At 42.6% G+C, this 288,358-nt stretch overlaps 3 protein-coding genes across 5 annotated transcripts; all 3 read left to right on the top strand.

Moving 5' to 3' along the window:
• Positions 1-83,075: 83,075 nt before the first annotated feature.
• On the top strand, positions 83,076-152,650 carry CPEB4 (cytoplasmic polyadenylation element binding protein 4). 3 transcript variants are annotated; one of them, XM_065905147.1, is made up of 10 exons: positions 83,076-85,624; positions 103,219-103,300; positions 122,997-123,047; positions 135,258-135,281; positions 136,977-137,150; positions 142,008-142,097; positions 142,458-142,576; positions 144,187-144,301; positions 145,426-145,607; positions 148,244-152,650. In XM_065905147.1, exons 1-10 carry the CDS (start codon positions 84,500-84,502, stop codon positions 148,469-148,471), a joined length of 2,190 nt encoding a protein of 729 aa, XP_065761219.1. In that variant the 5' UTR covers positions 83,076-84,499; the 3' UTR covers positions 148,472-152,650. The 3 variants fall into 3 exon arrangements, with proteins under 3 accessions (XP_065761219.1, XP_065761220.1, XP_065761221.1); XM_065905148.1 differs by lacking the exon at positions 135,258-135,281; XM_065905149.1 differs by lacking the exons at positions 122,997-123,047; positions 135,258-135,281.
• A 23,101-nt stretch (positions 152,651-175,751) lies between these two features.
• On the top strand, positions 175,752-187,212 carry C14H5orf47 (chromosome 14 C5orf47 homolog). The gene is made up of 3 exons (XM_065905308.1): positions 175,752-176,100; positions 185,270-185,355; positions 187,105-187,212. Exons 1-3 carry the CDS (start codon positions 175,752-175,754, stop codon positions 187,210-187,212), a joined length of 543 nt encoding a protein of 180 aa, XP_065761380.1.
• Positions 187,213-219,108: 31,896 nt separating this feature from the next.
• NSG2 (neuronal vesicle trafficking associated 2) lies at positions 219,109-281,262 on the top strand. Its single transcript, XM_065905701.1, has 4 exons — positions 219,109-219,237; positions 234,684-234,767; positions 277,741-277,851; positions 281,071-281,262. The coding sequence occupies exons 1-4, from the start codon at positions 219,109-219,111 to the stop codon at positions 281,260-281,262; spliced, it is 516 nt and encodes a 171-aa protein (XP_065761773.1).
• The last annotated feature ends 7,096 nt before the right edge of the window (positions 281,263-288,358 follow it).

Genomic DNA, 288,358 nt, shown 5'->3' with positions numbered 1-288,358 from the left:
TTTTAAGATTTGAACTTATTTAGTTTTTGGATGTGGAGTTGTTTTTTTTAAGTCTTTATTGAATTGTTACAATTCTGCTTCTGTTTTGTCTTGGTTTTTTTAGCTGTGAGGTATGTGGAATCCCAGTCCCCCGACCAGGGATCCAACCTGCACCCCCTGCATTGGGAGGTGACGTCTCAACCACTGGACTACCAGGGAAGTCCCAAGTTCAGGGTTTTTGAAACACAAACCCCAAGGAGGCAGATTGCCACTGAGCATTTTCTATTTATAGCATGAGGCTACCTGTTTGTCCTGGAAAAAGGAAGCATGAACATAGGAGCACAGAACAGGAAATACCGCCACGATCAGCGTGTCTTCCTGATAGCTGTGGTACCCGTGCCTCTGTTGACCTTCCTTCTCCAGGAGGGCCCTAAGGCCACTGTACCCAGGCCCTCCACTGACATCTGTGTTGGTTCTGGAACTCCTGCCTGGCGCACAGACCTACTGGCTTGGAGCAGTGAGGGAGAGGGAGGTGGCAGCTGTATCCCAGCCCCCAGCCATCTCCTAGAGAGGAGGATGCTGCGGCCATTGTGATCAGTGTGAGGACCCCGTAGGCACTCAGAGGTTGTTGCTTCCTCAGGCACGCTTCCCAGAGGCATCCTTCCTAGCCCAGGCCACTGCCATTGCTCCTAGATTTTTTCTTGGAGTAACTTGAGGTTTATTTTCATTGAATATGAAAAGTCATTTTCCATGAGCTCCCATCTGACTTCATTTCCTTGTTTGAAACCCTTGGCCTTGGGAAAAATTCCAAACTCATCAATGTAGCTTGCAAACTCCTGTGTTATCTGGTCTTTGCTCACCTTTCCAGTCTCAGTCTTCATCTCTGCCCTCTTCACATTAGCTCTACCCTCTAGGATCAACTGCATTCTTTCCCTCTCTTCCCTGGGTCCTCTGCCTGGAACAGTCTCTGCAGCAGCGTCATTGGTTGGTCCTCGAGCCATGCTGTACTGTCAGGGAGCATGGGGAACACTGACCTTAAAGACCCTAGGCCTGGCTTCAAATGCTGGCTCCATGCTGGCTGGATACCTGACCTTTTATTTGCTGAGCCTCAAGTGTCTCATCTATAAATTGGGCATCATTAAGCCACCTTCATGGGGCTGAGGTGAGGACTCAGTGAAGAAATAGATATAAAATACAGGATGGCTAGAAAATATGCCCTTCTACCACATGTTTGGAGAATCAAGCCTTCTCTCATTTCTTTGACTGACGTCCCTTCTTCGCACTCCACCTCGCACTGAATGGAAGCAGAATGTGGTTTACTGAGCTTAACTAGTGACTAACGACACGAATCTTGGCCAGGAATTTGAGTAATAAACTGAAAAAAATGAAAGCAACAGCCATCATCTATTGGCACTTACGGTGAGCCAGGCCCCAGCCCTGTGGGCAATGCTAAAAGACATCACCTCATTTAATTCACAGATCCTGCAGTGGGAGAGTTTCTATTTAGCTGTTTTTATGGAAAACAAAACAGAGGCTCAGAGAGTCTGTGATTTATCCAATGTCCCAAGCTTGTAAGTGGCACAGTCCAACTGGAACTGAGTTTGAACCCAAAGACTCTGCAGGTAAACACATCCACACACATATACACATGTATGCATGCCTGCACTCACTTCCAGAAACACACACACCCATAATTACACACACAGGTTGTGTGATTCATCTCCCAGCATCACCAGGCAATTAACTCAAATCTCAGTGGACACCGATTGGGCATCCTACAATTTAACTCAATTCAGGCACTGTCTACTGAAAGCGTTGCATCCCGTAGGTTAAGGGCTCAGTCCTATAACACTGTCCTGTCTCCCGTTCAGATGCCGATCACAAGTCCAGGTTGTCTCCTGAGCATCTGATCTGTCAACTATGAGTCAGAAGCCATCACCTTCTCCTTGAGATTCAATTAATTTGCTAGAGCAGCTCAGAGAAGTCAGGAAAACATTGTGTTTCCTAAATCACCAGATGATTAGAAAAGGATATAACTCAGGGACAGCTAGATGGAGGATAGGCATTGGGCAAGGCATGGGGAAAGGAGCTTCTCCCCGCCCCCGTTACACCCTGGCCTGCCACAGGAACACCCCACTCTACCTGTACCTCCCTGCGTTCTCCAACCTGATGTTCTCCAAACCCCATCCTTTTCAATGCTCAATAAATAAGTAAAAAAACAGAAAGAAAAGTTCAACCCTCTAATCCTGGTTGGTTCCCTGGTAACCAGCCGGCATCCTTAGGTGCTTTCTAAAAGTCACCTCATCAGCAAACTTCGGTGTGGTTGAAAGTGGTTTGCTATGAATATCCAGAGACAGCTTTATCGTTCCTATCACTTAGGAGCTCTGTGCCAGAAACTGGGATGAAGAACATATATATATATATTTACTATAAAGCACAATATTGCACACATATGCACACCCATACACACATAAGGAAGGGTGCTTATGTACAGGGAATATATTATGGGGGGTGGGACCTCCGGCTGACTTGAAGAAAGGCATACGACACGAAGTGTGAAGGGGACAAATGACACGGCTCCAGTTTCAAACACGGAGGGGTGAGTAGGCGGAATTTGGGATCCCGGCCTCTCCCCTCACTTTGCTTCACTGACACTGTGGTTTCATTGGGGTTTAAGGGCTTCTGTCTCTCCTGAAATACTCTTCCTCCTCACAGCAGTGCAGATGACCAGGGCCGGCAGAGACGTGTTCACTTGAGGGCAGGGGTGACTGGCGGGGACTGGCCCCTTGGCCCAGAGCCCCCCAAACCTTCATTTTACCTGGCTCCAGGAACACAGAACACAGACACAGACACACTGACAGGTCGGCAGAATACTCCTCTGATTTCTCCAACTTTCTGATGCTATGTTGATTGTGTAGGCATTTCTCATTTCCGTGGATGGTGATACACATGTCAGTTTTGTAATTTTTGATTTGCTTTTTCAAAAGAGAAAAATGTTTAAATAATGTCTGTGAATGCCTGTCAACATTTTAGCATTTCATCAATGTCCTCATTTTAGAAGTGACTCTTCTTGTACCCAACAGGCTGGCCCATCTGCAGTGTTACTCATCCATCCATTCATTCATTTAAAAAAATGTTTATGGAGCACTTACCATCAGCTGGTCACTGTGATAACAACCATGAACCAAAACAGACAAGGTTCTTGAATCCAAGGAGACATGGGAGGACATGGAAATCAAGTTAGCAAACAAAGCAATAAGCAAAATAATTTTAGGTCCTAGGGTGTTTTATAGACACAATCCAGAGATTCTATGATACTCAGAATAATTGAGAGCAGAGACTCAAACAGATACTCGTAGGCCACTGTTCATAGCAGCATCATTCACGTAGCCAAAAGGTGGAAATAACCCAAGTTTCCATCAACAGACACATGAACAAACAAAATGTGGAATGGGCATACAATGAAATATTGTTCAGCCTCAGAAAGGAAGGACATTCTGATTCATGCTACAACACGGATGAACCTTGAAAACTTGACACTAAACGAAATAAGCCAGACACAAAAGGACAAATGTCACATGATTCCACTTATATGAGTTACTTAGAATAGGCAAATTTATAGAAAGAGAAATTAGAATAGAGGCTACTAGGGGCTGGGAGAAGAAGAGGGATGAGACAGTATTGTTTAATGAGTACAGAGGTCCTTTTCAAGATGATGAAATTTCCATGTGCAGATGGTTGGTGGTGATGGTCACACAGCATCATGAATGTAATTAATGCTACTAAAACGTACACGTAAAAATGGTTGACATGGTAACTTTTATGGCATGCTTATTTTGTGTGCTTGTGTGCTAAGTTGCTTCAGTCGTGTCTGACTCTTTGCGACCCCATGAACTGTAGCCCTCCAGGCTCCTCTGTCCATGGGGTTCTCCTGTCAAGAATACCGGAGTGGGTTTTCATTTCCTTCTCCAGTGGATTTTCCCAACCCAGGGATCAAACCCATGTCTCGTAAGTCTCCTGCATTGGCAGGCGGGTTCTTTACCACTAGTGCCATCTGGGGAGTATGCATATTTTACCACAGTAAACAAATATGATACAAAGAGAGGTCTAATTTACCTAAGCAGTTTGGAGAAGGCCTTTCTGAAGAAAGAACGTTTGTTCAGAGTGGAGGCGAAAACAGGATACAGCCAACTTGGCCAGACCATGGTAAGCAAGGAGACTGAGGTTAGATGGACAGGGGGAGGGCAGCGCCACGTGGGGCCTCGTAAGCTGGGTGTGTGAAAGTCGCTCAGTCTTGTCCGACTCTTTTCGATCCCATGGACTATAGAGTCCATGGAATTCTCCAGGCCAGAATACTGGATTGGGTAGCCATTCCCTTTTCCAGAGGATCTTCCCAACTCAGGGATCAGACCAGGTCTCTTGCACTGCAGGTGGACTCTGTACCAGCTGAGCCACCAGGGAATTCTGTAAGCTGGGGTAGGGAGTGTAACTTTCATTTTAAGAGCAGTGGGAAACTACAAATGTGTTGCAGTCATTTGCATAACGTGATGCATTTTATTCTTTTAAAGGATCTCTCGGGGTTCTGTGCAGAACCCTACGGCCAGGAGATGCTGAGGGCTCAGTGGAGAAGTGACAAAGTGAAGTCTGTCTCCTGACCCTTGACCTCCTCTCCCTGACTGTTGCCGTGCTATGGGGCCTGTGGGCCACATGTTGGGAAAGGAAGATGAGGAAATGTGGGTGTTGAAATCTGCTGGTGCTTCTGTCAGTGGCAAAGGCTCCTCACTCTGGGGGCCTGAACCTGGCCCACGTGGGCCCTCTCTAAGCCTGATTCACCCAGCTTGCCAGAGAAGGGAAAGGCATAGTGATCTGATGGCAGAGCCAAGAACAGGCAGGCAGTGGCTTATGAGAGTATGGGCCTGAGTGTCTGGGAGGGCTGTCTTGACCCCGATTCTGACTCCAGCTGCATGGCTTGGGCAGATGAGTTCAGCCCCCTCAGCCTCAGTTTCCTCATCTGTAAAAACATGACAATAACCATACTTACATTACAAAGTCATTGCAAAGATTCAGTTAAGATATTGTGTTAAGCTCTCAGCGATGCCTAGCACAGGGTGAACAGTCAGTAAAGACCATCATCCTCCACATCATTATTTTGCTACTGTGGGCCTAAAACATCTATTAAACCAAACTCTGGTTACACTAGGGCCATGAGACACCTCCTTAAAAAGATGATAAATTAAATCCCTTCGACTAACAGGGTTGGTTAATTTTTAAACTCTGCGAGCATCTCAGGAGCAGAGTCTGAATCTTTCTTCATTATTTTTCCGCCTTTGGGCCACACAGTAGGTTGGCCATCTGTGTCCCTTAACACCTGAAGCTACATGTCCAGTGTCTGCTAGACATGCTTCATTAAGGCAAGAACACCGCTCCCCTTGGTGTCACTGTGTTGACTGGGTACTGGTTAAGCATCTGGACTTCATGCACAGATCCTAAATAGCTGAAAGGAAGATCTTGAAGAGACACATGCACGCTCATGTTCATAGCAGTGTTATTCACAATAGCCAAAAGGTGTAAATAATGCAAGTGTCCACTTGTGGATGAATGGATAAACACAATGCGGTGTACACATACAATAGAATATTATTCAGCTATGAAAAAGAAAGCAATCCATGTTATAACATGGGCGAACCTTGAAGGCTTTATGCTCAAGTGAAATAAGCCAGTCACAGAAAGACAAATACTGTGTGATTCTACTTCTGGGTAGTACTTAGACTAGGTAAAATCCCAGGGAGAGAAAGTACAGTGGTGGTTGCCAAGGTGCAAGGGGCGGAAGTGGGGAGTTGTTGTTTAATGAATACAGAGTTGCAGCTTTAAAACGGAAAAGAGGAACTTCTGCCGCTACTGAGCCTGCTCACTCTAGAGCCCGTGTGCCACAGCTGAAACCTGACACCGCCAAATAAATAAATATTTTAAAAATTATTAAAAAGAAAAGCATTAATAAGTTAGACTTCATAAAAAAATTTAAGAAACTGAAAAGAATTATGGAGATGGATGATAGCGGTGATTATATAATATTATGAATATATTTAATATGACTGAACCGTATACTTAAAAATGGCAAGATAGTAAATTTTATGAGTATTTCACCAAAGTAAAAACATTTTTGAAAAAGGAAAGTAAGCAATATCATGTGTTTTCTGTTATCAAACCCCCAATGACCTGTCTTATAAAGTCCTTACAGAGGCCTTCACGGCCCACATACCTGGCACCGTTACCCTGTGACCTTGACTCCTACCACCTTCCTTCTGGCCCTCAGCTCTAGCCTCTCTGCACTCCCTGCAGTTCTTCGAACATGCTTAGCAAGCTCCTGCCCCAGGACCTTTGCGCTTGTACTCCCAGAACCCTCTTCCTGCTGATATCTCTATAGTGTGCGCCCTCCACTTTTTCAGATTTCAACTCATGGGTCGTCTTACCAGTGAGGCCTTTCTGCCTCCCTTATGAAGAGAAATGTCCCTCCGGCAACCACCGTTCCCCCTCAATGGCCTTCACCTTGTTATATTTTTCACCATAGCATCTATTACAACCTGGCATGCTATATATCTCACTTATTAATCCTGATTATCATCAATACTCTTCCTCCCATGAAATGTCAGCTCCATGAGAGCCAGGATGCTTCACGACCTACTGTCCTCTCAGAGCCCATCTCAGGGACATGGTGGGTTCTCAGTACATATATGCCCAATGAGTAAATGAATGAACTCAGTATGCCCACCTGCAGAAATGGTGACTCGCAGGGGTTGTCAAGCCGTAAAAGTCTAAAATGGCTGAGATTCACTGTGTTGTATCTTTCTTAGAAGAAAGAGCATCACTGTCTTAGTCACTGCAAGCTAACCATTCCTTGAGAGTTTACTGGATAATCCCATGGCCCAGACCAACCTGAAGAATGAGACTGATTGGGTTCCCCTCCCACTGCCCCCGCTATTTCTGCAGTAACCTCTTCCAGACTCTGTGGAAAACCAGCCCCTCTAACCGGCACCTTTACTAAAAGGGATGCTGTGTGCCTACGGTACTAGGGTGGACTCCTAGGTCCTCTGGGGTGAGATAGGGGAAATGCAAATACTCCTCCTTGGGAGCCTGAGTTTGCTGGTGACATGCAGCAGAACACACAGCAAATTCTTTACAGGCAGAGCACGGGCCTCCCTCCCGACCCTCTCCACTCAAGCTGGGACTTCTTCCTGAGCACCGTGGCAAGCCTGCCCTGGTCACGGCGTCTGGCAACTTGTCCCCGCATCCCTGGCCTTCTCTGCGCATTGCCATGGAAATGGATCCCCAGCTCTCCAGAAAGACATATTCCAGTGACGTTCCCTGGTACTTCCGAGGGCCCCACGATGGGCGCACACACAGGCATGGTGAGCTGGTGCAACGGCTCTAGCTGGCCGGCGACACCACCAACACGGGGAGAGAGTCACATGGCGGGGACTTAAGACTCACATGGGCGGCTCATGTGGCTCATGTTCAAAGAAGAGGGGAAATAAGCTGGCTTCACAAATGCGATAATCTTTGTGGGAATCTCTCGCTCTCTTCCCCTTGCATTCAGTCTAGAGGCAAAACCAGAAGACGAGCGTATTTCTCTAAGGAAAATGAAACTGTGGTTCTAGGCCTCCTCAGTGAGGCGGGGGGAGGCCAATGCCGTGAATGCCTCACCCTACTTGACAGTGACTGTGACTGCTGTTCCCTGAAAGGGTGCCCGCCTGTAAGAAGGGTGGGTCCACCTCCGAGACTGGTGAGGACCCACACACGAGTCCCAGCCGCCTCTGGTTTCACACCACCTAGCAGAGAGGTCGTGGAGGAAGCCTCCTCTACTGGCACACGTGGGGTCATTCATGGGGAAAACGCTTACAGATGAGATCTGGATGTGCACATTCAGCTCAAGTACACACTTCACACACACACACACACATATGTGCATCCACATACGATCCCTACACCTACTGCGATCATTTCATGCACTGCACACACAATGTGTATCAATGTACAGACACCCGGCCCGGCATGCTCTCCACAGGCACAAACAGAATTCTCTACAAGCACCTTCTTCTGCTCTACCAAGTACACATGTGCTTATGGAACACTCTGATGGAACATCGATTCACAAGAATGGGATCCATGCTACCGCAAAATGACCAACTCCTCCACCCACACTGGACCTACAGAGGTGGGGGACAAAATTCTAGCTTTGTAACCCTGAGCCCGATACCTATTTGAGGGGATAAAAGTGTTGAGACTGAATAGGTTGAGAGGAAAGACCCTCCTGGGAAAAGCTGGAATGCTCTGATATTTTCTCTTGGCCCTGCCTCAAATCAGGAAATGGGGGTGGGGGGAGTACTTCCTTCCCATCTGACACCTTCAGGGGACTACTTAGAGAGCTTGGTCTTTGCCCCTTGAATTTGCAGGAACACACAGGGCTGGTGTTTGCCCTCCATCTAAGATGTCAGTGGCCGAGAAGAGGCTGGGTTGAAGAAAAAGCAGAAGAGTGCTGAGCTGGGAATGGCTAGCCATTTGGTGAGGCAGAGAATGCACGAGCATTTCCTCCAGATGCGTGCATCACGCAGAAGCAGCAGCTGACTGGAGTCTTTATCCAAAATGGCCACCTAGGTGCAACGACCCCAAAAATGGACCTATAAGATGTGAATTGAGTGCTGAAGAATTGACGCTTCCAAACTGTGGTGCTGGAGAAGACTCTTGAGAGTCCCTTGGACTACGAGGAGATCCAACCAGTCCATCCTACAGGAAATCAACTCTGAATATTCACTGGAAAATAAACTGATGCTGAAGCTAAAGCTCCAATACTTCGGTCACCTGATGCAAAGTGCCGACTCATTGGAAAAGACCCTGATGCTGGGAAACATTGAAGGCAGAAGAAGAAGGGGGTGACAGAGGGAGAGATGGTTGGATGGCATCATCGACTCAGTGGGCATGAATTTGAGCAAACTCCAGATGCAGAGAAGGATATGGAGGCCTGGTCTGCTGCTGCAGCCTATAGGGGCGCAAAGAGTCAGACCCAACTGAGTGACTGAACGACAACAACGAGATGTGAGACCCACAAGATAGGAGAGAAAGAATCAGGCTTAACCCTCTGCCAAAGCCAAGAGAGACCAAATCCAGAGACCATGGGCACCAGGCCCCACGGAGAGATGAGCACTCCTGAGCCCCGCCCTCCATTTACCCCGAGGAACCAAAGGAGACCAGCGAAGGGTCCTAAGCAGGTGGCAACTTGCTGGGAGGAAACACATCTTCACTTTAAATAAAGTTTGGAGTCCCTTCAATTACCCGGACTAGAATTTTAATTATGGAATTGAGACTATTCTTGGGAATATAAGTGTCTGGGGGAAGTTCTGTTGTTACATAAGATAAGTGACCAAAGAAGTGATGGCTAAATTTCCAGCTCTCACAGATCTTATCCAAGTTGGCAAGGAGTCAAGCTAAGTTTACAAGCTAAGTTTACACCAGAAAAAATGAGGTTCCTGAGTTGGTGCCCTGTACCAAAAGAGCTGTGTTTTTCTACCAAGGACTGCACCTCCATAGACAGTCAGCAATAAAGATCCAGCGATGAGCTTTCTGTATCCAACCCACACTCCCACCAACACACACGCTGTCTCTCTGTGACTTTGGGCCATGCCATAATTTGATTTCTTCACTTACCCCCTGTCCCTCCTCTAATGCCTACACAGACTCACTCAACATTAACACTAAGGTTTTGCTACAAACCAGCCACAGTGAAAGTAGCAAAGAGCATTTCAGCAACCTTTACCAAAATAAACCTTCTTTTTCCTTTTAGGTTCAAAGATGACACATGAAAAACAGTGAGTTGAGACCCTGGATGACGATGTTTTCTATTTTAACATTTTACGTCTTTGACCAAAAAATGTCGTAGTGTGACCTTAGCCCAGATATTAGGTTTAACCATGGAAATTGCAACCATCTGCAAAACTATTTCATATGTTTTGACCTAATACTGTATCTTTTTGATATTTGAAAATTGAAATCTCTAATTTCTTTGAGATTCTGTGTATCAAATGAGGATAATAATTCATACATAAAGGATGGTTTGTGCAAATGTATAATAAATACTGGGACCTAGGTTGGTAGCCAAATTCACCAGTTTTCAAATGCATCTTTGACACAGATTGTTGGAAACAAGGTGTCCTGCTACCCAACGCTGTGGCTTGGTCTTCTGATGTCTTGCTCACCCAAGTCCCTGGGAGGGAAAAGGCCTTTAGCGTCCCTCTATTTTGCTTTCCTTTTTCAGAAGGACTCTTTCTTATCCTCTGGCCTTTCATTTTTACAGCCTCTGATTCTTGTCTAAGGGATGGAGTTGCCACCCCTCCCTTCTGAAGATATTACTGCTGTTGTTCATCTTCTTGCTCCTTGACAGTTTTCTTCTGCCCTTAGCATCATCTCTGTCACCTTTAGGCTCCCTTTTCTTTTTGATTCACTCCAGAGGCTTTGACTGCTGTTCACCGTTAAGAACTGAAAAGCTGTTTGCAAGCTCATCCATGAGACTTGTTGATTGGTGAGTTTCGCTATTGTGCAAAAAAGTGGTGAATTGGTTTTGCTCTTAGTCTAGTTAGTGTCCCTAGAAAGAAGTCCTTCACCCTCCTACCTGATACCCAGGATGGATACCTGTATTCAATGTGGAGACTTTCATTTAATACCTCTGTAAAATAGGTTTTTTGCACCTGTCTTGAGCTATAGGAGGGTCTCTCCAGTTCATCTTACCCCAAAGAAAAGCATCTAGATTTTTACTGTTTGCATTTGCCAGCTGAGGGAGGAAATGGTGTTGGTGCTGGTGGTGGTGGTGATGTTGGTGACGATGGAGATGATGGTATTTGCTGTTTCCTACTTCCTGAACTGTTCCTATTATTTTCAGCCCTACTTACTACAGCTTCAAGCTACCTACTACCCAGTTCCTGAGATGCTCTGGGGTCCTCTGGCTTCTCTTTTGCAGGCCTAGGTTAAAGCTTTCTCTGGTTGGCAAAGCAGATTACTATTCACTGTATAGTTTTTCCTTTTCATAAAATTAATTGATATATCTGAGTTCTTATTTTTTTGGTAAACTTACACCTTCTATATTCCTTTGTCATTTTAGTGGTGTTTGAGGAAGAAGCAGATACAAATGAATAGATTTGATCTTCCTGTTAAGATGAAAGTTCCCCCCTGCTCTTTTATAAACCTAAATTTTGCTTCTTTTCATCTTATTTTTGTGAGGCGAGCAGAAGTAACGCAACTTAGATTAGGAGTAGGCCTTCCTACTATCAGGTAGCTTTCGCTTAACAATGACCACTGTTTGCCAATTAGGACCAATTAGCTTTCGCCAATGTTTGCCAATTAGGAAATTAGGAACGGGGCGGAAACCCCCAGGAAAGTCCCGCCCGCGCGAAAGTATTGACCAATGAAATTGTTTTGCAAACGTGTAACCAATCCGCTTCTCACTCTATAAATTTGTGTAACAGCTTGGGCTCGGGGCTCTCTGACCCGCACCACTGCGTTGGTTGCAGCAGGGAGTCCTGACTCGAGTCAGTAATAAACTTCCCTTCCTCCGAGTTGCATTGTCTCAGAAGCCTTCTCTCTTCCCGCTTGGGGATTCGGACATCGGGCATAACAATTTTCTGCTCCCCACCCCCATTATCTTATTTTATTTTCAATATGAAGAATAGGTTCCATTCAGAGGCATGTTGATTAGTCCAAAATGCACTAAGAGCTTGTCTCTATACCGTATGAAATCAGACACCAGGGGCCTGGATTTCTCAAGGAATAAAATAGCCCTGGGCCACTTCAAATTTTTCAGTATCTCTGAGTCATTTTTTTTTTTTAAAGAAGATATGCTGAAACAAAATTTAGGAAACTTGGGGTATACTTTAAACATTTGCATTTGTCAAACTCATGCTTTCAATACTGAAAAAAATTACAGAGCAGTATCATTATGCTATTCACAAGATAATTGCAGGATTTATTAAATATATTAACTCATGACACACAGACAGAATGCTACAGAATTTAGATGCAAGCTTAAAAGTCTGCAATGAGTATCTCCTTTGAATTCTATCTCAACTCAGAGGTAATATCAGCCTTCTAGCCCTTAGGACTTCCATGAATATGGAGGCTGTGGTGTATGTTCTCATCTACCCTGCGTCCCTACCTCCAGCCAGCACTCACGCCCCGGTGGTGAGATGGTCCCCAGAACATCTGCTGGGTAGCTCCCACCCAAGGAGTGGCAGGAGGGCTGAGCAAATCCTTGCCCTGTGCAACAGGCAGGCAGGCCAGGCTTATGTAGCAGCACCGCGGGGCGACTGTGCTTCCTCTCCTGGCTCTCCTCACAGGCTCGGGTCTTACACACGGTGGGTGCTTTAGGGCAGGATGTTTCCTGGGCCCTGACAGCGCAAAAGGAGTTAACAGACCAACAGGGAATCTCCTTTTAAGATTCTCAGGTTACCCAGACTCTACTCGAGAAGGGCTTGGAACGTCGGTGGATTCCTCTCTTTTCAGTCCATCCTAACATTTAAAGAAATGGTATATAAAATTAAAAAAAATACCCCTCATTTCACTACTCTCCAGCCAAGTAAATAATCTAGAATTTACCCCATGTTTTCTACAGATGACATGACTATATAGATGCACACGTGCACGTGCACACACACACACACACACACACATGTCTTAAATAGAAGACTGGGTCAGAAACCAGACAGAGCTGGATTCAAATTCTGTCTTTTACCCTTACCAAACACATGACTTTGATGATACGACAACTTCTCTGAACTCCAGTTTCTCATCTGTACAAAAGAGATAATAGCATCAACTTCACAAGATCATCTCAGAATATATTAACGTGACATAATATATGGGAAGTGTTGATCACTATGACTGCCACAAAATACATGCTCAATAAACAGTAGGCAAAGTTATTGTCATTGATTATTTAATTCAATAAACATTTATTAAAGCCAGACAGGCTTCCCTGGTAGCTCAGACAGTAAAGAATCTGCCTGCAATGCAAGAGACCTGGGTTTGATCCCTGAAGAAGGGAATGGCAACCCACTCCAGTATTCTTGCCTGGATAATTCCATGGACAGAGGAGCCTGGCGGGTTATAGTCCATGGGGTGGCAAAGAGTCGAACACGACTGATGGATTAATACTTTAACTTTTTTCACAAAGACTGGCCTTTCTTCCAAAAGGGCATCCTCTAGGGCCAGAGGTGGACATGTAGACAGACAGTGAGAATTTCCATTGCATGCACGCTAGCAATGACGAGGCCTGAACTGGGCTAGACAGGAAGATCAGGCTGGTGAGGATCTGGTTAACGCAGGCTGTGGGGGCTCAAGGGGAACTTGCAGAGAGACAGTTTGGTATTCTGCCTTTTTATGCTGAACATTAAATTACAAGTGCTTTTGATGCTGCTCCCTAATCTTCCCATCATTTTTAAAGACTGCATAGTATTACAGTGCTTCAAAGGACTGTATTTTCCCTCACCTTTCCCCTGTCATTTGGTTTTGAGGTTACCAATTTGGAGCTATTAGAGATATCACCACAATGAACATCCGTGTGACAGTTTTTCCTTTCAGGAATTATGTCTGTAGGATAAATTCTAGGTCAAAGGGGATGAACATTGTTCAACAGCTCTGGCAACTCCCTGCCAAATTGTCAAAAGGTTTATGTACTGAGTATGATCATTTTATGTGTTTTGTCAGGTTAGGTAAAGTTGGTATTTCATGTTGTTTTTATTTCCATTTCTGGGCTGAGTTGTTTGGTGGAGGAAACAGAATGAAAACGACTATCTTAGATAGATCTAAGGGAGGGAGAGTGCAGGAAATTGAGACTGCAGGGACCGGCTTTGGGAGATGGATTTCTGCCATGCCTCAGTGAGGTGGAGGAGGAGAAAGAGGCTTATAAGCTGACACTGACTGTGTTTCTCAATTGCATTGCTTGTATTTTCCCTCTCTTCCATGGCGGACTAAATGAATCATTATCATGGCAATCATCACTCCTGTATGTAATCATCACGGTGTATGAAAAAGAATTGTCATTTCTAACCATGATTGCCTTCTCAGGAAGGTGGTGACTGTTGAATAGGGACCCTTTGTTCTGCAGAGCACTTGGGAAAGTTTGGAAAAGCAACTGAAGCCAGGATAATATTGGCAGATGTTTCATTATTGATTGGCAACTTGTTGGAAGTGTTATTGTTGTCTGCCTGCTGCCTGCCCACTGTGGCCTCAGGGAAGGAGCAGGGTGAAGGTCATCTCAGGACAGAGGGGAAGAGTAGATGGCCATCAAGTCCTGAACTGAAGGAGGCGGGGAAGGGGAGACCTGCTGCTTCTGCTCCCGTGTGAGTGCCCCATGGAGAAGAAGAGGCCAGAGGATGTGTGTCTGGTTTTCCCAGGTCAGAGAGGAGCCCCAGAGGAGGGAGTGGTGGACTCACTTGGGTAGGAGAGGGGATGCTGAGAACAGGGCAGGGACAGATGGCTTATTCCCTGGGGATGATGAGCAGGCAGCAAGACTGAAGGGAGACACTGCACAAGGTCACGGCCAGCTGTGCTGGGCCAGCAGAGCAGCCTGTGCAGGTGTGGGAGGCTGAGGAAACGAGCTCGAGGCAGCATGAGGTGTGCAAGGCTTCAGCAAGTTCCCTGGCGGCCCAGCAAGGGACGTTGGGACACTGAAAAGGGCTGATGTGGATGGGCTTAAAACCAGAGGCAAACAGCTGGACCATGAACTTCAGCGACAGTAGCCACCCACTGCCCCGTGGCCAGTTAGAGTAACTACTCTCAGCAGGCACCCATCCAGGGACCAGACTGAGGCAGGCGGTCCTCAGCAGAATGGGCACCAAGAAGAATATGGAAGATACACATCTTACAAGGCCCGGTCGGCCCTGACATCCACTGCTCTTTCATCCCACCCATGTTTGGCAGAGGATGCTGAACTAGTTTGCATGATGGAGGGAAAAGCATCTATAACTTCTGAACTTCAGGAATTCTAGGGAGGAGGGAGAAAGTAACAGAGATGAATGGGAGGATGTTTCAGATAGCTTGACTGCTGTGATGGAAGACCACTGGCTGGGTGGTTTAAACAGCAAACATTTATTTCGCTTAGCTCTGGAGGTGGACAAGTCCAGACTGGGGGGCCAGCATGCTCAGGTTCTAATGTAGATCCTCTTCCTGGGTCTCCCGTCTTCTTGCTGGGTCCTCCTCTATGGCAGAGAGCAGACTGAACGGACTAGCTCTCTCCCACTTCCTGTCAAGGCCCTAATCCCATCGTCCGGCACTAACCTCATGACATGATCGTCTCCCAGCCCCAGCTCCTAATACCATCCCATTGGAAGTTAGGGTTTCAACACATGGACTGCTGGGGAATAAAATACGCAGGCCATAACAGAAGTGAAGAGATGACTCCAAAGCCAGCAAGATGGCGGAAGGCCGTGTGAGGTCATCTTCCCTCCTTTGACCCCTAAATTTCCACTAAAATCTACTCAACTAACTTAAGTACTTGTTGTCAGTTGATATTTTGTAACCAACGTTCCCCAAAGGTCATTTCTCCAGTCAGTTCAGATGGATGTGAAATAGATGACAGTTGTGTGACCAAGTCACTCCTCTCTATGCCTCAGTCTCTTCTGTAAGACGGGGCTGGTTGTAGCACCGTAGAATCACCTGTAAGTCTTTTAGTAAGTGAATGGCCACAGAAAGCATTCAGAGAATGGAAAGTATTGTTGCTGCTATTATTACTGTTACTTTGGACTTAGAGAGCATCAGGGTCACTTAGAGGGCTTAAAAACCTTTGGGAAGTCTTACTCTAACGCTGATCATGGGGTTATCAGACTTTATTTTGGGGGGCTCCAAAATCACTGCAGATGGTGACTGCAGCCATGAAATTAAAAGATGCTTGCTCCTTGGAAGAAAAGCTATGACCAACCTAGACAGAATATTAAAAAGCAGAGACATTATTTTGCCAATAATTGTCCATCTAGTCAAAGCTATGGTTTCTCCAGTGGTCGTGTATGGATGTGAGAGTTAGACTATAAAGAAAGCTGAGCACCAAAGAATTGATGCTTTTGAACTATGGTTTTAGAGAAGACTCTTGAGAGTCCCTTGGATAGCAAGGAAATCCAACCAGTCCATCCTAAAGGAGATCAGTCCTGAATATTCGTTGGAAGGACTGATGCTGAAACACCAATACTTTGGCCACCTGATGCGAAGAACTGACTCACTGGAAAAGACCCTGATGCTGGGAAAGATTGGAGGCAGGAGGAGAAGGGGACGACAGAGGATGAGATGGTTGGATGACATCACCAACTCAATGGACATGAGTTTGAGCAAGCTCTGGGAGTTGGTGATGGACAGGGAAGCCTGGTATGTTGCAGTCCATGGGATGCAAAGAGTTGGACATGACTGAGCAACTGAACTGAACTGAACTGAAGTCTAAAGCTGCACTGTCCAACTTGGTAACCACTAAAAACATGTGTCTAGTACAAACTGAGATGTGCCATGAGGGTAAAATACATACCAGACTGTAAACATTTAGAACAAAAGTAAGAAACTCATTAATAATTTGCTTTATATAGATTGCATCCTGAAATATTAGTATTATGAATATATTAAATATGCTGCTAAAATTAGTTACACTGCTTTCTTTTTTCTTTTTTAATGAGGCTATTAGAAAATTTAAAATTGCATATGTGGCTCCCATTATGTGTACTCAAAGGGCTGCTCTAGATAAAAAAGTTAACATTTTGCAGAAACTGTAGGTGGTTTGGTCTATCTGCAAGAATGCTGTGTGTGTATGGAGTTGAGCCATTGAGGGGAGGCAGAGAGACCCAGTGGTAGGCTAAGTTCTTGGACTTGAGTCTGCACAAGTCAGAGTGATTGGGATGCTATGAGAGGCAGAACAGCCTGATTAGATTGTTTAGAATGACACCTTGAAGCAGACTAGGGGAAGGATTAGGAGGTCTCACAGAAAACAAAAGCCCTGAGAAGCAGAGCAGTGGAGCTTAAAGAGCAGCCAGCTGATCGCTGGTCGCACAGACCAAGGTCTCTCCAGATATGTTCAGCCTCCAACTCCCTAAGTATGTCAGCGGGTAGAGAATCTGCCTGCCACACAGGAGACTTGGGTTTGATCTGTGGGTCGGGAAGATTCCCTGGAGGAGGGCATGGAAACCCACTCCAGTATTCTTGCCTGAAGAATCCCATGGAGAAGAGGAGCCTGGTGGATTATGGTCCATGTGGGTCACAAAGACTTGGATGCAACTGGGCATGCATGCATGCATAATCAGCCTCAGGCCAGCTTAAGCAGTATGGGCTTTGGCATCAGACTGTTCTGTTTGTTTCTTAAGCCTTCCACTTAAGGTCACATCTTTTACTTAACTTTGCTGGGTCTCAGTTTATTCATCTGTGAAATGGAATCGGTATCACTCTGCTTTTACAAGGCACAAAGATATTCAGTTGCAAAGTGGGCAAAACAGGGTCTGTTTGGTTCTGCTCGGTCCCATGCTCCTCTCCCACTTTGCCAGGAGGATGTGGTCTTGTGAATGGATTAGCCTAGGTCTTGCGCCCAGCCCAGGTGGATGGGCAGCTGGGTCTCTTACCCTAGGAAGGGGGAAAGGCAGAGAAGGGCGCCAGCACATACAAACAGCAGCGGGTCTGTCTGCTCAACCCTCCTGGCTCAGTCAACTTAAGCAAGTGACTCAATGGATCGAAGCCCGACTTCCACTTTTGTGAAACCTTCTTAGAGAAAGTGTAAGAATTACACAATTCCTGCTCCACTGAAGGTGACCAGCAAACAATTTAAGGTGCTGCTGCAATAAAAACCCAGAATTAGATGATTATCTGAATTGGGGAGCTGTCCTTTCTGGGGGTCAGATCACACCCTCTAACTCAAATCAGTGTCAACAGAAAGGTCAGCAGGGACTTCAGGTGGGCCCAGGCCTGGTGTCTGTTTAATAAACATCCCCAAGCTTTCTGGAAGGCTTCCCTCACTGGCTATGAAGTTTTGGTCAGACCTGTTCTCCTTTTGTGAGCAAGGGTTTTGTAAGAGGCTAAATTCCAGGCTGGGGCAGGATAAACAGGATCGCATGGCTAATGATTGGTGAGCTGGCCTGGAATGCAATTTACTGCAGATAAATTTTTGTGTAGGAGAGCTGGTCACCCCCTGGACAGTTTACAGGGAGGCTGTTAAAACAGGAAGGAGCTTCCAGGCTCTGCAGGATGACTGCTTGGCAATTTTCTCTACCCCTTTTAAAGGAATGGAGACACCTGCTACCAGCTGGGAATTTTCTGCATCAATCTGCTTTACACAGAAATAAAAGCCTCTTGGCCAAAGCTTTATGTTCGTCCCATGCTTGGCAGCTTACAAAAGATTCTTAATTCTAGTACCATCCAGTTTTGCAGGTGGGGACACTGGAACTCAGAGAGGCGAAGTAACTTGTCCAAGGACAAACAGCCAGGAAACAGCAGGACCAGGATGAGAAAACTTTCTAAAAGGAGATTGGGCAAAAATAGTGTTTGTGTTCAACCAACTAGTTCATCAGCTAAACCCTTCTTGCTGGGGATTAGCTTGACTTGGATACAGTCTGGGGGTGATGGGATTTAAAGAGTCCCTTGTTTACCATAGTTTTCCTTTTACCTAGCTCAGAATTTTAGGAAGCTGTTTTCTTTTTTAAAAATCTGGTCATTGCTTATTTATTATTTATTCTCTCTTTATGTCATCTTTTAAAAACTTGAAGTACAGTTAATTTACAATGCAGTGTTAGTTTCAATTGTACAACAAAGTGATTCAGTTATACATATACATATATATATATTCTTTTTCAGATTCTTTTCTGTTATAGGTTATCAAGAGATAATTGGGAAATTTGTTTTCTTGACCTCTCACTGTCCTCTTCAAACAGCCTCAGCCTCTACAACCTAATCTTGGTGCCTGCCCCATCTCTAACGGGATTTCAAGGCCTGTTGGTCACTAGGAAAAGATTTATGTTCAGTTCCTAGTATGGAACTCTACAACTCTGCTGCTTGACCTTCAGCAAATCACTAACTCTCTCTGGACCTCAGTTTTCTCATCTGAGAAAGGGGTATGTGAAGTCCGAGTGAGCCCCAAGTGCCCATCCATGCTTCTAAAACTTCTAGCCTGGCTCCCTGCTTGCAGTGCGGCCATGGGAGAGCTGGGGCCAGTGCAACGTCTGGCCCTTCCCTGCACCTCAGTGAGCTGCTCTGCTGGGGACATCCACAAGCCTCCCCAGGCCTCCAAAGGATGGCCCTGGCTGCCGTCTCTGGTGAGCTAAGTACAGCATTTTTGAGAGCTGATGGAGGAGATAAAGGTAGCCACTGAGATAAGGCTCACTCGCCCTCTTCCCCCGCGCAGCGTACCTCCCTCAAGGCAGCTGCAGTGAGCAGGGCTGGGGTGGGCAGGTGCCATTAGCATATTCCCCTAATTGTTCTGGCCAGGGATTGTTCCTCCTGATTAATTTCCATTTAGCACCAGGAAGACCAGCTTGGGTCAGATTCTGCCAGCTTTCCAGAGCCAGGCCTGGGCTATTTCTGGCCTGGCCGGACCCACGCCTTCCTGCTTCCACAGGAGCTGTCATTCTGGGAGGTCCTCCTGGGCACTGACCGTGTTGCCAGCCTCGGGACAAGACTGAGAAATGGGTCTCCTTGTTGCCATTTTATGAACATGGAGACTGAGGCTCCGTGAGGTTGAGGTGACTTGCCTGGATTCCCGCAGGCAGTAAGTGAAGCTGAATCCTGCCTTATGGATATTCAAACACTCATGCAATTTTGTAAAATTGCCGCCTCCATATTCTTTTCCCATCGCTGTGCTTGACTCATTTAGAAACAATTAATCCACGAATAAACCCCAGGCTTTGTCTTTCCAATTGGAAACCCAGATTCTGTGACAATCGGGCCATTTTTCTAAGCTAGTCAGGAAATCTGGTCATATTAGGAAGAAGCAAAGCCATTGGGGTTTTAATAATACGGTAAGAAAAGACCGTGACTTTAGTCTTTATGAGCCCTGGGATGCCTTTTCCAAAGCAGGAATGAGCTGACACAGGCAGAGTGTCAGCTGGAAAAACAAGGTCTGGGTTAGGTGGCCCAGAAAAAAACCTGCTTTGGTGCCCAGAGCCTCCCATTGATTTCAATTGCTGGTTAGCACAGGACAGCAGAATAATTGTCCCGTTGGTGAATGTGCCATTAGAAATGACCCCACGCTGCTAATGGAGGTTTAATACTGGCTTGCTTGGTCCTTGGTATGGTTCCTGTTCTTGTTTCCAGTAAGAAAATGATCTGTCATTCCCTTTAAACTTGTACAGTAATAATTAGCCAGGCCCCAAAGAGAAGCTGGTCACCTTTAACCTTGGCTGGATGAAAGCTCAGTGACCCATTAAAGTGTGTGAAGTCATTTGACTCTGGCCAGCTAGGGAGGAATGCAGCAGATATTCAGTAGATGGTTATAATAACTCACATTTGTTCATCATTTCACAATCTTCAGAGATCAGGGTAACCTGAGGTCATGAGCAAGAATTCTCACTTAGGGGTCAGCAAACCAAGGCCAGCCACCAGCCAAATCAGACCCACACCCCTATCTTTGCAAATGAAGTTTCCTAGTAGTACTCTTGAGAACCCCTTGCACTGCAAGGAGATCAAACCAGTCAATCCTAAAGAAAATCAACCCTGAGTATTCTTTGGAAGGACTACTGCTGAAGCTGAAGCCCCAATACTTTGGCCACCCTATGCAAAGAGCCAACTCTTTAGAAAAGACCATGATACAGGGAAAGACTGAAGGTAAAAGGAGAAGGGGGCAGCAGAGGATGAGTTGGTTAGATAGCATCCCAGTGGACATAAGCATGAATTTTAGTAAACTCCAAGAGATAGCAGAGGACAGAAAAGCCTGGTGTACTACAGCCTATGTATGAGGTTGCAAAGAATTGGGCATGACTTAGCGACTGAACAACAGCAAAGGATTACTTCTGTGCCCGTTTATTTACATATTGTTCGAGGTCGCCTTTTCACCACAACAATGAGTTCTGATAACAGAAACTAGGTGACCTGCAAAGCCTAAAATATTCACTATTTACCCCTTGATAGAAGTTTGCCAACCTCTGCTCTAATTCATATAAACCAAGTTTGAATCCTGGATCAACCATTTACCAGTCGTGTGATCTTGCACAAATTACCTTCTTTCTCTGCTTCAGTTTCTCCATCTGTTAGTTAAATATCTGAGTGGCAGATGCTATCAGCTCTCACCAACTCCTGCAGTTACACACGCTCTTGCACTTAGGCATGACCCAGGGACTTGCTTTGAGCAGTGAAATGTAGGTGTAAGTGATGTGCATCTCTTCTAAACAGGAGCATGTAGAGCCGGGCTGGGTTTCCGTGCCCCCTCTCTGTTAGTTAGACCAAGGAGCCATGTGCGCTGGATGCTGTCATCACAGGATGTCAGTTGAATTCCCAAATGCTTAAAATGAATAGAGAGCCCCTCAACTTACAAACGATATTTAGCATGGGTGAGAAATTTTTGGTATTTAAACCACTGAGATGTGAGCATTGTTTGTTACTTCAGCAAAACTTAGCTTTTGTGCTAACTAATCCACCTACTTCATAGGGTTTTTAGGATTAGATGAGTTAGATGTATAATGTCTTTAGAATAACGGCAGGCATTTGAAAAGTACTCAAGTACCTGAAAAAAAGTACTCAAGCTACCTGAAATTAGTTATATCATTATATCAATTGTGAATAAAAATATATACTATTTTTCATAAATTATCTCATTTTTAACTTCATAGTGACTATGAGGCAGTAACTATTATCCTCATTTATTTACTCAATAAATATTTAATGGGTTCCTGTATTCTGTTAGGTAATATGCTACATTCTAGGATGTACAAATAAATCAGAAAAGCTTTACATTCACAGAGGGGAGGTCCACTGAACTCAGATATTAGAGTGGAAGTGATGTTGAAGGAAAATGTTGTGCAGCTGAATCTTGGAAGGTAAGTTAGGGTTTCCAGATGAAGAAGGTCAGGAAAGGCTTTCCAGGCAGAGGAAACCGGCATATGTAATGAAAAAGAAGTTGAAATTATATGCTCTTTTAGGGAACCCTGAGTGAATTAGCACATTAGAGGGACAAGATTAGGGTTAGGGATAAGGAATCTGCCTGCAATGCAGGAAACACTGGTTTGATTCCTGGGTTGGGAAGCTCCTCTGGAGAAGGGAATGGCAACCCACTTCAGTGTTCTGGCCTGGAGAATCCCCATGGACAGAGGAACCTGGTGGGCTACAGTCTATGAGGTCGCAAAGAATCGGACTTGCCTGAGCGACTAAGCAGAGCACGGTGCCACGTGGCATAGCAGACAATATTACTTGGCCTCTCAATGTCCATTGACGATCCACTCCTCTCTTTCCAACTTTGCAGTAGAGAAAGAAGCAAGATACACAGACTCCCTTGCAGTTAGAGATGGCCATGTGACACAGTATCACCCAAAAAGATATCAAGAGACGTTTCCTGGGGAACTTCAGATTAAAGCAAAGAAGGCAAGGAGGAGAGGTCCTCACTGTTACGTGTGAGTGTAATGCCGAGAGCCGTGGCAACTATCTTGTGATCATACGGGGAAGGCCAAGAGAACTGGGGACATATGGAACAAATATCTGGACCTTAGGCTGCTGCTGAAGCAACTCTGGAAGCAGTCCTCCCCAGACTTCTTGCTAAGTAAACAATGTACATCTTGTGACTTAAGTGACTGTTGATTTGTAATTTGAAGCCAAAAGTATCCTAACTAATGGGGACTTGTGAGAAGTGAGACTGGCAAGGTTAGTGGGGCCTATGTCATGTAGGGAAACGGGGAAAGTCAAGGATTTTGCATAGGAGAGGGAAACACAGCCTTAAAGAGGGCACGCCACTACTTAAGATCCCACTGCTAGTAAGAATCAGAGCTGGAATTTGCACAGAGATCTTCCAAGCAAATACCAAGTCCCTTTCCACTGCTTCAGTTTTCTCTTCAACTGAATGGTCTTAGCTCGTCTTTACAGGAGAGCATTGCTCATGGGCTGTTTTGTATTTAACCACATACTGGATAAATTGGGATTTTTCCAAAGCTTCTTCCTTTTTGAGGACCACATCTATGAAACATAAATAAGGAGGCTGGAGGAAGTGTGTGGAGAAATCAGAGAAGATGAGAAGGGAGAGTAACTTAAAGTGAAATTGGGCTTGGGGAAAGACTTGCACAGACCCAGGACATGGAGGAAATCAGAAAGAGAAAGAATGGTTCCAACCCTTCCACCATCTTGGTTTCATTGGCTAGAAGAAAGTCACAGCCACAGCATCCTTTCCGGGTTTTATGCAGTTTGCATAGAGATGTTTGAGACAGGCATGCTGGACCTAGACGTGTCTCTCAGAACCTGGATCTGTGTGTCATTTATCAGCATCTGCCCCATGTGGACTGAAACTTAAGACAAAGTAAAATTAAGAGTGACCTCATCTCTAGTGTGGCCACCATCTCAAAAAGCAGTATCACAATTTATCTCAATTTTGGCCCCCAACTCATATATCAGCCCCTCCCTGCCCCCGCACCCCCCAAATATCATCAATATCATCAAAGACTAGCTGATATTCAATCCATTTCGACAGTTAAGAGAGTCAGTTTTCAGAGTCCAACAGCCTGGCTTTGCCACTTTCTAGCTGTGTGGCTACGGGCAAATAGTTTACCATCTCTTCTTCTCAATTCTCTCATCTATTTAAAAAAGTATTGATTTCATATACTTGTGAGAATAAGGTAACACATAGAAAACACTGACACACACTAAGCACTTGATACATGCTTTATTACTATTGTTGTTATGTCAGTCGTTACTATTATGATATCATGATTCGGGCAACCCTCAGGACCCTGATCCTCACTTTAACCCTCTCCAGCTCCTAGTGTTTATAGAACACAAACCTAGAGTCTTTGCCTGTGTACTCCCACCTGGGCACATCCATCCTGCCATTACCCGCTCTGGATGTAGAATCAATGAAGGTACTTGCCCCCAGGACTTGGAGCCCAGTCATCCCCTATAGATCCAGGCTCATTCAGTCCCTCAGGCCCCAGGGTCCCCTGTTGCCCCAAGTGGGACCAGCCCAGATCCCACACTACCCTCGTCCCCTCCAGACTCACCCCCAGCCTGCCACCCTGCTCTGCCCTCAACAGAGGGGGTGAGGGAGGGGACATGTGCCCTGGCGGGCCCAGCCGTGCACGGCCTTCTTTGTGTATTTCCACCTTCACGCTCCGGTGGCCGTCGCCCCTGACTCATCAGTTAGTTAACGAGCTCCAGAGCCATGTCTCTTCCCTGTGGCGCCTCATCAGACAGTCCATCTAGGCGGTGTGGGTGCAGGCTCCGTGGGGATATTTCCTTGGGAGAAGTTTGCTTGCCTGTTTCCTGACACAGCCGCCCTTTTCCTTCTCACTGCGCCGAGAGCATCTCAAGGGCAAAGCCTCTGTCTCTTCTTTCTTTTGCAGTTTCTGAATATGGGTGGAGAATTTGGTTTTCGTAGCAAGGAGTCATGAGCCATCTGTAATCAGGAAGGTGATTATTTTTAACAATAATAATAGTAGCTCACACTTGCTGAACATTTACTATGAGACAGGCAGTTTGCAAGAACACTATCTGTTCATTAACTTGTAGAATGTTCACAATAACATTGGGAGGGCAGGTGCTTTTTTTAATTACTGTTTTACAAATAAAGAGACTGTTGCTTAGTCATGTAATTACTGATAGTAAGTACGCTAGGCAGGATTTGACCTCAGCCTTTCTGACTCCAAAATCATGTCAAATCCCAAATTGGAGGGCACACACATCACTCAAAGACTGTGTTAAAAATGTAGCCTCTGGTTTAGGACCTAAGATTTAACCCTCACAGGGTGGTGATGCTGCTGATTTGAGTACACACTTTAAGTAATAGAGATCAAAATTGCACTATATTTCCCAGGTATGTTAGGTTGACAACAGGATGTTCAATTAAGTTCTTTCCTGGAAGGAATTTCCTGAAACAAATTCATGGAGATGGTTCATGGCTAGGAGTCCTGGATGTGAACTCCAGTAGCTATTATAATGATCTTAGGCAACTCCCATTCTTAGAAACTCAGCTTCCTTGTGGGCAGCGTGAGGTAAATGGTACTACCTGATGACTGGTGATAAGATGATACCCCTGAGACAGGGCTCTGTAGACTGTCCAGACAGGATGGTTACTCGAGGAAGAAAAGCCAAAATAGTAATACGACTAATAAAACCTCTCACTTGAATGGACCATAGGCAGAGTCACTCAAGTTTTCATTCATTTCCCCAAATATTTTTATCTTTTTGCCATCTGACGATCAAAGGTTAAGAGATTCATCAGTGTTTCATTGCACTAATTAGGAGCTTTCACTACCTGAGCATCTGAGTCCTATAGAAGAACCCTCTGTATAGGTTGGTTTTATACCCATGGACCAATTCTCCCATGCCCCTTCCATCTTTGGCATAATAGATGATACAGGAAGAAAGCCTAGGTCAAAAGGGAAAAAAAGAGAGATCACAAAGAGAGATTGACTAAGTAGGAATGCTGAGCAAAGCTGACAGCCAGTGCTGAACTCTCAGCCATGGAGATCCAGCGTGGAGAGCAACAGATGCCTGAGATAGACAGATATTGTTGGTCTGACCGACTGACAGATGAATGGGATTTTAGGTATTTTTAAATTTGTCCTCTGTAAAGAAAATCTGGGGCTTCCCGTTTGGCTCAGATGGTAAAGCGTCTGTCTGCTTTGTGGAAACCGGGGTTTGATCCTGGGGTCGGAAAGAGGGGGTTATGACAGCTACAATTCTTTCCCTGTTCTTCCTGTTGAGAGATGAAAGTCTAGATTTCCTCCCCTTGAATAAACGCTGGCCTTGGGGCTTGGTTTATAATAACCAGCAGAACATGGCAAAAGTGATGGTCTGGAGCGCCCAAACTCAGGCCTTAAAAAGAAGCCTGACAACTTCATTCTCTTCTTGGGAGCCAGCTGCATGCTTTACAGAAGCTTGGGCCAGGCTACTGAAGGGTAGAGGCCACCAAATGGAGAGAAACTTTGAAGGTGAGAGTCCACCTCGGGCGGTGTAGCCCAGCTAAGCCTCCTGTGGAAGGCAGGTCATGAGTGCCCTCAGCCACACCATGTGGAGCAAAAGAATCTCCCAGCTGAGCCCAGTTAACCCACAGGATTTTGAAAAGTAATACCTTATAATTGCTTTATAGCCCTATGTTTAGGGATGACTAGTTACACAACCACTGGTAAATAAAACACTGGACATTTCTGGAATCTAATATTTTCTAATTGTCCCTTCTGTTTGTACATCCAACAAAGGTTTTCTGTGTGTTAAACCTATGGCTGTTAGTGTGATCCCTACAGAAGCATCACTGGGAAACTTGTTAGTGCAAATTCTGAGCCCCAGCCCAGATCTACTCCATCAGAAATTCCGGGGTGGAACCCAGCAACCTGAATTAATGAGCCTTTCAATACTTCTGATAAAACAGTCAAGTTTAAGGACCACCGGGCTAAGCCATTGGTTCCCTACCCTACCTGTGTATCTTGATCACCCATGAACTCTAAAAATCTACACTTTATTAGAGCTCCCTTATCCCCAGACCTACTGAATCAGGTAAGGCCTAGGTGGATGTGATGTTTAAAGAGTTCCATACTAATTTTGCTGTGTAACCATGTAACCCAAAGAAAGGCAATGCCAAAGAATGCTCAAATTGCACAATTGCACTCATCTCACACACTAGTAAAGTAATGCTCAAAATTCTCCAAGCCAGGCTTCAACAATACATGAACTATGAACTCCTAGATGTTCAAGCTACATTTAGAAAAGGCAGAGACACTGGAGATCAAATTGCCAACATCCACTGGATCATTGAAAAAGCAGTTCCAGAAAAACATCTATTTCTGCTTTATTGACTATGCCAAATCCTTTGACTGTGTGAATCACAATAAATGTGGAAAATTCTGAAAGAGATGGGAATATCAGACCACCTGACCTGCCTCTTGAGAAATCTGCATGCAGGTCAGGAAGCAACAGTTACAACTGGATATGGAACAACAGACTTGTTCCAAATTGGGAAAGGAGTACTTCAAGGCTGTATATTGTCACCTTGCTTATTTAACTTATATGCAGAGTATATCATGAGAAATGTAGGGCTGAATGAAGCACAAGCTGGAATCAAGATTGCCAGGAGAAATATCAATAACCTCAGATATGCAGATGATACCACCCTTATGGCAGAAAGCAAAGAACTAAAGAGCCTCTTGATGAAAGTGAAAGAGGAGAATGAAAAAGTTGGCTTAAAGCTCAACATTCAGAAAACTAAGATCATGGAATCGGGTCCCATCACTTTATGGCAAGTAGACGGGGAAACAGTGGAAACAGTGACAGACTTTATTTTTGGGGGCTCCAAAATCACTGCAGATGGTGACTGCAGCCATGAAATTAAAAGACGCTTACTCCTGGGAAGAAAAGTTATGACCAACCTAGACAGCATATTAAAAAGCGGAGGCATTACTTGGCCAACAAAGGTCTGTCTAGTCAAGGCTATGGTTTTTCCAGTAGTCATGTATGGATGTGAGGGTTGGACTATAAAGAAAGCTGAGCTTTTCTGAAGGATTGATGCTTTTGAACTGTGGTGTTGGAGAAGACTCTTGATAGTACTTTGTACTTCAGGGAGATCCAACCAGTCCATCCTAAAGGAAATCATTCCTGAATATTCATTGGAAGGACTGATGCTAAAGCTGAAACTCCAATCCTTTGGCCACCTGATGTGAAGAACTGACTCATTTGAAAAGACTCTGATGCTAGGAAAGATTGAAGGCAGGAGGAGAAGGGGATGACAGAGGATGAGATAGTTGGATGTCATCACTGACTCAATGGACATGAGTTTGAGTGGACTCTGGGAGTTGGTGATGGACAGGGAGGCCTGGTGTACTGCAGTCCATGGGGTTGCAAAGAGTTGGACACGACTGAGAGACTGAACTGAATACTGAACCATGTACCATGGAGGAATGAAAGATGGCTCTCATGAAGTTGGGTTCTTGGAGACCAAGGCTTCTCAAATATTAATGCATAGATGATTTGCCTGAAGCTTTGGTAAAAGTGCAGGCTCTGATTCAGTAGATCTGGGGTGGGGCCTGAGGTTATGCATTTCTAATAAACTCTCGTGTGAGGCTGATGCTGCAAACTTCACTTGGAATAGCAAAGCTTTAGGGAGTCACCATCGTCTCCACGGTAAATGGAGTTGTATATATATGTCAAAAGGCAGTTGTATATTACACACAGAGACCCACACATGCCCTTCTATAAATGCTCAGTTGGAGGTGGGTCTAAACAGTGCTGTTGAGGCAGCCTCCCTGTCTGCACTGCACAGCCTTTAAGGCCCTACAAGAGATGCTATTTGTGTTTGTCTTGAAAGAGGATAGATGAAAAGGGTTTTGTCCAACAGACATGGAGAAGAACATTTTTTATCTTTTTAAAATTTTTTTAATTGAAAGATAATTGCTTTACAGAATTTTGATTTTCTGTCATATCATTTTTTAATTGTGATAAAATACATACAAAATAAAATGTACCATCTTAACCAGTTTTCAGGGTACAATTCAGTGGTATTACATACATTCATAATGTTATGCAACCATCACCACCATTCGTTCCCCATAATTCTTTTCATTTTTTAAAACTGAAATTCTGTATCATTAAATGAGAAATCTCCATTCCATTCCTCTCCCTCCCCAGCCCCTGGTAACCACCATTCTTCTTTCTGTCCCTAGGATCATTTTCCTCATAGAAGTAGGGTTCCCAGGTGGCTTGGTGGTAAAGAACCCAGCTGCCAATGCAGAAGACACAAGAGACACATGTTCTATCCCTGGGTCTGGAAGAGCCCCTGAAGCAGCAAATGGCAACCCACTCCAGTATTCCTGCCTGGAAAACCCCATGGACAGAGGAGTCTGGTGGACTACAGTCCATAGGGTCGCAAGGAGTCAGACATGACTTTAACAACTGAGCACGCATGCTTTTGATTTTTTGTGACTGGCTTATTTCACCAACTGTGATCTTTCCAAGGATCATCTGTGTGGTAGCATATTGTGTAATCTCTCTACCTTCTAAGGCTGAATAATATTCCATTATATGTATATGCCTCGTTTTGCTTACCCATTCATCCATGGATGGGATGCTTCCATGTTTTAGTTATCACGAATAATGCTGCAATGAACGTGGATATACAAACATCTCTTTGAAATCTTGGTTTCAACTCTTTTGGGTTTAAACCCAGAAATGAAATTGCTCAGTTGTATGATAATTCTATTTTTAATTTTCAAAGGAACTGACATACTGTTTTCCACAGCTCCTGGGCCCTTTTACATTTTAACTAACAGTACACAAGAGTTCCAAAATCTCCACGACCTAGCCAATACTTGTTATTTCTGTTTTATTTATTTATTTATTTTAAGGTAGCTACCTTAATGGAAGTGAGATTGGGAAAAGTCTATGTTAAGGATGCCAAAAAGAGTCATTCATTTAGGTTGAGGTCCAGCTGGGGCAGCATGGGGAAAGGGGAAAAATGGCAGCAGTGGTTTGTGGCTAGATTGTTATGACCTTGAACATTGGGCTTTAGAAGACCTCATTTTATCCCATGGGTCCTGGGGATCCATGAAAGTTTCTTCCATAAAGGAGTGATGGTTCTGTGCCATCAGAGCCTGGTTCCCACGTCAGGTGGGAGGGCTGCTCTGATTGGCCTTGTGACCGCAAGATGTCTATGATGAGGCGGAGCAACACAGGGTGATCTGGGGCTGGGAATGAATGCACCAGACCAATATTTTGAAACCAGTGTGGCATGTCTTTCTTTAAAGAGAACAGTTCTCCAATCTTTTTGAGGAATTGCCCCGAGGAGTAGGAACAGCAAGGTTTCCACTCCCAGAGAGCATAACTCTGGTCACATGTTCCAGTAAGTAATGTTCTCCATACCACGATGAACAGAAAAATGTGTGTGATGGAATGAAAATCCCACTGGCTGCCTCGCCGTGGGCAACCTTAGTTACTATGGAAAATTCCTGATAAAAGTCAGCAGAAGAATTTCCAAGCTAGCGACTGTTATTAACAGGCGCTTCAGCCTTGTGCTGACATTCGAGATTGGTTTCTTTCATATGCCATTGCACAAGCCAGGTGATTAAACCCCTCTGTTTTTTAAAAAGAGAGCGTGCATCCACCTTCACCAGGCTGACTACCCTTTTTAATAACCCACGCGGTCCTGCTCAGTTAGCATGAGAACAAAACTGCAACCATGAAATTATTTTAACAAGACCATAAAAAAAACCAACAACAATTTACTTGAGTGATGTTTAGGGAGAAGGGGAGGGGACCTACCCTCTCTCTAAACTAATTAAACTGTACTATATGTCCTTGTGTAGTTCCTGACATTTTTCTGGTTCACTCATTTTGAATGGTTGTACAAGGATCGGCGCCAAGCTCCCAAATGGCTAACTCAAAACAAAAGTGAGGTCTCCAGAGTATTCTCAAGCAACCAGCAAATTGAGGGAAAGTTGTTTTGGTTTAATCAATGTACTTCAGTTGCAATCACATCTTGCCTCAGAGAAAAGGCTTAACACAAAGAATTACTGTTTGAAGCCCAACCCAGGATGAACTAGGAAGTGACACTGACCTTACTCTTCCTTTCTGTCTTATTTTCATTTTTCTTAAAATCACACCCTGCTTTGGATGAAACCATTGACAACGGTCTCTCGTTGTCTATCCTCTCAACCCCGCCTCTCTGCTAATTTCTGTCCTTCCCACTCACACCACCTTTTACCGGAAGCCACGCCATTTTCTTGAACATTTTTACAGGCAAGTGGCCTATTCTCAGCCTGGTTGGGACCAGACATTGATTAATGGCTGGGAACTTTGGTTTCTGGAAAGACAAACTGGAGAGGCCCTAGGGTGTTGGTCAGGCTTTCCTCAAAGCCTAACTGAAAAGCATAATAAGAGCTTTGGACATAGCTCACTTATGTATGTATGAGACATGAGACCTCTCTGAGCAATGAGCCCCTTTTACACTCTTTCAAACCCATGTTTACCAATCTCTTGGAGTTTAAAGAAAATGTTCCCTTTTGAAAAGCTCTTTACCATTGACAAGGCAATAAAATTTGTGGACTCCCAGCTCCCTTTAAATTCCAAAGAACTGTGAAGCACAGATAAAACATGCAATTCAATTCATTTTCATTTAAGCAAAATACAGCCAGCACCTGCCATGTGTGAGATATTGATGGGGCACCATCCTTTGGATGAACAAGATGAAACTGATAGAGGTGCTTCCTGACTTCAAGGAAATTAGACTGTTCTAATTTAAGAGGGGAATCAGTATGATAAACAGTAGAGCTGCTCATAGTGATAAGCCCTAATGTTTTCATTACCCTCTGCAATATGCAAAGTGTGTGCATATATGTGTATGTATACACAGCTATGAGGCTGTTCTTATCTCCTGCCAGTAGATGCTGGCAGTCTCTGACTGCTCTGGATGCTTCTCCAACTCAGTGGGGGAAACAAAATCTCCTGGAATCATGGGTTCATTGTGGAGGTACAAATGACCAGGTGATTGAGAAAGTAATGGACATCTGGAGTAAAACAGAAAGGTAAGTCCTGGCTGCACCACTCACTAACTCTGAGCTTGTCCCATAAGGGATGCAACACGCCCTTCTCAGTGTTCTTTGAAAGCCACCTCCAAAATAAAATATCCTAACCTCTCACCTGGCACATGGCTAGCTCTGCACTCCTATCGTGTCCCTTTCCCTCTCGTGTGATTCTTGCTTAATCAGTTCCAAGCGTGTCTTGCATAGATGCAGTGGACCATGCTGAAGCTCTGCCGTGCTTCCCAGGGTCCCCCTCCAGGGCCATGCACATCCTGTCCCCTGCCCCAGAGTCCTCTGTAGGGTGTGGTCTCACTCTTTGCGGAACAGCTGCCTTGCCTCGTTTTCTGCAGGAAGGGATGCCGGGAAGGGAAGCTGCCAGGAACAGCAACCCAAGTTGAGCTCCTTCCTGTTTTGAAACCCAGGGACTTGCTTGCAATCAAGGATGAGCAGTAGTGGTGTGGGGTAGACAGTTCCCAAGGCCCCACACATAAGGGCTGTCCATCACCCATGGTTAGCATGGCTGGCAGAGAGCTCTTGAGTTTTCTTCTGGCTTTGCAGTATGCCCTTCCTCCAGGGGTTCCTTTTTATAAAAATCCAAGTCTGAGAAGGGCACTATCTGATGACCTGATATAGGAAGGATAGGCTGTTTTTCAGCCTTGCAGATATACCTACGGTATGTGTGGCTTCATTTGGGCCCCTCAGGCATTGTCCCTGTGCACAAGGATAAGAAGAAGCAGAGCTACTAGTGTAGCTTGGAGAAAACTTTACTCACGACCCACAGCTTACCAAGAACAAAATGCCTGGACCTCAATTCTGGCACCGCAGCGGACACCCTCTTTCAAACCACCACCATCTTGTGCCTTGATCCCTGCCATAGTCTCCTAATCACTGCTTGCCATGTTTTCCTTCCTGCAACCCCAAGTTCAGGCCCATGCTGCAATCGATACCATCTCTCAGAATGTAACTCTCTGATCCAGGCCAGGCCAATGAGAGTACAACAGTCCCCCTAACTGGCATGACTGTCCAGGGATGGGCTGTAATCTAAGTTACTGAATAATTATCAGTTCAGTCGCTCAGTCGTGTCCGACTCTTTGCAATCCCATGAATCGCAGCACGCCAGGCCTCCCTGTCCATCACCAACTCCGGGAGTCTACCCAAACCATGTCCATCGAGTCAGTGATGCCATCCAACCATCTCATCCTCTGTCGTTCCCTTCTTCTCCTGCCCCCAGTCCTTCCCAGCATCAGGGTCTTTTCCAATGAGTCAGCTCTTCGCATCAGGTGGCCAAAGGATTGGAGTTTCAGCTTCAACATCAATCCTTCCAATGAACACCCAGTACTGATCTCCTTTAGGATGGACTGGTTGAATCTCCTTGCAGTCCAAGGGACTCTCAAGAGTCTTCTCTAACACCACAGTTCAAAAGCATCAATTCTTTGGCACTCAGCTTTCTTCACAGTCCAACTCTCACATCCATACATGACCACTGGAAAAACCATAGCCTTGACCAGACGGACCTTTGTTGGCAAAGTAATGTCTCTGCTTTTAAATATGCTGTCTAGGTTGGCCATAACTTTTCTTCCTCTCATCTATTAGGCACTTGCTGTGTGCCAGACATGGGACAAAACACCTAACAGCCAGCATCTCACTCCTTCACCTGCACAATAATCCTATGGGTTCAGTGCTGTTAATATAAGAGGAGGCAGATAACTAGCCAAAGGAGTCTAGTGAGGGCACAGCCAGAGCTTGGGCTCAGTTCTTTCAGATGCCAGAACCCAGGCTCACACTTGAGTGAGTGTGGACACAGAGCGCTCCAGGGATGAGTGTGGACATGGAGCTCTCTGGGGATGATTGTGGACACAGCGTTCTGGGGATGTTTTCTCCAAACTCCATCCTCATATTTGTCTTAAGTGAAGTTGTTTAGTCATGTCTGACTCTTTGTGACCCCAGGGACTGTAGCCTTCCAGGCTCCTCCATCCATGGGATTTTCCAGGCAAGAGTACTGGAGTGGGTTGCCCTTTCCTTCTCCAGAGGATCTTCCCAACCCAGGGAATGAACTCCGGTCTCCTGCATCGCAGGCAGATGCTTCACCATCTGGCCACCAGGGAAGCCCCTAGTAATAACAGTACTAAGGCGTAATATGGATAATATCAAGGGAAACTGGACAGTTTGGCTGCCTGGGGCTTGTCCCCCTCTCTCTGCTACCAGCAACTGTGAGGCTGACATACTGGCCATTTTATGATAGTGAACATTTTGTGTTTTGTGCATGAAACGTCACTGTGTTACAGCGATCTGGTGGATCTTGGTGCATCTCAGTGGGCTGATCAGTTTCTCCCTTTGAAACTGTGGACATTGCTGTGCATTCATCTAGGGATGAATCTCCTGCAGGATTCTTGCTTTCGGGTTTATGAAATAGCGTTGGCTTTGGGCCAATATCCACATCCTCAGCACATGTCATAGACTCCCCAGAAAGGAAGAGTCTCATGCTCCAGGGCAGAAACATGGGGTCAAAAGGACTAGTGTTTAAGAACTGTCTGATCTCTAGCAAGGTACGAGAACCTCCTAAACTCATCGTTGGTTGGATGATAATCCTTCCTCTCAGGTCTGGCCGAAGGTTGGGCTCATTTATGTCACCTGCTCAACATAGTGCTGGGCATATAACAAAGATTCAATAAATTTAGCTCTTTTCATTCATTTTTCTACCAAGAGGAAGAATCAGTTTAAAAACTCAATACTAGACTCCTCTGTTTGCTTGTTTATGTTCCAAATTTCTTCTTGGTCTGAATCTAATCTATTTTTCTCTAATCTTGCATGCATGTGTGCATGCTCAGTCATATCTGACTCTTTGCAACCCTATGGACTGTAGCCTGTCAGGCTCCTCTGACCATGGGATTCTTCAGGCAAGAATACTGGAGTGGGTTCCCATGCCCTCCTCCAGGGGATCTTCCTGATCCAGGGACTGAACCTGCATCTCCTGCATTGCAGGCAGATTCTTTACTGTCGAGCCACTGGAGAAGCCCTCCCTAATGTTGATTTGGTCTCCATTCATAAACCACTCTCTCTCTTTTTTTTTTTTTAGTTGGAGGCTAATTACTTCACAGCATTTCAGTGGGTTTTGTCATACATTGATATGAATCAGCCATAGAGTTACACGTATTCCCCATCCCGATCCCCCCTCCCACCTCCCTCTCCACCCGACTCCTCTGGGTCCTCCCAGTACACCAGGCCCGAGCACTTGTCTCATGCATCCTGGGCTGGTGATCTGTTTCACTATAGATAATATACATGCTGTTCTCTCGAAACATCCCACCCTCACCTTCTCCCACAGAGTTCAAAAGTCTGTTCTGTACTTTTGTGTCTCTTTTTCTGTTTTGCATATAGGGTTATCGTTACCATTTTTCTAAATTCCATATATATGTGTTAGTATGCTGTAATGTTCTTTATCTTTCTGGCTTACTTCACGCTGTATAATGGGCTCCAGTTTCATCCATCTCATTAGAACTGATTCAAATGAATTCTTTTAAACGGCTGAGTAATAACAGACACGTGCACCCCAATGTTCATCGCAACACCGTTTATAATAGCCAGGACATGGAAGCAACCTAGATGCCCATCAGCAGATGAATGGATAAGGAAGCTGTGGTACATATACACCATGGAATATTACTCAGTCGATAAACCACTCTTTTGTACTATTATAGTATCATGGTACATATATAATACTATATGTGTTGTTATAAGATGCATATGGAAAGGGGTCAACTGGATACATACAAATTGTCATTGGGAAGATATTTATCAAAATGTTAAAATCGTAAACATCTTTTGTCACCACATAATCTAGTAAACCCAGTTGATAATTAAGCAAGTTGGTGGCAGAAGAGGGTTTTGTGTGTGTGTGAGTGAGAGGAAGAGAGACAGAGAGACACAGAGAGAAGTTTCAACAATGGCATGTGTGATTCTATAGTCTATAGCAGGCTTGGGTCCCTGGGGACAGTTTGTCACCTGAGACAGCTTGTGATGTTTATCTGCTGTCTTCTGATGAGCCTGGGTGACTCATTTCTCTCTGGCCTGCACATCTGTCACCGCCTTCTGGCCACTCCCTGGGCTCCAGAATGGGCATCTTTGATCTACTTCTTATTGAATCCCAGTATTACCCACAAAGTAACCTCTGAACTTTTTAATCTAGTACAATGCTCTCATTTTATAATTGAGACCCAGAGACATCATGGAACTTTCCTGAGATCACACAGCAAATGAGTGGCACAATCAGACCAGAGCTGAGGTTTCATCCGTTAGTTCATTTATTCCTACAGGCACATGTTTATTTATTCAACAAATATTTTCGAGGATGAATAGGCATCAGGCATATTGCAGGCTCCAGAGATGCAGCAGTGGACGAGATGAACACAGCGACTGCCAGCTTTGGGCTCCCATTCTAGAGGGGCAGATGAACGAGGGTGGACAATGGGATTTCAGACTGTGCTAAGCACCAGTCTGAAAGAGCTACCAAGTGAGGGGTTGGTGTGGGGAAGTGGCAGGGGCCACTTTAGGGAAGGTGGCGAGGGCCTCTTTGATTGTGACATTTGAGCCCGCAGCCAGCCCTGGGGAGGTCTGGATCTGGGCATGGGTGTGAGGTCCAGGAGAGGACCCCAGTTGGGCTTGCTCCAGGATCAGGGACGGGCTCCATGGGCTGAGGCCCAGGAGCGAGCTGGAAGGAGGCTGCAGGAGAGGAGGCTGAAGGGGATGCGGGGGCCGCCACAAGGTCCCCTGCACTGGCTGCCAGGCCGTTCATTCTCTGCACAACCAGACCACAGCTCAGCCCTTCTCACTGGATCAGATTTACACCCAGCAGTATTTTTAGCCTTCTCTCCAGCTCGGTGAATGTGCCCCACATGAAAGAGAAGACGCATTTATCTTTGTGGTTGAGAAATGCTCACATGGGTGAGGCAACGTGACAGCAGGAAACGGCATGGGCTTTGGAGCACAGGAGGGCTGGTCAGAGCCTCAGCTCTGCCACTGAACCAGGTGTGGTCCTTAAGCCAGACTCCCTCGCGGCTCTCCACCTTGGTGTCCCATCTGCAGGAGGGAGTTAGTAACAACCAGCATTGTTATAGTGCTTGGGCGGAGTCAGGCACTGTTTTAGGTCCTTTATAAATAGCATCTCAAGTCATTTTCCTAAGAACCTTCTTATGGCATTATTTCAGGCATACCTTGCTGTATTGAGCTTTGCTGATACCGTGTTTTGGTTTTCTTTTCACAAATTGGAGGGTTGTGGTAACCCTGGGTCGGGCAAGCTATTGGTGCCATTCTTCCAATAGCATCTCCTCACTTGTGTCTCTGTATCACATTTTGGTAATTCTCACAAAATTTCAAAGTTTTTCATTATTATCATATCTGTTAGGGTGATCGACCACCACTGATGCTACTACTATAATTGGCTGAAGGCTCGGTTGATGGTTAGCATTTTTTAGCAATAAAGTATTTTTAAAGTATGTAAATTGTTATTTTAGACAGAAAGCTATTGCATGCTTAATAGAGTATAGCATAGCATAAACAGAACTTTTATATGCTCTGAAAAACAAACAAAAATTCATCTTGTTGTTCAGTAACTTAATCATGTCTGACTCTTTGAGACCCCATGGACTGCAGTATGCCAGGCTCCTTGGTCTTCCACTATCTCCTGGAATTTGCTCAAATTCATGTCCATTGAATCAGTGCTGCTATCTAACCACATCACTCTCTGCCAATCCCTTTTCCTTTTGCCTTCAATTGTTCCCAGCATCAGGGTGTTTTTCAGTGAGTCAGTCCTTCACATCAAGTGGCCAAAGTATTGGAGCTTCAGCTTCAGCATCACTCCTTCCAATGAATATTCAGTGTGGATTTCCTTTAGAATTGACTGTGCGACTTACTTATTGCAATATGTGCTTTATCATGGTAGTCTGGAAGAAAACCCTCAGTATCTCTGAGGTTTGTCTGTATTGTCAAGCCCATTTTATACTGATGAGGAAACTGAGACTCAGAGCATGGGATCTGGCTTCCAAATCCTAGCAGTCCTGCATCTTCCATGTGATGCTGGTTTCAGAGGCTTAAAAGAACTAAGTTCCCAGCCTGGGTCCGCACAGTACTCAGTCAATCATCTTTTTCTCCCAAGGAAGCAGATGGATGCTATTGGACTCAGATGCTCCGTGGCTGCAAATGTGAGTCAGTGCAGACAAGCAGAGCAGGTTGGCTGTGTTGCTCACTGGGATTCCCTAGCCCAGCAGCTAGATGCCCAGCACATTCCTCCTGTTTTCCTGTCATGGAAAAATAAGCGGGTTCAAGTTCTTCCCACTGTACTTACTAGAGGTCCTTGGGCTATGACTTTTTCTTCTGAATTCAACATTTCTCAAGGTCCCTGTGAAGCAGAGAGAGCACGGTCCTCCCCTGGGCTTCCACTGCAGTACAGACATCCTTCATTGGCCTTTACAAAGCTCTGTGCTAATTACCTTCCTTGCCCAGGGCAAGAGCACAAATAGAGACCCCCATATCATAGGTCTAAATATTGAAAGTTATAAATCAAGCTAACAAACTGCTAAATAAAATACGGCCTGTCCACACACCTTACAAATATATCTGCCTAACAATCTGGAAGGCTAAGATGGAATTGAGAAATCTCAGATGCCTCAGAATTCTGTGACATAGGAAAGCTAGGCCCCAGCCCCAGGCCTGGGCCCTGCCCCCTTCTGGGCCCTGTCCTGTTCTGAGACAGACCTCAAACCTGCATGAGGGCACCCCAGCCTCATGTCTAAGCCCCACCATCTACACCCTCTCCCCTCCAACAGCTGAACTTTGGCCTCCACTGGGCCTTCAGGTTTGCACAAGGGCAGCTTGCTCAGCCTTTGGGAGGACAAACAGGGGAAAGTCTATGCAGGTTCTAGAATTGGGCTCTTAGCCCTTTGGGCAAGGTTTCCATGGTCCCTAGTATGTATGCTTAGAGTGTGATCTAAAAAGGTGCTATCTAACAGAAATACAACAGGAGCTACAGGCGCCAGCCATGTGTGGAATTTAAAATTTACTCCTAGATCACATTAGGAAAAAAAAAGTTTAAAGAATCAGGTCAAATCAATTTTAGTAATTCATTTTATTTAACACAACATATGCAAAATACTATCATTTTAACTTGTAAGCAATGTAAAAAAATATTCTTGAGAAATTGTACATCCGCTTTTTCATACTGTCTTTGAATTCCAGACAACCCATCTCAGTTAAGTCCAGCTTCCCCTCGGATGCCTGACAGCCCCTCAACAGCTAGCGGCTGTCTCGTTTGGCAGTGCAGGTCTAGAATTGCTACTCCAAGTGTGGCCTGGGGGCCAGCAGAATTTACAGCACCTGCAGAATCTCAGGTCCCAACCTAGACAGAATCAGCCTTTTCACAAGATCACTAGGCAATGGATATGTACATTGAAGTTTGAGAAGCTGGCTGCTCTTGAAGGCTCTTAGACCAGCTGACTTCCCTGAGAGGGACAGAGCTGGCAGGAGCCAGGGGGTGCTGCCTTTTCAGGGAGATTTTGCTGCGCTATTTCTACTGATCCACACTGTGTCCTCTTGAGCCCTTTCAGTTGGGCAGAAAAGATCAGCACAGCCTGAACAGGGGAAATGCAGAAGGCTCAGGGAATAAGAAAAGGATTCTTAGGAAATAGAACTAGAGATGTCAATGAAAAGGAAAAAAGAAGAAAAAACATGGTCATAAGAGGAGAGCAAACCAAGAGTCCCTGAGGAAGTTCTGGGGAAGCTTTGAAGGGACTCCACTCTGATGGGAGATAATGGTAGAGAGTTACACCAATTTCTGGCCATGATTAGGTGGGTATCTAGTAAGTAAGTTAAAGTCCCCATGTGGGAGATTGTACAGGGAAATTCTTGATCACACGCCCTCCCACTGCAAAACCAGAGCTGTGTCTCAGTTGATTACATTTATCAAAGATTTGAGTTGACATTTTGTACAGAAGCCAGCCCATACTTCATGTTTTGAGAAGGTTTCTCAAACATGCTGGAGGTGAGAAGTAACTTCTATGGGAAGTTACACGGTGGCAATTTCACTGTCCTTTCTATTTGCTTAATGAATATTTTTTTGAGAACAGCACTCCAGGTATACTTTAGACTGTGAGTTCAGGCAGGATCCGTGTCAGGTTGGGTTGGCTGGACAACAGTACCTTTTCAAATGTGTTCAGATGAAAATAAAGACAGAATGAAAGAAGCTAAGGTCTACCTGAACACTTTGGCTTTGCTTGATACGTAAGCTATCTCCGTGAAAGCGCATTATCCTCTCTCTAATAAGAGCAGTAAGCTCACTGCTGCCCCTCCAATGCCTGAACAAAATTATTTCTTATTAGAAAGAACCAATCAGAGGGTTGGGGTAGGGAGTGACTGCTTGCAGGCAACCAACAGCCTGCAATGCAAACGATTATTGCACCCATCTAACAGATGTGAAAAATAAAGCTCAGTAAAGACCACATACCTAGAAAACTATGAAGCTGAGATTCAAACCCATTTATTTCTGACACCCTAAATCTTTCTGCTACCTCATTCCACCTGTGGCTTTCAATAAACCAGACCTGGAAATGTCCCTGCTATGGCAAACATTCAGATATGGATCTTAACTTGGACACATGCTGTCAATAGAAAAGAGACCACCTTGCCTGTGCTTTGTTTGGCAAGAGATTTTTTTTAAATTTTATCAATTCATATTTGGTATTAAATATTGGGAGAGATTCACATTAAAGTTCCTATTTCTTGGTACAACTGAAGAAACATGAGACAATCTGGCCTCTCTGGCCTGACATTCTCTCGTGGCAAAAAAATCAGTGGGGTCTGGGAAGCAGCAAATGACCTGAGATGGAGCAGGGCCCCCCGATCTGCCTCATCCCCCTCCTTTCCCTACCACCATACCCTTGGTCAGTTCACCTGTTTGTGTCACTGGCCTTGTCCCCTTGGCAGGCTGCAGCCTCCCCCAGATCTGCTGCCTGCATAGCTGACAGTGGGGTCCCATGGCATCTGTTCACCACTCCAGCCGCCTAAATCTGCAGCCTAGTGTCCTGGAGGAAGGGCAGGGATGGGACACTAGGAGCATTTGGAAAGAATCTGAGTTTTCCTATGGGACCAGCAGTACTGGTGCTCTGGGACTTCTCTCTGGGCACTGCTCTGCCGCCCAACACAGCCCTAGGAGAGAGGCTGGGGACATCACCCCAGGGTGTATGGTGGGGGTGGGGAGCCCCAGCCTGCCAGCCGTTTGGGCAAAAGGTCTGGGATTGAAGAGATGGGGATAAGCCAGGCTGATGTAGCTCCCAGAAGCTGGTTTCCGGTGAAGCTCTCCAATTTTGTGCAATTTCACACTCCTTAGACTTTGCATATGTCCCCTGGGACTTGGAGCTGTAGAACACTACTTGGAGACTCTGTCCTCTTGCTGAAACCACTACCACGGGAAGCTGTGTACAAACTCTGGGCCTCTTTCTTTAGTTTTTCAGTTCTGAAATGCTGTTTGTTGTTTTCTTTTAAGTACATTTATGATTTCGTTTGGACAGTGTTGCCCTAAGAGGATTCCCTTACAAAAGCAGAAGAACAATAATAAAAATGCTGACGATTATAGTATAGTTAAGAAATGAGGTAATGCAGGGGAAAAGCCCTCACTCAGCTCTGCGCCAATTCTGAGGATGCAAATACTCAGGGAATTCTCAGTCCAGAGGGAGAGCCAGATGCATAAACAGGCCATTACAATGGAATCTGAGCAGACCGGCTCCAGAAGTAAACAGAGGGTATTCTTGGATATTGGAGGATTGATGCCTGCTCTCAGATGGGAAAGCTGCTGGAGGAGGACCTTGACAAAAGATTCAGCAGAACAAAGAAGAGAAGATAATCGCAAAGAAGAGAGGATAATCCAAGTAAAAGGAGCCGTGGGAGCAAAGGTCTGGAAACAGATAAGAGCATGGTGCATGGTGGGACCCACGTGTTTCCGGAACTTGCAAAAAAAGGTTTTGGAGGAGGCTGGAAGAGTACGGAGCAAGTCACGGGGGACTGTGGAGTCACCTTTAAGAAATGGAGATGCCATGAAAGGTCTTAAGTAGCAATATGTCATGATCAGATGTGCTTATTGGAATGACCACCCAGACTTCATGTCTCCTAAGGATGGAGGATAAATTAGAGGCTGGATTTGAAGCCAGCAACTGCTCAGCACTATCTCACACTAAGGAAAGAAGGAAGCTAATATTCGCCCTTCTGTCTCCAGGGTTCTTCATCTCTGTAATCGGAACTTCCATCTATCCAGTTGATCAAGTCAGAAACTTGGGCATCTTCCTTACCCCCACCTCTGTATCACCAAGACATGTAAAGCTACATCTTCAGTATCTTCCTTATATGCTTATTTCCTCCCTGCCATTGCAAGTTGACATCGCCATCATCCTCGGTGGCCTCCTAACTGGCCTCCCTGCCTCCCCATGTTCTCCTTCTCCCAGATGTTCTCCAAGTCACAGCCAAACGGGTCTTTGCAAAATTCAGACATCCTGACATTGCTTAGCAAAAATGCCTTCAGTGGCTCCCATCAGAAGTCCAGCCTATTTACACAGATGATAAATGTATAAAAAGGGTATAGAGCAGTATATGAGATCACCAGAAGTTTGTCTGTAAGCTATCATATGGCAAAGGATGTGACTTAGGTATCTTAGTCCACCCGTTGCTGTGTACCAAACCATCCCAAAACTTAGTGGCTTAAAACAACGACAACAACCTGAGATGATTTCTCATGACTACGAGGGCTCACTGGGCTCTGTTGAGCAGTTCTTCTGCCCCATATGGTGTCAACAGAGGCTGCTTTTGTCTAGAAGCTCAGTTCGGCCGAGATGACTTGCTCTCGTGGTGGGTGGTCGTTAGTCCTGGCTGTCAGCTGGGAGTTCAGTTGGGGCTGTCAACCTGACTATTCTGTTCTCTATGTGGTATCTCCATGTGGCGTGGACAGCTGGACTCCAACAGAGAGCATTTCCAAGGTGTGAACATGAAAGCTGCAAATCTAAAGCCCAGTCTCATGAGGTTCATGGCACCACTTTTGCTGAATTCTCTTAGTCAAAGTAAGTCACAGGTCAATCCAGATTTGAAATAGACTCTTCGTGGGAGAGGGCTTCTTTCACAGTTTAGTTAGTAAAGAATCTGCCTGCAATGCAGGATACTGGGATTCGGTTCCTGGGTCAGGAAGATCCCCTGGAGAAGGAAATGGCAACCTACTCCAGTATTCTTGCCTGGAGAATCCCATGGACAGAGGAGCCTGGCAGGCTACAGCCTATCGGGTCGAAAGAGTTAGACACGACTTAGTGAGTAAACCACCACAACCTCTTCGTGGGAGAAGGGGCAGAAAAAAGGGGCAGCCATCTTTGACTGCACCTTACCTGAATAACTTCCTAAATCATCTATACAGAGTAGGATTGGAAACTGATTGATCAGTTGATTCCATCATTTACTTATTTATTAATTTGGGAATCATTGACTTGGAAACAGATTTACAGTCTTGGCATATGTGAGAAGGCAGCTCCATGTGCTGAAGACAGCCTGTCAAACCTGTGGTCAGACCTTATTTCTCCTATGACCTTAGGTAAGCCCCTTAGTCTTCTTGCATCTCAGTTTGCTCCTCAGTCAAATGAGCAAACTATGGGACAACCATGCCTACCAGTGAGAGTGACAACAGCCATATCACACGGTATCTCCAGGTTTCACTGCTCGTGTCCTAGCCTTGTTGGTTAACCTTGAGCTGGTCTGACCAATTAGAAGAAACCTTAGTCAGTTCTCCAAAGAAACAAGTTTATTTTGGGGAAGAAGGGGAAAATTGAAAAACCTCTTGTGTTACTTTAAAGCACTTCCATTTGGAACAGTCAGAACACTATCAGCAAAGAAGACACTGCCTTTTTATTTTATAAAGATTGTTCATTGAAGAAAGTCCAAAATAGAGGTTGCCTCTAGGAGGACCAGGAATTAGAGATAGGTGGAAAAGTCTATGCTTCACAGTTTACTCTTTGTCTAAGTATTTTTTCCTAATGTGCATGTGGTGTTTATCATTAAAAAAATTAAGAATTTAAACATGGGAAATTCAAATGTTGGAAGAGTTTCTTCTTGGTCAAATTATTTTGCTGAGCACATCCTTGGTTATTGATACGACTCATAGTTAAACACAAAGAGGACCAATTCCATTTTTCCTGTAACAAGAAGTCTTGAAAAGAGCGCACGGAGCAGGGCTCCCAAGGTCCTTTTCTCTTAACCGGACTCAGTTTCCTCCCAGATCCTCTAATCCTGCCGGGCAGCGGCTCCTCTCAGTCAGGTTCCCACTGCAATCAGAACACCAGCCTATTTATAACTCTAAAATCTAATCTACTGGCAGAAAGCATCTGAAAATATGCATGTACTGAGCCAAGGATTCTGATGGTCAATCAAAAATGGCACATTATCTTACTGATAGCTTAGTAAGATAAGAGTTTTGAGGGTTTTAACAACTTTCTATTTCACTTCTAATATTTTGGTTAAAATACTCAGAACTGTTATTTTATGGCAATATCTTCAATAATGATCCCACTATGAATCAGTTACATGTAAATTACTTGATTAAAGGAAACAAGTAAATGTGATACTACATTTGCGTACATTACATGTGTAAAGCCAAATATACCAAATATGAAAAATATTCACATTTAAAAAAGAACTCCAGCCTATTTAAACAGAAAATAAAGTTATAAAAAGGGAAAACTGTTTTATAACGCCCTGGGGGAGCTTCTGCATTGTTCATTAAATGCCTGTTCAGAATGCAGACAGCACAGGCCGTGTCCCGTCATTGCTGGAGACGCTGCATCTATATACCCACAGCTTCCTCGCCACACACCCTCTTCAGGAGCCATGACTTCTGCCTGGCTAGACCTTTAATCTGGGACTTTCAGGTGGCCTAGTGCCTGATCTTCTTTTTTTTTTTTAAAGTAAGATCATGATGTGGGATATGTACCTTATGCTCAGTTGTGTCTGACTCTTTGCGACTCCACGGACTGTAGCCCACCAGGCTCCTCTGTCCATGGGATTTTCCAGGCAAGAATACTGGAGTGGGTTGCTATTTCCTCCTCCAGGTGATCTTGCTGGCCCAGGGATCAAACCCGTGTCTCCTGCAGGCAGATTCCTTACCACTGAACCATTGGGAAAGATGTGATGTGGGATATATTGAAAGTCAACTGAGGAGGAGAGAGGAGGCCTGAAAGAAATATGGATGGAAGAGAAGAAAGAAGGAGACAGGGAGAGAGGGGGATAGGGGACTGATCCTAGCATTTTTGCAGACTCTTCTCCAAAGCCTCTCCTCCTCCAGACCCTTGCTCCTTGCCCCAGGTTTCCCTTGCCCCTTCTCTCCTTGTGTAATATGCTCTTGCATATTACACAGATTGGTGCAGATCAATACATGTTTCTGTGAAGCACAACGAAAGGGGATTTTTTAAAAGCCTGCCATCATCCCCCATCATCCCCCCACTCCACCACACATGCACACACTGCCTGTGTCTGCAGGTCCTGTTAGTTCTATGGAAATGATCTGTCTGATCACCCACCTCTCAAGAGTCTCCACCACCACCATTCTCATCTCTCCAAATGGAAACTGAAATGCATGGGAGCCAAAGTATGCAAATACCGCCTACAGTCCTTTTTTTTTTTTTAAAGGCTGCCTTTAAAAGTTTATTGTGGGGGCTTCCCTGGTGGCTCAGTGGTAAAGATATCTCCCTGCCAATTCAGGAGACACGGGTTCAATCCCTGGACTGAGAAGATCCCACATGCCACAGAGCAACTAAGCCTGTGTACCATAGCTATTGAGCCTGTGCTCTAGAGCCCGAGAGCCCTGGGACCCTGGGAGTCCTGGGCAGCTATGGAGCCCATGGGCCATAACTCTGAAGCTTGAGCGCCCTAGAGTCTGTGCTCTGCAACAAGAAACCCACTGCACCGCAACTAGAGAGTGGCCCCTGCTCTCTGCAACTGGAGAAAAAGTCCGGGCAGAAGCAAAGGCCCAGCAGGACCAATAAATAAATAAAGTTATTAAAAAATAAAAGTTTATTGTGGCTCCTCATCTTTTTCTGCTCTTAAATCTTCTTTTCTAAAACCACCTCCAAGTGGCAGTCAGACCCCCACGAAGTTGACCCTCAGTCTTCCATGATAGCTCTGTTATCAGTTAAATGGTGTCACTCAAAAAGATATGTTGGAAGCCAGGCTCACCCCCTCCCTCGCACCGACTTTAGAAAGTGACCGTATTTGGAAATGGGCTGTTCAGGATGTAATTAGGTAAGATGAGGTCAATCTGGAGTGGGGGGGCCCTGATCCCATAAAACTGGTGCCTTAGAAGAAGAGGAGACACACAGACATGGGGGAGAAGGTAGAGGCTGGGTGACACAGCTATAATCCAAGGGACACCAAAGACTGCCGATTATCACCAGAAGCTGGGGAGAGACCAGGAAGGATCCCCAGGATCCCCCAAGGGTCTCAGAGGGAGCAGGGTCCTGTTGACACTGTGACTCAGGTCTTCCGTTTTCTGGATCTGAGAGAGAACAAATTCCTGTTGTTCTAAGCCCCCAGAGGGTGTGCTATTTATGGGAAACTGGGGAACTCAATACAGCCCCCCAAAGTCATCTTTGATTCTACCTCTGAACAAGAGTCAAAAGGAACCAGGTGATAGATGTCAATTGGCTCAGTTTGAATAGAATTTTGGAAGCAAAACAGATGCCCTTTCACCAGATTCTAAAAAGGCCTGCCTTCCTCTAAATGCCCTATGAAAAATACAGAGACATTAGAAGATGCAACATGTCTCTCTTTCTCTTACCCTCAAAAAATAAGTTATCAGGGTAACAGGGTTGGAGGGCAGAACAATGCAGAGGGTGGACAGAGGGTGGACAGAGGGAAAACATGAGGTCTCAGAGTCACCCCTCATCTGTCAGCTGCGTGGTCTTACACGGGTGGGACCAGCCAGCCAGAGCCCTGGAGGAAAGGTCATTCACAGCTAGGGGTTAGAGGACAAGCAGGGGAAGCCACAGAGGGAAGCCAGGAGCAGCCCTAGGGCTGGGGGACAAAGGGAGGAAATCGAGTTATTAGAGGTTATGGAAAATTAAGTCATGGACGGACACAGATCCTGGCGGGGCTCCCTCCTCATCCTGAACTTAGATTTTTCTCTGCCAACTGGGGGGTAAGACTACTGACCTGATAGACTTGTGAGTAGTTAGCCTGGTAATGAATTATAAGGGATGTAGTGTGATACTTGGCACAGAACTGTGTCCTGCATAAACATATCACAGATACACAATGATGGCAGAATGAATATTTTTATAAGGCACACACACAATAATTGTCTTTTTGTAGAAAAAGGTCTCAAATGATCGACTTGGATAAATTATGCCTCCACTCTGTGTCATAAAAAGTACAGAGGGAATTGTATAGCATATTAGAGATAATTAACTCCAAGTAGAATCAGGGCTGCCAGAATTCAGGAAGGATTCCTCTAGTCAATCTTGCCCTAAAAAGGCACCGAGGCACATGTACGGGGAAGGAAAATAGAAGCCAATTAATTCAAAACATTTGGTACCTTGTAGCCTCAAGAGGTTTAGATGGGAGCACTTCGTGACTGTGACTGAAATAGCAAGTGTGTTGGTGGCACGTGATGGGCTGGACAGAGCATATTCGGCCGCCATCCAGAGGAGTCCATGGTGAGTCCATTTCCAGGCACTGTGGACTTCAGATGCAACATTAGGGCCAGTGGGTTTGGAAGCGGGGTTGAGAGCAAAGGCTTTCTCTGGCTCTGGGAAATTATATTTGAATCTTTACCCAGTTGCAAGAGAGCGAACTTGCTTGGGAACCTGCACATGTGTTGGGTAATGGGCTAGGTGGCTCCTAGAACCCTCACAGCTCGTGGACAGGCAGAAGAGGAAACATGCCCAGAGAGGACAACGGTCTTGTCCAAGGTCCTGTCACAGCCGAGTGGCCCAAGAAAAATCACACTTAGGTTGTTTCACTCTCTGCCACGTATGTTTCCCACCCTGTCAGGAATCAAACATGTCAGCCCTAGATGTAAGGTCTGGCCTTAACAGCCACCCCCAAGGAACTATACCACCACAGTGGGGAAAAAACAGATATCAAACCTCCACATAGCAAGAGAAACAGGGGACCTGGGTTAAATCCCAGTTCTGCCTTTGCCCCAGAGGTTGCTACCACCGTATTTCAGTGACTTGAATTTACACATATTTCTATTTCACATTTTAACACCTGAGAAACCAGAGCATAATTTACAATTAACAGTATCATAGTGTGATAGTGGCGATTCTTTCTTAGTGGTTTATTAAATAATGACTTGCTTTATAATTGTTGGTGCCTTTATTTATGAAATGTATGATGATCACCTTCATTTCTCATGGATGAGCAATAGCTTGGCTCACAAGTGAATCAGGGGTCTCCTGTCCATCTCCCTGACCTCCCCTCTTCCGAGGACACCTGCCTCTTGTACTACGTGCCTTCTTTTCCCGCCTCTCAACTCCAGTTCATGCCACTCTATATGGGGTACCCTTGGTTGTCTTGTTAATACTCCTCACCCACCCCCTCAACAGAACTCTGATTTGGATAGATGTGTCCACTTTTGGGGGTGGACGGAAGGGTTATCCTATAGCCCATTGCATTTAGGTACCCAATATAACCATTCAGTTCAGTTCAGTTGCTCAGTCATGTCCGAGTCTTTGCGACCCCATGGACTGCAGCATACTAGGCGTCCCTGTCCATCACCAACTCTTGGAGTTTACTCAAACTCATGTCCATTGAGTCGATGATGCCATCCAACTGTCTCATACTCTGTCGTCCCCTTCTCCTCCTGCCTTCAATCTTTCCCAGCATCAGAATCTTTTCAAATGAATCAGCTCTTCGCATCAGGTGGTCAAAGGATTGGAGTTTCAGCTTAAGCATTGGTCCTTCCAATGAATATTCAGAACTGATTTCCTTCAGGATGGACTGGTTGGATCTCCCTGAAGTCCAAGGAACTCTCAAGAGTCTTCTCCAACACCACAGTTCAAAAGCATCAATTCTTTGGCACTCAGCTTTCTTTATGGTTCACCTTTCACATCCATACATGACTACTGGAAAAACCATAGCCTTGACTAGACAGACCTTTATTGGCAAAGTAATGTCTCTGCTTTTTAATATGCTGTCTAGGTTGGTCATAACTTTCCTTCCAAGGAGTAAGCATCTTTTAATTTCATGGCTGCAGTCACCATCTGCAGTGATTTTGGAGCCCAAGAAAACAAAGTCTTTCACTGTTTCCACTGTTTCCCCATCTATCTGCCATAAAGTGATGGGACCAGATGGCATGATCTTAGTTTTCTGAATGTTGAGTTTTAAGTCAACTTTTTCACTCTCCTCTTTCACTTTAATCAAGAGGCTCTTCAGTTCTTCTTCACTTTCTGCCATAAGGGTGGTGTCATCTGCATATCTGAGGTTATTGATATTTCTCCTGGCAATCTTGATTCCAGCTTGTGCTTCCCCCAGGCCAGCATTTCTCATGATGTACTCTGCATATAAGTTAAATAAGCAGGGTTACAGTATACAGCCTTGATGTACTCCTTTCCCGATTTGGAACCAGTCTGTTGTTTCATGTCCAGTTCTAACTGTTGCTTCCTGATCTGCATATAGATTTCTCAAGAGCCAGGTCAGGTGGTCTGGTATCCTCATCTCTTTCAGAATTTTCCACAGTTTATTGTGATCCACACAGTCAAAGGATTTGGCATAGACAATAAAGCAGAAATAGATTTTTTTTTTGAACTCTTGCTTTTTCAATGATCCAGCAGATGTTGGCAATTTGATCTCCGGTGTCTCTGCATTTCCTAAATGCAGCTTGAACATCTGGAAGTTCATGGTTCACGTATTGCTGAAGCCTGGCTTGGAGAATTTTGAGTGTTACTTTATTAGCGTGTGAGATGAGTGCAATTGTGTGGTAGTTTGAGCATTCTTTGGGATTGCCTTTCATTGTGATTGGAATGAAAACTGACATTTTCCAGTCCTGTGGCCACTGCCGAGCTTTCCAAATTTGCTGGTATATTGAGTGCAGGTCTTTGACAGCATCATCTTTTAGGATTTGAAATAGTTCAACTGGAATTCCATTACCTCCACTAGCTTTGTTTCTAGTGATGCTTCCTAAGGTCCACTTGACTTCACATTCCAGGATGTCTGGCTCTAGGTGAGTGATCATACCATTGTGATTATCTGGGTCGTGAAGATCTTTTTTTGTATAGTTCTTCTGTGTATTCTTGCCACCTCTTCTTAATATCTTCTGCTTGTGTTAAGTCCATACCATTTCTGTCCTTTATTGTGCCCATCTTTGCATGAAATATTCCCTTGGTATCTGATTTTCTTGAAGAGATCTCTAGTCTAACCATGGGTAGTGCCATTTCTTTCACTTGTGATTGGTTGGGGACTGGGCTTGTGAGCCAGTTCTGGTTTAAGAAAAGAGTCCTGTGGTGGGGAAGATGTCCCAGGGAAATTGTCTTCCCTTTTCAAAATGACATATGGGAAGTTTTCTTCCTTCCTTCTCCTAGACACAGGTCCAAATACACCTGGAACTACTGACAGCCATCCTACAACAATAAAAGGGATCCAGCCTTGGGATGCTGGGGCTGGCAGAGCAGTCACGTGGAAGACCCCACATTCTAATGACATGGCTGAGCACTGCTGTGTCTCCCACTCCTCGCCTTTGTACTTGAGAACTCCCAGTCATGGAAGTCAGAAACTTCCTTATTATTTAAGCCACATTGAGTCAGGTTTTCTGTTATCTTCAGCTGGAAATGTGTGCACAGTCTCAAATTCTTTCCTCTTGCTTGACCCTCTCCCTTGGGCTGGCTCCAGCCCATCCTTCAAGTCCACCTCTGAAGTCACTCCTTGTCACCTTCCTGTGGCAATAGAACTTTGCTGGACGTACCTCCTGCCAATAACCCCATCTCATCCTGTCCTGTCTCCTGCAGAACCCTTGGGATTCATGAAATCTCTGGTTTATGGACCGCAATCTTTTCCCCCAAACTGGAAGGCAGGTCCCATGAAGGTTATTCATCATCTCACTTTCCAGGACCTAGCCCAGTGCCTGGCATGTAGCAGGCACTCAAGAAGTAATTTCTGGATGAATGAGAAGTGGAGAGCTGGCATTCCAAATTGAGGCATCTCTCACTTGTTAGCCACCACCTTTCAGAACTCTTCCCCTCCCTCTGTTCAGATTCAGGTTCCTTCTTTCCCTAGCAGTGTGGGCCCACCAGCTCTAGGAGGCAAGCTTAAGTTGATTAATCTCACTGATACTTCACCCTAATCATCAGCATTCTGTCATTGTACTCAAACCCTTAAAAAACAGACAAGCAACACATAAGCAGCTTCCTGGTTTGCAGTTGGTTTCTCTGCCCATGATGTCTGTGATCCCTAGGCTGAGATTCCAGGCCCAGGACTGGAATGGCTTTCTCATCCTTTGGTACATCTCCCTGCCCTCTCTCCAGAGGCCCCCACCTGATCTGCTGCGGAGGGACAAAGACTGCATAGGCAACGAGTCCCAAGAATTCCATCAGACGATGGAAATTGTAGCTCAGATTAGGAAAGTGCTCTTGCTACTGGCAGTGATTGGAAGAGAATCTTGGTTTCCTTTCTCTTTGGATTCCAAGATCCTTTCAATAACCTGTTACTTTTCTTAGATGGAGACAGAGAAAACTGGGATCAGACACCCCAAGTTGCCATTACCTCCAGGGTAACTGAGAACATGTCATTTAAATTCTGTGAGCCTCTATTTACCCATCTGCCTATTGGTACACTCAGCCAGCCTCATGGGTCTTGTATGTGTATTTGTTTCTTAGACGATCAGGCAAGGACTGATATAATGTTTATATAAACACCAAAGCAGCTTATTCTTTAAGGCCAGTTTCAATGTCCATCTACATCAGGCATTTAAAAATTTGATCTTCTATAAACATGCATCGCTGTCCTTAAAAGATGCTTATCCTCAAGCATCCATTGTCAGCTTGCCGCATCTGATGGGCCATTTCTCCCAGCTCCAGGACATCTGGTGCCAGTGCTGACCTGTTAGCTTCCTTGCCTGTCCCCAGAGCAGAGAGATCTGGCCTCCAGCTTGATCCGGGCCACCATGAAATATTTAAGCAGCTCTGACAGCTGATAACTTATTTTGACTGGATTCTGCTAGCATTGTGGATTGGATTACAGAGGAGAGGTCTGACCAGTTAAGAGAAGTCAGAGGTCTGAAGCAGGGCTACCTGCGACCTGGAGTGCGTGCGTGCATGATCAATTGCTCAGTCATGTCTGACTCTTTGCAACACTGAACAGCAGCCCACCAGACTCCTCTGTCCACAGGATATTCCAGGAAATTCTGGATTTCCCAGAACTCTGTAGTGCATTGCCATTTTCTTCTCCAGGGGATATTCCCACCCCTGAACCCAGGGGTTGATCCTGTGTCTCTTGCTTCACTTGCTTTGGCAGGCAGATTCTTTACCACTGCACCACCTGGGAAGCCTATACAATATGGAGAATGAACACTAAAAAACAAATTGCAACTTAGGATGTTACTTTTTCAAAAAATGTAGACCTTGTAAGCTCAAACTTGCTGAAGCCCCCTAAAGCATTGGCTGAGACCTGAGAGCTGATTCTGGAGAGCAGAGGACTGCAGTTCTGAGTCATAAAAACCTGGGTTCAAATCCAGCCTGGCCATTTTCTATCTCCATTTCCCTGGTAAGTTATTGAGTTGTACTTGAGACCCAGTTTCTCTGTCTGTAAGTCGGGGAAAACAAGGCTTATCTTCTAATGCTGCCATGAGGCCTCAAAGTGATAAGGTTATTTGGAGGTACCTGGTAGCTTCTTACTTTATGTAAATTTCCTTCTCCCATCCAATTTGGGGCTTATCTAGGTCAGCTTTAAAAGAGACAGGCATTACCTGATGGATATAGGATCCCCAGGAAATGGAACCAAATTCACTCCATCCAGACACTTGGAACTTACCCCATACCCCTAGGATTTCTTTACCATTCATCTCATCCCCTACAAAGGATCTGAGGCTATTGACTATGAAGTGTGTTTATACACACTTTGTTAATAAAACAGGAGTAGGAATAAGAGCAACCCATGTTTACAGAGTGCTTACTAGATACCAGGTCCTGAGTTAAGTGCCTTACCCTCATTAATGTTTTTCCAAAGATGAAAAAAAAAGAACACTCCAGCAAGCAAGTGAACACAGATCGCTAAGCAATGGTGGCCCATTTCTGGCTTTAATGCCAGTGAAATCCTGAGTTTGGGGTCATAGTTATGAAATAAATTGTTTCAATAGCAGAAAAAAATAAGGGGGTTTGGACTAGAGAGCTTTAGAGTCACAATAACAAAAATAAATTTTCCTCCTGGAGTCCCAGCAGTGAAAGTGTTTCTGTAGCCGGGAGTTCACAGCCATAAAATCTAAATGTCAGCAGCTCCTGCGATGCTGGGTCACATGCTACTCCTCTGACAGCCGGCCATCGGCTCTGACACTGGGGCAAAGCATCCAAGGTATTTTTTTATCCTCTTTATCATCTATCTCAGCCAGTGTTATGATGAAGTCTCTCAAGGCAAAGGTTACAACTTCAAAGCCATTCACCTATCATCACCCTTGTGGTTCCCTCAGGGGGCCCTTTAAGGCCAACTGTATACTCTAAATTATCCATCCGGTTATAGCCAGTTTGCACAATGGACACTTAGCTGCAGGAGAGAAGTCTGTGACTGAGGGCCCAAGGTTTCTCTGAGCTCCCTAGCAGCTCATTCCCAGAGGGAAACTCGGTGACGTCCGGAGAGTGTGGATGCTTTGTCTTGGCTCTTTTGAAGTGGGCGCCATCTACCAGACTTTGGGATGGTTGGTTGCTTTTTTACCCCTCTGGCTGTGGCTTCTGTGGCGTGAAGATGGGGTCTGTCTGCCCCTCCCATGCAGACTGCGCATAGGATTTGATTTGACAGACCCTAGACCCCTCTCCCATCAGCTGCAGAATGTGTCAGTCGCTGTCCACCTGCCCAGATTCCACACCCAGCATTTCAAGGAATCTTGACAAGTCCCCTTTGAGTTAGACAGTGCCAACCCCTTGGACAGATGAGGAAAAGGAGGCTCAAAGAGATAAGCTGGGCGGTCCGACCTCACCAAGCCAGCCAGTGGCAGAGCCCAGGCCAGACCCCAGGTCTCCTGACTCCACTGCAGCTTCAGAGGGTCCAGTGCAGGGCTTCACTGCACACGGGGAGCTGAGCCTCAAGCCCAGGCTCTGGTTTTGGGTTCAGCACTCACCCCGTAACACTACACGACATCCTAGCTTCCATGCACTCATGTGGTAAATATTTGCTGCCCACTTTTCAAACATCAGGGTCTATGGGAGGTCCTGAGAATGCAGCTGTGAGCAAGACAGACAGGGTCTGTGTTTCCTGGGTTCACCTTCTAGCAAGGGAGGGGGACTCTAAATAAAGAAGCTGATAAACTGACAATCACTGTGGTTGGGATGAGTCTCATGGTGGAAGTATGCAGGGGCTGTGGAGAGAAGAAGGGATGAGGGTGTGGGGTCATTGCTTTGGACAGGAGGTCAGGGAGGGCTTCTCTGAGGAGGTGACATTATCTGAGAACTGCATGATAAGTAGAAGGCAGATATGGAAGAGAGAACAGGATGGGGGAAAGCCTGAAGGTGGGAAGGCTCTGTGACAGGGACTGACAGAAGGTGGTGTGTCCAGAAGGTCATGAGTGAAGACAAGAAGGGCTTGGGGTGAAAGTTGGGCTTGAGGACACAGGGAGGGGCTGGATATTGTCCTGTGAGCAGCACAGAGACACTGAAGATTTTAGGCATGGAGGTGACATGAGCAGATTTGCATCTTAGAAAGAGTACTCTTAGCTGCTGCTGCTGTGTATGTGTGTGTGTGCACACACGCATGTGCATGAATATGTGTGCTGAGGGTGGGGTGGGGTTGCAGGTGAGTGTCAGAGAAGGCAGAGAGAGGCTACTGTGGGGGCCCCAGCACGTCTGGACTAGGGTGGCGGTAACGAGACTGGAAGAAGGGGGCAGACTGGGGTCACACTTAAAAACAAAATTATCAGGACTTAGGGATGGTCTGAAAGTGAGCCATGAGGGAGCAGGAGGTGTTCAGAATGACTTCCAGGCTCTGGGCTCAAGCATACCGGGTGCGGAATAGACCTTCTATTTTGGGGCTGTCAGGATGGGACCGTGAGGGCAGGGCCGGGGGAAGATCAAGGGCCCTGCTGGGAGGCTTGAGTTCTGAGTCCCACCCTGCCCTGGGAGCCCTTCCAGTAGCAACCAGACCTGTCCGCCCACAGAGCAGGCAGATAACCATCCCCACGGTGCCCAGAGCTTTCCGGGAGCCCCAGTCAACCAGGCTCTGCAGCAGCCCGGGCACTGCACTCTCTAGATTGGGTTCCTGGAAAAACTGTTCAATTATTGATAAGGAGTCCTCCTGACATCAGTGAAAGATGACGAAGCTCTCTTCTCGCTTAAGTAGTGCCTCTCTGCCCTGCAGATCTGGGTCCTTCAAATCCGCAGTTGGAAGATGGGGGTAGAGGGGGAAGGGGCGGTGAAACAGCCACAAGGAAACCCCCAGCACAGAATAATACCAATGACAATACTGTAATAACTAACAGCTTCTGAACACTTGCTGTGCGCTAGGCAGGGTTCCAAGGGCCACAGATTTGTTAAGAACTCTAAGAAGGAAGTCCTATAATTATTCCCACTCTACAGGTGAAAAAATTAAGGCAAAGGGCGGTAAAGTAAGTTGTTCCACGTCACTTGGCTTGCAAATTGCGAAGCCAGGTTTAAATCCCCACAGTCTGGCTCCAGGGTCCCTGCAAGCCCCCTGCTCTCAATTGTCTCCATGTGCTAACCCAGGTAGGGAGCTGGAACTCACAGCAGTGGGGACTGTTTTGTCTCTCCGCATTTAAAATGAATTTATTAGATAAAACAATGTGGAAAATATTTAGCTAGGCTCCTGTTAGGGGCTTATATTCATTACTTGAGTTACTAGCCCTCTGCGAAATGAAGAATCTTGCCATGTCTATTTTATAGATGAGAAAACTGAAGGTAAGAGACATAAGAGGTTTTATCAAAGATTGGACAGCTAGGAAAGAACAGACCTAGAATTTGGGCCTTGGTTATTTAACTCCAAGGGAAGAAACCTCTAACTTCTATAGGTAGATGCCTATCGCATCTATAAATTGGTCAAGTTCATTGAAAAGAATCTTACTGCTCGGACACAGAGCTAGGATATGCATTCTTTGGCTGTGAGGTGAACTGTATGAGCGTGTCCATCCCCACAGAAAGCCCAGGGAAAGATCCACTCAGAAGCTCAAATTCCAGCTGCTTCCTTGTTTTTGTTTTTCTGATTTGGGGGCGTGCCTGTCTTTTCCTGGCCTTAGAAGAAAGGAAGTTAGACCCCAGACCCATTTCTCTAACCTTCTATCAACTTACTGCTTTGAAATAGTTTGTTGTTTCTCTTTATTTTGCTCTCTTCAGCTATTTTCAATACCCCTCCTTCTCCTCCCTTGTCTTCTTGCTCATTCAACTGAAGACATTTACAAAGCATTTCCTCGGCAGCAGCTTCAGTGTTGAGCAAAGATCACGCATAGTGGGGGCTACATGGCCAGTGCTCAACTCCCAGCTCTGCTTGTGACCTTGGGCAAGTTCTTCCTGCTCCGCGGCCTTGTGCAAATTCTCCCCCTCCCTGCCGCCCCACTCCCAGCCTCAGTAGCTTCATCTGTGAGATGGGTTAATTGTACAGTTGACTCCACATGGGTTGCTGCAAACAGGACAGCTGGTTGTGACTGTGAGTGTCTGATATGGAACGTGGTGAGCAGCCAGTTTCAGCGCATGCTGATGGACAGCGAGGCTGGGTATGAGAGGAGACACAGGGTCAGACTCAGACACTGTCCCTGAAGAGCTCCCTGCCTGAGGGGGAGACAGGGCAGAGATCGACACGGCAGAGTGTCACAGGGGCCAAGAAGAGGCACTTAAAGTGTCCTGAGGCCTAGCAGGCATTCTCGTGGCAATGCCTCAGTTTCTACAGAACAGCCTAGAAACACATTCCTTCTTTCTCTCTCTCTCCTCTCTGAGGGGTCAGGAAGATGTTTTTCTAGGCCAGATTCAAATCTGCCCTGAATCCTCTGTAAAATAGGGCAGAAGGTAATGAGCAGGAATCGAGGTGATCCTACCTGTGATTGGGGCCAGCAGGTTTAGAAGCAGCAGAAAGCTCCCTCGGGCTGGTGTCATCCATGGGCAAGAGCCAGAAGTCCAGATCTGCTCCGAGTCCCCACTCTGCCACCTCTTAGCTGTGTGATGTTGGACCAACAGCCCAGCACCCAGTAGCCCCTGGCGTATCACCTGTAAAGCACAGTGAATGACAACAGCTCTACCTACAGGGTCGCTATGAGGATTGCGAGAGCTACGTGCAAGTTCAGCACATGTGGAATATCTGTAACAAGGACCACCTTTCGCTCTGGTTTTGATGAGTGGGGTGTACTTGGGCCTCTTCTGAGACATCTGAATATTGGCTGATTAGAATTTTGGCAGCTCCACTGCAGGACAACTAAAGGGTAGATACTTGACAATGTCATGTTTTCAGTATTCGACAAAGGAAACTGTCAGCAACAGGTGTGCTTTGAATCAATGGGAGCAAGCCAATTCTTGGACAGAAAGTCTCCTGTATCCAGTTTAGAGCTAAGTTCAGGGGCAGAATCCTGCATCCGTCTCACCTGATCTCATCATCATATTGCAGGGTGGGTTTTGGGAGTCCAAACAGGAGGATCCCCACAAGTGCTGTAGTCGGCAGCAACCGTCCAACTGGGGTGAGCACCATGAACAGGCCAGCAGCATCAGTAATGTTCAGAGTTTAACAAGGCAGACACACAGACACACACACAGACACACACACACAGACACACAGACACACACAGACACACACACAGACACACACACAGACACACAGACATACACACACACAGACACACACAGACACAGACACACAGACATACACACACACAGACACACACACATACACACAGACATACACACAGACACACACACACACAGACACACACACACAGAGACAGACACAGACACACACACAGACACACAGACACACACACACACAGACACACACACACAGACACACACACATACACACAGACACACACACAGACACACACACAGACACACAGACACACACACACAGACACACACACAGACACACAGACATACACACACACAGACACACACACACAGACACACACACATACACACAGACACACACACAGACACACAGACACACACACACAGACACACACAGAGACACACAGACATACACACACACAGACACACACAGACACAGACACACAGACACACACAGACACACACACAGACACAGACAGGCAGACACAGAGACACACACACAGACAGGCAGACACAGACACACACACAGACACACACACATACACACAGACACACACACACAGACACACACAGACACAGACACACACAGACACACATACAGACACACACACAGACACACAGACAGGCAGACACAGACACACACACACACACAGACACACAGACACACAGACAGGCAGACAGAGACACACACACAGACAGGCAGACACAGACAGGCAGATACACACACAAACACAGACAGGCAGACACACACATATACACAGACACACACACAGACACACACACGTACACACAGACACACAGACAGGCAGACACAGACACATACACATACATACAGACACACACAGACACAGACACACACACATACACATAGGCAGACACACACACAGACACAGACACACACACAGACACACACACACACAGACACACAGACAGGCAGACAGAGACACACACACAGGCAGATACACACACAGACACAGACACACACACAGACACACACACGTACACACAGACAGGCAGACACAGACACACACACAGATACATACACATACATACAGACACACACAGACACACAGACACACGGACAGGCAGACACAGACACACACACATATAGGCAGACACACACACACACAGACACACACACATACACACAGACAGGCAGACACAGATACACACACAGACACAGACACAACACAGACACCCAGACAGGCAGACACAGACACAGACACACACACACACACAAGCTCCACCGACTTCATTCAAGCAGTCAGCTCATGCACATGCATGAAGCTACTGTTCGATGACCAATCAAAGGATCTCTTCTGAGCAGGAAGGGAAAGAGCATAGGCCAGGGAAGTGGAAGTCTGTTCAAATCCAGGTTCTACTTGTTTCATCCCCCTAAGCCTCAGTTTCCTCATTGGTAAAAATGGAGACAATAATGGGGGCTGTAGAGAATATTAAATTAGAGAATTGCTATGAAGATGACCTAACACTGAGCTTGGAAAGTGGCAGAGACTTAATAAATGCTGGCTAAATTGGAAGGTGCTGACGACTAGGAGGAGGACCTACAGATTTAACGGATATTGTTGAGATCCAACTGTATGTTAGTTTCCTGTCAGGTACCAGGCATATGGAGATGAATAAAAGATGCCATCGTGGGGTCTATATTTTAAACAGTGGGACACACGCACAAAAACATCAGGAGAGACATCACAGAAGTGAAATTTATGCCAGGTTTGAAGGACACAAATGGGTTTGTAGTCAGAGACACTCCTACGCTTGTGCTTTCGGCTACTGCTAGCTTTTAAGAGCTCATAGCTGTAGAGAAAAAAAAAATGAGGTTCAATAGTTGATTCCGTTTGAACTGATTAAATATGAGGGACAGAAGGTGAGGTCAGACACCCAGTTTGGCCAGCGGGAGTCTAGTCATGTACCAGTCATCCACCTCCACAATCCTAGGAACAGATCATTCAGGTCCTAAACTATTCTTTGCCTTTCAATCTCCAGTCCTGGCGGTAAGGGGCAACAGCCTTGATGTATTTCCAGTTGAGAACTAGTGCTCCTGAAATCCTCCATCTGCCCATCCAGACCACACTCCAGGCTCTTTCACCTGCTCTACGCCTGCTCCAGGTGGCTGACCTGGTGGATTTGAATCAATGAGCGCCTCATCCTCTGCTTAGGCTCCAAAAATGGGGAGTCTGAAGACGGGATGGGGAGACAGGAGCAAATCGAGGTTGGGGATATTTATTCCCCTGCCTCTGTCTCGCTGGGCTGTGTGGATTGGGTGAGTCCCTCTATCCAAGGCCACAGGTCCTGCTGGGTGGGACTCCCACACAGTACTCTATCTCAGGGTTCAGGTCACCGCTTTGTCCCCTCTCCCTTCAGGCCTAGGGAAGGTGACAGCCCTCAGCTATTCCCAGCCTCTGGGGAACTGCACTATCTTTGTGGTTCCCCCACACCTCTGTAAATGGCTCCTTTATTAAACTCTCCTCGAATTGCCTAATTTGAGCATGCCATCTGTTTCCTGCCAGCCCCTGACTGACACCTCCAGGTTCTCAGCCTGGAGATCATTTTGCTCTGCGCATATATTTTTCTGGCCCAGTGGAAAATAAGGTTGGAAATTTGGCCACGATGAAGCTGCCCTTCAAAATCTTTGCACATCCTGTTTGCTCTTTGGTTTGGACCAGCCACAGTCTCTTTTCTTCCCAGCTCTAAGGAAAAGTGGTTTTTAAGCCTCATCTGAGATTAGGAACCTCAAATGCATGTGTGGACAGAATTCACATGAACCACTGGGGCCTATTCATCTACCACGCATGGAGGTTCTCAGAATTAATTTGCAATTATACATGCCAAGACCTCAGGAGAACACCTGGTAAACAGTAGGCATTCTTAACTTGATTTGGTTGTATCACTGGCTTGACTTTACTCCCTGACGATTCACAGATTCACACAGATACTGTCTCAGACATCCATTCTGCTCTGTCACCTTGTCCTTTTACATCTGCAACATGTAGAAATATAATTCACTTTTATTTGAGCTCCTATGGTTGGTAGAGTGGGATTGACAGTGACTAGACATGCTTACTCTACCCACTCCCTGCCTCATTTACCAACTTGTGACCTTGAGCCAGTTACTTAAGGCCCCTGTTAAAGCCTGTCTCCTCATGTGTAAAGTGTATACAATAGGGGTCCCAACCTTAGATTTGTTGTGAGGATTCAGTGAGTTAGTGTGTAGAAGAACTTACATAGGCTTATTACAATTATCCAATCCTCATAGCCACCCCAGAGATACATGTGATTGTCAGAGCTCTGCAGACCTGTCTGGTTCTGAAGCCTGGTGATAGCATACTGTTTATGAAGCTGTGGGGATTCTCTTTGTGAACAGGGTTCTAGGAGGGATGTAATGAATACATTAACAATGGCTGCTCTACCATGCTTGCCAGGAATTATGCTAAGGACCTTACATACGTTACCCTGATTTCAACTTCCAATGATGTAACCAGGAAACCATTATTAACCTCATTTTAAGTGAGGAAACTGGGCACCGAGGGTTAAATTCCACATGTAGGGTCATGCATATTAAGCAGCTCTGGCAGGATGGAATCATGGTCTCCCTTGACTCAAGACATTCATGTTCTTAACCAAGAAATGACAGTACCACGCTTCTCAACTGACAAAACTCAGGGATCCTCCAGCAACCTGTTTGGGGGGATTCTGCCCTGCAAACTCTATCCTAATATAAACAAGGTTGGCATCAGCCTCTGCTGCAGCAGTGAGGTGTGTAGCTTAGCACTGAGGCTGGCAAACACAGCATCTGATGTAATCTATTCCATTATTGAATGCGCAGAAGCTCACATTAAAAAAAAAAAAAAGAAAAGAAAGGCTGTAGAAATGGTAGGAAGGCAGGAGGCCCAGAACCCAGCCAATTACAGAGCAGCAGCTGGCTTTATCCAAGCTGAGCATGATGGCCATCAAACAGGAAGCAGGGGAGAACCCTAACTGCCGAGCTCATCACCATCCCTCCCTGCAGGACAATGAAGGATGAAGACACTTTGACAAGGCCCAGTTCAGCAGGGAGCCCATAGGCAGGCCCAGCTGTACAGAGGAGCATCACTGCCTCAGAGGGGACCATCTGAGGGGACAAGCGCCCCAGTATAGAGTCCATCCTCTGCATGTGCTGTCATCACCCCACTCTACCTCCCTGAACTGGCTGCTTGCACCACGGAAGGGGGAGATGACCCCGTGTCCTCCTTAAAAGCCTTCACTCACAGAGGACAGATGGACAGAAAGCAACAGGAAAATAAGATCTGGCTTCATCCAACACAAAAGAGGGATGGTGTGTGTCAATCCCAGCATGAAAGAGACCTGGGACAAGGCTGATAAGAGAAGGGCCCTCCTGAAAAGGAACGCCAATAGGACCCAGCAGCGGGCAGCTGCCACTATGGAGGGCTGGAGTTTTGCTGGAACCAGCCCCTAAGTGGGTGGACATCTTCCGGCTGGGTTGGCTTTAGGAACTGGAAGCTCTGGATTCCACTCAGCTCTCTGTGACCCCACACCTGGGCGTGTTTGGTTGGTCTAGGGGGGAGAGTTCAGCTGACCGAGATAGACCAATCAGAATCTGAGTAGAAGGGACACTCCCCCGCCAACATACACAAGGGCAGCCTTTGTTTTGGTTCTTTCCCCCCTATTTTGTGCATTGCTAAATCCCAAGTGCCTAAGGTTATGCCAGGCACAGATACTTAGTATATATTGAATTGAATCTTTCTCTGCACTTGGAATCAGGAAGCTACGATCTGCAAAAGGACTGAGGACTGTGCAGTGCGAAAAGGAGGAGAAGCAAGAAGCAGAAAGCAGGGATGGAGGCAGAGACTGGCCGAACAGGCTTTCAGAATACATCCTTGTATCCTTATGACAATGTTTCCCTCCCCTCTTTCTCCTTAAGCTAGCTTGAGTGGGTCTTGATATTTAAAACCAAGTCGTTCTAATCCAAACAGCACGTCCCCTTGAAGTCCTTCCCCAAAGGGATTGGTGAAAATTCCTGTGAGCTCTTGAAGTATTTTTAGCTGCAGATACTTCGACAACTTTAGCCTTTGTCTGATCTGCCTCCTGAGACAGGGAGGTGGGAAGGCGTGATGGCACTCTAGAGCCTGACTGCCTGGCTCCCAGTCCTGGCTCCTCCCCATCCATCCTGCAACCTCCATCAGATTATCTAACTTTCCTGAAACTGTTTCTTCCCCTGCAAAATGGACATCATAATTGGACCTACTTCATTGTGGGTTGAAAATATAGTGATTTGCAGTCTTTAGCTGATGGTTAGTGCTAGCTAAGTAAAAACAATGTATCCAATACATTAAACAAGCAGGATTCTTATAAAAGTAATCTGATTTTTGTCTCCAATTTCCCTTTAAACATATTCACGGCAAGCAATCTGTTCCTCACTCTAGAATCAGATTATGAGCAGTCTTATGAGTTTTATAATCACTATTAGGTAACAAAAAGCTCCTGTGGTCACTTCAAGTCAGGGCAACTGCCTTAATTCATCACTTTTCTCCTTTTTCCACCAGGGCCTGCTGCCAGCAGGATCCTCTTGGTCAGGTCTATCTGCTCCTCCCCTAGCTGACTAACCTGATTTCTGGTCCCTCCAAAGATCACAAGGGGACAGAGAAGGAAAGTGAAGGGGATAGGAAACTTCTCAATGGTTTGGTGCTGTCGAAGACTGGTGTTTCCCTCTCTGAGTCTGACAGATGTTGGAGGTTGACAGTTTCACACCCAGGTTTTCTGGAAAGGCTTCTGCTGGACCATCTATGATGACAAGTCCAAGCTTTCCACTTGGCCAGTACCTATCTTGGTCTTGGCCTTCAGGGACTTCCTTCAGGACAGGATCTGTTTCACAAAGTCCCCAGGCTGACATTCCTACTGCTGTTCTGAGTGTAACAACTCCCCAGGCCCCAATAACCAGCCCCCACTTTTCTCATCCCTGACCCACGATGGGCCATGTCCCTCCTTGCCCTTCTATGCTGCCACTGGAGCTTCCGTGAGCACAGGTCAGGCCCACGACTGCCGCCTGGCTCCTCTTCATTGCAGCACACAGCTTCCCGGGAAAGAAGGCTTATGAGGGCCCAGTGCCTTGCCTTATGCTGCCTGGCACTTGGGCTGTGGACCTTCCATGGCCCAGGGACACTCCTGACACAGGGATGTCCTAAAGGCCTGCCTGGAAAGGCAGCCGCCTCCTCAATACAGAGCTAAAGCACAGACGGGAGACTTCCTTGAAGCGGCTCGAGACAGCCAGCTCTGTGACTGGCAGCTGGGTTCAGAGAAGCAGCCAAAGAAAAGCCTTGCTTCCTCTGCACATAAAGCATCCATTCTCGGCCACACACACTGGCACAGATACCCACGGACCAGCGCCTCAAAGGGCTGGACAATGGAACAGACATGGGCGAGAGCAAGAGATTTTTTCCTCCTTTCCAAATGCAAAACTCAGAGAATACAAAACGCATATACAATTTGCATGCGAGCTGACATTTTTATAGGAAAGGCAGAGATTTCTTGTGCCAGAGTTTTGGGGCAGATGGCTGGGGGAGGTGTCTATAAAGACAGCTTTTTAGCCTGTGGCCACTTCCTCCTGGTGATCAGCACATGGCCAAAAATACACGCCGCAGCAGCTCCCTTTCTCCCCAGGTTTCTGATCTTCTACCCATCTCCCTCTCTCCTCTCCCTCCATCTCCATTACTGGTATTTTCTAGTGGCCAGCCCTGGCCTAGCTTTAGAGATGCATGACTTTCAAACTTGCCCTGCAGGGGCTCACGGTTATGTAGGGGAGACAGGAGAGGAAACACTGATGATGAAAATGCAGGATGATGAAGTAAAGATGGAGATGCATGCAGAGTTCTGTGGGAGCTCAGAGAAGGGTAAGGGAAGGAGGGAGGGGGTGGGGGTGGGGGTAGGATTTTCATGGTATTTTACAACTGGTATTGACCAAGTTGTGAGGGCTTGGTCATTAGACAAACACACTTCAAGAGTGGGGATGGAGAGAGACTGAGGAGAATACTATTGAGATCTCTATCTCTGGTCCTTTAGAGGCCCAGAGTGGTCAGGAGATATTTGTTATAAATGAAGTGGAGGCAGTGGGGTGGGCGGTCATAGAGGATGATGCTGATGAGCATCAATAAGACAGTAGGAATATTGGAGTGGGTAGCCATTCCCTTCTCCAAGGGATCTTCCCAACCCAGGGATTGAACCTAGGTCTCCTGCATTGCAAGCAGATTCTCTACCATCTGAGCCACCAGGCGAGCCCAAGACAATAATGGAACTTTGATTTACTGTCGTCTACTGTGTTCTGTCTTGCCTGTCAGAGGGAGGTGAACCGCCAAGATTAGAGGAGTGAAGATACATGTGAAACATCTAAAACAGTCCCTGGCACAGAGTAAGTGTTATATTGGTGTTAGTTATTGCTATTCCAAAGTTTCAGATACACATGTGGAAACAGAAACATGATGGCAGTCTGGACAGTCGGGCCTGTCTGACACCAAATCCCATTCTCTCAGCCCATACCTTGCAGTAGGACTGTTTCACTTGTGTGAATTGTACTATACATATTAAAACAACAACAACAACATTTTAATTTTCAATGGCCTGCTCCCTTGAGTATCTATGGGGTAGGAGCCTGACTCCTCTCTGTTCCTACAGGCCTCTCATGGCCAAAGCAGTTCAGTGTGATTTCTACACAACAAGCCCCTCAATGAAAACCTATACTCCATTTGGGGCTCAATCAAAGAAACCATGACTTGGCACCCGAATGGAAGCTAAGCCATCTTACCATAGCACACACAGGTGAAGGCGTTGGCCGGGCGGTTTTACAATATACACTGCAGTATAAACTGTCACATACTGTTAAGGCGCAGTTGTGCTGTGTACAGCCTCCTGGGTTAGGCATGGTCAGCGGTATTGGTTTAAGGGTCCTTGGCTTGATGATCATCCTTACCTGTCTTGGGAGTATCTGGAAGATGTTGTCTGAAACCCAGTATTGGTTTTCCCAGCTTGGGAATACAATGAAAACCTAATGAATCCCACCTGGATGCTACCCCCGGTTCTCCACTGCAGTCTTTTTGCTATTAACCTTTGGACCTCAGAAATGAAGTCTCCTTAAAAGAACTGGAAGATTCTCTCCAGGACAAGAAGGTACTTTTGGGCTGATGCTCTTTCTCTTGACAATCTGAACATCAAAATTCAATCCAGGATTAACAGCCATCACCTGGACTCATATTTCCAAAGTGACTCAGACTGACAGGCACCAAATAACATCGAAATTTTACCCTACATGGTGAGAAAGAAATAAAAATAAAACCAGGCTACTTCAACGTTAGTCTCTCATGAACGTACCTTATGAATATTTTTCTTTAAAAGACTAGTGTGAGGAGGACCCAGGAAGCCGTATTTGTGTGTACATTCATTAAGTCCCCTACTCTGAAACACATTCTGGGACTAATTATTTTTTAACTAATCAGCATGTTTCATTCATAAATTGGGATTTATCAGTATAGCACATGAAAGCAGAGAACATATTATTCTTTTAATTTGGTTAATATGCAAAAAATACCCTGTGTTTGTAATGACCTGCTTTCAGTGAATAGAGGCAGGCTGGAAATAGTAGCAGCTTCCTCTAATGAGGGTGTTGGCTCCAGGTCCCAGCTGTTCATCACCAGACGCTCCACGTGCTCCCTGACCTATGCGTGCACGTGCTCCTCTGATGAGGATGCGGAGCCATTTCCGCCTCAGGGGAAGAAATGGACGCCTGTGTTTGCTCTGCTGATGGAACCAGTTATACCTGCTTTGTTAGTTGGGGAAAAGGCCTCGGGCATGGGGTGGAGGGTGGTGGGAAGGAGTGTTCACACACACAGACACACACACAGTGGGAAGCAGTGTACACACACACTCCACCCTGTTCACACACACACACACATAAACACACACTGCCCTGTTCACACACACACACAGTGGGAACTAGTGTACACACACACACATATACCCTGCCCCTGAACCATACACACACACACACACCTGCCTTGTTCACACACACACAGTGGGAAGCAGTGTACACACACACACCCCACTCTGTTCACACACACACACACACACACACCCGCCTTGTTCACACACACACACAGTGGGAACTAGTGTACACACACACACACATACCCTGCCCCTGAACCATACACACACACACACACACACACACACCCGCCTTGTTCACACACACACAGTGGGAAGCAGTGTACACACACACACCCCACTCTGTTCACACACACACACATACACACACACACAGTGGGAAGCAGTGTACACGCACACACACCCTGCCCTGTTCACACACACACACCCCACCCTGTTCACACACACAGTGGGAAGCAGTGTACACACACACACCCCACTCTGTTCACACACACACACACCCCGCCCTGTTCACACACACACAGTGGGAAGCAGTGTACACACACACACCCCACCCTGTTCACACACACAGAGTGGGAAGCAGTGTACACACACACACACCGCCCTGTTCACACACACACACACACACCCCGCCCTGTTCACACACACAGTGGGAAGCAGTGTACACACACACACACCCCGCCCTGTTCACACACACACACATACACACACACACAGTGGGAACTAGTGTATACACACACACCCCGCCCTGTTCACACACACACACAGTGGGAAGCAGTGTACACACACACACCCCGCCCTGTTCACACACACACACATACACACACACACAGTGGGAACTAGTGTATACACACACACCCCGCCCTGTTCACACACACACACAGTGGGAAGCAGTGTACACGCACACACACCCCGCCCTGTTCACACACACACACATACACACACACACAGTGGGAACTAGTGTATACACACACACCCCGTCCTGTTCACACACACACACAGTGGGAAGCAGTGTACACACACACACCCCGCCCTGTTCACACACACACACATACACACACACACAGTGGGAACTAGTGTATACACACACACCCCGCCCTGTTCACACACACACACAGTGGGAAGCAGTGTACACGCACACACACCCCGCCCTGTTCACACACACACACATACACACACACACAGTGGGAACTAGTGTATACACACACACCCCGCCCTGTTCACACACACACACAGTGGGAAGCAGTGTACACACACACACCCCGCCCTGTTCACACACACACAGTGGGAAGCAGTGTACACACACACACCCCGCCCTGTTCACACACACACACATACACACACACACAGTGGGAACTAGTGTATACACACACACCCCGCCCTGTTCACACACACACACAGTGGGAAGCAGTGTACACGCACACACACCCCGCCCTGTTCACACACACACACATACACACACACACAGTGGGAACTAGTGTATACACACACACCCCGCCCTGTTCACACACACACACAGTGGGAAGCAGTGTACACGCACACACACCCCGCCCTGTTCACACACACACACACACACACACACACAGTGGGAACTAGTGTATACACACACACCCCGCCCTGTTCACACACACACACAGTGGGAAGCAGTGTACACGCACACACACCCCGCCCTGTTCACACACACACACATACACACACACACAGTGGGAACTAGTGTACACACACATATACCCCACCCCTGAACCACACACACACACACACACACCCCGCCCTGTTCACACACACACACAGTGGGAAGCAGTGTACACGCACACACACCCCGCCCTGTTCACACACACACACATACACACACACACAGTGGGAACTAGTGTATACACACACACCCCGCCCTGTTCACACACACACACAGTGGGAAGCAGTGTACACACACACACCCCGCCCTGTTCACACACACACAGTGGGAAGCAGTGTACACACACACACCCCGCCCTGTTCACACACACACACATACACACACACACAGTGGGAACTAGTGTATACACACACACCCCGCCCTGTTCACACACACACACAGTGGGAAGCAGTGTACACGCACACACACCCCGCCCTGTTCACACACACACACATACACACACACACAGTGGGAACTAGTGTATACACACACACCCCGCCCTGTTCACACACACACACAGTGGGAAGCAGTGTACACACACACACACCCCGCCCTGTTCACACACACACACATACACACACACACAGTGGGAACTAGTGTATACACACACACCCCGCCCTGTTCACACACACACACAGTGGGAAGCAGTGTACACGCACACACACCCCGCCCTGTTCACACACACACACATACACACACACACAGTGGGAACTAGTGTATACACACACACCCCGCCCTGTTCACACACACACACAGTGGGAAGCAGTGTACACGCACACACACCCCGCCCTGTTCACACACACACACATACACACACACACAGTGGGAACTAGTGTACACACACATATACCCCACCCCTGAACCACACACATACACACACACACCCCGCCTTGTTCACACACACACAGTGGGAAGCAGTGTACACACACACACACACCCGCCCCTGGACCGTAACCTGTGAAGAGTTAGGGCCTAAATGTATTAATGCGAGATTCCATTGTGATCTAGTAATTCTTGTCTTCCTCGTGTGCAGCTTGTCTGCCACGCAAATAAATCCTCCGTTCTGAAGTCCCCTGATAAAGGGATTTATTTATCAGCCCAACCTGAGTGTCCCATTTGTTCCTGCAAGTTTGCTCCTCCCTGCTCCTGCGCACTCCGATTTAGAACCGGGGATGCAGGTTCCCCTGTGTTATTGGTATAATCACCCCACTCCCTCCCGGTCCGGCTTTGAACCCGAATCTTCTCACCCCTCTGGCCTGCGGAACTGCCCCGGCCTCACCCAGAAGAGGTGGGGAGGGCCGGGCGGGCCGCGTGGCGCTGGCCTTCCCGTGACACCCTGGAGCAGGGTCCAGCCGCATTCCTTCTGCCCAGCCCTGGTGCCAGCCTGCCGGAGGACCCCGCCCCGGGACATCCTGAAGTGGCCTATTCTCCAGCCAGGCACTGCTTTTGTGTTTTAAAGGAGGACACTTCCTCTTCTGTTTGTTCATGTTTTTGTTTTTTCTCCTGTTCGTGTTTAAAATTTTAACTCTAGGAGCTATCTTTTTTTTTTTTGAAGTTAGTTAATTTACAATGCTGCGTTAGTTTCAAAACGTACAGCAGGATGGTTCAGTTATACATATATATGGTTTTCTTTACAGGTTATGACAAGATGTTGAATATAGTTCCCTGGGCTGTACAGTAGGTCCTTGTTTACCTATTTTATACATGGTATACACAACATATACACATTAACATGTATACGTTAATCCCAAACTCCTAATTTACCATGCTCATTGTAGAAAATTTAGGAAAAACAGAAAATACTCCACTAAAAAATAATCTAAATCATACTGCCAAGAGCTTCTACACTCCCATTTGCGGGTATTTCCTTCTGATCGTTTCAGCCTGTGGCAGAACAGGTCACTTCAGCCAGTGAGAAGAGTCTGGGCTTCCTCTATTTGTGAAGCAAATGCTAAGGCAGGATGGAAAAACACTGTGCTGTATTTTAAATATTTACATGCAACAATCAGAGTCACACGATATTAGCAGGAGTCTATCTGTGACCGTGTGACTCTGAGAGGATCCCTGTGTTTATTTATAGAACTGTATTTAGAGATCCTGTCAAAAATCTAAACTGGAGACCTTCAGTGAACCTGAGGCCAAGTCAAATCGCTCTCCTGGGTCCCTTACCTCACCCCCACGGGTCTTACCTGTGTGTATTCGTGCTTATATTGTATTTGAGATCATTCTACCTTCACTTTTTATATTAACATTACTTTGGTCACATTTTTATAAATCAATAAAATTCCTCTTCAGTAAGTTTGGATGGCTACTCAGTATTCCATTATGTAAACTTATCATTTAAGTTTTACCCATTATTGAACATTTCAGATAATTTTTTATTTATTTTTACTATGTAAATAATATTGCATTGAACATCTCTCTGTCAAAATCTCTGCAGCTCTCTGGGATTATTTCCTTTGGTTGGGTTCCCGAAACGAAAATTATTGGTCATAGGGTAGGAACATTTTAGTGTCTTGTTTCATGTTGCCCAATTTGATTGTAAATAAGTGGTACTGATTTACTCTGAAAGAACATTTTCATCATTTCTATTAACCTTTAATTGCAGAAGTCATTCACAGAATACAAGCACCTTGTAAAAGGTTTTAAAAGGTTAAGTCCTGTATCTCTTATCACCACTTCCTCTAGTCCCTGAACTTCTCAGCGGCAGCCATGGTTTTCAGTTAAAAAGCCCTCAATCAATGCATTTGTATATGCATTTATAATGCATGTGCTTATATAAAATGTGTGTCTACAAACTAATATAAATTTGCATATCTCTGTAACTACGCAAAACATGGTTTTGTGTGTGGATTTTATGTGAATGATATCATATTGTATGTATAGTATGTGACTCCTTTTCCTCAGCTTTCACCATAGCCTTGCTGTATATATGTTATATAAATCAACTTTACTCTAACTTTTCATACATTTCTGTGGGATGGATTCAGCCTCATTTTGACAGTCATTCACCTATGCATAAATATTTGGGTTGATCCAATAGTTTTTCATTTTGACACAAAATATTGCAATGTACACCTTTTTATACAAGAAGTGATTTGAATAGGATTTTCCTCTACAGTAGAAATGAAGGAAGGGAATTTCTGGGTTATGTGGTATGCACACTTTTTCTTTTTAATAGATATTCCCAAATTGTAGAGGAAATTTTAAATTATTTTTATTAAGGATCTTCTAGAATGCCTTGCATTGGGGCTTAGTTATCAGGATGTAGTTCTGAAGTGTCTCATCAGGTAGGATGTCACCGAAAGGTCTGCTCATGTATTCGTTCACTAGCCTACCCATCTCTGTCTTCTGAGGATCCAGCATGGCCCCTGATACATAGGTGCAGTGTCCATAAATACCAGTTAGGTCCTCTCCTCTGCACCATCACACCCTCAAGGGGCCTCAACCCAACACCCGGTTCCTTTCCTCAGCTGCCAATCTCCAGCTCATCTCTCCAGACAGCGCTCCAATATCCCCTCTTCTTGGAAAGCCTCCCTGGAGCCCAGACTGAATATGGCAGCTTCTCTCTCATGCCCCCGTGGCACCCTTATTTACTGACTTGTGCTTATTGCAGCATGGAATTTACTCACCTCATCCCTGTTACACTAGGTCGCCTCAGGATTTCAGTGGCGCATGACGCTCAGGCATCACCTGATCAGTGTTTGTGGACTGTTGACAGAACAAGCCTGTCTGCATGGTAGCTGTTGGCTTTGAAAGAGAGGGGGCCAAGTGTATGCAGCATTTTTCATATCAAGCTTAACAGCAAAGGGTTGTAAAAAATTAGATGGTGAAATTGACCCTTACCAGTGAATATGTTGATAAAAATGATGAATGGTGGGTAAGTAGGGTAAATCACAAACTCTCACACACACACAAATGTAGAACCATGTCATTCACCTCTTGGGAAACATTTATAATTCTCTTCACGTCAGTATTTCTCCATGAAGTCTAGAAGTTTTCTTACACAATTTATCTTTTAAAGTGCATCACAGGGAGTGACAAACAGCAGCCAGAAAGCCGTTCAAATAGTTGGAGTATGGCAGCTTATTGTCATAAATCTCTGGGTAAAATCTCTACATTGAAAAGAAACATGAAAGAAGACGGAAACAAATATATCAACATGTTAATAACAGCCGCACCAGTGGGGTGAGGGGGTGATGTGTGATGTGACTTTCTTCATCTTTTTACTCTTTTTTAAAAGCCTTTTATATTATGTTATCACGTACGTACATTCATTTTATGTCAGAGACACAGAAACAACCACAACCACTTCTAGCAATTAATTAAGTTTGTAAGAAGACAATTTTAAATAATTTGTGATGTGTGGACAGCTATGACAGAAGAAGATAATTCCAAGAGGACTCACCTGAACTAACCTCTCAGGTTAGACAAGTCACTCACTCAGTATGAATTGGGTACCACAGCCGAGCACCATGCTAGGGATGAGGGGATAAGGTGCAACATCAGGTACACTTTCCACCCTCATGAAACTCACAGTTCTAGTGGGGACCGCAAACTCAGGCAGTAACGGGGGCCAGGCAGCAAGGAGAAAGAAGTGAAGGCCACCAGTGGACCCACTTCTAATATTTGCTAACATTTACAGGCCCTGGGAAAAAGTTTAAATGGAAGTCCATTTACCAGATAACTCAATACTTAAGTCAGAAATCAAGCTAACAAATTGAAATAACTTCTAGCCTCCTTCCTTGACAAACGTACCTTTATAATGACCTGGAAGGCCAAGCTCAAATGTAGAACTCTCAGACTCCGCAGAGTTCCTTACCTGAAGATGATGGAACACGGGTACCCATGCCATAGGCCTCCCCAAGCCCGCTCAGCACGGCGAGTCTGCTCGTCTTCTCTTCTCAGGCCTGACTGCGTCTCCCGCAGTCAGGAACTGTGTACGGTGGACGGACCCTGGGGCCTGTGCATTCAAGCTTCGGTCCCTTGCCTCCACCCAAACTAGTCTTGGCCACCCCTTGGGAGAAATAACTGCGGAAGAGATCTCTGCAGGCTCGGGAAGCAGGCTTGGGTCATGTGGGGAGGGAATTCCAGGTCTGGAAGGGGTAGTGCAGGGATCCCTTGGCTACATGGGGTCAAGGGCAGGGGTCCCACTTGCCTGAGCCTTAGGGCAGCACTGTTGCCTTGGGAAGGTTGGGACTCGTTGTGTTGTAGAGCAAATGTCCCACTTACAACAGCAGCAGCTATTCAATGCCAGCCCTAAACCGCCGTATGTGGCGAATGGATTCAGATGGCTACCTCTTCCACTTTTTTAAAAGACAGGACACCAATCTGGGCTTTCTTATGAAACTGCCTAATTTTTACATTACCAAGTAGTGATGATAATTTAAGAAAACACAACAATCATTCTGCTGGTCAAATTAAAAGTATCTGTGAACCACTGTGACCTCTATGAAAGGAAAGAAAATTAAAATTCCATTCACAAATTGCTTGACCACCATTTGGTTTTGAAAATGATACTCACCAATTCATTAATGTCACTTTAGCCCATAAATAAATGATATGCCTCCATCACCATATATATGTCTGCATTTCATGCACTTTCTGTTCCCCAGTAGAAATCTAATTTACTTGGTACCTCCTAGTACTGATGAATGTGTGTCCCCTTAAGCTATCAGGAAAGGCCTGATTTTTGGATCTCTACTTTTTTTACTCCCGACACTGACTTTCATCATGTTATCCTCTGGCTTGCCATAATAACCTGGGCACCTACCTCTCACTGCACTTCCCTATGCCACTGTCATTAGCTCTATACACACCTGTCACTTGAAGAGTTACCTCCATGTCCCTAGGGCCTACCACAGAGCCTGTCATATGGTACACACCTAGCACATTTGTTTGTTCTGGACTGAATTCATTGGTGGTTGGTTCTTTGTGAACCAATCTCCCCAATCACATCTCCCCAATCACAAATGAATAATCATCATAGGTGACATTTCTTGGTTCCTTGCTATAGGTAGGCACCATGCTAAGAGCTTTACATGTATTACCTCATATAATCCTCTCAACTAATTAATTTTTCATCTCCATTTTCCAGATACAGAAACTGTGGCTCAGAGATATGAAAAAATAAACAGATAAAAAAAATTGAGGCTATTTACAAACAATGTTGGGCGAATAACAAATAAAATGGACACTCAGCTGACAAACGTCAGAGGTCGATTTGAACCAACCTTGCCTGATTTGAAAGGAACTTTGTGCAGGTGGATGGCCCCCAGGACCTGCGCATTCAAGTTTTAGCCCCTCCCCTTCCCCCAGCTATGTCTTGGCCACGCCTTGGACACAGGGTATCCTCCTTAGCAGTACTATTACTCAATCAGTAAGCCAGGCTTCCTTAAAAGTGCCACTGACCATTCTCAAGATGTTTTTAGACAGCACAGAGGAACTCTTATTTCAATTACTAGACATTTTTTGGACTGAAATATGTACTTATTTTAGTGTGTGTTAGGAAAAAAATAAATGACAGCATCTGTTTATGGCATGGTCTGTTGATTTTTCTATTTATGTTAGTGATACAGGATTTTCCTTTTAAATTTATTAAGTTCTAAAAAAATTGAGTCCATTTACAAATGATGTTGGGTGAGTAATAAGTAAGATGGATCATATAACAATAAAGCAGAAATTATGTGTCTGAGTTTATATAAAGACTAAAATTTGAAAAACACTGCCTCATAAACTGGCATAAATGGACGAAACACACACACACAATGAAACTAACTTTTAAACTCACACCATGCACTTACAAGTTTGTAGAATGTTGCTTAAAAAACACATCCCAGAGTCTACCTAAGAGGACTCCAACTAGCCTCTAAAGTTCTAAATTTGAAGCGTGTTTATTTCTTTTTCCTCTTTCTATTTTTGGAACTTAAATAGCCAAATGGATGAAAAAAAAGCTGCCTCTAAATAAAAAATGAGCTAGGGGCCTGGAGCTCTCCTCTGCCTCATTTCAACTCTGAGCAAATGGTGAATTACAACACCCCTGGACATAGTGGTTTCTAACTACCAAGCTGCCAGGCTTTTAAATAACAGCAGCACAGAAGTGTAGCCATAATGCTACCTATTTCCCTTGCTAAATTATTTATGCATTTATTATATTTTACATGGACTGTTGAACCTGAAGTTACTTCTGTAGGGGCTAGGTCATTTCAAGAAACCCATTACTGAGAATCAACTCAGCTACATTAGAAACTGACACATTCAATTGTATGGGATATTGCTCGTTAATATTACATAATTACTGCCTCTGCTGTTGTTTTCAGGTGGTGATAACTTTCTATATGTGTACACGTGTGTATGTGCACTATTCAAGGGCTTCTAGGCAATTTGCCTCATTAAGAGGCAGTTTAACACTAAGGTATATCAATAAAGACTAGCTTAATGCAATCATGGAACTGCACCTAAGATGACTTGGCCAAATGAAGCTATTACCCTGTATAATGTGTTTTACATGAGACTGAAATGGTTTACTAAGTTTATAAAAACCACCTGCCAGGATTTACAGTGATGGATTTACTGTAAGATGAGCAGTGTTTTAGAAGTTTTATGTCAATAGAAACTTGATGCACATTATTAGGAAATTTCCCAAATTTTCCAAGGCTTGTTGTTAAAGTCAACCTAACATTCATTACATTGAACTTTGTTATGACTCATATATCAAGAAGAAAGAAAATCGATTAATTAAACCTTAATTCAACAAGCACTCATTAAAGGCCTACTGTGTGCTGGGCATAATGCCAGGCTCAGGGGATACAAAGGAGAGAATTTCCTGACTTGGAAGAGCAACTGCGGTGGGTGTGATCTAGTCAATTACATAATATTCAGTTACGTGAGCAAGTGTTTGTGCCAGCCTAGGAGATGCCCACCTCTGCTGGGGCAGGGAGGCGGGCTCAGGGAAGGAAGTGAGGGTGCTTGAGTCCAAGCTTCCCTGGTAGGTGTCTGCCTAAGAAGTTGTGTGGTGAGCATAGGATACATTTGTTGATTCCTCCAGAAACTTTCCTACTCCTTTGCTAGGAGAATTCTGATTTTGTTTATTTTACCTTGGGGTCCTTGGGTCTCAGGGAAGGTTGGCCCAGGTCTGGTCTAGATCAAAGCATGTGACCCCATCTTGAGCATAAAGATATAATAGGAAGTGTGCTTGGAGGGTCCTTAAGAAAGACCTTTTCTCCCTGATCAGAGGACAGCTCAGCTCTTCGAAGCCCTCTGTATATATATATATATATATATATATATATACACATACAGGATCTAGGAGCAATTCAATACCATTATTTTGTTTTCATTGTTTTAAATGTGATAATTACCTTTTGATTTTGGGTGGCAAATCAAGTTGCCTGGACTGTATATTTGTTTGCTTTTTAAAGCCAGTTTATAAAAATGTTAAAGGAGTGACAATGTAGGAACTACATCCATATGGCAAAAACTGGAAGGCTGGGATGAAAAACACTGAAGTTTGAAGAACAGAATTGAATACATCAGGAAGCTACTGAAAGTATTTAAGCAATACAGTGAGGTCAGTAGACTATTTAGAAAAATCCAGTGAGCAAGGCCAGGTATTAAACCTGGCTTCTGCAAAAAGAAAAAAAAAAAGAAAGAAAAATCCTGGTGAGAAATAATCAGGTTTGAACCAAAGCAGAAGGTGGGGAGAAAAGGGAGACGATGACGTAGCAAAAAGAAGAAAACACAGGACCAATTATTAGCTGATGGAGAAGTAGAAGGAGGAGCTTAGAATGACTCCTAAGTGTGACTGAGGCCACCCAGAGAACAAATCATGGCACCGCTGAGTAAGCTAGAGAAGATGGGACGAGCCCCAGGGCTGGGGCGGTGGGGCGGGGCAGGGGAGCCGAGTGAAGTGAAGGGTTCAGTTGGTCACATTCAATGGAAGGGGCTTGTTAAATTCAAATAGAGATGGCCTGTGGACCAGTGGCTCTCAGAGTGATTTCAAGAAACCAACAGCATCAGCATCACCTGAAAACTTGTCAGAAAGGCAGATTCATGGCTTTAGCCCATACCTATTCAATCAGAAATTCTGATTTAACTCGTTTTCCAAGTGATTCTGATGCTTGTTAAAATTTGAGGACCACTGAATGGAGGGAAGAGTTTTGAGTCAAGATACCTGGGCAAAATAACTGAGTTATTTTAGACAAGGCCCTTCCCTGGACCTGTTTCCTCAACTGCAGAATGAGGTCATTGGCTTGGCTCTAAGACCAAAAGCAAGTCATGAAACCTCTCTGGGCCTACATACCCCACCCCTGATATCTGCCTCCCTTTGCTTCCGTGGTAATAAAATATCACTTTTTAACTTCATACATACAGCATGAAATAAAGAACATATTTCCCAAACTCTTTTGCCATTAGGTGTGGCCATATGTCAAATTCTGCCCAGTGAGAAGAGAATGAAAGTAATGTGTATGTCTCTTGAAAAGTTTCCTCAAAGAGGAGCACTGTGTCGTTCTTCTTTTTTCCTTTGGTCTGGAATACAGATATGAGGCAAAAGCTTGATCAACTATCTTAGATCCCAGGCAGAAGTTAAATACCGAGGAGGGAAGAGCAATGAAATAAAAGGAACACTGGTTCTGAAGATTTCCTGAAACTATCTCACCAGCCCTATTATTGACTCTTGCAAACTTCTTTTATGTGAGCAAGGCACTTTTTGTTAATTACTCTTCATTTGAATTTTTCCTCTTACATTATTATGAGAAAATCTTTTGTACTTTATAACTTTATGAGAAAATACTATGAAAAAACTTAATCAGAACATTGTGGGGGCAGGACCTGAGAAGTTGCATTTGATGGGCTCCTATGGGGACTGATTATAGTTTAAGGTTGGATGATTATGAATCTGGCTTCCCTTCCCAGGCAGTGCAGTGGTGAAGAATCCACTTTCCAATGCAGGAGACATAAGAGATGTGGGTTCAATCCCTGAGTCAGCAAGATCCCCTGGAGAGAAAATGGCAACCCACTCCAGTATTCCTGCCTGGAAAATCCCATGGACAGAGGAGCCTGGCGGGCTGCAGTCCATGGGGTCGCAAAGAGTTGGATATGACTAGGCAGGCACAACATATAAATATACATACATATATATACACTCCAAGAATAGAGAATCAAGAAATTCGGATGTTAAAGAAAATGGCGATCTCTAGTGCTTTTGTAAAAAATATATTAATAGATGACTTTCTTTGAAACTTTATTGCTTACCAGTTCCAATATGAAATTCCTTTGATGGTAAATATCCTGGCTGAAAGGAAATCATCAAACTGGACCAGTGCTTGTGGGTTCAAGGCTATACTGGGACTAGAATTTTGGTCTCTGACTCCTAGATCTCTGATCTCTGGACTCTGCAGATTCTCTGCAAGCTCCAAAAAGCTCTTCTTTTTCCAGCATTGCAGGTGAAAATCCCCTAGTCTAGCCACAGCGTGTGAGATGGCAGCAGTTCGGCTGCCTGGTTGTGGTTTTAACACAGGGAAGTGAAGTGTGTCCAATCAAAACAGCCAGGGGTAATCTAGGTCAACTGCCCATCCACACAGGTGACTGGAGCCACAGAAGAATCCAAGTCATTCCATGTGATACAAGTCACAGTTTGGAAGGTCAACCCTCCGTTCAGCTCACCTAAATCTTTGCCGGGATTTGGTGACTTCAGGTGAAGCATGACTCTGTCCGAGACCTTTCCAAATCTTTTCTTCAGTGACAGTGCACTGAAGAACTGGCTCCATCTGTTACCAACACAGTGGGCTGTTACCTATGGACCTCATATTAATGATAATATCTGAAATGGGAAAGTAGGAAGAAAATAGTATTTTAAATGCAGAGGGCTTGTACAGGTTATAAAACAACAAACAAAAGGAGAAATTGTAACCTAGCAATTAACTGTAAAAATAAAATGGTGCTTTCCAAGTAAATATACCCACCTTCCAATACTGAAACAAGGTGAAGATCAGAAGTGAGTTTAATGAAATCTGCTTTCAGGACCTGGTTCTATTTCTGTCCAGGTTACCTTCTGGTAGTGAGCTTCTACTCTTGGAAAAGAGGATATTCCACAAGTAATTTCACCTTTTTCTTTTCCCCTAACCTCACAGGACCTGGTTTTGAATGTAATTATTATATATATTTTTGTTTCAGTAACATACATATTCCTCTACTACGTTAGAATGCTTATTAATGCTTCTAGGCAAAATAACTGCTAGGTATTAATCTCTTAGGGGACTGGACCATATACTTGCCCGGACTTGTCTTCTCATTATAGCTCCCCACCCAGGACAACACCAAGGACACCGTGTCCTTCAGTTCCATTACAGAACTGGGCCACCAAATTTAAAAAGATCGACTGCTTTACATATTTCTGCATGTGATGAGCATGTAAGATTATTGTAAGATATGATCATTTCTGTTGGCTTTGTGTATGTGTCTTATTTCCATAATGTGCCTTGGTGTCTCATGGAAATGAACCAAAGCAGACTGCATTGTGCAACTCCAGGGGAGTGGCATTCACATCATAGTCTGTGGTGCCTTATGGAGTTGCACAGTGCACAACCTAGGCAACCTTGGGTGGTGGCTCTGATTGCTAGTCATCAGACAGGCCCCTGAGGAGCTTGGGTGTGTGCTGTTGGGAGAAGATCATGTCTGCTTCAAGGGCAGTGGTGGAAGACATTAGCTAGCATGTGGCAGAGTTCATGCTGTGTGATTATGGGGTGAGGTTTACACCACTTGTCAAGTTTAAAAGAGGCTGGTGAAGGAAATATTAGGGGGGGCTCTGAGTTTGGGTCTGGTTGACCTCAAACCCCAGAGGGGGCTGGGCCAGCAGAGTCCACTCACTAGCCTACAACATCTTGGAAAGTGTGTCGGCTCTCAATGGACAGGAACGGAGAGTTTGTTTTTTTAAGGTTTAATAAAAAATAATCTGGTAGCTCCTTAAATGTTCAGGCACAGCTCCCTTTCTCTGCAACCTGAAAGCTTCCCAGTGAGCATGTTTCATGGGAGGGCTCTCTTCTGCTAACAGAGTTTTCATGCCAGCACTCATCTGCAACTGTTGATCTCTTTGGAAATCCTAAATAGAGCTGCTGAATTGTTGTCATGGTTACCTGGGGCAGTTTCTGAGCCAGAATGTTCTCAAGGAAGGCAGCCCTGAGCTGGGTATCCTGGGTTTCTGAGTAGTCAACTGACTCAAGAGAATTGTTTCCCCCTTCCTTCTCCCATGCTCTTAATTTAATTGCTACCCAGAAGTCTGATGTCTACAGAGATCATCTTAGCTTCAGCTCAGTCCAAGCCCTGATTTAGCTTTAAGAGATCAGGCTGACCAACCAGCATCCCGACTATGGCGCTGGTGTGCCTCCTCCCTCTACAAAGTGACCTATGTTCCTAGATTCACTCATGCATGCAGCTTCTGGGAAAAAGACACTAGTGAAGTAGTTCTCTATGCTTAATATGTCAATAAGGAACTGACATTTTTGAAAACCTCCTATGAGCCCAGCACTTCACTTGTATCTCATGTAATTTACTACCTTCCAGTCAGGGAGGAACTAACATTCACATTTTATTGATAAGGAACCAGGGGCTTGTAGAGGTGATTCCTGCCCAGAGCTCTACAATTAGGCAGTAGATCTGGAATTCAAATAACCAGTTTGGTTCTAAAGATAGTCCTCTTTCCTTCAAGCATGGCAGCCATTTCAGCCACTAAGAATTGGCAGCCCCAAAAGACTCTCAACCATCTACTGAACATTGAACATTCATTCATTCAATAAACATATTCTGAGTCTACTCTGTGCCAAATCCTCTGATGGCCATTAGTGACACACAGATAAATCAGACAAAATCTCTGCCTGTGAAAAAAAACTGACAACCAGCAGTAACTAAAGGAGAAGAATCTACAAAATGCTATAGAAAGGAGAGTCAGGGAAACCATGCTGGAGGAAAGGACACCTAATTGAATCAGCTCAGTCTCAAAGTATGATCAGTTATAGGGAATAAACAGCAGAATAAGACCCAATCCCTAACAGTCAAGGAACTCAAAGCAGAGTCACAAAGACTCATGTTCAGGACATAAGACAATAAATAAATAAATAAATAAATAAAATCACTGATGAAGATCCCAAACAGGTGTTCCACATGGAAGCATGGGAGGATTGATAAACTGAGGCAGCAGAAGTTGGGGCCATTGAGGAAAGGCTAGGGAAAGGAAGTGGAAGTCATTTCTTCTCATGAGATCTTTCTTAAAAGTCTGTGATCTCTCTCCTTTTTACTCACTACTTTTGCCATAGTCACTTGTGGATTTACTCTGATTTCTTCATTTTTCATTTTCTACTAAAGGAAAACACTCACTACTCAACATCTTTAGAACCTTCGCTGAGAGCGGGCTGTTAATATAGGTCCTGATGGTGGTCATAGTGGTGGGTATGTACAAATAAGAACAAGACAAGGAATCCTTGAGTAGCAAATGAATAACCTAAATGATGAAAGTTTGAGAGACGTTACCCCCAAATCAAATGGCAGACCTGAAAAGAGGATTCAGGAAGGTTATCATTGTAGTTGGTTTGTTCACTCTTTTTTTCAGCATCCATTCGCTGATGATTCCTATCTATCAATACAAGGTTCTCTCCTCAAAGAGCCCACAGGTGACCACAGGTCCAGGAGACATAAGCAACCATTACAATAGAGGGTGACAAGCACGAGAAATATACTGGGCCATGGATATTCATTCAAGAGGGATTTCAGAAGACAGAATTGGTAGCTTTTGAACCGATTCCTAAAACTAAGTAAGAGTTTACCAGGTGAAGGAGAGAGGAAACAGAAGGTAAAAAGGAACTGAGGTTATATTTGGAGGAGCTTGGCGTGGGGCGTTTGGAGGAGATGAGATGTTAAGATATACTGCCCCCAGAGTGCAAAACCCTTGAATATCAGGATAAAAAGTTTGGTCTTTTAAAAAAAAGAAAAAAAAGTTTGGTCTTTTTCAAGGAGGTAGTGGGCAGTCGTAGAGAGAGCAGAACAGGTGAGGATCCTGGTTAGGATTCTTCGTTTTGGAAATGTTCCCCTAATAAGCGGGTAGGGTCCATTAGAGCGGATGGGAATAAGGAGGGCTCGGCCGCGGAGGCCTATAGCAGCTGTATCTCTGTGCCTGAAACACTGCACCGGACGGGAGCCTAAACCAAGCAGGAGGAGTGGGGGTGGGGGGATGGAAGGTGAAGGGAGAGTCCCGTTTAAGATCCACTTTCAGGACAAGGACATACGCAATTCTAGGCACCTTACAGCAGCTGGTAAAACCCGCCTCCTCTTCCAGATCCCTCTGGGGCGGAGCTCGAGCCAAAGCACGAGATGCCTGGGGAACCACGTTTACTCTGGGCAGTCCTCTCGTTCATCCGCGGTTTCATGGGTAGCCACTCCGATCTCCTACTCCTGGGCTCTTTTCCACAGTGCTAGGGCAATCCGTTCTCTTCCGCGCGTCTCAGTACGCTCCTCCTGCAAAGCGTGGTTAAGCGAAATAAACAGCGCAGTAGTCCTTTGCCCACACTAAAGATGGCGACTCGCTGGGCTCCCTCCGGGTAGTAGAGCGAGTTCCAGGCTCCAGGCCTCACTGGGCGAGGCGCAGACGGAAGGGGCGTCTCTCGACGTAACTTTTCGACCTTCCTGGGAGGGCACCTGGGTTATGGGCGTGGCCTTATCTGAATTCTAGCAGCTTATTGGCCTTTAGGCAGGTGGGCGGGGTGTCTGCCCTAACCCACCCCTCCCTTTTCGAACCGGAAGTGTCTCTAGGTCTTTCCAGCTGGTTGTCATTTCACTCGGCTAGGTCCTGAGGAGAAGGACTCAGCCGCGGCTGCTGGACCCGGCACCGGGAGGCGGCGGCGGCAGCGGCAGCAGCAGCAGCAGCGGCGGCGACAGCAGAAGAGGAAGAGGAGGAAGAAGGAGAGAAGAAGAAGAGCCAGGCGGAGTTCGCAACTACGACAGTGGGGACTGCGGGACCGGGGTAAAGCAGCGGCGACGACGACGGCCCAGCAACCGTGAGGAGAAACAAAAGCCTTCTAAATTATAGTTTTAAAAAAAATCTGGGGGCAAAAAGAGAGAGAGCAAAGGGGGGAGGCCCTTCTCTTTTAGAACAACTAAGCTAGTGGGGTTTTCTTTTTTTCCCTCTTCCCCCCCCCCCCCCGCACCCCCATACCCCCTCCCCCCTGCGGAGAATCGAACTGAGAGAACTGAACAAACCGCCCCTGGGTCCCATGAGGGAAAAAAACCCCGGAGCCGCAGAGAGGGGAAGAGGCCGAAACCGCAGGACCTTCCAGGTCGCCCCCTTGGTCCGCGCACCCCCGGGCCGCCAGCTCGTTCTCGTCGAGTCTCCCTAATTCATCCTGATCGCGACACCCCCACGAGGGAGAAACGGGTGTGTTTCCAAACCATTTCATGGGGGAGAGGAGGCCAGGGGGAGCCCAGGAACAGCGACAGCAGCAAGATCTGCACCCAGAGCTTCAGGAACAGCCCCAGAGGCCAAAACTGCACCCCGTGAAAGAGCAGAAACAGGACCAGGAAGAGCAGAAACCTCCCTGCAGTCATCTTTCCATTAGTCAATGCTGATTTCCTCTCCCGCAACCAGGAATTTGCCCCCTATCCCAGATAACCTAATATAATCTATATATATAAATATATAATATATAATGTTCTTAAATTATTCCTGATTTTTTTTAACCAAGCTGCCAAGAAAAGAACCTATTCTCCTCTTAGCCCTATTCTAATTTTTATGTGAGTGAATCTAAACTGCTGAAGAAGACCATATGTGATTGTTAAATTATATATATATATATTTTTACTCCTCGCAATGCTTATTCTTCTACATCCATAGATGCTTGAGAAGCTGTGTTTTTGTCATTCATGTACGTTTTCCTTTGGAAAAAGAAAGCGCCTATTTTACTAACCAAAGACTTGATTTTTACCCTCTTCGTTTTTATTCCTTCCTAGAAATAAGCCTAGTTGAATTCATGTCAGTGTTTTAAGATTTTTTTTTTAGTTTTTTTTTTTTCTTTCAGAGACCAGAATTCCAAATCTGAACTATTTAGGGTGATAAGCTGCATCTTTGAGCTAGCTAAAATAAGACGTTTCAAACAAGCAACTTACATTTGGAGTAGAGGATACAAAGGCTTGAGATACCAGGTTGTTGTTTTTTATCTTTAAGATTCTGAGCCTAAAAATAATAAATGGGGGATTACGGGTTTGGAGTGCTAGTGCAAAGCAATACTGGGAATAAATCTGCTTTTCCAGTCAGATTCCATCCACATCTGCAGCCTCCACACCATCACCAAAATGCCACCCCCAGCCCTGCTGCTTTTATAAATAATAACACTGCTGCCAATGGCAGCAGTGCCGGGTCAGCTTGGCTGTTTCCTGCTCCGGCTACCCATAACATTCAGGATGAGATCTTGGGATCAGAAAAAGCAAAAAGTCAGCAACAGGAACCGCAAGACCCTTTGGAAAAGCAGCAGCTTTCCCCCAGTCCAGGTCAGGAAGCTGGAATACTGCCTGAAACTGAGAAGGCTAAACCTGAAGAAAATCAAGGGGACAATTCTTCAGAAAATGGCAATGGGAAGGAGAAAATAAGAATCGAATCACCAGTGTTGACAGGGTTTGATTATCAAGAAGCCACGGGGCTAGGTACTTCGACCCAACCCTTGACATCAAGTGCATCGTCTCTCACTGGTTTCAGTAACTGGTCAGCAGCGATAGCGCCTTCCTCCTCTACAATCATCAATGAAGATGCAAGTTTCTTTCACCAGGGAGGGGTCCCAGCTGCTTCGGCTAATAACGGTGCTCTGTTGTTTCAAAATTTCCCCCATCATGTCAGCCCTGGCTTCGGAGGCAGCTTCTCTCCTCAAATTGGGCCTCTCTCACAGCACCACCCTCATCACCCTCATTTCCAGCATCATCACAGCCAGCATCAGCAGCAAAGGAGGTCTCCTGCCAGTCCCCATCCCCCACCTTTCACACATAGAAATGCTGCTTTTAACCAGCTGCCTCATTTGGCGAATAATCTTAGCAAGCCCCCTTCTCCGTGGAGCAGTTACCAGAGTCCCTCTCCTACACCGTCTTCTTCCTGGAGCCCAGGAGGTGGTGGATATGGTGGCTGGGGAGGGTCCCAAGGCCGGGATCACCGTAGAGGGCTGAACGGAGGAATAACGCCCTTGAACTCCATCTCGCCTTTGAAGAAGAATTTTGCAAGCAATCATATTCAGCTCCAGAAGTATGCCCGCCCCAGCTCTGCCTTTGCTCCTAAATCCTGGATGGAAGATAGCTTGAACAGGGCTGACAACGTTTTTCCTTTTCCGGTAAGATTATGTTCCATTAATAGATTAAGGTGAAATAAGGAAATGGCATGGTGTAATATCTGTGTAACTAAGAGAGTTTGAATTGTCTGTATTCATATCAGAGCTCTCCTTAGAAAAAGAGTTCATTGTCAGACATTATTTTGGCAGGAGAGCAGTGTACTTTGGAACAAAATATTCAGCTGTTCTTTTTTTGTAGTTTTCTAATTGTTATCTTTCCATAGATAACCATATAAATTAGCATAATTGTAAATACCAGGTAGCTAGTGATGTCATGATTATTAACTGCAATACCTTTCTAGCCTGACAAGAAAATCGTGGTAGGTTTTTTCCTACTTATTTAAGTGAGAATAAATAATGTAGATATAAATATATTTCATTATGGAAACTGATTAGCATTTTCTGCCCATATGCATAACTATATACCCTCCCAAATTTATTTTTCACCACTGTAAGGTAATGATTCGCTGAAAACCAACTACTGAAATACAGTTTTCTTTCTGATCATATTTTAAACCCGAAACCTCTCTGAACCATGCAGTCTGAACAGTTTGCATTCATCAATTTGGAAATTCCTATTAAACATTTTTTTGCAAATTCTGGCTTGCCTTGTGTCAGTAAGGACTGCTAGAGAAATGGTGTAAATATTTTCTTGATCCCCAATTATTTTTGAATACTATGAAACTGTTGGTCTCTTTTATGATGCCTTTTCACCCATTTGTTTATTTCCCAGTGTTAACACTAGGGGTGTAGATAATTAAACCATTCCTAAAAATAGGTCCAGACAAAGATTACTTGTCTTTTTTGCCACCAGTGTATTCTTATTCTCCAAGAGTCACATTGTTTGATGTTTTTTAATTAATGAGCAGCCAGTCTAGTTGATAGATATAATATAAAGGGAATTTCAGAGTTAATTGAGCATCAGATGCCCTACTAAATTTGTTTTCTTTGGGGGTATGATCATTTATAAGTGTTTAGGAAATTTATATGGGTTATAAGCTAACACTGAATCAGTCCTTACAATGAACCCCACAAGGAAAGTTCTATTATTACCCCCATTTTAGAGATGAGAAAATCGAGCATCAGCAAGATATAATAACTTGCCCAAAATCACACAGCTGGTGTACTAGGCTGAAAAGCAAGGATTAAAACATACTGTGCTATATCTTAAAAGTTATTTTAGAGATCTTTCTGCAAAGGCTAAAACAGATTTCAAATAGTTGTACTGTATCCAGACATGATGTCAGCACAAGTGGAGTTATCTGTTTTAATTAATAATTTGCTCAGAGGGAGGGAAATTTGCTAAGAGAACTCTGTGTCATTCCCAGGAATTAAATATCCATTCTCTAAGGATTCAGGTGTAGTAGTTAGGATGTATCAAAATATTTGGCGAAACCTGTTTTTAAATTTTTTTTTTAGTATTTTTTTTGCCCAGGTTGAAAAAAGATGTTGGCTTTTGTTTTTAGAAAGGGTTTTCACTCAAACTGAAGAGAGCAATTTTCATGCTCTAGTGATCAGGTAAAAGGCTGTTTAATACATTGGCAATTCCATGAAGTCTGTTTTTAAAAAGTTGGTTTTGATAGTCCTTTGAACATAAATTTAAGGGAAGTTTAATGCAAAGGTAACTTTTGCAAATTATTCATATATTCCAAATTAAAAATCCAAGATGGCATTCTCAACATTTTAACTGGGTTAAAGCTCACAAATATTTTTGAAAATACTTTTCTTTTTTATTTTGCTACTAATCAAGTGACAGAATGGATTTGTGTGACTGCATAGTTTTCCATTCTCAGTTTACTGACTTTTGATAAAGATTTGCTTTGGGAAATTAATTTCAAAAAGTGACTAAATTATACATATATACACATTATTAATATTTTTATGGGGCTGATGAGATGTGTTTAACATGTGAGATTTTTTCAGTCAGATGATTTATTAAGAGATTAAGCTGATGTATGAAATAATAATGTAGTAGACTAAGATTGATACTAAAAGATATTGTTAGAAACCAGCTCTTCCCTTAGAATTGTCTGTTATGCTGAGGGTGGAAAAAACAATGAGTCAATATACCTGGTTCAAATATGGTAGGATTAGGAACTAAGTTGTTGATTTCTGTATACCATCCCCACCATTTTTAGGAGAATGTGTGTATTTCTGTGTGTGAGAGAAGAGAAGAGAGAGAGAGGTTGGGAGTTGGGGAGGTGAGAGAAGGGTGATTTGAAAGTCACAATAAATATAAGTGATCTGAAAAAATTCTTTATGAAAAAAATTTCTAATTGAGTTTTGAAAATATAAGAAATTAGTAAACTGAGTACTTTGGTGCTTACTTGTGTGTGTGTGTGTTTAAAGAATTATTCATTAGAAAAAATTTTTGGCTAAAAAAAATGCCATTTTGAGTTGGTATGAATTACTTGGTTAAATTTGATATGAAAATATTTGAAGGAACATTTCTTTGACTGGGAGCTCAGACACCTAGTTTGTGGTCTTCGCCCTGTCAAAGTCATAGCATCTGGGGGCCTCAGTTGCTTCATAAAATTGGCATGGGGGGTGACCTAGGTGATTTCTAAGTTCCTTTTGATCCTAAAGCAAGCTACTGTGAAATTTAAATTGCTGCACTCGAAGTCCATACGTTTTTCTAAACACTGCTATCTTATTTAACTTTATTAACTTAAACTATTAATTTTAGGAAAGATGTTTTAGACATTAGTAGTTCAATTTCAATCGCTATTAAAAATAATTCCTTAGTTGTTGCAAAGAGATCTTAAAATTTACTACAGAAATTACAGGATAGAATTTACATGGTTATGTTATAATATTGGTATTCAAAGTCTAGCATGGAATTATTATATTAAAAGGAAATAATTTACCTGAAATGTAACTAATACTGGGCAATGTTTATTTTATTTTGAAATGAATCAGAATGGTTTTTACATTTGTTTAACACAGGTTTGGCCACATACAGTGAATTAAAATTCATTATGACATTTTAAATTAATTTTTTTGGCCAGTCTTAATCTTCTCTTTTATCCATGCTAATGGAACCAGGAACAAAGATTGAAAATATTGAATTATCTTCTAAATAAGTGATATGACAGGCATTATATCTTAGCATTTTCTTTGTATTAGTGTCTGTGCTAAGCGAGTTAAAGTTCTCATTACGTGAATTCAGATAACATGCCTCAAATCCAGTTTTCAGCTAACTAATGTATATTTAATAATTGCCTGCTTCTGGTAATCTGTTTTCACATGTATTAATTCATTTCACTCAATCCCATGAAGTAAATATTATTGTTATTATTACTATTCACACGTGAGATTAAGCTTTTAACCGTTATACTACAGTATCTTTTCACATAGATATGATGCAGATGAGGAGTTGGGGGTGGGGGTAAGAAATGCCTACCAGAAGCATGTAGGTAAGAAGAAAATTTTTACAGTGAATAATTGATACCTGATGTTCAAAAGCTAATTATAAAGTTTTGAAAGTAGAAAGTAGTAGAATATATTTGTCAACTTCAAAATATTAAACTTAGATAATAGCCCTCAAATGAGTATTTTTTTGTTTTTAGTACATGCTAGATATCAGACACTGAGCTAGGTGCTTTCATATTTGTTATCTCACTTCCTATATAGGATTTTTCAACCCTATGAGGTTTAGTTTTATTGTCTTAATTTCAAAATGAAGAAACAAGGTCCATATCTTGTGACTAAAGGCATGATTTGACCCTTACTTCAAGAGGAAAAGAATCCTACCTGTCTGCCGAACACATCCTGGAATCCTGATGTGCAAACCAAATAATGTATTGGGCACCTGCCAATAATTATATTTGAATATAGCATGTTTTTGGAGGGGTGCCTAGATCTTCTGTCCTTACAGGAAGTAAATGAAAATTGTGTGCTATAGATTCTAGTATTCTGTTATATTCAGCTCAGTTATGCCCCCATCTCTATTAGCTAAGAACCAAGAAGTAGGCCAAAAAAGAAAAAGAAAACAAAAAGAAAGAGGGGAGACAAAATCTGTCACAAAGATGGTCTTAAAACTGGGTTGTTAGGGAGACATTTTAGGATTTAGAGTCCATTTGCTTTGGTCACCATGGATTTGTTAAGTTGTCTTAACCAGGCAAAATAATTCATGTCACTTTAATAACTCTCCTTGTGTTGTCAATTTATTGATCTACAAAATTCTACATGGCATCTTATATTTGAAAACAGAAAGTTACTGCATTGCTTTATGTTCAAAAGTCATGGTGAATTATTAAAATTATCTAAAGTGCAACTTTATTACATTTTTTTCCATGTAGTCCCAAGAGAGATCTTTGAATAGGAAACATTTTCTTTGACTTATTATATTTATTTATACTAGAAGAGGGGAAACTCATTATTTTTAACTGTAAAGCATGGGTTAGATGGTTCTGGCTCCAGCAGAATTGATATATTGGGAAAACTTTGGGAAAAATCTACCAGATACAATTTTACTCCTTTTTGTAGAAAGCCTTTTAACTAGGTTTAATTGCTTTTATGATGAAATCAAAACTTGGGCAGGGTAGTTTTGAAAATTTTTATTTTCTGTTGTGTCTTCAGAAAAGCCGTGGAATATGATCAACACACTGTTCAACATCTTTCAGGAAATGCCTGTTTATTGCAAGCCTAGTGAATGTAGTTGTGTTGCTAGTTGAAGTTGGAAAGATGCTGTTAGTTTATGAGTTTATGCTTTTGAGAATAGTTTTTGTTGGTATTCATAAGAAAGAAATGGAAAAGTAGGCTTAAAGTTAACATATGCCTGTTTTGAATTTTACAGTCTAAATTTATTTTCCGTATGACTTTTCTTTCTCTTGCTATAAGGAAAATAAGCTTGAAGTACCATTATCACATTTTTTTCAGCACTATACTGTACTTTCATTTTTGGTCCCAACATAGATAGTATATATAATGCATTTCTCAGGGAGTTTGTAACATGAGCATTCATTTTAACTTTTCCTGACAGAAGTCATTTTATGTTGTTCAGAGAAAATCGTTCTTGCCGAAATTAAAGTGTATTTTTGCCATGATACATTTATAGTAATGTATAATTTTTTAGAAGGAGTTTATAATATTATAATACTTTGTAAAATTAGAAGGAGTTCCACTTTCAAGTTTTTAGAAAATTCTTAGTATATGGAAATATATAGGTATAGATCCTATTTTTAATCATTTTCTAATTACTGAGAAAGGCCATCGTGTGAGGCCAAAAATACAGTATACTCAAGCACAGGTCCTGAATCCAAACAGACTTAAATTTGACTCTGATCTCTATTTAGCTTGACCTTGAGCAAGTCACTTAAATTTGGGAAGACAGTACCTCATCAAGATGTTAGTACCTTTAAGTGAAGGGTTATTGTGAGGTACTTTATGTGGCCATATTAAGTAGCTTAGATTTTTTTTGTTTAATTTAAAATAAAATTAAAATTTCTAATATTGAGTACAATCTTGAAATTAAAGTAGTTAGAAAAAACTTCAGTATCTGTGACAGATTTTTGAGCAGTTCTTAGTATTGTATCTTATCATACATTCTACACTTCTCAGAATACGTCTTTTTTTTTTTTCTTTTTCTTTTGGCCATGCCACCTGGCATGCAAGAACTTCATTCCCTGACTGGGGATCGAACCATACCTCATACAATGGAAGGGAAGAGTCCTAACTACTGAACTGTCAGGAAATTTCATCAGAATACTCCTTTAAATAAGCTAGATGCAACCCAGGGCAGATAAAACATTTAGCAGAATTGTCAGTTTCTTTGAAGAGTTTAAAATTGTTTATGTACTTAAACTTTTGTTAGCAATAGCAGTCTGCATCTTTCAGTAGTCTAAAAGATTTTGCCTATTTTTAAGAAATTTACAACATTTGATTGTTTTTGTATACATTAAAGGAGACTGTACTTTGATGGAGTTGGTTAAAAGACAGGAAAGGCACCATAGATTTAAATTGGATATGTTTTAACTTTTATCCTGAAATTAAGTTTTTTTAAAATATATATTTTAATTAATTGTATAATGGACTTCCCTGGTGGCTCAGCTGGTGAAGAATCTACCTGCGATGCAGGAGACCTGGGTTTGATCCCTGGATTGGGAAAATATTCTGGAGGAGGGGAAGGCTACCCACTCCAGTATTCTGTCCTGGAGTATTTCATGGAGTGTATAGCCTATGGGGTCACAAAATGTCGGATGCAACTGAGCAAATATAACACATTTATTGAGAACTTGCTATGTTATGAGCTAGGCACAGGACTGGATATCTCATAAAAATGGTTTTGATTTGATTTGTAATTATTTCTGATCTGTTCTAATCTTTTAATGATACTAAACCTGATTTTTTTCTCATTATAAAAATATTAAAAACTAGCCCAATAGTTATATATATTTCATCTTAATCCATGGGTTGTTTAAACTCTAAGGAAAACTAACAGGTTAAGCTTTAGGTATAGCAGAAACAATGTATAAAGGGCATTTTAAAATATTTTATTAATGGTTACATTTATAAATATACACTTATACACATGTGCTTTTTTAAAATTCTGTGACAAAATGGTACCACAAAAGGCAAACTTTAACCTGTGAGTCACAGAATTCAGTTCTCATTATATGTCAAGGACCACTTACAGGTCCTCTCTCATGTTTGTAAACTGAATTTTTAAAGTGTAAAGTCTTAAGCTAAACACTTATTTTTCCTATTGTAGAATATTTAGATTGGGCAGTTACTGTTTGCTGAATAGTTGCCAGGTATATCCCAACCAGGCTTTCCTGGTGGCTCAGTTGGTAAAGAAAGCACCTGTGATGCAGAAGACATAGGTTTGACCCCTGGGGCGGGAGGATCCGCTGGAGAAGGGAAGGGCAACCCACTCCAATATTCTTGCCTGGAGAATCCCATGGACAGAGAAACCTGGTGGGCTACAGTCCGTGGGGTCACAAAGAGTCGGACATGACTGAATCTCTCTCTCTCACACACACACACACACACACACGCGTATCCCAATCATTGTTTTCTTGCAGATCTATAGTGAGTTATAGTTAATCCCTCAGTATTATACATTTTAAAGCCATGTTTGTATTTAAATGTTATGCAGCATGTGCTGTGCTGTGCTTAGTCGCTCTGCGTGTCCAACTCTTGTGACCCCATGGACTGTCGCCTGCCAGGCTCCTCTGTCCATGGGAATTCTCCAGACAACAATACTGGAATGGGTTGCCGTGCCCTCCTCAAGGGGATCTTCCCAGCCCGGGGATTGAACCCAGGTCTCCTGCAATGCAGGTGGATCCTTTACTGTCTGAGCCACCAGGGAAGCCCCATTATACAACATACTTTTAGTAATAGTTCTTGCAGGTGTTTTTGAGGAATGCATCTGGTGCTGGTCAGTAAAATCGTTGCTGTAGCCTTACTGTCTATAAGAACCTTAAAAAGAACCAAACAAAAAAAGTTGATGTAAGAACATCGCTACTCAGAAAAAGCTATTAATTATTGCATGGAATTAAGATCTGAGTTTCAGCTATGGCTCTGCCACTTGCTAGCTCTGTGATGTAAGGTAAGCTACTCAGCTTTCCTGAGCCTTCATTTTCTCATTTCTTTTGTCTTGTTTTTTTTTGAAATAAGATGAAGTATTTCTAATATTTGGCTTCCAAAAGATTCTGTTGGTATAAGAGAGAAGATCATCAACTAGAAATACTAATTCAAAATTTGGAAATCACACCGATTATTAAAATGTGAAAACTGTTGTTTAACTGTTGCGTGGTAATTCGAGCTTAACTTTAAAGAAGAATTTTATAAGCTGAACTATAATTTTGTTTATTAAACTCAGTGCACTAGGGAATCAGCCCAGATGATGCTCTCATTTTCTTGAACACTGCTGGAAAATTTAGTGACCAACTGGCTTTTTTGTTTGCTTCCTCTTTGGGTAAAGTCTCTCCCCCCATCCCCAAGTCTTTTAAATTTCTTATCATGGAAAAATTTAAACATATTCAATAATAGAATATATAGCAAAATCCCATGTACATGTCTCCTGGCTTCCAGCAATGATCAGCTCTTTGACAGTCCTCTTTGATCTATCTTCCTAACCCTCTCTTCCTGCTTTCATGTTATTTTGAAGCATTTCCTAGGTATTGTATCATTTCATCTGTAGATGGTTTAGTATGTGTTTCTAAAAGATAGTCTTTTTTTCCCCTCTTAAAAACACACAAAGATATCTTCTAGTTGTTTTTTTAAAAAAAGTCAGTGAGAAACTGAGGCAAGGCCCATATTTTTGTTGTACCTGCCCAGCCTGTTTTACTGCTCAACCTGATGCTAATCTCTAAAAAAGCCACTATTGGCCACATCTCCCTTCTCAGACAAGAAGGGTGTTGGTGGTCACATGTCTGTCAAAGAAAAGGGAGAGAGATCCAACAAAACACTAGAATATCAGCTGATGACCAGGTGTCTGGGAGGGGATTGTCCAGTTTTCTCTCCGCCATCTCAGCTTTCTCCTGGGTTTATATTTCTGTGAATTTGTGAGAAGGCTCTCCAAAAGGAGAGAGAACAGGACAGGACTCAGAGCTTTTTGGCTGTATGTTTGTTTGTTTGTTATGTTTTTAAGGGGAATTTAAAGGTTTGGGATCTTTTGCAGGCCTTTGGACTGCATCACACTTTTTCATCTCTTGTTTTTCAACCCGCAAATGTTTTATGCTTTCTATGGACCGTATGGTGGGAGTACATGACCAAGGTAGACACACTCTCCTCCTTATGAACTGAACTGTTGGTGACCTCTTGCTTTGTGCCTGAATGCTGAGAAGTGCCCTCTGCTTAGGAGACATTGGAGAGCTAAGGATGTGAGGGTGGTAGCTATGAGAGCCCAGAGGCTGCCAGTGGACACAGGCTGCCTTTTGACGTTATGGTCAAGGCTCATGGAAGAGAAGAAATGCTATGGATTGTATGGGGTACAGGATACAAGCCTCAGTTTAGGAACGAAGATTGTGTATTTGGGTGACCATTCTCTCTGATGACTCTGGACCCTGATCACACCCAGCAGATACATAGCAGAGGAATGCTGACTGCCAGTAAGCAGCCAAAGGTAGAGGTAGGCCTGAGTTTTAGTAGAACTTGCTCACTTTCCTGAATTAATGATCTCTTGCACCGAATAGTGTATCAGGTAGGAAAGATCTTTTCCCCCCTTTTTTGTTTCCCTCTGAAAATGAGCTGTAAGAAGTAGCACGGAACAGCTGAATTATCCAGATACAAACAATACCTAATTTAATATATTGGTTTGGGGCTCTTCTGCCATCGCACTGGAGAGGGAATGTTTGCTGAGTGGATCTCCTAACTGGTGGGTATTGTGCATGTTCTATCATGGACTTCATTTCATTTCTCCTCAGCCCAGTTTTATAAGGGAGATGTGTGAAATAAGGGAGATCCTTATTTCACTGATGAAATCAAGGTTCAGAGATGATATGGTGTCAAGACCACTTGTCTAGTAAGTGGTGATTTAAGCACAAGTCTTAGAATAGATTTTAGTTATTTTCCTCCGCCAGGTAAAGTGGAAATGAACGCATGGTTAACAAGTAGAAGGGGTCTATTGATTTAGGAACTGACTAATCAAGTCTAGAATGCCAAGTTGTTTTTTTAATATGGTCAAGTGGTGACAAGAAATATTTATCACTCTAAGGACTTCTAATACTGAACATGAATGTGGTTTATTTAGTGAAGGTGGAATAAAAGCAAATTTTCTCAAAGGCTTTCTGGAGAGATCTGGTTCATCAGTTCACATGGGAGAAAATTGAGCTATTGATCCAATCAGGGTAATATACTAAAGACATTGATCCATTTTGTTATAGTTTATTATTCTATTAGGAAGCACTTGGTAGCCTAAGATCTGTAAGACTGTTTGCCTCATTATAAAGTGGTCATAATGACAAAACACTGACTGAAGAGGGACCCTGCTAAGAAATGTGAGATGCTAGTAACTGTGGTTTTTCCTACTTCAGATAATTACTTCTTTCACTTTAACCTCTGACACTTGTATTCAGACCCTGTATACAGTGAAGGATTTCATACCTTGCAGGTGTTGAGAGATTGAAATTTCTAGATTGTGACAAAGTTCTTTTAATAACGGACCACTTTTCTGAGCTTCTGCTATAAAGTAGACTCCACCACTTAACTTGGTGACTTTGAGTGCAAGTACTTAACTTCTCATAGCTTCATGAGAAGCCTAAAATGGGGGCAATAATTGTACCCACTTTACATGATGGTCATGAGGAACTAATGTACAGAAATCATGCATCTTTTATTTGAGACACAACACAGAGCCAGAAAGGATGTTCACCATTTTAATAATGATTGCGGCAGTGATGAGGGACTTACCATGGGCTGCACAGTTGCTGCAGTCTGTGGCTTTGCAGATGAGTGGAGCTCACAGTTCAGGGAAGGAGGGAGTGGGTAGCTATCACAGAACTTGTTCATAAATATGGGCTGTCAGTGTGCTTGGTGGATATGGGAAAAGGGGACTTGTGTTTGCATAGGGATGGGAGGGTCATCTGAAAGTGGAATCTTGAAAGCTGACTATATTGTCAGCTTTGATGTCTGTGGCCTTAAATATTTAATCCAAGGAAATATTCACGTTTTGGCAAATTTTGGATTAAAACTGTCATAGTTACCTTTGATTAATTATGGGTTCTGCTGGCATCTCAAATTTCATATTTATTTTGGCAACTGTTATACTGGCACAGACTTTGCCTTTCAGACCAAAATGTTTTTCTTTCCCTTCTTCACCAGGGAGAAGCTTCCAGAGTAAGCCAGAGAGAGAAAGTTTCAAAAGCTAGTACAGATACATAGCAATCTGAGAATGATGCTCACAGTCATGTATGTCTTTATAGGAAGACAGTGAGTAAAGGGTATAGCTGAATTTTGGCTTTGATTCTTAAGAATGTCAGTTCAATTCAGTTTAGTTGCTCAGTCGTGTCCAACTCTTTGCAATCCCATGGACTGCAGCACTCCAGGCCTCCCCATCCATTGCCAACTCGGGGAGTTTACTCAAACTCATGTCCATTGAGTCAGTGATGCCATCCAACCATCTCATCCTCTGTTGTCCCCTTCTCCTCTTTCCTTCAGTCTTTCTCAGCATCAGGGTCTTTTCCAATGAGTCAGTTCTTTGACAGAGCATTGGAGTTTCAGCTTCAGTACCAGTCCTTTCAATGAATATTCAGGATTGATTTCCTTTAGGATGGACTGGTTGGATCTCCTTGCAGTCCAAGGGACTCTTGTGCTTTAGTCAGGTCTACTAATGCTAAAACATACTAACTCAAGTATGACAAGACAGGAACCAGTAATGGAGTGGTTATAGTGGTGGTTCTGTTGAAATTGAACTTAATTGTAAAAAAAAAAAAAAATTGCATCTTAGAGCTTGGAAGAGAGGACTTTGTTTTTGATTTTGAGAGCAAAAGCTTTCTCTTCATAAGGAAACTGTAAAATAGTTGATATTTAAGCTGGACTGCATCATAATTGTTAAACAGGGTGTAAGCTATAAATCACATTCTGAAGTATCTAATGAAATTAACCTGTGGAATGGACTTGCTTAACTCAGTGGTTCTCAAAGTGTGGGCCCCATCTTCACTTGGAAACTTAGTAGAAATGTGAATTCTTGGACCTACTGATACCTACTGAATGGAAAACTTTAGGTGTTGACTCTGTAGGCTGTTTCAATAGGACCGCCAAATGATTCTGATATTCTCTTAAGTGTGAGTAACACTGGCTTTTATTATTCATCTGGATATATTTTTTAAAGTCTATGAAATTGTAATTTTGGTTTGTGGCATAATTGCAATCAGGTTGTTCCTCCTGGTAGTAATAGACCCACAGATTCATGTGCTTATTGTGGCTATTTCTGGGATGTTGCAAAAAGCCATGTCATCAGTTACTTGCTGATGTAAATCTTCTTATTTGGCTGTGGCAGTCAGACTTATTCAGGTGTATATTAAAATGACAGGTCTTGCTCTTTGAAATGCTAATTTGTTTTGTCAGAAGGTTATTTTTATCAACTTTGATTTTCATAGTGGCTTTTGTGGGTTTTCCTTTAGAAATTGCCCTGTGAAGTGGAGATGACATAAACTGAAACCAACCAGTTACTGATGCAACTCAATATATTAAATACAACAATTGAGGTTACCAAAAAAAAGAAAAAAATCATCTCCGCATTGTAATCAAGTTTGCTGAGCCTTGAAAATAATTGGTGGTCTTTTATTTTCTTTCGTGGTTGTTAAGCTCACATTTCTAAAGTCAGGCTGGTGGTTCGTTCTGCATTCTCTGCTTAACCTGACATTGATAAAAAGTTACTTAATCATGCTAAGCTACGCCTTCATCTGTGAAATGGGATAATAACTGAACACTTATTATATAGAATTTTGTGAGGACTAAATGAGATTATGCATGTAAAGCATTGGATCTTGATAAATGCTATCTGCTGATATTACTACCACTACTACCATTGCTGCTCCTGTGGTTGGCTCTAGTTAACCTAGAGATGCATGTTCAGTTCAGTTCAGTTCAGTTGCTCAGTCATGTCTGACTCTTTGCAACCCCATGAGTCACAGCACGCCAGGCCTCCCTGTCCATTACCAACTCCTGGAGTTCACCCAAACTCATGTCCATTGAGTTGGTGATGCCATCCAACCATCTCATCCTCTGTCATCCCCTTCTCCTGCGCCCAATCCCTCCCAACATCAGGGTCTTTTCCAGTGAGTCAACTCTTCGCATGAGGTGGCCAAAGTATTGAAGTTTCAGCTTCAACATCAGTCCTTCCAAGGAACACCCAGGACTGATCTCCTTTAGGGTGGACTGGTTGGATGTCCTTGCAGTCCAAGGGACTCTCAAGAGTCTTCTCCAACACCACAGTTCAAAAGCATCAGAGATGCATGTTAGGTCTCTTCTATCTCTTATGTTTTTAGTATCTCTAGTTTTATATTATCCTATATTTCCTATATACATTTTTTTTTTTCATTTATTGAGTCATGCTTGAGTGCCTCTTATTTGCTAGGTACTAGCCAGCATGTTCCTCACCCCAGGACCCTTCAAGCAGGCAGAGTGTCTCATTTATTCTAATATGTATCTTAATTAGTGTGGTCTTTTGACTGCCATGACCATTATTTTACCCAAAGTAGCGCCACCTACTTTGGAGTGAAACTTGGGTTCTTGAATCCAGACTAAGCTGCTGAACTAAGCAGTAATCTACCTGTGCAATAAACTGTGTTTTTCCCTGGTCTTAGTTTGTATCATTAAGTTGAGAATTGTTGTTTAATTGCTCAGTTGTGTCCGACTCTTTTGTGACCCCATAGATTGTAGCCCCCCAGACTCCTGTCCGTGGGATTCTCCAGGCAAGAATACTGAAGTGGGTTGCCATTTCCTTCTCCAAAATTGAGGTTAATACAATCTAAATTATAAGGAGGTTTGAAGATTACTAATGACAGTATTTAAAAACTATCTAGAATATTGTCAGATACTTAGTAGATTCTCAATAAAGAATAGATCTGCTTTTGTCTGTGGGCTGCCAAGATAAACTGGCAGTGGCGGGTTGAAGCAAGTAGAGTCATCAGTGTTTTTGTTTTATTTTGAGCTTTTATTGGAAATCAGAACATTCCCCCTTCAATAAATTGGGTTTTTTTTTCTTTTTTGATAAAGCTTGTTATTTTGCATTATGTATAGCATAATGAAAACATAGTGACTGTCCTTTTAAGACTTATAAGAGTTCATTTTCTTATTAATCAATAAAATTAATTAACTCCCACCTTTTTGTGGGCAAGAAGTTATAAACTTTCATCAGTCATCCTCGTTCACATCTTCGATTCCTGCCAAACTCATTATAATTTAAACTGCAAATCTTGAAAGAGCACAGACTGTTTTAGGATATAGGAAAGCTAAAATACAAATGTATTTTGTTGCTGGGAAAGGAACCTTAGAGGTTTAATTAGACTCTTTCCTGTTTCAGATCAGGAATGAGGTCTAGAGGATGAAAGTGCCCAAGCTCACATGACATGTCACACTTCCTAGTGTCTGATGCTTCACGGATTTAGGCTGATGTCCATATTTTGGTCACCATCTCAAGTTAAATTAAGAAGATTCTATTCTATTAGAAGAAATTTTCTTCTATTCTAATAGAAGAAAATTCTATTATTTAACAATCTCTTTTATAACTACTTTCTGGGAAGTGAATTTTAGAAAATAAATAAATGGTTATGATGTTTGGCTCAATTAGCAAACCAAAAAGGCAAAATCAAAGGATGAAACATAGAAATTAGAACATGCTTGATTTGACACTCTGGTTTTTGTTGGGCAGAAAAACCAGCATTGTTTGTCTGTTCTTATTTTTTGGGTTTATTTGTGTCTGTCCCCCTCCATCTACTTCTTAATGGCACAGATGTTTATACTTTAGTCCTTTTGGTAAAATCGGGTATTTAAAATAGAGAAAAATCAGTGAGTAATCAAAAATGATAAACTTTGGATCCTGTCTGAGAACAGAACATTTGGCAAAATATGTGGCTTGAATTACTATAGCATCATAAGAAACAAAGTGTTATATAAATGTAAAGTAGTTGTAATAATTATAATTTCAAATAAGATTGAATTTGAAAGGGAGTAGTACATGTTAGACATATTGGGAAAGAATACTGGAATGGGTTGCCATTTTCTTCTCCAGGGGATCTTTCCCACCCAGGGAATCGAACCCAGGCCTCCTGCATTGCAGGCAGATTGTTTACCCACTGAGCTACGAGGAAAGCGAACATATTAGACCAGGGTTGGCAAAAATGTGGTTCTTGTGCCAGTAGGACTTGTATCTTGCATTTCCATGTGTCTTTTGAGGCACTGTTTTCTTCTAAATCCATTCAGAGCCTGAAAATTCTTCTCAACACATTGCATCTGAGAGTCAGAGAGTTTGTATATTGGTATTTATTTATCAGATTTATATTAAATTGTGACAAATGAAAGCTAGTAAAAGTATAAAAAGGATAGAGGGTTTTTTGTTTGTTTTTTAATTCCACCAAGCACTACTGAAAATTTAGATACTCATTTAGGATTTTAGTTTTAATGTACTCTACCAATCATAAGTCAGTGGTTGTTATTTTAGCAAAAACCTTTATGTTTTAGATAATAGTCTGGAGAGTCCTGGGGCAGGGCGGTATGCAGTGGCTTTGCTGAATTCCACTACCACATTTGGAAACCTCTAGGTGAAAAGGATGCTTCTTGACTTACCAGAAGCAGCTATCATTGAACAAACCAAATAAAAACACTAATTTTTTTTTTCCAACTGATTCTCTTGGGTGCTCTTGTCATTCAGTGATTGGCAAAATGTAAGTCCTGAAAGTTCACAGGTTGCTCACTACTGTAGTTGCATTAAAAAAAGTAGGCTGAGGTCTCCTCTTACATCTCCCACACAGCCATTACAGTTTTATTTTGATTACTTACCCCCCACCCAGCTCTGAAAGGGGATTTAAAAAACAAACCTCAAGGAAATAGGAGAGGAAAAATACTTTCCAACATTTAATAAAAATTACTCAAAGAAATTCATTCATTCATCAATTGAGGAAACGTGTGTGCTTTCTAAGCTGCCAGACCCTGTGTGAGGCACAGTGATACAGATACGTGGAACAAGGCTTTTCAGCCTGTTTCACGTCATGGCATACATAGAAAAGGAAAATATAGAAGCAGAAATTGTCTGCCAGGGAGTTCCTGCCACATCAGGCCCTCTGGGCAGTCCTGTGTGTTGAGGAGATGAACATCTCAACACACCATCACCCTTTGGGAATTGTACACGTGGGGAACGTTTGATGTAAGACATACTTCCTACCTTTGGGAAACCGACAGTCAGAGGACATAGGCAAGTGAAGATGCTGAGCATTAGTGTCTCCAAGACTGATTTTGTTGTGGAAATAGAGATAGTGGCTGGCCTGATTTTGAGTGTGACTTATAGATTGTTGAAGGCAGGACAGATCCAGTGACTGCAGAATGAGATAGTGGAATTTGTTCTTAACTTCTTTCTCCAGTTATGCCTCAAATCCACTTGACTTCCAAAAGAATATGCAATAAAGTTTTGATTTAATTCAGTGCTTGAGATGAGGAAGGCTAAATACAGAAGTTTCTCCTTTATGTGAACACACTTAGAAGTTCTCATTCTGGCCACCTGTCCTCTTGCCTCTCTCTATTGACCATATTGAGAAGATGAGGACAATGAGGAAAGAATCAGGAGGAAAAGTGGGAAAGATATTCTGGGGGAGCCATACTAGTTTAGAGCAGAAGAGCATGTTAAGACATCTACTCCCCTTCCCATCTTTATCCCCTGCCATCACAGGGGAAAAAACCTGTAACACTGTCTACTTTATTTATTTATTTTTTTTGTCTACTTTAAATATAGATTATATCCAAGTATAACTACCCTTGGACCCTTCAGGTTGTGGAACTTAAAAAAAAAGTTTGTGTCCCATAACAGTGAACATTTTTGGATATCTGTTTGGTGGGTGGGGTCAGGAGGAGTGGTCCCTATTTCAGGGAAGAATAATAATAGTACAGGGTGAGTAGTGTTATAGAAGGACAAAGGAGAAATGTCAGAATGATCAAAAGTTGGAGGAAGTACTCTATCAAACTTAAAGTTCTAGAAGTTAGCTGGAATGTGGAAAATGAGATCCTAGCAAGTCTGAAAGAAAAGGGTGGGGGGGATAAAATTAGGCATATTATTTTAAAAAGCCAAAACTTTGAATTAAAAAGTAATGAGAGAAAAATATCATTGAAGAGCGAGTTCTGAAATCATGCTTCTAAAATTCCTTTGGAAGCCCCTTTTTCTTTAATAAACTTAATAATCTTTGTAGGTGTATATTTATTCTCAAGGTAGGTCAGAAACATGTATTGTACTGCTTTCCCCTTAGTATTTAACTTGAAAATGTTTTCATCTCCTTTCACTATCAAGCTAAACTTTGGTTTTAGTGATCTCTAATACCCTGAAGAATGCCGCAGCATCAGCATGATTGTATATTTTCATTTTCCTCACCCACTCATGAAGTCCGTTTTGTTAAGGGTTGAGACCAGCAGTGTTCTCCATATCCTGTCTTCCCTTTATTCTAATGGCAGAAAAATCAAGACTACTTGGCCACTTAATGGTCTTGTAGACATTTGATGACTATTTTCAGATCTTGACTTATAAGTAAATATAGCTGTTCTGAATAGCACATGTAGATGTCACCTTAACAGATTACTGCTGGAACAAGTTTGGGAAACTTTGCCATATTACTGAAATCTTAAGTGACAGAGAAAGTCTATGAATTCTATTTTTATATGTATTTAATATTCTTAACCATATGAGAATAGTTTTTGCTTTGTTCTTGAAAGTAATGCTTTTATTGATGATTATTATTGGAAATCAAGTCAGTCTTTGCTGAGTCTTGGGTACTTGTGATTTTGGTGTTTTGCAAGTGTTAAAAATAAAATGTAGTAATAATGTGCCCTACATGGAGAGGGAAGAAGATTCCTGCTTTTTGATCTGTGTCCCATCAGATGCAGCTTATTATTTTCTTTTATAATTATATCCTATTTTAAAAGTGGTTTGTGGCTGTTTGTGTTTACAGGATCGCCCCAGGACTTTTGACATGCACTCATTGGAGAGTTCACTCATTGACATAATGAGAGCTGAAAATGATTCGATTAAAGGTAATTTTCCAAATGTAACTATTTGATTTTAGTAAATAGTGTAAAATGTGTATTATTATCTGTGTAACTTGATGAGCAATATGGCAAATATTATAGGTTCACATTTTAAATATCCAGTTCCATCTATTTTATACATGTGTCTCATTTTGTTCAAAAATCAAACTTACTTGATAGACATCCACTGTAAGCTCTTTACAATACCAATTAAGGGAACTACAAGAGTACTAATTGCTAAGGGAGGGCAGTTAACTGGAAAGATGGGAGCCATGCTTCTCATTTTTTTAGTCTTTCAGGCAAAACCTGCTTAGTATTGCTCACCTGTGTGTCTGTTCACCAATGACAATAACTATACACTAGGAAGAGTTCAAATGTTGATAGATCTTTTGGCCTAGTTTCACGTTTTTTTTTAAAATGGCCAACAGTTTCAAAGTTAAAATGAAACTTTGTAGTTCTTGAAATCCTTTTTATATATTATGTTAAAAAAATCATGCTATTCCCACTTGGATTCTGGTCTCAATTCTTTTACTGAATAAGATACTGCAGTTTGACTAGGCCTCAGTTTCTTCGTCTCTAATAAAGTACTTAGAACCACTCTTATAATAAGGGACTTAATAATGGGGAACTTTAAAAACACAGATGCCTGGGCACTGTTCCAAGTGTGGGATGGGGCTTATGATTTTTTTTAAGATCTCAGATGATGTTCATGTGTAGCCAGAGTTGAGAATGACCAGATTAGGTGTTCTTTAAGGGCCATTCTAGCTCTGATGTTTTGAAAACTACCCCACACAATAAACATTTTTCTGCAAAAATTCCCATTTTATTATACTGCAGAGTTTTCCTGTTTGTTTTTAAAAACATTTGGGTTGTTTGGTATATTTGGTCCTATCACTTAAGTTGTTCATTCATTCAATGTTTATGAGCCTGCTTTTTGCCAAGACAGCTTTGTACTAGGATCAAAGGTGGCAAGGAGCCTATGACTTTAAGTGGTAACTATCTTGGCCTAGTTTTCTTTCTGTTTGGTTTATCATATTTCTGATGCAGTAAAACTGTTTTTCAGCAGACCTATAATAGTAACTTTTTTAATGAGAAATTTTTTTAAGTCTGCAGGGATGAAAACTAATATGTGAAAAAATATGTATCTCTTTGATTTTGAAATAGGATTATTTTGAATGTCTTTACTGAATTTCTCATGGACTTCTGATGTTCTCCAGTGGGGTTGTATGCTTTGTTTCTGAGGAAAGATGGTCTTTTGGAATTGGCTTTTTATTTTGTCACTTCTTAGCACTCTGACTTTGGCTAGTCCTTCAGCCTCTCTGACCCTTTGTTTTCCCAACAGAAAAATGAGGAGAGTCTAAGGCTCTTCACAGCACCAGAAAAACTGCACACTTTAAAATAAAGTAGCTAAAGGAGAAATCCGAATATAGTTTGTGGATTGTAGAGTCTCACTTTCCTGGTTTTGTACTATAGTTACATAAGATGTTCCCAATTAAGGACACTGAGTAAAGAGTACACAGAATTTCTGTACTACATTTTGTAACTTGCTGTGAATCTGTGGTTGTTTCCTTAATTGATTTAAATTGATTTAATCAGCAACTTCTTTTAAGAACCTCTTCTCTTATGTTGTAGATACTAGGGATAATAATTAGAACTCATTTTCATGATAAGTGCCTGTGTCTTTTATCAGAGAAACAGTTTATAAATGGCAGCAGTCATAAACACTTTATTATGTCGTGCTTCTAAGAAGTACGGCTTCCCTCGTGGCTCAGCTAGTAAAGAATGCCCCTGTAATGTGGGAGACCTGGGTTTGATCCCTGGGCTGGGAATATCCCCTAGAGAAGAGAAAGGCTCCAGTATTCCTTTTAGAATACTCACTCCAGTGTTCTGGCCTGGAGAATTCCATGGACTGCATAGTCCATCGGGTCGCAAAGAGTCAGACACGACTGAGTGGCCTTCACTTCATTTCACTTCTAAGAAGTAAGCCTCTAGTATTTTTATAAGAGTTTGTACACATTTTTCCAGTAGGATTAACAACATTTGCTTGGTTTACCAGATGTAGTCAGGACAACTCAGATTTATTTTTTCTTTTCTAGTTCACTAAGTGGCTTATTGTGTAAACTTCTGCCATTATTCTATGAAAAGAAAGTGTTAGTTGCTCAGTCATGTCCGACTGTTTGTGACCTCATGGACTGCAGCCCACCAGGCTTCTTTGTCCATGTGATTCTCCAGGCAAGAATACTGGAGTGGGTAGCCATTCCCTTCTCCAGGAGATCTTCCTGATCCAGGGATTGAAAATGGGTCTCCTGCCTTGCAGGCAGGTAGTCTTTACTATCTGAAACACCATATTCCCTTTTTAATTTCTTATTACCAATATTTACCTAAATAATTACCTAGACTAATTTTCTAGAGATAATTAAAAGATAAGTCTGGTGACAGAATTAAACCTGATTGATCTAATATGGGAACACAAAGATTTTGTAAAATTGTGATTTATAAGAGGAAATAAGCCAGAATGGAAAGACCGTGGGTTTTCAAGCCAGAGAGACTGGGATTTAAATTGCCATTCTGCCACTGGTTTGTGGTGATTTAGAGGATTAAATGATATGATAGGTCTGTAAAATCCAGCATACTGCCCAGTTCATTGAGAAAACACTCAATATATGGTATTGATTTTTATTACTAAACATCTATTTGTCTGTTTTCTTGCTTATCAAATGAGAAAACCAGTTTCAATATTAGGTGCCAAGGTGACTTAAGCATATTAAATGAATTTGTGTATTTTTTCCTTTTAAGAGCAGTAAGGACTTCATAGATGAGTTCATGGTCCTAAAATGTCAGACAGTAGTTGTGCTTTATTTTTTTTTTTTTAAACCAAGATGATGAACTTTGTACCATTGTAGTCCATTGCAGTGCAGTTTTGCTCATGGGAACACTTTATTTCTTGTCAGACTCTCCTCTTTCCTTTTAAAGTAATAATGCCTATCCGTTTTAAAGGAAATAAGTGGCCTCTTCATGTGCTTTGCTTCCTTAGAAATAAAGTAGACAGAAAATAGGCATTATTTCTGTGTAGAACAATATGGTTTTAAGAAAGATGGTATAAAGATGCAATTAAAAGAATTAATATGAAAATTATTTTTAAAAAACTATCATGTGGAGGCAGATTTTATATTTGGGTTCATTTTATCTTAAAATGATTTTATAAAATGTATTTTGAATGACTTCATTTATTTTTATTTTCATTTGCAATCCCACATAGATATGTGGTTTGTGTGTATATGTTTAAATAATAAAGCCTAAAATTTATACAAGATCTGTCAATTGAATGAATTTGTAAGGCTGTGTTATTTATTTACATTAAAAAAAATTAAATTAGCTTATTTTTTTGGGGGGGGAAAGAAACTCCCTTAATAAAGTGGATTTAAAATTTTATTTTTGCCATCAACAGACAAGATGTTAATATGTCTATGTTTAGAAGCTTTCAACTTTCAAATATAATTTTTCAGTTTTTTAATGAATATGCTGTTGATTCCAGTTGGCTTGTTTCAGCCTTTAAAAAGATAAAAGAAATGTGCAAATGGAATAGCTAGCTTTCATTTCATAATTTACATTAGGTTTTTTTTCTACAGTTTATTTAAAAATAGTTTCTCTAAGAATTTTAAGGCTTCTTATCATCTTTTCCATGTACAGAGGTTTACCTCTGAGAGGAAAAGGTCCTCCCTCTGCCTTATCTCTAGGTCCTTTCACTGATCAGCTGGCATGTCTGTATGTTATTTTTACCCATGAAATTATGTATTGCCTTCTCCATAGCTAACACCAGTGACAATCTGTAGCAGTTCTTCCCCAGAGACCGATTTCATTTTCCTCATTGTATACCCAGTCTCATAAGCTAAGAGCCTGCGCTGTACACCAATTTTTGAGTTATCTCCGAGATGGCAGCTTGCACATTGCTACAATAATTATTAGGCTTATCAATAATTCCTTCACCTGGACAGGAAAATCTTTTACCATTGTAGATGCTGAGATGTTTATTTGGGAAATATTGTATCTTAGTGCTATTTGTGTTTTCTGTTTCCTGTGAAATTGATACTTACTGTTTAGAAATGGAGCAGCATGAAATAGATTAAAATCACGTGCCAATGCATCTGCTTTTAGTCTCTGAAGCATAGCGTGGACACAGAGAAATAAAGACTCATGAAGTGGTATTATTTTCAGTATACGTAGGAGAGTTCTCTAAAAATTAAGGGGCTTTTTTTTTCTTTTCTGTATGTGAATGGAATAAAGGAATATAGGCATAAACCAGTTTTCTGGTTTATGGTTATTACTGGAAGCAGAGGGAGACAGCACTGGAATAAAGAGACAAATTGTCAGAAAGAAAACTATCAGATGTCAGACAGTTGAACAATCCATAGTTTCATATTAGTGGTTGAGTGTTTTAAATCCTATATATTAAAACAATTTAATATCCAGTTTGCTTCATTTCACTGGAAAGCCTAATGAGACAGCAAAATTATTGAGTGAACAAAGGCAATCTGTAAATTGTCAAAACATTATATAGTTGTTCTTCAGGTATTAATTAACTAAGTTATGATCAGAATACCATTTTAATTTTCCTCAAAATATTGTGAAATTAGAGTCTTTTACTCTTCATGTTGTTACAGAATGCATCTTGCTTCCAGGTTTTGGAAGGGGGAGCTCAGTGTTATCTATCCCAGTCTCGCTGAGTTTCAGGCATTTTAAAATACTTAATTTGCATGTGGGCAATGATGATTGCATTCAGAAATGGAAGTTATTTAAAAGTGCCAGTCTTTTACATATTCCCCTGGTGCCCGAGAAACCTATTGCATATGTTGAGTAAGTGTGGGAGTGTGTTGTACAGTTAAACCTTAGTGCCTTACTTGCGTCATGTATTCATTTAATAAGAACTTAATTGAAGAGCTGGAACTATCCCTCAAATGCTATGTATTTTAACTCCTGACTGCTTAAGGTATTGTGACCTTGCATTTTAAAACAACTTCTGGGAATTTTTTTCTTTATCTGCACATTAAATTAGAGGGCTCTCCCCTGACTATTTTTCATATGTGTGAATTTGTTTGAAACAAATGCTAAAACAAGTGCGCAAGTGATGATTCCATCTGTGCCTCTTTTCTTTGTTGCTAAGAAAAACCATTTAAAATAATCTCTCTAGAAGAAAATCATGAAAGTCAGTTGAAAGTTGAGTACACAAAGCCAGTTTTGATAATTTTGAGTGAGATTTTTTGTGTCACTGTGAGAGAGAGACTGTTGGAATAATTACTTAAATTCTGTATCTCTGCAGCAGTGGAAGGAGTAAAGTTAGTGCTACTTTAAGAAGATGTCATAAGTAATAACCAGAAAACCTTAAATTTTCCTTGGGTCCACAGTTCTTTTCATATTCCTATATGTAAAATTGTAGTCACGTAGTTCTGTGTCTTCAAGAACAGGTGTTATATACTGATACAGATGTTTTGAACAGATACTGTATATGACTTTATGTACACTGAGATAGCTCTAGAAACCTTCCATCAGAGTTTCTGAAAATAGGACTAAATTTTATATTCAGTTATAAATGTGAGTTTCAGAGTACATGCAGTTTTAAATAGGAAAGGAACTTTTTACAAAGTAATTTCTATTGCTACACTATTAAAATGAATTATTTGAAATAGTGGTGGAGGGATATAATTTCTTACAGTGTTTCATCATTTTCTGTTTAAATCAGTGGCAGTTTGTGGAAAGACAGCTATGTACTACTATGCAACCCAGTCCCCAGTCACCTTTTTAAAGGATTAGATGGACATTTTTCTTCAAGGAAAAATGCATATTTTCTTCAATGCATATTTTTCTTAAATATGCACCATATTTAATGGTGCATGATACAAAGTACCATAAAGAAGATATGGATAATGCAAAGGAACTAAATTATACTTGGATTCATAGTCAAATTTCTCTTTCCTAGCAAATTACCATTATGTGGTATCACATGTCTTCTGGTGAATTGGAGTATCTTTAAATACTACAAGCCTTGAAGACTCAAGAGTCTTCCAGGCAGCTGCCCTGCAAACCTGGCTGGTTCTTTCTTCCTCAGTTTGGATGATACCAAATAATTCAAAGCAGCGTAGCAGGGGAGTGAGTAGCGGAGGGCTCTCGGGAGGAGAAAATTGCCTTACTCTTAGAAGCCTCTTGAGTAATGGAGTTAGGCACACAGCAGAGAATACAGTTTATAAACTTGGTTATAGTGAACTTTGCGTGTGACTGTTGAGAAGTGAAGTGATTTCCTCTCCTTCTGCACTCTCCCTTTCCTGACTGCTGAAATGGAACATCCTAAACAGTCTTTTTCTTTTGCTTAGTTGTGCTGAAGGATGGGACCTGGGTTTCTGCGTTGAGGTAACTTCCTTTGTGAGGAAGGAGGGGACAAAGTGGTGGACCATGATTGTCTTTCTATTCCTGGTGCAGGTTGGTTTCTGAATTCAGACCCACTCCTTTCTGGTTCAGTGTTGCTCAGGATTCTTTTGATTTCTCATAGCACTGTGTACTCAGAGTTTACAAAGGTGTGGGTTTCAAACTGTGTGACTGTACTTTTCCAGGTTGGAGGATTGCTATTGTTTCAGGTTTGTTTTGTTTTAAATTTTTCAAGGGGAGGAGGGGAAAGGGAAATGCCTGGGAGAACAGAATGGGATGTCTGTGAATACTGATGTGCTGGTAGCCTGAGACTGAAGTCTTCCTTATTCTAACCTCTGAACTGAAACCAACCTGGTTCATACTAAATGCCCCTTGTGCCTTGGCCATATCCTCATCTGCCGGACTTTTTATATAACATGTGCTGGTAAATACAAAGTAGTGATCCTTTGCCCTCCACGTGTTGGTGATGAAATATTGACCCTTGTTCTTACTTGTTCTGAAAATCATATTAGTAGGTGTCACAAGAGGGGAATTTGTCTTATGTCATCCATGATCGGTCCATAATTACTCAAGCAGTCTCCATATCTTAATCCTGAACGTTGAACACAAAGAATCGTATTTGGTCCAGGAAAATTGAGTAGGCATCTTAAAACATTATTGTAACACTGTTTTTACCCAGTTGAGAAGTGAAGGTAAAGGGGGCCAGAGGGGAAAGTGACAATAAACTTTTTATGTTATTTAAAAGGTTAAAAAGCCTAACTATTTCTAAAGATGCTTTTAACTCACACAGCTTTTTCTTTTTTTTGCAGCTGTTTTAAAGCTCATATACTTTATGGCTGTTGTGATTTAATTTTGTTAGACTCACATTCAGGGCAAGGATTGGTAAAGGAATAAATATTGGTAATATTTATTGGTAAAGAAATTGGTAAATTTCTTGGTAAATTGGTAATATTTATTGGTAAAGAAATAAATATATGTGACAGTTTACACTTCGAAATACCATATCAAAACCCAAGCAGCAATCAGGTAGCAATTTTATGAGTGCTTTTCTATAATGTACATTTTCACATTAAGTATTGTGTAAAACTTAATAAATATAGATATTACAACGTGGACAGATAATAATATTATTTTCCATTCAGAAGTGAAATCTGAATAGCATTTAAGTAGTAAGGTTTTCAGACTTTGTCAGCAGGTTGTCAGTGTCAAAATATTAGGGTTCTCCCTACTGTATAAAAAGTAGAAGGAGGTCCAGAACATTTATAGAGATCCATTTTGTTCATGCCTCATGTCTAAATTAACAGTAGTATATTGTACCTTTTGATAGTGTCACTTATTATTTTTCTATTTTTTCCTTCTATATGGTAAAATTCTGTAGAGAGGTGACTTGCTGTTTCATTTCCTGATAGCTACTAGAACAGCTCTATATGCTATTAATCTGCATAATGAAAGCCCTTTTGATTATGGAGTAATACAATGGTGAGTTGTCTGTGAAGGTTTAAGACTTTCCTTAATCCTGTTATATAATCCTAGAATGTTATTTGCTGACATTGAGGGAGGGGAAGCCATGCCACATGATTCATAGCTCTCATAAAAATATCTGAGATTCTCTTTGCATTCAATTTAACAACAGGAAGCAGAACAGTTGCTTAACTGTGCCACAAATTATTTCTTCCTGAAATGTATGGAATCTCAACCTAAATATTGTAGGCAGTTGATTCATTGATCAGTTGTATATACCTGATTTGTTAATTTCTTTATTTGCTACTCCTTTTTTATTCCCCTCATGTTGCCACTCTCCTCACTACCAAATTTAAAAGAGGGAAAAGAGAGAAGTGTTGATGAACTTGAAGCTGTTCTGCAGTAAAAATTTGCAAAAGGAGTACCTTTTAACTAGTTTTAAACTAGTTCACTTCAGTTTAGTCGCTCAGTCGTGTCCGACTCTGAGACCCCATGGACTGCAGCACGCCAGGTCTCCCTATCCATCACCACTCCTGGAGTATACTCAAACTCATGTCCATTGAATTGGTGATGCCATCCACCCGTCTCATCCTCTGTCGTCCCCTTCTCTTCCTGCTTTCAACCTTTCCCAGCATCAGGGTCTTTTCCAATGAATCAGCTCTTTGCATCAGGTGGCCAAAATATTGGAGTTTCAGCTTCAGCATCAGTCCTTCTAATGAATATTCAGGACTGATCTCTTCTAGGATAGACTGGTTGGATCTCCTTGCAGTCCAAGGGACTCTCAAGAGTCTTCTCCAACACCACAGTTAAAAGGCATCAATTCTTTGGCGCTCAGCTTTCTTTATGGTCCAACTCTCACATTGATATATGACTACTGGTAAAACCATAGCCTTGAGACAGACCTTTGTTGACAAAGTAATGTTTCTGCTTTTTAACATGCTGTCTAGGTTGGTCATAGCTTTTCTTCCAAGGAACAAGCATCTTTTAATTTCATGGCTGCAGTCACCATCTGCAGTGATTTTGGAGCCACACAAAATAAAGTCTGTCACTGTTTCCTCATCTGTTTGCCATAAAGTGATGAGACCAGATGCCATGATCTTAGTTTTCTGAATGTTGAGTTTTAAGCCAACTTTTTCACTCTCCTTTTTCACTTTTAAACTAGTTACTACTTTTCAGGTCAGGTATGGAGATGGCCTGGCTGCCTCTGGGCTTCATTATTTTGTCTGATTTGTCTGACAGACTGAGTCTGAATTCAGTTGCACATCAGTGCACTCCATTCTAAAAGCAGGTCTCTTTTTTATTCTGTGTATTACCTGGTAACCAGTCAATTAAGAACATTAGTGAAACTCTGAAGGGAAAGTCGTTCCATAATCTCTTTGGTATCCAGTTGCGCTGATGCCAGTTGCTGTACATTGGGAAAGAGAAGGAGGAATCAACCAAATAGAGGAACTTTTTTTTAATTCTTGAGAACCAGCACTAAAGTGCAGATCTTCTGAAGAGCAGCCATGATTAATTACTGTTAATTTGTATAAAGAATCTAAAAATAAAGTCTTTACTTCTACTGGCTATAATATTCCAAATAGTAAATATCTGTCATGGTTAATTAAATGGAGATACTTATAAATTGGCCACTTGATGTCTTTATTGTAAAAGATCAGAAGTTGTTAGCTTGTAGTAGACATTCCCAAAATGTAAGAAATAAAGAGAAGCATTGAGGAGTGTATTAAGACCTGGTTTTGCCATTAGCAGTTACATGGCTTAAGTTGGTCACTTCCCTCTAAATCTTGGTGTCTTCACCTAAAAGAGGAAGTGAAGGGATTGAACTTAGTGAAGTTTAAGTTACTATCAGCAATTCCTCACAGTCTCTGGCATGGTATTCCTAAATGTCAAGGTTAAAGGTTTAATGACTGGAAACAGCATATGGGTTTCATGTGAGCATTTACTGTTGAGTAGCTTGGAAGAAGGGATAAACCAGAAATCAGATCTGCTCAGCTGGGTGGAGGCTTTGTTTCTAGAGTGCTTTTTTTCTTTTTGAGACAGGCTAAAAATGCTATGTCTAGAAAGCAGTTGTTTACACTTGGCTTTGTGTAATGTTTCTGTTCTTAATTTGTGGATCATGGGCCTCTTCCGCCATGGTAATTATTTGATGGGATCCAGGAACCTGTTGGACTTCCCTGGTGGCTCAGACGGTAAAGCATCTGTCTACAATGCGGGAGACCTGGGTTCGATCCCTGGGTTGGGAAGATTCCCTGGAGAAGGAAATGGCAACCCACTCCACTACTTTCGCCTAGAAAATCCCATGGACGGAGGAGCCTGGTGTCCATGGGGTCACAAAAAGTCGGACATGACTGAACGACCTCACTTCAGGACACTGTTAGAGCCAAGCATCCCGGTTAGATGACAGACGTGGTGTGTGTATGTGGCATGATTATCTTTTAAAGCGTGCAGGTGCTGATGTAATACAGTGAAAATGCTTTTAAAGGTGTTGCTGAATTCACAGTACCTTTTATTATTAAGGGCTTTTCTTGTGATGGTTTTACTTGTAATATCCACTGGAGTGGGGCTTGAGGGCTTCAGTTATGGTGGGAGCCTCTGCAAAAATTTTGATTAGCGTAGGTCTTAATAATTATGAAATGTTGTGAAACACTGCTGTGGAGAACTTCTCTAATTGTTCAGCTTTAAACTCCTGCCATTAGAATGTTCCCCATTACCAAAAAGAACATAACTGAAAAAGGAATTCCACAGAGGAAAATGATGAGGATGAGGACAAAGGGGGAGTAAGGAGTCACTTACCTTATCCTAGCTTATCTCCACCACGTATTACTAGCATTTTGGAATGTTGTCTCCGGGGGCATCTGTAGCCATCTTTTTGCTTTTTGAAGCATGGCTAGGGGTGTGAACTGTTCAGATTACAGCTGGCATAGTGCCAGGGGCACAGGGAGCCCTGTGACAACGGGGGTGCACCCTGGTGTGGGGTAACACGGCGCCCTTGTTAGGAGGGGGAGAGGGCCTTCTTCAAGCCATGTAGTACTTCTACATTTTAGCTTCAGCTTAAATTCCCGCTCCATGTATTGGGTAGCAGTAGACCACAGTGCACATTTGATGCTGGTCTATATATTTCTTTTTTGATGTGGACCTGGACATTCTTTATAGGAAGCAGTGTTAACAACAAGTTTCAAGTGAAAGGGCAATTACTTCTGATACCATTTTTTTGACTTTTATGCTTTGCCCCTTCTGAAAATTATCTCTAAGCCTTACAATAACCTTCCATGTGAGTTTTGTGGTCTCCAGTTTATGGTTGAAGAGACTATAGTTCCGAGAGATACAATAGCTTTGGAAGTCAGTCGACTAACTGGTGCCTAGAGAATCAGGATGGGAACACATAGCCTCTGGCTGATGGTCCAGTAGCCACAAAATAGATATTTATGTGCAGCATTTATGAGGAGACAAACATTAAAAATGTTTATTTTAGTACACTTTAGGCATTCAAGTGTCTTAATTTCTTTGTAGGAAACTGGGGACAGAATTTAAAATCTGTATTTTATCATAATCTTCTGTAAAAATTCAGATTTCACACACCTGCCAATTTCTTATTGGAGGGTACCTTTCAGAGGGTGAAGGTCTGGAATCTTGAGGGAACTTTTCCAAGCTGGCTTTTTCTTTTTCCTCATTCTGATTCACCAGGTCTGTCGTGAGACTTAAGCATGTTTATTCCAGAAGTGATTCAGATAGACTGCTTTCCCTCCTCACCCCACCCTCATTCTGCTTTGAGAACCACTTTGAATATATATGTAAAGTCTAAAGTTATGGGAGGCTGTTCATAAAACAAATATGTTATCAAGCAGATAGTGCCAAACACTATTTTAGCCTGTTGGGATATGTCAGGAAATAAAAAATAAGACTCGACCTCATGCAGCTTATCCTCCAGATAACTTGCAGACATCTTCGAACAGCCTTTTTATTATTTAATTTTGAAGACTAATGAATAAGAGGAAGACTAAGTGCCTTTAGTATTAATAAAGGAAAATAAGAACAGGGCCTTTTGAGAAATAACAAATGAAACTAGATATGAAATTCAAGTGAATGTTAAGGTTCAATCAAGTCATCAGAATTTATATTCAGTAAGTGATTAGTGTTTCTGATAGGTGTGTATGCAGAATGCCAGTTACTGACTGCTGATTGCTTTTGGGGTTTGGACTTCAGTAACCAGTGTTAAGGGGCTTCCCAGGTGACACTAGTGATAAAGAACCCACCTGTGCATGCAGAAGACATAAGAGACTTGGGTTCGATCCCTGGATCGGGACGATCCCCTGGAGGAGGGCATGAAAACCCACTCCAGTATTCTTATCTGGAGAATCCCATGGACAGAGGAGCCTGCAGGCTACAGTCCACAGTGTCACACAGCTGAAGCGACGCGGCACGCATGCAACCAATGTTGAGAGTGGCTTGTCTCTAAAGTTCTCAGTCATTTGCAAGCAACTTATTTTATAGTCCCTAGGAACTCCATAAATTTGTCTTGATCTTTGTGTCAGTGCAGGGAGCCACTTCTCAAAATCTTTACCTTCAGGTCAGTTTTACAATTATTTATTTTTAACCACTGGTTCTTTTAAAATATGTCTCTTATAACACATGCTTGTTTTAGTCAACCTTTTTACAAGATAGAATTTTAATTAATTTAATTTTAATTTTAACTGCCTTGGCTTTGTTTCTAGATTGCTTAAAACTTTTTTACTACCCATCGGTCTGTTTTTCCACTTTTCTTTCCGTTATATTATCTTTTCTTTTTTTAACTGGCTTTGACTGGCTTACTTTGAATAAAAAGTATGCCTAATATTTTAAAGCTTGAAAAGTTGCCATTAATCGCTGGTATCATAACATCCTCTTAAGGCAAGTTATCCTGTTGCTGTGTCCTCTGAATGTAGCATCCAGAGTCAGAAGGCCTCTGGCAAGGATAAAAATAGCCTCCCTGCTTGCTGGTTTGTTGTTAGGTTTACTGGCAGTAGGAAATCTTTTGACTTCCTTAATTGGGTCAGCTCTTTGCTGGTGTCTCTCTAGACATTCCCTTCTACCTGAAATTCTTAGATGCTTTTAGATCTTCCACCTTTGTACCTGCCCTCGGTTGTAGTTAAAGCAATCCTTATGAAACCTTCCTCAATCTGTAGAAACATAGCCCATTGACTTTACTTATCTTAAAGATAAAATGTTATTTTCTCTGTCTTTTTTTTTTTTTTTGCCCCTCTATACTCTGATTTTCAGCTACCATATCACAATTGAAAAATTAAATCTGAGCTATTGGCACAAAAAGAAGCTCCTCTTTGGCTTTTATTGAAAAGAATATTTTTAAGTTGAATTTCCAGAGTTTCCTAAATTTCCTAAAATACTGCTGCTACTTTGCCAGTTTGGCCATCATAAAAGAAAAGAGTTAGGTTTTTTTCTCTCATCTCCTGAAAGAATTATATCCCTGTTTGTAAGTTAGAATATTAGCAAACTCTCATTTCTCTGAAGCTGAAAAATCCCCCAGATGGCCACTCCCTTCTTCAGGGTTCCAGTTTGGGTCTTACTTGGCAAGGAGGAATCCTTCCTCTTTCTCTCTCTCACAAGTAGGAAACTGTTAATTGTCTCTGGCTTTTAAGTTACTGAAGGGAAAGGAATTACTATTAATTGAACACCTAATCTATCCAGGGGGACTTTTCTGGGCATTCTGCAAAAGTTATCTTACGAATTTCTCACATGTACATGGAAATATCTCCGTTTTTACTTCAGAGAAGCTGAGTGACTTGAACCTGCCTCACTGGATGAGATTGGTCCAGCTCTACACGTTGCACTGTCTGTTTCATGCCAGAGAGACCACTAGCTGCTAGCTCTGTTTTATTTATTCGACAGCTTTTTATTGAGTGCCTTTCTCTGCTCTAAGCTCTGGGATGTGAGACCCAAAACCTGTCTTCAAAGATTTTGTTGTCCTAGAGGAAGAGAATTTAGAAATAGGTGATTTAAATACAGTATATAGTAAGTGTAAAGAGTGTTGTATGGAGCCGATAGGGCTGTCTGAACCAAGAAGCAGGTGGCTTTGGGCAAGTACCTTCCATAGGATGTGAGGCCTAAGAAAGACGCCACCTGGATAAAAGGGAGGGGGCTTGAGTGGTGAAACACTGGAGACAGAGAGAAAGGAAGGCATTCTAGACAAGGAAGGGACCCAGATGAGAAAGTTAATGGGCCAGTAGTTCTGAATATCTAGAGTATCTAGAAGAGAAATGGCAGTGAGTTAAGCAAGAGAATTAAAATATTTTTTACAAGCTCCAGACTCAAAGTCAAATCTCTCCTGGAAAGGGGTTTTGTGTAGTCTGAATTCTGTGTGTATGCGTGTGTGTCTGTGTGTAATTTAAATGGCTTTTAGGGGAGGGGGGCAAGACCCTTCATCCAGTTGATGTCAGTCCCAGCTGGTGTCTCCTTCATAATTTTGCATGGAAACATCTTTACTGGAAGTTGATTGTATCACAGATAGGTCATGAGGTAGAATAAGGTTACTGATTATGCTTTGTGGAGTTACTTTTAGGTCAGTGGAAGAAATTATTAAAAATGATTATCTTTGGGAACTTGCCTGGGGATCTAGTGGTTAAAACTGTGAATTTCAAATGCTGGGATCACAGCGGGTTCAGTCCCTGGTCGGGGAATTAATATTCCCACATGCCAACAATAAAACACAAAATGACCTTTGTATCATTAAGTGATAGAACATAATGAGCACATTTTTATCAGTTCATATTGATATGTATTCTGCATTTAAGTATAAAGTTAGTATTCAGAAACTGAATTTACCATTTCTTGGGCCTTGCTTACGTCGTGCAGGCCCCCACAGTGCCATCTTGCTGCAAATCTGACAATATTGGTAGAAACAGCGAATGTAGAAAGACAGGAACAGCACCTCCTTTAAACAGTTATTTATGGCAGTAAGAGCAGAACCAGGAGAAACATCTCTAGTTAAACAACAACAAATAATGTGTATGTATATGTATGAATATATTTGTGTGAGTGTTGTGCTGTGTTCATAAACTGATATGTCTTAGAAATGGACCTATGCTTGTCCTTTCCCTGTGAGAAATTTTAGTGATGTCCACTGACAAGAAAGAAAAGTGAAGTCGCTAAGTTGTGTCTGACTCTTTGCAACCCCATGGACTGTAGCCTACCAAGCTCCTCCATCCGTGGGATTTTCTAGGCAAGAGTTCTGGAGTAGATTGCCATTTCCTTCTCCAGGGGATCTTCCCAAACCAGGGATCAAACTCAGGTCTCGCACATGGCAAGCAGATGCTTTACTGTCTGAGCCATCAAGGAAGCCTGTCCACTGAAAACCTCTCCCTTTTTGTTAGTATCTAACAAAATTAACTCAGAATTCCAGGCTGTTTGTCACTGTTTTGGTCAGCATGGCTGCATTTTACACAGCCTTGCAGAGTTGTCCCCTGTTATCTTTCCTTGGCCTATACCATGTTCCCAACAATGCTCGCATGACTGAAAAAGAGAAGGTCATAGCGAGAAATCTAATAGCACTGTAGAACATTTGATATTTTTTATTGCTTGTGTGTTTGAAATGGCAGCGTTTATTATATCATTTCCTGCTGCATCATCAGTAGCAATACTACCTGTGTTAGTTTTTAGAAAATAACTTATTTTACCTAATTTTGAAAATAAGAGATACTGATTTATTAGAGTATTTCCTCCTAGTTTTTTTTTTTCCTTCTTTCATCTTATTAACTTGGTTACTTTAGTTAGTGTCTTAATATGATAGTTATGATAGTACATACTGTTCTTTTGAGCACCTCCTCCCCCCAGTAATTCTTAGTCATTCTGGTTGGTAAATAATGGTTCTTTCCAACTCACAAATGCCTACTTGGAATCTGAATCTTTTCTAAGCTGTAGAATTTGGTAGTGTAGTTCCCCAGAGTCACACTGTATCAGTTGCCTATATTTGGCTAGGTTGAGTCATGTCACCAAATATAGTCTATGCCTTCTGCATGATGTATGCCAGGCTTCTGGCTCCAAATGCCACAGCTGGCCTCCAGGGACAACTACTTTTCCTGTCATAGCGTCCCTTAAGGTTAGGACTGTTGATCTGGCAGTATTTCTTTGTATTTATAACATAATCAATAGTAAGACCCTCCAAAGACTGAATTTTATCCACGAAATAGATTCACTTGCCAGAAATCCTAATGCTTTCCTTCTCCCTTGAGGAATTCAATTCTAAATGTACCAAAGCCTGGGTTATGTTTATAGATAAATGAGTTATCAAAAAACCAAAAAACAAAGCTCAACAAACACTGGGTTATATTCATATTTAGATTTTTATTTTACTTCAGTGTATTCATTCGTGAAATGATAGTGTTTTAAGTTCAGTGGAATAAACTCATTGAATGCTTATTTGGTGCCCAAACAGGAAACTCAAGATACCTAGGTTTAATGACAGCATCAGCAACAACGAAGCTCTAGTGCTCAAAGAGAGGGGCTATTACTTAAAAGAGATAAGATAGTTAGTGAGTAGCTGAAATGATTACCTAAGATGGTTGTCTATTGCAATATAGATAGAAATAAAATTTGGTGAGTTAATCTAAAAAGGGGGGTTCTTTTTTGGAAAGGTGCCGTAGGGAAAATAATTGAAAGAAACACAAGTAAACAAACAAAAAAGATTTGAAAATATTCTCCATTGGAAACAAAGAGGTCTTGGAGGGAGGGAGGGGGTTGTTAGTAATCTAGCCATGGAATAGAAAAATGCAAAAATACTGGTGAAAATTGGCATCTGTAGAGCAGAAATAATAGAGAAGGCAATGGCACCCCACTCCAGTACTCTTGGCCTGGAAAACCTCATGGACGGAGGAGCCCGGTAGGCTGCAGTCCATGGGGTCCCGAAGAGTCAGACAGGACTGAGCGACTTCACTTTCACTTTTCACTTTTATGCATTGGAGAAGGAAATGGCAACCCACTCCAGTGTTCTTGCCTGGAGAATCCCAGGGATGGGGTCGCACAGAGTCGGACACGACTGAAGTGACTTAGCAATAGCAGCAGTAGAGCAGAAATGAAAGGGACACAAGGAGAATGTGAAAGGCTTGTAGAAGACTTTAGAGTAACATGGAACTTATAATGGGAGCTTTCAGAGGACTTCCAGAAAGGAAGGGGTCTGTGTTCTTCATAATAGATGTCATGAATGGATGATTCTTAATATTTTAATTATAGAAAGAATTTATAGGATAGGGCAGGTAGGGTAGGGAAGCATTATGAAAGTTTTTTCCAAAAGTTTTCTCTTGTCACTGCTAATATTTTAAAATTGAAATAGAAAGTATTGCTATTTGTTTAACAAAATATTTAGCAGGTATATTTTCTATACAGAGGGCATAACTGATTCCAGCCCAATAGGACTCATCATAAGAACAGGTCAAAAAATAAAAACAAGTATCACTTTCAGAGTTAAACTGTAAATTTTGCCAGTGATTCTTCAGTGCCCTATTGTCTTAGCTAAAGGATAGAATTACAGTATTTAGAAGTCTGAGGAGCAGAAAAAGTCTCAAAGGATACCTACTTTGTGAGTGCAGGGTGGCATCTCAGGCGGTGTGTGTTGAGGCAGACTGAGAGAACTGAGTGAGGGGGTATTTTTGTGCCTGTTTTGTTGAAATATTATCTCCTTCTCCTTAAAAGGTACCCCAAAGTGAGTTTCTGATAAGGTGGAACTTGACTAGTTAAATTGGGCCAACTAGTGTGGGAATTTATCTTTGGATTCTCATTGTTAATTATCCTTTTTTAGTATCAAATAAGAGGCATTATAGTTCATACAGAACAGCCTTGGTTTCATTAATGTTACCTTTTTAAAAAGCTAAGAGTATCTTCTTAGAAATAGCAGAAACTTAACTGCAGTTAATATCATTAAATATTTTTGCTTCTGTGTTGATTTATATCATCTTTTTAAAAAGTGTTTTATGATAAAAATGGTATGAGTGATAACTATTAGTTCATTGACTAAAGGGTTTTACAGCTACAAAAGTAATGCAAGTGTTTCATCACAGAAAATCAGCTGCTGCTCTGAGTTAAGTGATTCAGAAACACTACTCCCTCCCTTCCTCTCACCCTCCCTCCCTCCCAAGTGTTTAACAGTTAAGGTCATGTTCTTGTTCCAGCATCTCAAGTCTGTGCTTTTTTAAAGATATTCTTGTGACAGGTCATATGATCTGGGCTTGCAGTTTTAAAGCAGTTAAGCTGGAATTCACTGGATTTAGATACTTGGCTGTGTATATAAACATTAAATAACAAGCCAATTTTTAGGAAGAAATTGAAATATCAAAGTTAATTTTCACCTCCTCCTTGCCTGTCTCCATCCCTACCTTTCCTCCTTAAACAGGAACACACTGAAATTTTAAGTGAAGCAATTTGCAATTTAAAAAAATCCTTGTATTTGGTTTTAAATTGTAGAAAAACTTTCAGATTTTGTTTCATATTAGACTACCAAGTTTCACATGTGGATTAATTAAAGCTATTAGCAACAGAGAACACTTTTCTCTTTTCATGGCATGAGTTTATTTTTGTGGAGACTATTTGAAAGAGGATTTTGAGAGATTGAAGGATAGCTGTGGTCTAAAGTTCCTTTCTAAATGCTTTTAAATGTGGCTGCTGGTGAATAGGACCACGTTCTAGCTCCCGTAGTGCTCACTGGAACCAGGTGGGGTCTGGAGTCTTCCCGGCATCCTGAAAGGCTTGCTCGTCATGGGAGCAGCTCTGCTTACCCGCCGTTTTTATTGTTTTGGAGAGTCTGTTATGGTTCTCTGGGGTCAGAGTTTAAACTGCTGTTTCCTAATTGGAATGTTTGTAATTCTGAGTCAATTTTAAATTCTCACACTACTCCTGATGCGTAGAGTGCTGTACTCTGGTAGGTAATTAACCATCAAGTTCCCCTTTCCATTGCTTAGATGAGCAAGACTTGAGGGTCCTTTACCATTCGTATGAAGGGCATGTGGAATATGAAGACATAAAAATGTTGTAATAATGAGTTTTATAATTTATAGCATAGATCTAGGTTCATAGTATGTGCAGTCTGGATACCTCAACTTACATGTAGAAACTCTTCTAGAGTAGAAATGCATTCCCCCCTTTATTTGTGGAAGATGGTGTATCCTCCAAAAATTTTAGACTTTCATAAGCCCTTTTCTCATGGGTATCTTGCATACCCATTTTAGGTTCAATATTCAGATAAAATTAACCCAGCATTTATTGAATACTCTTCTGCCTCTGTGCATTTTTGCTGTGTGCTTTGCTATTTTCTTCATGTGTAAGTACCGTGAAATGTGTTCCTTTACTTTCTGTATTTATTCCCCTAGATGAGAATTTAAACCTACTGGCATGTTTGTGCATGTAGGCATAAAACTGGCACTTTTGTTATGATTCATATAAAAAATACTACTGCTAGCTACATACTTTTAAAAAGCAGTAAAGAACTGCACATGAAAGAAAACTTGCACATTTATGAGGGAAAAACATGAAGATTATTATTAAGAGTTGATATGAGAACATCACAGTGTCAAGATTGCTTTGGATGGGGATTTGGAAATTAGGATGACTGAATAGTGAAATATAAGAGTGTTTTATTTTCCCACTTTCAGGCTTTCCCTTCTGAATGTTTGTGAATATGCTGTTTGGTATGTCCTCTGACTCTGTGTGTTTATTAGCACAGCTAAGTTTTATTCCCATAATATGGTTTTTAAAATACCTATTAAGCAATTAATTCAGCTTTGTTGTTGAATACATTTAAACCATCTATGAAAAAAATATAGTAATGGCCTTCTTCTACCCTTAGGTCGTCTAAACTATTCATATCCAGGATCCGATAGCTCTCTGCTTATTAATGGTAAGTGATAATAATTGATTCACCCTAGTGAAATTCACAGAACTGAAACAAGCTAGTACTGGTTAGAAAATATAGTAGTTGTGCTTCAGCAGGTGGAGAAATGACATTAGTTTGCCCTGCAGTGATAACTGCAAGTTGCTATTAATCTGTCAGATACTTTATGAATAATTACTAGTCCTTCAAATTAGAGCAGAAACTTTTTTTAAACTATGAGAGCCAACTAATTTGCTGTCTTAAAACTGGTGACAGTGAAAATAAATGAGGATCCCATAAAGACACATAAAGAATGGCTTAATTCAGTGTTTGCTTCTATAGAGTGACCTTTGAAATGTCAACACGAAAACCATTTCTGTGTAGTTGGAAAAGGAAAGGGAAGGTAATCAGAGATCTAAAATAAAAAAAAACAGCCTAAGACCACAGAGCTTGACCTTGCAAAGGACAAGGTCATTCACTGTTGTCTGATGACAAGAAGAAAAATGAAGTTTTATCAGCCTTTGTAGTGCCTTTAGTAAATTCTCCTTGCCTATTCTAAATGTTACCACTGAGCTGCTCTCTTTTTATATGTGTCTTCTGAAGCAAACTATATTTATTAAGGAAGGAGGGGCCATCTACTCACAGAAGGAATTAAAGAATTTTTAAAAAGTTTTTTGTAAGACTATAGTTTAAATAATTGGGTGGAATACAGAAGTCTTGTTTACTTCTTTTTCACCCTTTTACTATTGTATATGGATTTCAAATTTGTGTATTCATAGTGCCATCTACTATGAATGAGTTGCTAAATGAGTTGCTAAAACTCATTTTAAGTCCCACCGCTTCTGTGAAATATTCTTGACCAAATAACCATATTCTCCACATTCCCCAAACAAAGCAAAACCAAAAAAAATCATCCTCCTTGTCCATGGTCTAGTATGAATTAGGAGTTGAAACTTACTTTTTTAACTGGATTTCTTTTTCTGTAGTGTTTAAAAATCAGTGTTCTGTAGAATATAGGATTATTGAGCCAAGAAAAGTTAGACGGAGATTTGATTTGTGAGAGTTGCTGCATGCATTAGATCCTCTGCAGACCATGTGGCTTGTAAAAAACCTCCCTTGTTCATCAGTCTTTGGTCTTTACATGCTACAGTGCCAGAAATAATGCCAAAATACAGTATTTCAGCGTAAATGTGTATAGACTGAAATCCAAAACTGGTGACAGTGGCATCAGGATAAAGAGGAGTAATATAAGGGTTGCCATTGTAGTGTGGTTTCATCTTTTCCTGTGGAGTGAGTTCCAGAATCAGGTGCTGGAAATTGCAAGCAACCAAGATCTGAGATAGTGTTGTTCTGTCTTAGGCAAAGGGATCAACTCTTCATTCTCTCAATTGTTTCATTACTGCTAAATTATTAATTGGGTCAGTTGTCCCTGGAGTATCTTTGTTGAGTTGAGAAAAAGAAACATTCTCTGGTGGGTTTTCCTTAAAGCCAAATTCACTTAGTTTTTTAGAGTCTACTATAAGATTTTTTTCCTCTTATACCCCCCCACCCCCCTTAATATCCTTTCTTTCAAGATTAGGTTATTTTTTAATGACCCTCACTTGGCAAAGAAAAAATAAAGGTAACTCCCCACCAAAAAAATATTTATATTTTGAAATTTTACTGACCACACCCTCTAGAAGTAGACTAGATGGTTTTTTTACTGTTGTATACATGGAAATTTTATTCTAGAAGTAAACTGACTGAGGTTAACACTATCTCAAACTGAAAGATAGGAAGATAAAGAACAAAGAGAAGTCAAAGAGGGGAAACTTGCTACCTCCTCAGGCAAGACCCAGAGTATGGGGTTATGGCTGCCATGGTCTCAGATCCAGTATTCAGCTTTGTAGGGTCCCAGAACTTGATTTTGTCAGTATGATCAAGTGTTAGTTCTTAATAACAAGCTGACTTATACTGGATGCCAGTTTATACATTCATAATGGGGAAATACTTCCAGTATCTCTAGATACTGGAGTCTACTGATAGACCCATTCCCTCTCTGACAGCAGAGTCCAGAGTACAGAAGGTTGCTTAAAAATCTTGAAATTAATGCGAGGTGGAGGGATGTTAAGACAGTTCTTTAGTCACCTTGATTTAGGCATGCAGGAGACTCCAGTTTGATCCCTGGATCGGGAAGATCCCCTGGAGAAGGAAGTGGCAGCCCACTCCAATACTCTTGCTTGGGAAGTCCCATGGTCAGAGGAACCTGGCAGGGTCGCAGAAGAGTTGGACATGACTGGGCAACTAAACAGCAATAACAAATTGCCCATTCTCTTCAGTCAGACTTTTGAAACATCTTCCATGGTGGATTGCTTATATAGATAAATTGGTCTCATTTGTATGATAATTCTTAGTAGCACTTTTTTCTCACTATAGCTCAAGTTTTGGGGGCTCCTGTATTGCAGAGCTAGTTTAATGTATTACTTGTGTTTGATGAAGATAAACTCAAAAATCACAAATGATACCCATCTTGTAGGATTGTGGGGGAGATTAAGTACATGTAAAATCATTTAGCATAGCACCTGGTATGTAGTCAAACTAAATTAATTAGAATGTCATTTTGGGAATATTAGTGCTAAAGATTTGCAAGGGGACAAAGAAACACAAACCAAGAGATTATGGTGAGTTAAAAAAATTATCTAACATTGAACATGCTTTCTTTGTCTCTTATTAAGATAGATAACCTGAAATATAATTTATTTACTTTTAAATGCAGTTGCTTTACATCTTACATCCATTCAGCCTTTTCTGAAAGCTGAAAATAAGCCTAATATGTTGTGTTGCTTTGTATTCATTATTCAACTTTGAGACTTAAAGGAACCAGCAGGAGCTTTTCTTTTCTGTCCATCACAAGTAGTCTGTTCAGGCTTTTAAAAACCTTTAGAAAGGTGATTGTATAGCTACTTTACTTTGCTTCAGTTAATAACTTTCAGCTTTTTCTTCCAAACCTCTGTTGAATTGAGAACTATTTCTTGCTTTATTTGAATAAACATATGAAAGAACTGTTTCCTAACTTATATGTACTTTTGAATTTCAACGTGACTTTTATTTATAACTTGTTTTGAAATTTTCAGGCAATCAAAGGTTTGGGGGAAGAAGTGGGGTTTAAATTTTAAATAAATAAAAAGATTCAGAATACTTAGTCTACTAACTTCAGCAGTTATATTGGAATAATATCAGTATTTACATGTACAAAGATAAAAAAGGGCTTGCTTACCCAGCAGATCAGATTACTTTCTTTTTTCCCCACGGCTGTACTCAATCATTGGTTTTCAGACTATGCAATTACCTTCATATTACCACTCATGACTTTTAAGAGGCATTGCCAGTATAATTCAACAAATATTAATTGTGTATCCTAGGAAATTATTATTGTTGTGTTACTAGTTGTAGAGATTTTTTTTGAGGGGCATCCTTAGGGGGAGATTCTTGGATTTTAAATGTACTAAAAAAACAAAACAACTTTCTGGCTACATTTTGGATACTGTAATTAGTTCTCTATGACTGCCATAACAGGCACCACTGAATGGATGGCTTAAACTGAAATTTATTTCTAGTCTTGGAAACTCGAAGCCTGACATGCAAGTGTCAGCAAGGTTGATTTCTTTTGAGGCTTCCCTCTTTGACTTGTAGATAGCTGTGTTTTCCTTGTCTTTACACGGTTTTCCCCTCTTTGAAAGTCTACATCCTAATCTCTTATAAGGACACCAGTCATATTGGATCAGGGCCAGCCTGGTGACCTCTTTTATTTTAATTTTAACCACCTCTTTAAAGCCCCTCTTTCAAGTAGTCACATTCTGAGGTTCTGAGGGTCAGGACTTTAGCATATGGATTTTGAGGAGGGACCACTATTTATCCCTTAACAGATAACATTTCCTAGTTATCTGTTTATCTTACATAGTAGTTTATCTTACATAGTAGGAATATAGTTAGAGTATTCATTTTATAGTTATGAAAAGCAACCCTGAAACAGTTTCTCAGCTAAGTCAGAAAGCAGTGCTAAGCATAGGCCAGATTCATCTCATATGTCTCTGGTGTGTCTTGGTTTAGCTCCGAGCTAGATATCAGATTGAATGATTAATTTTCCTTTTACCCAACTTGAAACTTTATTTTATCCAAGAAAACTAACATTTAACCACTACCACACCTCTGTATAAAAGTGCCTGTGTGTGGTACTTTTTTCTTCAACCTCCCACTTTACAGCTTTAGTATTTAGGATTAGCTGCTTCAAAAATGAAGCTTCTGGCAGGGAAAGTTATAGAGCAGCAAAAAATACTAGTTTTGAACAGATGCATGTATGTATTTCTTTTCCTCTGTGGATGCCTCTCACTTAGAAGCATCAGCTAAAGTACTTGCTTGTCCCAGAAGAGATTAGTAAGAAATCTTTTAAAAGTTAGCATAGAAAAATATCTCTTAATTATAGTTCCTTTAAAGGGAGAAGATTGTTTGCTTAGGAAGGGTAGGGGACAGATATCTATGGAAAGGGAGGGCATAATTTGCCCAGGAGAAATGTAGATTGTAGTCACTTGCTGAAAATGTATGTAATATGGTTCATAGCTGCTACAGGAAGGAGCATGTTGAAAGATCCTTTCATGAAAAAGACAATATGAAAACCTAATGCAAACTCTGAAGTGCTCTACAGTCATTAGCCTTGGAATAGTAATGAGCTGAAAGTAACTGTTGAAGATCAACCTAAGAATATATACATATGAGTTTACTTTTAAGGGAGGAAGAAAATTATTATTTACTGAGTGTCTGTCAGACCATCATATATATATGTGATATATTTTGTTATTCATTTTTCCATTTTTATAAATAATAAACTGAAGGTTTGGGAAATACAGAAACTGAATTACATTCAGTCTCTGCCCTTCTGTAAGCAATTTAAATAATCCTCTCATATATTTATTATATCTTGTCAGCATTCTTTGAATTAGTATAGCAAGCTAGTATAAATACAAGCCAATATGACATAGGAAATTCTATAAATCATATGAAAGTGAAAGTTGCTCAGTCGTGTCTGATTCTTTGCGACCCCATGGACTGTACAGTCCATGGAATTCTCCAGGCCAGAATACTGGAGTGGGTTCCCTTCTCCAGGGGATCTTCCCAACCCAGGGATGGAACCCTGGTCTCCTGCATTGCAGGTGGATTCTTTACCAGCTGAGCCACCAGGGAAGCCCAAGAATACTGGAGTGGGTAGCCTATCCCTTCTCCAGGGCATCTTCCTGACCCAGGAATTGAACTGGGGTCTCTTGCATTGCAGGCGGGTTCTTTACCAGCTGAGCTACCAGGGAAACCCATAAAGCATATATCTAAAATAATTTTGTGACAGTGAACCCATTAAGAAATTAGGGGATGATTTATAAAATCATTTAAAATGATACTTTGCATCTTTGTTGAATTATATACTTTGGCCTTTGTGATGATTGTCTGCTTTTTGGTTCTGCCACCTTTATTCTTTTGGTTACAGATTAACTCCTTTCAGCATCCAGTCTTTGATTTATATCTTTTTAACTGGTTTACTAATTTGACTGATTCTCCCACATACTTTTTTTTTGGTCCTACTGGAAAAACAAGTTATTTGATAACATCTTCTACTCTGACCCATCTCCCCTTGTTTTTCCAAGTAGCATTGCTATCTACCTTCTCAACAGGGAGCCTAAATGGAGGTAGACCAGCCTGAGGTAGCATAAGTAGTATAGGTCTTTCATTGCCCACTAAAAGCTAGCCATATTTTATCCTTTATAGCCTAAAGTCCTGTTCTTTTTTTAAAATTTATTGTTAATTAGAGGAAAATTGCTTTACAATGTTGTGTTGGTTTCTGCCGTACAACAACGTCAGTCACCCGTAAGTATACACACATCCCCTCCGTCTTGAGCCTCCCTCCCACCACCATTCCGTCTCGCCCCTCCGGGTCGTCAGCGCGCGCTGAGCTGAGCCCCCCTGTGCTGTGCGGTAACCTCCCACCAGCTCTCCGTGTCACACATGCTGATGTGCATTTTCAGTGCTGCTCTCTCGATTCGTCTTGCCCTCTCCTGCCCCTGCTGTGTCTGCAAGTCTGTTCTCTCCATCTGTGTCTCTATCCTGCCCTGCACATAGATTCATCAATAACATATTTGTAGATTCCATAAATGTGCATTAATATACAGTATTTGTTTTTCTCTTTCTGACTTACTTCACTCTGTGTAACAGGCTCTAGGTTCATTCACCTCAGTTCAGCTGGCTCACATTCTTTCCTTTTCATTAAAGTCCTATTTACAGAATCAGATGCCCTCATGTAGGAAGGGATACTTTTATTTTTTATTTTTTTTTTCCAGACTCAATAAAAGGATTATTTTATTAGGGATGCATATAACAATGACCAAGGGATGATACATAACAATAACAATATCTAACATAAGAAACACAAGGGGTGTGTAATGAAAGCTGATATTAATGTTTAATTACATATTTTAAAAAAATGTAAGTATATATCTTTTGGTTACCCTAAATGGCAGTTGTTCAAAATGCAAAGCCAATACATATATTTACATTAACACTGATAGATACATGCATTTTATCAGATCACTGTAAAACTTCTCTCTACTTCTCCTCTTTCATCCACTTTTAATTAATATCAATCTTTTTTTAAAAATTTTATTTAGTAATTTTTTTTTCAGTGGGTTTTGTCATATATTGATATGAATCAGCCATAGAGTTACACGTATTCCCCATCCCGATCCCCCCTCCCACCTCCCTCTCCACCCGATTCCTCTGAGTCTTCCCAGTGCACCAGGCCCAAGCACTTGACTCATGCATCCCACCTGGGCTGGTAATCTGTTTCACCATAGATAATATACATGCTGTTCTTTTGAAACATCACACCCTCACCTTCTCCCACAGAGTTCAAAAGTCTGTTCTGTACTTCTGTGTCTCTTTTTCTGTTTTGCATATAGGGTTATCGTTACCATCTTTCTAAATTCCATATATATGTGTTAGTATGCTGTAATGTTCTTTATCTTTCTGGCTTACTTCACTCTGTATAATGGGCTCCAGTTTAATCCATCTCATTAGAACTGATTCAAATGAATTCTTTTTAATGGCTGAGTAATATTCCATGGTGTATATGTACCACAGCTTCCTTATCCATTCATCTGCTGATGGGCATCTAGGTTGCTTCCATGTCCTGGCTATTATAAACAGTGCTGTGATGAACATTGGGGTGCACGTGTCTCTTTCAGATCTGGTTTCCTCAGTGTGTATGCCCAGAAGTGGGATTGCTGGGTCATATGGCAGTTCTATTTCTAGTTTTTAAAGAAATTTCCACACTGAAGGGATGCTTTTCATATATCATTTGTTTTTTAAAATTATTTATTTTTACTTGATTGATGATTGGTTTACAATATTGGTTGTAATGTATCAACATGTATCAACATAAATTAACCATAGGTGTACATATGTGCCCTCCCTCTTGAGTCTCCCTCCCAGCTTCCACCCATTCCCACCCCTCTAGGTTATTACAGAGCTCCCGTTTGAGTCCCTGAGTCATGCAGCAAATTCTCATTGGCTGTATGTTTTCTTGTGTTAGTGTATATGCATCCATGCTACTCTCTCTGTTTATTTCACGCTCTCCCTCTTCTCCCCCACCCTTGTCCATCAGTCTGTTCACTATGTCTGTGTCTCCATTGCTGCTCTGCAAACAGATTCGTTAGTACCATCCTTCTGGATTCCATGTATATGTGTTAATATACAATATTTGTTTTTCTCTTTCTGATTACTTCACTCCATATGATAGGCTCTAGGTTCATCCATTTCATTAGAACTGACTCAAATGTATTCGTTTTTATGACTGAGCAGTATTATATTGTATATATGTACCACAATTTCTTTATCCTTTCATCTGTTGATGGACATCTAGGTTGCTTCTGTGTCTTGGCTATTGTAAATAGGGCTGCAGTGAACATTGGGGTACACGTGTCTTTTTCAGCTTTGGTTTCTTCAGGGCATATACCTAGAAGTGGTATTGCTGGGTCATATGGTGGTTTTATTCCTAGTTTTTTAAGGAATTTCCATACTGTTTTCCATAGTGTCTGTATCAATTTACATTTCCACCAGCAGTGTAGGAGGGTTCCTTTTTCTTCACACCCTCTCCAGCACTTGTTTGTAGATTTTTTGATTATGGCCATCCTGTCTGGGGTGAAGGAGATACCTGATTATAGTTTTGATTTGCATTGAAGTAGTGATGTTGACCATCTCTTCATATGTTTGTTAGTCATCTTCATATGTTTGTTATTTGGAGAAATGCCTGTTTAAGTCTTGTTTTTAATGTAAGTACCAAGAAGAAAACTCAAAAGGATCCATTAACAGATATGGTAATATAGTGCACATTAAAGTGTAAATTTGAATATAACAGAAAAGGCTAAAACAAGAAGCGGAATCAGTCTTTCTTTCATCATTCCAGTTCCTGTCCCCAAAGGTTCTTGTGGTTGTTTCTAGAAAAAATATTTATTCCCATGAATCTATTTATATTTCCTTTATTGTTAAGTTCATACAATAAGAATCATACAATATACACTTAGGTACCTCATGCAAGCTACATTTTAGAGATGTTTAATATCAGCACATGAATATGTACCATATTTTTTAAATGACTATTTTTTGTGATATATTTTGTGAATATACCACTATTATGTTTAATTTGTTCCTTTTCTAACACATGTTACAACCAAATAAGAAAAAGATACTTTTTAAGAGATAAGTATTTTCATTTTTATTATATATATATAAAATATGTGTTGAAAAAGACTTGATAAGAGTCTTTCTGTACATTTTTGCAAGTCTAGAATGCCAGACTACTGAAATATTTTACTAGAGGAAATTTACTGATGAATATAGGGCATTTGTAAGCAATCTTGTAAAGATATTTTGGAAATAATGTATTTATCAATACATCTAATAGCAACATTCACCCAAACGTTATAAAAATTTATAGCCATAATGTTTCCAGCCCATTTAGAACATTCTTGAATCATTTTAGTACTGAACACCAAATTATATAGATCAAAACCAAGTAATATAAGTGATAAGCATATAAATAGTCTTCATGTTAACTCTGATGGGAGCCAGAGGGTTTGTATTCAATACTAACATACATCCTTTAAAAACTAACAGTGTACGTGCTGTGCTGTGCCTAGTCACTCAGCCGTGTGCAGCTCTTTGGGACCCCGTGGACTGTAGCCCGCCAGGCTCCTCTGTCCATGGGATTCTCCAGACCAGAATACTGGAGTGGGTAACCTTTCCCTTCTCCAGGGGATCTTCTGAACGCAGGGATCGAACCAGGGTCTCCTGCATTGCTGGTGAATTTTTTACTAGCTCAGCTACCAGGGAAGTCTTAACAGTGTATATTCTATGGTAATTATTGGAAAATTCTAAGCAGAGTTTATTTCTGCTGACTTAGCTAGAAGTTTTCCAAAATACATATTTCTTTAAACATTATTTAAATGATTTTTTAAACTGCCACTACCTCTGGTGTTTGTAAAATGTGAAATAATGCGTAACGCTTGGTAATCTTGAGATTGGAAATCTGTCTGACATTTTCCTCAGGAAACTGATGAAGATCTGTGTTATAAGCATTTCATCATAATACAGTTTGCACCAAGTGTAATTTGAAACTAGTGAGAGAACAACGCTTTAGTACCTCTTTCATACATAGATGAAGTAACATCACTTACTGTTCATTTCATACCTGAGTTCTGGTTACGTAGATGTGTTCGTGTTATGGAAAGTTCATTGAAGTGTATGCTTATGATATCCTGTGTGTGTGTGTGTATATATATATATATATATATATATATATATATATATGAAAGTACACACATATATCATACATCCAAATCTACATTAAAATAATGTATATCATTATAATAAGTGGAAAAAAAAATTTAAGCATTCTTATTTTCTGTGCTCCAGAATGTCATTGTTTTTATTTTTTGGTATTAGTTTATATTGATTTGCCTATTTAATTGGGCAGTTTTTGTTGCTTTAAGCATTATGCGCCTATAACCTAAATGTGGGAAAATGTTGTTTTTGGCATTTAATCTCTGAATTTAAGTGAATTCTTTTGTATTAACCAGCTTAATTTTGTGGTTTAGAATGAAAGTTTGAAAGTACACGTTTGAAGACTTTGAGTGTCTTCAATTTTTGCTATTGATGTATAGGCTTTACTGTTTTTGAATCTTACTTTTGAAATAGTGAAACTTACTTTTAGAGTAGTGAAAACTATTTGGATTTCCCAGGTGGGACTAGTGGTAAGGGACCCACCTGTCAATGCAGGAGACATAAGAGACGTGGGTTTGATCCCTGGGTCAGGAAGATCCCCTGGAGAAGGAAATGGCAACCCACTCTAGTATTCCTGCCTGGAAAATCTCATGGACAGAGGAGTCTGGTGGGCTACAGTCCATGGGGTTGCAAAATGTTGGATTCAACTGAAGCAACTTAGCACGCAGCATACACATGAGAGTTTTTAATGTTAATTTTGTATCTTCTAAATGCCTACTCTTTTTCAAATAACTGTTTTCTCGGAAATCCAAGCAACATCAATCAACTTTTCAAGATTAACAGAACCAAGATTTTCAAATCATTTGTTTCCCCAAACTCCATTGTCTTTGAAGCAGTCATAAGAATAGAATATTTTTAAACAAATATCTACTTCTGTGATATCTTTCTCTTCCTAACCTGTGTCAGGTTCACTAAGAAAGAAAATACCTCCACCCTCACCCCAATTTTAAGAATTACTAAAGTGAAAAACCTAACTGCAGAGGGAGGTTCTATTGGTTTTAATCCATTTGCCCAAGTACTTTGGTGAAATTCAATATTGTCTAATAATGTTAGCAATTACTTTGGTATGAGACACGATTTCATTTTGGAAAATAGGCACATGGTACTTCTAAGTTATATTTGTAACTCAGTTATAACTGAGTTGTACTTAGCATTTATCTAGAGAGCTAAGAGTGAAAACCTTGACCAGTTTATATAATGATCTCCTAAAAGGTTACAGTTTCTAACTGGAAAACCTATCCCAGCTTTCTGTTTAAATTTTCTCTCTAGCCAAGACCTCACTTCTTCCATATTCTTCTGTTTTGGGCATCTTTCCCTGAGTATTATAGCACCCCTATTTGTGCCATTGCCAGGTCAGCAGTGCCCTTTCTCTATTTTACCTTTAAGATCTATCTAAGATCCATACCCTCTCCTCTCTGACTCTTTAATCAAAACCAGTTTCTCCTCCTCCTCTTTTCCCATTGCACCTGACACTTAACAGGCTTATTGCTGTAATAGTCACATTATCATTATTTGCTTATGTGGCTGAATAGCCTGTAAGTTCCCTGCAGTCACAGCAGTGTGTTATAGTGATTAGCAGGGTCAGGCGTTCAGGAAGTGTATGTTGAGTAGAATTAGAGTAACTACACAACCAAGTTCCAGTTCATTTGAGGAAAACATTTTCTCAAAAGTTTCCTGATTTGAAATTTATCCTGCCATTTCCCAAGTATTCAGATATATACTTATAATTATATGTCTGTATTATCTTGTATTCTTTTTCTTCTCTTATTAGTTGGAATCTACTTCATGATAAAATGCCAAACTTTTTAATGCTTTTCAACTTCTGGGTCATGGTGGAAGATTTAGTTAGGGACAAGAAACTGGCTAAAAGAAAGTTTATAAATTGCCTAAAGATTTCATTTGTTATGAGTTTCTTCATTAGGGAATAATTGAGAAATAGTACAGAATTGCTCTTTATCCTGTCGTGGTAAAAAAAAAAGTCAAGAATTAAATGGCTAGTTAGCAGGGAATTCTGAGAGAAATTAAGATCAATATGGTGGAACTTGATTTAGACCCTGTTACATACTCTCTTAGTTTCATACTAGTTTGGACCTCAGGTGACAGTTACAGTAGAAAGCTTCCCCTTAATACAAGTAAGACTCGATAGATTTTTACAGTGTCCTTGAAGAACTTAAAAAAAAAATTCATTGACCTCTCGGCATCAAAATTCCATATTTTTTTGAGACATTTACCAGGAAACAAAGAATATAGCCAGTTTTTTTGTTTGTTTGTTTGTTTTTTCAGTTTCTTAAGCTGGTAGATGAAATCACAGTTGATTCTTTTGACAATGTTTGAAAGGTTTTTTTTTTTTGTTTTTTTGTTTTCTCATTTGACATGCAGCAAGGACATATGGGCGAAGGAGAGGTAACATTATTATTTCTAACTTTTGAATGTATCAGTTGTATTTGGAGAGGACCCAAGTTTGCTCAATTTCTAACCCTTACTGGGAAGTGGGGAGGGGGAGTGAAATATAGCTGTGATCGATATATACTTTATATGTTATAGTTAACATCACAGACATTCTAACTGAGGGAGTTGGAATGGTAGGATTTGGATTTGAATTGAAATAATTTCAAACTCCTTTTGTTTATATCTAAAGATTTGTTTCTCTTTTTCCTTTCTGAAAGGAGTATCTTAGAATAAAATTAAGAATATTTAAAAAGGAAAATATGGTATGACTAGTCTCAAAATACCTGATTATATTGGAGGTATAAGTTATGCTTGAATACCTAATATCTACTTTCAAATTTATTTACTTATTTATCTATTTATTACTAAGCATAGTTCTGTGTTTTGTTTAAAATTAGATTAAGTAGATACCTAATCCTAGAGATTTCAGACATTGGGGGAAAAAGCTCTAGACATTTTAGATTTTTTGAAGAATCATTTCCTAGAGGTATGTGAATAAACTTTATTTTTCCCTCCTGTATTAGTTTTGCCTTTTTATAAGAAAGTCAGTTAAATAAGGTAGCTTTAAAATAAAAGTGACTTTTGAAAACCCAGAAATAACCTCCAATTTTAGAGTCATTTTTTATCTTTATTATGTAACTTTTGAACTGTGATTTTATAGGGTAAATTCATAATACTGTTAAGGAAGGCAAGTGTGACAGAAAGACATTGGAATGTTTCAGTGAAGGAAGAGCACTTAAGATATATTTCTGCAGGATCCATTAACAAATTCCTTATGCAGAACCTAGAAGTAAATTGGCAGCCTGAAAAGTGACAAAACAGTTTTTGAGAGATTCTACAGTTCTTTGTAGCTCTTTATTTTGCTTATGATTTATAAGTTTGTATTTTGCTGGCAGGTAAGTATGGCAAGAATATTAACCACAATTGGTATCTCTGATCTTTTCTGCTTTTATATTCTATACGATAGGATTTTCTAACAGCAAATTTAATGACTAGTTTTTAGAATTAGATACTACCTGTACCAGCTGATGATTACTCAACTAAAAGAAAATTTATCTTCAGCATACCTAAAAATCTTAAATTCTGTCAGAGTAGCTAATGAAGTTAGGAAACAGCATAAATGGGTTTTCATGGCCTTCCATTAGTTAAGGTAAACCAAGATGCGTGCTTACTTTAAAAATCAACTTCTTCATTTTAGGGGCGGTCTTAAAGGAAATTGGGCAGGCTATATTGTATGATGTTTTAAAGAAATTTAAGTGATCTAGCATCTGATGGTCAAATTTAATACTTAGTGTATATATCTAGATTGCCAGTGGCCATGGGGCCCTGCCAAGGCAGTGCAGTCTCTGCCAACTACTTTCAAAAGACTGCTCTCTCCTACTATACTTCCAGTTCACCTCTCTCAAGTTTCTGGATCCCAGTGGGATGGTTGAGCAGCCCTCTGTTTAACCATGTACTTTCTCTCTGACTCAGTTGGGACATTAAGGTGATGGAAATTCAAGAGCATATCTAAGTGATTTATTATTCAGTGAGAAAGATAAAAGCAGCAGCTTTACTGGATCTGCTGTTTTCCTTGTTTCTTGTGTAAGATAATCAATGGCAAGGAGCGTTTTCTGTTAGCTTTTTTTTCCTTCCTGCTTTCTCTTCCAGGTCAATCCTCACTGTTTCCAATGGAAGATGGATTCCTGGATGATGGCCGTGGGGATCAGCCTCTTCACAGCGGTCTGGGTTCCCCCCACTGCTTCACTCACCAGAATGGAGAAAGGGTGGAGCGATATTCTCGCAAGGTGTTTGTGGGTGGATTGCCTCCTGACATCGATGAAGGTATGTTTAGAAAGAGCCGTTCACAGCGCAGTGCCCAGACTGTGGCACATAGTAGATAACACATAGGTAGTGGTTGCTGTTAGTATAATAATAATATTATCTGGCTCCAGGTGTTCAGTTGTGATTGCATTGTTCCCTTGTCCTGTCTGCCTAGTACAGTGTATAAAATTAGTTCTCGAAAGGAAAGGGAGTAGGACTTTGGAAACCAGCTGAAGCAAGTGGTTGGACTAAATCAAAAAGCGTAAACATCATTTGGAAAACTCAGGGATTCTATTGTGGGCAAACAACTGCTAACTGCACTGTTGTCTGTGTGTCCTGCCTTGGCTAAATTCAGTTATGCATTTTCCTATTTCCTACCTTTTATGACTGCTGCTTCCCTCATAGCTCAGTTGGTAAAGAATCTGCCTGCAATGCGGGAGATCCTGGTTTGATTTTTGGGTTGGGAAGATCCGCTGGAGAAAAAGATAGGCTACTCACTCCAGTATTCTTGGGCTTCCATTGTGGCTCAGCTGGTAAAGAATCCACCTGCAATGCAGGAGACCTGGGTTCGATCCCTGGGTTGGGAAGTGCCCTGGGAGAAGGGAAAGGCTACCTACTCCAGTATTTGGCCTGGAGAATTCCATGGACTATATAGTGTACAGTTAATTGTTTATAAGTTTAAAATCTTAGATTAAGTCTGAATTTTTGAAAAATGTAACTAGAGTTGTAGGCAATCTTAAGAGTTATATCATTTTCTGAATATTTTTTCATTCATCAAATATTTATATGCTTTCTGAATGCTGTGCACTGTTCTTAGGATTATTTAGTAAATAAGATTGTGAAAGAAAGCCCCTGCTCACACAGAGTTGGTATTCTAGTGGGCGAAGGGAGATAAGTGTGAAAATATTAGAGAGTAAGTCCTGAAAAGAAAGCAGGTTGATATGATATGCAGAATTTCAGAAGAGACTTGTGAGATTTGTTGGTTAAGTAAATCCTCTTTGCAGATGTGATACTTGAGCTGATGGCTAAATAAGAAGCCAATCGTGCAAGAAAACAGAGAACTAGTTATCCAGAAGTATTTCATTTAACTGTGGGTCTAAGTGACCCTGACAGAAATCAAAGTAGCAGACCATATAGCAACCATATATCCTTGCTTGCTTTTTTCCCTTATCTATTTTGTCTTGGTTTCCTGAATGGAAATAGAAACGTTATGGAGGATAGAAAGGTTTTCTCTAAAAACCTGTAAGGTGTAATAATGAGGTTTAATAATGTCCCATTTAGATTGAGATTTAATTTACTGTGCCACTACATTTTCCTTAAAATGATCAGTCTTTTGGAAGGTTGAGGCAAAATGGCTTCCAAACGGCCAAAGATTGAAATGAACACAGATTTTTTTTCTTTTTTTCCTCTTTGATAAAATGTTCTGGAGGAAGCTGTGCTGAGATTTCAGGCCAGGCAGACTCAGTCTCCATTCTCTCCTCAGAAAGCATATCTTCTGTTCAGAGTGTTCATCTGGGGTTAAACACTTCATCACGATGTTGTCCAGTAAGCTCCTAGATGCAGCCTCTTCTTTCTCTAGCTGGAATCCTCAGTTTCCTTAGTATTATGAATTCTAGGTTTTATGACCCTTTAGAGGTCAAATCCTTAACACTCTTGAGCCCTGGATGGTCTTCAGTGAGGAAACTATATGCTTTATGCAAGAAAAGAAGACTGAATTTTATCTGACCTTGTTTAGGATAAACTTCTTCTCTGGCCTAGATAACCTGTATCTTTTTGGAAAATTACCAAGAGATCATAAATGTATCATTCCTAAAATTCTTGGCAGCCCAGGTAAATTTGACCACTTTGGCACAGGAAGTGGTTTAAACTGAGCAGAATTAATGGGGATTGTGTTAGTCCTCCTGTTTTAGCCTCACACCACATATGTTGATAAGTCAGTAGCAGTTTAGGTGGACAGGCCTTTCTATTAAAATGTGAAATGTGTATTTCTGAAAAATACTGTGTTCTGTAGAATTATATGCTAAGAATCACAGAGTTTATGGGGCAGGTGGGCTAGAGGCAGATCACTTAGAACCTAATGAATTTTGTACCAGAAGCACTAACTAAAAGAGAGCTAATACTTTGAAAAATAACTTGGATAGTTAAGCAAGTAGCTCACTGTACGACCTACTCGAGGCTGCCTCAAGGAATATTGAAAAGCACAAAACCAATAGAGCAGAAATTCTGACTTGCTAGCTTGGAGGCAGCACAGATGAAAGTGGACCTTTGGGGCCCTGAGGAGTGTAAACTCTTAGGAGGCAGCCCTGAAAGCTTGCAGGGACACCTCTGACTAGAGAGCCTTGCTTGCTGTGCTCACTTTAATTTTCTGTAATAGATCTGAGGGAGTTCCTGCCTGCTGGAGGCTTTTTTTCTTTCCTGCTGAAGATTATGGTTCTCCTACTAGGCTGGCTCACCTTGCTTAGGAAGAGTCATTTGTGAACCAGTATCTCTAGGTTACACTGACATCACTCCCTTATTTAGTGATCTCACGGGGGCTGAATGTAGAAACAGGCATTGTAGTAGTTCATACAGACTACTGCTTCACAATCTGGAGGAGGTGAGGACAGTCCTAGCAGACTGGAATTTCAAAATGTTTCTCATCTCTCTTCTCTGTTCCCCTGTCCCGTCCTACTCCCAGATCTTCTCTGCACATGCTCACCTACTCTTTCTTAGAGGTTCCTTGGAAATTTATTTTCCTAAAGTCTGTTCATTAGTTGTCCAAATATATAGTACAGCATGACTAGTGTCATTTGCATTAATAGTAAAAGATGATTAAGTCTTCCTTGTCCATCCCATATCCCCTTCCCTTTCCTTCCTCGTAAGACTCAGAGGTGTTGATGTCCAAGGAGGATGGTTGGTGAGCAGGAAGAGGGTGCCAAGCGGAGGTGTGTCCTAGACGTACACGTGGAGGGGCCTGTGCCGAGGCCACGGCAGCAGTGTGTGTGGGACCAGTAGATCAGGCCAGCACGGGCTATGTGCAGAGGTGGAGGGCAGAGGAGACTGCCAGGGCAGCTCGCTGAAAGATGGGTTACATTGAGCAAAAAAATGAGGCCAGTGAGAGCTTGGTTTCTCATAGTGAGAAGGGCATTTACAAACAGGAGAAGGGGAAAGGCTAGAAAATGACATGAGATGTTGGAGTGGACTTACAAGTACCAATATGAACTCGGTTTTATAAATGTACACAGATACAGAAACAATTATAAATATGTCTGTGTATGTTCATGTATTTCCTAGCTTTGTCCTCTGAGAAGACTTAGAAATAATAAATACCCATCAACAATGACTATAGGGAATACCCAAATCTGAGTTTCTAAGTATCTTCTGTCACTGAAAGGATCCAGGATATCTTGGAGGGGAAAAAGGCTGATTCTGGGGCTAGGGCAGAAAAAGAACAAGATGAAAGCCTGGGGTATCTTCTTGGGTCAGATAGTATGGAAGCACTTGAAGAATGATTTGACTGTGGGGGGGCGGGTAAGTCAAAGGATATAGGAACACCCACTGGCCAAATCAGGGACGATTTTGAGGACAAACTGAATAAATGATAGAGAATCAAGCTATGCTGCTGCTGCTGCTGCTAAGTCGGTTCAGTTGTGTCCGACTCTGTGCAACCCCATAGACAGGAGCTCACCAGGCTCCTCTGTCCCTGGGATTCTCCAGGCAAGAATACTGGAGTGGGTTGCCATTTCCTTCTCCAATGCATGAAAGTGAAAAGTGAAAGTGAAGTCGCTCAGTCGTGTCCGACTCTTCGCGACCCCATGAACTGTAGCCTACCAGGCTCCTCCGTCCATGGGATTTTCCAGGCAAGAGTACTGGAGTGGGTTGCCACTTTCTTCTCCAGAATCAGGTTATAGCCCATTAAATAAAATAGGTCCATACTGATATAAACAAATGCATGACTAAATAAATGGAGGAGAGGGGAACACTCTTCCTTATTGAATTATACTAACTAGTACATGTAGAAGGATTGATAGCCAGCATTTGGCAGTTATCATTGTGGTAGTTGATATAGGCGGGAATTTTTAGTAAATGCCAGGTCTAATGAGGGAACAGGATATTGATGGTTAACACAGTATTCCTCCACAAAATATTGATTGTATCCAAAGGGAATGGTTTCTTTTTGGTGGAGAAATACAGACACTTAGCAACTCGACTAGCAAATCAAGATTAACATACCTTGTGAAAGGACAGGATGACATAGCAGCATTATGGTAGTTTTCCTGGTTGGAATACATAGTTCATGAGGAAACTAGTACAGACCTAGGTTGAGAGTCATCCTACAGAAGGAATGACCTGTATATTTTGAAACTGTCAATTATAGAAAAGACAGGAAAGAATGAGGAACTATTGTAAACTGAAAAAAATAGATACCCTCAGAACATGACATCTAAAATGTAGCATGATACTAGATAGGATTCTGGATCAGAAAGGAAAAGAGAAATATTACTGTGACAGTTAAAAATTTGGATGGAGTCTGTGAATTGGGAGAATGTTGTATCACTGTTGATTTCCTTGTTGGAGGAGAGTTGTATGTTGGTACATAAGGGAGTGACCTTGCTTTGAGCAGTTACCAGTAGTTGTATTTTGTGGTACTAGAGCATCATATCAGAAAAAAACAGTAGATCAATCGATAGATTCGTGCATCAGTAGAAGGAGAAAAAGGAAGAGGGGGAAGGCAAATGCACAAATGTTAACAGTGGGGGAGTCCAGATGAAGGAGATGCAGGAGGTCTTGGTGTACTGTTCTTGTAAATAGTAGATTTGAAAGCTGTTTTTTTTAAACGATTTCCCAAAATGGTCATAAAAATATTTACATCTGCATTTTTGGTTTGTTGTTCATTAGATGAGATCACAGCTAGTTTTCGTCGCTTTGGCCCTTTGATTGTGGATTGGCCTCATAAAGCAGAGAGCAAATCCTATTTTCCTCCTAAAGGTAATTTCTCAAGATTCAAATACATGTGTAGTTTATCCTTATATTTTCTTCATAAATGTTCTCCTTCAGTGTACAACTTTTTGTTGCTAAACTAACATTTTCCCAATGTGTCTTTAAAATTTCTACTTAATATATACTTTTAATTCAAATTTGATTTTACTCTAAAAGAGTTTTCACGATAATAACAAATTGAACTTAATGTTGATATTATCAGACTTCGGGTGAGATTAAGTTTTTGGAGTTTTTGTTTATTTGTTTCATTTTTTTCTAAACTTTTCCTTATTTTTATGCTTCCTTTCACTTGAAGAATTATGAAAAAAAATGGGAAAAATAAAAGTCTTTCAAAATTGTTTTTATTAGGCTATGCATTCCTGCTGTTTCAAGATGAAAGCTCTGTTCAGGCTCTCATTGATGCATGTATTGAAGAAGATGGAAAACTCTACCTGTGTGTATCAAGTCCCACTATCAAGGACAAGCCAGTAAGTGCAGTCTAGTATGAAAATAGCTTCTCATTTTTGCCTCTGTTCATTTTACCTGAAAAATACACAGACATCTTAATTTATCTGTTAATTGAAACATTTGTAGGTAGAATCAAAATGAAAAAGTTTTGTTGTTGTCATTTTCCTAACCTTGAGATTCTGTATATTTGTGCACATTATTTTGACATTGAATTTTTGGTTAACTAAAGTATTGGTGAATTTTTCTATTAAAAGATGTCACCTAGTATGCATTTGATAAATATAAAGTAGCTGAATTTCCTCTGAATAATAGAACTCAGAATCACAAATATACCTGTCTTTCTCCTTCCTCTCTTTGATCAAGATTTTACCCAATACCATATGCAGCAAGTTACGTTATACAAATAACTTGCTACATACGGTACTCTTGCCAAGTATTAATAAAATAAATTATGTCTATACAAAAATGTCCATTACATGTTGTTTCTTTCTAAAAGAGTTTTTTATTATAAAATTTAGTCTTTTGGGAAGATCCCCTGGAGGAGGAAATGGCAACCCTCTCCAGTATTCTTGCCTAGAAAATGCCATGGACAGAGGAGCCTGGCAGGCTACTGTCCATGGTTACAAATTTGGACATGACTTGAGCACACGCTCACACAGTCTTTAGGAATAGTAGCAATAGCAACTGGCCTATTTTGACAAATCTGGCAAACCACAATCTTATCCCTTGACTAATACGTAGTGGTGGGGTCCAGTTCAGGATGGAGGCTCCAGTAGGCTTAGCTCAAGCAGTAATTTGTGGAGCTCCTCTTAGTGTCTTGGGTTTGTTCCCAGTTTTCTGTGTGGCTAGACTCTTTCTATTTGACATTTTTGTCCCCTACTGGTCCCCATAGGTATTTAATTTTGAAAACTTCGGGCCTTGGGACTTGGTTGGTGTACCTGTTGGGAATACCCTGCTGTTAACCCCTTAGCCTTTGGTGTGGGCATTTGTAATGGTTATATAAATGCAAACAGTTAAATAGAGGTACTTGATTCTTGGTGTTGAAAAAGGAGAAAGATTTATATGACCTGAAGAGAAACCAGAGTATTGATTAGTTGTAATGGACACACTGAAGTGTTTTATCATAAAACATTTACTGGAGATATCAATATTTTTATTTTGAAATGCTTTACAATGCAATAGATTTGTTAATATTAGGAGTAGTTTGCATTTCCTGGACATAGATTTGGACACACAATCCTAGTTTCTTAGCACTGTATACTAATCAGCATCAAATACCATGCTAAATTTAAATTATATGGCTGCTGAGGGGTTGGGTAGGATCGAGGCCCAAATAAGCTGTAAAATAGTTAATTAACTTACAGATAATTAAAGTTGTGTTACTATTAAGCAGTTTGGTTTATAATAGGCAATTAAATTGAACTTTCTAGCCTTGGTTAGATTACTTTTAAAAATGAAATGAAGGGTTGGGATATGCTTTTAAATCTTTTTTGGTTTTCCAGTTGTATTGATTTTTAATTATATAAATTACAACTTTGTAAAGTAAAATGTTCTGTAATAATTGTAAACTTCATTGCCACATAAATTGGCTGTGTTGAGACTGAGACATTTTGGTTTGCACACTCCCTAGGTACAGATTCGGCCTTGGAATCTCAGTGACAGTGACTTCGTGATGGATGGTTCACAGCCTCTTGACCCACGAAAAACTATATTTGTTGGTGGTGTTCCCCGACCATTGCGAGCTGGTATGATTCAACAGAGCAACAAAAACTCTGTTTATACCTTAGCATAAGAAATATCTTATACAGACTTTTTTAGGATAAATTTTCTGTAATGTCTTAATAGTGAGAGTCCTGGACTCCAAGTGTCTTAGCTTAAATTCATGTGCTCTGTTCCAGTTAATAATAGCTGAGTAACTTTGGACAAATTGATTTCTCTAATTCTCAGTTTGCTCATCTGTCAAATGGAATTATAAGTATGTCCTTTATGTAGAGTTATTCTGAGGATTAAATGAGGTAACAGATGCCTGGTGCTTAGTGCAGGGTCCCGTCATGCTCATGCTCATCACTCTCATCACCATCCAAGAGAGAAAGCCTTTCTGGGACGGATTAGGTATCGAGATGTTCACTGTTTGTTCCCATGAACCCATGTGTAAAACAGCTACTTACTGAGCTCTGAAATTTACAAGAAGGTTCTCAGCAGTGCATCGTGTTTTTAGAGCAGTACTCACAGAAGAAATTTCATCCTTAACTTCAAATAATATGAGTTTTAATATTATAGGTGAGATGAAGAACATAAAATGAACAAGAATGCAATTTCAAAATTGTAACATTTCATGGAGAATAAGATTCATTTATTATTTCAAATTTCTGTGTGAAATTTGGCAAATAGCTAGACTATAGGGAAAGGTAAAAGGGTTTTAATGGAAATCTTCTCAAAGGACTCCCAGAGAGTCTACCAGTTAGCTTTCTAGTGTTAAATGATTATTAAGCATTACATTGTTAACTGGTAAATTTACAGTGGCGTCGTGGTATGGAGCAGATAGACCAGGGTAGTAAGTCCAGCACAACCACTTTACTACCTGTGGCCTTGCGCAGGTTGATCATCCTCTCTGTGCCTCAGTTTCCCCAGGAAATCGCTACCTGCATCATAGGGTTGTTTAGATTATATGTGAACCACTCAGCAGAGTCCCTGTCCTTAGTCACAGTAGACAAAAACGAACACAGCAGCGGACAACTGATTATAATAACTAGTTTCATTGTAATAATTACTATAATGATGGACAGATGAGCTTCTTTTGATGAAACCTTTGGTGAGCCAGATGATGTTTCCTGGCCTCAGATGTCCTCTCTGCTCCTTCCATATGTAGTGGAGCTCGCCATGATAATGGACCGGCTGTACGGAGGCGTGTGCTATGCTGGGATCGATACTGACCCTGAGCTGAAGTACCCCAAAGGAGCTGGGCGAGTCGCGTTCTCGAATCAACAGAGTTACATAGCTGCTATCAGTGCCCGCTTCGTGCAGCTGCAGCATGGAGAAATAGATAAACGGGTAAGTCCCGGGCTGCCTTCTGCGGAGTTCTCAGAGGGGCCCTCCGTGCCGTTCCCAAGCGCGCAGTGGGTGAGACTTACGTGACAGGAAGGTGACAGCTGACTTATGCCCATTGGATCTACTAGATGCAGGCTCCAGAGCATATCTAGGAACCTCCTGTGGCCTCCTCTGCCCCTCTGTTCTGAGTAGCCTGACATAGCACTCCAGGCATTTTGCCCGAGTCCACTTAATCTTTCCTAAGCTATCACCTGCATCCATTCATTTGCTCAGTTAGTCATTCAGTAAATATTTACCAGATCCTTCGTACTTCATTATATTAAGTATATAGACTTGAATGCCTTTGAGATCTCCTCACCTTTTTTTTTTTAACCTGGGATATCAAGAACACCTCAGCAAGCCCTATTTTCCTATGCACTATGTAACAAATGATTGAATAATTCACTTCAAGGACTGTGTCTAAGAAATAATATTTCATTATAACAAATTAAGTAGAAGAACTCAGAATCCCTCTATTTGTAATCTCTTTTACCACCTGAAATTTGGTGGTAGTTCATTAGAATTATTTTCACACTTTAAATTCCTGTTTGTTGTGTTTATCCTCTATCAGAAGGCTGGAGAAAACCTCTGAGATAACTCTTCTGTTTTTTAATGTATTGTATTTGAGACTCTGTGTTCCCTTATGTGTCTTGTTTGCATTCACAAATTTCTTAGCTTTGTGTTTCATGCATTCAACAAATACTTTAGTGCCTAGGTACTCATGGGTTTATGTTCTGGTGGATGGAGTGTGGCCTGTGAATAATTGTGTTGAGGTAGAAATTTACCCTAGAATGTGAATCCACTGCACTAAGAAGCACAGTGTTTAGTTCAGTTGAATTTTTTCACAGAAAGACCTTCTTGATGAAGAAAGCAGTGCATTGATTTTCATTCTGGTGTCAGCTCCTTATTTCATGCCAGACTGGTACTTTGGTTAGGGCTGACTGAGATATCCAGCACTCCAAAGCCCTGTGCTCAAAAAAGTCTTTACTGATTGACCGTATTGTGACCTTCTCAATTTAGTATGTAAAAACTATCAGTCACTAGTGGTTTACATGGGAGAAGGAAATGGCAACCCACTCCAGTATTCTTGCCTGGAGAATCCTGTGGACAGAGGAGCCTGGAGGGCTGCTGTCCGTAGGGTTGCACAGAGTCAGACACGACTGAAGCGACTGAGCATGCATCCATGCTTTGGAGAAGGGAATGGTAACCCGCTCCAGTATTCTTGCCTAGAGAATCCCAGGTACAGAGGAGTCTGGAGGGCTGTTGTCCATAGGGTCACAAAGAGTCAGATGCGACTAAAGTGACTTAGCAGCAGCAGTGGTTTACATTTACTGCTTATGTTCCATTTCATGTATATTCCCCATAAGTGGTAGCTGAAAATTTCTCATCCTAGTGGTCATCATACTGTGAATATGTTAAAGAGAAAGGTATAGATCTGTTAATAAACATGGAAGAAGGGGGCAGGATTAGTTGCTGTATGTGTTAACATACCTTCTTGATTTTTATTTACACTAAAAAAATATGTACATTTGAGTAACAGTCTCTCCCACCTCATTGCTTCATTCCATCATCGGTTTAGGAGTTGTAAGGTTAGCCATTAGAAATTCAGACTTATCTTGTATTCTGCTAGGATCTCCAGTTCTTTGGCCAGTGTTCTTGCCACACTGTAGATGTTATGGAATGGCCTCGGGGCCAGAAGCCTAATCTTGTTAGATCCGCTCTTCTGGCCTTCTGTGTCACTCCTCTTTTTGTTCATGGTTTACCTTCGTAAGGATTCCTTGTCAGAAGTGGATGGCAGCAGTGGTAGTAATAGCCTGGTGTAAGGGAGTTTCAATCGTGAGTCTCTCCAAGACTAAAAATAACCAACTCTTTTTCTCACTGGAGAATTAAGAGCCAGGTTATTTTTAATGCTTGAGAGGCTCAAATGACAGATCGGCCTATTGAACACTGGAACAGACCCAGTTTTATAAATTTACCTCTGACTTTTAGACTGAAGTAAACCATTCTTCCTGACAAAGAACAAAGCAAGGTTTTAGATTATGAGTACTATGGCTGTGTCTTGTTTTCCTGGAGTTTGAGGTTTGTTATAATACCCAGGATGTGTACACTGTAAATAGAAACCGTGACCCAAGCCTTCTTACAGCTCAGAGGCTTACGGTGTAGAAGGCAGGAAGCTTCCCTCTGATTTGTACATTGAAGTGCTATTTTGTGGCTCTGGGAATCTCTTAGTTGGTCTTGTGCAAATTATAATTCCACGTATGACAAGAATCCAGATCCACTAATTAAAGTGATTGTTTGTGTCTGTGAAAACTCTCCCAACATTAAGTTGACTTCACTTTTAAATTTATGCTGGAACCTTGTCTTTCATTTGAAACCTCTTTAATTAATAAGACAAAAATATAAAATAATGGGCATAAAAACCTTACCAGTTTCTTAAAAGATGATAATTTAATTTCAGTAAAGGAGCTATTGACCCTTCCTTTTGGACACCTTGGCACAGATTCATTCAGACAGTGGATGGAAATGTACACACACAGTCTGAGTTGTTAGGTCCATTCACTGAGAAGTGTTAAACGTCTTTCTTTTATTTTTGATTGCAGGTGGAAGTTAAGCCATATGTCTTGGATGATCAGCTGTGTGATGAATGTCAGGGGGCCCGTTGTGGGGGGAAGTTCGCTCCATTTTTCTGTGCTAATGTTACCTGTCTGCAGTATTACTGTGAATATTGCTGGGCTGCTATTCATTCTCGTGCTGGCAGGGAATTCCACAAGCCCCTGGTGAAGGAAGGCGGTGACCGTCCTCGACATATTTCATTCCGCTGGAACTAAAGGATAACTACAGTGCTCATTTTCAGGCCTCAGAATAAGTGCACTCTTCTGTTAATTCTGCCCCCTTCCTCAACCTCTTCACGCTGGCATGTCCTTTTGTGCAGTCTGTAACTTAACAGTAGTCTAACAGAGAGAATGACCTATAATATAGGTGTTTTGTAGATTCCCGTGTCACTGAAAACAAGATGTATGAACTCCTTTTTTGTATTGCCATCATGTTGCATGGAAGTTTCATTCTCTTGTTTTGCTGGAGACTAAGAGGATCCAAACTTCCTGCAGCATTTTCTTAGAGGAGAGAGAAAAATATTAAAAGAAAAATGAAACAATAGAGTATTTTGGGTTTTTAATTAAATTATTGATAATATAACAGATAAGAATACTTTTATTAAAATAACCACGTAACAATAACACTATCAATCTCTCTTGATGCGGGGTTTCCCCCAGGGAAGTGCTTTTGCCTTTCTCTTTCTTTTCTCTCATCTTTTTTGCCTCTCTTTTTTTCCCATTCCCTTTTTGTTCTTTCAATAGCAGTGGAGGAAGTTAACAATTATTAACAGGAAAGAGCATGTTAAAGCAAACACAAATGCATGAGCAAGGTTGAAGCAGCATTATAACTAATGTTAAGGATTTAGAGGCAGAATATTATTTCGTTATGCCTCAAAGTTACTACCACATCAGAAAAAAAGAGTAAAGTAGGCAGAGCTAGATTTATTTTCTTTTAAACAGGTTTTTAAATTTAGAATGTAAAAGTTGGGTACATTTATTTCTGAGGGGAGTGCACTTATTTATTTTTAAACTTTTACTTATCCGGTCACAGCCCCAGGAAACCTACCAAAGCTAGAGTTAACGACAACTGGTGGGAAAACTAGCATTTCCTCTCCTAAAGAACAAATGTATAAATTTTATTTTTGATGTTATATATAAACTCTATATCCTAATTTCCTAACACTCATCAGGTGTCAGCCTTTGCTCTCCATTTTGACATTAAAAAAAAGCAAGCAAACAGATCAAGAGATACCTCAAGGATATCATTTTTGATTTTGTGTTAGACTACCATGTGTAGCCAAAACTGGAAGACAAAACCAATATTCAAATTGGCTGCTGATTGGCTTACTTTTAGATTTAAAGTTACTTTGGATATCCTGTAATTTAGTTGTAACATAGAAAATGAAAACAAAAAGTAGTTGCAAAGTGTTTTGCACTGTTGAACTAAGTAACTGTGTAAATCTGTGCAAAGGTACGTATGTTTATCTTACTCTTCCTATAAAATAAAATAACATTACAGTTTCAGAATTTAGCATGGGACATAGTCAGTGTTTGAAGTGCCAACTTCATCAAGTAATGCATGCTTTATTATAAATAAAACTCTAGCTTTTGAAAGGCGTTATTATATGTTGAACAGTATGCTTCAGGGGTAAATTGAAAAATAGTCTCTTGAAGCCCTGGTCATTGGAAGTAACTTTTATTTTAGTGGACATTCTCTTATGAAATGCCCTATCCACCATGAAAAGGATTATTATCATCAGTGTGCAAAACATTAAAAACAAAAATCGAATGGCAATCTTGCTAGTTGTGCTACCTAACAGTACCATCTTGGATCCTTCAAAACCAAAGACTTGCCCTAGCACTGCAGTGAAACCACCTGACTGATGACCCCTACTGATCATGTTTAGGAAAAGCAATCCTTTATTTTTAATCCAGGCTTTAATGAACTGTATACCTGTTAAGTTCCAAAGGTCAAAATGGAGGCATTTGCTGTCTAACAGTCAGACACAAGAAAGGGAGCTGCTTATTAAAGAATCCCCTGCAAATATTGAAAGCGGTCCTGTGAACGGAGGGTGCTCTTGTGTAGCTGGTCAGGGACTTTTTCTTCTTTTCTCCTGAATGACATAATTCTAATTGGAATGTTCATTTGCCACTTTTTATTCTTTTCAATGCTTGTAGGTGGCTTGGGGTGTGCTGTTGTGCTGTTCCTACTCAGTAAACAGGTGTGATGAGCTAACAAGAAATAACACTGTTTGAGAACTAGCTTTGAATAATAATTTTTCCCTTTGTACATGACCTGCTGAATTTCGGTACAGTGTTTTTGTAGCTAACTTATTTTGTCATGCACATAATGTATATTTGTTATGCACTACTTTTGTATATCTTGTTTTTCCAACAGTGAACATTTTTAGGCACACTTTTCACTGACGGGATATCTCTTTATGCAATACCTCAATTTTTCATATTGCAAAGAGTAGCTTTTTGTACTTTTATTACTGAGAGATCTTCATATACTTCATTTTTTAATATAAATAATTTTAATAAATTTTATTTTCTTATATTCTGCTTTTTATACATTTCAGTGCTCTGCATACATTTTAAATTATGAATGTTGTGCACTGGCAATGCTATTTTAGAGTCTGCAGAGAAGAGAAAGCATGTTGCTTAAACATCCTTCCCCAGCACCAGCTATTGGTGTACCTATAATTTAAGAGATAGTCTATGTAAAGTAACAAATTAATGAAAAAAAATTCGCATGAAAATGACAGATAACACTGTAGTTCCTAAAAAAAAAAAAAAATTAAATGCATAAGCATAGGGTAGAAATTTAACAAAATTGTCTACAGCTTCTTACTAAGTTTTTAAAATTATTCATAATGCAGACATTTTTGGTGAATGTTTAGCCATTTTTAATATTAATAAATTGATGTTAAGTGTTTGATTCAGAGATGTCTGCTCTTTTAAATTATATATAAAGAAAAAAAATAGCCTGCCGTGGGACAGGTGTGTAATGTTAGTATGCATGACTAATGTAAGAAATTGTTATTCTACTAATATTTACTTGTGATTGTGTGACAAGCGTGTTTACAGATTATTTGGTTACACTTCAATTTACAGGGCATAAACAATTATTATCTATTACTCTGAACTTTATTGATTAAATGTCCTTCAGATTACATGGGATTGTAGTTGGGAGTTACCATGTAACTCAAAACATAATTAACATGTAATTAGTTTACAGATTTTAGGGTATCACTTCAATTTACCAAGCATGTAGTTCTAGCGCACTAGCATGGCACCAGCCATGTACTTACAATGTAGTTACAGAGTAATTACATGGTTATTTTTGCAATGTAAAATAAAGTGTTTCTGATTATTTTCTATGTAAAGGAACCCTCTCCCTTCCCCTTCTGGTCCCCACGCTTTGGTATAATATATATACTTCTCCATACACAGACCTCTGCAGAATGCAAAATAAAACTTGCAGTGAATGAATTTAGCATTTTATGAGAGTGCTGTTGGAAAGACTTGATAATTCACCCTTTTTGTTTTGAAGAGTTGAATCTTCTGTTAAAAGGTGATTTAAAACTTGAATGTGATGAATTGTGGCAAGTTAACTTCAAGTTATGTGCAATACTTATTTCAAACTTTTGAAAGATCTTTGCAGTGTAATTCTTTGTTTTTAATTGCAGACATTTAAAAATGTCATTTTCTACTGTTAAGAGTAATCCTCTTTCTTGCTGGTGTTTCTAAAGAAAAGAATCAGAAATCAATCTTTCTACTAATGTAAATTTGAGATTATTTTTAAAAATGGAATAAAAGAGGTTTTGGTCATTTGCTTTATTTTATTATCTTATTTTAAAGCTACTGTGATTGATAGCATTGTAAGAATTGGGACAATATTGTATTCAACTGTTTTATTTTTTATATTTTTAAAATTTAAAGTATAATTAGTTTTTATAATTTTCATCAGATTTTTGTTATATTTTTTGGAAGTGAAACTTTTAGCAAGTGGGTGTCTAGTTTTTACTAATCCCTAATGTTTTTTTTTCCAGTGTATTGCTCATATTATCAGAAGGAAAAGTTATTTAAGTATGTCAGTTAATTGTACTACTTGGCTGAATTTCCATATAGTTTTTACTGTGTATGGGGAGGTTGTAGTATTTATTATAGCATTTTAAATAAGGGTAATTCATTTTTTATTAAAGTCATTTTCACGTTAAGTTCCTATTTTTGTATGTTCTACTCTTAAGTTATATAACACAGTTCCTTTTTTAAAAGAGTTCATTTGTTGAAGTGCTAGTGGAAAATTAATGTTATTAAATAGTTTGCAAATGACTATTTATACCAGTATGCGTATAATTTTTAAATATTTGTAATGTGAGATGTTGAATGAATAAAACTTTTAACTCAGCTTTCTTTTAATATACTTATTTATTTTCAACATAAGTAGATTGTGCTTCCAGGGTTGGGAATATATAACATTTAAAAAATATTAGGAATATATTCTTTGGCCAAAACAGAAGAAACTGAAATGAAAAGATGTTGGTCGTATAAGTGCTCCTGGCAGATGTGCCTTGCTTATGCAAACACCTAAATGTCAGTGGTGGTTGTCTTTGGCCTGCACAGTTACTTACACGCTGCCCTGCAGAGACCTTTTTATCTGTAGTCTTCAGCATGTGTGTGAGGCCTGAGCCCGCGATCCCAGTGTTCAGTCATCTGCTTAGGGCCAAATATCTGATGAAAGTAGGGGAACATGTGTTTATTTAATAGGGAAAGTCGGTGTCTGAGAGGTTCAGTTTTGAGTCTTTGTCAGTGAAGAACCTTGATTTCTGGCCATGCCAGCAAGAGGATCTGGGTTAACAAGTCTCTCTCGAATTTTAACCCTCCAGTTCCTCCCTGTATCCTCACATCACAGGACGTGGCCTCTGGGATTATAGTCTTTACAGCATGTGAGTTGAAAGTGTTATCTTTGTATTGGCCCATAAATCGTGTGGGCCACTGAGTGCTGTGGTGTGTCAGTCATTTATATGTTAAGACTGCATGTTCAAGCTTTCAATGTTTTTGCTTTTGTTGTTTAGTCACTGACTCTTTGCGACCCCATGGACTGTAGCCCACCAGGCTTCTCTGACCATGGGATTTCCCAGGCAAGAACACTTGCGTGGGTTGCCATTTCCTTCTCCAGGGGATCTTCCCGACCAAGGGATTGAAACCATATACCTAGAACCTAAACCTAAAATATATCCCATTGTGTAAAATTTAATTTCTACTCCTTCTTACTTTGAGCATAGTATTCTTAAGCCTGGAATAAGCAGTTCTTGTCCTTAGATAAATGGACTCTGAAAGTCTTTTGCTTTTAAATTGCCTAAATATTCCCAGTATGCAACTCGTTCAACTATAGGAGTTTCTGATAGTAGTAACCAAACCCAGCAGTGCATAGGACCCCCCAAGAATACTGGGTCACAGCAGCTTTGTCTGACAGTATGTTCAGAGTTCCGTGCCATGCCCATGAGACAGCCCCAGGGACGCAGGAGAATGTGGGTGATGTTTGGTTGCCACCTCTGCAGTATCCCTGAACTTTCTGGCATGGTTTCAACACTAGGGGTAGGGGGAAGACATAGGTAGATTTAGCTTCTTTATTTCAGGAAATAATTATTTTAGGCAAGTACTGTATCAACTATAAGTGATATAACAACTATATCTTGAAATAATATATAGGTGCAATACTTCTGCTGTCCTAAGTCACAGAATGGTGACTCTGGAAAGGGTGTGCAAGGTTATAAGGGTTGTATTTTCTTATTTTATTCACTGGTCACTTACCTAAATCCAACCAACAAGGAAAGCTCTATTCCATTCTTAACTGTCCTTAACAATGAAGTCATTTCATAACTTCTTTGGTAACAGGTTTGTATTCACACCCAGTTCAGAAGGAAAATAAGTCATTTTGTTAGGAATTTTTTTTTTCCAAGTTTGAGAAATACTTAAAAGTTGGCTCAAAAGTCTGGGAAAGTAAATCCCTGATTTTAAAAATTAAGGAGCATTGAAGATGTCAATGAAGAGAGTCAGACACATTTAAGGGATTATTTTTCTGAAGTATGTACTGATAGAATAATAAATAAGAAACTTTTAATATTTGTTTCCCAATAGTCCTTACTGTGAGAAAAGGACAATAACAACAAAAAATTCTGTCATTAAATTAGCTTAGAAAGTAAAGCATCCTGTTTCTTAGAAAATAGGCAATTGGGTTGGCTTTGAGAAATTCTGCAGTGAAGAAAACCTATTTGCTTTGTTTCAAATGTTTTTCCCCCAAAATTGCTCAGACTGTTGGAACACTGTCTCCAGGTAAAACAGGATCTCCTGGCACTGGGGTATTTTGGGGTACCCTGCTTTACATGTTAGTATATTTGCTGGTGTCAGCCTTTGTTCCTGCCCTGGCCGAGTCTTATCCTTGGCTGTCACCTCATTCTGCATTGAACTTAAGTGGGATTCTACGTACTTGCCTAACCTCTAACCCCTGTCCGATTGCCAGTTCAGCTCCTCCCCTCCTCCCTCTGTTCCCATTCCAGGAGAAAAAGAGATTAGTCTGCATGAACTATCAGCTTGTAAAGCTATTTTGATTATACTCCTCTCTAGCTCAGATTAAGCCTTGTGGCTCATGAGTGCCACAAATACCATGTCACCCACAAAACCTGTGCTCTGAATTGGTCTTCTGTGGGATGCTGTCTACCTTTCTGGGAATGCCTATCACTTCTCTCCTTCAAAAATGTTCTTTGTCAACTTCCCTCAGTACACAGTCCCACCCCATGCTCAGAATAGGGACCACAAACTTCAGATAAATGAGAAATCAGAACATGCACATTTGTGCCCCACTATGAACTCCTCATCTGGCAGCACTCATTCAGCCTCTTTTATTAGAGAACATTTTGTTTTGGCATGCCTGAGTCTTTTCTGGTGTTTTTTAACTTCGAATCTTTTTCTAGTCAAATCAGGTGTCATTGTTGGCGGGCTGGGAGAAAAAAAAGTGTCACTGTGATTCATTATGGTGACCAGAGTTGGAAAAGTACAGTTTGACTCAAAGAAGTTAAAAATGAACAGCAGCATCGAAATCCAGTGTGTGCTCAAACACAGTATTTTCTATTGCATACAATCTGACTAAGTGTCAGTAAAAACCTGCTTGTGGACAGGTGGGAGGTAGAGTGTGGTGAGTCAGTGAATACAGTGCCAGAAATTCAGCCTCCGCTTGCTTCATCCTTTTCATTGGAGTTCTATTTCAGTAAGCAGGGCTTTAACACCATCAAAATGTCAATGCAGTCAAGCAGATGTCACCATTTTTAAAGAGACTATTTTCAACATTTCTCTAACCCCACCCCCAACACCAAAAGACGCAAGAAAAGAACCAAACACACCCATGAAGGATCCCCACTAAACTCAAGCGTCTTTAACTTGTTACCAGGAAGAGAACTGGCAGTGATATGTCTCTGAAGCAGTATAAGGTTTTAGACAGAATCCAGGAAAGACCTGAGTCCTCTTATTTGACCGAATCGAGGCATAATTCACCTCTCATTGGAGGGAAAAGCCAGGCGGCCCCCTGTGTGTCTAACTGCAGGGGTGGGGAATGGATGTGGAATGGCTTCATGACTGCAACGATGGCGGTTGGTTCTGGGAAGAGGAAACTGGCAATTGCTCGTCAATTGTGATGGGTCAGGCACTTATATACGTCGGCAGGTTACACACTTCCACTCCTCGCCCACGAGGCACTGAGCAAAATACTGAAAGCTCTGTCCTGTAACGGTTGGGTGACCTAGAAGCTTACACAGCTAGTGCGTGGTAAAGCTTGAACTCCAATTCCCACCTACCACATCTCCAATTCTTCCCCTGTAACCCTCATCTGGTCCCATTATTTCATGGCAAATAGATGGGAAAACAATGGAAACAGTGGCAGACTGTTCCAAAATCACTGCAGATGGTGACTACAGCCATGAAATTAAAAGATGCTTGCTTCTTGGAAGAAAAACTATGACCAACCTAGACAGCATATTAAAAAGCAGAGACATTACTTTACCAACAAAGGTCTGTCTAGTCAAAGCTATGGTTTTTCCAATAGTCATGTATGGATGTGAGAGTTAGACTATAAAGAAAGCTGAGTACCAAAGAATAGATGCTTTTGAACTGTGGTGTTGGAGAAGACTCTTGAGAGTCCCTTGGACTGCAAGGAGATCAAATCAGTCAATCTTAAAGGAAATCAGTCTTGAAATATTCATTGGAAGACTGATGCTAAAGCTGAAGCTCCAATAATTTGGCCACATGACGTGGAACAACTGGCTCCTTAGAAAAGACCCTGATGCTGGGAAAGATTGAAGGCAGGAGGAGAAGGGGACAACAGAGGATGATGAGATGGTTGGATGGCATCACTTACTCAATGGAAGTGAGTTTGAGCAAGCTCTGAGAGTTAGTGATGGACAGGAAAGTCTGGCGTGCTGCAGTCCATGGGGTCACAAAGAGTTGGACACGACTGAGTGAACTGAATTGAACCCTCATTGCTCCTAGAATAGCGATGGACAGAATTTTTTTTATTCTTAAGACAAAAAAATTAATTCGTAAACATAATCTGGGTGCAAGCTGTCATATTTGAAAGTATAGAGGGAGGATGATGAAGCAATTCTCTAGAGAGAAGGTGAGTTTTGATTGTGAACCCAGACATGAGGCCGCTTGCTCCTCAAGAACTAGTTCTTGGTTTAAGGATTTACTTAAGATCATATAGGTGGGTGGCAGAGGCCAGGGAAGGAAGCCAAATCTTTTCTGTCAAGCCTGGGTGACTCCCATTCAGCTGTACAACTCTTGCCTGCCCCACTGGCCCTTGTTAAAAGTGTGTCTGTGATTCAGCAGTCAGGCTGGGTTATACATTTCCAGGAGTAGGGGCAAAGGAATTGAAACCTTGTCATTTCTTTTACGTCAAAGAACTCCAGATTCCTTAGTGCATATCTTTTCTCTTTGACTTCACTACCAGGAAAGGACACATATCAGTTTGAGGGCAGGAAACAAGGGAAAAGGAAGGACCTTTTCTCCACCACAGTGAACTCCCAATCCCAGAAACACAAGCAATCCATAGCTGCGAGAGTAATAGTCATGATACCGATAACAACATCTACTAACACAGATGGAGTGCTCACCAGGTGCAGGCATTGTGCCTCTCTGCCTGCCCCCACAGCCCGATGAGGCAGGTACTGTTGGCATGCTCATTTTAAAAGGTGGTCAACATTCAGAAAGGTTCATTGGTTTGCAAAGTTAGGGTTCACACACAGGAGCTGTTTCACTTCACCCCCTGTAAGTTTCTAACAAGAAAAATTTTATTAAACCTTTATCCTCCAACCCTCCCCTCTGCATTGACTAAGAAGTCACCAAGAAGTGATACTAAAAGTATACATCAGTTCAGTCACTCAGTTGTGTCCAACTCTGCGACCCCATGGACTGCAGCATGCCAGGCTTCCCTGTCCATCACCAACTCCTAGAGCTTGCTCAAACTCATGTCCATTGAGTCGGTGATGCCATCCAACCATCTCATCCTCTGTCATCCCCTTCTCCTGCCCTCAATCTTTCCCAGCATCAGGATCTTTTCCAATGAGTTAGTTCTTCCACCTCAGATAGTCAAAGTATTGGAGCTTCAGCTTCAACATCAGTCCTTCCTCTCAAAAAAATTCATTTTGTTTGAGAGGGATGTCTTTAACGATAAGGTGATGGCTATTCTTTGTGGTTATTATGTTGTCTGCTAAATTGTCATGAGCCTAAGAAGTGGTCCAACCAATCCTGATCACATGGGTGCTAAGGAAGGATCTCTAGTTAGCTGGCTGGCTGGATGGATTCAATGGCTAGATGAATTGGAGGGGCACATGGATGAATGGATGAAGGATGAATGGATAAATGGATAGGTAAGTATGCTGACAGACAAACACAGATAAAATATACTTGTCTATATTTATAAATCCTTTTTTCAAATTCAAAGAAAATCCCACCAAAATGAAAGGGTTTTACTTCTTTCTATAAAGCTATAATTGAACACATTCTATATAGAAATCAAGCCTCTTTGTAAATCTTTTCCTTTGAGACTCTGCACCATCTCTGTCATCAGAACCAAAATAGTATTGAAAATCCAAAGGAGAGAGGGAGAGGCTTTCTTACTGCTGTCTCCTGTCAAATTTCAAAACAGCACTTGAATATTTTGCTTCTGGACCGAGATGTCAGAATCGTTAAAATAGATTTCTACTGAGAATTTATGTCCCATATATATATATATATATATGTATATGTAAAGAAAGAAGAAATGTTTGCCATTTTTAGAGCACCAGAGCTGTGGAATGCAGGGCTTTGATCATCGCTGCAGCCTGAACAGCTGTTCCTGAACAGATGTGATGCTGTGGAGCCTGGAAGAATCAACTTAGAATTCTGGAACATAGATTTGCAAAAAGGTCCTTCTGAGGGAGACATTAGGCAATACGCAAATACAGTCATCAGCAGCTTCCTTTTTACTTGCCACCCAAAGTCTTCAAATCTAACAAAGACCAAATGCAAAATTCTGCAATTGGAAGGGATGCAAATGGGGCTCAAATTTACTGCCCTGAAGTGTCCCACTTCAAACAGGATCAGCAGCCCCTACAAGGGGCAGCAGAAGGTGGTGGGGAGGAGGGTATGTGAAGGGGCGCATGCAGGGAATGGAAAGGACGGGAAGAGAAGGACAGCAGAATCCAGCTGTCAAGGGCGATTTAGTGTCCAGAAGCCAATGGCACCTCCCTCAACACACACCACACCCTAACCAGGATGTAGCCTCCCACACTCCTGATGAAAATCTCATCTCTCTTTCTCCTAGGGTGAGGCAATTTTGTAGTGTAGTCACCCATAAAGGGGGGAAATTGGAATCTTGTTTGGCTTTCCTTATACTTGTTTTCCTCGATGGCTCAGCGAGTAAAGAATCCGCTTGCAATGCAGGAGACACAGGAGGCTTGGGTTCAGTCCCTGGGTTGGGAAGATTCCCTGGAGGCGGAGACTTCCCTATAGCTCAAACGGTAAAGAATCTGCCCGTGAGGCAGGAGACTAGGGTTTGATCCCTGGGTTGGGGAGTTCCTCTGGAGAAGGGAATAGCAATCCACTCCAGTATTCTTGCCTGGAGGATTCAATGGACAGAGAAGCCTGGTGGGCTACAGTCCATGGGGTTGCAAAGAGTCGGCCACGACTGAGCTATTAACACAATCCATACAGTCCTGGAGGAGGAAACAGCAACTTACTCCAGTATTCTTGCCTGAAAACTCCCATGGACAGAGGAGCCTGGCAGACTACAGCCCTAAGGCTCACAGAAAGTCAGACTCGACTCAGTGAGTAAGAGTGCACGCATACTTGTTTTATGTCATTATATTTTCTTCTTTAAATTATTAATACATATGGAGAGTGGAGTACCGTAATTCTCAAACGTTGGGGTTATACATGTCTGTTTCTGGTAAGAGTTACTGCCCTGTTATCACAGAGTAAGTACTCAATGCATTTACCTGTTATTAGTAGCAACATGATGACATATGATTAGTAGCATCATAATAATGACTATCTACACTGTTACAGATGGCAGGACCTGTGCTGGGTGGGAGGCAGGAGTGGGCGGCAGGGTCACTGGCAGAAGGGGGAACCCTCTGATGCTGCCTTCCCACCTCCTGCTTAGCCTCACATTTCCACCGGATCTAGACTGGCAGAGTTGCCATGGTGACGGAGAAAGCAGAGACTCCAGGCCCAGCACCGCATCGCCTAGTTCCTGCTTTCTTCCTCCTACGGGGTGGGGGTTGGGGAATCCATACACTGTAGCAGAGGGGCTGAGCCTATGCTACCAACGTGAGCAAAACTCCAAGGGGCCATGAGCTGGGACTTGTTTTCTGGAATCTTCCACTTTAGGGAAAGAAGCAGGAAAAGAGGAGTGGGAGCTTGAAAGTAGGCCTTTTGTCTCCCAGCTGACCACTCCATTATCCTGCCTTTGAGGAAATATGACTTTCAGTTCCTCAATTATTTCCCTTTTGCCCTCACAAATAGCAAATTTCAGGCAAATGTGACCCAGACACGGTGTGGGATAGTAGAGGCCTCTTGGGATCCGTGGGGTTAAGGGTGTGGCTCTGGGGTGAGACCCTCTCCCCCCACCGCCCAGCATTTCTGTCCCATTGCCACGCCTGGCTGAGTGATTTCAGTCACACTAGGAAACCTCTGAGTATTGCTCATCTCATCCATCGGAAGGGACAAATAATGTCTCCATCATTAGGTTGAGGTGAGGATTAAATGAGGCAATCATGAAAAAAAAAAAAGAAACCCACAAACTATAAGCATTGGTGACTCTTACTATCATGACCATTATTGTCCTAGATCCTGACATTGTGGCCAGTCTGTTCCCCTCTGTGATATCACACCCAACCCCACCCATCTCTGGTCAGAGAGGGCAGTGATCCTCAGCTCCGATGACTGGATCAGGTGCTGTGAAAGTCTAGTGCTCTGCCCGATGCAGCTAGAGTAGAGCAGAAATCTGGCTTCGCCAAGCCTTGATAAAGCCCTCCAACAGCTCCCCAAGGCCCTGGAAATAAAATCAGCATGTTTTCCCAGGTGTGGGTGACCTGAATGATCTAACCTTGCTCCCACCCCAACTTCCTCTCCTAATCCTTCTCCGTCAAACCTTCCCAGCACAAGACAGACCTCTCTCTTTCCTCCAGTGCAAGCCACTTTTCATGGACAAGGTCTTCCCACTCCTTTTTACCTCCAGTAAGAAATCATCTGCCTGCCCTGCCCCACCCTCTCCACCCTCAACTCAGAACAGAACTGGCTCTTCCTTCACCCTTTGGGGCTTAGATTAAACATCACCTCCTCTGAGATAAATTCCTGAATCATCTTTCTAAACGCCCTCTGTTCCCGCACTCACCGTCATCACACTTGACTTGTCATCAGAAGCTCTTCTTCTGACTGGCATTTATTACAGTGTCTAATTATCGCGATACATAATTTTCGTACCTGCTTTTTTAGGTGAGGCAGACAAGTGCTGCCTGAATCCTATTTGTGTCCTCAGGACTTGTCATGTGCCTTGCACACCGTAAGTGCTTATTAAATGTTTGCCGAATGGGTGACTCACAGGATCCTGACGTTCATTCTCTTTCCAAGGCCAGCTCTCAAAACTGCCACTAAGAGGACGGCTGGCCTGCAGTGGGGCCTCAAGGTCCAGGTATTTCCCAAGCAAGATAGAGATGGGAATGCTTGATAAAGGCAGTTCAGAGTCCTCAAATGCCAGTGGGTGCCAGGTTCACCTGGGGATATTGTTCAAATGCGGGTTTTAGTTCTGCCTCGAGAGAGCCCGAGACTGCATTTCTAACAAGCTTCTCCGAACCTGCTGGAGAAGCCAGAACCTAGTCCCTGCGGAAACCTCGGAGAAACAAGAGTGGGTGCTGGGAGAAGAGAGTCTGACTGGGTTGTGGGTGCAGCCCCCGGACTGGAAGTGGGGGCACCCCGGACCTGGAAGGGAGGGTGGAGGACGAGAGAGACCTGGCCTCCTCTGATGCCAGAACAGACCGGTCAGATACAGCGAGAGGAGGGGAGCGGCTGTGTCTCAGAATCTGCCTTAGCCCCAAAGAGAGAATGCTATCCATGAGTTTGCTCATTCAACAATTATTTTCATATTATTTATTCTAAGGTTAATGTGGGGATGTGTGTGTGTGTGCTCAGTCATGTCTGATTCCTTGTGATCCCATGGACTGTAGCCCACCATGCTCCTCTATCCATGGGGATTCTCTAGGCAAGAATACTGAAGTGGGTTGCCATGCCCTCCTCCAGGGGATCTTCCCAACCCAGGGATTGAACCTGTGTTTCCTGCATTGGCAGGCAGATATCTTTACCACTGCGCTACCTGGGGATAAGACACAAAATCTTTGTCCTCTTGGCATTTACATCCTAGAGACAAAGACCTACATTTTGAGCCCTCAGCTCTGTGTGTGTGTGTGTGTGTGTATGTGATTTTGGTGATTCATTTCAGCAGTCTGAGCCCTGGTGAAATGAGATGCCCACACCTAGTGTTGAAAGTTGTTGGGTGGATCTTAGGAGATAATGCCTTACAAAGATAAGGGATTATTATTGTTCACAGAACCACTAACCTCAATTTTGAACTTGCATTCTGTTAAACAAAGGTGGCAATTTGCAAAGGAGAATCATATCAAGGAGTTTTCTTATTCATTCAATTATTTATAAAAGTGTTTGCCCTGTTCTAAGCTCTAAAAATATTGGGGAGGCAAAGCCAGCAAAGTCCCTATCTGTTGGCAGTTATATTTCAGAAGATGAAATCTGACAACCCACAAGAAGGCACATACATAAACCAGAAAAAAATAGTGCTGTTAGTGTTATGAGAGAAACAAAATGATAATATAGTGGAGACTGAGAATGGGGCTACTTGAACTGGGAGATTAGAGAAGGTATCTCTGACAGGTGAGATTAAGCTGAGATGTGAATAGTAAGAGAAAAAACAAGCCATGCCAAAATCTGAGGGAAACATATTCTAGGCAAAGGAAACCGCACATGCAAAGGTCCTCAGGCAGTACTGGGTTTGGTACATCCAAGGCAGAGTACTGCAACTGGGCTCAGTGACAGGAGGAAAGGGTCAGGAGATGAGCCCAGAGATGGCAAGGGGCCAGCTAAGGAAAGGCATTCCCAGCAAGGGTGCAGACTTTGGATTTTATCTTTAAATCAGATGGAGAGCCACTGGAGAGGAGCTGAAGCAGAGTGACGGGAGCTAACCTGTGGCCGCTCTGCGTCTGCTCACGGCTGTGGTTCCCAGGGGTCACGTGTGGGTGTGAGAGCTGGACTATAAAGAAAGCTGAGCGCCAAAGAATTGATGCTTTTGAACTGTGGTGTTGGAGAAGACTCCTGAGAGTCCCTTGGACTGCAAGGAGATCCAACCATTCCATCCTAAAGGAGATCAGTCCTGGGTGCTCATTGGAAGGACTGATGCTGAAGCTGAAACTCCAATACTTTGGCCACCTGATGCGAAGAGCTGATTCATTGAAAAGACCCTGATGCTGGGAGGGATTGGGGGTGGGAGGAGAAGGGGACGACAGAGAATGAGATGGTTGGATGGCAGCACCGACTCAATAGACATGGGTTTGGGTGAACTCTGGGAGTTGGTGATGGACAGGGAGGCCTGGCGTGCTGCAGTTCATGGGGTCACAAAGAGTTGGTCACGACTGAGCAACTGAACTGAACTGAACTGGCAATTGCATGGAGAATAGGTTGTAGGGGAAGAAGCATGGGAGCAGAAGAACCGTTTAGCAGGGGATGGTGGTGGGTCTCTGGATGATGTCGGTGGGTGACAGAGCCTTTGAGACAGGCAAATGGCAGGGCACAATCTGTAAAAGAATGACAGCCATTGAGAGCACTACATAAACTGGTTAGAACCAGCTTGGTCCAAGATGGCGAACACCTGGCTTCCACCGGACCTTGATCCTCAGTGCACTCTGTAACCGGTCAGCAAGCTGAGTGGCACGCCCACAGGTGCCACGGCAGTCCCGAGGCTCACCAGGAGAGGCCAGAGAGTGGGCGCCGGCCCAGCTCCTGGGAGTGGCCGTCCCTTCCCCAAAAGAGTTGGGGTGGTCCTCCCAGTCTTTAGCCTATGAAACTGCCCACCCTATAAAAGCTGACAGCCCCACACCCTGGCGCCTCTCACCTTCTGAGATGGCCCCCACTCCGTGGAGTGTGTGCCTTCCTGAATAAACCTTTCATATAACTGTGGCTCACCCCTGAATTCCCTCCTGTGCGGAGCCAAGAACCCACACTCAGTGGCCGTTCCAGGGGCTCGCCGGAGACTTGGGGTGTGACCGTCCTCTCTGGCTCCACGTTCTTTCCTGCAGCAGCCTGAGCTAGGAGGACAGGGCGGGCGCGTGAGGGCTGTGTGTGGGAGGAAGCGTGCGGAGGGAGGGAGGGCGACGAGTGACTTGGGCTTTGGCGAAACCCCACATGCTGCACTCTTTTGGGAGGAGACACAATTGACCCTGCGGCACTAACCCCATTTCCTTGGAGCACAGCAGCAAAGATAAAACCTTCGTGAAAGCAGAGGGAAGCAAGGCCTGTCCTAATCCTACGGGGAGACACAGAAGCTTCGGAAAGAGGGTATTGATTACAAGGGATGGTCTTTACCCCAGTCCCCTCCTTGTCCTCTGAAGTCTCATTGAAATGCTTGGCTTGTTTGAAAGGGCGCAGAGATTCTGCTTTAACAAGTACTGAGTGGCATTTAGCGGCATTGAACAGGCTCTAATTCTGATTAAGCATTATTTTGATTCAGAGAGGGTATATGAAAGGAAGATGAGATAGTTGGAGGACGTAGACAGTTCAGTTAATCTTAGGGATCGGGCTCAGAAGCTGGGCGCTGGGGGGGGGGGTGTGTGTGTGTGTGTGTGTGTGTGTGTGTGTGTGTGTGTGTGTGTGTGTGTGTGTGTGTGTGTGTGTGTGTGTGTGTGTGTGTGTGTGTGTGTGTGTGTGTGTGTGTGTGTGTGTGTGTGTGTGTGTATCGGGTTAGTGTGGTAAGGCAGCAAGGGAACGGGAAAAGGCGCAGTTTCCCCACTCTCAAGTCTAGAGTTTCTCTCTCCGCTCCCCACAGGGTGAGGTCTTCCCATCCATTCTCTCTCAACAAACCCAATGTCAGTCTAGGCCCCCAGGGATCCAAGTCCTTTCAGACACAGAAGGCCCCAAATGGAGACAGTTGACATTAAACTGTAACCGCAGAGATCCAGCAACAGAAATGGGAACAGGTCAAGCCATCACGCACCTTTAGGCTTGAGTGCCACTATCACACCCGCTGCTTACAACGCACAAAGAATTCAGTCTCAAAAATAATTCCTGGAATTTCCTGGAGAAAAGGATAATTCTGTTACATTGTATTTTGGGCGTTAATGCCATTTATTGGTTTGATGTAAACATTTTAAACATACCACAATTTCTTCATTAAAAAAAAAAATCTTTTCTCTCTTATCCCTCCTTCTGCCATAGAATTGGCCTGGGTTTCTTTGTTTCTCGATGTCCTGGGGTTAGCTTTTCGAAAGTCGGGGCGGGCTTGGCATCAAGGACCATTCTGGCCCGCCAGCCCATCCTACTCACAGGAACACAGTGGAAGCTGCCAGAAGCACACGGCAGAGCCTGGAGAGCAAAGGAACATTTCAGGCACAGACGAGGTGGAAAGGCCCTTTTCTGACAGTCATCTGCGGCTATCTCCTCAGGGGACCATATGTCCCCGAGCCTGCTGCTGGCCAAATGAAATTCATGACTAGGAATATGCATCCTTTGGTTTTCTGCTCCTGCAGCTGTTGGATGAGAGGTGGCGGAGGGAGGAGCAGTCCTCTCCTTTTCGTGCTGAAACGCCATCTCTCACAATTGCTCCCGGTTTCCCTACGCAGGGCGCCCCCCAAGTAAGTGCTGAACTTCTCCACCTGCCCTGGCCAAGCAGCCCTGGCCACGCACCCTAGGGTGCCTAGGAATGGGAAACATGCTTTCTCCAAGTGCCATTTTCAAAAAGCTCAACTGAGGAGAGTTGGGGTTTGAATTCAGACTACTCATTCCTTGGCAAAAAATAAAAATGGAGTTCTTTATTTCTCAAAGTGGAGGGAAGTAAAGGGAGACGATTTTATCTGGGAGCTGCGACTGCCACCTGGTGGAAAATGCTAGCTGAGCAGCTAAAACGGCTGTTCACTTTTAAGTCAGCCCTTCATCCATTTGGTCCCTCTTCTGCTGTTGTCTTCATGGGAAGAAGCTCTTGGGACGGGGGCGGGCAGGGGGTGGGGTGTTGGAGTGGAGGAGGGGCCAGCTATCACACAGAGAGATAGAAGTCGTCATAGGGAGAGTCCTGAGCAGGGGTTAAGGGCATGGGTGCGGGAGCCACATGGCTCAGCTTTGATCTCTGCTCTAGGAATTTAATGGGATGCTCTGGTGACTCAGACAGTAAACAGTCTGTCTACAATGTGGGAGACCTGGGTTCAATCCCTGGGTTGGGAAGATCCCCTAGAGAAGGAAATGGCAACCCACTCCAGTACTCTTGCCTGGAAAATCCCATGGATGGAGGAGCCTGGTGGGCTGTTGCAAAGAGTCAGACACGACTGAGCAGCTTCACTCACTCACTCACTAGGACTTTAATATTGTCAGTTTGGCTGAGTTGCTAAACCTCTCCTGTGCCTACATTTCCTCAACTGTGAAGTGGGGTTGATGATCCTATCTTACAAAGTGATTGTGAGAAATAAACTATATACCCTATGTAAATGTTTACCAGAAGTCTGGTACATAGAAAACATTCAGTAAAAGCTAGCTGCTAGTATGGAGGAGGACATGGGGCTGTGAGTGCTCTGGACCTACTACACGCCGGGCATGCGGCAGCGCACCGGGATATGAAGGCGAGCAGAAACACTGCCTTGGTCTCATCAAGTTCATTGTCTGGAGGGAGACAGGCATGAGCAAACTAACAGCCGCTCGAAGAGCAAATAGGCATGGTCCCCGTCCAGGGTCTAGCTAGGGAGTTAGACCTGTAAATGGGTGATTATAATTTGTAATAAGCTTATTCCACAATGGTCCTCAGTGCCATAAGAGAACATAAGGGGCAACTCAGTTGTCTGCTGAGGGGGACATTTTCTGAAGAAGGGACCTATGAGATGAGTTCTGAAGGGTGAGAAAGAGCAGCCAACCAAGGCGAGAAGGAGAGAATTTGAATAGTTCAAATGCTCGCAATGGCTCACAGAGAAATCAGACTCAATGCCTTTGAGGAACTGACAGAGGTTGGGTAGGGCTGGAGGCCAAGGGAGAGCTGAGATGAGGATGAAAATGCAGGCAGAAGTCAGCTCTCCAAGGACCCATGAAAGGGACTGCACTTTGTAAGGGGCCTTCATGGCAGTGGAATGGCAGAGGCAGACACCCTGGTACAAAGGGCTGACTACTAGCTGTATGTAGGAGGATACACGGCTATGTAATCAGTGGGATAAGTTAGCACGCTCTCCCTACCTGTGATCAGAAGACTAAAGTCAAAGAAAGCCAGTGGAACTGATAGGGGAAAACTGGTGCCAGCCCTTTGAAACACAGTGGATGACTTCTTTTGAGATGGCAGCAACAAGGTGAGATGGGGAACAGGAGAGAATTAGAGGTCTGGCCTCTAAGGCTAGCAGGAGAAATATCCAGCTTTTCCTCCACTGAGTTTTGTTTTGTTTTCTGGCCATGAGGCACGTGGGATCTTAGTTCCCCAGCCAGGGATTGAACCCACATACCCTGCACTGGAAGTGCAGAGTCTTAACCACTATGCTGCCAGGGAAGTACCTCTTCCATAGAGTTTTGACCTGTATGCAGCCACAGCAAATGAAGGTTTATCTTCACTAAGTAACTCAGTAAAGAGAAACTGCCGTGCTGACAGAGAGACCCAACTGGGATTGGGACACCCATATCCACCTTCCTTCTTAGGACTCAAGTCCCACCACCATCTCTATCGGTTGGACAGAGCAGAGAAGGCCATCACCTACCTGGTGGACATCAAAGACATTGCTTGGAATTCCAAGACACAAGAAGAGAAGAGGGATGAGCCCCTTTTGGGCAGGGTGAGGTTTTCTGAGGGAGGTGAGTTCTGGGAGAAATGGAGGAGGCTGTAGGCAAGTGGGGTGGGGCTGGGAAAGAGCAAAAGCCAGGACAGGAGGAAACATGCTCTTCGCAAAGGTCTTTTGTGAGAGACGGTTCCCACGGGACTTTTTGCCTTTCATTCCTTCTGCTCGTGTCCTTTTATAACTTGTCTGGCCATTCATTTGGCTACCTCATTTTATTGCAAACATTTCATTGCACTTCACAGACATTGCGTTTTTTACACATTGAAGGTCTGTGGCAACCCTGCTCAGACAAGTCTATCTATGCCCTTTTAGCTCACTTCCTGTCTCTGTGTCACATTTGGGTAATTATTGTCATATTTCAAACTTTTTTCATGATTACCATGTTTGTTATGGTGATCAGTGATCTTTGATGTTATTACTGAAACTTGTTGACAGATTGGATGATTAGAAAATTTCAGACAGTGTTTTTAAAGTATGTGCATGTTTTTTCAGACACAAGACTATTGCATACTTAATAAGCCACAGTATAGTATAAACATAACTTTCATATGCGCTGGGAAACTCATGTGGTTCACTTTATCACTGTATTTGCTTTATTGCAGTGGTCTGGAACTGAATCCACAATATCTTCAAGGTCTGCCTGAATTCTTCATTAATACAACCAATGAATGTGGAATGCCGGTATGCATCAGGTACTGTGTTACACACCCGAGAACATGATGTGGGAAGAAAAGAGCCAAGGTTCTTATTTTCATGTAGCAATTTTGGGTATGGTACTCAATAAACAAGTAAGCCACTATATGAAAAAGATAATTTCAGGTCATGGTAGAGACCATGTATAAGGCAGAGACTGGGGAAAGGGAATGCTTTGGAGAGAGGGTCCCAGGGTGGGTTCTTTCAGAATGGGCCTGTGGGCTGAGAGCTGAATGGTGAGAAGGTTCTGACTGTATAAAGCCCTTTCACCCACCAGGCACTCTTGTCATGCTGCTGGCCACCTCATCAGTATCCATCCATGCTGAGCTCTAGTGGATCCCTGGGAAGGCCTCAGGCGACAGGGACAGTGACTGTGAGCTCTGTGACTGTTTTCATGTGGTTAGCTTCACAAGGCACCATGACTGCAGAATTCCCTATAGTTGTCCCACCCCTGTTCTTGCCAGGGGGAAATAATTTGTGTTAGATTTGTTGTCCCTTCCACCAAGAAAAAGATCAAACACTGAATGAAAAAGGAAACAAATCTGTTCAAAAGAACTGGAAAGCTAGTGAGGTGCTAAGACTTTGAGGAGCCAAGGTTCCAGGGACAAAAAGGCACTGCAATGACTCAATATTCAGCATAGCTTTCCCACAATAGATGTGGCAGCCTAGAGGCTAAGACATTGAGCAGAACCACAGGCAGTCCAATGGACTAAAGGAATAAAACCTGGAGTCCAGGGCCAGTCAGGTCTAGGGTCCTAGTAAATGCACTAGATTGGGACACCTAGTCCCAAGTTGGGACACCTGAAGAGCTTTATTCTAAAGAACAAGAGCAAATAAGACATACATTTGGGGCTTCACTGGTGGCTCAGATAGCAAAGAATTCACCTGCAATGCAGGAGACCCAGGTTTGATCCCTGGGTTGGGAAGATCCCCTGGAGAAGGAAATGGCAACCCACTCCATGGACAGAGGAGCCTGGCGGGCTATAGTCCATGAGGTCACAAAGAGTCAGACATGACTGAGCAACTAACACTTTCTCTTTCAAGACATACATTTTCCTGTATAAAGACTGAAGCCAACCTATAAAAAACCCAATTCCTGATAGGATTAAGATGAAATCCCCCTACCTTAACTGCATGCCAGAAACAAGTAAATTCTCTATGGAAGAAAATAATATAAAGAGAATAAAAAGGTGAAGCCCAGAAGATAAGGAAATTTGCAATATATACAACTAACAAATTATGGAATATATAAGGAACTCCTCTTAATGAATGAGAATGAGAACCCCATTTGGAAATAGGCAAGAGATTAAAATGCAAAAGATAATATCCAAATGGCTAATAAGCTTAGCTTCATACATCATCAGGGAAATGCAAATTACAAGAAAGCAATATCACATTGTAATGGTTAATTTTATGTCTCAACTTTCCTAATCCACAGAACCCAGATATTTGGTCAAACATTCTGGATGTGTCTGTGAAGACATTTTTTTTAGATGAGATCAACTTTTAAACCAGTGCATGCTAAGTTGCTTCAGTTGTGACCGACTTTTTGTGACCTGTGGACTGTAGCCCTTCAGGCTCCTCTGTCCATGGGATTCTCCAGGCAAGAATACTGGAGTGGGTTGCCATGCCCTTCTCCAGGGCATCTTCCTGACCCAGGGATCCAACCTGCATCTCTTAATGTCTTCTGCATTGGCAGGCAGGTTCTTTACCACTAGCACCACCTGGCAAGTTCTTTAAACCAGTAGATTTGGAGTAAAGCAGATTACTCTCCATAATATGGATGGTACTCATTATTGCCTCAGTTGAAAGCCTTAATAGAAAAAATAGAAAAAGAATGAATTTTCTTGAAGAAAGGAGGATTCTGTTAGCAGATGGCCTTCAGACTTGAACTGCAGCATCAACTATTCCCTGGGTCTCCAGCCTGCTGACCTGTCATGAAGATATTGGACTTGTCTACACACATACACACATGTACACACACACCCTACTGGTTCTGCTTCTGCAGAGTCCTAATAAACACATCCATTAGAATGGCTAAAATGAAACAGACAACCCCAAGGGATGGGGCAATTGGAATTATCAAACTTGGCTGGTGGGAGTGAAAATTGGTACAACCACTTCAGATTCCTCTCTGTCAGTAGCTGCTAAAGCTGAAAATATGAATACACTAAGCCATTCCACACTAAGAAATATCCTATAACATATATTCTGCTATATTTATATATATTAATATATAATGTTCCCAGCAGCATGATTGATGATGACCCTAAACTGGAAACAGCCAAATGTCCATCAACAGTGGAATGACTGAATCAATGATAGTATATTCAAATAACGTATAAACTTATGCAATAACTTGTATTTCATAAACATAACAGGTGAAAGAAATCAAACACAACAGGCAAACCTAATTGATCCTGTATGAAGGTAAGAAGGAGAAATTAAACACAATGGGAAAAACTAATTGATGTTGTTTGAAGTCAAGAAAGAAGTCCTTACCTGGGACTGGGTAAGGACATGAAGTGTTTCTGCTGTGCATCATTTCTGAACCTCAGTGGATATTATGTAGATGTATTCACTATGTGAAAATCTATCTATACATTATAGATTTATCTATTTTATACACTGTTGACTGGAGCATTTTTCTGCACATATTTATAATTCAGTTTTTAAAAGTTTAAGAGTGTGTATGTCTCTATCATTGTCTCTTATTTTGGGGAAGTCACCCGACATTTTGGACCCCCCCACTTCCTCTGCTGTAAAATGCTGCATGGCTTTAAAGAGATGGTTCATGGTAAAGCTATTTGTAAAGTATAAATTAATTATTATCATGTATACATCAGAGGATTTAATTTAGATCATACCTGGATGGTTTAATGGTTTTCCCTACTTTCTTCAAATTAAGTCTGAATTTGGCAATAAGGAGATCATGATCTGAGCCACAGTCAGCTCCTGGTCTTGTTTTTGCTGACTGTATAGAGCGTCTCCATCTTTGGCTGCAAAGAATATAATCAATCACATTTCAGTGTTGACCACTGGATGATGTCCATGTGTAGAGCCTTCTCTTGTGTTGTTGGAAGACGGTGTTTGCTATGACCAGTGAGTTCTCTTGGCAAAACTCTATTAGCCTTTGCCCTGCTTTATTCTGTACTCCAAGGGCAAATTTGCCTGTTACTCCAGGTATTTCTTGACTTCCTACTTTTGCATTCCAGTCCCCTATGATGAAAAGGACATCTTTTTTGGGTGTTAGCTCTAGAAGGTCTTGTAGGTCTTCATAGAACCTACAAGTTCAACTTCAGTTTCTTCAGCATTACTGGTTGGGGCATAGACTTGGATTACTGTGATGTTGAATGGTTTGCCTTGGAAATGAACAGAGATCATTCTGTCGTCTTTGAGATTGCATCCAAGTATTGCATTTTGGACTCTTGTTGACTATGAGGGCTACTTCATTTCTTCTAAAGGATTCTTGCCCACAGCAGTAGACATAATGGTCATCTGAGTTCAATTTACCCATTCCAGTCCATTTTAGTTCACTGACTCCTAAAATGTTGTTGTTCACTCTTGCCATCTCCTATTTGACCACTTCCAATTTGCCTTGATTCATAGACCTAACATTCCAGGTTTCTATGCAATATTGCTCTTTACAGCATCAGACTTTACTTTCATCACCAGTCACACCCACAACTGGGTATTGTTTTGGTTTTGGCTCCATCTCTTCATTTTTTCTGGAGTTATTTCTCCATTGATCTGCAGTAGCATAATGGGTACCTACAGACCTGGGAGTTCATCTTTCAGTGTCCTAGCTTTTTGCCTTTTCATACTGCTCATGGGGTTCTCAAGGCAAGAATATTGAAGTGATTTGCCATTCCCTTCTCCAGTAGACCATTTTCTTCTTAAATTGAAGAAAGTAGGGAAACCCACTAAACCATTCAGGTATGACCTAAATCCAATCTCTTATGATTATACAGTGAAAGTGACAAATAGATTCAAGGGATAAGATCTGATAGACAGAGTGCCTGAAGAACTATGGATGGAGGTTCATGACATTGTACAGGAGGCAGGGATCAAGACCATCCCAAAGAAAAAGAAATGCAAAAAGGCAAAATGGTTGTCTGAGGAGGCCTTACAAATAACTTGAAAAGAAGAGAAATAAAAAGCAAAGAAGAAAAGGAAAGATATACCCATTTGAATGCAGAGTTCCAAAGAATAGCAAGGAGAGATAAGAAAGCCTTCCTCAGTGATCAATGCAAAGAAATAGAGGAAAACAACAGAATGGGAAAGACTAGAGATCTCTTCAAGAAAATAAGAGATATCAAGGGAATTTTTCATGCAAAGATGGGCACAATAAAGGACAGAAATGGTATGGACCCAACAGAAGCAAAAGATATTAAGAAAAGGTGGCAAGATTACTCAGAACTATACACAAAAGATCTTCATGACCCAGATAACCATGATGGTGTGCTCACTCACCTAGAGCCAGACAACCTGGAATGCAAAGTCAAGTGGGCCTTAGGAAGCATCATTATGAACAAAGCTAGTGGAGGTGATGGAATTCCAGTTGAGTTATTTCAAATCCTAAAAGATGATGTTGTGAAAGTGCTGCACTCAATATGCCAGCAAATTTGGAAAACTCAGCAGTGGTCACAGGATTGGAAAAGGTCAGTTTTCATTCCAATCCCTAAGAAAGGCAATGCCAAAGAATGCTCAAACTACTGCACAATTGCACTCATCTCACACACTAGCAAAGTAATGCCCCAAATTCTCCAAGCCTGGCTGCAACAGTATGTGAACTGTGAACTTCCAGATGTTCAAGCTGGATTTAGAAAAGGCAGAAGAACCAGAGATCAAATTACCAACATCCATTAGATCTTCAAAAAAGCGAGAGAGTTCCAGAAAAACACCTACTTCTGCTTTACTGACTATGCCAAAACCTTTGACTGTGTGGATCACAACAAACTGTGGGAAATTCTGAAACAGATGGGAATACCAGACAACCTGACCTGCTTCCTGAGAAATCTGTATGCAGGTCAAGAGGCAACAGTTAGAACTGGACATGGAACAACAGACTGGTTCCAAATCAGAAAAGGAGTACACCAAGGCTGTATATTGTCTCCCTGCTTATTTAACTTATATGCAGAGTACATCATGAGAAATGCCAGACTGGATGGAGCACAAGCTGGAATCAAGATTGCCAGGAGAGATATCAATAACGTCAGATATGCAGATGACACCACCCTTATGGCAGAAAGCAAAGAGCTAAAGAGCCTCTTGATGAAAGTGAAAGAGGAGAGTGAAAAAGCTGGCTTAAAACTCAACATTCAGAAAACTAAGATCATGGCATCTGGTCTCATCACTTCATGGCAAATAGATGGGGAAACAATGGAAACAGTGACAGACTTTATTTTCTTGGGGTCCAAAATCACTTCAGATGGTGACTGCAGCCATGAAATTAAAAGGTGCTTGCTCCTTGGAAGAAAAGCTATGACCAACCTAGACAGCACATTAAAAGTAGAGACATTACTTTGCCAACAAAGGTCTGTCTAGTCAAAACTATGCTTTTTCTAGTAGTCAGGTATGGATGTGAGAGTTAGACTATAAAGAAAGCTGAGTGCCAAAGAATAGATGCTTTTGAACTGTGGTGTTGGAGACGACTCTTGAGAGTCCCTTGGACTGCAAGGAGATCCAACCAGTCCATCCTAAAGGAAATCAGTCCCGAATATTCATCAGAAGGACAGATGCTGAAGCTGAAACTCCAATCCTTTGGTCACCTGATGCAAAGAACTGACTCACTGGAAAAGACCCTGATGGTGGGAAAGATTGAAGGCGAGAGGAGAAGGGGACAACAGAGGATGAGATGGCTGGATAGCATCAGGAATTCGATGGACATGAGTTTAAGCAAGCTACAGGAATTGGTGATGGACAGGGAGGCCTGCTGTGCTGCAGTCCATGGGGGCGCAAAGAGTTGGACATGACTGACTGAATGAACTGAACTGATACTTCAGAGGGTATGTACTCAATAAATATGAAAGAAAGAAAGTGAAGTCGCTCAGTCGTGTCCGACTCTTTGCGAACCTGTGGACTGTAGCCTACCAGGCTCCTCTGTTCATGGGATTTTCAAGGCAAGACTACTGGAGTGGGTTGCCATTTCCTTCTCCAGGATATCTTCCTGACCCAGGGATTGAACCTGGGTCTCCCGTATTGTAGGCAGACACTTTACCGTCTGAGCTACCAGGGAAGTCCCAATAAATGTGAACGGAATATTAAATCTAAAGGAATTACCTCTTAATATGTGCCAGGTGCTTAATATGCCTTATTTTGGTATATCTTTACCAGATTATCCTGAGTTTACATCTGAGGAAACCAGAAGCTCAGACAGGGACAGTGGCTTGCCCAAATAACCCAGCTGGTCAGCAGCTAAACCCTGACGGGCTTCAGGACTACCTGAGCAAGATGTTGGCCTCAGGCCCATCACCTCTCTGCACAGGGTCTCTTGAAGCTGATGGCCCAGCAGAACACATGCCAGACCAAGGTCACACTAGAATCCTTTGGCATCGAAGAGTACTGTCTCCCGGCCCCACCTTTCCCCCAAGACTCCCATCTTCATCTGGCTGACATTCCAGACCAGTTAAGTTCAGGGCTAGCTCCTCACTCCGAAATCTGCCCAACCTCGGACCACGGGGAGGGGTGCACCACTGGTTCAGTATCTTTCCTTCCCCCAACCCTGTCTTTGATTCAGCTCTTTTCCTCAGAGAAGCCCGCTCTACATGGTCTGCTCCCCACTCCCAAGTGATCTGGTCTCCAAACTCTTAACACCACTTTTCAGATGAGTGGTATACCATCACCCCCCAACCAAAGACCCTCCTGCGCCCCTGTCCCGGCACAGTGGTCCAAGCGTCCCTTTTTCCGCTGCCCATCCAGTGACTGGGTTCTCTGGTCTCTCTTCACCCTGATCCCTCCCCAACCCACCTGCCACCTCCGAGGCTCACCTCTCATCTCCTGTGCGGTGCACCATGATCTAGGGCTTCACCCAACCGGCCCCCGCCCCAGCACAACTGCCAATCGAGTCCCTCGGCTCTGCCCCCCCCCGCCCCCGCACACAGTGGTCCGCTCCGTAAGGTCCGCCCCCCCTCCTTCACACACCCAGTGGTCCGGCCCCCGGACTCACTGGGCGGGTCATTGAGGACCGCGAGGCGAGACAAAAGCAGATGGCAGCGGCACGCCGGCAGCTGCAGCGGGACCAGGCGCGCTTCGTCTACGTGACCCGCTTCGGCTCGCACCGGTGTGGCGGCGTCCTTCCGCTGGGCGGCCGCAGGCCCCAGGGCCCGAGGCACGCCGGGCTCAAGGACGGCCACAGCCAGGAGAAGCCGGGGGCGGCAGCGCCGGCGAGTCCAGGTGCTGTGGAGCTGCCCCGTGACTTCCGGTCCGGGCCCTCGCGGCCTGCTCCCCCGCGCGGCGTCGAGCGAGCCGAGCGGGCGCAGGCGGGCGGCGCGTGCCGCGGGAGCGGCTGGCTGGGCGGGCGGGGCCCGCGGGCCGCTGACCTCTCCATCCGTCTCTGTAGCCATCTTGCCGGGGGCTCGAGTCATTTGAACGGTCGGCTTCTCAGTCTCTCCCCCGCCGCCACACCACGCCCCCACCGCCCCTCCGTGGGCGGCTGCGGGTTCGTCGTTTTGCTCCGCGGCCGTTAGGCCAAGGGCAGTGGGCCACTCGCCATGGACGGCCCTCCTGTCAGTCTGGGGACGGAGAGACGAGTCCGAACTGCGCGTCGGGGTTGCCCCGAGAAGCCGCAGAAGTGCCTTGCAGGTCGTTTGAGATAAGCCTGAGATCCGAATCCGAGAGGGGAGGCTATTGGAAGGAGCCACTAATGTCTCTCAGGATGATGGGGGCCTTGGCCTAAGTGTCCGTATTCCTTTTAGGACTCATTGAATTTATAAGTTAGCCGAAGGAGAACCGGCATCTTTAAAATGCTCTCTCTTCCTCCTTGAAAGCAGAGGAGAGGATGTCTTTGTATTTTCATTCCACCTGCTGCTGCTGCTAAGTCACTTCAGTCGTGTCCGACTCTGTGAGACCGCATAGACGGCAGCCCACCAGGCTCCGCCGTCCCTGGGATTCCCCAGGCAAGAATACTGGAGTGGGTGGCCATTTCCTTCTGCAGTGCAGGAAAGTGAAGGTGAAGTCGCTCAGTCGTGTCTGAACTCTGCGACCCCATGGACCGCAGCCTACCAGGCTCCGCCGTCCCTGGGATTTTCCAGGCAAGAGGACTGGAGTGGGTGGCCATTGCCTTCTCCGCACTCTGCCTGACTTCCCTCATAGCTCAGTTGGTAAAGAATCCGCCTGCAAAGCAGGAGACCCGGGTTGGATTCCTGGGTCGGGAAGATCCCCTGGAGAAGGGAGAGACTACTCTCTCCGTTATGCTGGCTCCATGGGGTTACAAAGATCAGACGTGACTGGGCAAATTTCTCTTCACTTTTGTGTCCTTCAGGAATGTTTTATATTCAAATGTATTTTCTTCTATTGGTTTTTCATATATCCTGTTAAATTTATTCCTAGGTATTTGATCTTATATACGGTCATGAATGTGATTTTTCTTTCATAATGTCCTCTGAATGTTCATTGTTTGTGTATATAAGGCCTCTTGATTAAAAAACAGAAAAAGTTTGAGGAGAGTTGACATACACTGGGGTATACACTGGGTAGTATACCACCTTAGTCAGAATCTAGAACATGCACATCACCTCAAAAAGTCCTACTTCTCTTTTGAGAGCCCATCCCTCTAGCTGTACTTAAAAAAATTAATAGTTTATTGAGATATAATTCACAATCGACTGAGTTTGCTCATTTAAAGTCTGTAATTCAATGATTTTTTTTATAGTGTTGTGCTACCATCGTCACAGTCAATTTAGAACATTTTTATTACCTCCACCCAAACAAACCCTGTAGCCTTTAGCGGTCACTCATCATTTCCTCTCACTGCACCTAACCCCAGCCCTAAGCAAGCACTCAACTATTTACTGTCTCCACAGATTTACCTATTCCGGACATTATATATGGAATCATGCGGTATGGGCACTTTTGTGATTTGCTTCTTTCAAGTAACATAGTGATATTAATTGATTTTTAATTTTTGGGTTGGACTGAGTCTGTTGCTACATTCAGGCTTTCACTAGTTGCAGAGAGTGGAGATGAGTCTTCATTGCATTGTGGTGGCTTCTCTTGTGGAGCACAGGCTCTAGGCACTCAGGCCTCAGTAGTTGGGGTGCAGCGTTTTAGTTGCTCTGTAGTATGTGGAACCTTCCCAGATCAGGGGTCAAACCTGTGCCCCTGCATTGGCAGCTGGATTCCTATCCACTGTACCACCAGGGAAGTTCCTAGCCTGTTGATTTTTGTATGTTAATTTTTGATCCTAGTACTTCATTGAATTCTTCTATTATTTGAATTAGTTTTGTCATTAATGCTCATGATTTTCTGGGTATACTATTATATTATTTGTAAATAGATATAACTTTATTTATTTTTAACCTATTTTTATGCCCTCAGTTGATTATTAAATTATTATTGTTTAATTGCTCTGGCTGATACCATGAATACAATGTTGAATAGTAGTAGGGATAGTGAGCATCCTTGTCTTGTTCCTGATCTAAGGGGAAATGCCTCTAGTTTTTCCCAATTAAATAAAGTATTGTTTTTAAGACTAAGGCCTGTATGTTTAAAACATTAAAATGTGTTCTTCAGTTTTTATTTTCTTCATTGTTTTTACCAGGAATGGATGTTGAATTTTGTCAAAGACTTTCTTAGATTTTTGGAGATAATATTTTTTCCTTAGATTTATTAATATGGTGTATGATAATAGATTTCCTAAGATTGAACCAACTTTGTCTTCCTGAAATAAATCCCACTTGGTTATAATTTTTTTTTTTTCTTAATATGATGTTGGAGTCTGTTTGCTAACAGTTTGTTTAGGATTTTTGGTTTGGAATTTGAGACAGTTTTTCTCTTTTTTTCATCTGGTTTAGGCATCATAGTTAAACTTAGTTCATAAAAGGAATTAGGAACTTTCCCTTTCTTTTCTATGCTCTGAAATAGTTTATAGAGCACTGAGATTATTTGATATTTGAAGATTTGGTAGAATTCTTTTGTGAAAACACCTGGGTCTAGTTTTTATGGGATAATTCCTTAATAATTGTCTCTGTATCTTCTATGGAAATTGGTCTCTGTACGTTTTCTAATTTGATTGGGCCAATTTTGTTAATCTGTATTTTTCCAGGAAATTATTGATTTTGTTATTTTATTTATTTGCATAGAAGTCTGCTCAGTAGCATCTTTTGATTTTTAAAAATTCTTTGTGTTTCAATGGTTAGTTCCCCCTTTTCATTTTTTGATGTATATGCTTTCTTTATCTTGATCAAGTTCACCAGTGTTTTATTTTGTTAATTTTTTAGAACAGAAGATTTTGATTTGTTAATTAAGTATTTTATTTTTCTAATTTCTTAATAATAAAGATAAATAATAAAGATAAAGCTTCATTATTTCCTTATGTGTATTTTCTTTTGGTTTACTTTGTCCTTATGCTTTTGTTTTGAGCAAAAAATTTAATTTTTCCTTCCTTTTTGTCAATAAAAGTATTTAGCGCCTGAGTTTTCTTTCTAACTACTACTTTAAATCCCATAGATTCTAATAAATGAGCTTCCCTCCTAGTTCAGTTGATAAAGAATCTGTGTGCAATGCAGGAGACCCAAGTTCGATTCCTGGGTTGGGAAGATCCCTTGAAGAAGGAAATGGCAACCCACTACAGTATTCTTGCCTGGAGAATCCCATGGACAGAGGAGCCTGACAGGCTGCAGTCTATGGGGTTGCAAGAGTCAGCCACGACTTAGGGACAGACTTCCTATTTGAAAGGATTTAATTACTACTTTAAATCCCCAAAATTCTAATATATAATGTTTTTATTGTCACTTAAAAATTTTCATTTTTGTAATTTCAGTTTGTATTACCACTTTCTAGAGTTGCTTAATAGATTTAATTTTTTTTTTAATTTCCAGGACTTTTTCTTTTTTCTTTCTTTCTTTTCTCCTAGTAAGCTCTAGTTTTATTGCATTGTGATCAGAATGTTGTTTGTAATGTCTCCACTTTATGAATGTTATTGATGTTTATTTTGTGACCCAATTCTTGAACTCTGCTTTTGGTTCTTTTTCTCCTCCAAAAGGCAAGAGAGAGGACTGTCCTTTGATGTTTCTTCCTTTAAATCATGCTTGCCGCTTTAACCAAATCAGTTCCATTAAATTGCAGGCTTTTGGTCCTTTATGTGGTGTCTGACCTTTTAAATCACACATTAAATTCTTTCCTGTAGTCTGTGCTGTGATCTGCCTGGTTATCTTCTGTAATAGTATTTTGAGATTTAGGGTGGATTTCATCTTTCTGCTGTTTGCTCCAACTCTCTTGCAGGCACCTTTTCTAGTGTCCCTCCTTTCTCTTTCCTGTTGGCCACAAAACCTTGCTTAGGGTGAGGTTTAAAGAAATATGATCGTAGTGCTGTGATTTAATGCTTTTTCTCATTTTACTTACATTAATTTTGCGTTTTCAGTGTTCTCTCTCTTCCAGTAATGCTGGGGTTATGGTTTTGTGAAGAATTCTTGTAAAGTTTTTTGGGGAGAAATTTTGGCATGTTTATTACTGTACCCTGTCTCTCTCCCTTCCCCCCACTATTGACTGCAGCTACCCAGAAGTTCTGCATTGAAAGGTTTTGAACACGAGAAATAGTAGGAACAGGTTTACTTATTTCATGCTCTGTAGAGGAGATTGAGCTGGAGGCAGGCAAGGCTAAAGCCCAAGTTGAAAAATACACGAATATTTTGTTTGCTATCTTTTCAGGACTTAATTTTACTTTGCTAATTTAATTGACTTAAATTAATTTTGATAACTGAGAAATATAAAACTGTACTGTGTGTAACTTCCTGAGAATCAGCTGATTCCTGAGAATCAGCTATGGTGGGAAACCTTCAGAGATTCTTCATCAGGGGCACTACTTTAGACTTCATATCCCTCCAAAGGTCCCATTGTTAAAAGGTGCTCAGGTTTTTTGTTTTGGAGTTTTATTTTTTGGCCCCTGTACTGGTGATCTAAAAAATTAGGACTAGTGTAAGACATTTTAGCATTAGGTTTCCAGTTTCTTTGAATAATAGAAACAGATAAAAGACTCATTCTAGGAATTAGGAGTATGGTGGTGGTGGTGAGCTCTTCAACTTTAAAAAGGAGAGAGCTGGAAGAGAGGAAAGAATAAAATGGATCCAGTATTGCATTAGCACCAGCAGATCAAAGAGACAAATAATAGGCCAGCATTAAGATAGTGGATTGGAAATGAAGAATATTGAAAAACAGATGAAGAAGCTCATGAGAAAAGGGAAAGGGTGCATGAATTAGTACTGGAGATTCCCCACGTAAGTTACATAGAAACGACAGGATGGCAAAGAGCTGAGACTGTGAAACCAACTCTCTGCTCTTGGAACTGTTAGGTGCTGAGCTAGAATGGCTTTCCTCTAGTTGGCTGCCCTGCTGGGGTAGGAGATGACAATGATTCGATTTTGTTTTGAAGTTTAGTTCTGAAATTTTGAAATTTTTTGCCGTTCCTTTGTGGCAAGAGTGACATGATCAGAGCTGGGGGAAAGATAACTGCGAGTGAGTGAGAGTGGGAGAGACTGGAAGCCAGAGACCAGTTTTGAGGCAGTGATAAAGTGGAAGTATAAAAGGCCTGAACTAAGACTGTAGCAGTGGAGGTGGCGTGAACAGGATTGACGACTGGCTGCAAGAGAGAAAAGGCCAAGTCTGAAGTTTCCATGCTGGGCAGCTGGGGGGATGATCAAGCCATTATTTGGTAACCACTCTGCTGTGCATTTGAAACCAAGAATACTGTCAAGGGAAAGAGGTCCTGAGGTAGACTTATGTTTCAGTCAAGCCAGAGTTCTTAAGTGTTTTAAGTCTTACTCATTCTTGGGTGTATTTAATATTAACATTAAGTGGGCATTCATTGAATACTTAGGCCTGGCTCTCTGTAAGGAACAAAGGTAAATGATTTATTCAATAACATTTATTTAACATCTGCCATATTGTAGACACTAGGTCGGGTGCTAGTGGCATAGATGACTCAGGCAAATATTTTGCTCTCAAAGGACTTTTCATGAATAATGGAAATACAAGCTAGCAGGCATCAGTGCTGTGAGAGAGACAGCTTGGAAGGTCGTTGATAGTTCAGGAAAATAGAGACATACAAACAAGAATTAAAGGTATATGAATGGAGAAATTGCTAGCAGGATGGTAGGTATTTTCAAGAGCATTGACTTTGCAGTCATAAAGCCATAATCTTGGATCTCTCTTTTACTAGCAGTGTAATGTTGGCTAAGTTAGTTAACTATTCTGATGTTCAGTTTCCTTTTCTATAAAATCAGGATAATAGTTTCTACCTTAATGAGTTACTGTGAAAATTAAAGGAAGTAATGCATGCAAAGTCCATAGCACAGGGTTTGACATAGTAACATGCCAGTAAATGTTGGCACACTCAGCAGAAGTAGCTTGAGGAAAGAGACGGTGATCATCCCAGTGTACACTAAATATTTATTGAGTGAGTGAGAAGTAAGTTTTATACCACATTGTAGAATGCCTTGGAGACTCATTTTATGATTAATGCAGATTTTTGAATGGTGGAGTCAAGTTATCAGAAACACATAGGCTTTCCTGTGGCTCAGACAGTAAGAATTTGCATGCATTGGGGGAGACCTGAGTTCGATTCCTGGGTCAGGAAAAGCCCCTAGAGATGGGAACGTCTATCCTCTCTGGTATTCTTGCCTGGAGAATTCCATGGCCAGAGGAGCCTGGTGGGATACAGTCCATGGGGTCTCAAAGAGTTGGACATGACTGAGCGACTCACACACACATATATACTTCTGGAAGATAAGCTTATAAGCTGTTGCTGCTGCTAAGTTGCTTCAGTCATGTCCGACTCTGTGCAACCCCATAGACGGCAGCCCACCAGGCTCCTCTGTCCCTGGGATTCTCCAGGCAAAGATATTGGAGTGGGTTGCCATTTCCTTCTCCATTACAAGCTGTATGTGAGATGTATTATAGTTTAGAAATCCGTGCGTGTGTGCTCAGTCGTGTCCAGCCCTTTGTGACCCCATGGACTGTAGCCCACCAGGCTCCTCTGTTCATGGAATTTTCCAGGCAAGAATACTGGAGTGGGTTGCCATTTCCTCCTCCAGGGGATCTTCCTGACCCAGAAACCAAACCTGTGTCTCCTCTGTCTCCTGCATTGGCAGATGGATTTTTTTTTACCACTGTGCCACTTGGGAAGCCCCTTAGAAATCCAGGGGCTGGCAAGTCAGTAACTCTTAATGCTTCAAGCAAGACTCATAAGTCAAGCTGGTTCTATGTTCTCCAGAACTTGGGAGATACAGCCATAATTTATATATAGTAGAGCTTCCCTAGTAGCTCAGCTGGTAAAGAATCTGCCTGCAATGTGGGAGACCTGGGTTCAATCCCTGGGTTGCGAACATCCCCTAGAGAAGGGAAAGGCTACCCATTCCAGTATTCTGGCCTAGAGAATTCCATGGACAGAGTCCATGGAGTCTCAAAGAGTCTCCAACTGACTTTCACTTATATATAGTAGAGGATGATGAATGCTATTGTGGAGGTACAAATAAATGCTGTGGAGGTAGTGAATAATTGGGGGATGAAGGAATTAAGGAAAGCTTTTTGGTGGTGGATGTGGCTCTGTGAGATTTACACACATTCCTGAGATAGTAGGGGATTATAGGTGGGAAAACATATAAGCAAAGTTCCGAGTAAGGATCAGTGATGGATAATGATTAGGGAAGGAGGAAAATATATTTAGACTGGATCAGAGTGTTTGCAAAGAGTAGAGACAGATTTGAAGCATAAGTTGGGATAAAATCTAGGCATACAGTGGAGCCATAGCCTCAGTAAAGTGCCCAAAATAAATAGAAGAAATGATTTTCCTTTTTTTCCTTTTCTCTTCTCTTATGCTCCTTGACGTATTTTATATTCCTAACTAATACAGATAGATATGAGGGTGTCTATCTTGACCTCAAGGAGTATATATATCTAGGTTAGGTAAGACTTACAAACAGAAAATGTTTGGAAATGAGACAAGTACAGTATTCCAAAGGTTGTAGGCACTTAGAGGGAAGGATACACGTGGGTATATGAAGAGCAGAGTTTCCCAAACCTAAGTTTTTTTTCCTGTTATATCTGTACATCTGTACTGTCATTTACTTAATATGTTTATTTAAATAGGTGCATTTTTCCCTCCCAACTGAATTTCTTTTTAGAACACTTTACATCATTACCTCAGTGGAAAGCATGTATCATTTTCCATAAATAGAAATTAACTAAAAACAATCTAATACAAGGAAAACAATATTATTAAATTCTAGCCAAATAGGTTATCTTCTGGAAGTTGCTGCAGTCATAAAGAGAGATGAGCAAGTCTTAGAAAAGTTTAAATGACATACTAGTTCCAAACTCAGACTTTCTCCTTGATATAATCAGAAGATTGAAAAAGAATTCAAAAGAGAAAGAGTTTCTCTTCATGTGAGTTCATGTTCGCTAGTGCTTTATCTGTGCCCCACTCAGGATCAGGGGTCTGTTCCTCACAAACGGGGACAAGCCAGTTTAGGACATACTCTGTTTCACTCAACAAATAGAATATTTATTGTGTATCTAATTGCTATACTACTGGGCTTCTAATGAATAGAACACATTTCTCAAGGAAACAGCATGCTAAATCCTGTGATAACTGAGCATAGGGTGCTTTGTGAAATCAGAGAAGGCCCTCTGCCCCTGGAAAGCTAAATACTGGATGAGTCGAAGAAGGCCAAGTAGAGAGTGGTGGTATGGCAGGAATAAGGTGGGGAAGTGTTGGGCTACATGCAGGGTGTTGCAGCAAAAGAACAAACATAAACACTGTCGGGAATACACGCTTATTGTGCTGCAATTTTGCCTTTGGCTACACAAACCCTTAGGTTTTCTTCTCACAGTTAATATTTGGGAAGGCAGTACGGTTTATTGAGTAGAGTCAGGAAGCTTATCACTCTGACAAACCTTTATTAGAACCTACTGTGTGTCTGGTAGCATAGATAGAAGAATAATACACACAGGGACACTGCCCCACCAGAAGGTCACCACGTGGTGAAGGAAGCAGTATAAACATATGCTATAAAACTGTGCTAAGGACCTTGAGCAAAGTGCTTCTGGAAGCAAGGGCTGTGGGTGTTTGAGGGGAGAGGCTGTAGAAAGGTGGTGACATATGAGCTGAGTCTTGAAGAGCAGGTAGATATTTGCCTCACAGGGGTGTGTGTGTGTGTGTGTGTGTGTGTGAGAGAGAGAGATAGAGACAGACAGCGCGCGTGGGCGTGCGCACGCGCCTGGGGCAAGATGTGGTTTTCTGGTATTTGTTTACTCTCTTGCAAACCTTTTTGGGACTCACCTTTCAAATTAGAAAAGGAAGGAGATCTGGGCGCCATTAGATAGTTTACCCTTAGTTTTCTTGTTTTATTTTTTTCCAGTAGTCATTTGAAATATATCAACAAGTGTAAAAATCCCCAAAGAAAGCTTGACACATTTATAGTAGTTAATTTCAGGATAGTGAGTTCTTTAAAGTATGTGCTGACTTGATATTTTACCTTGTTTCTCTCTTTCTCTCTTTTTTTAAAATTAGGTTTAACCCAGAAGAATTTAGCTAAAAAGTTTGACTTCCCCATACCTTTGAGTGAAACTTCCAAAATAATGAAGAAGAACAAAAAGGTATATTTCTGCACAGGGGAATGAGTGATATTTTGAATTTTAGATTAACCTGTTTAAATACAAATGTGTGAAGAAACTCAAGACATTAAAAATAGTTCCATCTTTTGAAAAATTTAGTTTACCAAAATGAGAAAACTAGAATTGTCAGAAATGAAAGTGGGTTTGAAAATATTTATTAATCATGTTTTTGAAGATATAAAATACATTTTAATCAAAGTATAACTACAAGCTTTTTCAAGGCATGAAAGTACATATTCCATAGAATACAACAAACTCAGTGTAACATAAGAAAACCATGGATTTCACAGAAAAGTAAAAGGTGTCTATATTGTTGTCACAGTGCTCTTTTAAGGACAAGGGATATACGCTGTTTCTAGCAGGAAATCTGGCAAGCATGGACCTTTATGCTGAACCATTTTCTTGTCAAGTTGTCCACATGTCATGGTAACTTCAGTGTTTTAAACATATTCAAGATCAGTTATTGTTCTAATCTTTGTTTACCACCATATGTTTTACACTTCAGTTTAAAGAAATCATTAGTTGATAATGACACATAGATTATATTATTTCTGAATTTTAAGTTTGTTTGATTTCTAATCCGTATATAGTATAGAATAGCATTCAGAGTGGCTAACTCTTTCAGCAAGTGTATTTTGAGTGAGCATGTAATCTTCCCACTATACTGAGAAGTTTTTCTTCTAAGAACCAATTCCTCTTGCACAGTAGCCAGTGTTTGCCTATAACTACTGTGGGCCAGACATTAGGTGTAAATGCTTTATGTGTATTTCTCATGATTTCTAATAATCCAGTGTATGAAGTTACTCCTAGGTGAGATTAAAACACTTCCTTGATATTAAGCAACGGGTTAAGTGGTTAAGCTAGAATTTGAGCCTAGATTTCTATGTTTGCTTCTGTGGTCTCCGTTCTTCCTATTCTAGTATATTCATGCTCTCTAGTAAGTTTGCTTTGGTATGTCCTAGGAGAAATGTTTAATTATTAACTAAAATAAAATACACTGAAAATCGTATCATGGCCCAGTAGTTTAGATATAGGAATAGAAATTCATTATTTTTACTACCTTTCAAAACAAAATTGAGTATGATGAAACCATAGGACTTACAGACACTGCCTTTGAAAGACCTTGCCGTCATCCAGGAAGGTTTATGTATTTATTATAGATTTCCCCAGTTATTTATTTTTAATTTTTTGGCTATGCCATGCAGCATGTAGGATCTTAGTTCCCCAACCAGGGAACAAACTGCCTCCTGTGGAGTCTTAACCACTAGACCACCAGGGAAGTCCCCAGGACAAGTTAGTTTAAATAGTACAGAGAGGAAATACTAAGAAGTTAGAAAAGGATATCAGAGAATTCAGTGAATATGGGAAGGCAGTTTTGTTTAATTTTTAGGTCTCTGAGTGCTTTGTAATGATAATATCAAATCAAGTATCAAATATCATAGTTGACCTGGGGCTTCCCTTGTAGCTCAGCTAGTAAAGAATCCACCTGCAATGCAGGAGGCCTGGGTTCGATCCCTGGGTTGGGAAGATCCCCTGGAGAAGGGAAAGGCTACCCACTCCAGTATTCTGGCCTACAGAATTCCATAGACTGTATAGTCCATGGGGTTGCGAAGAGTCGAACATGACTGAATGACTTTCAGTCATCACAGTTGACTTACTCCTAGTTGTCTGCATCACACTGTAGTCTGCATTCTCTGCCAAGTGTTCCTTAACTGTGCTTATCTTTTGAAGGTTTTAGTATGGAATGGAGTGTACAAAATCATTTCAAAAATGCTTAAAGAAAATGAAAAATACAGACTTAGGCTGAAATGCCAACAGTTGTCTAGTGAAAGTAAGTAAACACAGTTTTCATTGTATTAAAGAGAGCTGGCTTCTCTAATACTTTATTTCCTTTGGATCACATTAGACCAGTAGTTTCCCTCATTGTCACATTCAGTGCACAGAACTGTAGAATCAAGGCTACCATTTTATCACTGTTCATTATAATTAAAAGTAGAAAGCATTGTAAAGCTCTAAATGTAGAGTAGACCACAGGTGTAGGTATGTGTGGAGGAGTGCAGAAAGTGAATGGTGACTGGAACTTCCTGAGCCAAGGAAACATGCTTATCTCTTAAATCCGAAATATTTTTGTTAAATCTGAATTTGAATGAGTGAGTGAGTGAAAGTCGTTCAGTCTTGTCTGACTCTATGATACCCTATGGACTGTAGCCTGCCAGGCTCCTCTGTCCATGGAATTCTCCAGGTCAGAATACTGGAGTGGGTATCCATTTCCTTCTCCAGGGGATCTTCCCTTCTCCAGGGGATCTTCCCAACCCAGAGATCAAACCCAGGTCTTCTGCATTGCCGATGTATTCTTTACTGTCTGAGCCTCCAGGAAAGCCAGGTCACAAAATTCATCCATATAGATGAAGAAAAACATTTTAACTATATTATAGTGTACATTCTGTGTTACTTCATACAGTCACTTCCTTTTCATGATGCTGCAGTCCAATTTAATGCATTTAGCAAATCTGCCCTTGAGTTATAGCCCTGATGTCATTATTTCATTCCTGGAAAACAATTCATAAATTAAACCATGTTTAAAACTGCATCAGTTGATGTTGTGGTCAGAGCAAAATTAGATGTAATTTAGTATGTTTATTAAAGTAATTGGAAGTTCTGGATTCTCAAACAAGCTGGATAAAATTTATGTAACAAATAATGCCACATGAATTGCTTAATCATAAGTGATTTTCTTTCCTTCACATGCATGTCCTAATACATATATTACCATGCTGAATGTTTCTGTAGGTTTTTAGTATAGTTACTCAGTGACAACCTTTATTTTGACAGTCTATAAATCTGCAAAATTTGATTTTGTGAAAAGTATTTTCATAAGATAATTAAAACAGAATGTTGTAAGCAATATAACACTGGAAACTCATTACTGTTCTTGTAATGTTGCATTCATAATAGCATAAATTTTTTGCAATAATGGTATTTATACTAATGTTCACATTAGTGATACTCTGCTTTGTTTTTCTTATCCAGTTAAGAAAGAGAATGAGGCAGGAGAGGGAATTAGGAGGAAAAAGCTGTCAGTGGTTTCTTAGGTGACAAGGATGCTTGTATAGGCAGAGAAATGTGCAAAAATATCAACATATGTTCTGTTAATCCAGATCCAGTTACTCTAATAAGCACACTAGATTACATCTAAGTTTGCTCTGGCCATTACCTTGAACTCATTAAATTCTTTTGTGCCTCAGCAGGAGGCCTTCTGAGCCCAGGTTGCTCAGTGGTAAAGAATTCACCTGCCAAGCAGGAGACGTGGGTTTGATCCCTGGGTTGGGAAGATCTCCTGGAGAAGGAAATGGCAACCCACTCCAGTATTTCTTGTCTGGATAATCCCATGATCAGTGGGCTACAGTCCATGGGGTCACAAAGGAGTCAGACATGACTGAGGGACTAAGCAACAATAGGCCCTTTATTAAACATCAAATGATCTAATGGTTTATTAAGGATTATTTAGCAACTTAAATTGATATGCTGTATTTTCCAGAAGCTGCATATTATAAAGGAAAAGTATCTTTGTAATTCATTATTTTATTACAATTTTAAATAAGATTATAGAAGCTAATAATTATATTTTTAAATGTATTATAATTCTTGTTCCTTAATATATGTTTATTAATGGAAAAACCAGTGCCAGAGACCAACTTGAATTTTCCTTATACTTTATCTTGTTCCTAGATTCAAAAGATACAAAATGAATCTTCTTGTCATCTTCTGGTAAGAACACACTTAAATAAAAATTAAAAAGTATAGACTTTCCCCTTCGCCTTTACATTCTACCATCTCCAACCTTTAGTGTATACCCATTGCCTAATTTCAGCCTGGTTGCTTTTTTAAACCCAGTGTTTGACACCTAGAAGGCATTTATTAAACGTTTATTGAAATTTAATAAGCTTCATTCAGGCCTCATATTCTCAGTGCTATTGAAACTACTTTCTCCATGGTCCAGCTTTTTTTGTTTTTTATTTTTGTTCGTGTATCTGCTTAGTTCTGTTTTCTTTTTGAACATGCTGTCACATTTAATATTATTTTACTACTATTCCTTCAATTTTTTTTTTTTTTACTTATAACATTAAAGACTGTGTCATGGTTCTCTTTCTGCCTTTCTGACTGTATTTTCTGTGTATCTTTTACTTGTCCTTTTTGCTTCCATCTAAGAACAAATGCTGCTATTGGAGTAATTGGTTCCGTTCTCTCTTTATGGGCTTCTCAGGTGGCACTAGGCAGCGGTAAAGAACCTGTCTGACAGTGCGGGAGACATAAGAGACGCAGGTTCGATCCCTGGGTCAGGAAGCTCTCTTGGAGAAGGGCATAGAAACCCACTCCAGCATTCTTGCCTGGAGAATCCCATGGACAGAGGAGCCTGGTGATCTACAGGACCAGGAATCAAACCCAGGTCTCCCGCAGGCAGATTAGTATTCTTTAATCTGTAACAACACTTCAGTCTTTCTTTGTCTTTTATGATATTGGCAATTTTGAAGAGTGCAGGCCAATTATTTTTCGGTCTGTCCATCTGGAGTTGCACAGAGCTGAACATGGCTGAAGCGACTTAGCATGCACATTCTCTCTTCACATAGTTATTCTGAGATAATTCACCTGTTTTGTAGCTCAGTTACTCTTTCTTGGTGTATGACCCTTAAATATCTATTTCACTTCTGACCTCTGGTCAAGTCCCTCTGAATTTCTCTAGGCTGTTCTGCATTTGCTTTTAAATGCCACATGGCTTAAACTGATCATGTCATCCCCCTTAGTTTCTTTTCTTTTTTCCCCATTTGTGCCCTGGTTTACTTATCGTCTGGACTCTTTCAATTCTTAGGGATAGGTTACACCCAGTTTGGTAGGGTTTGGGAAGTAGTAGAGAAGGTAAGTAAGATGAGCTTTGGTGAAGAGAAATTACACTTCTATAAGTGAGAATGTGGGGGAAGGGAGTATATGGACATCAGCAAATTCATGGAGTCCAAGAAAGTGTTTAGGAATGTACAGTTTTATTAAACTTATTTAAAGTAGTCATAGTAAAGAAGGGTATACAGTATACTGAAACTTTGTTTCAAGTCGACTCACCTGGATACTTGGCCAAGGATTTGTACTTAATTCAGTAGGCAATGAAGAAACATGGAATGGTTTCTTAATGAATTCTAAATGATTTATTCTAAATGATTTCAAATGTATATACAGATTGCAAGAAGAATACAAGACCTTCAGAATACACTCTGCTTGGGCTCACCAATTTTTACATCTTGCCACATGTGCTTTGTCATTATCCTACTCCCCATTCCTCTTTCTCTGTGTATGTGTGTAAAGCTTTGCCCATTGATACTTTAGTGTGTATATCCTAAGAGCCAGGATATCTTTATTTTTACAACCACACTATAACTATCAAATTTGGAACATTTAACACTGTTATAAAATTTTTATAAAATCTATAGTCTGTATTCCAATTTTTTCTTGTGCCATTAATGTCCTTAATGGGATTTTTTTCTTACAGAAGATCTGATCAAGAGTCATGTATCATATTAATTGTAATGTCTCTTTAATGTATTAGTCACTGAGTTGTGTCCAACTCTTTGCAACCCCATGGACTATAGCCTCCTCTGTCCATAAGTTTCTTGGACTAGGTAGCCATTCCCTTCTCCAGGGGATCTTCTCAACCCAGGAATTAAACCCAGGTCTCCTGTACTGCAGGCAGATTAGTATTCTTTAATCTGTAACAACTCTTCAGTCTTTGTTTGTCTTTTATGATATTGACAATTTTGAAGAGTGTCACCTAGAGCCAGACATCCTGGAATGTGAAGTCAAGTGGGCCTTAGAAAGCATCACTGTGAAAAAAGCTAGTGGATGTGATGGAATTCCAGTTGAGCGATTTCAAATCCTGAAGGATGATGCTGTGAAAGTGCTGCACTCAATATGCCAGCAAATTTGGAAAACTCAGCAGTGGCCACAGGACTAGAAAAGGTCAGTTTTCATTCCAATCCCTAAGAAAGGCAATCCCAAAGAATGCTCAAACTACTGCACAATTGCACTCATCTCACACGCTAGTAAAGTAATGCTCGAAATTCTCCAAGCCAGGCTTCAGCAATACGTGAACTGAAAACTTCCAGGTGTTCAAGCTGGTTTTAGAAAAGGCAGAGGAACCAGAGATCAAATTGCCAATATCTGCTGGATCATCGAAAAAGCAAGAGAGTTCCAAAAAACATCTATTTCTGCTTTATTGACTATGTCAAAGCCTTTGACTGTGTGGATCACAATAAACTGTGGAAAATTCTGAAGGAGATGGGAATACCAGACCACCTGATCTGCCTCTTGAGAAACCTGTATGCAGGTCAGGAAGCAACAGTTAGAACTGGACATGGAACAACAGACTGGTTCCAAATAGGAAAAGGAGTACATCAAGGCTGTATATTGTCACCCTGCTTATTTAACTTCTATGCAGAGTACATCATGAGAAACGCTGGGCTGGAAGAAGCAAAAGCTGGAATCAAGATTGCCAGGAGAAATATCAATAACCTCAGATATGCAGATGACACCACCCTTATGGCAAAAAGTGAAGAGGAACTAAAAAGCCTCTTGATGAAAGTGAAAGAGGAGAGTGAAAAAGTTGGCTTAAAGCCTAACATTCAGAACACTAAGATCATGGCATCTGGTCCCATCACCTCATGGGAAATAGATGGGGAGATAGTGGAAACAGTGTCAGACTTTATTTTTTTGGGTTCCAAAATCACTGCAGATGGTGACTGCAGCCATGAAATTAAAAGACGCTTACTCCTTGGAAGGAAAGTGATGACCAACCTAGATAGCATATTAAAAAGCAGAGACATTACTTTGCCAACAAAGGTCTGTCTGGTCAAGGCTATGGTTTTTCCAGTGGTTATGTACGGATGTGAGAGTTGGACTATAAAGAAAGCTGAGTGCCAAAGAATTGATGCTTTTGAACTGTGGTGTTGGAGAAGACTCTTGAGAGTCTCTTGGACTGCAAGGAGATTCAACCAGTCCATCGTAAAGGAGATCAGTCCTGGGTGTTCACTGGAAGCACTGATGCTGAAGCTGAAACTCCAATACTTTGGCCACCTCATGCGAAGAGTTGACTCATTAGAAAAGACCCGGATGCTGGGAGGGGTTGGGGGCAGGAGGAGAAGGGGACGACAGAGGATGAGATGGTTGGATGGCATCACCGACTCGATGAGCATGAGTTTGAGTAAACTCCGGGAGTTTGTGATGGACAGGGAGGCCTGGCGTGCTGCGATTCATGGGGTTGCAAAGAGTCAGACATGACTGAGTGACTGAACTGAACTGAACTGAGGCCAATTATTTTTCAGTCTATCCATCTGGACTTGCTGATACATTCTCCTGATTTGATTCATATTTTGCATTTTTGGTTGGTACATTATATAAGTAATGTTACTTTCTTCTCAGAACTTCACGTCAGGAGTCATGTGGTCTTCATTTATGTCTTATTGAGGATGTTAACTTTGATCTGTTGGTTAAGATGTCCAGTTCTCTACTATACATAATTACTGTTTTTCCTTTTATAATTAGTAAGTATTTTATGGAAAGATAATGAATTATGCAAATATCTTGTACATTGTCAGTATAGGACGTTTCAAAGCAGTGGGTTGATCAGGTGTGCATTTTGAAAAGAATCTGATGTCATTTTGTGAAAAAGTGGAATGGAGGCAAGACAGAAGGTGAAAAAGAAAATCTAGGGATTGTAATAGCAGTCCAAGGGAAAAGTGAAATGCACTAGAAAAGTGGAGAGGAGACAAATGACTAGATGTAGGGAAATATGTAGATGATACTAAGGTTTGCGAATGAATAGGTAAGAAATAAGGAAGTCAAAAGAAAGAATTGGTTTTATAAACCTACTTAGTTTTATTTTGGCGTGTAGGATTTTCAAACAGTAGGGACTCAGGTGAAAACTGTAAGCAATTGGAAGTGTTGGAGCCTGTGTGATACCTGTACTGCAAAAAGGTCATATGCAGTTCTAGCGGTAGGTGCAGATGCAACCTCAGCGTGGGGACAGAGGGAGAGGAGAGGACTGAGAACACAATGTCGGGCATGCCTCTGATGAAGAGGAAGTCTCAGGGGCTCCAAGAGGGATCCTTGGGGTATGATTAGGAGTAATGAGAGAAATGATTGAGAGAGGGGATACAAATGAAGCTTGCAGGAGATCAAGGGACTGATCTCAAAGGGACTGAGTTCAAAGGAGGGCATTGACCTTGTTCAGTGACAGTATAGGGGTTTGAAAGGCTGTGAACATTTGTTTAAGAGTTCCAACACTTAGAAGTAAAGCAAAAATTCCAAGTGTTGACAGTGACCATCCTTGCAATGACTTTGCTTGTGAGTGGCTGGAGTGGCCTGTTGATAAAGGCCTGTAGTATAGTGTTTTGTGGCACAGTTCTTGTAATTGGGACTGTCACCAAGGGTATTGACAGGAACTGGGGAGGAGAAGAAAATATGAGTTACACATTGAGTCCCTCAGAAGCTTTTTATGGTCAACTAGAAAAGGGAGCTTCCCTGGTGGCTCAGATGGTAAAGAATCTGCCTGCAATGCAGGAGACCTGGATTTGATCCCTGGGTTGGGAAGATCCCTTGTTGAGAATACCCATTCCAGTATTCCTGCTGGGGTAGCCTCATGGACAGAAAGGAGCCTGGAAGACTACAATCCATAGGGTCTCAGAGAGTTGGACATGACTGAGCAAATGAGCCCACATAGAGAAAATAAAAGCTATCAAAACAGCAAGTGCAGGGAGTGGCTAACTGTTGCTTTGCTGTATTAGAAATGTTACAATTTTTCAGTAACTACTAATTGTGACATTTTATATTAACAAGAATTCAATTTTGTCCTCTTTTATTTAGGTTTAACCTATTTCTGGATCTGTTACCAAAGAAGATTATGAAGAGTTTAAAGATGGAATTTTAACTTGTCATAATTAGATGGTTTGTTGGAATTAAAACTTTAATAGTTGAGCAGAAGAAACTACGCTTTTTATCAATTAGTGTTTCTTTGAAAATTAATAAAAATTTTAAATGTTGTTATATGCATACAGGTATTATTTTGAGAATTAATACTTATTCCATACTCATTAAAATTATTGTTTTACATAAAATTTAAATTAGCATATCAGTATAATTGTATGCATTTAAAATTGCCAACTTTTCCCTTTTAATAATGAATCTGTAGCCGCTGTTTTATCTCTTCATATAGATTTAATTAAGTTAAATTTGGATTCACTTAAATTATTTTTGGCTTCCTCACTTTTTCTAAATTCCTCAATTATGATAAAAACCTACCATTTACATAGAAATTGTTTGAGGTGTTTAATAGTTATTTAAGCCATCTTTTTATCTGAGGGAAAATTAGTAAATTTATGCAAATTCTATGTTATAATATGGAGTATTTTGGAGAAATGTTGGATAAAGATCAAAGACATTTTTCTCCCTTCTCGGCTCCTAATTAGATACATTTTTAAGTCAATAAATGAGAGATTTAGAACTTTGAAAATAATTTAGAAGTGTTTTTCAGTGAAGTCCCTGTTTTTCTATTCAATGTTAGTAGTAATCTTCTAGTGCCTATAGCAGTTCTGCTTTTTGCTGATGCAGTCTCTCTCCCTAAATTGTATAAGAGACTGGAGCTAAAAATATAGGAGGAAGGAGACAAAAGGATGTTTTCTCGTCATCAAGCTCCATGTGCTCTCCTTGCTTCTTTCCCTGAGTAAATTCAGTTCAGTTCAGTCACTCAGTCCTGTCCGACTCTTTGCAACCCCATGGACTGCATCATACCAGAGTTCCCTGTCCATCACCAACTCCCAGAGCTTGCTCAGTCTCGTGTCCATTGAGTCGCTGATGCCATCTAACTGTCTCATCCTCTGTCGTCCCCTTTTCCTCCCGCCTTCGATCTTTCCCAGCACCAGCATCAGGGTCTTTTCCAGTGAGTCAGTTCTTCACGTCAGGTGGCCAAAGGATTGGAGTTTCAGCTTCAGCATCTGTCCTTCTGATGAATATTCAGGACTGATTTCCTTTAGGATGGACTGGTTGGATCTCCTTGCAGTCCAAAGGACTCTCAAGAGTCTTCTCCAGCACCACAGTTCAAAAGCATCAATTCTTCAGTGCTCATCTTTATAGTCCAACTCTCACATCCGTACATGACTACTGGAAAAACCATAGCCTTGACTAGATGGACCTTTGTTGGCAAAGTAATGTCTCTACTTTTTAATATGCTGTCTAGGTTGGTCATAACTTTTCTTCCAATGAGCAATTGTCTTTTAATTTCATGACTGCAGTCACCATCTGCAGTGATTTTGGAGCCCCCAAAAATAAAGTCTGTCACTGTTTCCCCATTTATTTGCCATGAAATGATAGGACCAGATGCCATGATCTTAGTTTTCTGAATGTTGAGCTTTAAGCCAACTTTTTCACTCTTCTCTTTCACTTTCATCAAGAGGCTCTTTAGTTCTTGTCTTCGCTTTCTGCCGTAAAGGTGGTATCATCTGCATATCTGAGGTTATTGATATTTCTCCCAGCCATCTTGATTCCAGCTTGTGCTTCATCCAGCCCGGCACTTCGCATGATGTACTCTGCACATAAGTAAATAAGCAGGGTGACAATATACAGCCTTAACGTACTCCTTTCCCTATTTGGAACCAGTCTGTTGTTCCATGTACAGTTCTAACTGTTGCTTTACCCCTGAGTTAAAGGTCCCCTTTTTTAATCCAGGATGATAACAGTGATGTGCATTTTTTTGAGTGTACTGAGAGGGTGAGCTTCCTCGTTTCTCTTACAGTGGCATTATAGAGTGACAATAATGTAGAATTCTCATGAAGTGGTACAAGATGTAAGGGTTGTAAGATAATTCATGATGTTAGTTATAAGTTGACTATTGCATGAGACTGGAACAGCCTAGGGTTGTTGCGTCTTTACCAAATCCACCTACTTCCAGTTGAAGGACACATTGCCTGAATAAATGGGCCCTGCCTGCCATGCAGTGTCCAAATGTCCCCTAGCAGGGAGGGTCATGCAAGTTCTTTGGAGTGTACTGGGCAAATGTTCTGCCTGCTAAATTCTTGGGTAATGCTTCAAATTTTAGTTTATAGAATTTAAATCATTGTAAAATGAGACAATGACTTGTTTACACTGCAGTTTATGTTGCATAAAGTTTTATGATGAATGTAAATGAAGATGTTAGATTCACTTCAATGTAGGTTTATATTTAGTAAGTTATACTACTTGACATAGTAGTCTGTTTTAATTTATCAAGTGTGTCAGTATTTATGCGACATGGCTTCCCTGTTGACTCAGTTGGTAAAGAATTCGCCTGCAATGCAGGAGACCCCAGTTCAATTCCTGGGTCAGGAAGATCTGCTGGAGAAGGGATAGGCTACCCACTCCAGTATTCTTGGGCTTCCCTTGTGGCTCAGCTGGTAAAGAATCCGCCTGCAATGTGGGAGACCAGGGTTCAATCCCCTGGGTTGGGAAGATCACATGAGTCTAGTGCTGGATACAAGCTTTGTTTGTTTCTCTGTTTTAGACCCATGGAATAAGGGCTTCCCTCATGGCCCAGTGGATAGAGAATCTGCCTGCAGTGCAGGAGACACAGGAGATACAGGTTTGATCCCTGGATTGGGAAGATCCCCAGGGAAAGGAAATGGCAACCCACTCGAGTGTTCTCACCTGAAAAATCGCATCAATAGAGGAGCCTGGTGGGCTATAGTACATGGGGTCGCAAAGAGTCGGACATGACTGAGAGACTAAGCATGCACAGTGATGATAGACTAGACTTGAGTTTGGGAGCCAAGCCTGTGGAAATGGAGTAGGAAGCACACTGGTGCTCCTTTTGTTACAGAGAGGACACTTGAAGGGCAGTGGTATACAACTGGAATAGCATCATAAGTTCCTAAGTCAGGGACCATGTATCTATGGCATCTATGTAAATATGCTGCTCAGATTTTCTACCATGGGGGACATAATTGATGGCCTACCTGAACTGCATTGCAAATCGAGTGCTGCATTTGCATGAGGCCCTTGTTTCCCAATTATTTGCTTGTAGCCAGTCATTAAGCATGGCGGGGATATTAAGGCAGGCACATTTCTGTGAAATGGGCCTTAAAGACTCCCCATTTGCCTTGCTGAAAGTCTCTTAGAACCACAGCAGAGAGAGGGAATCTAAGACTTTTCCTACCCAACTCTTTCCTTACCTCTTTCTCCTGCAGAGATCAGTCCTTCGCCACGGTGGGATGGCTCTCCTAGCCTCCCCTTTCTGTTTACTGTCACTCTCTCAGTTTACCCTCACAGGCATTTCTTCAGTAAGTACTTGCACATCTAATTTCATCTCGGTTTCTGTTTTTGAGACGTGGTGATGTCAGGAGTGGTCTGATAAAGTAGGCAGTGAGATGGGGCACTGGGATGGTGTGCTCACCGAAGTGGTGATGTCAGGAGTGGTCTGATAAAGTAGGCAGTGAGATGGGGCACTGGGATGGTGTGCTCACCATCAAGATGGCAACAACACTCCTTGAATGGTGTGTGCAATATGGAGAGTTTATGGAACATGGTGGTGGCCCTGTTCTTAAAGATTTCACCTGAGGTCTCTTCGAAAAACTTCTTCGAAAAACTTCACAGTGAAGTAAATGTCTTGCCAGGTGTGTTGATCCAAGCATTTGAAAGATACAGGGTGAGTAATGCTTCAAATATAGCTCAGTTGTCTGGTTACTGCTATGCTGTATTAACACCCTACAGACAGGATAGTAAGAAACTCTATGTCCATTAACAAAAAGTTAAAGAAGGACCAGTGCTTCTCTCTGGTAGTTTATTGAAAAGTCTTTGTCTGTTGCAGTGGAAGAGCAAACTTTGTTAAGTGGCAAACAGGATCTTAGAGCTAAAATTGCAGAGCTCCATAGATGAATAAATAGTCAAGGCAGGTCTGCTGTGACAAAGTCAGGGCCCAGGTTGGAGAAATCTGAGGCCCTGGAATATGTAATGGCACTATCTGGATGATGTTCCCAGATCTGTGACAAAGTCAAGACCAAGGTTGGAGAAATCTGAGGACCTGGAATATATAATTGCCCTATCTAGATGGATTTCCCAGAAGTTGTTGGCTCTGCAGATTCCCTTGAACCCTTGGAGTTTGTAAGGTAGTCTACCCTTTCCCTGCGCTTCAAGGTGTTGTAGAAGCCCCTGCTCTTCAAGGCAGTTTGTGTCTCCTCAGGAGCTGCCCTCACCTCTCCTGGCTACTAGGCCAACTGGAAAAGACCTAGGCCAGATAAGGCAGGGAAGAGATTGCAAACAGAAGGAGCTCTAAGAGTTAGCTAGCATGCAGTGTCATGAGAAAGGAGCATACCCCAGGGATTGGATTTTGAAGGTGCTTGATCAAAGGGGCTGAAACATAAGACTATACTTAATAAAGAATTCATAGACATGGGGGAACTTTTTTTGGGTAAATGGCGAAAAACAAATACTCAGGATTCTTGGACATACATTTTGAGTTTACTTGAATTCTGGAGCTCCAAAACATCTTCAAAGCCCTCCAAAGAGTGGGGGCATCTCAGGACCAGGTGATAAATGGAATCCTGGTTAAGATCTGAAAAACTACTCAATGGTTGTTTCCGTAGTCCTCAGGTATACAGTTGATATACCTGGTAGTTGGAGTAATCTCCATACCAGATACTTGTCCTTTGTGCTAAGGGTCTCAACAAATGGATATGTCTGGAATGTCCTCCTTTCCCCAGCCAAGATATTAAATTTGAAAAGCAAGATTATATTCTATGGGATGAAGGGAGAGTGGCGGAGATTAGTGCCACCATTAAAGATCTAAATGATTCGAGGATAGTGACTTCTATCATGCCTCTTTTAAATTTACCAGTCTTATCCCTGAAGAAACTAGATGGATCCTGGAGAATGATTGTAAACTACCTCAGACTTAACCAAATAGTAGCACATTTTGCAGCTGCTGTGCTAGAAAAGTATCTTTGGTGGAGCAGGAACACAATATGTAGCTATAGATGCATCAAATGAATTTTTTTTCTTCCCAATCAGAAAGGGTCAGAGACAGTTGCGCTCATGCAGGGCAGACAGTATTCATTTAGTTTTGCCTTAGGGCTATGTTAACTTTCCTGCCTTTCATTATATTATAATACAAAGGGATCCAGACTGCTTGGTCATCCCACAAAACATCACAGTGATTCATTAACATTAATAATGCTGATCAGGCGAGTCAAACAAACAGGGCTAGTACTCTGAAAACCTTGACAATGCACCTGTGCTCCAGAGTGTGTAAAATAAACTGCAAAGTTTCAAAGACTTTCTTGAATTTTTAGTGAAGATTTTAGGATTCCAATGAAGAAAACTTCACTGATATTTTTAGGGTCCAGTGGTCAGAAATATGCCAAGATATCCCTAACAAAGGGAAAAAAATAAAAATGTATATTGAATCCTTTGCCACAGAAATTGAAGCACATGGGTGGTAGGCTTCTTTGATTCTAGAGGAAATACATTTTTCACCTAGGAATGTTGACCTGTTCCATGTATTAAGTGACGTAGAAGGGTTGCCAACTTTGAGTGGGACCTTGTGACCCAGTGCGGGAAAGAGCTCTGCGGTAGGTCCAGGCTGTGGTGTAAGCAGTCGTGTTGCTTGGGTCCTAAGCTTTGAAAGGCCCTATGGTGTTGGAGATACTTTCAGTGGGAAGAGAGGTAGTGTGAAGCTTATGAAAAGCTTAACACATGCCATCATAGAATTATAAACTATAATAAATTATACATTTATGTCTACAGAATGAAATAAAATACCTTTTGAGAAATAGCTCATGTTTTGGGGTTCTGGAAGAGAGAGACTGCATGGTAATGAAGCACCAAAGACTGTGAATCTGAAACTTCATTTTATGAAAAGAATTCTGTTGAACCTATCTAGTCAAAAGAATCAGAATCCCTGCAGCAGACTCATCAGATGGAAATACCACATCTGGAAAGGAAGACTAAGCAGCACTGGAGAGCATAAGGCACGTGAGCAAAAGGCACGTGAGCAAGTATGTCACCTGCATCATTTGCATTAGCTCCACTCCCCGCCTTGCGCCTCATGGCCACATGGGCAGTCTCATGTAGTACAACCAGCTGGAAGAGCAGGAGAAGTCTGAGCTCTCCTTTTTGGATGCATTGGCTTGATCATGAATGCAAGCCAGTATATGGGGTGGTAGCATGGCAGTCCTCTTCCAGAGTGGCCATGAAAGATACTGGAAAGGGAAAAGAGCAGAGTTGAAAACAGCACACCCAATTATTCATTTATTATAGAAGTGACTCGTGGTGAGAACATATGGATTCCTGGGGTGCAGGCAAGGCTCTGACCATCTCATTTGGAGCAGTGTCATCAAATTGTAACAATGGTCTATGATTTTGAAAAAAAATAAAGATTGGTATAATTGGCTTATTTTCAAGTGTTAATTACATGTTAAGGTGTAAAGATACTCCAGGTAAAATGATCCAGTGAATAAAATAATGAAGCAATAAGAAAAAAGGATAACTCAAAATGGATCATAGATCTAAATGTAAAATGTAAAACCACTAAATGTTTAGAAGAAAATATAGAAGAAAGTCTTCACGACAGAGGATTAAGAAAAGAATTCAAAGCAAGTAAGTTTGATTTCATAAAAAAAAAAACTGTACATGAATAATCAAAGCAGCTTGCTTTGTAATAGCCCCAACTTGAAAACAATCCAGATATCCTTCAGCAGATGAATAACTAAACAAGTGTGGAATACTACTCAGCAATGCAAAGAAGCAAACTATCGATACATACAATCTGATGAATCTCCAGAGAATTATGCCAAGTGAAAAAAAAGTCCCAAAAGGTTATATACTGTATTCTATTTATATAGCATTCCTGAAATAGGAAAATTATAGAAATAGACAATAGAGGAGTGGTTTCCAGGGATTAAGGGAGAGTTGGGGGCTTGAGAGAAGTGCATACAACTATAATAAGGTGAATTCTATTGATTTATTTTCAAATGTTGAACAAGCCTTGCGTTTCTGAGATAAACTCTGCTTGGGTATGATGTGATATCCTTTTCTGTATGTTATTAGAATTGACTTGCTATTACTCTGTTGAGGATTTTTGCCTTTATATTCATGATGGGTGTTGATCTATAGTTTTCTCTTATTGCAATGTTTTGTCTGGTTTTGGTATCACAGTAATGCTATTCTCATATAATGTAAGGTGAATACATGTTTAGAACTGTAATGACCTGTGATAAAGTTCAGTTGATAACTCTGTTATTAGGTAGTATCTCTACTCCTGGTAATGCTTCTTGCTCTGAAGTCTGGTTTGATGTTAACACAGCCACATCAATCTGCTTTTGCTTGTCACTGAATGGTGTGTCTTTTTCCATGCTTTACTTTCAATGTGTCCATGTTATATTTAAAGTATAGTTTTGGTAGAAAGCCTATAACTGTTTTTAAATTTTGGCTTTTAATTGGTATGTTTAGGCCATTTAGAATAAGTATAATTATTGATGTTATTGGATTAAAGTCTACCACCTAAGTAGCTATTTTTTGTGATTCAGTCTCTTTTGATTCTCTGTTTTCTTTTAGGTTGGGTGTTTTTTTATTATTCCATTTTATTTCAACTATTGGCTTACATATTAGTTGTCCATTGCTTTACAGCAAATTATCCCCAAATTTAGTGGCTTAAAAACACACACATTTATTATCTCACAATTTCTGTAAGTCAGGAATATAGCCACAGCTGAACTGAATACTCTGTTTCATGGTCTTTTTCAAGGCCTCTAAGTATCAGCTTAACATCTGTGGTCTTATCTGAAGGTTCAACTGGGGAAAGATCTACTTCCAAGTTCACTCATTGGTTATTGGCAGCATTTGGTTCCTTTTCAGTTTTTAGCTTATTGTTGTTGTTCAGTCACTCAGTTATGTCCAACTCTTTGTAACCATGTGGACTGCAGCACACCAGCCTTCCTTGTCCTTCACTGTCTCCTAGAGCTTGCTCAAACTATGTCCGTTGAGTCGATAATGCCATCCAACCATCTTATCCTCTGTTGCCCCCTTCTCCTCCCACCCTCAATTCCTTGTAATGTAGGCCTCTTCAAAATAGTGAAAACATCGCTGCTGCTGCTAAGTCACATCTGTCGTGTCCAACTCTGTGTGACCCCAGAGATGGCAGCCCACCAGGGTCCTCCGTCCTTGGGATTCTCCAGGCAAGAAGACTGGAGTGGGTTGCCATTTCCTTCTCCAGTGCATGAAAGTGAAAAGTGAAAGTGAAGTCACTCAGTCACGTCTGAATTTTAGCGACCCCATGGACTGCAGCCCACCAGGCTCCTTCGTCCATGGGATTCTCCAGGCAAGAGTACTGGAGTGGGTTGCCATTGCCTTCTCTGGAAAGTATTGCTAGCAATGTGGAAATCATAGTCTTTTATAGCCTGTCAGAAGTGATATTTCATCACTTTTTAAAAGTTACATTAGTTTGAAGCAAGTCACTATGTTTCTCCTGTATTCAGGAGGAAGCAATTACCTGAGGAGGTGAATACCAGAGTGGAGATCATTAGTGACCATCTTAGAAGTGTACCTATCACAGCTTTTTATTTATTAACTCTTCAGAAAAATTTAGTGATCTCTTTAGGGTTGTCAATATACATCTTAAATTGTTCATCCTACCTTCAAATAATCTTTTAGAGCAATTAAAAATAATAAAAATGTGAATTATATGCTTACAGTCATTTTTGCACTTCTACTGATCTTTATCAAGAAGAAATTTAAGTTTCTTTCTGTTTTCATCCTGACTGAAGAACTTCCTTTAACATTTCTTATATGTCTGATGGTAGTGATTACTCTTATTTTTTGTTTTTCTGAAAAAAATTCTCTTTTCGTTTTTGGAGAATATTTTCCCTGTATAGAACTGTGGGACAACTTTCTGTTTTAAGCATTTCACAGATGACACTCCATTGTCTTCTAGCTTGCATAGTTTCCGATGAGAAGTCTGCTGTTATTTCTGTGTTTGTTCCTTTATGAACTTTCTTTTGTCTCTGGCTGCCGTCAAGAGTTTCCTTCTATTTAAGGGACAGTCCTGGCCATTATCTTTTCAATATTTCTTCAGTTCTGTTCTTTCTTTCTTCTTTTGGTATCCAAATTACACATATATCAGAGATTTGATGTTGTTCCACAGCTTGTGCATGCTCTTTTTGTTTTTTTTTTCATTCTTCTGTATCTTTGTTTTTCAATTTGTGTAATTTCTATTGCTTTATCTTCATGTTCATTGATTCTTTCCATCATTTGTGTCAAGTCAACTGATGAGTCTCCAGAAGGCATTCTCCATCTCTATTACTGGCATTCAGTTCAGTTCAGTTAAGCCGCTCAGTCATGTCCGACTCTTTGTGACCCCATGAATTGCAGCCCGCCAGGCCTCCCTGTCCATCACAAACTCCCGGAGTTTACTCAAACTCATGTCCATTGAGTCAGTGATGCCATCCAATTGTCTCATCCTCTGTCATCCCCTTCTCCTCCTGCCCCCAATCCATCCAAGCATCAGGGTCCTTTTCAATGAGTCAGCTCTCTGCATGAGGTAGCCGAAGTATTGAAATTTCAGCTTCAGCATCAGTCCTTCCAATGAACACCCAGGACTGATCTCCTTTAGGATGGCGGGTTGGATCTCTTTGCAGTCCAAGGGACTCTCAAGAGTCTTCTCCAACACCACAGTTCAAAAGCATCAATTCTTTGGCACTCAGCTTTCTTCGCAGTCCAACTCACATCCATACACGACCAGTGGAAAAACCATAGCCTTGACCAGACAGACCTTTGTTGGTAAAGTAATGTCTCTGCTTTTTAATATGTTATCTAGGTTGGTCATAACTTTCCTTCCAAGGAGTAAGCATCTTTTACTTTCATGGCTGAAATCACCATCTGAAGTGATTCTGGAGCCCCCCAAAAATAAAGTCTGACACTGTTTCCACTGTTTCCCCATCTATTTCCCATAAAGTGATGGGACCAGATGGCATGATCTTAGTTTTCTGAATGTTGAGCTTTAAGCCAACTTTTTCACTCTCCTCTTTCCCTTTCATTAAACATGTTTAATTCTAGCATTTTAAAAAATTCCTAGTAGCATTTCCACTTGATTCCTTCTTATACTTTTTATTTTTCTGATGAAATTCCTTATCTGGCAATGTGATTCCTTATCTTTTCCTCTAGAGACTTTATCCTGTTTATCAGACTTATTTTAAATTCTGTTAATTCCAACATCAGAATCACATATGAATCTTTTTCTTTTGATTTGTTTGTGTGTGGGATTTTCACTTGCTTGCTTGTGTGTCTCTTAGTCTTTGGATCCACCAGTGCAGCATTATTTTGCTTGGATGGAAGACAGGAAAAAAGGGTCTGAACAGAGTTCTGTGCCTGTCTTGCACTGCTGCTGTTTTCCTGTCCACGCTCTATACCATGTTGCTGTTTAGTTGCTAAGTCTGTGATCTCTGTTCTGACTAAAGTCTTTCTTGTGAGCACCTGGTAAGATACATGAATAAATGAAAATGTGAATAGAAGGCCTTTGAGTAGGTGGAAATTCTCCTGTGTGTGGTTTTTGGGGATTCTTTACTTTCACACTGGCTCACATTCAGCTTTTAGCTTCCATTTCATTTTTAAGCTGAATTATTCTTGCCAACTTGTACAATGTCTGGCATTTACCCTAGGTAAGAAAATGCTGGCATCTTGTCTCTGCTTGGACATGCCTGTTTTTCCTCGGATTTCGAGTAAGTAGGTTGTATGGCTACCTCAGAAATCTGATGAATTAAAGAAAAGCTGTGATTTTGCAGATATGCAACTTTCTTTCCGTTAAGAGTGGGAATGATGATCTTTCTAGTCTGGTACATACTAAGTTGAATTCAGAAATTTGGTCCATTGACTCCCCAGTTGATTATAATTAATTTCATGTTATGGTGTTGCTATAGCCACTTTAATCTCTTCCCTGTCAGATTTATGGATCTCAGAAATAGAGATTGGACTCATCACTAATCCTTGGTTCATGACATTCTAATGACCAGTGCATGGCCCATTTTTATTTAGTAATTTTTAACAGTTATATTTAACTATGGTAAAATTATATTTAATTTCTAAAAATATCAAATTATTTAATTATATTAAAATTATATTTAAATATAATTAAATAATTAAATTTAATTATATTAAATTTATAATATAATTTAAAATTATATTTAATTTTATTATATTTAATATAATAAAATTATATTTAATTTAGATATAATTTTGTATATTCATATAATTGTGTATGTAATTATATATTTTAAATTAATTATAAATTATTTATATGAATTATTTTATTTTATTTTGTTTATTTTTATTTTTTTCATTTATTTTTATTAGTTGGAGGCTAATTACTTTACAATATTATAGTGATTTTTGCCATACATTGACATGAATCAGCCATGGATTTACGTGTGTTCCTCATCCAGATCCCCTGTCCCACCTCCCTCTCCATCCCATCCCTCTGGGTCTTCCCAGTGCACCAGCCCTGAGCACTTGTCTCATGCATCCAACCTGGGCTGGTGATCTGTTTCACCCTTGATAGTATACTTGTTTCAGTGCTATTCTCTCAGAACATCCCACCCTCGCCTTCTCCCACAGAGTGCCAAAGTCTGTTCTGTACATCTGTGTCTCTTTTTCTGTTTTGCATATAGGGTTATCATTACCATCTTTCTAAATTCTCTATATATGCGTTAGTATACTGTATTGGTCTTTATCTTTCTGGCTTACTTCACTCTGTATAATGGGCTCCAGTCTCATTCATCTCATTAGAACTGATTCAAATGAATTCTTTTTAATGGCTGAGTAATTTTCCATTGTGTATATGTACCACAGCTTCCTTATCCATTCATCTGCTAATGGGCATCTAGGTTGCTTCTATGCCCTGGCAATTATAAACAGTGCTACACGCTGAGGAAACCAAATCTGAAAGAGACACGTACACCCCAATGTTCATTGCAGCACTGTTTATAAATTTAATTATTTTAATAATGCATTAAGCAACTGTGAGCCTACCATCAAAATATTACCTTGAAAATAACTTACACTAATCATTTTGTCCAGTACCTCCCAACCCATTCTTCTTACCTCTTCTACTCAACATAAGTATCATACTGAATCCATGCATGTGGGTTTTGCTTTTTATGGATTTTTATTGTTTTATTGCGATTATATATCTTTTTAAAACTTGCATTATAAATCTAGGTGTTTAATTTTCTAATGAGGACATTGTGTTGCATGTAATCTTTTTAGACTTTTAACATTCCATTAATATTACTTTTAAAATATTATACATACTGTTGACTGTCATTGAGGTTCATTTGTTTTATTCTGAGCTTTCTAAAAGTCACATATATGCCAGAGAGGAAATATTCTCTCTGACCCTGATCTTTTAATTTCTTTTAAAAAAAATTACCATGAAATGCAGTCTTCTGGACATCAAGAGACAGAGACCAATTGAAAACTGAAATTATTTCAACAAGAGTCATACCAGATGGTTACCAGACATGTACTACCCACTCCCACCTGAAGGTGGGAGTCTTCAATTGTCAGTATATAATGGTCTAGGGCAGAGCTTGTGGGAGAGTGGTGACATCAGCCCAAACTTATATGAGTCTCACTGCAGTGAGACATTCATTCATTCACTCATTCATTTATTTATGTAATATTCACTGAATCCATATCATGCTCCTGATTCTGTTCTAGGCCTGGGGAAACAGAAGTGAACAAAATATGCAAAAATCCATATCTGCAGGGAAAGACATAAAATAATTAAAATGTACAGTGTAAGAAAAAATGCTATGGAGAAAAATCAAGGAGATGAGGTTATGTCAAGGGATGCACTATTAATAAGGGAGATGAGGAGAAGACATCACATAGATGGTTACATTTAGATAAAAGCACAAAGTAAGAAAGTCAGACATGCAGAAGCAACATAGAACATTTGGGTAGAGCTCAAGGACCAGAGGCTGGAGATTAGGAAAGGAAAAAAGGAAGAGTTCTGTTGGAGTAAGAAAGGTAGGGTAGAAGATGAGGGGAGAGGGTGGAGAAGTGAAGTATACTGTTTTGAGGACTCCCCATAGATGGAAAGCTATTAAAAAGATTTGAGCAGACAATTGCCAAGACTGGACTAACATTTAACAGAACTACTTTGGCAACTGCTTTGAGAATGGATTAGAAGGAGGCAGGCCTTTCTTATATGAGACAGGGACAGTTTTTCTTCCATTCTTTAATATGGATGTAAAAAGTCAAGCAAATGAAATTTCCCTACAAAAAGGAACTTTTCTTTGGAATTTGCAAATATAAACTCTCACTCCTTGGTGTAGATAGATACATAGTCCGTCTTTTGGGATGGGTCACTCAAATTCTTCTTGCACTTCAGGAATGACAGGTTCATGAAAAATTGCTGAACATCACTAATCATCAGGGAAATGTAAATCAAAGCCACAATGAAATACCAGCTCACACTGCTAGGATGGCTGTTATCAAAAAGGCAAAAGATAACAAATATTGGTAAGTGTGTGGAGACAAGGGAACCCTTGTGCCCTGTTGATGGAAATGTTCATCCACTGTGGAAAACAGTGTGGAGGTTCCTAATAAAATAAAAAATAGAATTATCACATGATCCAGCAGTTCCACTTCTGGGTATATACCCAAGGGAAATGAAGTCAATATCTCGCAGTAATATCTGCACTCTCATGTTCACTACACTATCTACCTACCTTAAAAGGGAACTGTCTGACTGATTAGACCAGGCACAGAAAGATAATACTGCCTGATCTCATTTATATGTGGAATCTAAAAAAGTCAAACTCATAGGAATAGGGGTAGAATGGTATTTGTCAGGGGCTGGGAAGAGGAGAAAAGCATGATCAAAGCATACAAAGTTCAGTTAGTCAGGATGAATACATTTTGGAGATACAATGTAGAGCATGGTGACTACAGTCACTAATACTGTGCCATGTTTTTGAATATGCTAAGGGAGTAGATCCTCAATGTCCTTATCCCCCCGTACAGATGGAACCTACATGAAGTGATGGATATGTTAATTAGCTTGATTGTGGTGATCATTCCACAATGTATACATATGTTAACACACTACGTTGATTACATATGAACAATGTTTATTTGTTAATTATATATAAAGTTGGAAGAAAAAAATAGATATTTATAATTCATTACTGCTCTCTGGTACATCACAGAGGAATAAAAGAAATTTCCCATAGGTCTTTCATAACACCAAGTGAACTTATATTCAGCCATTTGATTTCACCATGTCGGCTTACTAGTCTCTCTGTACACTCACTCACTCACTGTTTTTAAAAAGTGTTTTATGCTTCTAGAATTTGGTAGTTTATTTTTTTCTCTAGCAGGAAATTATTCATTTTTTTAAGATTGATTTAAAAATAAATAATGTGTTTTGGTGAGATGAACAAGAAGTATTAAAATTGAAATCACCCATAAACCATCCAGAAAAAAAGCTATAAGCATTTTTATTCCTTTCAGTCCTTTTTTAAAATGTAAATATATCTGACATATGACACTATAAGTGTAAGATGTACAGCATGTTAGTTTGATGTATTTATATATTGCGATATGATTGTCATTGTAGCAAAAATTAGCACCTCTATCCCATTACATAATTTATTTTCTTTTTAGTAATTGTTATTTCAGTGTTTATGTTTTCACATAGTTGAAATCATAATATCTAATACAACTTTGATTCCTCTTTTTACTCAACATTATAAACACTTCCCATGTTATTCACTATTCTATTACATTTTTAAAGACTGGGTATTATTTCACAATATGGGATGAACCAAGATTCACCCATTCACCCCTTGGTTATTGTTATTTAGGTTCCAAGAACCCAGCCCCTACTCTCACTAAAGCATATTTACGTAGAGAATCATATGTTATATTTTTGAGAAAAGGTATTTAAGCATAGAGGAAGGAGCACTGAGTAAAAGAGTTGATATAGTCTAGCGTCTCAGAGGAGACTTTTCTGAGGAAGTAATATTTAAATGACTCTGAAGACTCACAACCGTTAATTAAAGGAGTGGGAAAGGGCATGCCCTCAAGAGCAAACCACAGAGGGTACATCAGGTGGGAAGTCACCTGGGTTGGAAGTTCAGTTCAGTTCAGTCACTCAGTCATGTCCAACTCTTTGTGACCCCATGAATCGCAGCCCGCCAGGCCTCCCTGTCCAACTCCCGGAGTCCACCCAAACCAATGTCCATTGTGTCCATGATGCCATCCAAACATCTCATCCTCTGCCGTCCCCTTCTCTTCCTGCCCTCAATCCTTCCCAGCATCAGGGTCTTTTCCAATGAGTCAGCTCTCTGCATCAGGTGGCCAAAGTATTGGCATTTCAGCTTCAACATCAGTCCTTCCAGTGAACACCCAGGACTGATCTCCTCTAGGATGGACTGGTTGGATCTCCTTGCAGTCCAAGGGACTCTCAAGAGTCTTCTCCAACACCACAGTTCAAAAGCATCAATTCTTTGGCGCTCAGCTTTCTTTATGGTCAACTCTCACATCCATACATGACTATTGGAAAAACCATAGCCTTGACTAGACGGACCTTTGTTGGCAAAGTAATGTCTCTGGTTTTTAATATGCTGTGTAGGTTGGTCATAACTCTCCTTCCAAGGATCAAGCGTCTTTTAATATCATGGCTGCAATCACCATCTGCAGTGATTTTGTTGCCTGGAAAAATAAAACCTGGGTTGGAAAACCTGGGTCGGAAAGGAGTGTGTATTTGGAAGTTCAGGAAAGCTGAAATGCAGTTTCAAGGGGAAGACTGACAACAGGTGAAGTTTGTGGAGTAGTCAGGGGAGAAATCATAAAATAGCCTTACAGTCTTAAGTTTGAGATTTGGGTCTTTATTTAAAAAAAGAAAAGAAAAACTTCTCAAGGGTCCTAAGCAAGGAAGTAACACTACCAGAGTTTTATTTTATAGAAGTTGCTTGAGCCACTGTCTAAAGAACAGATGGGTGGAGAGGAAAGCACGGTTGTTGGAAAGCTTCTTGGGTGGGAAGCTGGAGTGCACTTGGGGATGGTCATGGACGAAGGGAAGGGTGGGCTGCTGTGAGAAGCACTTGGGGGAGAGGTGTCAGGGCTTGGTGATTGCATGTAGGGCTGAGGAAGGCGTCAGGAATCCCTCGCAGTTTTCTGGTTGGAGCAGTGGGGACGATGGGGCAATTCACTGAAAGACAATACAGGAGAAGGAGCAGTTCTGAGGGAGAGATCAGGAGTTTGGTTTTGGACATGTTGAGATGCAGGTGCCTGTGTACCATTCAAGTGCAGATGTCAAGAAAATAGCTGTAGATAGGGTCTGGAGTCTAGAAGAAATCTGTCTGCTGGATGTAAGAGTTAGAAATATATGAATGGCATTTGAAGTCTCAGGGTGTGGTGGTCACATGAGGAAGTATGATGTGAAGACAGACGAGGACAGAGCCTGTGGTGGATGCCAGGCTCCCAGATAGATCCCCCCTTCAGGCTGGGAAGTCCGGCCTTTGTTCCTCGTCTGCTAGCTAACAGCCTTAACTATTAACCCTCTCCAGAAATTGCCCTTGGCTGAAGAGTGACACCTTGCCAATGTCCTGCCCTCTTGGGGAAGGGCGCTCAGCAGCATCTCAACTCAGCACAACTGCAAAGGGCTTATTCCAGCTTTACAGGTACGTGTTAATGTTGGCTGAGGGCTTCTTCTAGACTGTCTCACTATTCAAGTTCTCTCTCTAACCAGTTCTACTTTCTCCCCTTCTGTTCTTTTTCCTGAGAACACTCCTGAGTAAAATTTCTGCATTCAAAACTGAAAATCAGCGTTTGGAGGAATCTGTTCCACAAGAAAACTTTCTACTCAATTGGGACTAATTTTACAACTTAGACTGGGAAGCTTTTGTTGGAAGAGATAGACAACTGGATCGATCATTTAATAGGAAAAGAGTCCCATGGAATGCCTTCTAAAGACAGTTTTCCAGGCAAAATTCAAAAACTTCCTCAAAAAGCCTTTGTTCTTATCAGCTTATTTCTTTCTAAGTGGATCCCCAGACCTTAATTGGAATGATTCTTTGTGAGCCTTCCTGCCTGAACTAAGCTGATGTCAATTTTCACCGCCAGGGCTTGCCTCCTTTAGTGTCTCCTTCATCTATTTCTAGCCAATCAGAGGAGAAATGTGGGCTGGCCTTTCTGCCATTTGCCTTTCTGCCTCTTCATTGTCCTTTTTCCCTTTAAATCAAAAGTAGGCAATGTCCCCTTCCCTTTTTAAGAAGAAAGAGAATCTCAAGCTTTTCATAGTTTTCTGACTGCCGTTATTTGAAATTTAAATATAGAGCACCTAGCAATAATATAGGCATAGCTTCCTTTTATACTTGCCTCTAGGAGATTCTTAGGACAGATTTCTAAAAAGCTTATGTTCCTATCATACTATTAAATTTTGAATACATTCTTAAACTGACAACAAGATTTATAATGAGACATCTAAAGTGCTTTTATCATCTTTTTCATTGGAGGTGTATCTATGCATGGAAACCAAACAAAACTCTTAAGTGCTAAGCTATATTGAAAACCAATCACAGAAGCATCACAGATCCTTTGAAACTTATGTATGTAGAATTATTATTTTCAGATAAATCATCATCGAGCCCATTGGAAAACGGCTCACTTTGTATTCACTTTTCTTCCATTTTCAATTCTGACAAGAGTGTCACAGGAAATGGAAATAAAGCAGGAAAATATGCATTAGTGAAAATAAAAACTTGAGTTTAACAACTGATAAATATGGGAGAACTGAGAGGCAGGAAAGGAGAAGAAATAGATGTGAGCTAATTATCTCATTTTACATGTAGTGGGTATCAAAATAATTTGTTTTATTCTGAAGACTAGGAGATGAATGTCTATTCAAATTTTTTGACACATTAAAAAACAACTGAAGAGATTATTTTAAGGAATTATTTGTGTCTTCCAAATTACTGGTAGAAAAAAGTTCATGTAGGGTTACTGTAGCAAAAGTGTATTGTAGGAAAACAATGAAGGAAATAAAAAGGAACTATCAAAATTATAATAAGTATAAGACAATACACATCATGGTAAGTGTTAATTATAAGGAGTGAAACTCCCATATTAAAAAAGTTACTTAAAGTGACCTCATCAAGAAAGTTCAATTATAAAATACTTGTTCAGTCGCTAAGTCAGGTCTTGCTCTTTGCAACACCATGAACTGCAGCACACCAGGCTTAACTGCCCTCCATTATTTCCCTGAGTTTGCTCAAACTCATGTCCACTGAGTCAGTGTGCCATTCAGCTAGCTCATCCTCTGTCATCCCCTTCTCCTCTTGCCCTCAATCTTTCCCAGCATCAGGGTCTTTTCCAGTGAGTCAGTTCTTTGCATCAGGTGGCCAAAGTATTAGAGCTTCAGCTTCAGCATCAGTTCTTCCAATGAGTATTCAAGGTTGATATTCTTTAGGATTGACTAGTTTGATCTCCTTGCAGTCCAAAGGACTCTCAAGAGTCTTCTCCAGGACCATAGTTCGAAAGTATCAATTCTTTGGCCCTGAGACTTCCTTATGGTCCAACTCTCACATACATACTTGACTACTGGAAAAATCATAGCTTTGATTAGACAGACCTTTGTGGGCAAGGTGATGTCTCTGCTTTTTAATATGCTGTCTAGTTTCATCAAATCATCTAGTTTCATTTCTTCAAAGGGGCAAATGTCTTTAATTTCATGGCTGTAATCATCATTCACAGCGATTTTGGTGTCCAAGAAAATAAAATCTGTCACTGTTTCCACTTTTTCCCCTTCCATTTGCCATGAAGTGATGGATCCCGATGCCGTGATCTTTGTTTTTTAAACGTTGAGTTTTAAGCCAGCTTATTCGCTCTCCTCTTTCACCTTCATCAAGAGGCTCTTTAGTTCCTCTTTGCTTTCTGTCATTAGGGTGGTGTCATCTGCATATCTGAGGTTATTGATATTTCTCCCAGCCATCTTGATTCCAGCTTGTGCTTCATTCAGCCTGGCATTTCACATGAAGTGCTCTGCATAGAAGTTAAATAAGCAGGGTGGCAATATACAGCCTTGATGTACTCCTTTCCCAATTTTGAACCAGTCTGTTGTTTTGTGTCTGGTTCTGTTGCTTCTAGTTGTGCATACAGATTTCTCAGGAAGAAGGTAAGGTGGTCTGGTATGCCCATCTCTTTCAGAATTTTCCACAGTTTATTGTGATCCACACAGTCAAATTCTTTAGCATAGGCAATGAAGCAGATTTTTTTGGAATTCCCTTGCTTTTTCTATGATCCAGCAGATGTTGACAATTTGATCTGCCGTTTCCAAATCCAGCTTGTACATCTGAAAGTTCACAGTTCATGTACTGCTGAAGCCAAGCTTGAAGGATTTTGAGCATTATCTTGCTATATGTGAAATGAGTGCAATTGTACAAAAATTTGAACATTTTTCAGCATTGTCTTTCTTTGGGATTTAGATGAAAACTGACCTTTTCTAGTCCTGTGGCCACTGCTGAGTTCTTGAAATTTGCTGGCATATTGAGTGCAGCAGTTTAACAGCATCGTTTTTTAGGATATGAAATAGCTCAACTGGAATTCCATCACCTCCACTAGCTCTGTTTGTAGTAATACTTCTTAAGGCCCCCTTGATATTACATTTCAGGATGTCTGGTTCTAGGTGAGTGACCACGCCATCGTGGTTATCTGGGTCATTAGGATCTTTTTAATATAGTTTTTCTGTGTATCCCTGCCACCTCTTCTTAATCTTCTGTTTCTGTTAGGTCCATACCATTTCTGTCTTTTATTGTGCCCGTCTTTGCATGAAATGTTCCTGTGATATGTCTAATTTTCTTGAAGAGATCTCTAGTCTTTCCCATTCTATTGTTTTCCTCTGTTTGGAAGAGTAAAATACAAACTACAGAAGGAAAGGTTTGCAATTACATTTTATACAGACAAGAATTCAAATCATGAAACATTAATTATGACTAATAGATTATTTTACATCTTTAATCAAAACCCATAAGATGTGGCATCAAGGAGAAATATCACAACAGTAATGGAAAATAACAACACCCCTCTCTCATTTCTTGATAGATAAATAAGCAAAAAATCAATGAGAATATAGAAGATTTAAATAGCTGAAAGAAGAGACTTGACTTAATAGTTATGTATAATAATCTGTATTTATATAGAATATGATTTCTTTCCTTATGCTCAGAGGATTTTAGCTGAAATAGTTCATGCATTAGGCTACAAAGAAAATTTAATTCATTCCCCAAAGCAGAAAACATACAGAAAACAGTCTTGGACTACATGCAGTGAAACCAGGAACTAGTCTCAAGAGATGTAAATTAGCAACAGTGAAAGTCAAGCATTTAAAAATTAAAATGAAACAAAACTATATTACTGAATGACTTGAGTCAAAGAAGCAAATACTCAGTTATACACTATTTGAAGGAGGATAATAAAAAGCATCTCTAATCAGAGATACATGAAAGTAATAGCATTAATTTCTTTCATTATAAAACAGAAAGCAAATCAAAACTAGATATTTATCTGTGGAAGCTCAAAACAGAAAAATGCGATAAAAATAAGGGAGTTAAGAATAAGAAAATAATTTTTAAAAGTAAATTGGTAGGTTATAACACTAAAAAAAGCCCTGAAAGCTAATTATAAAAAATGATTATCTAATAATTGAATAATAAGAATAAATACTTGTTTTTCACTTGTAGGTATTATTCTCTGCAATGTGAGTGTGAGTGTGTGTATGTGCTGTGCTTTGTCGCTCAGTCATGTCTGACTCTTTGCAACCCCATGGAATGTAGCCCGCCAGGCTCTTCTCTCCATGGGGTTCTCCAGGCATGCATGCTGGAGTGGGTTGCCATGCCCTCCTCCAGGGGATCTTCTACCCAGGGATCAAACCCAGGCCTCCTGCATTGCAGAAAGATTCTTTACCATCTGAGCCACCAGGGAAGACCATATATTTAAATATAAATATAAATACACACACACACACACACACACACACACACACACACACACATACTTATCCAATCCTTATAATGACCCTGTGAATTATTGCTAGTACCCTCAATTTACAATGAGGACCTTGAGGAGTAGAGAGTTTAGGTAACTTTTACCTAAAATCAGAAATATAGCAAGTGACAGAGCTGAGATGTAATCTCACCTGTCTCTTTTGAGTCAGGCCAGTTTCTCCGTAATCTTTCGACTCTTAGACAGGCCAGTTTCTCTGTAATCCTTCAGCCCTTCAGTAAACAGTTGTCTTGGTGATGTCATCACTAACATTGTTTTTGGAGACAGACCCAGAACGATGATCTTGGGGGTCAGGGAAGATGTGGTACTGACTTCTTCACTGTTGAACCTAAGTTTCATGGATTTGATCTCATTGGGGTCAAACTTGGGCAGCATGACAGAGGGAGCTGGTGTCAGATAGACCCAGAAGTGGGAGGAGAGAAGAGAGTTGCACTGTGACTTCCTGTGAGCTGAGAGCCAAAGCCTGACCCAGTGTTCTGTGTTCCATTTCCTGCCTTCTTTTGGGCTATTTGAACTTTTTTTTTTTTGTATTCCATTTAAACTTATATATCACATTTTCGGCTTTACCTTTGTATATTTTGGTTATGCTAGGGATTACAATAAGCATAATTAAATTTTTACAGTTTAATTGGAATCAATACTTTACCACTTCAAGTGGAATACAGAAATAATACCATTAGATTGGTCCCTTTACCCTTCACTTACTGACTTATATACTATATCTACATATACATATTTGGAGAACCTCATGACAGAATGTTATTATTTTTGTTGTCAGTTGTCAAACATCTTTTCCAGGGCTCTACAAGAGAATAATTATCCATTGTATTAAGCACCCCTCATATCATTCTCCAACAAGGGGCTTCTCTACATCACTCCAGCCCCCCATTTCTTTCTGCACCCTCTCTCCTGGCCTCAAATATCAGGAATCCTAGATTTTACATGAGGCAGGCCCTTATCCTGGACCTTACTAAATTCTCAGGACCTGTGGCTTTCTGTTTGTGAATCTGTCACAAGCTGTGTTAAAGGGACTTCCCTTTTCCTTTGGAGGCAGCAGTAATAGGATCAAATACACGTGTTCACAGTTACTTCCATTATGTTGTCCTTAGTGCCTGCACCTGAAAATCACCCAGGTTTTTGGACAAGCAGGGAATGGAGGACTCACATTTATTGGAATACCTCCCTCTCATATGTACGCATTCTTCTATTAATAGAAGTGTCCTACTCAGCTCTGATGTAATATAGCTTCTATTGTCTCAGAAACATCTCTCTTTATACACAAATACGCGTGCGTGTGCACACACACACACACACACACACACACATCTACTTCATTCCTAAACAGTACAGGTAATATATGTGTTTTCTCCTGGCATTTTAACTAGGAGTGTGTATGCTATGCTCCATATGTGAAAACCAACCAAGGTGACCAAATAATTTATCGTGCAAGCTGGGATACTTTTGACAGTGAAAGAGGAGGCTATTATTTACACCAAGACCTTATGAAGCACATCATAAACAGCATTTCAGCTGGGAATGAATGGCCAATGGTGATGTGGATACATCTGGGAGAAACTAGTGCAAACAGTTTTGACCTCAGAGGATTGAAAGGGCATGTAAGAGCAATCTCCAGGGATGAAACAATTCAACCATTCAGAATCCTGTCCCTGAGCTGAAAGGGGTTTCCTTGAGTGCAATCTCTTATATTCACAACCGCTTGGCAAGGGAGACGTTATTATACCCACATCAGAGATAAAGAAGGCTTGGAGAGTGAATTAAAAATGTTCCCACAGCCGGAACTTCGTAGAACTGACTCTAGCACTTTGCCCTCCCTGATTTCAGACACCAACCTGGAAGCTCTGTAATGTGGACTGCATACAAACTTTGACAGTGGTGGATCAGGGTTCAGATCCCTGGTGCTCTGCTAGCTCTGTGACCTTAGCTGGCCTGCATGATCACAGCATTGTGAGGAAAGGTGCTTATGTTTATGCACCGCTAGTCATGCACCTTGCTCTGAGCTAAATGCTTTCTGCAAGTTATCACATTCATGCTTCACTCTAACCCCATCATGTAGGCACTATTATAAATCACAATTGGCAAATGAGAAAAATAGTCTGAAATAACCTGGAAAAGGGCCCAATGCATGGGAGATATTCAATAAATATTAGTTCTCCTTCTTTCCATATACAGATCAGAGCACGGTGTTAAGTCCTAAACAAGTCTGTGTTTCATAATATTGTCCCGGAAAATCTTCGGAGTGGTCCCTTTTCCTAATGAATATGCCGCCGCCTCCAGTTTTTCTAAAGGCTCAAGGATTGCTTGTATAATACTACGGTGTTTATTAATTTTTTTTTTAAATGGCCAGAATCCCTCCCACTTTCTTGAAACCATTTTGTCCCATGCTGTGGTTGTGGCCATGCATGAGAAACAGCAGGTGGTGCCAGATGACAGATGGTGTGGGAGCCCGTTTCCCGGTGGGAGGGGGCGCGAGCGGGCGAGCGAGCAAGCGGGCAGACAGCTGCCAGGAGCCCGCTCGCTGGCGCCTCGCTCTCAGAAGCTCCCTATCCAGACGCACGCAAGGCGCTGTCCTTTCAGCACCAGAAGCTGCGGTGAGGAGGCAGGACCCCTGGCCGTCCTCCTCCTCTTCATACTGGTTTGAATCTGCTCTGACCCGCAAGAGTGCTGTGCGGTAAGTAGGCATTTGTTTTTGCTATAGCCACTCCCCAATATCCTCCAACCCTTGCCCATCCCTTTCACCCCGACAACAACCCTATTTTGTCTAATAACGTTCCGATCAGTAGGATTGACAAGAAAAATTCAGTTGTGCTGGGCTTCTGGGGGTGGGGTGAGAACACCGTTTGACTTTCAAGGGAGCTGGAAAGAAATAAATGTGATTTGTTTATTTAGTTGGCAATCTTGGAATACGGGGGTTGCTAACTTTCCGTGGAACCAAAAAAAAAAAAAAAATGGCCCTTTGCTATTGAGGAAATGGAGACATTCCATGGTTGAATAACAGGATCAGGTTCAAGCCAGTCCTTTTTTGTTTTAAGAAATTGTATCTCCTGTACAACCTACATATTGTGTAAAAGGGTATACTACATATATAGGCATTGAATGTATTTATTGTATTTTCAGGAGATTAATGGGGAAAAAAAACCAAAATATAATAAAATAGCAATCAAGATGGTAAGGTGAAATTTATCATACTGCAGAATGACCGAGAACAATAGGATATTTTTTTTCACTCAGAATTAGCTTTCCACTGAGATTATGTGATTATGTTAGCTGTGGTGTCTTGGCTATATTTTTAAGGTTGTATATTTTATGTGTAAGACTGGGATTCTCCTTGAGTTTCTCAAATTTGAAAGCTGGTAAGTGCCATTGGCAGGTGGCATTTCTTGATGATTAAAGAAGTTTTCCTGGATAATAGGGATCATGTCAGGAAATCTAGTGGAAGATCCATGCCTGATGTCTACGGTGAAGCTGCCAGAGTGGAGCTGTTGAGGGCAGCGCTGTCTTCTCCGTCGTCAGCCCTCTTTCCTGCCTCACTCCCCACTGTAACTAGAATTCTCCTGCTTGTCTTAGGTCTGGTCTGGGAAGAAAGGTGTCAGAATGGTGAAGCTGAACAGTAACCCCAGTGAGAAGGGAGTCAAACCACCTTCGGTTGAGGATGGCTTCCAGACCGTCCCTCTCATCACTCCCCTGGAGGTTAATCACTTACAGCTGCCTGCTCCGGAAAAGGTAAAGCAGGTGCTCTGTTCCTCAGCAGCAGCCTCTCATCTCAGGAAATAAAGCAGAAAAAAAAAAAAAAAAAATCCACCTCCCTCAAACCGTTTCATTCCCTTATCAGCCAGATACGTTCCCTTTCTTGTAAAATGTAGTTATTCCTCCTAGAGACATGGCACCTCTTACGTTGTTTCAGATTTATGGTAAGTGCTTGTTCATGTTTTTGTTCACATATGCAGGCAAAAAAATTAATCTTTCTTTTTAAAAGTTTTATCATAGTGAATGAATACTAATACGCTTCTAGATTTGAAGAAAAAGAAAATAGTCTTGATTATTTGGGGAAGATGTTTTAAAAATTGACTGTTACAAATCTGAGGACAGAGAATTGGATGCAGTCCAACAAGCATTTAGTTTGCACCTGCTAAAGCCCTGTTCCTACCCTGGAAGTTGGTTATAAAAACACACGTTACAAAATCCCTCATCATTATAAGACTTAAATTAATATAAAGCATCATGGTAAATGCAATGCCTGAGCATTATGAAGATTGTGAGATCACTGGGGTAGAAACAACTAAATTCTGTTGTGGCAGAGAGGGAACTGGGAGGACAGGCTAGGTCAGCTGCAGAGGGGAACATTTGAATTTGGCTTTTAAAGGTGAGTAAAATCCTCCCAGGTAGGCCATTGGAGGGAAAGGCATTTAAGGCAAAGGGCACAAGTGTGCAAAGAATGGAGGGCGTTTGGGAAATAGCATGACTGGAATAGAGTGTGTTTTGGGGAGGCGTGGCTGGAAATGAGTGACTGGCTGATGGCACATCTCCTGACATGGGAGTAGTCGATGAAGAATGGAGGTGAGCATTTATACAAAAGTGGGGGTATTATTCTATGAGCTCAGGTGGGAGAAATGATATTAAGATCCCTCTGAGAGAACTTGGGGTTTTATAATGTGAGCTTTTGCATGCCATAAGAGATAGATTAGGAGGCCAATGATAAAGTTCCCTGGCTGAAGAGTGAACAATGGATCATTCCATTTGTTTGATTTTCTCATTGGCATCTCCAGGAGGGCATTGTGTGTCTTAACCAATTGGCTCTATCCAATGAACAGAAGAGAAGCCAAAGCTAGATAAAGGGCCTGGCTGATTGGCTGAGGGTTGAGTCATCTGTTTTGAAAGTGCAGAGGTTGTCAATATGAAAATATGCATAGGGGTTCCAGAAATAAAGAATCACTGAGCCATCCTGAGAAACTGATAAGGCCTTTTGAAAATAAAATTTGCTAACAGGCAGTTAGTGCTAAAGAAATGTGAAGGAGTAATATTAATTGGGTATTAGTTACCTGTATAGCAGAGGTTCTCAGTTTGTGACTGTATATTAGAGTTAACTGGGGAACCTTTGAAAATCTTGATACCTAGGCCACACCCCAGAACAATTATATCAGAATCTCTGGGGGGTGAGACCCAAGCATCACTATTAATTAAACCTTCCCAGGTGGACTCCTGTGTGCTGCCAAAGTTGAGAACCACTGTGCTAGATGCACATTACCTTTTCTCAGGCAAAAGGTGGAGGAGGATCAGAGAAATTTGGTGATTTATTGAAACCCACAGAGGAGTAATGGCAATGCTGGAATTTGACTGCAGATGTAGTGGAAATTGAGGAGAAGCAGAGGGGATATTTTCTCAAGGTTTTGCGAAGTTTTGGAAGAATCTTTCCCCTTTAGTCTCCAGGATCTTTACGTCCCTGAGAGGCATGCAAGGAAAAGGGACTGTGGTGAGGTTACCTCTCCCCTTAACTCTACACACACCTGCAGGTCATCCAGAGATATCATGGTCTCTGTCACCCCTTACTCCTCACCCCATGTCCCACTTCCAAGGACTTCTTTCTCTCCTTGAGACAAGAAATTTGCCAGATAACCACTAAGCCAGTCCAGATGTGCCAGAAAACTGCCCCAAAGCCTGAAGAAGATAAGTACATTATGGACTTGCATGCATGGGAAGGGAAACCAGTGCATCCTGACGGGTGAGAATCCGTGAACGGACACATCCCCCAGGGTACCTCTCAGACTTTGGCAGGTGTTCTTGACAGAGTCTTCATGCCAGGTGGATCTCAGTGTCCTCTGTGCAGTGAGGAGGACCAACCACACCTACTTCATGCTAGTTGGGGCAGTGTTAGATCTGGCCTTATATAGACAGTGCCTGGCACAAAACCAACCATAAGAGAATAATAACTATCATTTTCATGTGCTACTTGTGCTAGATTCTAAGTCAGAGGTGCACACATACACACACACAGAATTTTCTTTCATCCTTTCAGTAGTTAATAGGATCTAATAAGGGAATTGCTCCTTTAATCCAGTTTTTAAAGATGATGAAACTCAGGCATGGTGGTAAAGTCACTTCCCAAATCCCAGAGTTGGTAAGCCTCCTGGAGAATCCAGATCCCAGGCAGTGCTGTTCTAGAAACTTCCACCTCAGCAGGAATAGGGGGCCAGCTGCCTCAGCCTCAGCCTCCTCATGGGTAGAGGGGGCTCTCAACCTTACAGGGCTCTAGAGAAGGCAAGGAGAGGTCTGGCACATTTGTCGGCTCTCTCATTAGGTCCAGCCAGATGGTGAAGGTTTAAAACTAAAAAGGTTATCGGAAAGACGTGTATTAGACCCCAATATATTGACTTTTCTTCCTAAAAATGTAAAATACAGAGTGTGCTTTGGCATGTAATACTGACAATTATTTCTATATTTGTCCATTGAATACTCTTTGTATGGAATGTGAGCTTCTGGGGGAAAGGTTTTGGAGGCTAAGTGGCGAGGATGAGTATGTCTGAAGCCCTTGCTCTGGGCTAGAAATGGGCCGTGCAGGGCATTCACAGCTATGGTTTCAGTTAATCTTCCCAGCAACCCTATGAAGTGGGTGTTAGTGCACCCATTTCACTGGTGGGGAAACTGAGGCTTGGATCAATAGACTTGCCCAAGCTTCACAGAGAAAGTGGAAGAGCTGAGTTTGGAAGCCCAGGGCCCCTGACACCTCGGTTTCCCCTTCTGCACCTTGCTGCCTTCAATAACGAGAAGCTTCCCACCCCAGGCAGTACTTCCTCAGACTCTACATCCCTTCATCTCTGGCTGAGGCTCCCTGCTGCACTCTTTTGGACCTGCAGGTGAGGTCTGGGGCCATCCTGGAAAGAGGGCATCATGGACTCCAGTGCTCCCCACCCCCCAATGCTGGAGGAGCTGTGCCTGCCTTGGGAGAGAAGGCCCCTCCTAAGGTGGCTGTTCCCCCACCTCTTCCATCACTCTGAGCAGTCCTCCACACCACACCTGTGGTAGTGCCCCCAGAATTGTGATCAGTCCTTCTCCCTTGGAAAGCCTTTGCAGTGCTCCCCACAGGGTAGAGTCCTCCCCGCAGGGTAGAGTCCTCCAGTCCTGACCTTGACACTCCAGGTCCTCCATCACCTGCTGCCCTGGCTTCCATCCCTACCACTTCTCACTTGGTACCTTGAACACCAGCGGGGCAGAGCTACCTCGAGCCTTTGTTCTCAACCAGGGGGTGAGTCCCCTCCCCGCTAGAGGGACGTATGGCTGTGTCTGGAGACACTTTTTGATTGTGACAATGGGGGGCTGCTTTGGGCCAGAAATGCTGATAAATGCCCTACAATGCACAAAATGCCACCCCTGAAGAATTGTCCTGCCCAAAATGTCTACAGTACTGAGGTTGAAAAACCAGCCCTGGAATTTTCCATACTCTCCAGGGTGTTTCTTGCTCCCTCCTGCTTGCCCAGGCCATTCCTTCTGCCCAGAATGCCCTGCTTATCCCTTTTCCTATCTGATAAGGCAGTGGTCATGGCAGCTCTCCCGGACACCCTCCCTGGCCACTCATAATCATAGCAAAGCTTATACTCACTATGCTGGAAGGAACTCACTCATCCAGCATTTCTATGGGGCACCTTCTATGTGCTGGGCACTGTGTTAGGCTATACATACAGCCAGGAAAATTCAGGCATGATCATTGCTTTCATGGAGCTTCTAGTCCCAGTGGGAAAGAGGGTCTTCAAACAGGCCAACACACAAATAGAAGTTCAGAGTTGTAAGATGGGCTATTAAGAAAAGAGTAAGGTGCTAGATTGTAAAGGCTAAGACTTAAGAGGGCTTAATTATGGTGGAACAGTGGTCAGGGAAGGTCCTTCTGCAGAAGGAGCCCTGGCTGAGAGCTGGAGAGTGGGTAGGTGAGGGGGGTAAGGGAGAGGGGTCAGCATGCGGACAGACCCCGAGGGGAGAAGAAGGGCAGTGAGGAGGTCGAGTTACCTGAGTGCGTTGAGTGAGGGGGAGGGATGTGGTGCACGAGGTGCAGTGGACACCAGTGCACGTGGTACATTTTTGGAAGGGGTTTAAGGAAGTCGAGTAACAGAATCAGATTTCCATTTTAGGAAGATCCCTCTGGCTGCTGTGGGCTACCCTACGGCCTGGTCTCTTCTTCCTCCTTTCTTCCAATCCATCTTCCAAATGAGGCAGCACCAGAGAAGTTTCCCCCAAATAGAGGCTACTTGGTTTCTAGCTGCACCCTCCCCTCCATGAGTCACGAAAGAGAAGAGTGGAGGGCAGGAGATAACTGGAAAGTCTCTGCTGTTTGTGATTGGCGATAGAAATGGGGAGATGGACAGATTGATTATGATAGTGCTGGGTCAGCCCTGAGGAACTTTTCCCACTGGGCCTGAGGGTCCTGGCTCTGTCTCATCTTTGTAGCCTTGGTTCTGGCATATGGTGGGAAACCGGAAATGATGGCTGAATGAGACCCCTGGCCCCTTGCCTAGTGTAAGGGTAGGCTTAGTTAATCCATTTAAATCTAAGCTCTTTCTGGGCCATGGGAGCCATCTCTTGAGAAGTTGGAACATCAGTCTGTAGAAACCAAATTTCCAGGATGTGCCTTTGGTTTATTTACGTGACCACGATAACCCAGATAACTGCACAACTTCTCTATGAGGTCATGACCAGTGTGTCCATATGAAAACAGGCTCAGATGAGAAGTAAAATACTATCCTAGGACACACCAAAAGAAAACAGTGCAGCCAAGATCTGTACCCAGGAGTCTGGGAAATGCCGGCTAAAGGATGGTTAGTCCCCTGAAAGCAAGCCAGATAGGCACAACCCTCCTTGGCAAAGGCTCAGAAGAATCATGTATTCAGCAAAGCCAGCTGCGAGGCTCTAGGCAGTTTGTTCCTTTTCTTTCTACTGATTACTAAATCTTTACACATCCCACGGGAGGTTGGCTCACCTGCTTGTGGGAGGAAAGGAATGCAGACATTAAAAGATCACTTATTAATGTTTGGTGCACTTCACGTTTTGTGTGGTAGACCACATGGGCTTTGTTGTCCTAGAGGCTTGTATTCAAATCTCAGCTACAGTATTCATGTACTGTGTGGCTTTAGGCAAGTTGCTTGGTATCTCTGGGCCTTTTTTTTCTTTCTGTGAAATGAGCATAATAGCTACCTAACAGGGTTACTGTGAGAAAACAAGTGAAAATTATCTAATGACACAAACATGGGGCTCAGTGATAGTTTCCTTTCTCTCCTTGGATATTCAGACTGTGTCTCCCTAAAGTGACATTTTTGGAGGATGACTATAAAACTTGCTGAGAAGGATGGGATAATGGTGGAGGTTCAGGGGTTCAATGGGGCAGAAAGAAAGGAGCAAAGGAGATACTGCTCCTGTCACTGAGTCCTGCATGCTTTCTTGGTCTTTGTCGTGGCTTCACCAGAGGGTTTATTTTTCTCCCTGATACACAGGATCAGAGAACCATCAGTTTTTCCCTGGGAAGCAGAAAATGCTCATCCCTGCAGATTCCAGGATAATAGAGTCCACTTGTTCTGCTCTTCAGGAGCTCACAAGAGACAGATTGTGCATCACCCCAAATTGGAGCAAAGGCTCTGACTAGGTGATTCCAACAAATAGAAAGTGACCAATAAGCAGGTTAAAAATTCTTTGTAATTTAAAACATAATAATTTTAAATGGAACATAACATTTTACATATCTGATTGGCAATAAATAAATAAAGTGATAATGCCTGGTGTTGCTAACGCTAGGGGAAAGCAGATCTTCTTGTTGTACTCTGGTTGGTTATATAATTTGATGCAGTGGTTTTTAGAGGGTATTTGGACATTGCTTATAAATTAAAACTGCATATCCCATTTGATTGGTATGTTGCTACTGGCGGCAGAAATTGATCCTATGGATATATTTTTCGAATCCGCAAAGCCATATATATATGTGGAGATTGGAGTGGTTAAACAAATGTTCCATGAGACTGAAGTGGTTAAATAAACCATAGTGCATGGATGTGGAAAAGTAAGCAATTGTTATAAGGATGAGACAGATTTGCTTGTGTTTGTGCTAATGTGGAAAAAGCAACAGATATCTTGCTCCTTTAAAACAACTTTGAAGAATGTAGCATGGAGCCCCATTTGTGGAAATATGGGTGTATGTTTCATTCTTATAACTCATAAAACAGTCTTGAAAAGACACACAAAAAGCCATCAAATGGTTAGGGACTACAGATGGGGTGGTTGGGGCCCATTTGAAGACTGTATGTATGTATATATATATAATTCTACAAGTTTCATAAATTTTTTTTACCATGAGAATATATCAAATTATATATATATATTTTAAAAAATCACCTCCATTTCACAGATTGTGAGGCGATCCTAGAGAGCTGCAGTGCCTTATTTGCTTATGTTCACGCACAGTGAGCCAGTGAGCCAGTGAGCCAGTGTGCCTGCAAATAAAGGGTGGCCTATATAGGGGCACATGCATTGTAACAATGTAGTTGGAATTCGAATCCTAATTCTCCCACCTACTTGCTGTGTGACCCTAATCAAGTTTACTAACCGCTCTGTCCCTCTGTTTTCTTGTTAAAATGACGACAGTAGTATCTTCCTTTAAGAAGTGTTTACAGGGTAAAATGAGAAAATGCATGTCGAGTGTTTATCACAGTACCTGGCACAGAGTAAGTGCTTAATGCAAGGTTGTTGTCATGATTGTTGTTACCATCATCATCATCAATTCAGTCCCGTTGTCAGGATCATTTTTCTTGGAGTGCACAGGGGTGCAAGAAGGGTTGAACAGTGAGGTGGGCTGGGCTTCTGCCCTGTAGAGAATGGGTCTGGATGGCAGAGCTATGGCCCTTGCTGTAGGGACTCCAGCCCAGGCAACTAGGCTCTGCTCAGAGCAGGAGCTGGCAGTCCCCGTAGGACCCAGTGAAGAGTCCCTCATCTTCCCCAGCTATATGCCCTGTCACAGAGTTGAAGAGTCAGAGACTCTCTGGGCTAGTCCATCCATATGTGGCCTTCCTGGCCAATATTCCATTCTGCCCTGAGAAATCAAAGGCCCAGCAAGGAAAAGAGACTGGAGCCCACAGAAAGCGCCCTGGACTGGGAGTCAGCAAGTCCATACTGGAGTCCTTGGTGAGTGACCGGCAGCAAATCCCTCCCCTCTCCGGGCTTCCATGTTCCCATCTGTGGATTGGTGGGACTGGGCAATACTACCACTGATGTTCTTAGAACACCGATATCTTGCTTGTGTTCTGGGCCTAGTACCAAACTTCGAGGGCCCGGGGAGAGACTCAGGCCCAAAGAGATGGAGCATGAGTTGAGGAGTGAGGTGGTAAATGGGAGAAGGTTCCCAGCTATGTACCCAGGCCCCACTGGGGTAGCTTTGCCTGGTCTCTCCAGGTGCAGGATTCACTCATTAGGGCATTCACTCAATAGCATTGATAGAGCATCAGGTGCCACAGGATAGAGTTTGAGTGCTATGATTTTTGAGTGATGACCTTACTAGTGGCAATTGATCTGAGCCAGAAGCCCAGGCTCAAGCCTTGAGTCAGCCCATTAGTGGTTATGTGAGGTTGTGCAGTCATTTCTGCTCCCTGAGACTCCGGCTCTTGTTAAATGGGGATCCTCTCTCCTTCCTCAGAGTGATTGAAAGGATTGGCTGAGGTATAGGATGTAAAGCTTTTGGTACAGTGCCAGGCACATAGCAGGTACCTTAAAAACTATAGAAAAGGGCATCATGTTCTTTAGTTTGAATACCAGCTCAACCACTTACCTATCATTTGATCATAGGGAAGTGACTGAAGTCTCTGAGGCTAAATTTCCTCATCTGAAAGACGGGGATAATAATGATCTTACAGGAGGGGTGTGAGGGTCAGAGAGAATGCTCCAAGCGGGGGAATGGGTATGAGACTTTGTGAGTACACATGAGTTAGCACTGTGTCTGGCACACAGGAGGTGCTCAGAGGCTGGCCCTTCATTATCCTGCTCCTAACTTCTTTCTTTGCTGAAAGAATGAGCTGAAAGGTACAGCTTAGATCTATTTCTGGCCTGTGCCAGTCCAGCTCATAAAAATACAATTATGCTCCTTGTCAGCACTTCTGCACTTTTATTTATTGTTCCTGCCAATCCTAGAGCCTCTTTGTGTGGGAACCTCTTCATTATTGATAATCCTGGGAAGTAGTATTTTAAATTTTTATGATCTATACTTTGCGCCATCTGAACCACCATGTATTATCTGGCCTTGCCAGCGAAGGGGGAATATATCCAGACAAGGGGTCCTTTCGGGATGAATAATTTATCCCATTTTCACAATGCCAATTATGTTAAATTATGTTCTTCATATCAACTGCCAACAGAACAATAGGGACTGATGTATTGATATGAAAAGAAAACATTTATTTCTGTGCCTAAATTCAAAGCCGTATTTGAAAACCAGGAATTTCATTCTTCCAAGTATCTATAAAGCCCTACTTTTAATAAAAACAAGTAGAAAGAATTTTTCCTCCCCTATTTCCACTTTTTCATTACATTTCATGTATTAATCAAGTAGCTCAGAGCTCCATTTTGCTCCATTTTTTTCAACTGCAGAAAATAGAACCTTTTTACCAAATTTGTTTTCTCTTTTCTCTCTTTTTTGCATAAGCAAGCTGATTCCTCCAAGGTACAATTAATAATGATTGGCTAACATTTCATGCTTTCTCCTTCATAGTACTAAAAAAAGTCACTGTTACTATGTCTCCTTTTATAGAAAGGATCCGTTTCTGGCACCAGTCCACGGGAACAGCACACCACGCTTCATGACATGCCCGATAGCTGGTTGATTCCAGTAACTGTAGGGCTATTTTTTCTTGCTTTCTGCATCTCTCCAGTGTATCTCCATTGTGCCAGAGGCTTCTCCTCTATTTGTAATGCCTGCCTGGAAAGCCACTCTCCGGCTTATAAACCTTCCTTAGCTCCTCACTGATCTCAAGTCCATCTTTAATATGCGAGGCAAGGCATGCAGAGCCTCGGCTTACCCCTCACGTCACCTGTTCTGTTCCCAGTCCACTCAGAACTACATCTTTGTGGTTCTCCCAGGTCCAGCTTCCTGGGTGTCTTCTGAATGTTTGCTGGCTGGTGCTCTCTTAGTCTAGAAAGCTCTTTTTATTTGGATTTTGGGAGGCAAAGAGGGAAGCATGGAAGATGGTCAGAGCAAACGTTCATGGAGAGAGGATGATGCTCTGGACTAGGGCAGTATAACTGGACAAATGTGTTTATTTGAGAGAAAGTTTTGAAGAAGTGGAGATTAGTGGTGGGATGGGTTTGGAGACTGAAGGGAAGGGAGGGATCATGGGAGACTCCTGTATGTGACTTGACATAAACATGGCTTATCATGCTGCTGTTTTCTTAGCTAGGGATTACACAAGGAAGAGAATGTCAAGGGCAAGATGGTTGGGTAAGGTGAGTCAGGGAACCCAAGAGCTTTGCTGTGGACATGATAAATTCAGGTGTGTCTGTCCAAGGGCAAACAGCCAGTAGGGTAATCTGAATGCTGAATAGGGTCGGAATTGGAGATGTAAATTTGAGACTTATGAGAATGAAGATGGAGCTTGAAGTGATAGGAGTTAGAACCTTCAGAAGGAATTTGAAGGAAAGGAGTATCCCATGACCTAACTCTGAGAGGTTCTAGCACTGAGGGGTTAAGCAGAGTGGGTGGGACTTGAGGAGGAAGCCGAGGAGGGATGGTCAGTGAGCAGGAAGAGGACCAGGTGCCTGGGAGGAGGACCTCTATGGAGGAGTGAGTGAGCACGCCTGCCAAACCTAACCGAGAGCTCAAAAAAGACCAGTCCAGAGGACTCCCCGTTTGTTCCAGGCAAACAGGCACCGACCTGCTTTTGATGTGGAGAAGGGTTCTAATAAGCTAATATTTCCTTGGGGCAAAGGTAAAATATTACCTGGGTTGCTTTTGGAGAAAGAATGGCTTAGCTAAAGGGAGGAGTAGATAACTGGGGATGGACATGGCGTCAGGGGCCCCCTTGTCTGTCGGCCTAGTTTGAAACTGGTGGTTTGGGAAGTGTTCTGAAGCCAAAAGAAGTGTTTTCATTAGAGACTCATTCAGAGCATAAGCAACATCGCTTAGGTGTTGAGGGCAAAGCAGGACGTGGAGGGCTATGACCCCAATTCTACTAAACTCAGCATCTCTCCTATTACTGTAAAAGGTAATTGGGATACTATATATATGTGTTTGTGTGTGTGTGTGTGCATTATATGTATGTACTATATATAGTATATATGTTTAGATAATATAAAATTATTTTATTTGTATTGAACTTGATATAAATGAAATCACACAGATATAAAAAATGTTTTGCATCAGATTTCTTCAGTTCAATGTAATGCCTGTGAGATTCACCCATGTGTATAGCATTGCTGTGTAACATTCCATCTTATGAATAAACCACAATTTATCCATTCTCCTGTTAATAGACATTTGAGTTGTTCTCAGTTTGGGCTATCATGAAAACAAGTGGTTGTGAATATTTTTGTATGTATCTTTGGGTGGATCCATCATTTTCCGAGATGATTTTTTCTTTTTGCTGGTGCCAAGAAAATCTATTGCTTTTGTTATGATTTTAGTGCTTGGCCATCTTACTAAATTCTAATAGTTTTTCAGTTCATTTTTCTTGGAACACACTTGTTATCAGATAGAAAGCTTTTCACACCAAGTATCAGAAAACCCAGCATAAATTGGATTAAGGCCCAAAGAGTAAGATTGACTCCCACACCCCTGCCCCATGCCTGCAGGATTCACTGTGGGTCTGGTTTCAGGCACGGCATGATCCAGAGGGCAGATGTCATCAGGGCTCACATCCATTTCTCCAGGTTCCTCTTGACTCAGTCCTCTTTTATATTCTGCTTTTGACCTCATCCTGGCTCCTCCTCATAGTAGCAACAAGTGCATCAACTGTTTCAGAATGAGGTTCTCACTGTACAATCTGGAGGAAGACCATACTCTTTAGGGGACACTCATAAAGAGCAAGGAGGCTTCTTCCCCGAAGTTCCCAGTCAGTATTGCCTCATATACTTTGATCCAAATTGGTTAATATGTGCATCTCTGAGCCAATCAAATTTTGTGATCAATAGAACAGTATGTTCTGATTGGCTCAACCTGATTAGGGACCATCCCTACCCTCAAGGAAGGCAACAATTCCACCAAACCACATGGCCATCACATAGGACAGGGCTCTTGAAAGGAGGATTGGGGGCTTTTGATTGAAGAAGGGAATGAATACGAGAGAAGGAACCACAAAATATTTATTATGGCAATTATAGCAGAATGGTATGCCTATAATGGTTATTCATTGTCTCATTTCAGCAGTAATATTTGTTTAGCTTTGTCCCTGTCTCAACGTGTTGACTGCTGCATGAGGTCTTTTAAATTTACATGGAATGATGTAAATGGTCTAGAGCTCTTTGAGAAGTTTTGAGAAAGATGTCTATAAAATAGAAGGGCAGAGGGGAAGACTAAGCAGCAAGTGTTTCTTGACATTTGATGTGTGATGCTTGAGATGACTCTGATGGCTAAGGATCTAGAAATGAAGAAGTCTAGTTAAGAGATGGTTGAGATGGACTTGATAATGTGGGGAGGAATTTTAGTTTTTCTGTTTTTATGTAACCAGTTACCAAAGCTTTAGTACTTCAAAATAACACAAATTTATCACTTCACAGGTCAGAAACCTCACAGGTTTTTATAGGTCAGAAGTCCAGTCACAGTTTAGGTGGATTGTCTGCTCAGGAGGGTCTCACAGTTCTGGAGTCAGTGTATCAGCCGGGCTGCATTTTACCTGATGCTTGAGGTCCTTTTCCAAGCTCATGCCAATTATTGGCAGAATTCAGTTACTTGTGGTTATAGGACTGAAGTGCCATTTTCTTGCATGACCTTAATATCGGCCCAGGTCATTTTCAACTCCTAGAGTCCACCCTCAGGCACTGGCTGCATAGCCCTCTCCAGCGTGTTGACTTACTTCCTGAAGGCCAGAAGGAGCCTCTCTCTCCAGTCTGCTGTGATAGAGTTTTAGATGGCATAATGTACTCCTGGGAGTGACTGTGCCATCATATTCATGGGTCCTGTCCACATTCTTGAGGAAGGAGATTATATGGGGGTGGGGATAGGGTGCAAAGTTTGGGGACTATCTTCCAATGCTGTCTAGCATAAAAGTCAAAGGCAATTACTGCCCCAAGTTGTATGGGTTACATAGCACACTAACCAGGAAATTCACTAAGCTTAGAAATAGATACTGAGTTGTATTATAATACATGTATATATAAATATGTAATACATGTATACATAAATATATACATATAACATGAAGAATTGGGAGAAGAAATTATAATTTCCAGTATGTAAATATTTTTTAAAATGATCAGACATCTAAATTTTCTATACATTTCATAACCTGCCAGTTGATCTAGTACTATCCCAACAATTTTTAATCATTACAATTTGTAGAGTGTCTTTTAAGTTCACAAAACACTAGCATATTTCATTTGGCCCTTCCTGGAATATTGTGCATTTCTAATAGAAACAGCTAGCCTATGGAGGCTACACAGCAATCTCTAAAGGGCTTCCCTGGTGGCTCAGCTGGTGAAGAATCCACCTGCAATGCAGGAGACCCCAGTTTGATTCCTGGGTCAGAAAGCCCCCAGGAGAAGGGATGTGCTGTGCTGTGTTTAGTCACTGGAGAAGGGATAGGCTCCCCACTCCAGTATTCTTGGGCTTCCCTGGTGGCTCAGGCAGTAAAGAATCTGCCTGCAATGTGGGAGACCTAGGTTCAATCCCTGGGTTGGGAAGAGCCTCTGGAGGAGGGCATGGTGACGCACTCCAGTATTCTTGCCTGGAGAATCCCCATGGACAGAGGAGCCTAGCAGGCTACAGTCCATGGAGTTGCAAAGAGCTGGACATGACTGAGCGACTAAGCACACAGCACAGGCTATGGGCTCTGCTTTTGCATTTGCCCTTGTAGTTAATTAGGTCTCAGTTCTTACACATCGAAGTTCATGTGGCACCAAAGCATCCAACATGTAGACTACATGCTGTTTCACACTTTTGTTTCTTAAACCATGTGGTTCACTTTGCATAAAATGTCTTGGCTTGTTCACTCAGGAAAACTGTATTCATCCTTGAAAGCCCCCTTTTTTAGACCATGCTTGAAGAGCATCACTCTTGAGAAATCCTTGTGTTGTTGTGTAAGGACTGGATAGGGAGGGCCTACAGGTTGACATAGGTGCAAGTCAGGCCCAAACTGCATCTGCTTCAGACATCTATTGGAAAAACATTTGGCAGCACTCAGAGGCAGTGTTCAAAAAAGCATTTATTATTGAATAAACAATGTGAGTGCTTGACTTATAATGACTCCTTTAAGCCTCCTAAAAACCCAACCAGGTAGTTATGGTTATTTTCCCATTTAGTGGATGAGAAAGCCAAGACACAGCAGGCCCAGTGCTGGAGTTGGGGTTCAAACACATTGTGCGGTCTTTCACCTCCCTACAGTAGTGACAATGTCAGTGTCTGCCCCGCAACACAGAATTAAGTGAGATGGTGCCTGTCAAGTGCCCAGTGCCTGCCATATAGTACATTTGCAAAGCGTGAAGGATATCTTTTTACTTGTGGCAAGGAAGCTTCTGTTTTCTTCTTCTTTTGAGCAGGAGATAGAAAAAAATCAAACATTCTCTGACCCCATTCTCCCCACAAACCCCTCACCCTTGTTTGACTGTATAATTTCTTTGTTTAAGGAAGTCAGGGATCACTTTTTATTTGGAGGAGCAGAATTGAAAGAGGGTGGGGCACAGGTACAGAATTTACATCTGCAAATGAATTCCATGGGTCAGGGAGGGAGCAGTGTTTTCCAAGTGCCACACAGGAGATGTCCAATCATGGAAGTTCCTCCCCTACCCCTTCCTTTTTGAGCTGTATTTTGTCCACAGTATGTCTCAGAGACCTTAAAGAGCATTCTTCATAGAATTCTTGCAGAAGTCCATCCACTTGACTTTCACTTCTAGGAAAACTCGGGGTGAAAATTTTCAGTGAAAATTCCATTAATTTAAGCTCTAATGAGAAGACTGATTACAGTTAGAAGATTGCTTCCTTTGAGCTGTGTTACCTTGGATATGTGACTTGGCAGATCTGTGCCTCAGTTTCTCTTTCAAGAGAATGGAAATAGTAGTGGTTTGTGGATAAGGTATATGGAGAGCTTGATCTAGCCCTGGCACATAATAAATTATTCCAAAAATATTGCCCATTATCATCTCATTTAACCCTCAAAACAATCTTGTTAAATAGGGGTTATGATTATGATCATTGTCCTTACTTTACAGATGAGACCCCCAAGGCTCAGACAGCTCCTGTGTTCCCCATGACACTGTGGCACGCAGCAATAGTTATTGATTATCTGTGAAGTTTCTTTTTTTCTTCCACTTTGCCTACACAGTGGGATGAAGTTCCATAAATGTCTTGGCAGGTTGACAGCTTATCATGAAAAGATATTAGCCACCTCTGCAAAATATTCAGACTTCAGAAAAATAAGATGATACAATAAATTCAACAGACCTTTATATTTCATTTTGTGGAAGTCTCTAAATTAATTTGGAATTAAGTATATGTGCAAAAGTTTAGCTACAAGATGTTCATCATAACTTGCTTAGATAATCCAAATTGTGGAAACAACCTACATGTTCAGCAGTCAATACTGGTTAGAGTAATTGTAGTTACACATACAATGAAATATTAAGCGACATCAAAAGGCAAATTGAACTCATATATTTGTCTACATGGAAAAAAATGTTAGTGTAGTGTTGTGTGATAAAATTAAGTGCCAGTCCATTTCACGAAAGTATATTTGTATAAATAGCTAATACATAAGTATAATATAATGCATACATATGCATGTAAAAACGTCTGAAAAGGTGTGACCAGAATTGTCACCTATGGTTATCTCTGTTGGAATGGGAAAATATGGATAATCTGAATTTTTAATTTTCTTGTGTGTGTTTGAGGAAGTGTGTGTTTTCTGATCTTTATGCAATATATAGTAAGTTCTAATTACTGGGAAAAAAAAAGGAACAGAAAACTCTTCCAAGTATTTATGTGTGCTAACACTGGTTGATCATTTTAGGTGATTGTGAAGACAAGAACAGAATATCAGCCTGAACAGAAGAACAAAGGGAAGTTCCGGGTGCCGAAAATTGCTGAATTTACGGTCAGTGTCTTGATGGTGTAACAGAACGACTGCATATCAGTCACTGAGTCTAGTCAAATAACAAATCTCTGCCTCTTGAGGATGAATTAGCCTCTCTCTTGCCCAGAAATGTTCAGACAATCTGATAATTGTTAAATGTGTCTCATTTCTTCTTTTACTTCTGGTCCCTGTCTCTGCCTTTCCGTCACAGTCTCCAGGAAATGTGATGGAAATGTGTAAAGAAACTCAAATTGTAGACAGTGGGTGATTGCAACAAATACAAAAAAGACAAAGGGAGAGAAAAGTTGACTTAGTGGTAAAAGCTGGATGATTGAATTTCTATTTCTTGGTGGAGGGGTTACTAGGAGAACTGAGGAGTATATATCACTGTGATGAATTGCATGAAGGAGCCATGAAACCTGCTCTACAAGGATGTATGGAGGAACCTCAGGAGAGTACCATGGGGAAGTCATGTAGGACTTAGGTGACGGGGAGAGCACAGCTTGTACAAAGGCCCTGAGGCTGAAGGGGAGTTGGACCCAGCACTGAATAGGCATAAGGGCAGTGAATCTGGGCTCTGGGAGAGGCGTGGGGAGCAGGCAGAGAGGAGGCAGGAGGGATGGGCAGAGGGCAGACAATCCTAGGCCTCATATGCTGTATGGAGGAATTTGGGTTTTTATGAAGAAACCTTAGAAGGACTTCAGGTAATGGAAGGACATGATTACAGTTGATTTTTAGAAAACACAGATTGGCTTTTACATGACTGACAGAGTGTAGTGGGCAAGAGGGAGCATGAGGAGACTGTTGGGCTACTGCATTTGTCCACGTTCAAACACCAGCAGTGGCTTAGAGAAGGATGGTGAGTGGATTAGAGACCTAAAAGATATTTTGGAGGCAAAATCTGCCTTGGAGGCAGTAGAATAAGTGGTTCTGTAGAAGGATGCCGGAGCAGTCTGGCTGGGTTTGAGCTCTTATTGCTGCCTCATACCAGCCATGTGGCCACAAGCAAGTCAGTTGTTGCTGTTGTATAGTTGCTAAGTCATATCTGACTCTTTCCAGCCCCATAGTCTGTAGCCCACCAGGTTCCTCTGTCCGTGGAATTTCCCAGGCAAGAACCTGGAGTGGGTAGCCATTTCCTTCTCCAGGAGATCTTCCTGACCCAGGGATCAAATCCACGTCTCCTGCATCTCCTGCATTGGCAGGTGAATTCTTTACCACTGATCCACTTGGGAAGTCCAAGCAAGTCAGTAAACCTTACTTATCGAAGGGAGATACCGGAAGGTTACTGTGAGGTTGATGTACAGGATATATGCAAAGCAGATGAAGTAGATGACTAATCGCAGCTATTTTGTGTCAACTGTGGCTCAGAGGCTTTGGACGTGAAAACCGTCCTTGGTTGCTGGGGATTGGAGTAGGTATGCGGGTGCATATACTGGTCTGCTTCTGTCCCTGTCTTTCTCCCTGCTAGATCTATATTAGAGCAGCTGGGTATGTGAGCCTGGGAGGGAGTACGGCGCCTCTGTGTACATCCCCCAGCGTGTGGGGCTTCCCTGGATATTGACCCCCTCTTAGAGGGCAAGGATTGCTTTTATTTCGGACTGCGGCTTTAGTGTCTGGCACACAGCATGGGCCCAGTGAACTTGGACCTGGCCTGAACTGCGTGCAGGTACCTACCTGCAAGGGCCAGCAGGTAGCCATGTGGGGAGGGTGGGAGTATCTTGGTACACAATGTATGGGCACCAGGCCGGGGAGTAAAGCTGACCTGTCCTCCTAGCAGCAGAGATCGTTGGAAATACGTTCAGATTCATGAGCACAAATGTTTACTGCAGTGTTATTCGTAAACTCAAAGCATTGGAACAATGCTAGGTTTTCAGCAACTTTCTCATGATTCCATATGTAAGGCCACATGCGTTGGATGGGCTAGTTCAACAATTTTTTAAGAACCACTTTTGCAGGGTGAGTAGTTTACTCTGAATTACGGGCTCATGAGATATTTTCTTCTTTCTTTCTTTTACTTTCCCAATTCCACAAGAGCATAACTTGTTACAATAATCAGAAAAAAACTAGAAGCATTTAAAAATTTTGCTCATTTTACCAAATAGAGTGTTACAGTTTTTGATGGAATTAATCCTTATTTAGCAATCATTTAAAATGATGGTTATGAAGACATGTGATAATTTGGGCAGATACTTATTATAGAGGAGGTTGAGTGAAAAAAGCAGAGAGTAAAACTGTATGTTTTCTATGATTGGAATTATGAAAAAACCACAAGTATATAGAGGAAAGAAATGTCTCAGAATGTCATCTGTGTCTGTGTCATCAGCAGTGGTGTTGGGAACACGGTTTGTTTTTGTTTCCTCTCTGTTGACAACTTCTGGTGATGTGACTGTTTTATCATACGGTAAAACACCACATCATATCATGCGGCCTGCAGGTCCCTGAGAGGCTGATATAGTCCTGTTTTTTTTCAAGAGGAACTTTAGCTCAGAGCAGCAATGCAACCTGCTCCCCCAGGAGCAAGTGGCCGGGACTTTCTGTTCATCCATGCGGCCTGCCATAGGTAACTATGGGTTAGAGCAGAAATGAGTCAGCCGGTGAGAAAAAATGAGTAGTTCATCAGGGATCAGGGCCTGTGAAGCCCGCCCCCACCCCACAACTTGACTCATTTGGTCCTGGTGGTGGGGAAAAAAGGGTCCTGGGATTAGGGTCAGTCCTTTGTCAGCACTGGTGTGGGTGGAGGGCCCCGCCACTCGGAACAAAGTGGAAGGAACGGAGCAAATTTGTTTGCTTTTGTAAAGCTGCGAGCATCCATTTGCCCAACTTTTCACTTCCTTAATGAGAGCTCCCCCTGGGCCGCATGGAGGATGTTTCTACTGGGGTGATGGTTGATGCCACAGTCTTAGGAGAAGGCTTGTGGTGCCTGAGAAGAGTCTGAGGGTCTGAGCGTCAGCTGCAGGGGGGCTTGAGCATCCAGGTGGGCTATTATGGAGGTGAACTTGCAGGACTTGCTCCTGGTTGGAGAATCAGGGGCTCTATCAGGAGCTCCTGGGTGCTTGGCTTGGCTGACTGGATAGGAGATGGGGGACTGGACAGTGGGAAGCACATTGAGTGGAGGGTATGTGGATACCATGGGAGAGGTGGGTGGGGGAGGCAGTCTGGCCCCCCTTGGATGTAACTGGTCTGGGGCTCAGGATGGAAATTGAGGCTAGGGAACTGGAGCTTGAAGTCAGAGAATTCCCAGTTCATTTTAGAGAGCTTAAGGCTGATTAACAATGGCCAGGCGCCCCCTCCAGGATATCATCCATGGCAGAAGTAACCATGGGGATGACAAAAGATGCATCCGACTCTCATTCCAGTACCTTTGAGGAGGTGGAACAGCTTGTGACTTCACAGCTCAAATCTGACCTGGGGAGATCAGCTCATAGCAATTGTACTGTGAGAGAGAATGAGAGGAGAGAGCAGGAAGGGAGGGATGAATGGAGAAAGATTGAAAGAATCGCCTGGAATTTTTTTTTTTTTTTTTTTTTTTTTTAACATGAAGGCTCTTGCAGTCATTGCCAAGGGTCACAGACTTGCGAGAACGTTCATCAGGCTTCTTTGAGAAGATGGGAGCCTGCAGAGAGAAGCCCCACCTTCTTTCTTAGTCCTGGGAGCTGGAGTTTCTTCTGAAGCTGATTTTGCTATGGAAGGAGCTATTTGTCCCCAGGCTCACCTGAGAGAAGAAACTTGAGTCTTGCATTTGGAACCTGTGCTAAGCTGAGGAGAGGTATTTAGGGAACACCTGCACTTTGGGACTAGATTCGCCTGGCAACTCAGGTCATGTCCCTGTTACTTCTTAGCTTCAAGACCTTGGGAATTCTCTTCACCTCTCTGAGCTCTTGATTCCTCATCAATTAACTGAGACACAGTCTTGACATAGCCCGAAGTGTAAGTTCTTGGAGCACTCTAGTTCTCAACGAATGATCATTTTATTCTCTTCCTGTTCAGATCCCATTCCTTCATCCTGGGTTCTTAGCTTCCTGCCTAATTAGCTGCATTTTGACAATTGGTTGAGACAGACCTGGTCCTCCCTTTCCTGGCTTTTCCTCTTGGGAAAGTGGCTGGATAAACCTGGAGGAACTGTTCTAAGAGTAGCCAGTTCATTGTTGGAACCTATGGGCTGCCTTGGGCTCTCTACAGTGACCTCGGGAGCCTCCTCTTTGCCTCTTGGGGAATGCAGGCAGTATTTTTTGGTAAGTTACTTCTCAACACATCAGTTATAACATGAATAATCCTAGTACCAGTTAAAAATGCCTTTATATCCACTTTTCAGGTTGACGACAACCGTATGTACTACTACTCTTATTATCAGTACCACTTTTATTATTATATTATCACTACTCTTATTATTATCTCCATTTTATGGATGAGGAGACTGATGCTCAAAGAAGTGTCTGGCCAGGCCACGCAGTGAGGACATTTAAGGACAAATAGGAACCTAGAACTATGGCTCCATAACCCATTCTCTCTGCTATACCTCGATGACACCCTGCCCAGCTGTGGCTTGCCTGACTTCTGCCCTTTCTCCCTTTCTTCTTTGTCTTTATCACATTTACTCTGGGCTGCGCTGGATGTGTTGCTGGGAGACACACAGAGGTGCAAGACAAAAGCGTTGCTCTGGAGGAGCTTGCAAACGTGTGGCTTAGACAAGGAGATGCCAGCCAACTTCTTGTCTGTGTCCTTGTAGGGTCACCTCCTCTGAGATGCCTCCCCTGATCTTCCAAGTCTGATGCCTCCTCTGAGCTCTGCAGGTCAGAGGGGGGCATGCATACTACTGTGCTCTCATTACTCTGGTACCTTCAGCCCCACTTCAGCCTCTGGTCCCTGGAGGGTAGCGTCACAGTGGCCCACTCATGTGTTCTCAGTTCTCAGAAGGGGGTATAGTATAGAGTGAGTGTCAGGGGTGTTGCAACTTGAGCCCCACCCAGTCTTTTGGGACCACCTCAGCAGTTTTCATTCCAATCCCTAAGAAAGGCAATCCCAAGGAATGCTCAAACTACCGCACAATTGGACTCATCTCACACGCTAGTAAGGTAATGCTCAAAATTCTCCAAGCCAGTCTTCAGCAATACATGAACTGAGAACTTCCAGATGTTCAAGCTGGTTTTAGAAAAGGCAGAGGAACCAGAGATCAAATTGCCAATATCTGCTGGATCATTGAAAAAGCAAGAGAGTTCCAGAAAAACATCTATTTCTGCATTATTGACTACACCAAAGCCTTCAACTCTGTGGATCACAATAAACTGTGGAAAATTCTGAAGGAAATGAATACCAGACCACCTGACCTGCCTCTTGAGAAACCTGTATGCAGGTCACAAGCAACAGTTAGAACTGGACATGGACCAACAGACTGGTTCCAAATAGGAAAAGGAGTACGTCAAGGCTGTATATTGTCACCCTGCTTATTTAACTTATATGCAGAGTACATCATGAGAAACGCTGGGCTGGAAGAAGCACAAGCTGGAATCAAGATTGCCGGGAGAAATATCAATAACCTCAGATATGCAGATGACACCTCCCTTATGGCAGAGAGTGAAGAGGAACTAAAAAACCTCTTGATGAAAGTGAAAGAGGAGAGTGAAAAAGTTGGTTTAAAGCTTAACATTCAGAAAACTAAGATCATGGCATCCAGTCCCATCACCTCATGGGAAATAGATGGGGAGACAGTGGAAACAGTGTCAGACTTTATTTTTGGGGGCTCCAAAATCACTGGAGATGGTGACTGCAGCCATGAAATTAAAAGACGCTTACTCCTTGGAAGGAAAGTTATGACCAACCTAGATAGCATATTGAAAAACAGAGACATTACTTTGCTAACAAAAGTCCATCTGGTCAAGGCTATGGTTTTTCCAGTGGTCATGTATGGATGTGAGAGTTGGACTGTGAAGAAAGCTGAGCACCAAAAAATTGATGCTTTTGAACTGTGGTGTTGGAGACGACTCTTGAGAGTCCCTTGGACTGCAAGGAGATCCAACCAGTCATCCTGAAGGAGATAAGTCCTGGGTGTTTACTGGAAGGACTGATGCTGAAGCTGAAACTCCAAACTTTGACCACCTCATGTGAAGAGCTGCCTCATTGGAAAAGACCCTGATGCTGGGAGGGATTGGGGCAGGAGGAGAAGCGGACAACAGAGGATGAGATGGCTGGATGGCATCACCGACTCGATGGGCATGAGTTTGAGTAGACTCCGGGGGCTTGTGATGGACAGGGAGGCCTGGTGTGCTGTGATTCATGGGGTCACAAAGAGTTAGACACGACTGAGCGACTGAACTGAACTGAACAGCATCCATCCTTGATAATGCATCCTGAGTCAGGACTCAGAAAACCTGCCCCTGGTGACTATGACCTGGGCAAACTCAGGCTGGAGGGTGTCCAGGTACATGGAGAAAGATCCTGAGGGCTCCTGCAGACCAGACCCTGAGCACAGTCAGTGGGGAGCATGCAGAATGCAAGGGATGCATCAGTGCAAAGGGAACAGAGCTCACCATTCCTGTCAGGCGAATGGACACATTAACATGAAACTGGTGGGGGAAAGTTAGAAGTGAAAAGTCAGCAGTTTTTAAAGAGTTGGTGTCTGTGGCCCGTTACTAAAAACAAGCGGCAACAGCACACCAACAAAACAGAAAGAAACAGATACCCATTTGAAGGTTCAGGACTAATATTATAGGATATTGACTTACTGTTCCATCCATTTGTCGATCCACTCAACATTGAGACTTGTGCTCCACTTTCGACCTGACCCGTGGTTGGCACTATGTAAGATATCCCAGTGTATGACCCCAGCACACCAGGCTGGTGAGACTGTCACCCTGCTGGCAGGTGAGGCGAACAGGCTCACAGAGGCCGGGCATTTCCCCGAGTTCCCCGCCCAGGAGGCTGTGGAGCCAGGTTGCACATGCAGGCCGTAAGCAGGGGCCTTGGCTGCGTGTAAGGGGCGAGGGAAGCTGCCGCCGGGGGAAGGGGAGCCCAGCTACCAGAGAATCACAGCCAGGGGCTGCTGCTGGGCCCATCGAGCGGCCAGTCACCTCCTTCCTTCTTCTCTTCCTCTTCTGGCCAAAGGTTGGGGATGTTGGCACTCTGTCTCAGACCACAACTCTGCTCACCTTCCCCCCAGTACTACACAGTGAAATGCCAGAACCAGTTTCCCCAGGAGGGTGGCCGCATCTGACAGTCAGCAGAGTCCAGGCCCCTCTCCCCCCTGCAAGACCCTGGGAACCATGCTTTCTGCTCTGGTCTCTGTCCCCACTCATCCTCTCCTGGCCCAGCCTCCTTCCAGCTCCCTCTGCCTATTTTCTCAGCCCCCTCCTGCCCATTTTTCTCTCTCCCCAAAGGAAGGCTCTTCCTAATCGTGTATCCTGTGATGACATTGCCTTCCTTCTGACCATCCCACGGCTTCCACAGGCACCCTCACCTGCCCAAAGTCCTGGTCCTTTCCTCATAACATACGTCATATGCCTCCCCGTCTTTGCCCGCTTCCACCATTGGGCAAACTCCCTTCTCACCCCTCAGCACCCAACTCAAATGGCCCTGCCTAGGAAGGCTTGCCTGCCCACCCATGTGCAGTCTGTCCTTCCCCCTTGGGGTTCCCTCGCCTGCTGTATAACCCTCCAGTGACAGTGTTGGCATCAACTTTACCTGCTGTGTCTCCCACTGACTTAAGGGTATGTTCTTTATCTTTGCACCCCAAAAGCCTAGTGAATGCTTGGCCACCCTAGGCACCAAATTATATCTTTAATAAATGAGCAAGTAAATGAACAAACAAACAAACGAACAAAAAATTCCCATGGTTGATGGAAGAACTCCATGCTGATAAACACCAGAGCTCTGGCTGCCTCATTCTCAATATTTTTATTTAAAATTGGGGCCATATCTTTGCTTCTAAGCTTCTTGCCGATGACACATTCTCATAGATGTCCTCTTCTTGATATCACATTCCCCGGGAGGTGAGACCTCTTTTATAGCTTTACCATTTGCTTATTCCAGTTTTTCATCAAAATCCCAGGGGCTGCCTTCCATTGACGGGATTCTAATATTTGCTGACAGCAGCAAATGGAGATAAGCCATTTTACTTTATTATCTGTTGTCTTGGTTTTTATTGCTCTCTTATTTTTTTTAATTTTGAGAAACACTTTAGGTAAGTTATTAAAAACACTGCCTGCTGGGTTAGGAGCAGAGTCGTTATCTGGCACGAAGAGAATTTGCATGTGAGTGCTTGGTGGAAAAAAAAATGCTGCAAGAGTGTTTGATGTTTATTATTGCCCTTCTGGCTAGGATTTTATTGAAAATCAGAACAAAGATGCAAGCCTGTGTTTGTGGCTGGGTGCTTTCTCTTGGCCTCATGAAATTGTACTATTGGAGTAAGCTTGAGAAACATATATTATTGAGAATTGAAAAGCGAATGCAGCTTATTTATTTATTTATTTATTTTACAAAACATTTCCCTGGGAGAGAAAATATCTGTGGCGCTGTCTCAGGTGGAATGTGCTCAGGGTGTGAGGCACATGCAAGCCCTGGGTGATTCAATGACAGCTCCACTCCAGAGCCTGATGGCTAGGCTGCTTTTATTGCCAGGTTCTCATTTTCGGTGATTCAAACACTAGTACGTAAATGCTGTAATAAAGCAAGCTACTTGTTAGTAAGTTTAGTATAGAAGACTCCTAGAATTTAGTGAGTATTCTTATTTCCTGTGGGGCTCCTGAGGGAGTTGACCGATTTAAAGTCTGCACACGAGTTGTTAAACTGTTGGAAGTTTGTAACCAAGCTTTGGGGGAATATTTATACCACGGAAATGAGCAAACACTAAATCATGCATCACCCTCCTTTCCCAGCCCAGGGCAATTAACCAGCACGCCTGTGTGAAGGGCAATATGGAAAAGGGGAAATCCGTGAGTTGGAGGTTTGACACTGTGGGTTTGTACGAACTACAGCAAGTCATTTCATGTCTCTGAACCTGCATTTCCCAAGCTGTAAAATGAGACAATGCTGTCTGCATTATAGGCCTGGCCTGAGGACAAAATGAGATAGCATAAGCCCCATAGAAGCTTCAGAAATGTGAATTTCCTCCTGTCATCATGATAGTTTCATTTCTGGGAAGCTGGTCATGCGACTGGACGGAATGCTTCCACCGAGGGTGGGCCACAGTGGGGAGCCACACCTGGCTCCATCTCACTAGGCCCTCCGCCTCAACACCCTGGCTCAGTTCTTTCTCCTCGCCCACCCTTTCCACCAGGCCAGCTTTTGGCCTTCCGGTGCCATCCCACCTTCCCCTTTCCACCTTTGTGTAGTTAGGACGATCATCAGATCTTGCTTGAGAGATCCTTGGTGGTGCCCACTTCCTGTCGGCAGCAGCATGAGGTTTTTAGCACGGCACTGCAGGCTCTCCCAAAGGCGGGCCTTGCTCTGTCCGTCTGCCGTTCCCTGTGTTCTCAGCGTTCAGACCTCTCCCAGTTCTACAAAGCCCCCTCTCCTTTCACCTCTCCTGGCATTTGCCCATGCAGTTTCCTCTGGCCTGTGACCCAGACCAGACCTCACCTCCTTCTGAAACTTACCCTTGATTCCCCACGTCACTTTCTCACCTGGAGTCCTAGAGTCCCAGCCTTTCCTGCACCCATCACTCCCCCGAGATGGCACATTGACTTCACCTGGAGTTCCCGTGATACCTGGTTGGGTTGCTGAAAGTAGTGAAGGGCTTCATAAAGGTTTCTCACACCCCCTGCTGGGATAATAAAAGGAAGATAGATGTTCATGGAAAGTAAAACAGGATTTAAAAAATTATTATTTTTACTTGATTGATTTCATTGAGCTCTTCTTATGTGCTGTGTAGTTTGCTAGTCATTTTCCATTTTATTTTTACTCTAACTCATGAAGTAGACATTGTTTTTGATGTACAGGTAAGGAAACTGAGGATCAGAGAGGTTAGTTAAGACGCTCAACGTCACACAGCTAATAAGGTACAGAGTCAGGCTTTCTGGCTCAGAGGGGTATGTTTGTCTATGATGTGCATATATGTTTGTGTGTGTGTTCTTTTGTCTGTATCAGCTTCCAAATCAGGAAACCCTGCACATATGGGGAATTGGCTAAATTAAACTAAACTGAAAAGTAGTTTACTAGAATACTAAAATTTTGCTGCCTATCCCTGTTATTTGCCAAGCATTAGGCCAATTTTTCTTTGGCTCTCTTTTTTCCTTCTCTTTGAATACCCTGTTTGGCCAAGGCCTAAAAGCATTGATCCAAAAGAAAAAAGAGAAGCAAACATTTCCCAAGGGAGAATGCTGTTTTCCCCATGGCTTGCCATGAGGCTTGCCTCCTGACCCCCTCACACAGTGGGAGGCTTAATCTCCTGACGTGCTCACTCTCTGGGCCTCTGCTGCTATAATGCATGATTATTTTAAATGGGACTTAAAAAAATTATGATATTTAAGCTCCTGGAACTGTCAGAGGAAGACAGGTCCTAACAAAGTGATTGTCTGTGCAGCTTTGTCCTGTCACCACCACGTTCTATAATTATAGGAAAACTAGTCGTCATAGCAACTGCCACAGAGGCCTGGCTTCCTCCCGGAGATGCTGGCAAGCTCCTCAGCTCTGTGATCCAAGCGGCTGCGGGGGAGTCTGTTTCTCCGGAGGGATTCAGCTCTCTCTCGGGCAGGAATCGTGAACCGGTCCTGTCTCCACGCAGTCGGGCAGACCTGAGTCTGAATGCCGGTTTGAGAACTCCCTGGCTGTGTGAGCACGTCACCTTACTTCCTCCCTGAGCCTCCGTTTCCTCTTTAGGCATATGAGTAAGCTTGCCACGGCCCCCCTCTGAGGGTTGTTCTAATAGCTGTGTTTAGGATGTGCCGGGCAGAGAGCCTGGCACAAAGACACTCAGATATATATATTAGACATCTTCCCCTTCACCTCTTCACTGTTAGCAAATGAAAAAAGAAAAATATTGAATTAGAGAAGTATGGATGTTTTCATAATTATTTTTATTATTATTAATTTCATTAGCATTTGTATCTAGAAAAACAAGTAAATAGAAATTCTAGGCTGAATAATTTATATCAAGGAGAGAGGTGAAAAGAGGGGAGCGAGAAAAAAACAAATAAATATTCAGCTAGATGAAGCTAAATTTGCTTCATTTTTTCTTATCTTTTTTCTTTAATTTTTATTTTACTTTGGAACATAGTTGGTTAACAATATTGTTTTAGCTTCAGGTGTCCAGCAAAGTGGTGTATCTATTCTTTTTCAAATTCTTTTATCTAAAAAGAAATGACACAAATGAACTTACTTACAAAAACAGAAAGAAACTCACAGACTTAGAAAATGAACTTATGGTTGCTGGGGGGGAGGGATAGTTAGGGAGTTTGGGAAGGTCATGTACTCACTGCTATATTCAAAATGGATAACCAGCAAGGACCTATTATTGTAGGTCCTTGTGCTATATAGTAGGTCCTTGTCGGTTATCTTATTTTAAATACAGCAGTGTATACGCGTCAATCCCTCACTTCCAGTCTCGCCCTATCCCCACTCCTTCCCCAATGGTAACCATTACGTTCCTTCTCTAAGTCTAAGTCTGCTTTGTAAATAAGTTCATTTCTGTCATTTTTTGAAAAGATTCCGTATATAAGTGATATCATATGATATTTGTCTTTCTGTGTCTGACTTCACTTAGTATGATAATCTCTAGGTCCATCCATGTGAAACTGACATTTAAAATTTCTCCAACATTTTTTAAAAATTGCATTTCTCTGAGGCTAAGAAAAAAGATATCTGATCTCTAAAAAATTCTAACCTGAGTAAGAAGACCTGGTTTCCAGTCCTAGTCCCTGAGTTTTCTCGTCTGTAAAATGAGGAAGTTGGGTGGGGTGGTCCCCAAGGGCTGTTCTGTCTGAGATGTTAAAGACCGTGCTTTCCGGCAGGGATGGCTTTGTTCCCCAAGAGACATTTCTGGCTGTCACCAGTCTGGGTGTGTGTCTGCATGTATCTGTGCTACTGGTATCTAGGGGGTTAAGGAAGGCCAGAGATGCCGTTAAATAACTTGTGGTGAACGGGACAGCGCCCCACAATGAAGCATTACCCTACCTAAAATACCAATAGTGCTGAGGCCGAGGAAAACTTGGTCCAGGATTTATCACTGTATTTATTGGTCTGAAAATGGGAATTACGCCCCTGTCACCCCACCATGACATGTCAGATTTGTTGAATATTCAGTTTCTTATCCTAGCTGTCTCCTGGTGATTTGAAGCCCTAGAAAAATTAGTAAAGGTAAAAACAAGACCTCTCGAGGTCCTAAGGGACTTGATAAAATACGAGTTAGTAACAGAAAGTGGGCAAAATGAATTCTTTTGAATTTTCTTTTCCCTTGGTACTGCATAACACTTAATGGATCAAAGGTGATTGCTCACAGGCAAAGTAAAATGTACACAATGCAATTTTAAATCCATAAATAGCTTTATTGTTTTTATAGGTAGGATAAAAATAAGTCATGTATATATTTCCACTGCGTCCCTCATTTTTCAGCCTGTCTTTGATTTTGACATTCCAGGCCCTGGCCAGTGTTTGTCTTCTCTGAGAGTCATGTGTGACCACTTTTCCCTCCTACTTAAAGCCCTTCTGAGGCTTCTCCTGGCCTTCAGGGTGAAATCTAAACTCCTTAGTCTACTGTCCCCGGTCCTCAGAAGCTCTTTCTCATCTCTTCAGCCTCCTCTCCTTTCTCACTTCGCACCCCTCCCACCAGCCTAAATTACTCATGGAATGCTGGACATGGTCTGTCCTATCCTGCGTCCACTCCTCTGAACAGCTGTTTCTTCCACCCTGAATGCTTTTTCTCTCTGCCATGGTCTAACACGCACCTTTTCAACTCATAGGCTGGCTCACGCATCCCCTTCTGGGTGAAGCCTGTTCTAACAGCCCCTCTTCTCTTCCCCACTGTCAGCAATGGGCCTGCCCCTTCTTCCTCTAGGACCTCACTTGTTGGGAAGTTTGTCAACTTAATCTCCTCCTTGTAGTTGTTTTCTTACCTGTGTTTTCTATGGCTCTATGAAAGCCTGGACTCTTGAGGACAGACACCACCCTTGGTTCACTTCTGAATCCTCTACTATGACTATTGACCCTGGGACCTTAGGGGTAACTTTTAAAATATGAGTAAGAATTGGATGAAGGTACTCAATGGTACAAACTTCCATTTATAAAAAGATAAATACTAGGGGTGTAATGTACAACTTGATAAATATGATTAACATTGTGGTATGTTATATATGAAAGTTGGTAAGAGAGTAAATCCTAAGAGTATTCATCACAAGGAGAAACTTTTCTTTTAATTTGTATTCATACAGGATGATGGATGTTCACTAAATTTATTGTAGCAGTCATTTCATAAGGTATGGAAGTCAGATGATTATGCCGTACACCTGAAACTTACTCAGTGCTATATGTCAATTATATTTCAATAAAACGAATAAATCAATAAAGCAAAAGTTTTGGAGATTTTGTGTAGGAAATGCCCAGTGAAGAGGATTCAGATTGCTGGGTAGAGAAAACTTTACACAGATAAGAAGTTGAAGATAATTAAAATTTGCTTTAAACCATAAAAAAGTAATACATATAGTAATATATATACATATAGTAATACATATAGTAATACATATACATGCACAAAATTCCAGCATAGACAAAAACTGAAAAAAAATCTCCCCTTCTCTCCATAATCCTTTTCGTCAAAACTATCCATTGTCCATGTCTGTGCTATCCAAATTGAAAGCTTCTAGCCATGTGTGGCTATATATATTTAAATTAATAAAAATAAACTAAAATTCAAAATTTAATTCCTGAGTCACACAAGCCACATTTTAAGTGCTCAGTAATCACGTGAGCCTCGCAGCTACCATACTGGACAGATTTACAGGGCATTACCATATTGTAGAAAGCTCCATTGGATAGCCCGGGAACATCTCCTTATGTTTCTATCCAGAGGTATTTTTTACGCATCAGCATATACGTATATATTATGCACATTTGATATTCTTTTTCTCAGATGAGACCATTTTATGTACGTTCTTCTGTACCTTGCTTTTTTTCCTCTCAATAATGTATCTCAGATATCTTTCCACATCACCACACGGGGCTCCTTTTTTATTCTTGTTGGTGACTGTAGACTGAGGATTTTTGCAGTCTTTCTCAATCAGTCCCCCATTGTTTTAGCTTTCAGTCTTTTGCTGCTAAGAGCTCTGCTTCAATAAATTTCCTAGTATGTGTGTTTTCACACACACACACATACACACACCCACATCTTTCATATATTTTTACAAGTATATTTGTAAGGTATGAGAATCTTTATCATAAAAACTTCCAGAGTGAACGTGAGTCTTCAATTTTAATAAATTTTGCCAAATTACCTTCCAAAAAGTTCCCAAGAATCTATACATCCTCCTTTGTGCCTACGAATGTGTTTTTCCCCACGTTGCCAGCATCTGTTTTAATTAAGTTTAGCGGTTTCACTGGAAGATTGGATATATTTCCTTGGGATAAACAGTAATGGAAAAGAATATAAAAAATGTCTCTGTGTATAATGGAGTCACTTTGCTGGACAACAGAGACTGGCACAACATTGTAAACCAACAGTACTTCAAAAATCAAATTAAATTGTAAAGAAAGTTTCATCAGTCTGATGGGTAGAAAATGGCTCTTCACCTTTGCTTCGCCTTGTATGTCTTTCATTACTGGTGAGAGCGTGCCTTTTCCCGAATACCAATTGACTGTTTGATGCATCCTTCCTGGAACACATCCTACTTGGTCAGATCACTTGCAAATCACTTCCTAGTGATTGGCATGGCCTCTTCCAGAAGCTGAGAACTTAGTCAGTCTCACTTATTTAGTATTGTCTCAGTTGTCCTTTGCCTTTTTGTTTTGTTTGTGGTACAACTTCTTTCTTCAGCCTGCAGTATTTCTTACTTTTGCTTTAACTCAAATTAATCACAGACTCCACAAGACTTAAAGGAAATTATGGGTACATTTGACACTATAAAAATTAAAGCCTTCTCTCACCATAAACTCATGTTTTCTTCTACTTTTGTGATTTTATGTTAATGTTTGGATTCATCTGGAATTTGTAAACAGAGTAGGAGTCAGTCCAGTTTTACTTCTTTTTGAATGGCAGTTTGACAGTTGATCTACGATTATTCCTTAATCCTTCCTCTCTTTGACTTGACATGCCACATTTTTTAGATATTGCATATGCATTTGAGTTTACTTCTCTGCTCTTTTCTTCCATGGATCTGACAATTATTTGCTGTCAATAACTGAGACAATGCCAAATTATTTCAATTAATAGTTTTATAATACTTCTTAAAAATCTGAATTCTTCTACTTTTTTAACAACTCTCAATCCATTCTTGCACACTTACTTTTCCAGATACATATTAATGTATCTTTAGGTCCAAAAACTCCTGTTAACTTTTAAATTTGGGTTACATGAATTCAAAGATTAACTTGAAGAGGACTACATCTTTATTTAGTCTATTTATTTTTAAAAAATTTGTATTGGACTATAGTTCATTTACAATGTTGTGTTGCTTTCTGTGGTACAACAAAGTAGATCAGTTATACATATGCATATACATATAACCACTCTTTTTAAGATTTTATTCCTATATAGTCATTATAGAGTATGGAGTAGAGTTCCCCATGCTATATAGTAGGCCCTTACTAGTTTTCTACATATGGTAGTGCGTATATGTCAACCCCAAATTCCCAATTTATCCCTCCATCCACTTTCACCCCTGGTGACCATGACGGTTTTCTACATCTATAATTCTATTTCTGTTTTGTACAATTTTTTAGACTCTATGCATGAGATATCAAATAAGATTTAATTTTGCATATGTTAAAATCTCCTTTTGAGGTTCTCAGTTAAACTTTAAAATCATCTTTACAGTTCTTATTAAATTTATTCCAAAGTATTTTACCTAATTTTTGTTGGTATCATAAAAGGCCCTTTTCTGTTATATTTGCTAACTTAATTTTTATTAAGTTATTACTTACATTTAATAAAGATGCTTTGAATTTTGTACTTTTATTTGCCACCACACAGTTACCAATTTCTCTTATCGTTTCTAATAATTTTTCTAAAAATTTGATTCTTTTTCTTTCCTACATATATAATTGTATCTTCTGTCCATAATACTAATATTGCTTCCTTTTTGGTATATTTAGTTTTCTCATGTTATTTCCTCTTTGAAATTATTAGGCTCCTAATGTCATTTTTTTTATCTAATTGCACTGGTCAGTACTTTAGAGTTACTGTTTCTAGCATTTCACCATGTAAATTTTGATGATTTTCCCCCCCTCAAAAGCCCTTTCTGCATTTATGGAGATGATCATATGGTTCATTTTCTTTAATCTGGTAAATTATACTGATAGACGTTTAAATATTAATTCACTCTTAAATTTCCTATTTGGTCATTGTGTATCACTGAATTGTTTGTTAATATACTATTTAAAACTGATACTTTAATAATAATGTAAAGTTTTGTTGAGCTTTTTGTGTGTGTGTGTGCCATTTCTGTCAGGTTAAGGTTATTAGAGTTATGCTGTTTTTGTAAAGAGAATGTACATACCTTTTCCTTTCTCCATGCTCTAGAAAATTGGAAGAGGCCAAGAAATAATGATTCATTGAGCCTTTTATAAAACAAAGTTAACCCATAAAATCACTTGGCTTAGTGTTATTGGGAGGGTGTGGGTCATTTTCAGTAAATAAGTGGAGAGTTATTAAAAGCAAACAAATTCCATTTGTACCCAGCTATCTCTCTAAAGCTTCAAAAGGTGACATATGAAGTGCACTCATTGACAGTCTCCTAATTGTAGCTCCCTTTAGTAATTTTTCTTGTAGTGGCTCCGTTCAGTCAACATGTAGACAGTAGCCACCATGTCCCCAGCCTTGAGGAAGGTGTGTAGGTGGTTCATGAAAGTACCAGGCACAGCCCCCAGTCTAATGTTCCCAGGATGCTGGCACACAGCTGAAACCTCCATTTGTGTGAACTTGATTTGAAAGCAACATCATTTATCATTGAATATTAATAGAGCTCGGGGCGCTGTGTTTACAGATCACCCTTTAGGCACACATTAGTCATCTTTGGATCGAGACTACAACTTCTCATTCCAAGCTGCACACAGAGATGCAACAAATTGTCTTTCCTTTCTGTTTTTGAGGGGCTTTCCTGGTAGTTTGCAGAAGGAAATGGCAACCCACTCCAGTATTCTTGCCTGGAGAATCCCAGGGACAAAGGAGCCTGGTGGGCTGCTATCTATGGGGTCACAGTTGGGCACAATTGAAGCGACTTAGCAGCAGCAGCAGGCTGGTAGCTCAGACGGTAAAGAGTCCGCCTACAATGCAGGAGACCTAGGTTCTATTTGTGGGTCGGGAAGATCTCCTGGAGAAGGAAATGGCAACTCACTCCAGTACTCTTGCCTGGGAAATCCCATTTACAGAGCAGCCTGGCGGGCTACAGTCTATGGGGTTGCAGAGAGTGGGACACGACTGAGTGACTAACACACTTTCTGTGTCTGAGCCTGCCCCAGTTCTGATACTGGCCAGCAGTGTGCGTAGCCTGGTAGACCTAACATCACGGGCCTTCCCCATGTGAACCACTTCTCTTTACCTCCTTGAACTTCAGGCTTTTTAATCTGTAAGATAGAGGTACTAATCTTGTTTTGTGATACTTAAATGTAACAAGATATGTAAAGTATTGAAATACATTTGGCACCCAGTCAGTTTATCTCTCTCTCTTTATTTTTGGTTTTTCCCAAAGTAACTCAGTACTGGGCTGTGAAGAAGACACTCATGGAATACTTGTTTAGGTCTGGACTGTTTTTAGAGCCTTTGCCTGGTTCTCCTACCTCGCAGTTTCATCCCCTTCAATTAAATCTCCACCCATCCATTCAATTTCATTTTAAAACAATGGAGCCATATCAATGAATACCAGATATCAAATAGCTGTTAGCTCTCCAATGCTCAGAATAAACCCTTTAGTCTGACAGCCATGCTCTTTCTTGAGCTTGCCTCTGTTTACCTTCTAAGCTTCATCTTTCATGTACCGCCCACACCTCCATATCTTTGCACAGACTGTCCTCTCTGCCTGAATTACTCTTTCTCCATCTCCTCCCAGGCTGGCTAGGAACCCCTTTTCCATCACAGTGCTTTCTCCATCACAGTGCTCACCTTGCCTCCTGAGCTCTCCAGTAAGGGCAGAGACCACACGTGTCATCCTGCATCCTATGAGTCTCATCCTGGTCCTGCTCCGGATCAGGTGTCCCACCAGGATCTGTTATCGGGCGCATGATTAGTCTTTGGGTTACACGGTAAAATATGGGTGAGATTTCCCCCATTTCAGATCTCTGAGGAGCTCTGGGGACACAGTTCTTTAAAATATGAAAACGAGGCCAGGAAAATCAATTGCATTTCTTGGCTGCAGGAGACTATGGAAAGTATGACTTTCCTGAGCATCCTAGGGCATAGCGCTACAATGGAGAGTAAGAGGCACCTTCCATTTTAACGTGGATTTAAGCAGGGCCCAGACTGGAACTCACTGAACCATTCGGCTGCCTACTGCTCGTGAAATATAGGAGCAGGGATGCTTGAAAAGCCTTGCACAGCTCCTTTCTTCTTTTTAGACAATAATGAACTGGCTGGGCAGTCTTGCCAATGACTTTACAGTTAAACACCCAGGCTCCAAGATGCCTCCTTCAATAAGTGGAAGGAGAGAGAAGGCCAGAAATATGACAGGGTGAGTAATTGATGCAACAGCTTTTGGGTTCCAGGCACTGGGCTTGCTGCATTTATCATCTCCTTTGACCTTTGTAACTGCTCTGTGATGGGGACATTATTGTAATCACTCTCTTTGAACAGAAGAAAGAAAAAAAAAAAAAAAACCAACCAAAAACCAAGAAGCCAGAGGATGAAAAAGAAGTGACTTGTGACTTCCCCATGGCCACACATATTAGATAGGAGCAATTTGTGCATCTTCTGAGCAGTTTGTTTCTATCTTCTGGACTCTTGAATGTTACTGTGAATCCAGTTCCTGTCTTTGGCCCGGCTTCTAAAATGCCTTGCACCAATGTATTGCCCCCCTGCAGTAAGTACAGGCACTGTTATAACACCTGCTTCTGATGAATACGCATCCTTGTTCCATTTTGTTATTGTTGTTCAGTCTCTAAGTCATGTCTGACTCTTTGTGACCCCATGGATTGCAGCACACCAGGCTTCCCTGTCCTCCACCATCTCCCAGAGCTGGCTTAAACTCATGTCCATTGAGTCGATGATGGTATCCAGCCATCTCCTCCTCTGCCGCCCTGTCTCCTCTTGCCCTCAGTCTTTCCCAGCATCAGGGTCTGTTCCTGATGTTCTGCTTACTGTGTTCCTATTTTCCTCATCTGTAAAATGGGGACAATAATAATAATACCTGTCATAAAAGATTGCTGCAAAGACATAATGAGGACACCATATAAAATGCTTAGGGCAGAACCTAACATATTGGGAGCACTTAGCAAATGTTAGTGATGACTAATCATGTAGCCTGTAAGCTGCCTTAAATTATTTCTGGAAAAAGATAGGAGTGTAATGAAAATAAGATGAATGAAACTAGTTAAGGGTGTTTATTTACTAAGCACTGATTTATCTTGCACCCACTACAGTCAAACGCAGGGGCTACCAAGATGAATCCTCAAGGGCTGGGACCCCCAAGGAGCAAACAGCTCAGTCAAAATTCAAGTCCTGCACAAGCTGGCTTGCGGTTTCCCACCACAGAGCCTGTAGCTCAGAGCATCCTGCCCTCTCGGTATATCTTGTCTTGCTTTATTTTCTGTACCCAGGAAGCAGTCCTGACCTGAACCTCACCCCCCAGCACCATGGTTTCCAGCAGTCTTGCAAAGAGCAGCTTCACATATGTGAAGCACACCGACCCTTTGCTCTGGGTCACCAAGCCCAGCTCACCCTGCCAGGGGTGCTGGGAAGACACGGCCTGAGGTCACAGTTGAATAAGCTCCCAAACCGGGGTCCCAGATTGCAGCCACTGTAGGGAACTCATTGAAGGAATGTGATTTCCTTAGGTTCCAAGCCTTTGCCTCCTTAATGCTCTGTGGAAAACCTTGCAGTGTTGCAGGCTCATTGTGTGTGTGGCTCTATGGGTGATTTACTCATCTGTGTAGAGTCAGAATGGTTTGTAAGAGACATGAACTTCCATTATGTGGAGCCAGGGAGAAGGGATGAAAGGCAAGGGTCTGTAACATGGTTTCCCAGTGAAACCATGGGAAAGTTAATTAAAGCTGTGACTCAACAGACCGTTTTGATGAAATTAAGAGGTCCAGGCATCCTGCTATTTTAGTGACAGGATGTCAAGCAGGTGGCTTTATGGGTAACTGCATATGGAATGTACTTCAGTAGGGATGGCAGTGATGATATCCAGCATCGCTGGGAGCTTTACACCCAGTGTCCTTGGGAGTCCTACCAATGTGCCTAGTAGTGAGTATTATGATCAATCCCATTTTTGCAGATAAGGAGACTGAGGCTCAGATAGGTGGCCTCACCTGCTGAGATCACACAGCCAGTACGTGGTGGAGCAGAGATTGGATCCAGGTCAGTGTGGTGCTAGGGCCTGGCTCGCTGTCTCACTGCCTGAAACTGCTTCCCTGTCAGATGTCTGTATCCCAGTCTCTGCAGAGCCACGAGTGGACTGTCACCCACCGTGGACCCTGGACCCTTGGATGCCTTTCATTTTCTTATTAATAAATAAAAGTCATAATCATTGCAGCAGTAAACAAACTTCATGATCTGTCTGCTCAGAGCCCATTTGCCTGCACGTTGGGACAGATTTGTAGCTACAGTCCCTCCCTGTGGAAATAGCAAGGCTTGTGCGACATCTTAATTTACACAGTTTTACTACGTGCAAAATAACCCTGGCAAGATTTGTGAGGCCTTCTGTCCCAGACTGTTTTTCACAAAATGCTGGTGGTTGACCACATGGCAGTGGAAGCTCCAGGCCTCTCCTTGCCTAAAGCCCAGGTGTTTCAAGTAAATATTAGAATGAAGAGGTTCACCCTGGGCTGGCTGTGTGGCCCTGGGAAGTGCCCTCAGGAAGACAGGAATAATAACATCTTCAAGTAGTTGTGTTCAGTTCAGTTCAGTCGCTCAGTTGTGCCCGACTCTTTGCAACCCCATGGACTGTAACATGCCAGGCTTCCCTGTCCATCACCAACTCCCAGAGTTTACTCAAACTCATGTTCATCAAGTCGGTGATGCCATCTAACTATCTCATTCTCTGTTGTCCCCTTCTCCTCCTGCCTTCAATCTTTCCCAGCATCAGGGGCTTTTCAAATGAGTCAGTTTTTCCACATCAGGTGACCAAACTACTGGAGTTTCAGCTTCAGCATCAGTCCTTCCAATGATATTCAGGACTGATTTCCTTTAGGATGGACTGGTTGGATCTCCTTGCAGTCCAAAGGACTCTCAAGAGTCTTCTCCAACACCACAGTTAAAAAGCATCAATTCTTTGGTGCTCAACTTTCTTTATAGTCCACTTCCCACATACATACATGACTACTGGAAAAACCACAGCTTTGACTAGACGGACCTTTGTTTGCAAAGTAATGTCTCAGCTTCTTAATATGCTAAGTTGGTGATAACTTTTCTTCCAGGGAGCAAGCGTCTCTTAATTTCGTGGCTGCAGTGACCATCTGCAGTGATTCTGGAGCCCAAAAAGATAAAGTCTGCCACTGTTTCCCCATCTATTTGCCATGAAGTGATGGGACCAGATGCCTTAATCTTCGTTTTTTGAATATTGAGTTTTAAGCCAACTTTTTCACTCTCCTCTTTCACTTTCATCAAGAGTCTCCTTAGTAGTTCTTCGCTTTCTGCCATAAGGGTGTTGTCATCTGCATATCTGAGGTTATTGATATTTCTTCCGGCAATCTTGATTCCAGCTTGTGCTTTCTCCAGCCCAGCGTTTCTCATGATGGATGTACTCTGCATATAAGTTAAATAAGCAGGGTGGCAATATACGACCTTGTGTGGAGATTCAATAAAGCAATGCATATAGAGCCTGGGGTGTGGCTTCTAGTAGTTGCTTAATAAATATTAGGTCCTCCTTCTCCATGACCCCCAATCCTTCCTCCATTGTAGATAGTACTTTCAGCTATTTTCTAGAATGCACTCTAGACCCCTCTAATCCCCACCTTGCCTGACACAGTGTCACAGATATTTTTGGTGCACTGACTTTCTACTGACTTTCCACTTTGCACTGACTTTCCACTCAGCCCCAGACCAGTCACACTCCCCAGCTCATTCCTTTAGACCTGGGCACCTCCCTCTCAGAACAAATTGGGAACATGTGCTGGTTTCAACCATTGCTGACTGTTTGACCCTGGACCAACCACTTTTTGGAACCATATTTCCTGTTAAATAGGTCTTAAAAGACTGACTTTACAGAGTCATTGAAAGGTTTAGAATGAATAATGAAAGAAAGCATAGTGTTGTATCAGCTGCCCCCAGTTTGAAGATTGAGACATTGTATTTATGGACAGAATCTCTGTATTTTCTGGAAAAAGCAGAATGCCAGTCACACAAGGGCCTCATTCCCATCCTTGACAATCGTCAGGGACTGGGCATCTGCCCCATGTGGGTGCGGCACGTCCCCTCCTCTCCCTCCAGTCCCCACACCTGGCCCTCTTCCCTCAGCTACCTGGCTTGCACAGAGTAGGTGACCAGGAAACATCGACTCTTCCCTTTGTTAGGTTGTTTCACTCTAGGTACGCTGGTTAAGGGGCTTCCCAGGTGGCGCTAGTGGTAAAGACCTGCCTGCTGATGCAGGAGACGAAAGAGACATGGGTTCGATCTCTGGGTTGGGAAGATCCCCTGGATGCGGGCATGGCAATGCACTCCAGTGTTCTTGCCTGAGAATCCCTTGGACAGAGGAGCCTGGCAGGCTACAGTCCATGGGGTCACAAAGAGTTGGACACGACTGAAGTGACTGAGCATGCACACATGCATACTGGTTAAGATCTGTATTCTACATTTGCCTTTGTTAATCGACTGGTAAAGACCCAACCTTGTGAAGTAAGCCCTCAGCTTCTCCAACCTGTAACAAGTTTACTCTCAAAGATCTTAATAGCCTCTGATCCAAGCTGAGCAAGGGTTTGCACTTTCAAAATGAAAAAATGCTTCAGGTCAGAGATCTCTCTTCTACGTAAACTGGGCCCCAGGCCCCCGTTTCTTCTTTCTAATGATGATGCCAATAGCAAATTAAATTGGAAAATGAGTTATTGCTTTGGAATGTTCCAATTTAAATTGTGCTTTCTCTCTTTCAAGGGTTCCGCTGGATATTAATGAATTTCTGGCTTTGGGCAGGTTCACGTTTCTGTACTGCCCCTCCCTCTGTGGGGAGTTGTCCTCTCCGGGTTCTGAAAGAGACCCTTGAATTATTGCTCGTATAAAGTTTGAAGCCACAGATGTTTCATTTTCCCTTTCCTTTCAGAAGGCAATTTACTCGATGGGATCCACTGGGGCCCTAAATAATAGGCTTCTTTAATGGATATTGGGGGGCTTTCATGGGGAACTGTCTAACCAGTATGATACATAATCTTTTTGGTTTGGGATAGAACCTTGTATTCCAAACAGCTAATCTGGTAGCATCCATTCCAGAGGAAGTGAGTAGCACACACAGCCTTGGGACTGATACCTGAGTTCAAAATCTACTTCATTCACTATTTGAATTTACTTATTAGGCAAGTGACTTCGCTTCCTCGGGTCTTTGATTCTTCATTTATAAAACAGGAAAAAATGATAAGATGTATCTTCTAGGTTTTAAAAATTATTAATAAGAAATAAATTACATATATATATATACACCATGTTCATTCATTCTCACTGTTCATCTTATCCCTTTCCAATGAAATTGTCTTGCTCCTGGGAGCACAGTTCATAAGCAAAACCAACTCCTTCTCTAGGAACTGACCCCAACTGAGGAGTTAAACAGAATACAAGCAGTAAATAGAACAGATGTTCACCCTCCGGACCTGTCTTGCCATTTTATGGCTGGCATTTCTACCTGAGAGATAACATTTCAATAGAAAGCATTCTGATACATTCACTTAGAAGCCACTTACTGAACACAGCCTCAGACCAAAGCCATGCAGGTGATCTGTATGGCCTCATGTTGTCTTTCAAAGCCTCTGGGAACTAGGGATTACTGTAACTCCCATTTCATAGATGAATAAACTGAGCCTTGGAGATGTCACAGAACTTGTCTGAAGTCACCTGGGTAGCAGCAGTAGGCGCTGCCAGTGGAGAAGCTGTGTGTTCTCAGAGTCTGCACTGGCGCTGACCTGGCTCTGGCTAGCAGTGATGGTTGCCTATTTCATAAACCCCAAAGGACACAGTTTCTTTTCTTCTGATTAGTTCAAACATCCAACAAAAAACACCATACATCTTTGTTTTGGTCCTTCTGGTTCATAGCTATGTGCGTGAGTCTGATGAGTCCCAAACAGGAGAATGAATTCCTTAGCACTGATTGAGTGGATGTGTCTGTTTGGTATAAAAAAAAAAAAATCGCTGAAATCGTGGACCAATGGGACAGTCAGAGGGCACACGGTTTTATATCCTGAGATGTGTTCCTTCTTTCTGGGTCCTCAGGACACGCATCATCTCTGGGCACTGGCTCTGTGCCAGGTGTGTTTTCACTGAGTGATCTCGTGTGATCTTTACACTGATGCTCCAAGGTAGTTATTAGGATCCCAGTTTCCAGATGAGAAAGCTGAAACCAGGAAATGTAAAAAGGGAACCAGGAGGTGGTGGGATTAGAATACCAACATGGGCACTTCTGGTTTCCAACTCAAGGCTCTGGCCACCACCCCATTTTTCTCTCTTTATTGAGACAGAACAGAATGATGGAAAATTTTCCATCTGAGGCCACACTGAAATATACTTGGCTGACCTGGGAATGTGTGTACTTAGAGGGTAGATTCAGCTTCTAGGTGCGACTGCAATGTGAGAATGGTGAACTCTTGACCTAGTCAGCTGGCTGAAGGGGTCAGCCTACACACCCACAGCTGTAGATTGACAAGGGCTGGAGAGAGTTTTTAGTGTCAGTATCCTTCCACTCTTTCCTTCTGAGGTTCCTGCCAAGGAGATCTGAACATAAGGATGGACCCCAAATGGCAGATGAAGAGCTACCCTACTCACCTGCCAGGCATCCGATAATCCAAGAGGCAGTTTCTCCCCTGAGCACAGCTGGGCCTGAGGCTCAGGATGGGAGGCCCAGGTGGCTTTCTAGCTTCTCAGCCTGTTTTTCCCACCCTCACCTTGGGGAGGGATCTCATGCTGATGGATACTCACTGTCCCTGGAGGGAAAACTGAGGTGGAAGTCAGGAGGGAGAGTGTTTGTTCCTAATTCTGAGTGTCGGTCTCACCCAGTGATGACCTTGGTCAAGATGCTGCAGGTGAGGGGAAGGATGGATGGAAAAGAGATGGCACAGGCTCCTCCCATGTAGGAAGAGTGAGAATTTACCTCCATCCTGACCCATGAGGCAAGGAGCCAAAGAAGAGATGTTCATGGGGTCTGGGTGCTGGGGGCAGGAAGGGAAAGGTTTACAGCTGGAACCTGGTGCTGCTTTTAAGGTAGAGCATCTGCAGTAACGTGTAACCTTTGCTGCCAGGCTCTGAAAAATAAGATCCAGGGGAAACCAAAAAGGGGACAGCAAGGGAGCCGTATCAGAGGTCACTGCGGAGGAGGATTCATTAGAAGAACTCACAGGACTCAGGGTGTAGCTGTAGGACAGCTGTGATTTGTTACAGTGAAAGGGATAGAAAGCATAGGCAGCAAAGGAAAAAGGTGCAGGGATCACGCCAGAGGAAAGCAGGCGGGAGCTGGTGGAGGCCTCTCCGGGAGTCACACAGGACACGCTCACGTTTCCCAGCAAGGGGTTGTGAGCACACGCATGGAGAGTAGTGGACCAGGGAACTAGCGAGATACTCAGTGCCCAGGGTTTCTTTTGGGAGCTGGGTCACATCAGCAGACTTGCATGTACCCAAGTTCTGGACTCCAGAAAATGCAGTGTTCAGCATAAACCATGTTGTTTGTAGAGTGTAGGCACAGCGAGTCCTTCTTACTAGTTCTGGGACTCATGGGAAAGGTTAGTTGTTCAGTCTGTCCGACTCTTTGCAACCCAATGAACTGTAGCCCGCCAGGCTCCTCTGCCCATGGGATTCTCCAGGCGAGAGTACTGGAGTGGGTTGCCATTCTCTTCTCCAGGGAATCCTCCTGACCCAGGGATCCAAACGGTCTCCCGCATTACAGGCAGTTTCTTTACCATCTGAGCCGTGAGGGAAGCATCATGGGAACCCTCCTGTTACCAAATTCCTGGGTGCCAACTAGCAAGTGGACCTTCACAAGGGAAGCAGTCTCAGGCTTGCTATGTTAACTGTGTTCTGTGAAAACTCCTCCAGGACTCCTGCTAGGTAGGGAGTGTGTGTGTGTGTGTGTGTGTGTGTGTGTGTATGTGCATGTATATATGTAGGGCGGGAGGAGTGAGGAGGTGGAAGATTGGATAGAGATCCCTTCCTTCTCATGGACACAAGTAGCGAGTTGAATGGAGGCAGAAATGCTGCCTCCCCCAAACGTGGCCACCTTCTGCACAGAGGCGATCCCTCCGTGTGTGCTGCCGCGTTACTGGCAGGCCTTGGCGCTCAGCCTTGCAGGAATTACAGGAAGACGTGGAGAAGCTTATCTGGCTCAGAACCCCCCGCTGGCATCCAAGCGGTGCCACACATGGGAACTTGGAGAAGATGATTTCTAATTTTCCAAACCAATTTTGCTGACCTGATTTTTTTTTTTTATCAGTTCTTCTGCCAAGAAAGAGGATTGAGGAATGAAAGTAGCTTAACAGAACAGGCTGTTTGGGCTGCAGGGCTGGCGTCTCCATGGAGATGAAGATGCAGGCTGCGTCTGGACAAGGCTCGGCTGGCTGCAGTGAGGCAGTGATGCACCTCTGACTGTGGCCAGGATGTGTGTGGCTGGTACCCTGGGGGAGGGGACCGCCTGCCCGTGCTGGGCCTGGCTCTGGGCTGGCGAAAGCAAAGCGGTGTGAGACCTTCGAAGCTCATTCGTGTGCTCTTGGCGCTGAGCCCTGGGCTGGAGGCTGGCGGAGGCACAGTCCTGGCCCTCGAGAGGCTCATGGTGTGGTGGGGCAGGCTGACGGGTTTAGAAGTCGTGATAACATGGAGCAGCACGTGACAGGGGCCAGGGTGGAGTTCGGGGGAGCCCAGAGAGACCCCTCTCCTGAGGGAGAGGTCTGGGACAGCTTCCTGGGGTGCCGGGGAGACAGCCTCCAGGGGAAGACAGTGGACGGGTGTGCCAGCAGCAGAGAGCCTGGGATTGTGTGTGTCTGTGTGACTGTGTTTCTCTGTCTCTGGATGTTGGGGTGTGTGTGTGTGTGTGTATGTCTGTGTGTCTACGGGCCTCCTGTCTACATGTGTCTCTGTGTGTCTGTATTTGCCTGTGTGTGTGTGTCTGTGTGTGTGTGTGTCTGCGCGCGTGTGTGTGTCTGCGTGTGTGCGTGTGTGTGTGTCTGCATGTGTGTCTGCGTGTGTGTGTGTGTGACTGTGTTTCTCTGTCTCTGGGTGTTGGGGTGTGTGTGTGTCTGTCTGTGTGTGTGTGTATGTCTGTGTGTCTACGGGTCTCCTGTCTGTGTGTGTGTGTCTGCGTGTGTGCGTGTTTGTGTCTGCGTGTGTGTGTCTGCGTGTGTGCGTGTGTGTGTCTGCGTGTGTGTGTGTGTCTACGGGTCTCCTGTCTGCGTGTGTCTCTGTGTGTCTGTATTTGCCTGTGTGTGTGTGTGTGTGTGTGTGTATGTCTGTGTGTCTACGGGTCTCTCTGCATGTGTCTCTGTGTGTCTGTATTTGCCTGTGTGTGTATCTGTGTATCTGTGCATTTCTGTGTGTGTGGGAGAGGGCTCCTAGGGTCACAGCGGTTGGTGGTGTGGGACAGGTAAGCAGGACCGGAGGACCAAGGCAGTGCAGTGCCAAGGGATGAAGACGTGTTTTAGGTCCATTCAGACCCGGCTTCCGGGTCTCGCTCTCCCACTGATGGCCTGGAAGTCCTGACGGCTGTACAGCCTCCGCACCCTCCAACTCCTCGTCTGAGAAGCAGGAATGTGGGCAGTACCCACTTTATGGGGCCCTGGGTGGGACTGAGTGAGACCCCCTTTGTGCTGAATATCTGATGTTCAGGGATGTACGGTCCTTGTTGCCTTCTGTTCAGAAGCCAGACAGAGGGTGTTGGCCCTTGTCTTGATCTGACTGTAGGCTCCAGGTCACCTGCATCCAAACCTCCTGGACTTAGGTTGAAATGCTGATTTCTGAGTGTTGCACAGACTAAAGGAACCCGGATCTCTGGGTGCCGGGCCCAGGACTAACACCTACTTTCAGGGCCCCGGAAGCTGAAAGACAGAGCACCACCCGCTCTCGAGGGGCTGTTGTCAGTCTGGGAGGGCAGGTCCCAGGTGACGTGATGCAGTGTAACACACAGTGGTCCTTGCGCTGAGGAAATAACTGAATTAAACTTAACTCTAATAATGTGCAACCATAGCAACAGCATTGGTGGCAATAAGAAGCATTAGTTTATCATTTTTGCCTTTACATGACTGACTTGTCATTTGCAGTACTTATCTTTGTTGCACTTCATGCAGTTTTGTGCAGATTAGTGTAATGATTTGGAGTCATTCTGTAGATAAGAGACCTCTCTTGTTCTGGGATGGCCTGGACTGGGCTTGTGATGAAGTTCTATGTGATCAGAAAAAGTTGGATGGACCACGAATGGGTAAAATGAGAAGGAGCAGGGGGTTCAGGACTTATGCAGGGAGTCACATGGACAGAAACAAATAGCAAGTACGTAAAAACGGACTTGAGATGGTGGCAGCGTCAGATCCAAGGGTGTTTCTCCTCTTGGATCTCCCATTTTGTTCTTATAACATAATACATTTTTAGTCAAAATAAACTCTAACACAGTTATAGATTTATTGGCAGAATACATATGGTTAAGTAGCTGGCTTCCGAGTTAATGTTCATACCTTCCCCGCAGATTTGCCAGAACACAAAGTGATGTGTGTGTGTTCGCTCTGGATGCTAACTGTGATCATTACCTTAGGCTGAAGTGAAGTGAAGTGAAGTTGCTCAGTCATGTCCGACTCTTTGTGACCCCATGGACTGTAGCCCACCAGGATCCTCTGTCCATGGGACTTTCCAGGCAAGAATACTGGAGTCGGTTACCATTTCCTTCTCCAGGAGATCTTCCCGACCCAGGGATTGAACTGGGGTCTCTTGCATTGTAGGCAGATGCTTTACTGTCTGAGCCACCAGGAAAACTGGCTTGGGCTAGGCCTATGCTTTAGGGCTTCAGGCACAATCAAATTCTATTTCACAACAGCTGGTGGAAAGAAGTAAGCTGAAGATTTGAAAAGGCAATCAACTTGCCCAGGGCCACAGCAAGTAAGAGTCAGAGCTGGACTTTAAGACGAGACCATCTGGAGACTCTACTCCATTCACTGTTTGGTGCTAGGGAGAGGGGTAGGAGAGGGTGTCCTTTGGGCAGAATTTATGGATTCGGCGATCCTCTCGCACTTTCTACTCAAGCCCTTTTGTCAGGATCTTTGGGGCCGAGCCAGGAGCTAGGCGCCGGGCGGCCTAATTCTGTCTCTAGAGGTTCCAGCTGTCACATACGGAAGATGAATATCTGTTGGGCAGCTCTGTTTTTATCTCTCCACAAAGTTTTATTTCTCCGATGTGAGTGATTCTATTGCTTTGAGGTTTCCAGGGTTTGCATTCTTCATAAAGAAGGACGGTTTATTGGGTATCATGGTGCTGAGATGGTGCAGTACGTGAATGTTAATGAAGTTCATGTTTCCTGGCATAATGAGGGTCCTAGATCAGCGCCGTGGCTTGACAGACAGTGGGAGAGTTTTTTGTTTTTCTCTTCTCTCTTCCTCACTCCTGGGGTTTCATGTCTGCTGTGACATTATCTTCCTGGAATAAGTTTACCATACACATCATCTTGCTTCACTGCACTGTTACAAACAAATGCAACTGCAGGACAGAGAAATATTTATCAAAAGGTCTGTTAAGGTAGCGTTTAGGGTTGAGGGCTTCAGAAGCTGATATTCCAGAATTCCAATCAGGCTCTGTTACTTTAGTAACCACCTGAGCTCAGACAAGTAACTTTATGCTTCTGTGCCTCAGTGTGCAAAGCTGTAAAATGGATGTAATAATGAGGCTTATAGGGCTATCATGAGGATTAAAGGAGATATTATATAAGAAACACTTGACACAGTACCCAGTACCTTACTGAGCAGTCAATAAGCGACTGCTATTCTCGGTTAAGTCCAGGGCCAGGACAAGACCAGGTAATTTACAGGCATCATCTCATGCAATCATCACACCAATCTTGTGGGGTGGAATTTTTGTTTCCATTCAACAGAAGAGGAAATAGGAATTCAGAGGGAAGAAGCATCTTGTGGAAGGTCACACAGCTTATCAGAATCTGAAGCAGAATGGGAACCTTCTTGGGATGGGGCCACAGGTACTGCAGAAAACTGCATGGACATTGCCTAGAATGGCAAACCTATTTCTCTCAGCCATCAGAGAGAGGTTTCTCATCTTTTCAGAGCACAGCAGGCAGATAAGGAGTTTGCTTCATGGGAAAAGCTAACCATTTCCCAGCATCAGACAGACTGCCTCAGATGGCTCAATGCAGTGATTTTATCCGGTTACTCCGTCAGGTGTGGAACAGTTAAAAGGGGCCCTAAAATTCACTCAAGGTGGTACTTTGTGCCAAAAATGAAGAAAGAGGTGTGGAATCAGAATGTGGGATGGGAAATCTGATCTGTGCCAAGTCATGAGCTGGACCACAGAGGCAAACAAGGTACAGTCTGGATAGTCACGATACAGTGGGCTGAGTGCTCTGTGATGACGGAGAACAGAGTGTGGCGAGAACACAAGTCAGCAAGGGGAGGCTTCCTCGAGGAGGTGAGATGTTGTGGGCCGGGTTTTGAAGCATGAATAGGAGTTCTCCAAGGGAAAAAGGGCTGGATATGTATACAAGAGAAATCTGCATTGAGAAATGGCAGCCTTCCTAAGTGGTTGGAGCCCTTGAAGTGTGTGCTGAAGAGCGTGGCAGATGACACGGCAAGAGAGGGGAGCACACATCTGTAGCCCTTACGCCAGGCGGTGTGGGAGGGCACCAGGTTAGCTTCCTGGGGCTGCCACAGCCAGTTGCCACACACTGGATGAATGCAACAGGAATTGATTCTTCTGCAGTTCTGGAGATCAGAGAGTCAAAATCAAGGTGTTGGCAGGGCCAAGCTCTCTCTGAAGTCTCTAGGGAAGGATCTGTCCTTGCCTTTTCTAGCTTCTGGAGGCTCCAGGCGTCCCTTGGCTCGTGACTGCATCACTTCGCTCTCAGCCTCTCTTGCCCCACGCCCTTCTCTCCTCCTTGTGTTTGTCTCCCTCTGTGTGTCTCACATAAGGGCACTTGTCCTTGGGTTTGGGGCTCACCTGGACAGCCCTGGATGATTTCATCTCAGGATCCTTAGTTTAACTACATCCATACAGACCTCTTTTCCAAGTAAGATGATATTTGCAGATTCTGGTAATTAACATGTGGACCTATCTTTTAAGAGGTCATCATTCAACACACTACAGGGCTTCCCATGCACCATCTGATTTAATCCTCAGAACTCTGAGGGGCAGATACCATTACTATTCCTCTTAACAGAAGTGGACACTTGTTGAAACAGATTAAAGGTAAACTTTAGGAGAGCAGGGACGTCCCTGCCTCAGCACTGTACTCTGAGTGTGTGGAATTCTCTGGCACATTGTAGGTGCTCAGTTAATATTTAGTGAATAAATGATTTATCAGGAACATATCATAGACTAAAAACATAGGCCATACTTCATAGAGATAGACTTCTGACTGTATTACTTAATTATCTGTGTTACCCTGTGAAAACAATATAACCTCTCTGCACTTTAGTCAAAAGAAATGAAAAGGTACTACCTTATGTGGCTGTTGTAAGAATAAAATCATATACAGTGATGAGAAGAGTGCCTGGACATCGGTGCTTAGTAAATGGAAAGGTGAAGTATTACTGTGCCTTGTCTCTGGGGAGGGGAGGCATACGGGTGGTGGTTAAGTAGAGTGCTCTGGGAGAAGGGTCTCAGGAGCTGTGCAGATGGGGCAGTGGCTAAATATCACCTGAAGACTTTGGGGAAGAGGAGAAAGTTGGCCTAGGTCTAGAATGAACAGGGGCTTGATGGACTTGGGAGGGGAGGCTGACGTTCAGGGCAGAAGGACCAGTAGGCGCAGGAGCTTGGAGGTGGGGAAACGAGCATGCCATCAGGCAATAGAGGGGGGGTCAGTACAGAAGGGGCATGCTGAGCTTCCACCAGGAAGGGCCTTGTCTACTGCGTAAGGGGTTCAGACTTGACCCTGGGGTTGTGACAGCTCATTCACGAGAAACCGCATGCCGAGGTTGGTTCATTAGAAAGTCTGGGGTGATCGGGAAGCCAGGAAGCTGGAGCTCAGGGAAACATTGAGGAAGCTGATGCATGGATGCTGGTCCCACCCAGGGAAGTTATGATGAAGATGGTGGAGGGAGACAAACACACCATGCTGGAGGTAGAAGCTCCGGGAGCTGGTGGCCGACCTGGGTGGGGCTCAAGGAGACCAGTGAGTGATGGCAGGATTGGCTGCAGGAAGGCAGGTTCCAGAGGCAGGTGGGCAGAGTGACTCCCCACCGTAGCTGAGGCAAAGACACCAGGCTGGGTCTGGCATGGTGAGTTCAAGGTGTCCTTAAGGACATTGGCCAGACTTATCTTTTACTAAATGTGGGACCTTAAGCAAATCACCTTGCCTCTTAGAGCCTCAGTTTCTCCATCAGCAAAACAGAGTTAAGATTTCTATTTGCTTCATATAATGGTGGTCATATTAATATACAGTAAGTTCTCAGTATTTCTCCAATACTTTGGGTACCTGATGCAAAGAACTGACTCATTGGAAAAGACCCTGATGCTGGGAAAGATTGAAGGCCGGAGGAGAAGGAGACGACAAAGGATAAGATGGTTGGATGGTATCACTGATTCAATGGACATGAGTTTGAGCAAGCTCCGGAGTTGGTGTGGACAGGGAAGCCTGGTGTGCTGCAGTCCATGGGGTCACCAAGAGTCAGACACAACTGAGCGACTGAACTGAACTGACTGAATTTCCAGTAACTCCCAGCACCTGTTGTTACTATGACAACCACTACTGCTACTGTTGCCATTCTTTGGAGTGTGGACCACTGAGAATGGGCATCATGACTGAGGCGTCAGCACACCTTTGCCAGAGCACCTGGCTGCATGCTCTGTTGTAAGTTCTTCCTCTCTTCTCTCCTTAAGTGAAAGTCATTCAGTTGTGTCCAACTTTTTACAACCCTATGGACTGCCCACCAGGCTTCTCTGTCCATGAAATTCTCCAGGCAATAAGACTGGAGTGGGTTGCCATTCTCTTCTCCTCTTCTCTCCTTAGTTCAGTTCAGTTCAGTTCAGTCATTCAACCATGTCTGAATCTTTGTGACCCCATCAAATGCAGCACGCCAGGCCTCCCTGTCCATTACCAACTCCCAGAGTTTACTCAAACTCATGTCCATTGAGATGGTGATGCCATCCAACTGTCTCATCCTCTGTCATTCCCTTCTCCTCCTGCCTTCAATCTTTCCCAGCATCAGAGTCTTTTCAAATGAGTCAGTTCTTCGCATCAGGTGGCCAAAGGATTGGAGTTTCAGCTTCAGCATCAGTCCTTCCAATGAATATTCAGGACTGATTTCCTTTAGGATTGACTGGTTGGATCTCCTTGCAGTCCAAGGGCCTCTCAAGAGTCTTCTCCAACACCACAGTTCAAAAGCGTCAATTCTTTGGCGCTCAGCTTTCTTTATAGTCCAACTCTCACATCCATACGTGACCACTGGAAAAACCATAGCCTTGACTAGATGGACCTTTGTTGACAAAGTAATGTTTCTGCTTTTTAATATGCTGTCTATGTTGGTCATAGCTTTTCTTCCAGGGAGTAAGCGTCTTTTAATTTCATGGCTGCAGTCACCATCTGCAGTGATTTTGGTGCCCAGAAAAATAAAGTCAGCCACTGTTTCTACTATTTCTCCATCTATTTGCCTTGAAGTGATGTGACCAGATGCCATGATTTTATTACTTTTCTGAATATTGAACTTTAAGTCGATTTTTTCACTCTCCTCTTTCACTTTCATCAAGAGGCTCTTTAGTTCTTTGCTTTCGGCCATAAGGGTGGTGTCATCTGCATATCTGAGGTTATTGATATCTCTCCTGGCAATCTTGATTCCAGTTTGTGCTTCATCCAGCCCAGAGTTTCTCATGATGTACTCTGCATATAATTTAAATAAGTAGGGTGACAATATACAGCCGTGACATACTCCTTTCCCTATTTGGAACCAGTCTGTTGTTCCAAGTCCAGTTCTAACTGTTGCTTTCTGACCTGCATACAGATTTCTCAAGAGGCAGGTCAGGTGGTCTAGTATTCCCATCTCTCTCAGAATTTTCCACAGTTTGTTGTGATCCACCTAGTCAAAGACTTTGGCTTAGTCAGTAAAGCAGAAATAGATGTTTTTCTGGAACTCTTCTGCTTTTTCGATGATCCAATGGATGTTGCCAATTTGATCTCTGTCTCCTCTGCCTTTTCTAAAACCAGCTTGAACATCTGGAAGTTCATGGTTCACGTATTGCTGAAGCCTGTCTTGGAGAATTTTGAGCATTACTTTACTAGTATATGAGATGAGTGCAATTGTGCGGTAGTTTGAGCATTCTTTGGCATTGCCGTTTTTTGGGATTGGAATGAAACTGACCTTTTCCAGTCCTGTGGCCACTGCTCAGTTTTCCAAATTTGCTGGCATATTGAGTGCAGCACTTTCACAGCATCATCTTTCAGGATTTGAAGTAGCTCAACTGGAATTCCATCACTTCCACTAGCTCTGTTCCCAGTGATGCTTCCTAAGGCTCACTTGACTTCACATTGCCAGATATCTGGCTCTAGGTGAGTGTTCATACCATTGTGATTATCTGGGTCATGAAGATCTTTTTTGTATATTCTGTGTATTCTTGCCACCTCTTTTTAATATCTTCTGCTTCTGTTAGGTCCATACCATTTCTGTCCTTTACTGTGCCCATCTTCACATGAAATGTTCCCTTGGTATCTCTAATTTTCTTGAAGAGATCTCTCTTTCCTATTCTATTGTTCTCCTCTATTTCTTTGTACTGATTGCTGAGGAAGGCTTTCTTATCTCTCCTTGCTATTCTTTGGAACTCTGCATTCAGATGGGTATATCTTTCCTTTTCTCCTTTGCTTTTCACTTCTCTTCTTTTCACAGCTACTTGTAAGCCCTCCTCAGATAGTCATTTTGCTTTTTAGCATTTCTTTTTCCTGGGGATGGTCTTGATCCCTGTCTCCTGTACAATGTCATGAACCTCCATCCATGTTCATCAGGCACTCTGTCTATCAGATCTAGTCACTTAAATCTATTTCTCACTTCCACTGTATAATCTTAAGGGATTTAATTTAGGTCATACCTGAATGGTCTAGTGGTTTTCCCTACTTTCTCCAATTTAAGTCTGAATTTTGCAATAAGGAGTTCATGATCTGAGCCACAGTCCACTCCCGGTCTTGTTTTTGCTGACTGTATAGAGCTTCTCCATCTTTGGCTGCAAAGAATATAATCAATCTAATATCAGTGTTGGCCATTGGGTGCTGTCCATGTGTAGAGTTCTCTCTTGTGTTGTTGGAAGAGTGTTTGCTATGACTAGCGCATTCTCTTGGCAAAACTCTTTTAGCCTTTTCCCTGCTTCATTCCATACTCTAAGGCCAAATTTGCCTGTTACTCCAGGTGTTTCTTGACTTCCTACAGTCCCTACGGGACTGGAATAGGACATCTTTTTTGGGTGTTAGTTCTGGAAGGTCTTGTAGGTCTTCATAGAACCATTCAACTTCAGCTTCTTAAGTATTACTGTTCAGGGCATAGACTTGGATTACCATGGTATTGAATGGTTTGCCTTGGAAACAAACAGAGATCATTCTGTCATTTTTGAGATTGCATCCAAGTACTGCATTTTGGACTCTTTTGTTGACCATGATGACTACTCCATTTCTTCTAAAGGATTCCTGCCAACAGTAGTAGATATAATGGTCATCTGAGTTCAATTCACCCATTTGAGTCCAGTTTAGTTCGCTGATTCCTAAAATGTCAGTTTTCACTCTTGCCATCTCCTGTTTGACCACTTCCAATTTACCTTGGTTCGTGGCCCTAACATTTCAGGTTCCTATGCAGTATTGCTCTTTACAGCATCGGACCTTGCTTCCATCACCAGTCACATCCACAACTGGGTGTTGTTTTTGCTTTGGCTCTGTCTCTTCATTCTTTCTGGAGTTATTTCTCCACTGATCTCCAGTAGCATATTGGGCACCTTCTGACCTGGGGAGTTCTTTCAGTGTCCTATCTTTTTGCCTTTTCATGCTGTTCATGGGGTTCTCAAAGCAAGAATACTGAAGTGGTTCTCTCCGTTACCTATGCTCAGAAGTTGGAGGAGGAATCTTGGGTAGGTCTTAGTTGAAGCTCTCCCACACCTTGGTTCTTTCCAAGGTTAAGGGTCTTTAGTTTGAGCCTGTGTGTGGGTGGTGGAAGGGGTTGAGACTAGTGACTGGAGAAGAACAGATGTTTCAGTGCCCCATCCCATCCCATGCGCATACAGTGTGATTTGTGGCAGGTTGCATATCTTTGGGTGTGTCTGGGGAGAGGGGTGTGCGAGTGCGTTTGTGTGTGTGTGTGTGTGTGCACTCTGGGTATTAATTCAATTCAGCATTTCTATTCAGGAAATGCCGGTCCCCTCATGGAGTCAAGGTGCTGGGCAGAGAGGAAAAGGATGAGATTGCTGGCTGCACGAGGCACTCCCAGCAGGAGGCTAGAGGCTGGCAGGGGAGGCCAGGCTGAACGGGATGTGTCCAGGAAAGCAGCGGATGGAAGCGGGAGGAAGCTGCTCTCCTGGGTCGGAGGAGGTGATGGTGGTCTCCACAGCCCTGGCATCCCCTCAGGGCTCTCTCCCCACCTCAGGCAGCTCCTCCTCCCAGGCCCTGAGCTCCTCTTCTGTTTAGGCTTTGAGGCTGAGCCTCAAAGGCGGCTCTGGCCCAGGGTGTTCTTGTGTGGGGCTCCCCCTCCTGCCCCTGCCCCTTTATCCAGGCTCCTCTCCTATTCACTGTCCAGATCCTGCTCAGGTTTGGTTTTGTCATTTTTTAATCAGGTGATTTGCTTGTTCATCGTCTGACCCTTCCTTGCTCTGCACTCCCCACGTGCTGAGGGAATGAACGGATGAGCAGGGAGACGGGCAGCAGGAGGATCACATCTCCAAGGAAACTCTCAAATCCAGCGCCAGGAACTTGTTTATTTCTAATCCTGGGCTGTTGCATTCGAGAGGTAAAGCCAAGGGCTTTCCACCATCTGCAAGCAAGGAAGTTATATAAACGGAGCCAATTGATGTTGAAGTATGGCCGGCTTTCATGCTCAGAGGCTCTCTGTGGGGAAGGGGAGGGGCTCCTCTCCCAGGTCCTCTGTCTCCCCACAGCCCCCGGGACCAGGCACTGGGACCTCCCCCTTCCATGAGGTTAATCCCTCTGAAAGGGAGAGTGTGGCTGCCTGCAGGGTGCCCTGTGGAGACCCGCCTTCAGGAAAAATCTCAGCCTGGCACAGTCAGAAACCTCAGTGGTGTTCCCATTCCCCCACCAAGTAGCCAACACTGACTCGGTCATTCAGGATGAGAATCCAGAGGCAGCTCAAACCTCCTCCTCCTCCGCAGAGTCAGCCCCTCCTCCTCCCTCTTCACATCACTCCTCACCTCCCAGGCCTCCTCAAGCTGTCGACCCCTTCCACCCTCACAACGCCAGGTCTGGTCTCAGCATTTAGGTCATGCCCTGGTACATCAGCCTCCCCAGCAGCCTCCCTCCCTCCAGCCTTGCCCCTCCCAAATTATGTATGCCTCTGTGTTCACTTCCCCCTTTTACCATCTTTCTGATCCTGTCAACTTTCCTGCTTAAAACCTTAAGGGGCTCTCTGTCAGCCTGGAGCTAAAGCCTAAGTTTTAGCCTGGTCCTTCTTTACCTGTTCTCTCTGACCCACCCACTGCCCCAGGCCTGTCTCCCCGTCACGTCCATCCTCTGGAGCAGCCGTGACAACCCGTATGGTGTTTCTCGAACAGCTCCAGTCTGCTCTGTGGCAGATGCGGCTTCTTCTGCTCAGACCCTTCTTCCTCCCCTGCCCTGGCATCCCTCCCTGAAGTCATTTCTGGAGTCACCTCCCCCAGGAGCCCTTCCCTGACCCCCCCCGCCCCCAGGCTGGTGAGGTCCGGCGGCCCCCTGGGCTGGCGCCCTCCCTCGTGGCGCCACACTTGTGTTCCAAGGGCCTCTGTCCTCGGGCCCACCTCTCCCTCGCCCTGTGGCCTGTGAGACCTCAAGGGAAGACTGGTGCCCAGCTCACAGCCCTGACCTCGCTGACCTCCACAGGCCCCTAAGCGATGACCGACCTCGACTTGTTTCAGAAGTTACCAAGGTCCAGTGTGGGGAGGCAGGCTTATCTTGGCCTAAAACGGCCTCCCATCCCCTCCTTCTGGGCTGCGGAAGGCATGGCAGAAGTGAGCCTTGCTCGGGAGACTCCCCTGGGGTGGGCTGCTCTCCTGGCGTCCCAGCCAGTGTCAGACCCTCGACTCCTGTGGCCGTGCGGCGCACGCCCGCCCCGCTCTGTGCCAGCCCTTCTTGACGCTTGCCTGCACATGGCAAACACCACGGGACTCTGAAATCGATCTGGATGGAGCCGGATCAGGATCGTTTAAAGCACTACCCAGGTGTAAGCTCGAGACCCCTCAGACCCAGTCATCCTGGAGGAGTGGTTCTCGTGTCTGGCTGTACACTGCCGTCACCTGGAGAGCACCTTGGGCCCACCGTCCCTGACCTGACAGATCGGAGCGCACCGCGTGGTAGCCGTCCAGGCATCTGCCCTCCCTCTCCTTCTTCCCTCCCTCTCTTGTCCTTTTCCAGAAACATGTGCTATGCTCTGCCGGTCGAGCCTGAGTGCTGCGGTGAGTCAGACCCTGCCCCTGCTAGGTGGGGCTGTTAGCTCAGGGCCGTTAGGAATGAAAGAGCCCCCCCCCCCAACCCAAACACAAAAAGAAACCCACTGTAAGGGAACCTGTCCCACGGCCAGCCTGCAGGGCCCTCTCCAGCTCCCAGCAGCTTCACCGGGCTGCCGGGGGCGAGAGCCGCTGGAGACGCCTGTGCTGGAGTCTTGTCCTGCTCCTAAGTCACAGAGAGGCCCGGCTCTCTGCTCACAGGCTGGAGCCGCGTGTGACCATTTAGGATGGGGGGCTGTCCGCGGGTTCTCCCAGACCCTGCATCAGGCTGGCGGTGGTGGCAGGGTGGGCAAAAACTCTTGACTTTTTCTTTGCAAGTTCAAGGTCTGCACGCCCGTGGAGGTGCCTCTGAGCATGTCTGTCCCAGTCTTGGGGGAGCTCAGGTGACGGGGTGCTTGCAGAAACTTCAGGTCCCTTTGACAGAATCAGCCGGAGCTCGGGGCATGTATTTTAAAGTTGGGGTAGGAGAAATTCCCTGGTGGCTCGGTGGCTAAGATTCCACACTCCCAGGACAGGGTGCCTGAGTTTGATTCCTGGTCAGAAAACAAGACCCCACATGCCACAACAAAGACTGAAGATCCCATGTGCTGCAAGTAAGGCCCGGTGCAGCCAAACAAAGCAAAACGCTGAGGTAAAATCCACACGACGTAAAGTTAAGAGCATTAGAGTGGAAACTCCATTGGCACTGAATACATTCATGGTGTTGGGCTACTGTCACCTCCATCTAGTTCTGAAATGCCTTAGTACCCCAAAAGGAGACTGTCCCCGTCAGCAGTCATCTCCCATCCTCCTGGCAACCTGCAGTCTGCCCTCTGTCTCTATGGATTCACTTATTCTGGATATTTTATGTAAATGGAACCATAGAGCGTGTGGCCTTTCATTTAGCATGTTTTCAAAGCCTGCCCACATTTGTATGAGAACTTCGTTCCTTTTTATGGCCAAATAATACTCTGTTGTACAGATAGACTACAGTTTGTTTATCCATTTGTCAGTTGATAGACATTCGGGCTATGTCTACCTTTTGGTTACTGGGAAGACTGTGCATTTAAAATCCATTATGTCTGTGCCCCAGATGCCTGTTTACTGGGCGCTCCTAGGTCCCCAGCGTTGGGCAGTGGTCTTGGGGGTCTCCTGTCCCTGTGGTAGTCATGCCATCCCTGGGGGCCTAAGCGGGATATGCATCTTTGGGGCACCTCTTGCTCCAGTTCTGGCCCCTGACCTCTCTCTCTCCACAGCTTGCCGGGGGACTCCAGTCTGCACACTGTACCGTCTCCCCTCCTCAGCTGCCACCACCCCGGCCCTGGCCAGGAGGCTGACGAGTGAGCACCAGGCCTCAGCAAAGAGCTTGGAGAGGGGTCGGTGGAGAGGGCGGACAGCACGTTGTGTGCGCAGTCGTTTGAAAATGAATTTCACCTGTCACCATATAAAAGGGAAAAATGCTTTTTCTCTGTACCCTTGCTTCTGACACCAAACGTGTGGTTTTTTCCCGCACCATGCAATTCTCCAATTCTTGGTGGAGGCTGACTGAATTCCCTATGACTTCACTCAATTCTGACATTAACTGTCCTATGTTAGCACACACCCCACAGGTCAAGGGCTCAGTCCCACAAGCCTGCATCCACTCAGATGCCACTCGCAAATCTCAGGCTATAAACTGGGGCTCTCCACCACTTCCCCCACAGGCTCAGTGATTTGCTAGAATGGTTCACAGACCCCCGGAGAGCACTTTACTTACTGTTACTGATTTATTGTGAGGGATATTAAATGATACACATGAACAGCCAGATGAGGAAATACATGGGGTGAAGGCTGGAAGGCTCCTGAGCAAGGAGTTTCTGTCCCAGTGGAGTTTGGGGTGCGCCACCCTCAGAGGCATGGATGTGTTCTTGTTTGCCAACCTGGAAGGTTTTTGAGCCCCTTCAGTTGGGTTTTCTGGAGCCTTCATGATTTATTAAAGCATTGGCCATTGGTGGTTAATTTGCTCTCCAGCCCCTCTTTCTTCCCTCCGAGGTGAGGGAGGCAGTTAAGTTACAACCTTCCTATCAGTGGTTTCTTCCCCAGCCTTAGGGGCCTTCCAAAAGTCACCTCATAACATAATATAGCATGAACTCAGGTATAGTTGAAAGGGGTTATTATGAATAATAAAAGTTGCTCCCTTCACTTTTATGAATTGGAATTATTTCAGGAACTGATCACAAAAACCAAATATTAGAACAAAAGATGCTGCTACCCTTCTCTTCTCATGTAGGAAATTGTAAGGGTTTTAACTCCATGCCAGGAGCTGGGAATAAGACCAAATAGATGTGTTTCTTATATCACAATAGTCCGCTAACCTGAAACTTCATACCCACATGCAGAGGAATTTCATGGACAGTGTCTGCCCATAGGATTCAAATGATTGCATCCCATATCCATCTTCCTCTTTTTCTCTTCAGATTCCTTCCTTTCAGGATTTATAGTTGCTAACATATGACTCCTTTGGGAGCAATGCAGAATCCCATCTCTTCTTGTCCTTATAAACCATGACCTGAGGTGGGAAGAAGATAGGATAGGGACCTCCCCCCCAACCCGAAGATGACTTTATTTTTCTTCCAAATCAAAATAAGCCTTCTCTCCATGACAGAAATTCTGCCGTATTTCTAGGTCAACTGTCTCAAAATGCTACCAGTTTTGAAAGTAACGTAGAAAAAAATTCTGTGTATAATACTCAGAGCCCAGCATCAGGGAGGTTACCCCACCACTTTGCACACAGGTGGTGACATGGGGCCAGCGCAAACCTGAAGGTGCCTCTGAAATTAGCCACTTCATCCTTTCCAGTAAATCCTGATGATGCCTTTGGTTGGTTTGGTGTTGTATTTTTTTTTAAAGCTTGTTGATAATGGTCAAGAGCTGGGCTTTCACTGTGAGCAATTTTGGAGACCATTAGATGCTTCTGAGCAGAAACAGGATATGATTTGACTTAGATTTTGAATGGAGTTCTCAGGTTACTGTGTGAATGCACATAGGGGTTGAGGAAGCCACTACTGAGAAGACAGTTGCAGTCCCGCGGTGAGGGGTGATGATGGCTCTGGCCCCAGGGAAACTGCCTGAGAACGTAAGAAGCGATTCCATGATGCATGTGTTGGAGGCAGAAATGATAGCTTCTGCTGGTGGCTGGGAGGTAGAGCGTGAGGAAAAGAGTCAGAGAGAACTTCAAATTCTTTGGCCTGAGTGACTGCAAAGGTGGCGTTGACATTTTCTGAGATGGGGAAAGTATGGGTGGAGCAGGATGGGAGGGGAGCAGGGGTTTGAGCATGCAATTCAGGTGAGTATTGGACATCCAAGTGGAGGCAGAATAAGCTTTGATATCTGAGATTGGAACTCAGTAGTGGCAGGGAGGTGGTGATCAAAGGCAGAATTACTGAAAGTGATGGCTTCATGATCAACCCCTGCCAACACAAAATTGACAGGGAAAGTACATGGGGAGGGGAGCGGATCTCACACGTGGGGCCAAGACGGAGCTTCCGAGAGTTTTGGAAGACGGAGACACCAAGGCTCAAAGATTGCAGGTTGGTGACGGAGCTGAGACTGAGCTGGTTCCTGGGGTCCCTGGTCACCCCCTACCTTTTGTAACATACCAGGCTTCCTATCAGCTCTAGGTTTGGAAGGCTGCATGTGTGGACAGAAAGCAGGCAAGTTGAGGCTGGAGCCTTCTCTTCTGTGTTTCTCCAGGTCACCATCCTCGTCAGCCTGGCCCTAGCTTTCCTCGCCTGCATCGTGTTCCTGGTGGTTTACAAAGCCTTCACTTATGACCACAGCTGCCCAGAGGGGTTTGTCTACAAGGTAAGGGGCTTCTGGCAGGGGAGTGGCTCCCGATGACTGTCCAATTCAGTTCGAGGGTCAACATCTTTTCATTGGCATTGAAATTCTGGGTATGGTAACCTCCCTGCAAATTGTTTAAAACGTAGCATGTGTCTGAAGAAAATGGAAACACTCATTTGAAGATAAAATGCACTCCAATGTTGATAGCAGCACTGTTTACAGTAGCCAAGACATAGAGGCAACCTATGTGTCCATCAATGCTGAATGAATAAAGATGTCACGTGTGTGTGATGTATATACACACACCTGTTTTATACCTGTTATACACACAATGGAATACTACTCAACCATCAGTTAGAAAGAAAATCTGCCACTTACAGCAGCATGGATGGACTTGAAGGGCATTATACTAAGTGAAATAAATCAGACAGAGAACTACAAATACTGTATGACGTCACTTATATGTGGATCTAAAAAACACAACAGCCTAGTACATGTGACATGAAAGAAACAGACTCACAGACATAGAGAACAAACTTCAGTTGCCAGTGTGTAGAGGGAAGTGGAGAAAGGCACGATAGAGGCAGAGGATTAAGAGGTATGAACTCCTGTATATAAAATAATAAGCTATAATGATGCCTTGTACCGCATGGGGAGTAGAGACAATATTTTATAACAACTATGAATGGAGTATAACCTTTAGAAACTGTGACTCCTGTTGTTATACACCTGAAGCTTATGAAGTGTTGCAAATCAAGTATACCTCAGTAAAAAAGAACTTTATGCACTCAATAAAGGCATTGAAATATGTTTTTTAAAAAAGTGTAAAGAAATATAGAAGTAACACCAAAGCAAAATTGATGGTGGCAATCTAAAATTATTTTCACTCTCTAAAATGCTGTATATTTACAATACATTTTGATGTGAAATTATAAAATCAATTAAAAAGTCCCGTGTGTGGCAGGAAGTTTTCAGGCTCTCATGAAGCACTTGGCCTCCAGTAGGCAGTAGAGGGCGCTCTCCAGAGTGTGGGAAAGGGAGGCAGGCTGGCTTAGGACTAGAAGTCAGAAGTAGATCACTCCGCCTTGGGGCGATCCTGGTTTAATGGCTGATTCCTTGTCCCTGCAGAGATGTGAAGACAGGGAGCAGAACTTCTGAGGTGGCCTCTCCCGTCTTGCAGCTGGGCCTCCTCCTCCCCCACTCTGATCGCACGCCTTCCCTTGAAAGACAGAACTGGCTGCAGGACCCCTCGCCCTCCCCCCGCCCCTCTGAGCCACAGGTTTCTCGCCTGCAGTGGGCACCCATGATGTCTGCCCACGGGATTTTGGAGAGAATTTTAGTAAAATCAAGACAGCAAAGGGCCTGCTAGAGAATGGGCTGGCAATAACTGTTAGAGGTAATAAAGCTAGAATCTAGTTCAGAGTTGACACGAGTATTGATAAGTACCACTTACTGAGTACCAATTAGATGTCACCTTCCTTCCTAGACATTTTCATAAATAGTATCTCAGTTGAGCTGTCCACCCCGTTCTGAAAAGGAAGTTTCATTACCCCCATTTTGCATCTGAGGAACCGGAGATTAAGGGCATTTTGTCTTGAGAGTTTTCCAAGACATCACTGCTGTTACATTCCAAAGTGAGAGAATCAAATGGGGAATGTTCTGCCTTAAAAACACATGTCCTTTGGTTCTGCTACATGACTTCCTAAGATGACCTTCTTAGGCGTTAGAAGCTGGGGTTCTGAAAGACTAACAATCACTATCAGTATTGGGATGTCAGTAGGAGACAGTGGAATAAACTATGATGTGTCTGCATATGGAATTCCAAACAACTGCAACAGTGAGTAAGGAGGTCTCCAGACACGGAGAGAGAATACCCTCTAGGATAAGAGTGAAGAAAAAAAGGTGCTATTTTTGAGTGAGGAAAGGGAAAGTGAATGATGTTTGCTTATATTTTCAGAAAGAAATTCTGGAAGGATAAATTTTTTAAAAAAACAACAAGAAATATAGTGAATCAGGTGGGCAGGGAGGGAACAGAAGAAACAGGAATGAGGAGCCAAGGCTTCTCTGGCTTTATCTTGATATGCATTTGTCCTGGATGTGCATCAGTGTTTGACATGTTTGTAAAAACTAAATTAAAAAAAGAAGTCCTGAAATTAAAACCAAGCTAAAATCCAGCTGTATATCAAGTTGAGGACTAAACTTACCAAGAAAATAATTGCTTCAAATGACTGCATAATATAGTATACTGACTCTACGCCCTCAGTGGAATGTATTCTAAGGACACAGAGAGCTGCAGAGAAATGATATAGTCAAAATTCAGTAGTCTGTTACTCATCATATTGCTGTTATTTTGGGACCACTGGATTGATATTGTAGGATAATGCAAATATATAATTATATGTTGCTAGGAACCAAGGCTTTGATATAAGAAGAAAGAGTAATTAGTATCCAATCAAAGAGAAGAAATGGACAGCAGTTGGCTACAGGCAGTGGTCCAGTGAAGCAGTTAGGGCCTGGGTGAATCAGCCAGGTAAAGAGCTATCAGCAGTGTCCACTGTATCCCTACAGTTAGTAAGCGGAAGGCGTTGACCTTGAATTGGTATTGGCATCAGTTTCCTCCCTTGTTCCCTCCCTCCTTTTCCTTCCTTTCTTTCTCTCTCCCTCCTTCCCTTCCTTCATTTCTTCTCCTTTTAATGAGGTTTAATTGACATATAACATTGTATTAGTTTCAAGTGTTCAACATAATGATTAAATATTTGTAAATACTGCAGAATAAGCACCACTGTAAGTCAACATCCATCACTCTGCATAGTTACATTTTTTTTCTTGTGATGAAGACTTTTAAGACCTACTCTCTTAGCAACTTTCAAGTATCCACCTCAGTATTATTAACTGTAGTCACTGTGCTGTACATTACACCCCCAGGACATGCTCATTTTATAACTGGAAACTCGTACCTTTTGGTCCCCTTGGCCCATTTCTCTCACCCCTTCTCCGCCTCTGGGAACGATTCCAGCATCAGGTTAGTTTCTTCTGGCTTCTTTTAGGTGGCAGCTTTGATGATGGTGATGGTGATGACATGAAGGAAGTTCTGGCGAGTACCAGGCCCAGGCCAGATGCCATCCCCTGCCCGCTGGCTGCGAGCCGGGGATGGCCGGGGCCCCCAGATGGGGTGGCCTCATTGCAGGGCAGGTGGGAAGCGTTCGCTGAGCTCCTCCTGACTGTCTCTCTCTTCCCCAGCACAAGCGCTGTATCCCGGCCTCCCTGGATGCTTACTACTCATCCCAGGATCCCAGCTCCAGAAGCCGCTTCTACACGGTCATCAGCCACTACAGCGTGGCCAAGCAGAGCACCGCCCGGGCCATCGGGCCGTGGCTCTCAGCAGCTGCCGTCATCCACGAGCCCAAGCCGCCCAAGACCCAGGGCCATTAGAGGCCCCCGCCCAGCCAGCATGGGGAGTGGGGAGGGGAGCCCCGCTGGCTAAGCCGAGCTCCAGTTACAAGGCAACACTGTACTCCTGGGATGTGGGGGCGGGGGTGGGGCCGGGGCGGGTGGGGGAGCTCACCGAAAATCTTGTGCACTGGAGTTGTCTGAATCAGTATTTCTTTTTGTCCTTTGGTATCGTTGATTCGTCCCCGAGTCAGGCCCATGTACAAAGGCATGTTTCGTGTTGACTGTTCCCATGTAAGATATTTTCAAAGCCACTGCTTATTATTTGTTAGGAAAACTTAAAAACAGGAAAGGAGAGAAAGAAAACGAACACGGAAGTCGTAGACTGTCTGCATCTGGAGTGTGTTGAAGGGTGGTGAGGAGCACAGACGTTCCAGGCTGCTCAGACTGGGGGAGATGGTTGCTTCAGGGTGGGCTTCGGAAGGTGCAGAATGCGAGTGAGGCAGGCGGTCTGCTCGCTTGGCCTCTGGCCTGCAGAGGAGGAACACTGAAAGTTAGGAACTGTCAAGTTAGGAAGAAGATTGAGTTTGGCATTTGTAAGGCCGGGTCGCACACAACCCAGAGAGAAAAGCCTCAACCGTGTGTGTTTTGCAAAGTGAGGATAAACTTGTCTGTATGGGCATCGGCACGGGGCTTGGGCTGCGGATGGGGATGCGGAGGATAGAGGCGAACACTGAACAGCGGGCAGGCTTTCTTTGCCTTTCTCTTGCGTTTCTAGCCCTACACTGGGTGCTTTCCACGCTTAGGAGATGGCAGGGGTAGAAAGAGGAGGAAGGAGGGACTGCGGGATGAAGAAGGCAGGACGGGCAGGTGACGTCTGCCCAAGCTGTAAGTCCCGCACCCAAGTTTAACGTTTTTGTCGGTTTGTTGTTTCCCGAAATGATAATGACCAGGAAGAACAGGAAGGGTCCTGACCAGGTGACAGCCAGGGAGGTTTTTGATTGGGTCTCTGCAATGCTAAGTCATTTTTTCTAAGGGAAACTGAGAACCGTGGCCGTCGCGTGCACACTTCACTGTGTTGACAGGGGCACAGCCCAAACTTTCCCATCTGCTTTTAGGAGCTTCTGACAAGGAGGCAACAGCTGGCATGGCCCAGGCCACCCATTGCCTTGCACCCACATCAGGCACTTCCACACAGCTCTGCCACTAATGTTTTGGGGAGACCCCCTCTGTGTGGTGTTGGCTGTGGGCCCGGCAGAGCCAGAACTGGCTGGGAGAGTTGGCTATTTGAGATGTGATTCTGTTTTCCCATGAAGCTTGAACAGGCCATTTAAAGGGCATTTTTTTAGTGGCTTGCTATGATGCTGAAATCATCCTACACAACAGCTGGGTAATAAGACTAGCATAGCTCAAACTATTCTGCTAAAAGCTATCATTTGACTTTTCCTCTCCCCGCCCCCACCCTCCAGTCACCTCGAGTCACCTGTAAATTCATTTGTCATCTAAAGTGGAATAACAAATTGTCCCTAGCGAAACTGCTGAGCGCTTTATAATTTTGTGGTGTATTTTTGTCAGTAGGTAGCAGAGGCTGAAGTATTTTTGGTGTAATTCTTGAACTTTTCTGACAGGAAACAAATAAAGATAGATGTGTCTGAGAGTCTTGACCTTCCTTTGCATTTTTCTTCATCTTCTGCTCAGTGAGCCTGGTGGGGAAGATGCAGGGGGCAGGGTGTCCTGTTAGGCTGGGGCTGGAACTGACGTGGGGGGACCTCCATCCTCCGCCTGTGGGGCCTGAAATGATGCTGAGGTCAGAGGCAAGGACCAAGAGATGCAGCTGGCTCTTGTCTTGCAGCCCAACATCCTTCATTCTGTGAGCATCTGCTGAGCACCTGCATAGGGCCAGGCTGTGCTGGGTATGGGGCACCCTGCCCCAGATGACACGAATTCACCCCCTGAAGTCTGGAGGTAGAGTCGGATGTGGAAACAGACATTGGCATTTGAAGAGTCTGAGAGTGCCATCTGGCCGTTAGCCAACAGATTGAGAAGGACGCTGATGACGAAAAGGGACGAGTGGACCCTTTTCATAATGAGCCCACTTAAAGCTTATTATAACCTCAGCAGGTAGAGATTACTGGTCCCCATCTGACAGATTAAGACACTGGGGCTCAGGAGGATGGAGAGATGCCTGGGGCTCTAGCAGATGAGCTGAGATTCAAACTCAGGTGTGTGTGACTACTTTATCCCCCTTGACTGCTTTTGTAAGACCCAGAGCAACACTGTCAAGGTTCATGCCTCAGGAAGTCAAGTCACACTTATAAAAGCAAACTAGCTTATTCTTTACCCTACCGATTAAGGATAGTAAACAATTAACAGCCCCTTGCTACATGCCACATACCATTAGAACTGCCCCGCAGCTCAAACGGGAAAGAATCTGCCTGCCATGCAGGAGAACTGGGTTCGATACCTGGGTTCAGTCCCTGGGTTGGGAAGCTCCCTTGGAGAAGGGCATGGCAACCCACTCCGTTCTTGCCTGGAGAATCCCATGGACAGAGGAGCCTGGCGGGCTGCAGTCCAGGTGGTCACAAGGCGTGGGACCCGACTGAGCGACTGACCCTGCTGCTGCCCCGTGCCGAGCATGGAGTGCTTCGGGCCTCTTGGTTCCTGTAGCTCTTCCTCCAGTTTCCTGAGTTGGGTACCCCCATCCTCAATGCCACTGTCTTCATATGATCATCACCCCCATTTTGAGATGAAGGAGTGGAAGCTCAGAGCAGTGCATCATCTACAAAGGAGGCCTGTCGTTAGGAAGCAGCCGATTCTAACCCACACATTGAATACCAGTGTCTCAACAATGGTGCCATTCTACCAGCCCATCGCTGCACTTTGCTTGGGAGTTTCTAGTGTGTGTTCACAACTCTTCTCAGACTCAGATGGCAGGCCGTTGAGGGAGAGTCCAGGAGTGACCGGGGACAGAGACGAAGGCTGAGGCTCCAGGCTCAGTGCTGCCCCTGGGTGGTGGCCGTGCATGCGTGGCTGGGGGAATGGAGGAGGGGGTGACCTGACGCCTGCCCTTCGGGGCCTCACAGGTTGCTGAGCACGAATGGGCCTTAGACAGCCCCACCTGCACCCGCAAGGCCTAGGAGTGCGGTTTCAGGGCCCAGTGAGCTGGGCAGGCAGGGCTCTGGGCTGGCCTCCCACTTGCAGAGGCAGCCTCATCCATACGGCCAGTGTGTAAACACCCACTATTTTTCTCAATTACACAGAGTCAGCTAAAGACTTAATGAACACATGTTCAAACATTCTGTCATAAATGGATTTGCCACTCCATTGCCTCAAAAAAAATAAACCGAAGCTGTCTTTTCTCTGGAATGAGCAGGCTCTGTGAGTGTGTGGCTGAAGGAAGCGCGCACTCAGGGACAGGAGGCATGGCAGAAATTTCTGGCTTGAGGAGAGGCCTGGGGCCATGTGCTATTCCTGGCAGAGTCAGAATTTTCTCATCAGAAAAAACAGGAGGATGCTTAACTCCTCCTACAAATGCCCAAAGAGTGGGAGATTAGTTCTAGGAGAGTTTAATCATGTGGGGTTTGGTTGGGGGAAGCTGCTCTGGGGTTTGGAGGGTGGGATCTCGCAGGGCTCTGCTGGCTGACAAAGGGTTAAGCCTGGAAATGGTAAAGATAGCTCTTTGGTTCATAGAACAAGCTCTGTTTGGGGCTTTTGCACTTTTGAATCTGCTCACCAGCAGTGGGGACCTCTCTCAAGACGCTCACAGTCTGTGGGAAGGGCAGGCACTCATTCCACGTGTGCACAGGTGGGGAGCTGGGGCAGAAGTTCTCAGGAGGGGAGAGCGTGGCAGTGGGGTGCCAGCAGGGGCCTCGGAGGAGCTCGACTTAGACCTCAGCCTTGATCCATTACGTTTTGACAGGGAGAAATGAAGGTGCAGAGAAGACACCCCGGACTCATCCCGCAGGCCCTGGGAACTGCGTCATTAAGGTGCTAAGGGAGACAGCCCAGGACCGGGAGGTCTCCCCGCCGCCAGCGCCAGACCCCAAGGTTAAATAGGCACAGGAAGCTGTGCCCCTGCTCTGGGGCTCGTGGTTCAGGCCGGGGGACAGGGAGGGAGATAAATCATGATACAATTGCTGCACTTTGGGGAGAGGCAGGGATGGCGCCTGGGGTGATCCCAGCCATCAGTCAGGTCTGAAGATATGAGGGAAAGGTACATTTTTCTGGCAAATTGAAAGACCACTTGTCGGAACTGCTGTCAATCACCTTATTTCTACCCCCCCCCCGCCCCGCCCCCTACGATGTGCTCTAATCCCAGGGGGTCTCTTCTGGAGGAAGAGGAAGAAATCCTCAATCACTTTCTCAACAAGTACACAACACAGTCTCTTTAGAAAAACAACATGCCCAAACCGTTGAGGGAAAAGGGTTGGTTTCCATGGCAACATCAATGCCAGGAGAGGCAGTCAGGCACTGCAGGGTGTTCATCTGACTCTGCTCTTTTGTCGGAAATGATGTGTTTCAGAGAACCCAGCCCCAGAGATCACGAGTCCAAGTTGCCTGGAGAGATGGCCACGGCCCTCTCGGACACCCTGCTCCTTCTCGTCTCCTCTCTGTCTGGATCTGTCCTTGTCTTTGTCTCTCCCTCTCTGTCTCCTTCAAGGGGGCGGTCTGGAGGTGTGGACTGGTGCTGTAATTTATGCTTCAATTTGAGGTTGCTGGTGAGCGCTGTGCTGGGTTTGGGTCCGGTGTGCGGTAGAGAGCAAGACAGCTCAGAAGGAGCTCAGAAGAAGTGTGGCATTCAAATTCTGCTCCTCTTGGCTCTGGGGCCTTGGTTGGTCCCCTTCTTCTCTCTCTAAGCTGCAGTTTCCCCCATCTCTAAAACAGGGATAATAATTTTTATCTGCCTATTTTTGCAAAAAAAGCAATGAAATAATATATAAAGTTCTACCTATAGCAGGCACTCAGCAAGTTGTAGCTGCTGTATCTTGAGTCTCTCTCAGACTCAGTTTCCTCACTTGTAAATTGGAGTTACTCATAAACAACCCCTCCCCCTCAGAGGGTTGCTGTGGCTTGAGACAAGGCAGAGGCTGTGAAGTGCTCATAGCAAAAGTCAGCTGCCTCCCACCCGCCCTCATTTGCTGGAGGAGTCTCATTGCTTCTCACTGTCCTTTTCGTGGACAGTTAGGAAATGATGGATGTATAGCAGTCCATGTATGCACAGACACCTCTCTCTTTTTCTCTCTCTCCATATCGCTATCTATCTACCTTCTATTATCTATCATCTATCTATCTCTCTTTCAAAATCAGATATACATTTATACCTCTGATTTCAATGCAAAACCAAAGGGTGTATTCTACCATCCTCTCTCTGATTGTAGCTTCTTTTTCTGATAGTGAGAAAGATGACTCTGTTATTTACAACATATTTACTTACTCTTTCATCTCTTGTATACATATAAAGTCATTTCAGATATGTGACATTTTTGACATTTAGAATTTCTGACATCACTAGAAAGATGTTTTGAGTAATTAACTTGGTATTTTAGGATATACCATCTTGCTTTTTGTTTCATTGTAAAGACGTATATGTGTTAGTTGTTCATTCATGTCCAACTCTTTGCGACCCCATGGACAATATCCTGCCAGGCTCCTCTGTCTATGGAATTCTCCAGGCAATAATACTGGAGTGGGTTGCCTTTTCCTTCTCCAAAAGTCGTAAAACCACTTACTTTCTAAATGCTAACATTTTGGATAGAATCAGTGTATTGTGTTGGAGCAGAAAATGGCAACCCATTCCAGTATTCTTGCCTGGAGAATTCCATGGACAGAGGAATCTGGTGGGCTACAGTCCATCGGGTCGCAGAGAGTCAGACACAAATGAAGGCGACTTAGCACAATGCATTGTGTTATATTTAAGCTGAATTTCTCAGGTCTCACCACTTACATTCAGAGTAGTAACAGGGTTTTAATAGCAATAGCACCTTAAATGTCATAGACACTTGCTCCCAACTGCTCATGGGATCTTCTGCCCCCTTGTGAAGACCCCTCTCCCCAGCCGAGGTGGACTCTCGCGTGAGCTGTAGAACAGGTGTGAACCTACTGGACTCGGTTCTCCACTGAGCTCCATGGATGTCCAGGACTTTTTAAACTGATGGACAAGGCCACTGATGTCCAGGGCCATGTATTACAGTTTCCTCGGGCTCTGCTGGTGTAAGGAGAGACGACGTCCTCTTCCCTTCATATTTCACTCTGTTTCTGGGGCCCACCTAGGATGGCTGTGCTTTATGTGCCCTACAGAGTTTAACCGAATGGCTCATTCTTCTACTGACAGTGCCTTTACCTCCTTCACACTCTACCTGGGACCCCAGCATGAATCCATGCAATTGCACTACAAGGCAAGTTTGAGGAAGAGCTATGACGCTGGGGTTGGAAGTAATTGGCCACCCACCGTAACTGTTCTTATCTGCGCCTGCAGCAGACAGTGACTCTATCGCATCAACTTTCTTCCTGAACCCTGCTGCAGCCATGTCATCTTCCTTTACAACAGTTCTCCACATCCCCCTCTCATTCACTTTGATTCTGAGAGTGACAGAGATCACTGATTCTACTGAAAACCCCAGGACTTCCTTCCATAGCCTGGAGTTGTCACCAGGATGGCCTCGATTGGTAAGGGGCTCTCTTTCCCAGACCCTCATTTCCAAGCCTGATTAGATACTAGTTTTCAGCATTTGAATGTGAGTGGAAGGTGGCAGTGATGTGTATCCCGTCTAGGATGGTACTTGTAGGCAGGTGACACAGCTTCTCTAATCTCTCCCTTCCTTCTCCTCCCTGCTCTGTGATGTGGTGAAGCTGAGGACTCCTGGGGGGATGATGGAGATGCAAGGTGGGAGGAACTCAGATCCCTGAATCCCCAGGTGGACAGCCATCTGCCTACACTGGGCTATTATATGAATGAAAGAGAACTTCCAAGATTTGGGGGTCTATTTGTTATAGTAAAAAGAACTACCATGACCAGTACTGGAAATCTGTTTTCCATCTGGCACCACCCTGTATTTAGGATAGGTTGTGACAAAGGCCAGGCACTCCTGTGGGGTCAGGCTTGTGACCCCAGCTCCATCCCCAGGTGAGCTCTCTCAGG

Source organism: Muntiacus reevesi, chromosome 14 (assembly GCF_963930625.1).
Source record: "Muntiacus reevesi chromosome 14, mMunRee1.1, whole genome shotgun sequence".
NCBI lineage: Eukaryota > Metazoa > Chordata > Mammalia > Artiodactyla > Cervidae > Muntiacus > Muntiacus reevesi.
Note: the sequence above shows the minus strand (reverse complement) of the source record. Positions and strands in the feature narration are given on the sequence as shown.

Coding starts and splice junctions, on each gene's coding strand:
- CPEB4 (XM_065905147.1), top strand. CDS start 84,500: ATGGGGGATTACGGGTTTGGAGTGCTAGTGCAAAGCAATACTGGGAAT. Junction 135,282..136,976: donor GACATATGGGCGAAGGAGAG/GTAACATTATTA, acceptor TTTCTCTTCCAG/GTCAATCCTCACTGTTTCCA. Junction 144,302..145,425: donor TCCCCGACCATTGCGAGCTG/GTATGATTCAAC, acceptor TTCCATATGTAG/TGGAGCTCGCCATGATAATG.
- NSG2 (XM_065905701.1), top strand. CDS start 219,109: ATGGTGAAGCTGAACAGTAACCCCAGTGAGAAGGGAGTCAAACCACCT. Junction 219,238..234,683: donor AGCTGCCTGCTCCGGAAAAG/GTAAAGCAGGTG, acceptor TGATCATTTTAG/GTGATTGTGAAGACAAGAAC. Junction 234,768..277,740: donor CGAAAATTGCTGAATTTACG/GTCAGTGTCTTG, acceptor GTGTTTCTCCAG/GTCACCATCCTCGTCAGCCT.
- C14H5orf47 (XM_065905308.1), top strand. CDS start 175,752: ATGGCAGCGGCACGCCGGCAGCTGCAGCGGGACCAGGCGCGCTTCGTC. Junction 176,101..185,269: donor TGACCTCTCCATCCGTCTCT/GTAGCCATCTTG, acceptor TTTTAAAATTAG/GTTTAACCCAGAAGAATTTA. Junction 185,356..187,104: donor TAATGAAGAAGAACAAAAAG/GTATATTTCTGC, acceptor TATCTTTTGAAG/GTTTTAGTATGGAATGGAGT.